Consider the following 236,308-nt stretch of genomic DNA (forward strand, 5'->3'; position numbering starts at 1 on the left):
TCCTTTTAAACACATGAGCGAGGAGGGTGGACAGCAGGAAAGGAAGGACATCTGTTGCCAAACGCCTGTCATTGTGACAGGTGGTATGCATGTGCAGAAGGACAGCTTGTCTAATGCAAGGACACCTAGCGGATGCCGCACATGCCATGGGCTTTGCATGTAGGGACAGAGTGCGCCCCCTGCTGGATCCTTGGTAGTGATGGCTGGGCTACCAAAATTCAGGTCTAGTTGGTGGGTTTTAAGCTACACCTCCCCCCCGCACGCTCCCCATCCCTGTGATTTTGTCCCCAAATGCAGTATTTGACAGCCATGCTGCAAGATGAGAAATTTATGTGCATCACTTCTGCACAAACTAATCTTGCCTCCTGTTTGTTTGTTGAAATATATAATTTATATTGTCAGATCACCTTGTCATGCAATAAAATGGCATCCCAACTGGTGGAGAATCAGTTTGGGGAGTTGGGTCAATTTCTGGCTCTGTGCAGTCATTCCCAATAAAGAGGGTCTCTGAGGTCCCTTGGATTCAACCGTGGGTGAAGGCTCCATGGCTCAGTGTCAGAAGCACCCAGCTCATCTCCAAGGAACGTTGGGATTTAGTAAGCTGCCTGATACCAGGTGATGCTATTTGCCCCAATGGGGAAACATTTTAGCTCAAGAGCCAAATGCTCTCAAGGGCAGGAGTGTGGAACCTGTAGTTCTCCAGATGTTGCTGAACTCCAGCTCCCATCTTCCCCAGCCAGCGTGGCCAACTACTAGGGCCAGGGATTGCCTGCACTGTACTCCAGCAACAGGTCCTCTGCCTCCCCTGTGTAGGGCAAACAGGCAAGATGTGGATGGGGAAACACATTTGAGTATTTCTGGGAACTAGTCTAGTGTGCAAATGCAACATTTGCAGCCATTCCTGTGCCTCCTTTTGCCTCTGGCTTAACATGCCGCTCACAGGTGACTCCCAGAAGGTTGCCCAGAAGGTAATGTGGCCCTTAGACTCAAAGCGGTTCCCTAACCCTGCAGTACAGCTTACTACGAGGTAGACTCTGCAGGGGTTGTAACAATGCAAAAAATATGGAAGAAGAATAACAGTGTGTTCTATTGCGGTTAATGGTTCTCTTTCTGTGTGGCCACAGAAGGATGATGCAAAATGGGTAAATTCCAAGGAGTGGAGTTACAAGCTCAGCACTGATAGTGCCAACATGTGAGGTTGCCAACTGACCAAGACAAAAAAGCGAGCTGGTTTGCTCCGCTGCCTTCACTGGAAGCTTGCTCTGCAGGTGATGCCTTCCATGATGTGGAGACAAGCATTATCAGCCATAGATGTCTGCAAATGAAGCTGGGGCAGATGAAATTGTTGCCAATTCCCCACTCCTCTCTTCTTGCACCGCTGCCCTTGGCCTTTGTGAAATTTGCCCTTTTCCTCTCTTCTGCCCCACCCTGTGAAATCAAGAGAGGAACTTTCAGGAAGGGGGCTTGAAATCTTTCTTGCCAATTAAGAGTTCCAAAGCAGTAGCCCTGTGCATTTTCACTAGCTTCTGAGTTCCCTTGGCTTGAGTCGGCACACATTCATCATGTTGATACTGGAGCACTTCTACCCACCTCCCATTCCAGGTGTTTTCGCTCTGCTGCTTGTGTTTTGCCAACGGAGGCACAGATGCTGCCACGGCCATGTTCCTGAGGGAGCCTGGTAGCATGAAAAGTGCCATTTGCATGTCAGAAAATCCCATCTGGCTCAGGACAATGCAGGAGCCCAACCTTCCAGCTGCTTACCAGCTGCTTCCAAGGCTGCTTTGTGTCTGATTAAGCTTCTGCATATTGGCACACAAATGCCAGGGTGTGTGATGGAACGAGCTCCATCCTCCAGCAGCCAACAATGCTCCAGATAATCCCTGTTTGTATAGGACTTAGAAAGAAGCAAAGAGCGAGGAATCAGTCATAGCACCTCTTCATCCCAGCATTTACAGGTGGCCTCAGAAATGGGCAGAGATAGCACCTTGGGGTGAAGCCATGAACTTTAGATGTAGGGTGTGTGGGTGTGACCATAACGGCACACAGTTGGACCCTATTTGCTTTTATACAGCAAACTTCACAATTGTAGCTGTAACCTCCTTGACGGGAGGTTAACCCTTCCTAGAGTAACTGCACCCATTCACATCCATCCCTTATTAACCGTGTTTCTCCCTCCTGTATCTCATCTCTATTTCGATGGAGGGCGGGGGCTTGTCTCCTGCTTATGCTCTTTGTGAAGTACAGGTTACCCCTGTACTTTATATCCCACTGTATCCTGTCTGCTTCACACCATGTGTTGTGTCTTCCTTTTTGTCTCCAGTGCCCTTGTCACTGAATATACACCTTTCCTTTTACCTGTCTATGTGCTGCTGTCAGCCATCATTGAGGAATCAGTTTCTTAAGCATGAGCTTTATCCACATGTGCAAAGGTTTTCTGTTTCCTATCGCAAGGAATTGAGAAGCTGCAACTCACCATTCCAGATTCTCAAAGCAACCACACCTGAGGTTTGACATGATCCATCCAAACTAAGAGCACCTTTTTTGTAATATCAGTGAGGGGTGGAATCTCTTATCTCTTCTGTTTGCCCTGATCCATGGCATGTTTACATGGAAGTAGGGTCCCTCTGCATTCAATGGGACTTATCCCAGGTAAATTCGGTGTGCAGAATCCCAGCCTTAATGGTTCTTCCACTAGGAAGCATTAAGATACATTGGATGGCACTGGAGGACACAGGGCATATCTAAGGGCTTGTCCACACTTACCTTTTCTTATGGCGCTGCCAGGGAAGGAATGTCCAGCAAGAGGAATTAACACTGTATTGTCAAAGGAGCACTTACAGGAAGTGTTAGGAAAAGACAAGTCTATCATTCCTATATCACTCAGCTACTCCTAGGTGCACACCTGATGAGGCAGTTGCCACAGCAGAGAGGGCCCACCCCCGAGCTCAGCTTATGTATCTCCTGCACCTGAGCTGCACCAAAGTAGGCAGAGGCTACACCTGCCCATTCAATCCTCTTCTGGTCCTGGGAGACGGTGGAGCAGGAGAGCCCTTGACTCTACACCAGCTTAACTGCTTTCTTCCAGGGCGGAAACTAGGCTTCATTTCACCCGGGCACACCCCAAAGTGCATTTGCGCACGCGTGCACACACACAACTCCAGAAACTACCTGTCTGCCAGTCACTGTAGACCCTACTTCGATAGATGGACCAAGAGGTCTGATTCAGCATAAGGCAGCTTCCTATGTTCCAATGTATACCTCTGCCTTTTGCATGGCTGGAGCGTAGCCTGTGGTATAAAGTCACACCTGCTGCCCCACCCACTTATGCCTCTGACCCCCTCCCCCTCCAGAAGTTGCCAAGGAGGACATGTGCAGAAAAACGTTCCCCACTCTTGACCAGGACACAAGGAGTGGACTGTTCTGGGGCAAATGGCACAGATGACAGCTGTTCTCCAGAGATGCATCTTTAGCAGCACTCCCTCACGAGAGGAGCTGGAGCACTGAAGCCACCTTGTCACGGCTCAGCTGACACATTATCCACAATGACTCATTCACTTTTCAAGGAGAGAAATAAGGTCACAGTCTCTGTGTTGCAACCTGTCTGTGGGGCTGTGATTTACAGGGTCCTTGGCCAGGAAACATTGGCACGTGTTTGGACGCTTGTGACAACAACACGCTGTTCCTTGCGAAGGCCAGGAATGCCCTGGAGAGCAGAATGGGGGCCATGGCAGTCAATAAAGCTGGCTTTTCTTGGTTGCCCTTCCTTTCCTTCCATCCATGGGTTGAAGTCAGTGGACAGCCTGGATTTTATCAGCCTCTTTGATGTGCCTTAAGCCAGAGTCCGGGGTGAGGGTGGGGCGCTAGCCAGTTTTGTTGTCCCGGGTGAAGCCTCCAGAGGGGCACCATTGAGGCTCCTGGCGTGTGTGTAGGCAAATGCACATGGGGTACCAAACAGGGTCTTTGACCCTGGTGAAAATGACTAGTTTTGCCCCTGCTTCAGCCCTTGTAAGGCAACATGGGCTCTCCTTTTGCAAACACTTGCTCAGTCTTCTTGTTGTCTTCGTCACAGCTAGGGAAAGGTGAGGCATTGTTCAAGGTCCTGTTGCTGGGGACACAGCTAAAGCCAGCCCTGCAGGACTGGGGAACATATTTCTTGGCAGGCATTTGGCAACTTTTCAAGGAGTGTCTATCCAGGAGGAGCCACACCTTTTGCTTACCAATGACTGCACTGTGTGTGCTGGGCAAACCCATGATGCTCTCTGCTTTGTGACAGAGCAAGGAACAAAGAAGGAGAGAGGCAATGCATTGGTTCAGAGCAGGGGTTAGGAACCTCAGGCCCAGAGGCTATATGTGGCCCTCCAAGTTTTTCAGAACCTTCCCCACACCACAGCCCCTCCTCAGCCCCATCCTCAGGCTGAACCCCTTGAGAGTTGGCCATTAGCAGGGACAGGGAAGCTGAGATGCAGGGCCAATTGTGGCCCTCCATACCGCTTTCTCTGGCCCTTGGAACCTTCCCAGATACACCTTCCTGGAGTGTTTCCGCCTGGCTGGACTGTGTCGGAAAATGCCTCTTGCTTGGCTGGATAAGGATGAGAAGTGAGTGCAGGATCTGGTCTACTGACTAAAGGTAAAAATTACATTCATTGCTGTGCTGACTTTTGCCTCGTAAAAACATCCCACTGAGTTCAATGGGACTTACTCCCAGGAACTCGGAGATAGGACTGTGGCTTACATATCATTGTTTTTGAATGTCAGAAATCATTGTGTGTCACAAAGCTTAGAAACTGCTTTTCAGTTATTAGCCTAGAGATGACGGTTGTCCTTGAGACTGAATTGTAAATGTCAGAATTTTCCAACAGTATCAGTGGCCTCCTAAAATGTTAAATATTATTGGTAAAAGTTAACATTCCCCAGATTTCTGACATTTACCGTAACAGGCAAAGATATTTCAATAGTGGCCACAGAGGGCTTTGTGGTCTCTGCCCGTTTTGAAAAAGTGTGTTTCTCACAAAGCACTTCTCTGGAAATCGGGATGCGAAAGACAGCCCTGATATTTATATGTGGATGTATACTAAGACAGAATGCAACCCCCTCTGAGCTCAGATGGTGGCTGATAAACAAACACACACAGTAATTAAAGCCATCAATCCTTCCTGGCATCGGTTGCCTGTGTCTGGATCACAGCGGTTTCCAGTCAGAGCATGACGGGCTGGGGGCTGTGGATCATCGTCAAGCCAAACACTCCGGTTTTGTAGGTGTCTCTTTTGAATATTTAATTTGGCACATGGCAAACGCATGGTTCTTTGGAAACTGGCTGAAACATCCCCAAAACTAAACAAGAACAGTCCTAAGCCACTCTCTGGCATAGAGTTCATCCACACCTACTTTGCCCTGCAGTTTTCACCCAGGAAAACCCGCTTTTCTGTGTTCAATCGGAAAAAATGGCAATTGGGTTTTCCTGGGGAAAGTGGTGGGGCAAGGGCAAAGCCATTCAGACCTGTGCCTGGAAAGCACAGGACAAGCGGAAAACTGCTCAGCCCCAGGCTTTCCAGGCCCAGGACAAGCAGAAGTGTGGACAAGCCCTCAGGAGTAGGGTTACACGGGTAGGGTGAGGATAGGTAGTGGATGACCCCCCTGGATCCCTCAATGCCAGACTCTTGAATGCCCATCCTTCATGCTTCTCCCGTGGGCCTTGTCCCTGCCCCAACGATCCCATCAAGTGTGCTCCTGCTCATGGCTTCAGTTGGGAAATCTCTCTTGTCTTATATATATGACAGGGAGAGTGATGTTTGTTGAAAGAGGATGGCTTCCGTTGCAACAGAAGAGACCATCAAGGCAGTAACAGAGCCAAGGAGACAGTAACTAGTTTTGATCTGTTTTTTTGACAAGAGGGTCGCCTTTGAGGAGAGGTACTGTGGGTGGTTGACCAGGCCTCATAAAGTGGACTGTCCATACTGTTGTCACAGCCGCCTCTCCATTCACACATCTCTCTTTCCTCCGGTTGGAAAACCTGTATTTGTACCTGTATTTGGCTCCAACAAAAAGCATTACAGAGTCAACAAAAGTCTGAGAACCCACCAAACATTTTCTCATCTGTCTTACAGAGTGGCTCTGTGCATGTGGAGAAGGCCTTTCCTGAGGCTACATACACAACACACATTTAAAGCACATACCTTCCAAAGAATCCTGGGAACTATAGTTCACCCACACAGAGCAGCAATTCTAAGCACTACGGTTCTTGGGATTTGGGGTGTAGGAGGGAAAATGTGTTTAAATGTATGGTATGCATGCTGCCTTGTCAACAAAGATCTGTATAGTTAAAGTTATGGTCTCCCCAGTAGTGATGTATGGAAGCGAGAGCTGGACCATAAAGAAGGCCGATCACCAAAGAACTGATGCTTTTGAATTATGTTTCCGGGAGAGACTCTTGAGAGTCCCATGGACTGCAAGAAGATCAAACCTATCCATTCTGAAGGAAATCAGCCCTGAGTGCTCACTGGAAGGACAGATCCTGAAGCTGAGGATCCAATACTTTGGCCACCTCATGAGAAGAGAAGACTCTCTGAAAAAACCTCTGATGTTGGGTAAGATTGAGGGCACAAGGAGAAGGGGACGACAGAGGACGAGATGGTTGGACAGTGTTACAGAAGCGACCAACATGAATTTGATGGAACTCCAGGAGGCCTGGCGTGCTCTGGTCCATGGGGTCACAAAGAGTCAGACACGACTAATCGACTAAACAACCTGCATGCTGCCTGAGTAATGCCTGTCCATATCCCTGCAATTGAGGAAAGAAAGCACTTAAGAGTTCAGAGGTCATGGTTCTCATGCAAGCTGAATCCAAAGCACCCAGTCTTTGAAAGAAACGACTCATTTGCACAGGCCCTGGGGTTGCCAGTTGCCATTTGCTTAATTTGTACCAGCCTAACCTAGTTTTTCAACACCTGAGGCAGCTGCCAGTTTAGTCCATTAAAAAGCCTGCCTTGTAAAATGATCTAGTCGCTCTGTCACATCCTAGCCTAACATGTACCAAGGCCGTGAGCCAATACAGACCACATTCACGCCCTGCATTCAAGGCACTTTAAACTTCCTCCAAAGAATCCTGGGAACTGTAGTTTGTTAACTTTCAGCACCCTCATCAGGTGACCCACCTGCCCAAGCTATGGTTCCCAACACCGTTAACAAACTATGGTTCTCAGGAAGCCTTAAGGGAAGCCATGGCAGTTAAAGTGACCCCAGAGTGCTTTACCCCTGCAGGGCGCTAGCAGGAGTGAATGCACCCCTGCCTAGAGGCTCATTGCCTGGATTCAGCCCCATTCCCAGAAAACCATCAGCACTCCCCTCTCGGCAAGCAGGTGCAATGTGCTATTCTCACTGTGTTCCATTCCTTTATTTTCTGGCCAGGGGGCAGGATTCTTAACAGAACCAGGCCGCATCGAAGCAAAGGGAAAAGCAACATGGAAGTCCAAGCGCAAGCAGAGACTTCACTGTCAATTTCCTTTCTAAAACATTTCTAATATAAAGGTATCTTGGTGTATCTGGCAGCCAGGAAGTGCCGCTTGCCATCTTTCAAAAGAATATAGGAAGCTCTGCTTGAGTGCCTGGAAATGAATACGTACAAGAAAAGGCGCTGTGTGTAATGTTCATCATCAGAGGCACTTTGCTTGCATCCGTCCCTTCCCCCACCCCTCGTCCTGCTACTGTAGCTCACAAATTGTGGCAGGTATATCATCTCATTAATTTGCTCCTAGGAGACGATGCTATTTATTGTGTTGCTGCAAACCTTATTGATGGGCAAGAAGTTTTGCCCCTGGGGAACTACCCTCTTTTTGAAGAGATTGTGGTACAATCCTGCATCTGCCTGCTCAAAGTGGAAGGTCTGGCCAAAGGGGCTAGAAAAGAGGGCAAAGGATTGCAGCCTTAAGCCCTTAGTTCTATGTAGTATGCATAGAGGAGCAGTCACCAGGCTGGACATGGATCCTGAGGCTGGTGCACTCCTGCGGACACACACCTCTACATCTGGTGATTCCTGATGATCCCCCCCTCCCCCCCGACTCCAGTCAACTCTACAGGAAGAAGGGTCTTGCTGACACTTTTGCGTGTGCCAGGTCCGTCTCTGCTTGGCTGCCTGCAGTTTCTCAGGAATGAGTCAGCTCTGGAATAGGCAGGTTTACAACTCACGTTTTACAGCTTGTCTGGCCCCCCTGGAGCACAACAATATGGTTGCTATGCCTGTGGAAGGAACTAATCTCCTCCTCAGCTACTTGGCATGAGGAGGAAGAGAAGCCACCCAGGGCAGATCTGGACTCCTTAAGATGGACCGAAAGAAGAGAGAAATGTCCTCTTTGCTTCTTCAGTCAAGGGCTCCTGCTCTAGTTCATACTTGCAGCAATATCATGCTCCAACTGCTCTTCTGGGGATTCAGGACTCAGAAGAAGCAGTCTGAACATAAGCACATCTGGAGTTGGACCAACAGTCTGTTTAAGCCTCCTCTTCCCCCAAAGGCCAGGCAGATGCTGGAGGAGGAAGGTTCACAAGAAAGACACAATGGTGATGTTCACACCTAACTCAGCATCTGGTCGTCAGACACATGTGACATTCAAACACTGAGGATGTAGAATCATAGAACTGTAGAGTTGGAAGGGACCACGAGGGTCATCTAGTCCAACCCCCTGCAATGCAGGAATCCTTTGCCAAACGTGGGGTTCAAACCCACAACTCTGAGAATAAGAGTCTCATTCTCTACCAACTGAGCTAACCCAGCCATTGTGTTCAGCTGCCAGTAAGTCATACATACTAAGTTTTAAAAATTATATGCTAGTAGTTGTTACAAATAGCTGGCAAAATAAGTTGCATAGTTCATCATGCATTCTGTAAAAAAGTACTTGTTTCTTTGTCTTTAAAAAGCTGTTAACAATAACAGCACCTGTGTGTTCTCAAGGTGAGAGTGAGTCCCATTGCACAAGCAAACCTCATTCTGTGCACACAAGCTCAGTCGAATCCCACCCTTCACTTCCCCCCTCTTTGTTAGCTTCCCCCTTTTTCTTGTTAAATGTGCAAACAAAACATTTAAAAGGGATTTGTCATAAACTGTTTACATGTAAAGCACAATGAAGCACTGAGAAAACAGAGCAAGTGAGATAAATTGGTTCCATTAAAAGTATTTATTATTTCTTAAAACCAAGTGACTTTAAATGCATTTTCGTATTTGAAAATGTCCAAAGCAAAAAATAAAGTCATATATGATAAAGGTATTTCAGAAAAAAAGATACAAAAGGGTTTAGACAAGGACCATTAGTTTATTGTTGCCCAAAAGAATCAGGCTGGACTTGATGAGCAAGGACCCTTCCGACTCAAAGGCTCGATGATTCTAAGTTGTACAACTCTCTCACACCGCTGCCACCTGGTCTGGCGATAAGGAGAGTGGAGCCACTTTTTGCCTCACTCTGCAGGGCTCAGCATGGCACCTGAGTAAGCCCTGCTACTCACAAAAATGCAGGCCTTACCTATCAGCCATATTTCCCCTGGTGGGGTTGCTTATTGGCGCCATCTCACCTCATTGCCATTGAATGGTCCCCATGAAAAGCAAGTGTGCAGCAGAAGAAGAGTGTTTTCCAGCTTTCACAAAGTTGCAATTCCCAGGATTTTTCATAAGGCAGGCATGACCGGAAAGCCAGCTTAAATTTCTGGCATGTGTATGTCTCAGACATTTTTGAGGAGTTGTTGTTGTTATTGTTTATTGACATAGAGCTACTGAAGTTTGTGACACTTTGCAGAATGTAAGCTTTAATTTATGTTTTAAAGTTGCTTTTCTGCTGCTAAGGAGCTTACAATCTAAATTTTGACCGGAGGAAGACAGAAGCAAGAGGAAGATAGGGAGAATGTGAGCAGATATCTTTACTTAGGCTTTGTTGCAGGGGCAACTACTAAGCCCAAAGTGATGGCATGGGCAGTCCTGGGTTAAATGGGATCTCAACACTGGCAAATGAAATGTGGCATATTTTTAATAAAACCATGAAAGCCGCAAAGGGCAGAGCCTGTGGCATCTCTGGCGCTAATAAGCAGCCTGACAGGGGCTGGCAACTGTCATGGAAGTGGCATACAAAATTAGCATGTTGCTGCCCACTGCTCAGCTTTGTGAACAAGCAATTATCTAAGCCAAAGCAAGCTCACCAGCAGCTCTGTTGCAGAAACATCTAGAAGTTCGACACTCTTGCCATTAGATCGTAACTTAAGGCATGTAAGAGAAGCACCAATTCTAACTATCCTCTGCTACCCTGCTTATCTTTTCTAAGGTAGTTCTGCATTTATGTGGTGGTGGGTAGCTGCGGCTTGTGACCTTCTGAGTTATGGGTGAAGGGAAAAGGTTGTCAATGTGTAGGAAGCCGGCTCAAGGCTGAGCTCCTGGAGATCTCTCGGTACGCATTGCGCAGCAGCACGTAAGGGAAGCAGGTCTCCAGCATATCAGTGGTCAAGAAGGACGACTCCTCCACAAGCTGAAAAAGAGGCAGGGAAAATGTGTATTATCTCGTACTGCCAGCTCGCTTAAGGGCCACAGCATGATGCATACTGGGTGCAGAAAATATCCAGATTCTGTACTCCCAAATATATTTTGGATGTTGCCTAATGACACCCATGATACCACCCCAGCCCACCCCAGAGAGCAGAAGGCAGTTTAAAGGAGGGCTTGTGATACGCACACTCTTCCCGTTTTCATGTCTGCTGAACAGGTTTTGGCAGTTTTTAAAAACATGGTATCAAAACCTGTTTCACCTCAGAGTTGACACAGCAGGGCAAAAAATGTAGCGAAAGGGAAATGAAACCTGTGTCAAACCACTTTCAACAGTCCTAAAAACTATGGTAAACCCTGCAGTCTTGCTGTGTTATGATATCTGTTTCTATGACAATTCCACAGGTCCAGTGGAAAAACCCCGGAGCCTTGGCTAGGGGCTGGCCGGCTGACATACTGCAGCTTGACACCAAGGAGGCAGGTTTCTGAGAGAGGCAAAGTGGGTGGGGAGAGACATCACGTCCCATGATGTGCACACACGTTTCTTCTGACGCACTTTCTTTTCTCCTTCTACAGATCACAATACTGGTGTATCAGAGGGAAAAGTGGTAAGAGTGTATATACACCACAAGCAGAAAGTCCTCTTTCAAACCTGCCTTCCACTCTGGAGAGAAGGGAAACCACCATAATATGATCTGCCTTTAGCCCACGATGTTCAGGTTCTGAATTCCAAATAAATAACACAATGTTTACATTCCCACCTCTCACTGATATTACAAAAAAGGTGCTCTTAGTTTGGACAGAATGTCAAACCTCAGGTCTGGCTGCTTTGAGAATCTGGAGTGGTAAGTTGCAACCTCTCAACTCCTTGTGATAGGTAGAGAACAGAAAATCAGGGCACGTAGAGAGCCCTTTGCATGTGGGAATAAAGCAATGAAGGTATCAGATAACTAGAAGTGCTCATGCAGGTCAGATCATCTAACTCCACACCTCAAGGCATCCTGATCCAGGCCTGTCTGGCCTTTTTGTGAAAAGCTCCAGGGAAAACAGATGCCAAAACCTTCCATGGCAGGCAGATACGTATTGCAATAGCTATCCGCCTGCCATGGGAGGTTTGGGGATCTGTTTTCCCTGGAGCTTTTCACAAAAAGGCCAAGCAGGTCTGTGCTCTGTGGAATCACTTCCCCCACTTTGAACAGGTCAGAAGCTGGGACACCACTGACCTGCATTTCCAACACATCCCAGCTGTCAGCCAAGAGCCACACCCCCCCCATCCTGCTAGCAAGCCAAAAGGCAGCAATGTTCTGCCTAAGCCAGTGTCAGAGGAGCAGCCATCCCAGCCCTCCAATTGGGACAGAGAGTGAACGCCATGCTGGCCAGCTCGTTCGCAAGCTCCAGATTGAAACATTTGCATTTAAATTGCTTTGCCGCAAAAGCAGTTCGCCTGGCGAATATCAATCCCTCCGGGGAATCCAGGCACTCCCTAGCTGAGACGTCTCCTACCATCAGCAGAAGAATCAATAACCATCTCCTGCTGCCACGGGAGCTCCTAATGGAGATGCATCACCTGCGCTGCTTCAGGTACCAAAGTGTGGCCTCTTGCTTCTACAGATTGGATCTCTTCACCTGGCCTGAAACCACTAGGCTCTCTCCTCACTGGAGGCTCCCCTTCAAAGGACTACATCTGTGCTGCCAGTTTGCAACAAAAAGCCAACACCACTGGCCTTCGCAAAATGAACGGGCCCACCTGTTCTCCACAAAATCTTGAGGGTCCTACATCTATCAGCCACTTTCAAAGCTGCACCCCACCCATGGCACATGGCTTGGCTCCCTTGCTTGAGCCATGGCAGTTGGCAAATTAGCAAGGCATATATTGAATCTGCTCCTTCACCTCCACCACGGTCCTCATCCAGCTGTAGCCTCAGCTTGCCCCTCCGCTTGGAGGAATCTGGCTTCCAGTGTCCAAGAGAGTATCACCAGGCATACATTGCCTCACCTACACCTGAGCACGCCAGATAGGTTACCTACAGCATAGTCCTTCTCCGCAGTCTCCGCTATATAACCAGGGCCTTCACCTTTCCATTGCCCCTTGTTTATCTATTTCTTAAAAATGTAGTTTGGAGCGTTGTGCAAAAGAGATGGAAATATAGAAGAAAAAGGAACAGAAAGTTTGCACCAAGGAGGCTATAATGTTCCAACTAGATGGTTATAAGAGGATGTGTCGGGAGCATTATGGAGGCAAGGCTGGCTCAGAAGACACTTTGCACTTAAGCAAGAGAGGTGGAAATCATGGGGCTCCATAATGAAAGAAAGAAGCATGTTTCAAACATTGAGGCTAAATCCAGAGTAGGTATCATGATTTCTGCTTGTGCGTCTTAAAATCTTGTGTGTGTCATCCTCCTCATTTATGTGTCATTTAAGACGTTTTAAAACCCTACTTATAACGGAGTTTAATTTTGTCCTTTTATCAAAACAGCTCTGTTCCTAGCCAGCCTTGGAAGAATGGCAAGCCCTGATCTGCTGCCTCTTTGCAAAGCAGTTCCTCCTCACAGGCTGGAGAAGGGAGCCTAGAGGACAGTCTGACTTTCCTGCTTCTGGGGCCCCATTTATGCATCCGGACGACTTCCTGCAGACTGATAAAATAAGCTTCAATCGAGAAAATACTTATCTTCCACCCCTCAAAGCAGCAAAGCACGTGATGACGGAGATGCAAGGTAAAAAGAGAGCTCAGCCTCGGCAGCCCTTGGCTGTCGCTTTGCTACCAAAGAGCCAGCCAGCCTGAGGGGGCAGAAAAAGCAGGGGAGGGAGCCAGGAGCAAGGGAGAGGTGGAGAAGCCGCTGTTTCTGCCAGGATATTATTATTTTATTTTAAAGCAGGGTGGCAGGGGAAAGGGGACACACAGACACACACCTCAGGGGAAAGCAGGAAAATATAGGGGACGGAAGGAGAGGGCAAGTGGGGGACGAGGGTGGGGGGTATGGACAGGAAACCCACCCAGAAGCGGATCCTGGAGCCTGAGCTGCAGCTACTGTAAAGCAAAGCCCTTCCAATATTGAAACATCAGTCCCACATTGGCCAACATCTTAAGACACAAGTGAGCAGCAGATCGGGGGGGGGGAGGGAGGGGGGAGGTGAGCAGCAAGATGGAAGGATGCGAGGGCAGGCAGCAAAGCTGGACAGGAGAGGCGGTGGCAGCTGAAGGCTCAATAGCCAACCTGACAGCTGGCAAAGAGACAAACACACACACACAAATATATATATATGGAGAGAGAGTTTCTTCCTAGAAAAAATGCGCTGGTACTATGTACTGTTGTGTACCACCAGAAAAAAAGCACAGCCACCAATGTCTATAAAGCATTTTTTACACATGAAGCGTTTAAAAATAAAGCTATTATTCTTTTTTACAACATTCAGTGATAATTAATCCCATTTTAAAGGTAGAGAAGGAGAGGACTGAGCAGTGGAGGTGTTGTCAGGGCAGGACTATGAAGCAGAATGAGCAAGAACACACACACACACACACACACACACACACAAACACACCAAAAAAGATTTGCATGTTGATTCCTATATGGAAAGATGCAAGGATTTGAAGCTGCTGCAGGTCCTTCAATCCAGGACCCAAGGATTGCCAGGTGGGCATTTGGGCGGTTTGCTCCTACCCACCTCCAGCCAAAGGAGGGAACTCTGGGGCCATTTCTAAAGAGCTTTAAGTGTTGTGCAGAAATTAAAAACCAAGGCTGTTAGTACCCATTGGCTCACAATGTAAGGGACACAATTCAGAAGGGAAAAGGAATGAGGGAGAGGGAAAATAGGACAGAGTGGGCTAGCTGATGCTCCCTGATCCTTATAATAAGTTTCTAGATCATCATCAGGCTTTGCTTGCTTGTCCAACAAGTCTGTGCTCTTTGAAGCTTCTGTTGCTGGACACACACCTGCCTTACTTTGAACTCTAAAGGAGCTGGAACTGAAAAATTATATATGAGTATTCTCATAGGAGGTCCTCTTTTTTCTCATATGAGTGCAATTCAGAGGCAGGGGCGGAGCGGTGTGGGAGCAGGGCTAGTCGCCCACGCGGTGAGCTTCCCTAGCCGCCTGCTGCCCACACGGGGAGGGGCGCCGCTAGCCACCCGCGGTTGCATCGTCCCTAGCGGCCTGCCACCTGCACAGCGAGTGGGGGGGTAATGCGGCAATGTCACCCACCCTCACGGCTGACACCCAGTGCGCACCGCACCCCCTGCACCTGCCTTCCTCCGCCAGTGTCCAGAGGAAGCCCCCCTCCTGTTCAAACTCATTCCCCTATAGGATACTGACCAAGTGCATGAGGAGTGAAATGGATTCCCTGTTCTTGGTTTTCAGCCGGTCAGCTTCTTGTCCCAGCTGTAAGAGGCTAACAGAGGCCAGCTAGGAAGACAGGAAAAAGACAATAAAAGCCAAGTCAAACCGCCTGTGGTCAACAGCAGCTAGAGATGGAAAACCTTTCTAGTTTGCATCTGCACTGGAATCACTTTAAAGTTTTTTTTTTACTGTTTTATCACTGATGGTTGCTGCCCTGGGCTCCTTTGGGAGGAAGAGTGGGATATAATACATAAAATAAATAACTAATACATAATAAATTTAACGGGTACAATTAATCAGAGTTTTATTGTAGGTTGAAGAAGCATACTGGTTAAATTGGGGAAGTCTATAGGCTTTGTGCCCTTCTAACAACCCAGCTTAAACAAAGGAATATAGGGTCCAAAGGAAGAAATGTTTGTGTTCTCTAACACAAGCCAGCACAGTTGCAGGCAACCACTTTTTAAAATTTTTATTTTAATGAAAAGCAGTGGGGGAGGCTGGTTTCAAAAAAGAGGAAGACCAAAGGTATTGAGATTAGATGCTTAACCCCTGGAGCCATTTTTTTCTGCTCAAAATTGCCTTCCTCAATCTGTTTTTCTCCCCACTAGGAAAAAAATTAATTCCACGTGTGGTAAAGCAACTTGGGAGAGAGCATGGGCACAGCCAGGATCTTTGTTAGGGTGGGAGCAGGACTTTTCGGGGGGGGGCAGAACCAATGTAACTGGTCAATTAGTTAAGTATTTCTATTGTTTTGCTTGATGGGGGGCAGCTGCTAGTAGCATGCTTAGCTTTGCAAAGGCCCCTCCTCTAAGGCCAGCATGAAAACACAGGCCGCTAGCCTTCTAAGCAAGTAAAAAGAGTGGGTGCTTACTTCTAGCCAAGTGGGTTGGTGGGTGAGGAATGGATCACTCCCTTCTGCCTCTGATAGCACATTGTGCTTTCCCTGCTTGTGGTGGTGGAAGAGACTTTTCTTCCTCCACAGCTAAGATGGAAACCAAACAGTCTGGCAGAGCTGAAATGGAGTGGACCTGTCTTCTGCCAGCCCTCCCTCTTGCCTGCATGCAATTCTGGGTCACCTATGACTACCAGATGAGTTGTTAAATGCAGGGCTGATTTAAAAAACAGATTTAAAACAAACAGCAGTCAAATGCAGCAACCAAAGAGGGTCAAGGTGCATATGCCTCCCCATCCCACCAGATGTGATTAAAATAATGAAAATGGCTTTTCTTTCTTTAAAACAAAGAACCCTTAAAAAAAACACCAGTGTATTACATGCCAAACAGAAACTGTCGTTTTTCTTCAGAATCTTCATAAAAGCACCTTTCTTTTGTGCAATATGTAAATTTAATCAGCTTAAGTTAAAAGCTAGGGTATCTTTAATTGGTTCACAATCTCAGCAGGAGCACATCTAATTCTATATGCCAGAGCTAGTTGCAAAAAGAACATATCTTCCAGGTATTTTTTGCCATTCCTGTTCTGATAGATCTCCTACACAACAGGCAGAAATTCAAACAGTGAAATGCTTCTCCATCTTTTCACCTCCAGGCCATGGGAAAAGCTATCCTTGTTGAATTTCTGCTTGCTGGGGGAGAGGGGAGGTGACATTATCCAGGTGCCAGTCCACTAACTTCCAATGCACCCGACTGCCTACTATGGGATCTCTGCTGAAATGAGCTGAAAGGAAACGTTTCACCTGGTGTGATGGTGCCGGAAACATGAACTGCCATTGCAGCTAATCAACAGATAAATCATACCAACTCCTACAGGCCAGAAATAAGAAAGTGATCATGCTTAGCAGTCCCTCTATCCATCACCCACAGCCAGCGGGATTGACTCTTCTCATACTGCCAGCCATGGGATAATACAGTTGCGTGATACACGAGCAGCCTTAAATGTTAGCAGGAAGAAAGCTATCTGTTGGCATCTGCAAGGCCTTGGGATCCATCCCCAATTGAGCACACAGGCAGTTAAAGTCCATGGAGGAGCCAGCAGTAAATTGCAATCATATTCAATCTGGCGTCTCAGTGCTCCTGGGAGCAATGTATGTGTTGTCTGCCAACTCTGGAAAAATCCTAAGTAGATAATTTGGTCACACCTGTGAATTCGCAGGCTGCTTTTTCCCTTTTTCCTTTTGCACCAAGTGGCAGCCCAGATTATGGGCATTCTCTGTCTCTGGCCAATAGGAGGCAAGAGGCTTGAGAAGGCAACAAGCTTTGTGTCTGGCTGTGGCAATGCCCAAGTGGGGTTTCCAGCAGGCCAAAGGGGAAGCGAAGAATGGTCTGTCAAGACCCCAGCAGATGTGACAGGTGAGTGGCAATGGATTTTCAGACACACACACCACAATCAGACCCATATGTAACATTTCCATGGTGACCACACTGGAAGAATACTGTATAATTAAAATCAACCAGGAGACTTCAGATCTGCCCACCATGTATAAGTCCACATAGTCTCAGTGTTTTTTCAGCAAATGAAAATGAAATTAAAAAGAAACTGCTTCTCAGTAATCAACAACTCCTCACTAGCAAGCAAAATTTCAATTTTCAGTAGGCTGAACAGCAAAAGCAAGGAAATATTTTTGTCTTATTATTAGGGCATTGAAAAAGACAGGTGGGGGGATCATCTAGTATACCACCTGTACCACAAATGCAGCATATTTAGCTGAATGGCACATTCCTGAGCATTTGTTCAGAACAGCAGAAGGCATCTGTTGCAAATGCTCTCCTTATCAGGACTCAAAAACCAGGCAAGCAACATTTTTATCATGCAGTCCCAGGGTGAGTGCTTTTCAAAGCCTGATAAAAAAGAGACAGATCTTACAGTATGAAACAAAATCCTTGCATCTGATTTTTAAGTTTAGTTCACATGACACAGAGCTCCAGCTTGCACAGGAGCATGCCACTGGAGAGGAAGACGGCAGCTTTTGTTAATAACAACAAACAGGCAATGATATAACACATTCAGATTTTCAGTGTTCAAAGCATTTCACCTGTATTACCATATTAATCCTTACAACAGCGCTGTGAGGTAGTCCACTATGAATAAAGGTAGAGGTAAAGGGACCCCTGACCATTAGGTCCAGTCGTGACCGACTCTGGGGTTGCGGCACTCATCTCGCTTTATTGGCCGAGGGAGCCGGCATCCAGCTTCCGGGTCATGGGGCCAGCATGACTAAGCCGCTTCTGTCGAACCAGAGCAGCGCACGGAAACGCCGTTTACCTTCCCGCCAGAGTGGTACCTATTTATCTACTTGCACTTTGACGTGCTTTCGAACTGCTAGGTTGGCAGGAGCAGGGACCAAGCAACTGGAGCTCACCCCGTCGCAGGGATTCGAACCGCTGACCTTCTGATCGGCAAGTCCTAGGCTCTGTGGTTTAACCCACAGCACCACCCGCGTGCCAGTATTGCCCCTTTAATACTGCAGATGAGAACGCTGAGGCTTGTTTAAGACTGCAATCTCATATCTACTTCCCTGGGAGTGTGTGCCATTGAGCACAATGGGCCTTACTTCTGTGTAGACATGTTATAGTATGGCAAAGGAGTCTGCAATTAAGCTGAGACTCAAATCAGAAGCTTCTAACATAGTCCATTCTTTTAACTGTTATGCTACACAAGCTTCTCTCTAGGCTTACTACTTTTGTCTTTGTTTATACAGCACGTCTCATAATTACAAGCAGTATTATACTGATCAAGGTTGAAGGGTTTGTCTGTGGATAGATAACCCCAGCTATGCTGGGCCCCCAAAGCTCTACATGGTGGTGTTCAATGCATGTTATCGCCCAGAGAAAATCAAGAGCTTCACTTACCATCAGGAATTCCTTGAGATGAGTCTCAATGTTCTTGTTGTAGATTGTAAAGAGGGCAGCCGATACTTGGATGATGGCTTTGGCTAGGCAGTGGATGTTGTTGATGAAGCCTATGCGCACACACGGGGAGGGGAGAAACTTACACCAATTCCAAACTTTTTGAGCAGCTAAATGGACCTGGAGACTGGCACTTGTCTATGGAGGTAAGTGCGAGCCTTGCCCCTCTCAGTTAAGCACTGCCTTGAAGGTGGACACACAACAGAATGGACTGATGCAAACCAGATCCCTTTTCTCCCTGTTACATTCAGGTCTCCACCTCCCCCACTTTCCTGTGTGGCTCCTATTAAATGTTCCTGGTACCTATGCTTTTGAAACATCAGTCTGGGCTGCTATAAACTGTAGTGTGTGGAGCTATCTTTAAGGATGGTCCAGAAACGTAAAGTGGTGCAAAATGCAGCCCTGCTGGCTGATTGGAGCTGTGGCCCAGAGCTGTCTGAAGTTCACTCGTGGGCTACCCCTGCATTAGGATGAGGGACACACCTACTTCCTGCCCTGCCCTTTTATCTTGCATAGCCTTATCCTGAGTGATGAAATGCCGGCCTCCATAGAGATACAGACAATGATAGCATTATATCGCAAATCATTAAGCAAAAGGAGGTGCTGAGCAGGAAGCTATCACCGCCTGCAGTCACTGTGACTAATACTTGGCAGGCATCTCTGCCTTGAAGATTTTCCATGAGTGAGTGGATCAATACAGGAGGTTTGGGGAGGGAGCTGTAAGCCTGCACCTTGCTTCTTACCGTCTATCTCGGTGGTGTAGACTGAAGAAGGGTCCGTGGCCAGCAGCGGCAGAGACACGGCTACAAAGACCAGCAGCAAGCAGGCAGCCTTGTAGTCCTCCTCTGTGGAAGAGCTGTCTATCAGGGAGGCAAAAGGAATGATGTATAGGAGGAGATTTCAGTAATAAGCTTGATTTACACTGTTGGTTCCTCTCTCCCCCCAGCTCGGCTTCTCAACAGACTTGACAAAAAAACAAAAAACCCTAGCAGAAAAAGGGTGGTGGTTTTTTAGAATTGTAGCAGCTGTGACAGGCCAATAAATTATCTGATGGATGGAGCTGGTGAGCTGAACAGAACTGACACGGCTTGGCTCCGCTTGAATCGACACGTGTGTGTCGGTGAGACATGGAAGAAGAAACTAAGAGAAAAAGTTCAGCACTGGCAGTGGTGTGTGGGTGTGGGTGTGTGCAGGGACTCTGGACTGCTGCATCTTAGACAGCCAGGTGCTCCCAGCAGCTTGGACCATTGAGCATCTGCATCTGACTTGCTTGGATTCAGAGCCTAAGAAACGCCAGGCCACCCCTCTTCCAGCCAGGGAGGATCAGGACAGCACTCCTCTTTGACAGCAGCCCTCTGACAGGGAGAGAAGCCTTGGACTGGCGGGGCAGGAGTGGCGGGGGCAGATATTGTACAACAACTGCCCTGGAAATGAAGCCAGTGACTAAGAAGTAGACTAGCTGCAGCCACAGAACTATGGCCTCCCAAGGCAGCAAGAAAAATAGTAAGCAAGATTTTTGAGAGGCTGGCCAGCCTTGTGAAAAACCTCTTTTACCAAGACAGGTTCTACAGAAGGGAGACTCAGGCCAAGGTTAGAAATGTGCCCCCTCCTGGCATCTCTATTCAGCCCTCCAGACTCTCCCCCAGGCCCCGCCCCTCCCACCAGTCCTCCTTGAGTACTTTTGCCTTCTTGGAATGGCTCCTTGAGCTGTGAAAATGCTTCTCACTTGCCTGGATGGAGAGATGTTCCTATTTGTGGACTCTGCTTTTTCCCTGGCTGCAAAAAGTTACAGGTCATATCCATTACTTTTGATTGTAGCCCCACTCATAGCATGCCTGCAGCTCTCAAAAGGATTTGGACAAGGATATGTGCCCCCCCCCAGCCTGGTCCTAGAGCATGTTAGGGAATAGCACAGGCTCAGTTTGAGGCCAGCACTGCAGGGAGGCAATTGCTTGGTTGGTTTTGCCCCAGCTAAAAACAAAACTCTGGAACAGACTCCCATGAGAGGTGGGAACTCTCTTTCCTTGAAGGTTTTTAAGCAGGGGTTGAATGGCCATCTGTCATGGATGATCTAGTTGAGATTCCTGCATCGCAGGGGGTTGAACTAGATGGTCTCAGGGTCCCTTCCAACTCTACAATTCTTTGATCCTTAGTGATTGTAGATGCAAAGCTGGGAAGAGAAGAGGAGTGAAAGCAGAAACTACAAGCAACCAAAGACTGGAGTTGAGAGTGAACTACAGAATGGAAGCCTCAAACCCCCATGATCTCAAGTCCCTGCGTCAGTTAAAACAGGGAGATTAAGCTACTGCTGTTCTTTGCTTTGCCCCCATGCTGGGAAGAAACACAGCTGCATTCTGATGCATGAAAAATGGCACTGATTTAGACAAGTTATGGGGCAGGGGCTGGAGAATTTTTTTAAGAGGCTCAGGTACCAACAAGAGTCTCAAAAGGGTAGAGAGGGAAGGGCCAGACTGGGGCACATGGGCCACTATTATTGCTGCTGTCAATATAACCCCAGCAAAGCTATGACTGGCTAGCTGTGCTCTAGTGCTCCTAGGGCTCTTGCAATCTGCACTGGTGAAGGTGGTGAGGTGGCAAGCTTGTTTGTTTATTCCTGCATTCATATTCCCACCTTTTCTCCAAGGAGCTCAAGGTGTCTTAGATGGCTCTCTCCCTCTCCATTCTATCCTCACAACAACCCGCTTACAAGCTGGGAACAGGTCCAAGGTTACCCAATGAGCTTCATGGCCAAGTGGGTATTTGAACACTGGTCTCCCAAGTCCTTGTCTGAGCTCCACTCTGGGTTTCTATGTCTCTTGTCCATGTTGTGGTGAAGAAAGAAGAGACGGTTGCCCTGAAGGCAATGGAGCACAGGCTATCTCATCAGAGAAGCTCAGGAAAGGGCCACACTTCACCTGCAGAAGGTCTTGAGTTCAATACCTGGCATCTCTAAGTAAGTCTGGCAAAGACTTTGGTCTGAAACCTGGAGGCCCCTGCACAATGACTGCAGACAGTACTGAGCTAGACAGGCTAATGGTCTGACTCAGTATAAGAAGGCTTCCTCTGATTCTGGTCTGCTATTTTAAGAGAAGGACAGACTTCTAGGTTCCAGAAGAGGAGCTTTAGCTACTACAGTCACTTGGGATTATTCAAGGCCTCAATGCCTTTAGGAGGACAATGTCACACACAGATACCATCTGCCAAAACCAGGGCTGAGACACTTATTTGGCCCAGTGGGCCAGATTCTCCTACCTTCACCTCATAGGCCAATTTTGATAGATGGGCAGGGCCACCCACCTGTCAATTACCCAATAGGCCAACCAGATTCCCCACCCCTGGGTTTTGGCAGGTTGTACCAGCGTGACGTTATCCTTGTGTAGGCCTTGAGTAATCCCAGGCACTAGGTCACTGGGGAGAGAGCGGCTAAGCAAGATTGAGCTTCCTGTGCATCAGCTGACACACAGTGAGTTCAATCCTGCTTTGCCCAACTGCATCTCTACCTGCTGCATACTAGACATCACATATGATATTAGGCGTTGGGCAGGTTGGCGTGGTTTGGGGGAAATGGCCTGGTAGGCCAAATGCGGAGGGCCACAGCCCACCCTAGGCCTAAACTATCTGGATTTCGGGTCCAATGTGAAGAAAATGAAGCAGCAGCACAGAGAAGCAAAGCTCTGGAGGAAGACAAATTGCATCAATTGTGTCTGTGGCCTGAAGCTATTAAATACATGAGTGTTTTCCAGGTAGGGGGATAGCATTCAGCCCACTGGTGAGATGCAGGTGTGCAAATGGCTGTGCGTGTACTGGAAGATCAAAAGCTTGCCACTGCCAACTGGGAAAGGCACAAAGCAAAATTCAAGAAAGCTGAGATTCTTGGCTGAAGCCTGGGAGTGGGCCTTTTAAAACACAAACAAACCCGTGACAGCATCCAAGCAGTGACAGCCTCCTAGAGACAGAGTTAAATATTTATCAGTGCTGAGATGATGTACCACCTGGCAAGATTCCCTGTGCAGCTCCTTTGAAAGCGGAGCTTTCCTGATACCAGGAATGCTTGCCTTCTGGGATCTCTTGCCTAGTAGATAAAGGGAAGACATTTCACAGCCCTACAGCTCAGTCTTATCGCAACAGTACATGGAAACATGGGCAAGCCTTGGCTCTTACCTTTCTTGAGGCTGGAAAGGGCGGATACTAAGGCTGGGTCAATGTCGCAAGGGACCCCTGCAGCTGTGGCTAGTTCAAAGATGCTCAAGGTCACCTAAAGAGAAGGGTGAAAGGGCAGAACCAGGTGTTAGTAATGCTGCTGCCGGGCCTTGGTCTCTTGGTCTCACTGCAACATATCAGACCTGGTTGGCACATGCACAAAAATAAGGTGGTAGGATTCTGGACTGTAAGACTGGAGGTGGGGAATATAATCTTTTACTGATCTCCATGTTTTATAAAACAAAACTGTACACTTAAAAAAAGGAGGCAGCACACATCATGGAGAAAGGGTAGTACAGTGGTACCTCGGGTTACAGACGCTTCAGGTTACAGACTCCGCTAACCCAGAAATAGTACCTCAGGTTAAGAGCTTTGCTTCAGGATGAGAACAGAAATCGGGCTCCGGCGGTGCAGCGGCAGCAGGAGGCCCCATTAGCTAAAGTGGTGCTTCAGGTTAAGAACAGTTTCAGGTTAAGAACGGACCTTCGGAACGAATTAAGTTCTAAACCCGAGGTACCACTGTACTTTGCTGCTATACTAGTTTACTAAGGAGAGCAAACAAAAAATCTTACAGGAGGACTCTCGCAAGAGACAAAGCTAGCTAAGACATGGCATTTCACCTAATTTCAAGCTGAAAAAACACTGCACTATTTAACAGAATTTCAGATATGGTAAATACATTACATAAGACATGAGAGGCCCATCAGCACATTTGCTCCATCCTGCTGCCTCAATGGCATATACAGACATGGAGACAAATCCTACTAAGCCCAGAAGTACCCAGCATAAACAACCAAATCAGGGCTTCTAGAATGGGAACACCAAGTAAACTGAGAAGAATCAAACGAACTGTGGAGCAAGGAAACACAAGTCCTGGTTTATTAATGGGGACGGGGGAGGGAAGCCTCTTAGGGACCCCCAGTTTTGAGCCTAGCTACTATGCTCCCTTTTATTTACCCATGTATTTATTTGATTTGGTCCTTCACAATGGTCAGCTGCTTTTCCAACCATAAAGCTGTTCAAGGCAGAACACAGATCCACAATAAAACAATAGTACAATATGAGCAAAACCATAAAGGATCATCTTAAGAAAAACCGTACCCAATATGAATAGCACTGGCAGCTGAAAAGCTGTCCCGAGAGTTCAAAATCTAAGTAAGTATCCATTCAAGGGCTGAGAAACTCCCCAGGATCAGGCACAGGCAAGCCTTCTTAGAGGACTCCTTACAAAGTTGGGGTGTCACCACTGAGAATGCTACACTCTGAGTCGCAGATAGCATAACCTCTTAAAGAGAAGAGACCTAGAGTGTCTGTATTATGGAGTGGTTCATAAAAGAGGAGATGCTCCTTGTGTTATTCTGGGCCTGGGCCATTTGGGACTTTTCTTTTGAAGTGTGCCTATGTATGCATATGCAATATTGCAAGGAAAAATGGCGTCTGGGATCCAGCAGTCACCGCAAGTACCAGGGACAAGAGTAGAAAGAATAAGTAGATGTAGAGGCCTCGAACAGTGGTCAGAGAAGGCTGCCAGGTGCGATCTTGTCCAGAAGGCACTTAATTTAGGGTCCTCCAATTCCTTGCACTAGGCAAATGTGCTGACATAAAAATCTAGCTGAGAAAAATGCTAGGGAAGCGGGCATGATGACACTCCCTTCCTCCCACACTAGGATCTTTTTGACAGCTCTTCACCCCTATCATGCTTCCCTGGATCTGAGCAGTCAGAGAAATCTCCCTCGTGTTCCCTCTCCCTGGCAGCAGCAGCAGCAATGAATACAATCAATATGAAAGCTGAGGAACTGACGCTCAAATCACAAGAGACACGAAACGAGACAACCGAAGGCTTAGGTCCTTGATTTCACTACAATCTCCGAATCCCCCTTTCAGGAATTTTAATTCACCTTCCCGAAATAACCTTTACTCCCCTTGCCACCATCACTCTCTCTAGCACATCTCTACTGTTCACTGAAAAACCCTGCTCTCTCTCCTTTCCTGTGAATCATTTTGTATAGCTTATAAGTCCTCTGGGCATGGAGGTGGATGCATCAACAACACCTACTGCACCACTGGCACGAAGGGAACTGCTAGACTGGTGTTTTTAGGCAAGTGTATCCTGCAATATGTTCTTCAAACAATAATAGTGCACCAGTGGTGGATTTGTTTTGCTTTATTAGCTGTTCTACGGTGCTTCCCCAATGCTACCACATCATGGCTGTCTTCAGCAGCTATAGCACACCAAGGGGGGGGGGAATGTTTGTGGTATGAAAAGTTACACAATTTCAGCAGGAAGTTGCAGGATATGCTCTAGTTAGAAATTAAGCAGTATGACGGCTCCAAAACTTTTGCAGATGTGAACAGTATTCTGCTGAATTATTTGGCTGGTGAGTCTCTGCATGTTTTATGACAGGCACACTGACATAATGCAACATGCAATGCAACGTGCTTCATGCAGAAGCCCTCAAGTGTGTAAACCCAAGTTGCATGACCTCCTTTCTATAAGGAGGAAGAACCATGTGAATTAGTCCTCCATGTGTATCGGTTGATGCATGGCAGGCACACTTCATGTGTGGAGACAGGGGAAGTGGGGCCCATGACTGCTCCTGTATCACATAAATTGGACCGCAGTACTAGCCCTGTAAACTTATGAAATGGAATTGCATTTCTAGCTGCTTCCAGAAGAGAGGGAGTTGTGGGGAAAGAGAGAAGAGAAATTAATTAAACGTGAAAGGCTTCTGCAGATTTCATGTAAGTTGGCACAGTAGGCAGTTGGGGGTTGGAAAAAGTTTTAAAACATTTATAGTTGTTAAAAGCAGAAGCGACCAGCTACAGCTGGCTCGAGCCCACTCTTGTGCGCTATCTGAAGCATCTCTGTGAAACACACTTCTCATCTTGATTCAAGAGGCTGTGAATGACAGAGCACCCACCCCCCTCCTTGGGCAGCCTGTGCCAATTAATCACCCTTGTGGTTAAACATTGCAACTTATTTCTAAATATTTTTCTAACTCTTAATTCCTGGCTGTTGCTTCACATTCTGTCTTCTCCAGCTAGTGAAAGATCAGAGAACTCTGCCGAGTGAAAAGGAAACTCACTGCTGAGGCTTGAAAACAAGTCTATCTGGGTGTCCCTCTATCTTCCTGGAAGACAAATTTCTGGGTAGCAAGGCTAGCCCTACACAGCAGGGTTACAAAATGTGCGACTGGCCAAGCCCTTCTAGCCACGTTTGGTTTTGGAATCAGTCAAACAAAATGGGGACTGAGAAAGGAGAGACACTGTGTCCCTCTTGCTGGGCAATGTAAACCAGACCTTTGCAAGCTCCAGTTCCATATAGATGCTCAGTGGCCGATTACCTGCATTGGCCCCAGGGTTCCAATCTCATGCATATGCAGCAGGCAACCCCATTCCCCAAAGCACATGCCGCATGGCTTGGCTGGAACTGTCACCTTTCACCTATGTGTGGCAGGAAATGTGTCCTGAGGGCATGGCAAATTAACAACAGCAACAACAACCTGCCTAGTGTCCGTGCCATTACCCTCCCTGCTGGTCCATCTCAATGCTATTTGTATACAAATAGCGCACACACACACACACACGCACACACGTAAGCAACCAGAAGGCATTACATGGGCATACCTCCCACTGATCATTCCCCAACCCCCAGCTCCTCCCACCAAAAAGTAGCTTGGGTTCCCCTCCCATTTGATCCATAGCCCATTTGAGGAACTTGCCTGTTCCTGCTTCTTCTTAAGGCCTGGCAAGGCAAAGGGGAGAGCGCCCATGTCTTTGCTCCCAAAGGCTTGTGTGGATGGTGATGAGGAATTAAGAGAGGTGTGTGAAACAGCACCACCTAGTGACACCAGGATAAGCCAGGAAATACTCCTTTAAGATGCATACGAACGGCTTTTTAAAAGCTCTGTGGGACATGGCCTTTTTCATTAGTGCAACAGTTGAGACTCTGCTGCCATTGCTTTTTCTTTATCAAAAAAGGTGGAGGAGGGAAGGAACATTAGAAAAAGCTTACTCTTCAAAGGGAAAGAGAAACCTACAGTGCCAGCTCTGCCCACCTCCCCTGGAGAAATGCTGCTTTGAAAGAAACCCAGAGAGGAGCTGATGTCTCTAAGCAGTTGAAAAGAGGACGGTGGCAGCAGAACTGCAGGGAAGCTAAGCAGGGCTACATGTAGCTATGCAACAAGGGCAGCAGTTCCTTTCAGCTGGATTCCTGCACTCAGCCTGCGAAGCCCTCCTTGGGGACACCTGAGGCTGCAACAGCAGCAAGGATACAGCCTCCCGGAAGCCTCAGATGATGCTGATGTGGCAACACCACTACGGAGCTGGTCCTTGTCAGTAACAGCAAAGCACACACACCTCTAAGTTAAAGCACCATAGCCGTTGCCAAGTAGTACATTCTAAATTTAGGCAGTTGCAGGCTGCCCAAAGTCAGCAGGTGTGCAGAACTGCAAGTTCCAAAAAAACCTCTTTCAATTCCAGCACAAACACAAAACATGCAATAGAAATCAGACACCCTCATGCATGTGGTGCTGTATTTGGGTAATGGAACTTTGTGCAGGCTCTTGTGAGAAGAATTTGTAAAGGAGGAAGGAGCTATGTACTGGACAAGTAGGAATAATGGAAGTTAAAAACTGGGCAGGGGGCGACAAAAGCAGGATACCCCAAAAGTCCCCTAGGCTAGATACAACACTGGGATGCCTAATCTCTGAGAAGGTAGCCCTCAAGGTCAAGCCCACCTGAAGTAACCCCCCTTTGGCATGGAAGCCCTTGCATGCATACATACGCGTGTGGCACATGTATGGTTCCTACAGGTCAGTTACTTAGGGGTAAGGAAAAAGATAATATCTTATTTAAAATTCCTTTGCACAGCCCCGGATTGAGTCCTGGCATTAGAAGCCATGTTTTTTAATCTAAACACAGCACACTGCAGATCTTGCAAAGAGAGAGAGCTCGCATCTGTAGATACATAATCGTGATGACCAAGCTGTGGCTTGTGCATGTGCAGGAGTGATTAAGAACCACAGAAAATTAATCACTTTGTGTTTGTCCTTTTCCTGGAGCTTTTCACATCACCAGTGGTTGAACTTGGGGTGTGTGCGTGTATTAATGAAGTCCCTTTGCCTCCCTCCCTCCCTCCAGTTTTAGCCAAATCATGCCCTCCCAAGGGGGGCTAAGACTCCATTGCCCCGCTCTCACAATTCAAGTACTGCACAGCAGCACACAGGTTCTCCACTTCCCCATTCTTTCCAGTCACTTGGCCATGTCCTTCTCACACTAGTCAGCTTGGAATCAGTGGAGGCTTCCAATCTAAGAGCTGCCGCCCCCCAGCTTCCCACCAAACCACCCCCCAGCCTGTAATACTTGGCCCTGGTCTTGCATAAAGGGCCTTCCTTGTCTGCTGGAACCAACTCCTAAGGAAACAACCTGGTCATGATTCTGGTTTCCCACAAGCCTGTGTCTCTCTTGTTCTGGATGGCTCCAGACAGAGACTGGTTGGTGCCCCCGCTGTCATTCTGCTCAGGAGAGATGTTCAGCATCTCTCTGATACAATCCAAAATACCATTTCCCCTGCAAGTGGCTGGGGATGCAAATCAGTCTTCTCTATTCATCCACAGGGCCTCACCACTAATAATAGTTGTAATTAACTTTCAGGCTGCATTGCAAGGGGGGGGGGAGTTGGGTAGGTAGAGAGCCCTAACCGCCCTGCCTAGGAACTCATCAGCCTCCGCATGGACATTCTCCACACACATCCTGGCCTCACTGTTGCTCTTGTTGAGGTAACATCATCATCATCATCATCATCATCATCATCATCATCATCATATTTTATTTATACCCCACCATTCCCGTTTCAGAAAGCCAGGCTCAGGGCAGCTAACAACAAATTTAAAAAACTTAATTGTGATACAACAAAAATCAGCATAAAATACAATATAAAAGCGTGAATAACAATAAATTCAAAATTCAAAAATCAATTTAGGGGAAAATCCATCCAATAAAAATCAGGTGATCACCAGGGCTAGCTGGCTAAATTAGTCCTATTTGGGCCAGCGAGGAAGCCAGGAGAGAATTAGCTGTGGGATTCCAGAGCAGGTAATCTTCATAAAAAGGGGAGGGGAGGGGAGGGAGGGGAATAAAAGAGCAGGCTAAATTCAAATTGAAAGCCAGGCGGAATAGCTGTCTTACAGGCCCTGTGGAAGGAGATTAAATCCTGCAGGGCCCGAGTCTCATGGGATAGAGCACTCCACCAGGTCGGAGCCATCACTGAGAAGGCCCTGGCCCTCGTGGAGGATAATCTGACTTCCGTAGGGCCCGAGACCTCTAAACTATGATTATTCATGGACCTTAGGGACAGGGATGGCACAGGAGCCAAATACTCTGGTGAACAGATGCCCCTAGTGGCAGGACCCAGAACAAACGTCATATTCAATGCAGGCAGGCTTGTTTGTGGAATTCATTAAGTTCAGCAATTCCACAGTAGGGGAATTCAAACTGCCAGAACTCCTGGCGTGGTCACCTGCACACCGAGACAAAGGCAGCAAGAGAAATCTGGGTAGAAAGTTCGTAAGCAAATGATTAAGAAGTAGTTTTCAACCATACCGTTGCTTTTCTGCATCCAGTACCTCCATAAAACATGAGCCTTTAGCAGGAGCAATGCAGGAGCATGCATGCTATAGTCCAAATCTCATCCTCCTGAGCCTACATGACCAACGGCCAGGGTTGATGGGAAATGCTGTCCAACAACATCTAGAGGAGCACAGGTGAGGCTCCCCACTCCAGCTTTAGTACATACTTCAATGCTCCTTGCGATTTCCAGAGGTTCCAATTACCTCTAGAATTTCATGAAGCAGCCCAGATAAAGCTACCCATGAAATTGTCACCCATGAAAGGAACTGCAGTTTTGCAACCTGGATTGCCCTAAACCTAGGCCTTTTACTCAGTCCTTGTTTTCCTGGAGCTGTATCCAACCAACTTATACTCTGAGTAGACTCACCTGTTAGTCATGCCCATTAATTTCAATTGGTTTACTCAAGCACAGTTTGCACTGAGCAAAGGAAATCCAACCTTGGTAAATGTTGTCTCCTTGACCTTCCCACCCCTTGGAGAAACAGGGCAAGCTCAACAATGAGAGCTGCAGTCCAAAGCATCCTGAAGGCACCCAGTTTGTGAAGGCTGCCTTACACAGCTCCTATTGTTGTAAACTGGCTCATAGACAACACCACTGTCATCAAATTATAGCAGGTATCAGGCAGAGAGAGACCTCTGCCTGTGGCCTTCAAGAGTCAGAGAAGACAATCCTGGACTAGGATTGACAAGCATTGGCATATGACACTCACCTATGTTCCTTTGTTCCACTTGCACCTTGCAACTGCTAGAAGCATAGTAACAGCAGAACCAGCCAGAAGGGAGGATACTGGCTATTCTTGCAGCCCCAACCCTGCAGCTGGGCTGCAAGCAGACCAATTTGCTCATCCGACACCCAAAGACCTCCACAAGTACCCCTGCTCTGCAGTGGGGTGGAGGGGTCTGCAACTGACGTATCACACACCAAGATGACACTCTCTGCGGGAGCCTCTCAAGGTTGCAACCTCAATGCCATGACGCAATCAACCATGAATGAGACGCTTAAGTCAGGACATGTCAAAGGATACTCCGCACCATGGGAGATCAGAGCTTCTAGGAGGGGAGGACAACCAATCCCCACAGTGGCATATAGATAAATGAAATGGAACAGAGATACACCCTTGCCTCAAATGGAGGCAGAGGAGGACTCAAACAGTTTGACTAATGCAGAGAGATGAGCTTATGTCCTCTGCTCCCCAACCCCTCCCTACTATTTGCAGCAATGGCTTTCAATGTAAACTGTTCAGCCATGCAGAGTATGTGGAACCGGAATGATGGCACAGCATGAATCCTAAACCTTGAGCCTTCAGAACTGGGCTGAAATTACCTAAGGCAATGGATCCACCGGACTCCTGTGCAGGGCCTCCAATGGAATCATATTAGGTCACCCAAGCTTAATTGGCAAGCTCCACACCATAGCGCTTCCCAGTGCCATTCACTTCATACCAACATTATTACATTTTGATTAAAACAAATTACAATTCACACTCTACCGCTTTTTATTGAGGAGGAGGAGGAGGGAAGTGTCACAGACCAAGGAAGAAAGTCTGGGGACTCAGCATAATTTAGGAACTTCCATCATTTTGTAACTAGAGCACATTTAAGTTTGTAAGGAAGGAGGGATGCAGCTGGAGAGCAGTCCAGCTGTACCTTAGTTGCGTGCTTTAGCACATGTGCCAGGCAGGAAAATAGAATGCTACATCTGTCTCTTTATCAAGTCTGTTTTGGCAGCAAGCAGCTTTTCCCATCGTACTCAGCAAGGACTTCACTTCATCTAGTCTTTCAATCCACACATTAATTTTCGCTGCCCCTTCTTAGATTGTGAAGGGGGAGCTTCAGACCCCAACTGTGGCTCCCAAAGCCTCTTTATTTGGCTCTCGGGACACTCCTGAGGCCACACCCCTTATCAGCCCTCTTCTGCATCTTCCTTGGGTGTTTATGCCTGGCTAGAATGTGTCCTCGAACTCTGATCATGCTTCTTGCTTGCCTGGGTGGAGGATAGAGAGGAATGGGCGAGGGTGCATAGACACAAGCCTCCCGAAAAGTGGTAAAAAAATACATTTATTGTTCCACTGCCATGTGGGCCCCCGAAGGCTCACCAAAATGGAATGCAGCCCAAGGGGTGATAATGGTTCCCTACCTCCACCCAAGATAATGCCACATGTGAACCCACCATCTGAACACCGTTTGGGGCCAGGTAGAGGCTGAAGAGAAACAGTTTAGACATGCTAAGCCCGGGAATGTGGGATTCAAAGAACCAAGGCTACTGTCACAGTAGCATTCGGGAAGCATGCAGGAGAACTGACTCACCTGGCAGAAGCTAAGTTATATAACAGACTCTTCCCAGGCATTTTTAATACCAAATAGAGTTAAATTCACCTTTATGTCCATGTCAGGATCGACAAATTCCTTCAGGCACTCGATGGGGCCCATCAGAAAAGGGCAGTGATTGGTGAACACCTGCCAAGAGTCAGAATGCAAGAAGTGATGCAACAGAGAAGTGCTGATTCTTCTTGCTTGCTATAATGCTGTATTGCCTGCCCTTCCCATAAGTCCTGCTGCATAAAACCATTATACTTTATTGTCAGCGCTGCCCGAGGTCCCAGCTCACACAAGACCAACGCTGCTTCGTTCTTTAGTATAAAAGTCTTTATTGAAGTTCAGTTTCACTTCCACACGCGCAGCGTGCAACGCTACGTCTTTAGCCTTAGACCGCCACAGCTCCATCTGAATCTCCTCCCCCCTGACACCAGTTTAAGATTCTAGCCTTGCTCCACCTCTTCCTCTGTTCCTTCCTTCTCTGGGTCCGCCTGCTGGTCGGGGTCTCACTCTTCCTAGACTCCTCTGACGCTGAGTCCCCTGACTCTTCCCCCTCCCTCCTTCGGGCTTTAGGACCTGGCTCCCAATCCGGGTTTTCTGCTGTCCCGCGCTCCTGCACATTTGAACTTGGCGCGCGCGCGCAACCTCCCACTTTCCTTCTGACCGTTACACTTGTGTCACTGCTCCCTCTTTCGGGGAGGCTAGCTGGACCTGACCTTCCCTCCGTTTCCCCACTTTCCGATGGGGGCGTGGTCATCCCTGACTCATCTTCTCTCCCCGCTGGAGGAGAGGTTGGTCCTGACTCATGTGACTCTTCCCCCCCACTGCGCTCTGGTGGGGGAGCTGGTCCTGATCCTCCGCTGCTCCCTTGGGAGTCCCCGCTGGCCCCTTGCTTCTGGTGCGTCCCCCCTGGGACCCCCCTTGTCCTTACCATAGGCGCCCCCTTCTGGGAATCTTCTGATTCGCTGGAGAAGCTCATGGAATCTCTCGGGTCACTGTCATATTCCCCTACGCTCCCCTCGGATTCCTCTCCTCCGCTCTCTATTTGCTCACTCCCCTGTGCTTCTGCTCCTGAGCCTCTGACATTTATCATCCAGCATGATCAAAAGGAAATCAAGGAGCAGGAATGAATGCTTTTGCTCTGGGTGTGGCTGGGAATACATACACAGATTTGCGATCACTCACCTCTTGAAGGCCCTCTTGCGCCAGGGACCTGAACCACAGAATCTCCCCAATTATGGTCATCCTCTTCAAAACATTTTCGGCGGCTGTGGAGAGCACATGGTTATTGGTCCCAATTTTCTAGCAGCCACATAATTCCTGGATGTGCATAACTTGCTTGGTTAATTCTATGGAAAACAGTACAGTCCAACCCACTTTAGGACAGAAACCCCAGTAGGGATGTGTAATCTGGTTTCATTATTTGGATCTTTGAGCAGGCATTCTTACAGCGCTACATCTTCTGGAGTGTTTTCTGAACTTTACTGAGTTATACAAACCTACATTCATGAGAATTCCTTTGCCTATTTGCAATGGCTTTTTAAAAATCGCTGCTCACAAGCAGCAAAGGACTATTTCAGCTGTTGCTTCACTCCAAATTTAGCCATTCAGGTGGCTGCCTGGTGGCTTCTGGAGCAGAGAACAGAAGAACTGAGGCCGTGCGTAACCTTTGCCTGTCACCTACCAGTTAGGCGGGGTAGCAGTGTGGCCATCTGCTCTGGCTGGTAGAAGTTAGATCGGATCTGAACCAGTACATCCATATTCTCTGTCACTAGTTTCTAAAAAGAAGAAAATAAAGTTCTATCACACAGACTTTGAAAACTGGCCATACAGATGATGTCCTGACAGGGCAGCTCAGCACCAACCATGGTCCTGATGTTGTGCCTGAGTTCAAGAAATACCCCACCACCCCACACTAAGGTGGTGGTGAGAGGTGGCAAGATGCTGAGAGAGGGTGGAAGGGGAAGGAGATAGGGGCTGAGTCCAAGGGGCCAACCATGAAGGAACAGCAGCCCAGTCAGAGAGGGGATGGACACCTGTGTCTTCCCTGGCTGTCAACCCAGAGGGAAGGAGCTTGATGCTGCCACCCTTGTGGCCCCAAACACTCCCCAGCCAAGAGACGGGACTATGGTCTGCTTGGCTGTAAAGGCCCACTCACAGGAAACAGGAAATGGGTGTGGCTATGCAAGAGAATGCCATGCTGAGGAAGAAGGATCTCCAGAGCTTGTTTCAGAGTCAGAAACTAGGATGAGAAGGGACATGGTTGATAGACAACTCTCTTTTCTTCCTTCTGAGGCCTTGAGCAATTGGTTGACAACAAAGGATAGCCTTGAGTGTTCAACTGAGTGGTGCCTGATGCACCACCCTGCACACCAGGATTGTACTCTCATCAGTGGGTGACCAACTCCCTCAATCCTGTGGATCAGTCGCACAGGAGAACCCAGCGGCAGCACAGCAAACAGCAAATCAGTTGGTTCCACTGATGCATGTGAATCAACAGAGGCACAGACATACGGAAGCTCCTTTTGAGAAAAGCAGTCCAGCTCCAACCTGCCCATTCCTTCCCACAAAACACAAGGACATTTATAACACTCAGATGCTCTGTTTTAATCAGTGCCCCTGAACCACTGTTCACACGATATGTCAGAGCTGAGTTGCAGGACAGCAAATTGCAGCAAGCTCCCTTCTCCTCCTGGCTTCCTACCTTCAGCTCCACCATTTGCGAGGTGATGTGCCACATGAGGTTATCACTTAGGAACTTCATTCCGTAGGGCCCAAGGAGTTCTGCCAGGGCTCGCATCTCTGCAGAGGGAGGAAAAGGTAACCGCATACTTTGCAGACCAGCAGCAGCCACAGTGTGGCCAATTCTTTATTGCTGTTCCCTGTGGATGTCTGCCAAGTGCTGGTTCCTCTCTTGATAATGCAGGCAGCAACAGAGGCCCACGCCAGCTAGACAAACTGAGAGGCCTTGCCCACCTTTCTCTGCATTGTGCAGGACATCTCAAGCTCTCATTGGCTCCTCTCAGGACAGGTCCTTTCCTCCTCTCCTTTCAGGACAGGTCAAATCGTAACCATGAATATTTTGGCAGCCAGATAAGGATTACTCTCTGCTTCCTCCAACTTCCTGAGCTCCAGCTTCTATCCTCCTTTACTTGCTTCTCCACACCTTACTATGGATTGCTTCTTCAATTTTAAACATCCACTATAATCCACTATAATCCTGTTTGCCCAAGATAAAAAAATGGGCTTGCTAATGGATTTTGTGACTTCTACTGAGTAGCAAAGTCACAGAACCATACAATTGGAGGGGCACTCATAGACAGTTCAGTCCAACCACTGTCACAATGCAGGAATGCACAATGCAAGAGCATCATAAACAGATGCCTGTCCAAAGGAGCAAGGGAGAGCCTATCACCAATGGTTCCACTGTCAAACAGCTCTTACCGTTAAGGTTTTTCCTAAAGTAACATTAGTCCTGATGGCTAGAGCGGGAAAGAACAAGTCTTTGCTATGTGACAGGCACTTGGGTATTTGAAGAGTGAGATCATGACCCCACCCCTCTCCATTCCTGGATGAATAACCACTCATCGTGGCATCACGGTGGTCAGTCTTGTTGCCAAATTCAGCTCAAGAACCACTACTGCAACTAAGCCTTGGGTGCTCCAGACTGGGAGTGTGAGCACCTACCTGAAACATCAGAAAACTCTTCAGCACTGAAGGTCTGTTCCCCTTCTTTGGGTATACTGACAAAGGTCTGCATTGATGGGGAAAGGACAATGGAGCCCATGCTGGCTTGGCGCAAGAGTGACTCCAGGTACCTGGGAGTGACAGCAAAGGAAACAAGATATAATTTAGCTCAACAAAATGCTGCTGGAGGAGTCAGCTGATTAGCAGGTGGGGGAGGGGAGCCATGTCTATGGGAAAACCTCCTTAAACGGGACTTTGGCCCAGAGTAACAACTACCTGACACCAACCTGCCTCTCTTACTACTGCTACTGACCTTTTTTCAAAGGAGAGAGACAGAGATGACAGAGTTGAGCCATATCTGCTGAGCCTTTGTTTCCATATGCATGAGTGAGGCTGCTCAGTGCTTAGGGAAAGCTCTCTGCATATACTTAGGAGAACTCTCTTCATTAATATCTGAAATATTGGCATTTAAAGCAAATTCAGGGGCTCATCCTGGGGGGTCTTGAAACAAATTATGTCCTGCCTACTATGACAGTAAAGGTAAAGGTAAAGGTACCCCTGCCTGTACGGGCCAGTCGTGACCGACTCTGGGGTTGCGCGCCCATCTCGCTTAAGAGGCCGGGGGCCAGCGCTGTCCGCAGACACTTCCGGGTCACGTGGCCAGCATGACAAAGCTGCTCTGGCAAGCCAGCACCAGCGCAGCACACGGAAACGCCGTTTACCTTCCCGCTATAAAGCGGTACCTATTTATCTACTTGCACTTCGGGGTGCTTTCAAACTGCTAGGTGGGCAGGAGCTGGGACTGAACGATGGGAGCTCACCCCGCTGCGGGGATTCGAACCGCCGACCATACGATTGGCAAGTCCTAGGTGCTGAGGTTTTACCCACAGCGCCATCCGCGTCCCTATGACAGCACAATGCCCCAACCAGCCCCTCCATTTCCCCAGCCACATACCAGTTGGTATAGAGTGTGGTGAGGGTCTGTTCCCCACTTGCATCCAGGGGCTGGGTCTGCTGCAGAAGGACGTTGCGGAGGAGGCGCCCAGTATCCAGACCTATGCGATGCATCAGTGAAACCAGGAAAGTGGTATAGGCCTGCACACCTGCCAACGCTTCTGAGGGACGTGCCAGTTCTGGGGAGCTTGGGTTTGGCTTTGCCAGCCGCACCAAAGACCTGGGGGTGGGGATGTGAATAGTTATTGGATGTACATTGGCCAAAAGAAAAAAGCACCCCAACACCACAGCCCCTACACAGTTGGGAGCTTGATGCCATCACTCTGCCTACCTCTCAAGCTAAAGTTTCCCAATATGTAGTGCTATGTTGAATAGCTTGTTTTCTTAATGAGCACTGAGGATCAGGTGATGTTCCAGGCAAGGAAGACAGGTCATATCTACTTGGATGTTTGGGACTGAAATCTGTGCTCTACTGGCAGCGGCGGGGGGGGGGGTGCGGTAGATGGCAGTACGAGAAAAACATAAATGTAGCCAGTGAAGGAGACACAAGCCTGAGTTTTCCAACTGGCTGCCAAGAAGCAGCCATGGGGAGAACTGCAAGGACTGAATGCTGTTGCTTTGGGGGAAATAGTGGTCCTTTGAAAATTAGCAAAGTTTGAGCATCTGTTCCCCGTTGCTCAACTAATTAGCCAGCACTGAGCCCAGCCCAGCTCCTGTCAGGGTGATGAGAATATCAAGTGCTTTGCTGTGATCCTGCCAGCTCTGTTCTGGGACTTTAATCTTCGCAGCAATCACTTGATTTGCTGACTTTCTCCATACAGTTAGTCATAAGCACTTTGCCACAAAGAATGATGAAACAAAAATTAAAATATGAAAACACCTACAATACATTGTTACCCATAATGCTTCCACAAAGACAAATCAAAACAGTTTCACAACAGATACATGCTTCTTTAAAAAAGCCCTCAGTATCAAAATAACTATGTTATTACTAAGGGGAAGAGAGCACCCTAGTAGGTGTTGGTAACTGAATGGGCATTTTAAAAGAGCAGAAGAACATCCCCAGACGAAACACCCTTTGGCTTAGATGGTAAATGGCAAAAATTCTCGCCTCTGGCATGGCAGTCAAAGCCTGCTGTCAGAACCTGCTGCAAAACCGAACCTCAACAGCTTTGCTGATTAAGTTTTGTTTGTTGTTTAGTCGTTTAGTCGTGTCCGACTCTTCGTGACCCCCTGGACCAGAGCACGCCAGGCACTTCTGTCTTCCACTGCCTCCCGCAGTTTGGGCAAACTCATGGTTGTAGCTTCGAGCACACTATCCAACCATCTGTCGTCCCCTTGAAATATGAAAGTCTGCCACTGGATGGTCATCTATTAAATGAATCCTTATATCTGTGCCTTCACACATATAAAATACATAATGTTCTATTAAAAAATAAATCAATACCAACTCTTTTTGCTAACATTGTTGGGTCTGTGGCCATCTCTATAACCATTACACTATCTGTATGCATGTATATTTAAGAATATGCATACATCCATATAGCCAATAATCAATACCACATGGATAAGCTGCTATTCATCATTAACCGTATTATTTGTTGTTGTTGTTGTTGTTGTTGTTGTTGTTTAGTCGTTTAGTCGTGTCCGACTCTTCGTGACCCCATGGACCAGAGAACGCCAGGCACCTCTGTCCTCCACTGCCTCCCGCAATTTGGTCAAACTCATGCTGGTAACCTCGAAAACACTATCCAACCATCTCGTCCTCTGTCGCCCCCTTCTCCTTGTGCCCTCCATCTTTCCCAACATCAGGGTCTTTTCCAGGGAGTCTTCTCTTCTCATGAGGTGGCCAAAGTATTGGAATCTCAGCTTCAGGATCTGTCCTTCCAGTGAGCACTCAGGGCTGATTTCCTTCAGAATGGATACGTTTGATCTTCTTGCAGTCCATGGGACTCTCAAGAGTCTCCTCCAGCACCATAATTCAAAAGCATCAATTCTTCGGCGATCAGCCTTCTTTATGGTCCAGCTCTCACTTCCATACATCACTACTGGGAAAACCATAGCTTTAACTATACGAACCTTTGCTGGCAAGGTGATGTCTCTACTTTTTAAGATGCTGTCTAGGTTTGTCATTGCTTTTCTACCAAGAAGCAGGCGTCTTTTAATTTCGTGGCTGCTGTCACCATCTGCAGTCATCATGGAGCCCAAGAAAGTAAAATCTCTCACTGCCTCCATTTCTTCCCCTTCTATTTGCCAGGAGGTGATGGGACCAGTGGCCATGATCTTCGTTTTTTTGATGTTGAGCTTCAGACCATATTTTGCGCTCTCCTCTTTCACCCTCAATAAAAGGTTCTTTAATTCCTCCTCACTTTCTGCCATCAAGGTTGTGTCATCTGCATATCTGAGGTTGTTGATATTTCTTCCGGCGATCTTAATTCCGGCTAGGGATTCATCCAGCCCAGCCTTTCGCATGATGAATTCTGCATATAAGTTAAATAAGCAGGGAGACAATATACAGCCTTGTCGTACTCCTTTCTCAATTTTACCCCTTCATGGATCACTGCCTTGCCGTGGCGAAGGGGCTTGAATAACTCAGAGAAGCTATGAACTATGTCGAGCAGGGCACCCAAGATGAACAGGTCATCGTGGAGAGTTTTGACCAAACGTGATCCACCTAGAGGAGGAACCGGCAAGCCACTCCAGTATCCCTGCTAAGAAAACTCCATGGAAGAGGCAGAGGAACCGATTAAGTTAAGTTTTGCTAAATACGAGGTCAGCTAGCTCAAATTGTGAAATCTTACCAGCACATGTTCAGGAGATGCGGTCACCAGGACTGAAGCACTAAGCCAACAGAAGCAAGTGAATGGGACAGAGGATAGCAGCAGCACTTTGGGGGCAGCCAACTTAATTACACATCAGTGTAATTACACTTCAGTGTAATTAAGCAAGACTCAGGTGTTCATATCTAACAAATCCACCCCACTGTCACCTTCCTGCCTATCCCACATAATCGGCACTACTGAGCAAAAGGTGTAGCACATGCACCATAGCTGTGTACTTCTATGGCTTCTCTCGAGAACAGACCCATAATGAATAGTGCCACATCACTTCCTGCTGCGCCCCTCACGTCCTGTACCTGCTAAGGCGTGTCTCCAGCTGGCTGCTGAGGTACTCTGCTGGAGTCACGGTGTGCTCAAAGACAGCAAAACTGGTCACGTTGTTCAGGCTCCAGCAGATCTCAGTCAGCGTCAGGTGCAGCTTGTCCAGACTGGAAGTGGGGGTGGGAGAAGAGGATAGTGGGTTAGAGCAATTGATACCGGCTGCCTGGTTTGCAGGAGGCAGAGAAGTACTGGCCAGGCGAGAACCTCATCAGTCCAACTCCAGAAGCACTTCGCAGGTCAGATGTAAGAGCCAAGGACAGAAGGAGGGGCAGTAGGATACGCTGTCTTCCCATCCCCTGCTCTTCTGATCATGTCTGTTTACACACACACAATATGTATATGAAAATGCAACCTATTATAACCAAAATGCTCTATCTCTGGTCAAACAGGCCCAATTATATTGAATATTCAACATGTAGCAAGTCATTTAAAGCATAAAATGCCATTAGTTTATCGATCACCCACTTTTATCGCCTTGCCGACGTGGGGATCCAGGGCGCAGTCCTTCAATGGCTGCGCTCGTTTCTCTCTGGTCGGGGACAGAGGGTGGCGCTTGGGGGGGAATTGTCATCGCGCCACTCCTTGGTGTGTGGAGTACCTCAGGGTGCGATACTCTCCCCAATGCTTTTCAACATCTTTATGCGCCCCCTCGCCCAGCTTGTCCGGAGTTTTGGGCTGGGTTGCCATCAGTATGCCGATGACACCCAACTCTATCTGTTGATGGATGGCCATCCTGACTCGGCCCCAGACACACTGACCAGATGTCTGGAAGCTGTGGCTGGATGGTTACGTGGGAGCCGGTTGAAGCTAAATCCTTCGAAGACAGAGGTCCTGTGGCTGGGACGGGGCGATATGGGATTGGGGGGGCAACTCCCATCTCTTGCGGGGGCGCAGTTAGTGCCAGCACCGTCCGTTAAGAGTTTGGGTGTAATCTTCGACACCTCCCTTTCCATGGAGGCGCAGATTGCAGCTATAACAAAGGCAGCATTTTTCCATCTCCGCCAAGCTAAGCAGTTGGCTCCTTACCTCTCTCGCCCTGACCTAGCCACTGTGATCCATGCGACGGTCACCTCCAGACTGGATTATTGTAACTCGCTCTACGTGGGGCTGCCCTTAAGACTGACCCAGAAACTCCAACGGGTGCAGAATGCTGCGGCGAGACTCCTTACGGGGTCTTCGCTGCGAGATCACATCCATCCGGTGCTATATCAACTGCACTGGCTCCCGGTGGAGTACAGGATCAGGTTTAAGGTGCTGGTTTTAACCTTTAAAGCCCTTTACGGCCTAGGACCCTCGTACCTACGGGACCGCCTCTCCTGGTATGCCCCACAGAGAAACTTACGGTCTTCAAATAAAAACATCTTGAAGGTCCCAGGCCACAGAGAAGTTAGGCTGGCCTCAACTAGAGCCAGGGCTTTTTCGACTGTGGCTCCGACCTGGTGGAACACTCTGTCACAAGAGACTAGGGCCCTGCGGGACTTGACATCTTTCCGCAGGGCCTGCAAGACAGAGCTGTTCCGCCAGGCCTTTGGCCAGGGCACAGCCTGACTCCCTCCCTCGGCAATCTTCGCGGAGCTCTGGCCCAATGGTGGCCAGTGGCTTGAATTTAATTAATTTTATAATGAATGATTTTAGAGTGTTGTTTGTGTTGTACTTTTGTATTGTTTTATTGTTGTTAGCCGCCCTGAGCCTGGCTTCGGCTGGGGAGGGCGGGATATAAATAAAATTTATTATTATTATTATTATTTCCCAAGCCTGCACTCCACCCCAAAAACACAGAGTGTAGCTGGTTTGGGTCCTCCCATTCATTCCGTCCTCTGGTTCCCTAAGGACACCAGAATCACATCTTGCTGCCGCCATTCTAGTTCTCCCTACAGGGAAGCACCCCACCCCACAAATACACATTAGGAACTATGGATGTTCCCAGTGTCAGACTTGCACCTCACTGCTGGGAAAATTGGAGCTCATTCATTCCACCTCTGACTGGCAAGTCTCTAGTTCGAGAGACCCCGCAATGGCACCACCGTGCAGTGTTTTGTGGGAGAATATTCCACATTTTGGGGGTGGGGGCAGGATAGCTATAGGCAAGCTTTCTGCCTTGTGCAGGGGAAACATTGTCCACCTCTGGCTGCTTTAGCCTTATTTACCACTACAACTAAAATAAGACGTGATTGATCTTCTGACTTTAAAACAAACTTCAAAAAGAAGCTGGGGTGGGGGCCAGGAATGCTCCAATTTTCATTGGAGCAGCAGTTTTGGAGGACCCTCCCACATGCCCTGCATAGGAAGGTGGACAGGAAGGAACTAGGGATGTCATCCTCTCACCCTGGGTGGAAACAGTAGCCTAATTTGCAGAGAACTGCAACAACCCATTTGAGGATCCCTCCTCCACTGCAGAAAAATAACCCTTCCCCCCTGTACTGTTTTCCTGACCAAGCTTCCCCTCTCCAAAGCTGCTATTAGCCCTGCTGGGCAGGAAATACATATACCATATTATGTCTGTCTTTTATTTCTGAAATTATGAATAGCTTCAGGTCAGCAAGCAATTTCAGCCAGGGAAAAATGGTGGGAAGTTTAAACATCCCCTCTCTTGCAGCCTTTGCTTCAATAAAAAAATGGAACTGCCATGACTGCTTTTTAAGTTAAAACTCCAGAACGTAAGGAGATGTGAGAGCATGCACACAACATTTGTTTTGACCCGCCCCCTAGTTGGAGCCATAGAAACACCTTGCAAAACACCTAGGATTAATGGCATTTTCCATGCTAACCACCAGACAGATCTTTGCATGCTTGACTGGTGGGGTGGTATCATTTTAAGTGCACCCTTGGTCCTGTTTTAACCGTATGGCAGTGTTTCTCAAACTTGGGTCTCTAGCTGTTGTTGCACTACAACTCCCATCATCCCTAGCTAGCAGGACCAGTGGTTGGGGTGATGGAAGTTGTAGTCCAACAACAGTTGGAGACCCAAGTTTAAGAAACACTGCCGTAAGGCTTCAATCGTGCTGGTATGAAGAAGTCTAAGCATTAACGTTGCCCATGACGTGCTGCATGGGTTCATTGTGGCCTTACTTGGTGACCAGGCTGCGGTCTTTCCGGTGGCTCTCTGCACCAGGCTTGTCCCTCTCTGGCTCTCCCTTCTTGGACGATGCTTTTTGGGTCCTCTTGTTCCGAGCCTTGCTGATGGTGGCAGCACAGTGCTTGGGTAAGAGCTGGGAGACATAAAAGAGGCGAGGGGGTTGTGGGTGGGTGGGTGTATTAAGAAAGGGTCTGCTGCAAATCACAAGGTGTGTTGAACCAAAGGTGAAATGTTCTGGAAGGCCTGCAAACACCATCTTGGTAGTCAAGATGACCCCCAAAATAATTGGTAGTTGTTGAAATAATGAGCTTGTCTATATTTACGTTTCCTTGCTTTGATATATGCTAATTGGCTTGCTTTGATGCTGTGCTTATCTTTGGCCTTGCTTGGGATGCTGGGCTCTAAGCCGAGAGAGGGGAGAAGCTTTGGATAGCTGTCATCTATGGCTTCACCAGCCAGGTGTGATGGGAGGTTCTGGGGAAACTGACATATGTTGCTTTGCGCATAAGGCCTGTTTGCTTGGGCGCAGACATGTCATGAGGACCTCTCACTGTTGTGGTGCCCCTCCCGTGACTGTAAAGCCAGTGAGGCCCTGCACGCTGTGTTATAAGTTTACATCTTTCCTTAATAAAATGCTAGAACTGGCTATTCTGGCATTCTAGGCATCCATTTTTGGTAACCCTGCACCAAATCACTTGCACAAGCCCTCCTTGGGGTCTGTGGTTCAGAATACAAGGGTAGCAGGGGTGAGGTGGGGGTGGAGAAAAATTATTCCCTGAGCAATCCTTGCTTCAACAGCCAGGCATGGTCCCTGGTCACCAGGAATCTGTACAAGGCAGTTATTCTGATAAATCCTTTGCGGACTCCTCACTCCGGCTGCCCCCTTTTTTGCATTGTGCCTACACTCACAGTGAACTCCTCTTGCATGTGGGAGTGTTCTCTCAGTGCCAGGGAAGTGTGCAGTTTTTGCTCCTTCCCAAACTATCCAAGACTTAACAGGAGCCACTGAGAACTGAGTGAACCTCTTTCATCATAGCTACACAGCTTCATTGGCATAACTTCACCCTGGGTTCCATTCCATTAAAAGTGTGGAGGATCTCATTGCCTGGGAGAGTGCTGCCTGCTGCACTGACAGAAGATGGAAGCACTTTCCCAGAGAGAAGATGTCATCTGTCATGGGGCTTGTGCTCAGCAGATATTTTGATTTACAGTGGTACCTCGGGTTACATATGTTTCAGGTTACATACGCTTCAGGTTACAGACTCCGCTAAACCAGAAATAGTACCTGGGGTTAAGAACTTTGTGGCGCGGCAGCAGCAGGAGGCCCCATTAGCTAAAGTGGTGCTTCAGGTTAAGAACAGTTTCAGGTTAAGAACGGACCTCTGGAACGAATTAAGTATGTAACCAGAGGTACCACTGTACCCTGACAGTATTGAATTGTATTAATTATTTTAATGAATTTGTTGCTGTTGTTGTTTGCTTCGTTCATATGCAACTGTGTTTGATAATACAGTGATTGCAATGTTATGATGATTATTGTGAGCCACTCTGAGCTCAACATTTGTTATTGGAAAAGTGGAATATCAAATCATATCATATCATTCCTTTGTCCTGCCCAAGAGACTGCAACCAGGATTGTAAGATTTTAACTCTGCTTTTGATGCTTATTTGAATGTGTTCTAGAAGAGATTGGATTATCACCCTGCTATGCCAGTAAGATCAATGCTCATTCTGCAGATCAGCCAAGAACAAGTACATAACATAGGCCTCATGCAGAGAGGAAGAACAAACCAGATTCATCAAGCCAACAATCCGTGCAGTTTTTTTGTTTTTATCTGCTCTCATATGATTTTTATACCATTTTATTGTAGTTTTGCCTCTTTATGAGACATTGGATTTTACTGTGAGCTGCATTGGGTGGGAAATAAATGTAACACAATAATAAAACAGGAGGATTCAAACTTGTCATTCAAAGTGCAAGATATCTTCAAGTTTCCAAATCAGATTTTATCTACCTGGGTTTCCCTCTTTCATTCCATTTTGGCCAACCATCTTTTCTGAGTTCAACATGCCCAGGAAATGTCTGGCAAGCTGAATTAGTCATACATTCTGCCCGATCTTCCCCTGTCCCCTGCCCCATAGTGATTGCGCTATCCTATGCTGCACAGAACTCCACTAGGATACTGCCACTTTCCCCACTCTCTTCATGCCAGTCCCAGATCTGCCTCCGATGCCCGTTGCCCAGCGTCCATAAAGGAGTTGGCTTCCTACCTGCTCACTCAGGTTGCGCTGTTCAGCAGAGGCATCCAGGATACAAGTGCAAGCCTGTTTAGCCATCTCTTCCAGGAAATTGTTGCACAGACCCAAGGCACAGCTCTGCAGATGAGGATACTGAACCAGGAAAAGAAAGAAGCGCCTGAGATCTACAAGGCAGCCTTAGGTGCCATGCTTGCTGCAAGTCTCTGCTGGCTGCCCCCTCAGAGGCTGTGAGTGGGCACTTTCCTTGTTCATTGTCACAAGACAGGGTTAAAAGAAGGGTGCTCCAAAGGCCTGCTGTCACGGTAGCCTCCAGTAGTGCAAAGCTCTCTGTCCACCGACAGTGGGATTTATTCTTGAGTAAAGTGAGCATAAATCTGCAGGGCTACCAGCTTAATCCTATGCGTTTCTTAATCCAAAGAAAGGTCTGCCGTGTTCAGTAAGGCTTACTTCCTAGAAAGTTGCAGCTTAAATTAAACAAAAGTAAGGGTAGAATTCAGCGCCACACTATTATGATCTTTCCGTCAGCAAAAGCATTTCTGCTTGCCAGATGGAACAATTTCCCCTCCCCTCCCCCTGCTATTTGGGGGTTCTCCTGACCCTCTGGAGGAAATGTGAGAGAGCAGGGAAAGTCCCACTGCTTTCATGGGAGTCCTTGTACTAGTACACCAGGTTACTTGAATCTGGCCCTCTATTTTCAAACCCACACAGAATAAATTATCCAAATAATAAGCTTCATTTACATAAATGAATACAGTGGACAAAGTTCTGTTTTTCTGGTTATCTTGGTGCAGGATTTGACATTTTTATCTCAAAGTAGACCCAGCTCTGACTACAAGGCATGAAAGCCGAACTCATATAAGCCCAGTAAGGGCACTCTCAATGATTTGACACTTGGCGTCTTTGCTCTTTCAGCTCCAGCTGCTTCTCCTTGCCCTCCCCATCCCACGAATACGCACCTCCTCAGGGCACAATGGGTGGGAGGCATGGCTGAAGTCAGCACACAGAAGCGGGAAAGCAATGGAATAGCGCAACATTGATGGCTCCTCCATGGTGGATGCAAAGAGTTTCTCCAAGAGGCGCACATAGAAACTGTTAAAGGAAATGAGAAGTCATGAACCAGGGCAAGTGGGAGCAATCAATGGCACACATCAAGTTGCCTTACGCAGAGTAAGACTGTAAGTCCATCGAGCGCAGCATTGCATATAAATATTTTGGGGTGGGGAAGGAGTGTTTCCAAAAATTATGTACAAAGTACCGGTAAGTACTGTAAATAATTAAAAGTCACAAAATTTCAATCCATCAGAAAACTCAAATAAAATAATTAAGGAAGCCAGGTTCAAAGTGTGTGTATGGAATGTCAAAGTTAGCTAAAAGGGGACATGGGTTTTTAAAAGTTGAGAAACCATGGTAGGGGGGTAGGAGAGCTGGAAAAAAATTTCATGTCTGATAACCAATGCACACCTTTGGTTTCAGATAGCACATGGATAGACAAGTGTAAAAAGCCCAAGACACAAATTTTCATAGCTCTCTAGCGGATACGTGGCTCATTTACCAGAGGTAAAGTATTTAACTCTGAAAGTGTATACACTGGTACGTCGGGTTGCATACGCTTCAGGTTACATACGCTTCAGGTTACAGACTCCGCTAACCCAGAAATAGTACCTCGGGTTAAGAACTTTGCTTCAGGATGAGAACAGAAATCATGCTCCGGTGGTGCGGCAGCAGCAGGAGGCCCCATTAGCTAAAGTGGTGCTTCAGGTTAAGAACAGTTTTAGGTTAAGAACGGACCTCCGGAACGAATTAAGTACTTAACCCAAGGTACCACTGTACTCAATTCTAACCAAACTAAGTCTTCTAGGAGGCTTTTCCCTAAACACATTACTTCTGGTAAATAAACTACCATAGTCGCTAGAGGGCTGTGAAAATTTGTGTCCTGGGCTTTTTAGACTCGTCTACCCAAGTACTATCTGAATCCAAAGGGGCACATTGGTTGCCAGATGTGAAACATCTTGGCATTCTTTTCAGCTCTCCTACTCCACGATGGTCTACACTGAGGGCTCCTTCACACTTCCACTTCTCCCATGCCTAGAAAGGAAGGGTCTGGGCAGTTTCTGCTCGACCCATGCTTAGGAAGTGGTCTGAGTGGTTTTCCCCAGGCCCTGCTCCTTTCCCAGGGAAAATCCGCCCTTTAAAGTTAATCCAGAGATCACTCAAATTGCCCTTTGCTCCAACTGAGTGCCATAGAGCGGGTTTTCCCACGGAAAAGCAGCAGGAGAAGAGGAAGTGTGGATAAGCCTTGATTAGAGCAGCTCAACAGAATTTCATAGGTCATTCCCAGCCATACCTGGAGATGCCAGAGACTGAACCGGAGACCTTCTACAAGCAAGGTGGATGGTCTACCACTGAGCTATGGTTGTTCCCCATAGAAGAATAGGTGCTTCTATGTGCCAATGGGCACCAATATGAATGTGTGAACTTCAAAGGAAGTTCTCTGGTTTGAGAGAAGTCTTGCTTCTCAGTGTACACATGTTTTCGTGTCCTAAGTTTTGAAACACTGCAACCTGTTTGCCAGACATGTAAGCAGTATACACATCACCGCTCTGCTCACCAAGCCCCCTGTGTAATCCCCTCATTAAGCCCTTCCCATGCCATGCAACTACTCAGCTGGCTTTTCACCTTCCCAAGCCTGTTTCTGAACCCACTCTTCTCTCGTATTCTGCAGCCCTGCTATGCACCACTTTTCACCTTCATCCCCATGTCCATGCCTCCTCCTCCTCCCACTCCTTTTGTGCAGCCTCTCTTTCACACACACCTACAACCTTTTGCTGCAAGTATGAAGCACCCTTTTCCCCTTCTGCCCAATGATGAAGCCACCATTCTCTCCAGTTCTGCAGACCCTTTCATATCCCTGCTTTCATCCCCAATACCACCCCCATGCCTCCTGCTCCCTCCTTTTTTGCAAACACCTTTGCACCACCATTTTCATCTTTATCTCCTCCTTTTTCTTAGTCCCTTCTCCTTATTTTTCTCAACTCTCCTCAACTCACACACCCATTTCACACACTTGCTCATCACCTCCTTAGCACAATCTGAGCTGGCAACAAACAGTACCACACTGCAGCCAGGATGGTTGTGTGAATTGGCACCCTCTTTTCTTCATTCTTTATACCCAGAGAACCTGCCTATGGTGGGGCCTTTATTTTCTAACCTTCCCTTCAAAAAAACTCCCAACATTTGCCATGTAAAACCAAACCAGACAACTATGCAAATTAAATGCATTGACTGAAATATTTTATGCCAGGATGCATGTGTTCTGGTAGCCAACATGCTCCACCCTGTGTGCCCCAAATCTGCTCTGCTGTCACTATTACCTTCCTCCATGCCATATACACACCAGAATATAGAGAGGTCCGATGTCTCGACCATCAAGTCCTCCACAGAGTCCAGCATCTTAGTGTGAAAGACGATGAGATTCATCACCTTGGCAATGTCATGATTCTCCCGCAGTTGCAAGGGAGCCTTACTAACGCTGGTGTATGCCTAGTGGAAGGGGAAAAAAGATATTCCTTGGGAGAAAGAACCCATGCTCTCTGACCCTTCACCCTAAACACTGAGAGTAGCACATTGCTGTTGTTGGCATCCCTCTGTCTCGAGACAATGGGGTGTTTTTCCAGGAGCGAAGTCAAACTGCTGGAGAATCACAGCACCTGCTGTGGCTGCAGAGACCAGCAACCTGTAATTGCTGCCTTCCACATTACTTTTGCTGTGTTAGCAACACTGAAGTGACCTTTCCAGGGTGCAAGCCTGGGCAGCGTGTGTAGAGGTCCTGCCCAGACAACAAGACCTCTTGGCCTCACTGATACAGTCCAAAGGAAAGCAGAGTAACACATTTGGTACCAGCTGGACTGTAGGAGTTGCTGGAAGGAGGCATACAAAAGGCCATCCAAACATCTTAGGGACTCAAGATTTGTGTAGTTTACTCCTTAGTGTTTGCTTCTCCCAAACATGTCCCACAAGGCAGTGGGTATGGATTTTTCCTTGGGGAATCTTCTTGCAGGATTTTTCCTTGGGGTTTACTCCCGAAGCCTTTCTCATGAATGAGGATAGCCGCTGGGCAGCAGAGGTTTAGGATCAGAGTTGTTCTTCTCCTGGATGGGCTACCTTCCCAGGTTGACAAGCCCCAACAGCAAGATTGCTCTAAATTACAGAGTGACAGGGCCAATTCACATACACATGTACATCATTTGATCACACACTTGACTCTTCTCAACTGAACATGTGACTGTCTCAAATGAGCAATATTACATTTTGAGCGTTAATCAAAAACAGTAAAATTGTACGTGCAGTAATTAATCTGTGGTGGCTCATTTACACACACACGCTAATGCTAGACTCAGTCATTATGGAATATGCAGGTTCAGACCTCAGGAATGTGGAATCTACTTTTGTTATTTACTAGAACCTTGAGATCCACCAACAAGAGGCAGGTCCAAAACAGCGACTTAGCCAGGCAAACACATGTTAAGTGTTAAAGAACAGGATGCCTCTGAGCCCATGCTCATCCCAGGAATCTGTGATCAGTTCCCCAACCAAGCTCACAAGTGCTATGCAGGGGACTCCCCACTTACATGGAGGCTTCTGCATACATAAGTGGAACCATGTGAAGTGAGGAGCACCCTCTACACATCCTCTCTGCCGCTCTTTCTCCAATACATACCAAAAATACTGCATCCCAAAATATCCACAACTAGAACTGAAGCTCTGGGGCCAGCAGGAGGCTGGTGGACATGCAGGAACGCGGTGGCGGCTGCGCTACCCTGCACATCAGTTGTCAGGCAGGGAGGCTGGGCAGCCTGAGCAAAGCCCTGCTGCGCCCCCAGTCTCTTCAGGGCTTCCTCCAGCCTCACTGACATCCTCTTTGGGCCTCGGGGTGGGTCTCCTCATAAGTTATGAGGACTCTCCAGCTTTCTCCCACCATTTTCGGTTTGAATTGAATTATTTATTTCCTGGTGCCGCACATTCCTTTGACTGCACGTAAGTTGAGGGGCACCTGAACTGTACTGTACCACTCCTTTGGATATCCCCCAAAGCATTTTTTTTTTGGCAACTGAATTTAGGAAAGACTGGAGGTTTTTTAATTGTTGCCACTGTTAAGACAATGGCAGAAGTCAGAAAGCCAATCCACTACCATAGATGTACCAGATAAATCAGAATACACAAACAGAGAGAGAAACAGACAGACAGAACTTTAGCTAAAGCATCAAGAAATGCTTCTTGATGACAGGAACAGCATTTGTCAATAGAAAGGCCACCTGAGGTCTTCAAACAAAGGCTGGGCAGCCTTGATGCACCGAACAGGGATGTATATTGAAGCTGGCAAAGGCTGAAGGGCCAACAACTTAGACTTTGCATGGTTACATGTCTTTAGCCCCAGGTGAAAGCCTTCCTCTTTACACAGGCCTTTGGTCATTAAATAATCTATGGCCTGTTAGATGGGGGGGCTGTTATTTGGATTGTTATTATTATGCTATCTATTATTATGCTCTGTATTACTTTTTTTAAAATGCTCTGTAAATTATGTTCTTAATGCTCTACACTGCCCTGGCTTCTTTAGATAAAGGGTGGTATATAAATCAATCAATCAATCAAATAAATTAAAAAAAATAAAATTATGTATTTCCAGGCTAGCAGCACAGGCAAAAGACTCTTTAGCCCCTACTTACTCAGTGTGCGAACTGCAACACAGGGTTTGTCATGTCAGAGTGATTCACAGTTATACCTCATTCAGAGCCCTCCCACATGAAAGCAGCCTGGCTCCCTGGGGCATCTGCACTCTCCCAGCACCAACAACAGATAAAGCAGGAAAAGGTTTAAATACATGGGGAAGGAGGAGACTTGGGCAGCTTGTTTTGTCTGTTGTTTACCTCTTCATACCTCTCTCCTTAAGCAGCTAATTTTCCCTGCTTCTCCTCCTCCCAACTTCTAGGAAAAAATAGATTTCAAGTGGGGATAACCAAGACCAGCCAGCACTCCCCTATGTGTTTGACTGTGATCCCCTCCAGATGCCCCAGTCCCTTGGCCAAGCAGGCAGCATGCAAAGTCCTAAGAGGCAGCAAGGTCTCCCACTGCACAGGACACACAGGTCTCCACCGGCATGTGGCTGGCGCAGAAGAGGAAGGGGAGCAAATCCTGGCAAAAGAATCTTACCTGCAGCCTGAACCAGTCCAGCCGCAGCCCAGAAAATTCAAATTTCTTCTTCTCCTCAACTGCAAAGAAGAAAAGTATTTAACAGAGGCAAAGCTGCTAGAAAGAGCCACAGGGGTCTCGCCCACCATTCAAAGGCCTTACAGATGAGAAAATTTAGGAAGAAATGCTGTGGGAAGACAGGCCTCCTCCTAGAAAAATGATTTGCCTTCTGACAGCCCTTTCTAGAGGAGTTTATAAGGAGTTTAAGTACTATCCCTTTGTTCCGGGATGCAGTGGTTTCCGTTTTTACTTGCACCTACTGTGATAGGAATTTTATGGTCTTAGATATATGGCAATGTTCATAACCACACGTACATAGAACAGCACAGGAAAGCCAACCTAGAACCATTTTGATTCCTAAACTGAGCAAATGTTTCTCTGCATGGTCAAAATGGAAAAGCCTCCCCATTGTCTCTTCCTTCACAAATCCTGTCTTAATCTGTGTTTGAATAAGGGTGTGAGCCTTATCATTACAAAAGACTGCCCAGGCTCCCCAAGAAATCCAATCAAGTAACCTGCCAGACAGGAAATAAACAAAGCGACAGGAGAAAACAACATGCAAATGTTCTGTTTTAGACCGCCTTATCTGAGGGGTGGTCTTAGGTTACACCCCTTCTGTGATGAATGCATAATGTTTCTGGGGGTGGTCTTGATCTAGAGGATGGGAATTTCAAAAGTCTTTATAAGCCCTTGCACAGCATTTTCGGGGGTCCTCCTTCTTTCCTGCGAGTGAGGGGAGCACCATGTTGCAACAGATCAATAAAGATCAAGCTTACTAGCTGCTTTGCTTCTCAATATTCTCTGGTTGGCCTCTGTTATTTTCTCCTACCAATAGGGAACCTATGTAAGGACTCTATATGGGCTCTTGGATACCCCATAAGGGAAAAGGGCATATTTTTATTTACAACACTACAACCTGTCCTTATGGGATGCAGGTGGTGCTGTGGTCTAAACCACAGAGCCTCTAAGGCTTGCTGATCGGAAGGTTGGTGGTTCGAATCCCCGCCACGGGGTGAGCTCCCGTTGCTCGGTCCCTGATCCTGCCAACCTAGCAGTTTGAAAGCATGTCAAAGTGCAAGTAGATAAATAGGTACCGCTCCGGTGGGAAGGTAAACGGCGTTTCCGTGCGCTGCTCTGGTTCGCCAGAAGCGGCTTAGTCATGCTGGCCACATGGCCCAGAAGCTGTCTGCAGACAAATGCCGGCTCCCCCAGCCAGAGCGAGATGAGCATGCAACCCCAGAGTCGTCCGTGACTAACGGTCAGGGGTCCCCTTTACCTTTTACAACTTGTCCTTACACCAAACGCCAACAGCTTTGCTCTAGGCATCAGGACCCTGTCAACTCCTCGTTAGTATAGTGGTAAGTATCCCCGCTTGTCACACGGGAGACCGGGGTTCAATCCCCAATGGGGAGACCATTGACCTTTATGACTCACCAGGACCCTGTCAAATCCACACATAGCCTTGAATGTGGGTCAGCCTCCAGGGTAAACTCTCAGAAGCCAAAACCACACAATTTATGCACAACTTGCCAAATATATTCCAATCACAAAGCCTAACCCTCCCTTGGCACTCAATTTGAGTTAGTCTTGTACAGGAAGGGTTAAAATGCCCACATCCATCCATAGCAACCTCCAGCTGACACAATAATTACCTTGCTTGATGGTTAGGGATGAGAGTGAGTTCACAAAGGATGACATAATCACAGACTCCTCTTCAGGGCACACAGTCAGGTCCTGCAAGAGGCAATAGGGCTCAGAGACGGGGCCAGTGCTTTATTTGCATTTATATACAGTAGCTTGTTTGCAATGGATTTCAGTGAATGTGATTATTTAATGAATTCATGTGCCAGATTTAAACCTGTACATCCCTTGAGTGTCTTTGGGCAGTGAGGCTACTAAACTCAAGAAATGATGGCCTCAGGACAAGGATATAGTCCCAGAGTGCCCCCTTTGTTCTCTTGTATAATTTCTGGCTTGTGAATTGTGGGGAGGCCTGGGATGTTTTGTCTCCGTAGGCAAAACGTGTTGCCCCCACCCCCAGCAGATCTGGCACCTCTCCCTGCACCACCGTTGTGTCCACACTGCCACCATGACACAATGGCAGGGGTGAGGGCGTGCTAGTGCTGAGGGCAAGGGCACTGTGGTGGCAGCAACAATGGCACAGGTGAACCTGTGGCGTGGCAAATTGCTTCACCCTACTTCATGTGAGCACCTGCCTTGTGAACAGGATTCTGCTCTACAGCATCACAGCAGACTGTGTCAGGCTGCTTTATACCATGCCAGCCTGATGCCCTCCAGAATAGATGTTCTTGGACTATTGCTGAAGGGAGCTGTAATTCAAAATATCTGTAGAGGACTGGGTTGAGGAAAGCTGCTGTTTTTGCATTGTGAAGGTTCGACTAGATGAGGCTTTTAGACCCTTCCAACTCTACAATTCTTAGATTTGTCGACTCTCACTAGCAGTCTGCTCTAGTACCTGCGATCTGGGAACCTGGAGATTGCCAGGGACTATTTGCATGCAAAGCATGCACCCCTAACACTGATATATGCCTGATTTGCAGCATTTTTATCATTCTCTGTCCATTCTCTCCTTTCTCACATCTGTTTGGTACCAAGGAATCTCACTGGAATTGGGAGCTCCTAGAGACTACCACACATAATCCCACCAACCACGTCTTCCTCCTTCCTTGCAGCTCCCATACCTGGATAATGTTGCTGAGCACCTGGGCATCGAAGTGCGACAAGTACTGTACATGGTAGCGCTGGAGGATATTTTGGTGCCGTCGGACGAGGCGACGGAGCTTTTCCATCAGAAACAGCAGCTCAGCCAGGTAGCTATTGGTGAGAGGCAGAACAGAACGTTTGTTGGCTTATTTAAAACATTTGGAACCCCACCTTTCCTTATAAAAAGGCAGCTGACGAATTTTTAAAAAATGAACACAAAAAAATAGTGGGGTGAGGAAGAAAACACAGTCCCACAGTGCACCTACAGAATCATTTCAGCAGATTAATAAACCAATACAATAAATAAAGCAGCTAACTACAACCCAAATGCCTTCTTAAAAAAGGAGATTAAGACTAACTTTCAGAATGCCATTGAAGGGGGGATAGATGAGACTTTGGATGAAATATAGGGAGAGGATAGCTCGGCTGGTTAAGAGTGTGGTGCTGGTAACGCCAGTGTTGCCGGTTTGATCTCCGTATGGGCAGCTGCAAATAATCCTGCATTGCAGGGGGTTAGACTCAATGATCCCCAGGGTCCCTTCCAACGCAACAATTTTGTGATTCTATGGACTAGGTGTCCTAGTATGCTGTATGTGTGAGGTTCCCTTGGCTGTTGACACCCACAAAGACACACCTCTGACCTGCCAGCCTGGATACAATACTCCCCAAGTTCATGCCAGACGAATTTTACCTAATTCCAACAAGCATTAGCTTCTTCCCTTCCCTCCATTCTCACATGGCACTGCCCCAAAATGTGAGACCAAGGAGAACGGTTGTAATCCCCCCTTCTAGCCAGCTCTTAGGGGTACAGAAGCTGAATCCTCCTTTTCATGGGTTCACTCTGCGCTACATGGTCAAGAACTGGAGGGGGGCAAGATCCATCTGGGCTCAACATGCTGGGATCCATCTCCTCCACCCCATCTTCAAGCCGCCGCCCCCCTTTCTTGGAACCCACCCGATCAATACATGTCATAAAAAGATTTGTGGGAAAGAAAAAACGTCACACAAAGAGACATTTCAGGGGCAGGAAAATTGGACTCTAATTCTAGAACAGATGCAGACATAGAACTTTTTAATATTGGAATGTAATTATGATTTGTGTATTGGTTTTGTGTTTCAGGGTGACGTGTACATATGATGATTATTCATAAATAGTTTAAGCAAAAAAACACCCAAATCAGTACCTGTCAGTGAATTCCTCTGGGTTCTTGCTCTTGCTAACATGTTCACTGTGTCGGCAAAGCCAGGTTACCTCATCACGGCAGAACGACAAGGCCATGAAGACATAAACAGCCTGTTGTGGGGGAAAGAGGGAGAAGGGACTTTATGAGAAAAATATTCCCTCCCTTCAAATCAGTAAGGCCTGCTCAAGAAAGGGACGTTCAATATGGCCCAACACTGCACATTAACTTTTTAAAAAGCTATTCTATTCTACTTAGCCAATGTCCTTGAATTGTGTATTGCATAATGAGAAGCCTAAAACAGGGCGGGGAGGGGATCCATCATGCAAATTAATGACATTTGTTGATTGCAGCTTGGTCTGGCTTATGTTTTTCTGTGCTTCAAATTTTCCTTTTGCTACTGTAGTGATGAAGGAGAAAGGGAACACGGAAGGGGAGAGACCTGAGAGGACCACCAATATGCAAAGATGAGAAAAGCAGAAGGGTAAAAACTGGAAACATAAATACTTATGCATGGAATAGATCTACATAGATCTATAAATTCATAAATGTTCCTATACAGGATTTCTTTCCTCACACACGCCACACACACCCCCTCCTGGAAACTCTCAGTGCCATTTTCCCTCAAGCTCTGCCTGACCAGAAGAAAACCTGCTGGAAGGAAGAGAAGCAGTGGGGAGGGGGGCTGCCTTTGCCATTTAAATCGCACTTTTCATTTTACTCATGACTGGAGCAGCTGGTGGTTAAAAGATGCAACCCGCTGCATATACCAGTAGTTTGGCTTGTAGTGACTGCTGCAGATGCCCCTGGGACTGCTCAGATACATTATAAAGATAAAGCAACCAGGAAAGCTAGAAATATGATGGTTTGTTTTTAGTAAAAGCTTTGATTCTCAAGAGGCAGAAACTACATGAATTTCAGGATAAAAACAGGCACTGCTTTTTGGACAACCCTTCCTGCCCTACCCCTTTCTACTGTGGTTTTGTATGATGTCAAAAAATAAGCCACTATAGGTAAGGACCACATTCGTATCAAGCCAGACTCGAATACAAGGTCAACACAGCATTTGGCAGCAACATGGGGTAAAGGGTCCTCAGTGCTGGTGCCCCAGCTTTGGGACAGTTTCCCTGCTATGACAGGGGTCAAGACTGATGAGTTGCCAGCGTCAGCTGAAGACTTGGCTGTTCACCCAGGCTTTGCTGGAGTTTAATGTCAGGTGCATGGTTGTGATTATTCAGATTGAAATTCACTTTCTTCTGGTTCTGCACTGTTTTTATGCTGTGGTTTTATGTCAACATTTCATTATTTTAATTTGAAAATCGATCTATAATTGCTTGTTTTCAATTAACAGGTAATAAATATGTATACACACCCTTACATCTGGCTTCCTCTTCCCAGGCACACTTACACAGGCAAATGCATAGAGGCACGCGCACACACACTTACACATGCGTGTTTGTCCAGTTGCCCAACTCAAACACATCATGCATGCAAGACTGTCTTCTCCCACGTTCCCAGCTCTTGTCTACTTGCCTTTGGCCCCAAAAGCCCTGGCTCGTTGGCTAGAATGGTCTCCATCTCCCGTACAGCATTCCTCAGGAAATGGCGCCGACCTCGATGCAGCTGCCCACTGTCAAGACACCGCTGGAAGGTTCACACATGAAGAGGACAGCTGCCCCATGCCCCATCTGACACACCACAAGCAGCAGCAAATGACAATGCCCAGCTACTCAGTCAAGGTACATAGTACCCAAAGCTGGTCAAGTTATTTTGGAACTAGAGGCAGAAAATTAAAATAAAAGCACCATCATCTATTAAATGCCCTTGCATGATGCCTAGAATTGTCCACCAAATGCTCAGGCTGGGCAGACTCCTAGATGTGCTGTGCAATAGATGAGGGAGCAGGTGGATGGCAGGACCTCAGAGGGAACATGCAGGATGAGCTGCAGAAAAGTGGGGCTACCTTTCCCCCTTCTCCAAAGGAGATTTATGGTGCAATCCTTTACACGTCTATTCAGGAATTAGTCCTACTAACTTCAGTGGGGCTTCAAAGTGGGAGCAAGTGCATACGACAGTGGTGGCTAACCCCTGTTTTGGAAGTCTGATCCAGTCCTCCAAGCAGATTTTACAAGCCCTCCAAGAACCGATTGATTTTGGTAGTGGTGGCAGAAACATATATAACAAAGCAGACACAGCTAGAGGGTGGGCAGAGTTCAGTTTTTCCAATGGGGAGTCAAACTGTCCCCTTCCTGGCCACTAGATCCATCACTGGATGAGGTGAGCAGAGAGGGAGTTTGTGTCTTGACAACTTCTTTGCACAGATAGCTAATGAGGGCAAGTGTCTGTGTGTGCCTGAGCGTGTGGGATGGATACACCAAGTTTTAGCCACCTCTGCCCCTGGCCTGCTCCCCCACCCAGAAGGTTGGCCATGGCAATTGAAAGCAGCAAAATGCCAAAAAAGGTTAGTCACCCCTGATGTGCAGGACCACAGTCTTAATGGAGGACATCTAGTTTATAAGGCAAAAGGTGGCAACTTCAGTAACAAAGGGCAGCTGGTGGAATACAATGAAGAAATGGGGATGATGGGGACATGGGTCAAATGGGGCTGGGAAGCAAATTTCAGACATGAGGGGAAAGGTAAAGCTAGTGAGGCAAAGTATTAAGCAGAAGAGACCTGGTTATCTACTAGGAAAACCCTGGAGCAGACAAAGTGCAGACTTAGGCAGTAACACGGCAGACAAAGCAATGAGCAAGAAAGCAAAGGGTCGTTCCTACCTGTTTGCTACAGCGTGCTCTTTGCATTCTTTGATATCAGCTATGCGTTTTCCATAACTGTGCAGAGAGAGAGAGACACTGAGATCACAGCCAAACCCCTCCAAAACATTATGTTGTGTTCTGTCGCTTCGTCCATCCAAGCAAAGCCAACTTTGTGCAAGGACAAGTTTTCTTAAAAATTGGATGATTTTTAAAATCCAGTGGCACACTGGCAAACCCTTCACTTTAAAATGGCTACACCAAAGCTTTCTTCTCTCTTGTGATGTTTTCCAGGACAAGCTACAGCTCAGGAGCAGAGAACATACTGTACATGCAGAAGGTCAATCGAGGGCATTTGCAGATAAAGATGTCAGGAAGAAAGTATGGGAAAGGCCTGCATCTGACTCTCTGGACAGCAACTGCCAGTCACAATCAGCAGTGCTGGCCGTGAAGGAGAGAAGGTGCGACTCAATGGATGGCAACTTCATGCATACAGAGGGTGAACAAATACAAAACAGGAGGACGCTCCCACTCATAAGCACATTTATAACTTGCCTTTCCTCCAAGGAGCTCAAGGTGGTATGCACAGCCCTTCATCAACCCTCACCCCCATTTTATCCTCACAACAACCCTGTCAGGTAGGTTAGTCTAAGAGTTGGCAATTTACCCAAGCCTCACCCAAGTGAGCTTCATAGTCAAGTGGGAATTTGGATCCAGGACTTCCCAGTCATGGTCTTCACAACTGTACCACTCATGTGCTTCTAACATTAGTGTAAAAGAGGGGATACAAACCTGCCAAAATGTGCCTGTGGGTCTATCTCACCTCTACAGGTCTCTTACCCTTTGATGCTGCTGAAGGCCTCCTCCGCCACTTTGTGAATAGAAAGCACTTCATCCCGTACTAGAGCAATGTAGAGAGAGCCACGGAGAGCTGCCCGCCACAGATCCAGACAGCTTTGGGTAGAGCCCAGGCAGCTGTGACACAGCAAGAACCCAACTGCAGGGGTAGAAGATGGTCAAAGGCAAGTATAAGGAAGCAATGGACACCGACCCTCCCTGCTCCATACAGCAGCCCCTCCCTGCCACCCACTTCCAGGAGCAAAATGAATTGTGCAAATCAAGCAAATGCATTACAAACCATAGCATTTCTTGCCCTAGAATTTACCTGGGTGCTAAGTTTGTGAGGCAGGGGGTGGGGAACCCAGAGCGCAAGCATATGTCTGCCTATGCCCACCTCGGTCAATGAAGATGATCTTGGACAATTTCTGCACCTTTTGGCTATGATTACCCAGCTCTGGATAAGATTTCTTGCTATACTGAGTCAAGCAGGTTGACCATCCAGCCTGGATCCTCCCCAGCCTACCAGATCAGCAAAGAACAACGTGGCGACTTACTCACAATCCATCGCTCAAGAACCTCCAGAGAAAGGTATTCACAGGCCATCTGGGAACAGGAAAGAAATATGAGTTTTCTGCCTACAGAAATCTGGTATCATCATCTTCCTTCCTAAATACTCAGTGCCTCTACTAAGGTTTTTTAACGTGTGCAGCATAATTTTCTACGAGGTCTGGAGTAGCAAGGCCTCACTGGGTGCACATGGGAACCATTTGGTAGAACAGCCAGCATGACAGTCTGCTGCAGCAGTTCACTCTCTTGCTTAGCGGTGGGGGGAACTCAGGCCTGCAGCGCTCCAGACTCCCTTTTTGCAGCCTCTGGGACTCTCCCCAAGCCATATCTCTTCCCAAGGCCAAACCCCTTCTCTCTAGGTCACCCCCTTCACTGGCCCTGCTTCGGGCCTTTTTCAAGTGCCCGGAACCATGGTAATACTTCTTGCTTGCCCACATAGAACCTTAACTTGTCTATAGGTGGAAAGTAGCCCACTGTACAAACTGAAGATTCACATCCATTACCCTGCTCTCTTTTCTGTCTCTGTGGCCTCACCCTCTGGGGGCATCATGATTGAGGGGGCTGGGGCCGTGATTGAGAGGGCCAGGGCCATGCAACATCAGCGCACCCTACAACATGCACACATGACGCCAGTGCCCTCCTGCAGCCTGCACAAGTGATGATGTGTCGTGGGGACACCCCGTGGCTTACTCCTGTGACATGAGCACACCCCACAGTTGTGTGCACGGCTGCTGCAGAACTTTGAGGGGCCCAGCCCCTTCATTGAAAATCACTTGGTGCGCCTGGGTGGCATGTGCTCACCCCCACCCTGCAGGCTGCCCACAAAGCACTGCCATCAAACTGGTTCCGCATCCCTGCTCTAGCTCAACTGCCAATAGTAACAGAACTTGTCAGCATTATAGCCTCGATGACATCACAATCAGCTTGCACTGCATGCTGGGAAACAGTGACTTATCTCACTGAAGTCCGTTGAACCTCAAGAAACATCTACAAGAGGGCAGAGCCTGCATATATGAGCGCTGTAAAAGGCAGCACTGCTGATCCAAAATGCAGGCCTCTGATTTTAAGATGCTCCAGAAAACCTGAGTTTGGGCTGTGCTGGAGAGGTAGCAAAAGTGTCACTGTCTCTATACACGGACATGCTCACCGTGTCTGAACTGGCAGGAGCTAGCATGTTCGCGGGGTTGCTGATCAGACTGAAGAGTTGGTCACTTCGCCACTGATCAGCTGAGTGGTTTCTACGGGCGAAGAGGAAGTGCAGCGAAAGAAGTGCATTGCTCACAGCCTGGAAAGAGAACTCTGTTAGCAGCAGGAAATGACAAAACGCAGAGAGAGAGAGAGAGAGAGAGAGAGGAAAGCAGAACTACATGTTACCCTTGGCACACATGACATGAAGAAGCATCAAGCAGGTGGGAGGAGCACTTAAATCTTCCCATACTTGCTTTTTCTCTCTTGCAAATGCTCCCCTGGAGGAATTTCCCCCACAGCTCAGCTTCAGCCAGATTTACAGGTATTTACAAGGGAAAGTTAAGTATCCACTGGTCACCCACTACTTCTCCCCTACAAGTGCCCCACACTTATGTGTTTTCCTCAACTTGTACTCTACCCACAGATGGCAAACTATCATCCAAATATTAACCGAAATTTTTAACTGGATTGACCAATTCTGCAACACAGACACATTCACCTAACTCCTGCTTGATTTGGGATCATCCAGTGTTTGCTCAAAAGCTGAATAAATTTGTCCTCCTTCCTCCCCTATCCCTTCTCTACCCCGCCCCGCCCCCCTCCAGCATGTGGATGACTTAATTATTAGCTTTTCTGGTTTTGCAGTTTACCTACTTCCCTCTTTTTTACTTCCTGTTCCAGTCACGGCTGGCACCAAAACTCCCCACACATTTCTCAAAATGTTATTTGTATACACTTGTGAAGCAGCAAAAGAAAAGAGAAGAAGCTCACAATAAGAACTGTAATTGGGCTACCTTCAGCCAACACCATGAGAAATTGGAGCAAAGAATGTTCATTCTCTCCAACCAACTACAGAACCACATTCTCCTCCATGGAAGCACAATTCAGAGGTACACCACATGCTTTGCACACATCAGTTCCCAGGTTCTGAGGCGGTGGGCTCTCCTTCCTTGGGGATTTTTAAGCAGAGGTTGGATGGCCATTTGTCTTGGGTGCTTTAGTTAAGATCCTGCATTGCAGGGGTTTGGAATAGATCCCTTCCAACTCTACCATTCTATGATTCTACAAGGTGTGACCGGAAAGTTTGGTGAATGGTCACAGAAATCGGACCGCGAGAAATATTTGAACATACATACGTTACAGGCCTTCAAAGTAGGCCCCTTCTGATACAATCCACCATTGACAACGTTCGTAGAACTGTTAGAAACTTCTGGAAAAGTCCTCTTTTCGTACTGCTTTCAGTTCCCTGGTCACAGCAGCTTGGACATGTGAAATGTTGGAAAATCTGTGCCCTTTCATAGCAGATTTCATTTTTGGAAAAAGAAAGAAATCTGATAGGGCCAGATGGGGAGAATATGGAGGGTGGGACAACTCAGTAACCATTTCACACGGAATATGCAATTCTTCCATCATCATTCGGATGGACAAATGCTGATCCCACTTCAATAACTCATGAACTCTGTCGACATTTGCCATCGTTCTGCTCATCAACCATCTGCCAGACCAAGGGTCATCTTCAATGGTTGCCTCCCTTCATGGAAACGCTTAAACCACTCATACACTGGCTTTTGAGTTACAGCTTCATCTCCGTACACAATTGTGAGCATTTCGTGGGTTTCTGATGCCGACTGTATGTTCGAATATTTCTTGCTGTCCAATTTCTGTGACCACTCACCGAACTTTCCAGTCATACCTTGTATGTTCAATTCCTCACATCTCTAACAAAAGGGATCTCACAGGACCAAGCACTGGGAAAGATGTTGGAGAGCCACTGCCAGTCAGACTCTACAATTTGACAAGACTAGATGAGCCACTGGTCTGATTCAGGACAAAGCAGCTTAATGATACTGCATAAAAACCAACACTCTCATTCTTGAGAACACAGCAACACACGCAGGAAGAATGCATGTTACAAAATCATAATGTGAATCTAGATGTGCTAAGAAGTTAATGGAGATAGAGTCTAATGCTGAGACCCCAACGCCAGGCCTGTGGGCATTACACTGTCCTCATACACTTTCCTTTGGTGCCTCCCAAGCCTCCCACTTCATTCTTTATTTTAATCTCACCTTGGTATGGGGCCCAAACTCTTCCATCAGCTTGCGCAAGGGATTCTCATACTCCAGTATCATCTGACCCAACCGAGGGAAACTGGCATCACTATAGCCAGATAAGGAATGAGTCAGAGGTGTTTGCCAGCAACAGAAGCCCTCCTCCATCACTGACAGTGCCCACCCATTTCACTGCAGAAGCCCTGGGCTCCAGAGAACCTTATTGGGACAATCCAGGCAACAACACAAAACACAGGAGAATGCAACACCTGGTCTCCAAAAGTGTGGGAGGGTGGCCTTGCAGGAGAAGGGATTCTCATGCTGTGGTGATGACAGGATTATGGGGTGGGGTTGGCCTATTTCACTGCTTTTTTCTTTCTTTCCTTCTTGAAGAAGATGTGTGCTCCCATACTGGTGGTGGGGTGAGGGGAATAAAGAAAAGCAAGGGGATTGCTGTGGAGGAGGTGGAAGCCTGGCTGGTGTTTCTCCTCCAGGATAAGAGACGACTTGAGTGCTGCTGGTGGAAAGGGGCATCATGGAGTGCCCTGTTTCTAGAAAATTTGCAGAAACAAATCAAAAGCATTGTTTTGTAAATTTCTCAAAAGGGTGAAGGCATGGCAGAATGAAATGTGTGGGTCACCACCACCAACGGTGTCACAGGTATCTGTGACATTTGCACAAGGACATTCCACGCAGTCCTCTTGCTAAGGAGGAAAGCAGAGGGAGGAACTGTGTTTTCCATATCAAAATACTAGTGTTTAATGCAATTGCCTTTCAATAGATGGGCTAGCTTGGGGGGCATAGGAGTGGGGGGGGAGTAATTTGTTTATTTACATTCCTTATTAGCGGCTCTTCAACCAAAGCTCCCATAACACTTTACAAAGCAAAAACAACACTAATACAGAATAAAAGAAATAATTTGCATTTGAATCTCCCACAAAAGCCAAACAACAACAGAACATCTGGAAAGGCCCATATCTTTGAGAAAATGGTAGGTTTCAGCTACAGATGGCATATTTAGGTTAAAAGTTAGGAATGGTCTTTTAACTATAATAGCATACAATAGCAAAATAGCTGTTGGGGTGGGGGAAGTGTTACCTCCTCCTCAATACTTGTCAAGAGAAGGCCAGACATCCACCTGTTAGGGATTGCTATAGGCATTAGGAATGCACTATTGGGCCAAGGGAGTGGAATATATGGACACTGACCCTGATCCATGGATCATCTCATGGGTACACTGGTACAGGCCAATCAGGGCTTTGCGGTCATCAATACGAGAAAGGAGTAAGATGGCAGATGCGTAGGTGACAATCAAGTCAAGGTAATTCTTGGTGAAGTCATAGTTTAGATGCTGCAGAAGGAAAGAAAGTTTTATTTATCTGATAAAAAGGGAAATGTATTGACATCTTCATCAACTCTGGGCAGATTCTGACTCCTGGCAGCAGCACTTTTCTTAGAATCTCAGCACAATCTGCTCAGATAAGGAATGGTGGACCTGTGGCTCTCAAGATGTTATTGGGACTATAATTCCCATCATTCCCAGCTACTGGCAATATGGAGTTATAGTCTCAACAACACCTGGAAGTTCACAGGCTCCACATCCCTTATCTAAGCAGATTGTGATGGGATTGTAAGGCATTCCTCATTCCCTGTCTTAGACAATGGCTCACTTTGTGTGAGTCTCCAAGCCATGTTGGAGGATTGTGAATGAGCCTAAAGGCTGCATGAACCCTTCTCCGCTCTGACACACAGCTTCTCTCTTACTTTCCTGTTTTAGCAGTAGCCATAGTTTGCCACAATGTACCAAGTGTCAACCACAATTAGTATTTGCCTTCCACTGCCAGAATAAAAAATGCATTTAAATTCTAGTTTCCAATTCTTTCCGGAGGAAAAACACTAAGCCATAATTTGCCAGTTCAGACATTGGGGCAATATGGTTAGCACTAAACAGGCACTAGGTGGAGTCTTGCTTCCAGCTGATGAATTAAGTGCTGCTTTGAGGGCTACAAAAGTTAGTTAGTTGTGAAGAACAGGCACTTCAAAATTCAAAATACTTTTCTTTTAATGGCAGAAGGAAGAGGAGATCAATCCCTCCCAATGAGTGCAAGACTAGCTGAAAGCGGAAGGTGGAGCTCTGCTAAGTCTAACTTCTATGCTGCAAGATCAGTTCAGCAACAGACTTGAGAGGTAACGAAATGAAAATCTCCTTACTTGGACATTTTAAAAAAATGTACTAGAGAACATTTATTCATCTCCTTGCCCAGCCCTTCCAAACCTATGATTCATGGGAAAAAGACACATTCATGTGTTGGATGAATCATACTGACAGTTCAGTTAGCAAACTATCAATAGCCAAAAAGTTTGAATTGTGGTCCATTTGCACCTATAACAGCTTCCCTATGAAGTCCAACAGCATCTTTCAGGAAGTGGGGTTTTCATCAGGAAAAGGAATGGGAAGAAAGGTTCCATTTTCCTCTCCACATACTGAGGACATTCACTTCCTGTCCAGAGCTAGAGCTGGGAATTTAAGGATCCATGCTTGGCTGCCCCTTGTGGTAAGTCACTCAGGAAAAGGGCTCTAACTTCCTTCTAGGCTCTGGTAAGACTTTGCCCAGCCAGGCAGCCCACTGATTTATCCTCACCTGATAGGGATCTATCAAAGCTTTCAGGTCAGGCTTGAGTTTTGCTTGGGTAGCAGGAGCAGTGACGATTTCTGCTATAGCTGGTTCCTATCTGCTCAACTCCTTACTGCCTTGCTGCCTCCTTATTCCCACCCAACTGACTGACTTTTTCTTTTTTTAAATAATTTTTATTAATTTTGAATTACAAAAATCCAATATAAGCTTTATAATATCAATACCAAAATACAATTACAATTCAAATACAAATCAATCACATGGCCAATTATAAAATTTAGGTGGCTCCCCGCATGCTGGACTTCAAGGTCTACTAGTTCCCTTTAATTCTGCTTACACACTATTGCTCAATCCAATTACAATCCAGTCCTGATAAAATCCCTTATACCACAGCTACAATGTTTTAACTTCAATTCATATTAACACATTTAGTAATTTATAAGTTCGCTAGTCAAGTTCTCTTTTCTTCTTCCTGTGTGAGGTATTAATCTTAATCCATTGTTCCTTTACGTCTTTGTCAAATATTATGTCCATCTTGGTTATTCCCGATCTCTGTTGCGCCTTGTGGCGCTGCTGACTTGGTGTCACGCTAGATAGATCTCTCCTCTTTTGTTCTCCAGCCCCTCTGATTGCAGCTGCAAAATTCCATTGCCATTACTTCCAGTCCCAGGAGGGGAGTCGCCTGGCACCCTGCCAAATCCCTGGCAAGTCCTCAAAGTCCAATCCGTCCTCCCCTCAGACGGGGGGGGGGGGAATTAACTTCATAGAGATTCCAAGTCTTTTAAAAATTATTCCATACTATTATGGAATAGTTCAGTTTGTTATTGTAATCCATATCTATACTCCCATCTCCCTTCATCTTCACCTGCTATATGAATTTATTTATTTATTGCATTCTCAGGGGGTTTGCCAAGTCATTTTTGTAACAAAGGATTTATAATGAAGCCGTTGGCTCCCCCCCCCCCACTCCACATACTGTTTTTTAGATTGAATGAAGTCTTCTTTCCGATTCATATCTTTACAACCTTGTAGCTGTTTCAATTCAGCAGTTTTTGATCTTGTCCCATCATTTCCAGCACGCGTCTGTACATTAATCCCAAATAATCTTTAATGAACAGAAGAACCTCTGCTCTTAATGGCGTCATTGGAGGGTTACTAAGAGGCAAAGTGCTTTTGCACTCAGTGCCTCCCTGCCTCCCGCATTCTATGCCAGAGCAGGAGCCAGGCACCGAGATGATCTGCGAGTGTAGCCCATTCCCACCATCCCTGGGGGGAATTTCCAGGGATAATTATCCTCAATCATCCTTGCCAACGACCTTTGCCAACGATCTCCGGTTGTCGTGGGAGGTAACTCCATTAAGGCAGACAGGAACCGGAAGCCCCAACTGACTTTCTAAGCTGCCAATGGCCCAGCATCAAGATAAAAATATAAGGCATAATGTCCACAGTTGCATACCCTCTCTGCATTAAACTAAAAGTAATGCCCATCTGCCTTTAATTCTCAGAAGCCAACACATCCATACTTTATTCAAAAGATACTCACAATGTCAAAGTGGCACAGGCTGGCGTCCATAGTGTTCAGCAGCTCATAGACATGGTCCTAAAGAAGAAATATTAGCATTAATGAAGCTATTGGGGTAGAGAACTGGACTCCACACACTCCATTGCTGCATATCATTCATTTTTATTATTGCATTTATAGCCCACCTTTCCTGCAATGGCCTGTACTTGGTTCTTCCCCTCCCCACATTAATACAGAAACTCAGTGAGGTGAATTAAACTCAGAGAGAGAGAGGGAGAGACTGACTGGCCCAAGGTCGCCATTATAAAATTTTAGGGGACACACACATAGCAGACACACACTTCACATAAAGCCAATCTTTAGCCTTCAAAATGTAGGAAATATTCCCTGAGAAAAGTACACATTCTTTTAGCACACAGAACAATCAAAAAGGCCATCTTGGTTCTCCTAATGACTATAAATAATTTCCTCTACAGAAGGAAATAACTTGGTGACACCTTTCCCAGTAGTTCTTTCACTTACAAATCCTGTCTTAAGGGCATATTTGATGTATGGATAGGGTGGGCTTATGACCAGAATTCGAGAACTAAGGTAAAAAGGCCAGACTGCCCAGGTAATACAATCAGTAAAACATGATCAGGTATCTTGGCAGACAGGAGAACCCATACTCTCAAATTTCTGTGATGTATGTATGGTGCTTTTAGGGTCTTCTTTGGCTAAGGGGTTGGGAAAAGTCTGAAGTCTTTAAAGGTTCCTGCACACTTTGTTCTTGGAAGGAGGGGGGTGGGACTCTGTTGCAACAGAAAAATAAAGATCTGCCTTGCTTTCACTGGATCCTGTTTCCATCCATTCTTCTCCAACTGATATAGGGGACTCAGAGTCCTTTGGGGAGCTGGGCAGCAAAAGCCAACCTCCAATTTTATACAACGGTCACCCACACCAATTTAAAACAGTCTGGTTGCAAAGATCAACCCAGCATGAAACCATTTACCTTTCCCCACTCCATGCCCCCGCAAAGCTGTATGAATCATCTCAGACTTTGCTCAAGACTGCTGCTGATGACACTGACAGATGTTTGTGTTTCTGTCCTTGGACATTAAAGAGCTACCTGATTATGAATTCAACTGTAAACTCTGTGTAGCATTAAAAGAGACATGAACACTTCATCTTTCTTTTTTTAAAAATTGTTGCTTCCATTCTTGAGAGGCTGGCTTTCTTATTAAGCACAGATGTGTCAGGATTATTTATTTGGCTGCTAGCTTTGCTTATTTAGCAAATGTCCTCTGTCCACAGATGTGACTGCTTTTTCATTTTAATTCTATTTTTGTACAGTAGAATCTGTTTTCTGGTTTTATTCTGAACAGGTTTTACATTGCCACGGGGTGTTACTGTACCCCCACCCGACCCTCCCCTTGACGGGTCTAACTGGGTAGTCATGCCTAGCCGACATTCCAGTGTTATTGTGAGGAAGGACTGGGGAATAAAATGTATTTGGAAGGAGAACTGGATAAAATACTGTATCTACTATAGATTTTGAAAAGTTGTTCGTTCACCATACATTTAAGTTATCATAACAAAATTTTGCATGATGGTTCTTGGGATCAAGGAACAGATTTTCATTTATGTTTGGAGGCAACAGGATGCCCTTTCAAATCAAGATGGCAACTGAACCTTTCAAAACTGCACTGATTTTAGCCACTGATTTAAAATCTGCATGGTTTTTTGGTTTCTTACAATTCCCAAGCAATAGCAAGTATGAGACTGCTAATATAAAAATAAATAAAGTGTCCAAGTTAAAATCCACCTAGAGATAGTGTGGCATAGCAGTTAGAGGGCTGGGCTGAGACATGAGACCAGGATGCAGTTGTGAAGCTCACTGGATAACCTTCGCCAGCCACTGTCTCTCAGCCTAACCTACCCCACAGGGTAGGTTGCAAGGATAAAATGGGGAGGAGGAGAACAAGGTAACCCACCTTGATCTCCTTGGAGGAAAGGTGAAATATAAATGTAGTAAGATATAAATGTGATAATGATAATAATTAATAATAATAATGTAATAATGCAGAAACCACTCGCTCTGACAACAGCCATGTCCCAAATTCTGCAATGCCAAAGTGGGAAATGCTCTGATGACCTTTTGGGCATTATGACTATTATTTCACTTTATTATAACTTACCCATCAGCTGAAATGACCACTTTTGCACAGCTATTAAAGGTGGAGGAGTCTGGCCTTCTTTTTCATCTGGTCAGCCAAGTTATTATATGCAAGGAGAAGACTTCTGGCCTAGTAAAGACTCCACAAAGGCTTAGCACTCAACAGTTGCAGTCATCCCTGTCATTCACACAAAGAGGTCAAGAAAAACTACTGCTCTCCTCTTTCAAAAAGGTAGAAGGCTTTTCGAGTCAGACCAGGGCAAGCCAATAGCAGCCTCTAAAGCAACATCTCAAATCCCTACTAACACTCACCCGGAATTCCATTACATCCACAAAGGTTTGATAATAGGAAGTGAGTACCCGGAAAATATCTGCTTTCTCCTTGTATACTGGTCCCAAATGTTGCTGTAAAGAAAAGCAAACAAAACATGGACAAGTATGACTGATCACCAGCAACCTCATTCCTCTGGGAAACAGAGCAGAGCTTTTTCAGTAGTGGCTCCCTTGCTAAGGAATGGACTCCCTAAAGCTATCGATCTGGCCCCTGATTTTGGTGTTTTTCCCCCCTACCATCATTTTAAATAAATTAGCTTGTATTTCTTTTAATTTCAGCAGGATTTTTGCAAAAACAAATTATATTTATTGAGTTTTATTAAGGCTCCATGTCCAGATATACAGGTAACTCAAGTGACAAAAGCAATTGACCACAAAACAAAAATGAAACAGGTAAAATACTTGATCTGAAAACTATTGGATTCATTTTAGTCACACTCTGGCTACATTTAGGCTTACTCCTTCTGTTCATTTTTTTAGTGTCACGTGACAGCTAATTATTATCTTTTGTATGTTTGACACCACAATCCTGAACACAATTACTAGGCAATAAGCTCCAATGAACACAGGAAGAATGAATTCAGAACAAGCTTGCATGGTTTTAGGCCTAACCTCACAACTTGCTTCCAGGCCACAGGGCAACAGCGCCAAGTCTTTCCAGACTGGAACAAATACACAACGGCTACCTGGCATCTCCACATCACTGGGAGGAGCGGCCCAAGTCCTTCCCTGCTTGACACTTACCATTTATCTATTTTTTTAAAGAGACTGATGAACTCATCCAGCTTTGCAAACGCTTTGTTCCTGAAGAGCAATTAATATCATCTAGGCCTTCCCCAATATATACAGGGAGATATAGTGATAGCACAGATGTTTACAAGGAAAAAGTCCTATGTTCAGCCCTTGCCAGCTCCAGCTGAAAGGACCTCAGGAGGTATCAGGGCTAGAAAAGGAAAGGTCTCCTTGGAGAGCAATTGGAAAACAGCCCTTGACTAGATTCATACGTTCATGTGGATTATGAAGGGCTGGAGCTCCATGGTCAAACACACACTTTGTATGCAGAAGGTCCCAGTTTCAATTCTCTGCATTTCAAGATAGGGTTGTAAAAAGCCACTACCTGAAATCCTGCACAGCTGCTGCCAGTCGCATGGACAATACTAGGCTAAATAAATGGGTTGGTGGTGTGGCTCAGTAAAAGTCAGCTTCCTACTACTCAGAGATAGAAAATATTTCTACTTATGCTCTGTCCTAGTTAATATAATGTAATTGGAATTTGGGGCCATCAATAAAATGCCTCCTGACTCAACCCCTAGAATACACCCAGGATGGCAGCAGTTCTTCTCATGCAAGAGTTCCTCTTGTTTAAGCCAGGAGAATAGCAATGGCCACTTTCTGTTCCCAGAGAGTACAATCCCTCCAACTCCCCACTCCAGCTCTGACATGGGGTCTCACCGTGCCGCTCCGTGTGTCCAAGTTGGGAAACTTCTTGTTGATGTATTTGATAGAGGATTCCATGGTCTTCTCGGTGAAGAAGCTTGGCTTGGTCCGGGAATCCATACATGTCTGCAAAAGTCAACAAAGCTGCACTCAGAACTGAGCAATGTGCAATGCCAATTGTGCTGCTCTATTTAATTTCTAGGGGAAGCGGGTAGCACTGTTCATCAGGAACACAGCATCCAGGGAGAAGAAAGTTTAACCCTTTAAACAGAGGAGGGCAACCAAAATGGTCAAAGGCCTGGAAATGATGCCTTATGAGGAACGGCTAAGGGAGCTGGGCATGTTTAGCCTGGAGAAGAGGAGGTTAAGGGGTGATATGATAGCCATGTTCAAATATATAAAAGGATGTCACATAGAGGAGGGAGAAAGGTTGTTTTCTGCTGCTCCAGAGAAGCGGACACGGAGCAATGGATCCAAACTGCAGGAAAGAAGATTCCACCTAAACATTAGGAAGAACTTGCTGACAGTAAGAGCTGTTTGACAGTGGAATTTGCTGCCAAGGAGTGTGGTGGAGTCTCCTTCTTTGGAGGTCTTTAAGCAGAGGCTTGACAACCATATGTCAGGAGTGCTCTGATGGTGTTTCCTGCTTGGCATGGGGTTGGACTCGATGGCCCTTGTGGTCTCTTCCAACTCTATGATTCTATGATTCTATGATTCTACCCTACTGCAGTTGCAACACACACACAGAGTGCCTTTTAGTGCCAATAGGACCTGCCTATAAGAATAACAGCAGAGCAAGGGAGATGTTACAAAAGTTGGATGCCACCTGTGAACACTGCAGTCTTCCAGAATATCTAATTTCTGACTTCACTAAACTTAAGCAAGGCCCCATCTGCACAGCACAGTTAAAGCAGCATCATGGCACTTGAAGCAGTCATGACTTCCTGCAAAGAACCCTGGAAAGCAGTTTGTTAAGAAGCTTAGAGTGTTGGGAGACCCCTGTTCTCCCTACATAGCTATAATCCCCTGTGTTCCCTGGGAAGAGATTGTTAAACCACTTTAGGAAACATAGTTGTAGGAAGAGAATTCAATTTGATTCAATCTGACTGGTTGATCATTGTTTTCATGATGTTGGTTTGGGATTCCTAGCTCTTTACATGTAAGAAGGCTCGGCATTCATGTCCAATCCTCCAGTTGACACATTTTTTCCAATTACGGATTACCGTATTTTTTTGCCGTATAGAACGCACTTTTTTCCCTCCAAAAATGAAGGGGAAATGTGTGTGCGTCCTATGGTGCGAATGCAGGCTTTCGCTGAAGCCTGGAGAGCAAGAGGGGTCGGTGCGCACCCACCCCTCTTGCTCTCCAGGCTTCAGGAAGCTATCCGCAAGCCGTGGGAGAGCTGCGCGACTTCGCACAGCCCTCCCACGGCTTACGGAGAGCTGCCTGCACCCAGAAGCCTGGGGCGCGCTGAGCTCAGCATGCCCCAGGCTTCAGGCTTCGGGCTTCGCGCAGCTCTCCCACGGCTTACGGAGAGCTGCCTGTTCTGGGGGCTGGGGTCGGGGGAAGCTTGGGCTGCCCCCGCCACAGCCCCACGCCTGGGGGGGGGAATAATTTTTTTTCTTTATTCCCCCCCCAAAAAAAAATAGGTGCACCCTATGGGCCGGTGCGCCCTATGGGCCGAAAAATACAGTATTATCCTATGAGCAGCTGCATTAAAAGCTGTACCCATTTCCCTTTCCTCTAATAAGACCAGATATTTAATATGGCAAGATCATAACCAATAGCAACAGTCACTTTATTAATAAGTGGAGGTAAACAACAGGCACTCCTACAAATCAGCAGATCCATAACCAGACATCAGATCCCCACAGAGACTCCAAATACAAACCATACAGAGCATACAGCCATACAGTCAACTCTCAACTTTCTCTGTAGTAGTAATAGTAATAGCAGCTTAGCTAGTCACTGTCATACTGAATCTGCCAAGGTCAAGCATTCACCTCTCAGATCGTACCATCCCAGCCTTGTCAGTGAACTACCCATTCAAAGGACCATTCACAGCCATTTAAGAAAATAACATTGTTTTGTCAAATCCAAGATTCTAATTCAAGAGGCACTTTAAAGAAAAAAACACAGGCCCATCCATCCACAGTAATCAGATAGCAAGCTCAAATCACTCCCTAAGGTAAAATGTAAGTGATGTACATGTGGTGGAACCTGCGACAGTTTGCAGTAGAGATCATGATCAAAACCGGAAAGGGAAAGGAGGTGCCGCCAACAAGACAATTCTGTTGTAAGCTGTGATCGGATCTGCTGTTGCCCCTACAGAAAGAGGAAGCTTCAGAAAGTTCTCAGCCAACACTCACATGCAACAGGAAGAGGAACAACGTGCGTGTGGTATCTCCTTGTCTGCTAAAATGCTTAGAATAGCTCCAAGGTTTCAGCTAGTGGAAGATCTATTTACGTCTTTTCAGGTCTTCTACTGAGACAAGATAAAGAGGAGCCAAACAAATGGCTCAGTTCAAAAAGTTAGATTAGCACACCTGGGTTCAAAGCCCCATGAAGATCACTGCATGACTTTGGCCAGTTTCTCACACACCCAGGTCTAACATACCTCTGGTTGTGATGATAAAATGTAAGCTTCCCTGAGCTCCCCAGAAGGGAGGAGGGCAGGCATATGCAATTTATATCCGCTACCACATCTTCCTCTGCCTGCTGAACCTTTCTACAGCATTCATGCAACAGTGATCAAGATCACAGATACGGAGCAGTTGCCACTCCAACCACTGGTGATATGTATTCGATGGACAAGACTAAGATGGGCAGACAGGAGATGGACAAAGGGGGATAGTCAGGAGCACCCAAGGTTGCAGTAGATATGTGAACACTAAGGTGGCTCAGGAAAGGTTTGTGCTGGTCAAAAATGAGTCTTGAAGAGAGGAAGGAATTGGCTGGACAAATAAAGAAAACTCTTTCTGCTGGGAGTTGAAGAAACGGCTTGGGACTGGGAGCTAGAGAAAATTGGCATCGATTGCAGATCCAGAAAAGAAGTATTTTCTTTCAGAGCAGCAGTATGCAAGAACCCCATTTCCTCCATTAACCCACTAGATCCACTGCCAGCCGCTTCTAAGAAGGCATCAGCAGTTGACTGAAGAGCCATGAACTCTTCCTTGGACCTTTCCCAGTTCATATTCGTTGGGGGGTGAGCATCATGCTTTCACAACTGGGATCAAAATAGGAGCTGTGTCTACTAGTCAAGGAAGCCTAGGACTTCCTCAACCCAATAAAAGTAACTAGAAGCCCTGATCTCTAGCTACCTGCACCTGTGGCTGTAAGAGCCAATCTCTCCTCTTGCACCAAGCCAAGAGCAGAGCATGGCAGAGGACCTCACCACCCCTTTTCCAAACCACTAGACCCTATGACATCCTTCTCAAAGTTGGGCACAGATCTGTTTCCCTGCAGAGAACACGAAGACCTGCCACAGGTCACATCAGCTCCTACCTTCTTGATGTTGTACATGCGAACAAGGACCCCCTTGCCCCTCTCATTGAGGATGGTCAGCTTCTCCGCAAACTTGTGCTGATACACGGAGGGCAGAGACATCTCCCTGTTGAATTCTCAGTGCCCTCTCAGTCTTCACTTGAAGCAAGACCTCAAAACCAGAGGCGCAATAGAGTGCCGTGATCTCTTCAAGGGGAAAATTTAAAAGGGGGGCAAGAGGTCTGGGTGCCATGCAGTGGCCACACCCAGCAACACAAGCTGCAGAGGGCCTGCGTTGCTGCTTTTGCACTGGGGCCGGCAGCTGCACACAAGCTTGTCTCCTGACACTTCCCCCTTGAGAAGCGATGAACGCTGCTTCCCTTTGGGGGCTGAGACTTCCTGTGGCTGGAGCGCTTAAGAAGCACAGCAGCTCTGTTGCAAAGCAGATCTGCAGATCATGCTAGTTTTGTTCTGTGGAAGCAAACCTCTTCCTGCTAGACAGTTAACTCTGCTGCTTCTGCCAAACCACACCTATTGTAAAATTAGAACTACCCTATTTTCTCCTGGTGCCTTTTTCAAGCTGGACAGTGGATAGAAATTATGGAGGTGAAGCTTGTTAACGGAGAAATCTGAGGGCTCCCTTGGACAAAAAACAAGGACACCAGCCAGGAAGACCAGAGCAAAACAGCAGCCAGTAGGCTTGGTCTTGATTGAAGACTGTTGCGACTGGACTCCCACCTGCCACCAGGTGAAACAAGATGGAAGTCCAGAACAAAAGAAGACCCCAACTTTTATTAGTTGCTAACCCCCCAAAATACACCCCTAAAACTACACAACTACATCACTGATCCATCACAAAAAGGAGGGGTTGCGGGAGGAGTTTGTGGAGGTAACATGAGTATCTACTGTCCTTTGTTCCAGTCGAGTTGAATCCACTCCCATATGTAAGTTCTTTGTGTCCTTGATGGTCTTCTGTCTAGGACCATCAAGGTTGGCATGCCAACCGGGCAGGGCTCCTGCGTACATGTTGGTACGCTCAAGGGCTCAAGGGATTATGGCCGTCCTGGATCAAACCATCCCCTTTTGATAGTCCTTCCTACATAGAGCAAAATAAAAATGGAACAGTGCAGATCCGATGTATGGTTGATTTTCTATGAATTTATAACAGAAACATTGCGTATGTCATGTGTGAGTGTGTGTGTGTGTGTGTGTCAAGTTTGTACAAACTAAATGATTGGGGGTGGGTTCCTGCAACAAGCTGCTGAACTTCTGTCCATTGAGTAGCTGTTAAATACCACCAGACAAAAAAAACAGAACAGCAATGACTGATTTAATTATCCTGCTCTTGTGCGCGCTCTCTCTCTCTCTCTCTCTCTCTCTCACACACACACACACACACATTTTTGGGAAGCAGTTAAGGGCACTCACTATGAGAGTTACACCATTTTACGTTTAGATTTGTATTCCACCTTTCCTCCAAGGCACTCAAGGGTGGGCAGTTGTTGCTATTATTTACCGTATTGGCCCGAATATAAGCCACACCCAAATATAAGCCACAGCTTTAAAATTCGAGGGGGGGGGGAGAAAAAAAAATACAATACCCGAATATAAGCTGCTGTCTTAAAATTCTGCAGGCACTCACACCCGTTCCATTTTACCGTATGTCTGGTTCAGCAGCGGTATCGTAAAAGCCCATTTTTGTATGGTCGCGAATTTAAGCCATGCTTTAACTTTTCACGGTCAGAATTTGAGGGGGGGAGTGAGGCTTAAAAATAAAATAATTATTTAAAATAATTAAAAAATAAAATAATTATTTAAAAATAATTTTAAAAAATAGATTTTTTATATTTAAATCAGATTTTTTTAAAAAAATAAAATAAAATGCTTTTGGAGGAAAAATCTTTCTAAAGATAGTTTTCTATTTAAGTTACCAGTAAGTGTGAAGCAGTAAAAATGAAAGTGCAAACCTTGTGAGCAGAATACTCCACAAGTCTTGGGATCTTTGTGAAAGGATTGTGCAAGTCAGTTGCATGTCTGTGCAACTCGGACTTGAGGCAAGTGCTGAAGGCACTTCAGGGCTGGCAACCTCTTCCCAATCCCACCGGGTCCCAACAACTGCACTGACACTTAACTCTGCAGAATAGGCACCTGAATGTAGAAGCAAATTCAAAGGGTGGTGGAGGAGGAGGAATTAGTAACAGGGATCTGTAAGACCTTGGCGAGACCTTGAAGTGCTTGCCAGTCAACTAATAAGAGTTCACTGGTTCCAGGCCCTTCTTCCCAGAGCTCGCCTGACATTGTCCAAACGATAAAGTCTCTACCTGGAACTTCAGTCCTGACGTTCTCCGCTCAAGTCCTTGTTTCCCCTTTTCCAGCTTTCCACCAGCCTGTTTCTCCTCAGCCTGCTCTTACTGCAAGCCTCTCCCAGCCCAGGCCTACCAACTGTATCTCCCCCCCCCCCCCGCCCCTCTAGAAAAAGTACAGCAAAAAAGCTGTCCAAATATACAGTAATACCTCTGCAAACGTCCGCCTTGTCTAGCGTCCATTCCAGCAAATGTGCACAGCAAACCCGGAAGTACCGGGTTACTTCCGGGTTTGCAGCTCACACATGCACAAACACGCTAAATTGTGCTTTGCGCATGTGCAGATGCACAAGCCACTCCATGCACGTGCGCAGACACAGAACTTTGCCCTGCGTCCTTTTTGGCTAGCGGCCGGGGCTCCAAAACAGATCCCGGCTGCAAAACAAGGTACGACTGCAAACAGTTAAACTTATTAAGCCTTGCAATAATGTATTTCTAATGATAAAACCAAATCAGTAATTTTTGATATAACTGTAAAAACTACTCTGAAAATTTATTATTCCAAAAATGAAACCTTATACCAGCAAGAATGAGTCTTTCTGTTAAAAACAACAACTTCAGATCGTATAAATCTTTCGCCTTTTAAAAAGAAAAAAAATTACACCAAATCTTACTGACTAGTGATTTAAATAATTTTATTTAAATCAAATCCACTGTTTCAAACGGCAAATAACATGGTAACTGTTGGGGAAGGAGGAAAGAACTCATATTTCTGCTATCAAGCATGGTTGTTTATTTTCTGAGGAAATATATTTTTCAGTGTATAATACGCCCCCATGTGACTTTGCGGGACTCAAATTTAAGAAAAGAGGGGTGGTCCTCCAAAGTTGTTGAGCTTTTTTGGGGGGGGAAATGCCAAAAATAGCTCCCACGACAGACCAACAATGCCACTCACACACATCGACAAAGCGAACTATCCTCTGTTCCCTCCCTGACAAAAGCAGCAAATCGCTGCAAGGACAGCAAATCAATACCAGCCCTTGCCACAGCTACCAATAACAATCTCTGACTCACAGCAGCAACCAATCCCACGTTCCCACAATGCACTACACATGTATGGTGACCCCAAATTTTGAACATGATTTTTGAATTAAAAGAATAGTCTTACACATGGAAAAGTGCAGAAGTCTTCTATCTGACTAATGTGCCAGTTCCCACCAACTGGCAAGGCACAGCTGCCCAAGGTTGTAGCTTGGAATGGCAAGTATGCAGATCCATGTGCACAAACTATTGCTCTCTCTTAATGAGAGGAGAGGCCCAAGGCCATGCGAATTCCCTTCCACGCTGACAAGACTTGCCTTTAGAGAGAGAGTGAAATCTATCAGGTATCTATGGCTTTAATAGGTGCCTTAGTTACAATGATGTCACAAAGTTCTTCAGAAAGCCACCATCCCATTGGCTGGATTTACAGTTAAACAGCAGGGTAAGTTGAAAGCTGAGTCACTTTGGATTCAGCAGCTGTTGACGCCAGGCTCTTTGATTTGGTCAGCCCCTTATCTCAAAGCCAGCCAGCTGCAGACAAGGCAAGTGCTTCCATGTATTATCAGATAATGGGGTTGGGGTGTAGAAAAGGCTATCAACGAATCTGAGTCGAAAGTAAGGTGCTCTTAAGTTGTGTGTGTGGAGGTAAGCTGAAAGACTTGGTATTATTGTTGTCTTCCCTTTGTCTATCTTCTATCCTGGAACCCATGTGGTTCCTATGGTGTACCCTCTCTTACCTAGGAAATGACTTGAGGCAGCCCTGCTTAGCTTTAGCAAGGAGTTGCTTTCAAACTGCACCTTGGGACACTGTATGTGGCAAGGCTTTCTGGTTGTGTTTAATTTCGTATAATTTTAATTGTGGGAGATTATCCTGGGACTGTGAGGGGACCTGATGGGGTGAATCAAGGGTTAATTCCAGCCTGAGGAAATGCACTGAGATTCAAGGACATGGTTAACATGGGCCTTCAGTGGGTCTAACCTTAATTTGGAGACAACCCCATGAGTTTAAAATCTTCATATAGAGAAGAAAAGTAATTCATTACTGTGGTTAGTGTTTAACCAGAGATGATGGCAGGATGTTTGATAGTGCGGAGAGGATTGCTAGCATTATTATTTCAGCTGTTGAGTTGGGGGATTCCAATGCTGAAGGAGCCAGGCAAGTTTCTAGGTGAGTTAAGGGGCCCAAAGTACAATTTTGAAGCTGGTTAAAGGTAAAGGTAAAGGTACCCCTGCCCGTACGGGCCAGTCTTGACAGACTCTGGGGTTGTGCGCCCATCTCACTTAAGAGGCCAGGGGCCAGCGCTGTCCGGAGACACTTCCGGGTCACGTGGCCAGCGTGACAAAGCTGCATCTGGCGAGCCAGCGCAGCACACGGAAACGCCGTTTACCTTCCCGCCAGTAAGCGGTCCCTATTTATCTACTTGCACCTGGGGGTGCTTTCGAACTGCTAGGTTGGCAGGCGCTGGGACCGAGCAACAGGAGCGCACCCCGCCGCGGGGATTCGAACCGCCGACCTTTCGATCGGCAAGCCCTAGGCGCTGAGGCTTTTACCCACAGCGCCACTGGTTAGTAGCTTCTTATTTGTACAAGTTCAAAATGAAGCACAATCAGAAAACTTAACAAGGAACCAAGAGTTTATAAGCCTCTAATCTGAAAAACAGAAGTTAATCCTACCCCCTGGGAGTGAGAACTTTTTTTAGCCCCCAGGCCAGATTCCCTTGGGCTGCATTCCAGGGGTGGATGGCCAAAGGCAAAAGCAGGTAGAGCGTTAAAGGTTACTTTTCTCTCTGTTTAGTAAACTAGTTTATTCACACCTCTCTCTACCCTCCATCCAGCAAGCAAGAAGCATTATCAGAGTTCCAATGGCACATTCCAGCCAGGAGCAAGCACTAAAGGAGGCCACAAGCAGGGCTGGTTAGGGCTGTGGCCCGGTGGGTGGGTGTCACACACATCTGTCAACATTTTACAAAAGAAAAAAGAGCATTGTTAATCTTGAAGTGATCAATCTGCCAAAGATATAATATGTGGTAGGTCAAAGCTGGGATTCAGGAGCACACAACTACCACTCATAAAAATCTGAACTAGTCTGTAAAATCTTCAGTTTGTGGTTAAACCATGGGGCCAGTGTGTTTTAGCTGCTTGGTTGAACAAATAAAAAAGCTGAATAATTAATGTGACTATTGCACAGGAACATTACAATTAATGTGTGTTTACTCAGAAATCACATTGCATTCAGCAGACTGTACTCCCAGGTTAAGTGTCAATAGGATTGCAGTTTGCAGAACCCTGAAATATTTTGTAGCATTTATTAAGCCACTTTGGGGCACTAGTGCTGGAAAGCTAGGATTAATATTTACTGAAGAAACCCCACAAAAGTCATTGGGGTATGGGCTCTGAATATCTGATGTGGTTCTTGCCTTGATGCATCTGAGGAAGTAGGCTGTGGTCCTTGGAAGTTACGCCGTAATAAATTTGTTAGTCTTTAAGGTGCCACAGAACTCCTTATTTTGTTTTGTTGTGTTTTGCTGTAAGAGACGAAGGGTACTCCTGGCAGTCCTTGCCTCAGTGACTTCAAAAGATCTTGGCTGCCTTCTAAAGTAGGCTTTCTAGTAGTCTGGGAGGGGAATTCTAATCAGGATTTCTCTGCTACTATTGCTTGAGAATGTTTCCTGCTGAGCAGAATTGTCCTGCCCAGTGGGATGCCCAGACTGTGTTTTCAGAGTAACTTATAAATCCTCCTTGTCCAAGGACAAGTAATTAGCAAATGCTTTGTTATCTGGAGATTGCTGCCCTAACTGTGTGATCTCTACACACAGCAACGATAGCTGACTTTTGCTACTGAAAGTAATGCTGGGTCCTCCTGTCACATTAGTATAGCTCCAACAGGCCTGATATAGTCATTCTCATTCTCTCTCTCTCTCTCTCTCTCTCTCTCTCTCTCTCTCTCTCTCACACACACACACACACACACACACACACACACACACACTTTATTTTTATCTACTTCATTGCAGTCCTGACATCCCTCCATAGACAGTGAGGCAGCACACATTCTTTTCCTCCACAACCCCCTGCAGCAATCCTGTGAGAGTAGGTACGGCTGAGTGTGTTGGTGCCAGGTTTGGGGGGGGGGCTCTTCGGTACAACTCCCTCCCATAGCCTGTCTACCTCCTTGCTGAAAAGCATAAAGAGGAAGCCCATATCACCAGGATGGTGAAAGCCAAAGCAGACTGTGAGCAGCTCCAAAGTAATTTCTTCCAGCTAGGGAAATAAAATGGCAGAGGAGGATGTTGCATGTCACTTACCACGATGTCACTTTACTCTTTAAAAGGCAACCCCAAATTTCCTTGTAACAGCAATGACACGGACCTTAGAACAAGGGGTCATCATTGAGCTATCAACAGCGTGTACTGCAATGGCAAAAGCAAAATCCATGCTTTGTAAGGGGGAGTATTGGGAAAAGTATTGAAAATAAATCTGACAGGACTGTAATGCCTACTATGCTAAAGTATGATAATTATTATTGTATTGCTCTGTACTGTGAGGTTGGTGCATTCCCAAAAGGGCACAATACAGCTGGAAAAAATGCAAGAAAGGGGCCAATCAAAATGATAGTGCAGATGCTTATGGGGGAAAGCTATATTGTTTGAAGATACTTTCTTTAGAAAATAGGACATATAATGGAGGCTTGAGTTATGAATGGTAGCAGAATGGTTGGCAAACATATTCCCTTGCATAATACTAAAAGTTGCCCAATTAAACTGGCATAAATATAGGAGTGACAAAGGTATTTTTCACAACACATAATGAACAGGGATATCATTGCCAAATGTGGTGATGTGATGGTTTTATAAATGGGACAAGACAAACAGAAGTGTACCTAGGGTCCCTTGTGCCCTTGGTAAAGAGCTGTATCAATACCCCCCCCCAAAAAAACTTTACTGTATGCCTTTGTGCTGTGGTGCAAGGATGGGAAGCTGCTTCTGCATTTGATCTCCCCATGATAGCAGTGGCATGTTGCCATATATGTCATACACTCCATAGTGATAGATGAATTTTGTGGTGCCCCCCCAGCCTGTGCCCCCAGCAGAAGCCAGTTTATCCACCCACTAGGTACACCTCTGTACACTCTTACAGAGGACTAGTGGGTCAACAGCACTGGCATCAATATAAATGTAATCTCCAAATCTTTTAAACAAGGATTCCTCCAAAAACTTTGAGGGGAAGGGGCAGCTAACAAGGGAGGGCTGTTTGCCTTCATATCCTGGTGGTTGATTTTGAATCTGGCTATCAATTGCTAGAAATGGGATGCTAATAATAATAATAATAATAAATTTATTTATACCCCATCCATCTGGTATAAATGGGCTAGACCAGGTTGACATGTGGTTTGATAACCAGGGCTCTTGTGCTCTAAACTAATGTCTGAAATAAGTTCAGAAGCAGCACTTCTGAGCAAATAAGCTATCTCAGCAGAGGGTCAGATTCTTAGGCTTCAGACCATGTGTGTCTCTTGTATGGTTTTGCCCTGATGCTTTGTAACATCTCATTCTTAAACACTGCTAGGAGCACAGTACGCAGCCAGTCCTATATTAATTCCATGGATCCTGAACGGCTTGTCCAATGCCCTTATGATAAGAACCACCAGATCAGAGCCTGCAGGTTACCTTACCACTTGGTGAAATGCAGAAAGGTAAGAGGAGGGGGGAAAGAAGGGCATTGGTAGGGTACCACAAATAACTTCTCTTCTTAAAATGGTCTTGCCCATCTTGGATTTGTAGGAAATGGTTGAAGTGTGTTAATTCACCACAGAAGAATGAGCTACCCTGGCTCCTATGGGTGAAAGCAAGCAGAAATCTAATTACCACTTTGTGCATTGGCTCCCTTTTCAAAAGCAGGGTAGGTTAGCTCTGATCTGAGGTTATGTGACATGTTGAACATCCAAACAGATGTAAACAAGTTCAAACAAAATTGCACAATGACGCCATTTGAGCAAGTCTAGAGTCTCCTGTTTGGTACACATGTTCTTCTATTGGAAGGACTCTTAATTTTAACAATTTTGTTTTTGTGACCTTGCAGTGAGATACTGTGTGGTTTTTAATTCTGATAACATGCCCCGTGATAGCTTCTTGGTATCACACCTATATCAGTGTGACCACCAGAGTTGCACAGCACCAGCAGAGTAGTCTAGCAAAGCTTCAGAGTCTTCTCTTCCTTTTCGAGCTGTCAGCCTTTCCAGAGTCAACAGTGAAGGAAACTCCTTGACCACAACACAGTTCAGTGTAAAGTGTTTTATTGCTTCAAGACACAAGACGATTCAAACACACTATATACATAAAGTTAAGAGATGCTCGTGCATCATAAACTATGCTATAGTAAGCTGGTCTTAGAAATTAAACTGAAGAGATTCAAATATACAAAGAGGTCCACATTTGAGGAGAGATGCACCACTGCCTTTTGCTGCTGAATGCAGCCTTGGCTTTATAGCTGGCAATGCACAGACACACATTATTTGGAGAAAGGGAGATGGAGGAGTCCTGCCAAAGGCCTGTGGCCTTGAACTGTTTCCAGAGGCCCACCACAGCTGGCATCCTAACTCTGAACAGAAATCAGACATGGGGGAAGACTCAAACCAAGCAGTTAGTGCAATTCTGCACATATTTGCAAATTACACCAGCATTAATCCTCTCCTAAGTAAAGTCAATACAGATTTAGATATTCTAGAGCACGGGTGTCAAACACAAGGCCCGCGGGCCGAATCCGGCCCGCCAGACCTCGTCATGTGGCCCGTGTAGCCGCCGCCGGCCGCCAGCCTTCACCTTTTATTCTCACTTTTTTTTTTGACACAAGAAAGCCGCCTCTTCAGCGCATGCGCGGCAGCCTACAAGCCAGAGAACATCTGCCCTCTAGCGGCGCCGGCCGTTCTACACAGGAAACCTCCACTTTACATGCATTCAGGAAACCTCCACTTGTTTTTATATTGAGCGCATGCCATCCTGTGATGTGACAGATCCAACGGCTGCCTGAACAACCGGCCCTTTGAGGGTGACCAAACTGCTGATGCGGCCCCCCGATGAATTTGAGTTTGACACCCCTGCTCTAGAGAAAAGCAGTCCTAAAAATAAAAAAGGAACTCTTCTTCACAAAGTCCACAATGGTTTTTCTGGGGTGGGGGCTTACTAACTGGCACATCTGTTCATAGTGAAAGGACTTGTCCAAGTGGGATGTGGAGTAAAGAATCATTAACTTAACTGTTGTTTTTTTCAAATATACACCCTTTGTTTAATCCAGGAGTGGGGAACCTGTGACCCTCTAGATGTTGCTGGACTCCAACTCCCACCATTCCTGCGCATTGACCAGTGGCTGGGGCTGATGGGAGTTGAAGTCCTGCCACATCTGGACAGCCACAGGTTCTTCACCCCTCTCTCCTCTCTGTGAATAGGACTGACCAGGTAGCAAGGTCTTCTAGGAAAGCCATGGTGGATCCAGTGAAGAATGCTGGGTTCAATTATTCTTCTACTCTTCACTAGAGAGGAATAGAATCTATAATCATCCCATATGAAGCCAACATGGATTAAGTGGGCATGTTATCATAGTAGAGAACATCCCCTTTCATTCTTGAGTGCTGGGTGGGTTTGATGGAGGACTAGCTCTGCACTGTTAACGTCTTTTTCCCAGAACAACCAGAAGATCGCCAGAGAGCTCGCAACATGCCCCTACAACGCCCGTCACAGAGTTCCAAAGCAGGAGTTAAAATTGCACATTGCAACTTGTGAGAACAAAGTTTCTCCAGAGGTCTTGGAGGGTAAGAGAATTGCTCCTGTCTGCTCTAAAACCCAGTAGAGCATGCTGTGTATACAATATTGATGCTGCTGGTGTAAGAAAACTTAATAACTTGCTGTCTGTAGCAAAGCTCTGGGCACTCTAGGCTGGAGATACATGCTCTGATTGCACTGCATACTGAGCATTCAACTGGTTGTAAAAGCTGGGGTGAAAGAAGTAATGAATGAATTATACTGAGCAGGGTGGGTGTAATAAGCAGTATTCAGGTGGGGGGAGTGACTTGGCTGAGTGCCAGTCCATTTTCCTGAAGTGTGTGATGTAATGGAAGATGGGATTAAAATTCAAAACTAACTTGATTGAAGTACTTACTGGTCAAACAAGTGAAGGGAGAAGTGCTGTAAGGTAAGGATCTAGGCATTATGTCACAAACTATAAAACAGGAGGCTGCAATCTATAATACATGAAGTAAAGGCAGGCCTGTAGAACTACATTACAAAATTGAAAAAGAATGAATATTGAAGGATGTCTGTGTTTCAGTTCATGTAGCATTTTTGAAAGTGCAAATTGGGTAGATTTGCCTTGAAATTCAAACTGAATTGAATTTATCACCGTTCCCTAGCCGGAAGGAGCAGCCTTTATGAATGTGGGGAACAGGTATTTTCCAGCTTAAAACTCTAGTATACAATGTATACCTTCCACTAAAAATGGTTGGTTATATTTGATAGCCTAAAATAAAACTTCATATATGAAAACTGGGATATTTTGGTGGTGATAGCTATACACACAAACCACTGGTATAGCCATAACTCGCTGTAGCCCTGTTCATGGATTCAAAAGAGCCGGTGAGGGTTTAACTTGGGGAGGGGCACCAGGCATCTTTACCCCAGGCTTGGGCCCTCGGTTTTGGGTGCCCAGTGTGCATGACGTCATGACATCACGTGCAGCGTGATGTCATGACGTTACATGCGCACACCCCGGCCTGGGAACCTGACTTCCAGTGCCACTGGAAGTCAGGATACGAAGCCTCTGAGATGCTGTTTGAGGCCTTGCGTGACTTCGCAAGTTGCGTCAGGGGCCCTGAAGTATGGGTGCTAAGCACCCACAACATTTTGTGGGTGCTCAGGCACCCAGAGCCCCCTATAGTTGGCAACCCTGACCCCAGGTATGCTCATTCCACCCCTGGCCTCCCCATGTTTAAGCAGGAAAGTCTGAAAAGATGCACCTGATGTGAACACACAAACACAATATCAAAGCATGGAGCAGCCATCTCTAAAACTAGAACTAACTTCCAAAACCAAGATGCCTTAACTTTTTTCTTTTCTTAATACTTTGACAGTTACTTCAAGCAGAGGTGATCCAAAGAACAGAATCAAAGAGGTGACAGCCTGGCAGTGCCCCCCTCCAGAAGAAGACTGGGAGGCTGGTGAGTTGTTGTTGTTGTTTTTCTTCCACTTGTGCAAAAACACACTTTCCGGGTTGCACCACACCCTGGCTGAATTTGAGTGTGCTTGGCTTACTAAAAGAAAGCTGCATTTAGAATATTCCCCTCCCCCCCAACCTTCTAGCATGCTTAACCTGGAGGCACCAGCTTGGCACTTTGGTAAGGAACTGGGCCTCTGGCATGAAGAAGCCCTGCTGAATCGGACAAAGTGTCTAGCATCCTATTTCAAACAGTGGCCTGCTAGATGCTGCCGGAAATGATGACAATGGCACCTCATCCAGTGTCTGTCGCATGTTCTGCCTCAGAACATGAAAGTTTACCAGAGGAAGAAATTGAAAAGTTCATTGTCCTGGTCAGATTGTTCCAAATTATTCTAGTGACCTGCTGCTGAGGAGGCAGAATGCATAGCTTCTTGTAACTTTTATTAAAGCATTGGAGCAGTTTATTACATAAGGGCAATACTATAACAAGACGGCCCCTGGTCCATGGGCTTGCAATCAAAATGACACAAGTTATAAGGAAATACATGTGGACTCCAGAGGAAAACAAATAATATAATCTCAGGCTTAAATTTTTACCATAAACCACATATGTTTTTACCATAACAGGGGTAAAGGGACCCCTGACCGTTAGGTCCAGTCACGGATGACTCTGGGGTTGCGGCGCTCATCTCGCTTTACTGGCCGAGGGAGCCGGCGTACAGCTTCCGGGTCATGTGGCGAGCAGGACTAAGCCACTTCTGGTGAACTAGTGCAGCGCACGGAAACACATCATAATTATTAAATGACCAGCTGGAATCAAAATGGTTATTGGAAAGAGGGTCTCAACAGGGCTGGTCTCCCCAAAGAGCTTAATAGGAGTAGCCCTGTTTTCAATGTCTGCTCTGGTACAGCCTAAACTGAAGTCTAATTTTGTTTTCTTCTGTCCTCCCCATTACCTTGTTAATCGCAGTATAGTACCTGCAAAAATGTAGCTGATTTATAAATAGAATAATGCTGAAGTAAGGACAAATGAGGGTGTTACAACCATTTGCAGTCCCAGAGCAAATCTGTAACTTTTCTTCAAGGAAACAATTCATACAGGTATTCCAAAGAACATCAGGAAAACCCCACTGCTCTGAAGTGTCACTTGATCCAATTTAGACTCTCCTGAAAGCCCATCCAATCTGGAGTCTGAGTACTCCTGTAATATGCGAGTGACTATGGCAAGGGGGATGAAGTGCCCCGTTATGAGAACTCTGCCTAATGATTTTGTTACTCTCTCCTAAGATGCTGCTGAATATCCTGCTCCTCCTTTTGTTTTTGGCACCAGGTAAGACTACACAGGTTCCTTTGTAGCCTCATGAAAATCTAATTGTATTCAGAGCCTGGCTAGCAAACACCATGGATACAAATGCCAATGGAGCAAAAATGCCAACAAAGAGGATATCCCCCTCTAACCTCTGGAGGCACTTCTTAAGACGCATTCACTTCCAAGAGTAAATAATCACCACTCACTTTTGCTATTAATAAAATAGGAATCTACTCAACTTTGCTGTTGTGCCTATTTCCCACTTGGCAGCATTGGGAAAGTCAGTGTAATAGCCATCGTATGTTCTTAGACAGGCTTCCTCATCCTCAGCCTTCCAGATGTTTTGAGACTACAATTCCCATCATCCCTGACCACTGGTCCTGCTAGCTAGGGATCATGGGAGTTGTAGGCCAAAAACATCTGGAGGGCTGAGGTTGAGGAAGCCTGTTAGACTTCAACTCCTGTTGGTCCCAGCCAACATAACCAAAGGTCATCACCCAAAGGGGTAGTGTGAGTTCTAGTACTACAACAATTTGGAGGACACCACATTGGCTACATCTGCTTTAACACATAGGTGGGCTGATGTTACTTTTTACACACTGTCAGGCTGTAGTACAAACCTAAAAGACATTTATTACTGGAAATTTATCAGTTCAGCTCTCAAATATATTTCGTCAGTGGCTTTGCTCTCTGACAGAACTGGCTTTTGTGACTATATTTAACACTTATCTTGCCTCTCCATACACTGAAGAGGACTTGTTATTTTAAGATGAAGAAGACTTGTTCTTTTAAAATAAATGACTAAGGACACTATACACATAAGCCATGGAAAGGTTTAAATGGTTAGCTGGGGAACTTTGACAGCGTTAGTTACTGAACACAGACTCGTAAACAGATGTGCAACTTAAGACACATAAACACAGAATTTCACCTACAGAGAACAGCAGCAATCAGTATGTTTTTACCCCTTTCCAGCTCCGCAACTAGAGGTGCTTCCATAGTAATCCCTGTCTATGGAACTGCTGCCTTTTGTTTACTTTTTTGAACAGAGGATCCACTTCACCAATTGTACAGTGGTACATCTAGATGCAAACGGGATCTGTTCCAGAGCCCCGTTCGCATCTAGAAGCAAACTTAACCCGTGTACGCGCGTTTGTGCGTGCCACGTTTCGGCGCTTCTGCACATGCACGTGACATCATTTTGAGCGTCTGCACATGCGCAAGCGGCGAAACCCGGAAGTAACGCGCTCTGTTACTTCTGGGTTGCCACGGAGCGCAACTCAAACGCGCTCATCCCGAAGCACATTCAACCCGAGGTATGACTGTAGTTGCATTCCAGTGTTCTTTTGTTGTCCCCTGCATGGTTCCTCCATCTCTCAAACCTGCTTTGTGGTCACTTTTTATGGTAGTTGGATTAGCTAGTGTTGCAATGTGGACGGGTAAAGTTCTATTAAGGCTTTCCCAGTCCACAGTGTCTTTATTTGAAAGCTGCTGCTTTGTAAGTTCTGGCCATTTCACTGCTTCCTCCTCCCACAGCCTGGAGGATTACAGGTAGAATGCTTCTCAGTACCCCAAATGTCAATTCCTGTTTATGCAGGAGGAGTGTAAGACTTTTTTATGCAAGGGAAATAAATAATGCCCCAACTCTTATCCTGCTCACCCCAAATTCTAAACCCCTGCTTGCAGGAGGTGTCAGAATCTAGGAATTGCGTGCCACTAACCCTGGGGGTGATTGCAGAAATAGAACTTTGGATCTATTTTGAGAGACTTGGATTTATGAGAATGCTGAGACTCCTAACCTCTCCCCCTCCCAATGAGCTGGCAAATTTACAGCACCTGCTTATCTAGTTCACACCATTGTCCAAGGCCAGTCTAAAACTCCAGCAGTTAAAGTAACATTGTTCAGCTGTGCCTTCATAAGACTCTCCACTGGGGCTGGGCGATATCTGGTTTTCAACATCACAATATATCACCAGCTAAATATCCCGATATCTCACAATATATATTTGCGGCGACAGAGGGCCTTGCTGTGCCTCCCCGCGGTGGCAGAGGGTCCTGCCGTACCTCCTCACAAAGGCCAAGGGCCTTGCCGAGGCTCCCTGCAGTGGTGGAGGGCCTTAAAATGGAAGGAAGTCGTAGATTTAATAAAAATATTAAATAAACTTCCATATAATAAATTCAATATTTTCAACTAATCTAAAAGCCCCACTGAGTTCAACTAAACTTACTGTATTTTTCGCCCTATAGGACGCACTTTTTTATGGGGCGAAAAATACGGTACTTCTACTTTCCTGGGAGCAAGCCTCATTGAATTCAGTAGGGCTTGCTTGTGAGTAGAAACACATTTGCTTGCACTGCTTACTGAAAAACACCCTCTCTCATCATCTCACATAGCACTCAACCTCCCATTTCAGCATAAAGCAGCCTGCTAAATCTTCTCCCCCCGCCCAGAAGGGGCCTATCCCACCAATCTCTCCCTTTTTATCAAAGGGAGGGAGGGCAAGCAAGCAGGCAAAAGGACAGTTTCCTTTAAATAATAAAAAAGCCTTCCCTTTTAATATGGAGGAAAGCTATTTAAGGGGAACCAACAACATAAACAGCACCAGAAAACTCTTCCCCCTCTTTTTTTCACTGGTGGGGGTGAGTGTGAGGAAAGAAAGAAGTGCTTTCCTTTTCTTTGTTTAGTTCTGTGGGAGGTCCCTCCTGGATTGTCAGCAGGCTCTGCATAATTAGCTGAGCTCTAAATGGAAAGATACCCTGAAAACGAAAGCGTTCACTGCTTTGTGTGAGGGTTTATCCTCAAACAGAACTTTTGTTCCCTGCATATTGCCTTGTTGAAACACTTATCACAATGTTATTTCAATGCCAGTATAGCGATTTATCACACAGCCCTACTCTCCACCCCCTCTTACCATCACCCAACCAGAACTTTTTTTCTGGGGGGACGCAGGGGGACGCATACCCCTAAACATTTTAATAATCTTTGTACTTTTGTTCATTTACTGTATTTATTTTCCCCGATTTGAACTTTAAAATGGTGATTTTCTTGAGTCAAAATGAGAGTACCCTTAAACATCTTTTTTTAGAAGAAGAAAAAAGCACTGGTTACAGCTAAGGAGTGGCTGGCCTGAGACAACGGTGCTGCCAGGCCCCAGAAGGATAACAAACCTATTTGCCTCAATCCATCAAGCCCCCTTGCTAACTCCCACCTGGCTTCCTGCTTTCGTTTGCTTGTCTGATATTTGGAGTTGGACTCCTTAGCTGTTTCTTGGGGGGGGGGATGGTGGTAAAGTATTAAGATTAGGTAAGGCAGATTTACTCTTTTATGATGCCTGCATTATGGGGTGGGGATTTGGGGGATTTGCCTTGATTTGAATGTAGTGCCTGAGACACTTGGAATACCATGTCATATGGGGATTAACAGAGGATCCTGGGGGTGAAGAATGAATTCTTGGCTTCAACCCCGGAATCTCCTGATAATTGGGGTATATTGATTGGTCTTCCCCCTGGGTGGTCATGGCAGCTATGGGGGGGGGGAAGGAAGTGGTGGTGGAAGAGAACTGATCTGGGAAATCAGGGGGGAGGGCAGCTTGCTGCAGCAGGAGGTGGAGACACCCTGGCTTCTTCACCAGCCTGACTTACCTCTGCCTCTTGGCCTCGCTCCTCTCCTGCTTCTGGACTTCTCTCTGCCACAGACTCTCCCTGCTCACTAGAGCCTGTTACCTCTTCAGCTTCTGACACCACCACCTCCCAGTCTTCTTCACCTGGCCACTCATTGTCCCACCACCAAAACCCTGGGCTCTGAGCCTTCCTCCCTTAGGGGGTTCCCCAGCTGGTGCCTCACACCATTCCTCTGAGTCCAACCAGTCCATGACAGATCAGGATGGAGTTTACTGTCCCTCCATGACCATCAAATAGGAAAATCTGATTACCAGGGAGGAAACAATTAGCATTCCCAACAGAGCTGTGTCAACCTTTTTTCTTGCTGCCACTGCAGAAATATTTACAGGGGCAGCGGCTGATCTGGTATCCAGACCAAGTGTTAGCCACCCTTGCCTTGAGCTAAGTACACCTGTTTGGTCAGCTAAATAAAGAAAAGTCCTCTTTGAAAGCTGCAGGATTTGTTTATAATGGGTATGTCCTTTCATTTTCTTTTTCTTTAATATAGCTACTCTGGTGAGAGGAGCTAGAAATTTACATCTTCCTTTTTCCTTTTTTGAACGGTAAGTATTTTTTTAAGTACAGTAGAAAACAAGTAAAACTTTGAGGAACTCATCTTTTGGAGTGTTAAACCTGTTCAATTTGGCGAGTGAGAACAGTTGATTAGCCCTTGCTGTGCCCGGATGAGAAATCCTTGTATTAATATCTTGCTCTTATGGGACCCTTCTCCCTTCCAACTTCATCAAACTTGGCACAACTGATGCTACATGGATTCGAGAATGTATTTGGGTACTTGTGAGATCGTCTTATCCCATATGTGCCTAATCAACTGCTTTGATCTGCAGTTTTTTGTTTAGATAAGCCTACCCAGCTAGGTGGAATGTTTGCAAGGTACTTTGATCTGTTTTTAGCTTATCACTGATTTTAATTATTATTTGAATGTTTTAAATAGCTGTTAACTGCTTTTAATGATGTGACTTTATTCTTGTTGTGAACCATTTTGAGGTGCTTACAATTACATTTTATGAAATAATTTTTTTTGTCCTTCTCTCCAGAGGCTCTCCTATATTTTATCAGCTCTGGAAATCTACTGCAAAGGTTTGGGGACCATCCTAATCTACTCTGTCAGGCTACCAATGGCAAAAAAATACTCAAAATGTTACTGCAAGATCACCACAGGGATTCTCCAGAAGGAGCAGCAGAATACATACTTTTTTAAAACGCAGCTTCCTAAGAAATGCTTTTAAAAATACTTTTCCAATAAAATTTCTATAAATCTAGTTGCCTGCAATTTCCCCCTTATTCTCTTCCTCCAAGTGGCTAAGCATGCAAGCATGGTCCTTTTATCCTCACAATGGCTCCATGATATTTGGAGTGACTGGCCCAAGGCCATCTAGTGAGCTTCATATATGCATGAGATTTGAACTTTTCTCACTCGTCCTAAGTTCAACACTCTAACCCAGGGGTCAGCAAACTCTTTCAGCAGGGGGCCAGTCCACTGTCCCTCAGACCATGTGGGGGGCCGGAATAAATGGGGGGGGGATGAATGAATTCCTATGCCCCACAAATAACCCAGAGATGCATTTTAAATAAAAGCACACATTCTACTCATGTAAAAACACCAGGCAGGCCCCACAAACAACCCAGATGCATTTTAAACAAAAGGACACCTTCTATTTATGTAAAAACACGCTGATTCCCAGACCGTCTGCGGGCCGAATTTACAAGGCGATTGGGCTGGATCTGGGCCCCAGGCCTTATTAGTTTGCCTACCCATGCTCTAACCAATATACATTATTCTGGCACTCCCTCACTTAGGTAAAGATAAAGGGACCCCTGACCATTAGGTCCAGTCGTGACCGACTCTGGGGTTGCCGCGCTCATCTCGCTTTACTGGCCGAGGGAGCCGGCGTACAGCTTCTGGGTCATGTGGCCAGCATGACTAAGCCGCTTCTGGCGAACCAGAGCAGCGCACGGAAATGCTGGTTACCTTCCCGCTGGAGCAGTACCTATTTATCTACCTGCACTTTGATGTGCTTTCGAACTGCTAGGTTGGCAGGAGCAGGGACCGAGCAAAGGGAGCTCACCCTGTCGTGGGGATTCGAACCGCCGACCTTCTGATCAGCAAGTCCTAGGCTCTGTTGTTTAACCCAGAGCGCCACCCGTGTCCCTTACTTACTAGGAAGGTATTTCATAACTGGCAGAACAAACTGGCTGTTCAGCAACACAAGGCAGTAAAGGGTTTGCTGTTTTATGCAACCACTCACTTTCTAATAGAGGTCTATGTATTTCACAAAGTGGAATGAATTCTCGAAGTGGTAATCCCCAACAGCAGGAAGCAGTATGAGAATGACCTAAAACAGGCATGTCCAACAAGTAGGGTGTGATCTACGATCCAATATAAAAACTGGCAGTGATCTATCACCCAGGGATGGGTGTAGGGTGGGCGGGAGCACGCCACCAGCTGCTCCCAATGGGTGCAGAGATGGGTACAGGGTGGGCAGGTGGGCGCTGGCTGCTTCCCCCGAAGGGGCAGGGATGGGTGCAGGGTGGGCAGGCGATGCCGATCCTGCCTCACTCCTCAAACCAGCTGGGCTGCAGAGCTCTTTTCGTGCTTGGGAGCTGCTGTCTTTCTGCTTATTGAGAAGTGTGCTGTGCTGGGGGTGCCTTGGGCCCGCCATCAACCAAGATCAACCCCCTGATCAACTGATCAATCAGGATCGACGGGTTGGACATATCTTACCTAAAAGATTTGCAAGAATTGCTTGAGGCAGGCTAGAGAACTCCTGCCTCTTTCATTAAGTGCAATCAAGAGTAAGCCAAGACACATTTTAGAGATCTGTGATAGTTTGCAGTGACCTAGTACCTTTAAATACTTGGTATCTAGAAAGAGTCAGACTGTCATGACAAGCTGGGTATGGACCACAGGAAAGACATACATGGGGCAAGCAGCCCTGGAATATACAATGGATCGGATTCAGCTAAGTAGTTGCACTAGCAGGAACCAGCACTGAACCTGCTAGCTTAATGAGACTTGCTTTCCAAATCACTTCTGGGGGTGCGGATAAGGGGGAAAGGGGGATCATTTTGTCAGGCAAGCAAAAATGCTTGTGCTAATGGAAAATTTGTGTTAGTGCAACACTGAATTCCTCCCAATATGTTTCTGTTAATCTAATCCAGCCATGATGGGTGATTGCAGAGGAAAAGCTTGGGTCTGTATAACTAACCTTTTTCATAACACAGAAACACTGAGGTGCTAACCACAAGAGGATAAGGAAGACATTTGTCCAGATAATTTAGCTGATGATGAAGCTGTAATGAAGTTGGGAGGTGGTATCTGATTGAGACAAGTGGAACTTGTAAGGGCACCAATTTGTGCTGTCCCTTAGAAAAACAGAGGGAACAAGTGTATGAAATTTCTTCACCCTGAAAACTTGAATAGCACACACAATGCTCATCCCCAATCTCCATCCCAAGATAATGTAAGAGAAAGGACCACTGGATCCTGGTAGTGATGAAGTGCTTTGCAACTGAAGCTGTGTCCACACTGAGACATTAACGTGTGCATGGGTCATTGTTTCAGTGTGCATGCTTGTGCACCTTCACACACGAGTGCCTTCAACTGTGCGCCACCAAAATATGTTTCCCATTCTCCCACCGCAGTGCATTATGGGATGCATTTGTTCTTCATCCCTCAATGAATGGTGTTATAGAAATAGGGGGGGGATCTACCTAAATACTAGGATTTTGATTGAATGTGATATGGATTAAAGTACAAAACTGTGTCAAGAAAGGGAATTCAGGATATTCCTGGGCTGCTGTATGCAAACCAGCCTGGCTGGTTAGGGGAAGAGCAGACCTGTTAGCATTACAAAAAGGTGTTGATGGGCCATAGAAGGATTCTTTGGCCTGGGGAGTCAGATGTCACAAAGGTTGCTGGGGTAACTGTGTGTTTGAGGGTCAGGAAAAGGGAGATTTGAAACAAGGGTTTCTGGACAGAAGAAGGAGGAAGTAAGGGGGAGATCCATTTTGGAGGAAAGTTCCTTGCACTTCTGTGAGCCATGCTGTAAGATCTGGACTCCATCCGTGCAGACTGTAAATAGGTGACTAAACTCTATTTCTTAAAGCACGCCAGTCTCAGACATGTCTTCTATTCTCCAAAGGACACAAACTCTGTGTGTGCACCTGTGGCCTCATGAAATCTGGCCACTGCTTGGGGGAGAAAGGGGCAGGCTTTTGTAAGAGTACTTTCCTGCTCAACATACATTCCAGAAACCCAAAGTCCATTGTGTGCATAGGCATTTGTTTACCTGTTCATATACCAGATTTGCACAAAAGAACAGTAAAAAACCTTTAAAAGCTATGTATACCTCCAAACCAGGAAACCTGAGGTCCATTGTGGGCATGTATTTGGGCCTTAAGGCAGTCAAAAACCTGCTGCTTCCTTTCCTGCCTGCTGCACTTGCAAGGACAAATTTTAATTTTCAATACAACTGTTTTGTGAAAAAGAAGTTTTGCACAAAACAGCTGCTTTACGAATAAAAATAGTAAGAATGTACCTTCAGCAACAGCAGGTGAGAAAAGGGCAGGCTGCATCCTTTCTTTTGGGCTGATGGAAACAAAATAGAAGTAGGGGGATATGACACTCAGAAGGCACCCAGAAAAATGTCACCACATGGGGGCGGGGAGTCACCCACACAATTTGCTTCAGTGCATCCACAGTCATGCAACATGCAATTTTATATTGGATTTTCTTCCCTTACATGATTATTTGTGGATCAGAAAAACCTGAATTTAATGAGGAGGTAAGTGCAGACTGTCAATCGGATGAGGGTGTCATATGTGTGCTGCAAAAAGACTAGCAGCTTCAAATCCACATTAAACTGCAGTGAGGAGAGGATGAGTGCTTAGAATTATTTAGCTTTTAATTCATTCGAAGCATTCGTGTTGAAATGAAGATGTTTAGGAGAGATTGTATGTACTGTATTCAGTAGGACTTCAGACTTCAGATATGTTCACATTACCACCTACTCTGCGCCCAGTGCTAGTTTTGGAAGCTGCATCCACACAACTTTAGCCGTTATCCATATTGATCCTATAGTTTGACCAATACTGCCATTTCTCAAACCAGCCTCAATTTAACATTAAACTGCATTCACTTCACAAATGTTTGAGACAGCTGCAGCACATGCCCAGGTGAACACACATGAGCAGGTAACAATAGAAGTTGGGGTGGTTGCAGGGGGAAGGATCACAAAGGTCATTTATGTTAGATGAAGACATTCCCCACCATGCAAAGACAGCATGAAATGCACTGTGGGAGTGTGTGACTTTGATGCATCTAAGCCACTAACATGAACATACTTTTAATTAAGATTTAATTAAGTCTAAATTCACCCATTCAATCTTGAGAACAGAAGACTTTCACCAGAGCCACCAAATTCTTCCCTGTCACACCCCCATTGCACCTACGGTCCCAATTCTGCTGCTGTTGCTGCTTCCATTTATCACATAAAAACTACCTTCTAACATCACGCTTTTGTCTTTGAACCAGTCACTTTTTTAGACTCAAAAGCACAACAAAAACCCCAGCAGCTTGTTCCAAGTTGCCTTTTTAGCTGCAAGTCCCAACTACTTCCCATCCAAAATTGTGTTAGGTCTTGCATCCAGTTCTTGGCTATCTGAGAATTTAGAAACTGGGTGAGAATCTGCCAAACCTCTAGACAACACTCCCACCATGTGGCCAGAGGAAACTTTGTCATTGATTAATCAAATGTGAGTGGTCAATCTAATTCAACAACTCTCTAAAGTAAAAGACTTTTGTTTAAATGTAATTCTTCTTACAAAGTCCTCCTGTCTATGAGGCATTTGCATTTTTAAATTGCACCACCAGCAGGCTCTCTGCAAGAGAGAGTGAGCATTCTTAAAACCAGTGAAGTGGAAAAGAGGAAAATTACTGAATGCAGACAGCAACCCCCCTGTAATTTTACTTTGACATACGCCTGTCAAGATTCTTTCCCCGTGTTTCAGATTTTATTGAATTGCAACACAAGCCTGAGAGAAAGTGCACCACAGCAAGAGAGCAATTCACTCTCCACGGCCGATCTTTTCATTTGCTCAGGGGATTTATCTGTAACCTTGAGAAGGTCAAAACCAATAGCTCAAGAACAGCAAAAGCATTTTCACTTTTTGTAGGGCTGCTGAACTATCTCATTTTCTTACCTATCCTCCTTTGCCCAATGACCAAATCTCATGGCTGTACTTCTGCTCAGATTAAACATCTCTCACATGCTCCTTCATTGGTAACAGCACCTTAAGAAATCTGAAATATAGAAAGGAACTCAACACCACCCTAAGGCAATTTCTCTCTCCGGACAAGCATTTCAGCTTACCAGATGGAAACATCCTTCCCCTGCCTGCTGTTCTGGGGACTCTCCTGACCTGGACCATAAAGAAGGCTGATCGCCGAAGAATCGATGCTTTTGAATTATGGTGCTAGAGGAGACTCGTGAGAGTCTCATGGACTGCAAGAAGATCAAACCTATCCATTCTTAAGGAAATCACTGGAAGGACAGATCCTGAAGCTGAGGCTCCAATACTTTGGCCACCTCATGAGAAGAGAAGACTCCCTGGAAAAGACCCTGATGTTGGGAAAGATGGAGGGCACAAAGAGAAGGGGACGACAGAGGACGAGATGGTGGGACAGTGTTCTCGAAGCTACCAGCATGAGTTTGACCAAACTGCGGGAGGCAGTGGAAGACAGGAGTGCCTGGCGTGCTCTGGTCCATGGGGTCACGAAGAGTCGGACACGACTAAACGACTAAACAACAAATTGTACCGCTTGTGTGGTTGTAAACAACCAGCAAGGTAGCCAGATGCAAGAGAGGAGGCTCTTAAATCTTTGGTATAGTTGTGTCAAAGGGGATTTCAGCAGGTGCTACTTCTGTCATACAAATTATAAAAGGTGTAAGAGTCTTCCTCTTTTGCAGCTGGGTAGTCTATTGCCTTTTCAGCAAAATTATTTTCCCAATCATTTTTGCCTAAAGAAGGCAAGCTTCAACTTCCAGCAAAGCCATGAATTCATTAAGTAGCCTTTAGTAGCCACCATTTTGCATCCTTGCTATCAGATGTGAGCACTGGATATAACAGCAGTTTCTCATATAATTAAGAGTTTTTATCCAGGTATCTGCGCTGTGCATTTAAGTTTTTTTGTGCAGCAGGGCACAAGGAATTTCACCACTTGTGCAGCATAAACTGGAGACTTCCTAGCCAGGGAAGCCAGCATTTTTGGACCCGTGAGCATTTGCAAACTGAAGAAACTGGCATGGACATCACACACACAATTACACATTGAAACCCCAATTTTATTGGCTAAAATGATACTTTCAAGCTTGATTTTAGGAGACCCTGTGGGTGCAAGGAAAGGCCTCTGTATGCCCCCAGACACCATGTTGGCAGCCCTTGTTTTACCCAGAACAGATGGTTGTCTTGTCTCCTTAGTCCCTACCATCACATAATTTAAAGGCATAAAATCTATCTCCGGACACAGGCTAGAAACCTGACATAGGGTTGCTGTGGGGACAACATGGATCTTTAACACATTAAATACTATTTCAGCTCAAAATAAATAGAAAACCCTCCATGGTCTTTACAATAGACATTAGTCAGTAACATTCAGCCTTAACCTAATCCCTATTTTACATACAGTGAAACTTGGCCAGGGCCAATGCTCTTTTCCTTAGGAAACCCAGGACTAAATGTTTTCACCTAGTTTTGTTTTTCACATTCTTTAGACTTTGCTATATCTATTATTTAAGGAGATGGTGACAAATCCCAAGGTGAGAAAACATGGATATAATTAGGCAAGCATGATCCAGGCTTCAATTATTAGGCATATCTCCTCATGACCTGTTTCTTTTGTGAAGACTCAGGGCCAGAAGGCACATCCTACAGCCTACAGCCTAGGCTCCTCTCCAGGACCGTTAGAGCACAGAGCACTTGAAAGCCCAGAACCACAAAAGCAGAGGTTTTCCCAAAGGGCAGCCATCTTACTCTCTTGCAGCAAAAGCCATTAAATGAGGATTGTGGCACCTTGAAAGACTTGGAAGTGTATTATGGCCTAATTAGCAAGCCTGGCCTAATGTACAGACATTATCAAGTGATAAGGCTGATTTCAGTAAATAAAGCAGAGCAAGCCATCAGTTTCATTCCTGCCTCCTCTGGTCAGTTAGCATACTTAACAGATGAGATGTTCCACAGCACAGGTGTTACCACAAAAAAGAGATTGCTTCTTGTCCTTATGTAAGGTACAAAGTTCTCAGTGCAAAGTGCAAAGGCAGGCCAAGGAATGATGCATGACATTTTGTTTGGTGTTTTCCAAACTAGGGGCTGCCACCCCTGCTCCCTCAGCTTGCCTACTTGGCAACCACTTTGCCAACCCCTGCTTATTTACATCTCACTTAAAGTTGCCATACATCCAGATTTTCCCGGATATATCCGGAATACCACAGTTGGCAGCAGTGTCTGGGTGGAAATCAGGAAAATGTCCGGGAAAATCCAAATGTATGGCAGTCCATGTAGGTAGTGCTGCTTATGCCATTTCCCCATAAAAATAGCTCAAAAACCGTATTTTTAAAAAGCAATTTTGCCCAAAAACAGTGTGATGCAGCAGCAAAAAAACTAATGCTATTCTAGGCTGCATCAACAGAAGTATAGTGTCCAGATCAAGGGAAGTCATAGTACCACTCTAGTCTGCCTTCGTCAGACCACACTTGGAATACTATGTCCAATTCTGGGCACCACAATTTATGATGAATGTTGACAAGCTGGAAGATGTGCGGAGGAGGGCAAACAAAATTATCAAGGGTCTGGAAACTAATCCTTATGAGGAACGGTTGAAGGAGCTGGGTATGTTTAGCCTGGGGAAAAAGAGACTGAGAGGAGATATGACAGCCATCTTCAAACATCTTAAGGGCTGTCACATGGAGGAGGGAGCATGCTTGTTTTCTCCTGCTCTTGAGGGCAGGATCCAAACCCATGGATTCAAGTTACAGGAAAGGAGATTCTGACTAAATATCACGAAGAACTTTGCGATGGCGAGAGCTGTGAAATGACAGTAAAACAGACTCCCTCGGAAGCTGGTGGACTCTCCTTCCTTGGGGGTTTTCAATCAGAGTTGGATGGCCATCTGTCACAGAGATTCCTGCATTGTAGGGGGTTGGACTAGATCCCTTTCCAACTCTCAGATTCTGTTATTCGAACTGTTTGAAGCTTGGCAACCCTATCTCACTCAATCACTCGCCTATGCCTTCACTGCTCACCCAAACCTGCCCCCCCCCAGCTGTGTAAAGTCCGCCAAAAATGAGTATTTTACCAAGTCATCTAATGTTGGCACTATGGTTACTACTCTTTCCTCTAGAAAGGTTGTTCAACAGCAGCAAAGCAGGCAAAAATTCAAGAGCAGCTGTTTTGCCAATACTGAGATGAAGGGACCTGTAAAACATTCACCCATTGAATGTCTTTTGTGCAATGAAGCTGTCAAACGCACAATACTCCACTACAATAATAATAATCGTGGGACCTGACAGCTAGAATTCTGAATAGAACGTATGGTTACATCATTGTAGCTAGTTTCTACTGATGGAGACTAGCCTAAAAAGGAGCAGGAAATAAGCCACTTATTTTAATGGAGGCAAAGACTTGTGAACTGTGTCTGAGCTAGTTTCACCTTCAACTGACAGGTTTTCAAAGGACCAAACAGAACAGTTTACACACCAACAGTCCCTCCTCACAATAAATGAAAGTAATGAATGAAGGCTGAGTTAGAGCTGTTCTCTTGAAAAGCTCTATCGAGTCTTTGATTGAAAATTCTATCTATTTGAGATGTGAGTTAATGATATTTACGGGCCATTGAGTAACAGTGCAAGCAATTTTACTGTGATTATTACAGCTTTAAAATGGATCGGGCATTTTGACGTGTCTGAAACAAATGGGAGGCAAGGATACTCTTATACAAAGCAATCAGAGAATGGGCATGCAGTAAACTAAAAAGACAGCTTCACACACACAGAGGTTTAAAGAAAAAAAAGGTGCAGGTGAGAAGACAGATGCAGCTGTTCCAAGAAGAGTACTGTACAAAAGAACTCTTCTATAAATGTGTGGCTGTCTTACATTTTACTTATGGCCAAGGCTTTTCTCCACTTACAGAACAATTCTATGTCCGTTTCCTCAGAATTCTAAGTCTTCAATGCAATTTATTCCTGATAAACATGTGTAAGGCTGTTCCAACAAACCCTTGACACCCTTGTCCATATCCTCAGAAAAATGTCTTTATCCCTCACATGACACATTCAGATCACCCCACTTGGACTCCTAGGAGTGACCTTACCTCCTTTTCAGTCTCCATTATGCTCCATTTTTTAAACCTTTTGCCTGTATTCCCAGACTGACCCAACTTACTGCATTACTTCTGTTTTCTGGATCCCTTGACCATGTTCCTAAAATGCTCCTCTTCACCCACACCCTTGGCCATACCCCTGCTATGCAGTCTCGAGTGCAAATGAAGGCCAGCCAGGCACATTTTGCACCCAAGGCTGGTCAAGTTATACCCGAGACAAATCTTAGGTTGCCTCCCTAACCAAAATATTAGAAAAATGCTAATCTGGTGGTCTCCTTTCCTTCCCCACCCCTGGGCTAACTTTGTATCATTTAAGTATTTTAAATTTGTAAAATTGCCTCAGCAGAAAGGATTTAAGCCCAACAGCTAACTGAACAACTAGCCCTGCTGTCCTTTCACGGTGCCCAAAATGACACACAGCCCCAGGGCCGGATTTATGTATAGGCTAAGTAGGCTGAAGCCTAGGGCCTCTAGATCAAGAGGGCCTTGCCAGCCTGCCCGCTCCCCAGCACCGCAGACAGTCTTCCCTCTCCCAAAATTGTAAACCAAAGACTTCATGCGAGGGCAAGGGAACTCGGGCCTCTGAATCTAGGGGGCTTCGCCAGCCTGCCCGCTCCCCAGCACTGCAGTATCCCCTCTCCCAAAATTGCAAACCCAAGATTTCATGCGAGGGCATTTCTCCCCCATTTCAATGACATTTTGCTTCAAAAGGAAAGGCGGACTTGGACATTGTCTTCCTCCATAATCCTGTAAGGGAGAGGTCACGTACTCAACTTGGATACCACCCTCCCCCATGATCCTTGGGATATACAGTCAAGTACACAGCACCCCTCCCTTGAGGGAAACAATGAACATCCATTGATGGCAGGTACTTAGAATCATAGAATCATAGAATCAAAGAGTTGGAAGAGACCACAAGGGCCATCGAGTCCAACCCCCTGCCAAGCAGGAAACACCATCAGAGCACTCCTGACATATGGTTGTCAAGCCTCTGCTTAAAGACCTCCAAAAAAGGAGACTCCACCACACTCCTTGGCAGCAAATTCCACTGTCGAACAGCTCTTACTGTCAGGAAGGTCTTCCTAATGTTTAGGTGGAATCTTCTTTCTTGTAGTTTGGATCCATTGCTCCGTGTCCGCTTCTCTGGAGCAGCAGAAAACAACCTTTCTCCCTCCTCTATATGACATCCTTTTATATATTTGAACATGGCTATCATATCACCCCATAACCTCCTCTTCTCCAGGCTAAACATGCCCAGCTCCCTTAGCCGTTCCTCATAAGGCATCGTTTCCAGGCCTTTGACCATTTTGGTTGCCCTCCTCTGGACACGTTCCAGTTTCTCAGTGTCCTTCTTGAACTGTGGCGCCCAGAACTGGACACAGTACTCCAGGTGAGGTCTGACCAGAGCAGAATACAGTGGTACTATTACTTCCCTTGATCTAGATGCTATACTCCTATTGATGCAGCCCAGAATTGCATTGGCTTTTTTAGCTGCCGCGTCACACTGTTGGCTCATGTCAAGTTTGTGGTCAACCAAGACTCCTAGATCCTTTTCACATGTAGTGCTCTCAAGCCAGGTGTCACCCATCTTGTATTTGTGCCTCTCATTTTTTTTGCCCAAGTGCAATACTTTACATTTCTCCCTGTTAAAATTCATCTTGTTTGTTTTGGCCCAGTTCTCTAATCTGTCAAGGTTGTTTTGAAGTGTGATCCTGTCCTCTGGGGTGTTAGCCACCCCTCCCAGTTTGGTGTCATCTGCAAATTTGATCAGGATGCCCCTGAGTCCATCATCCAAGTCGTTGATAAAGATGTTGAATAAGACCGGGCCCAAGACAGAACCCTGTGGCACCCCACTAGTCACTCTTCTCCAGGATGAAGAGGAACCATTGATGAGCACCCTTTGGGTTCGGTCAGTCAGCCAGTTACAAATCCACTGAGTGGTAGCATAGTCAAGACCGCATTTTACCAGCTTCTTTACAAGAATATCATGGGGCACCTTGTCAAATGCCTTGCTGAAATCAAGGTAGGCTACATCCACTGTGTTCCCTTCATCTACCAGGCTTGTAATTCTTTTTTTTTTAATATTTTTTATTAAGGATTTTCTTGTTTTACAGAAGTGTAGTGCCTCGTATTTTTTTTTCTTCTTCCATGTAACATTTTTACAAATCCGTTTCATTTGTTGAGGCATTAGGGGGAGAAGAAAAAAGAAAGAAAAAGAAAGGGGGGTGGAGAGAGGGAAGATGGATGGGGGGTCGGGTGGCGGTGTTTCTATTATGTTTAATGTATGTAGAGTTTGGTGTCAGCGTTGCTTGTGTTGTTCACTTGTGTTCCTTTGGTGGTGAGAGAGGTTGGGGTTGGACTAGGGTGTGATTGTTTGCTTGTGATTGGCTGTGGTGATCTTTGTTTTTGTGTGTGAGTGAGGTGAGTGTGTGTTTTGGATCAGGTTAGCCATATTGATTTGTATGCTGTTGGTGGATTATTGTCATTGTCCTGTTGGGCTGTGTATGGGATAAAGGGGAGCCATACCGGGGTGAAGGCGTCTTCTTCTGTTTGTCCCCAAGTCAGTTTCAGTTTATTAGTTCCAGGCTTGTAATTCTGTCAAAAAATGAGATCAGCTTAGTCTGACATGACTTATTTTTCAGAAATCCATGCTGACTATTGGTAATCACAGCATTCCTTTCTAGGTGCTCACAGACTGTTTGCTTAATGATCTGCTCCAGAATCTTCCCTGGTATTGATGTCAGACTGACTGGGCGGTAATTATTTGGGTCCTCTCTTTTCCCCTTTTTGAAAATAGGGACAACATTTGCCCTCCTCCAGTCTGCCGGGACTTCGCCTGTTCTCCAGGAATTCTCAAAGATGACTGCCAGTGGTTCTGAGATCACATCTGCCAGTTCTTTTAATACTCTTGGATGCAGTTCATCTGGCCCTGGAGACTTGAATACATCTAGACTAGCCAAGTATTCTTGTACTATCTCCTTAGTTATTCTGGGCTGTGTTTCCTCTGCTGAATCATTTGCTCCAAATTCTTCAGGTCGGGCATTGTTTTCTTTATCGGAGAAGACTGAGGCAAAGAAGGCATTGAGGAGTTCAGCCCTTTCTGTGTCCCCTGTTTGCATTTCACCATCTTCTCCTCTGAGTGACCCCACTGTTTCTTTGTTCTTCCTTTTGCTACGAACATACCCATAAAAGCCTTTTTTGTTGCTTTTAACCTGCCTAGCAAGCCTGAGTTCATTCTGTGCTTTAGCTTTTCTGACTTTGTGTCTACACGTGCTGGCTATTTGTTTGAATTCCTCTTTGGTAGTTTCCCCCCTTTTCCATTTTTTGTACACATCCTTTTTTAATCTTAATTCAGTTAAAAGTTCTTTAGATAGCCACCCTGGCTTCTTTAGGCACCTTCCATGTTTCCGTCTCATTGGTATTGCCTGAAGTTGTGCTTTTACTATCTCCCTCTTAACAAACTCCCAGCCATCATGAACTCCCTTTCCTTTTAGAAATAGAAATAGAAATAGAAATATCTTTATTGTCATTGCCCCCTCTCAGGGACAACGAAATTACTTGACTGCTCCATAAAAACACTAATTAAAACAATACAGTATAATACAGCAAGGAAGATTAGATGACTTTCAAAGTCCAGGCTTCCCATTCAGGGCTGAGATTGCTCTGGAGAAGAAGCTGTTCTTAAGACGGCTCGTTCTTGTCTTCATCGTCCTGTATCTCCGTCCCGACGGCAGGAGCTCGAAGAGACAGTGACCAGGATGCGATGGATCTTTTACTATGTCCAGTGCCTTCCTACGGCACCTTGTGGCATAAATCTGCTCTAAGGTGGAGAGTGGGCAGCCAACAATGCTCTCTGCTGCCTTAACAACTCTGCACAACCCCATCCTGTCCTGGGTAGTACAGCTTCCGTACCACACACATAAGCCATAAGTGAGCACGCTCTCAATGGCACAGTGATAGAAGGCAAGCAGCAGTTTCTGCGGAAGATGGTTTTTCCTTAGAATTCTCAAAAAGTACAGTCTCTGCTGCGCCTTCTTCACAAGCCCCCTTGTGTTGACACTCCAGGACAGATCCTCTTGTAATTCAATGCCCAAAAATCTGAACGTTGTTACCCTCTCCACACAGACCCCATCAATCAAAAGTGGCTGGATATTTTAGTATTACTGTCCATGGGATCTCACCCAGCACTTCCCTAAGTTTTATGAAGTCGGCTTTCTTAAAGTCAAGAAATTGAGTCCTAGTATGCTTGGCTGCTCCTTTCCGCTGTATAATAAACTTCAGAAGAGCATGATCACTCGCGCCTAATGATCCTTCCACTTCTACCCCACTAACCAGGTCATCAACATTGGTTAGGACCTGATCTAAAATGGCTGTTCCTCTTGTTGCTTCTCCCACTTTCTGGACAATGAAGTTGTCTGCAAGGCCAGTGAGGAATCTGTTTGACCTTATGCTCTTGGCTGAGTTTGACATCCAACAAATATCCGGGTAATTGAAGTCCCCCATTACTACTATCTCCCTTCCTTTTGCATGCTTGGTCATCTGTTCCAGGAAGGCATCATCTATGTCCTCCGTTTGGCTTGGGGATCTATAGTAAACTCCCACAATGAGGTCCCTGTTATTCTTCTCTCCCTTAATTTTGACCCAAATGCTCTCACTTTGGCTTTGAGGTTCTAAATCTTGGATCTCTTCACAGGTATACACATCCCTGACATATAATGCCACTCCTCCTCCTTTCTTGTCTGGTCTGTTTCTCTGAAATAGATTGTATCCCTCCATTATTACATTCCAATCGTGGGACTTATCCCACCAGGTTTTAGTGATGCCTATTATGTCATATTTAGTTTGCTGTACCAAGAGCTCAAGCTCATCTTGTTTATTTCCCATGCTTTGCGCATTAGTGTACAGACATTGAAGTCCATTAATCATTCCCCCGTGTCTCTTATTTAAGGATTTTTTCCTCCCACCACTAGGTCTGCGTGCTGTTTGCTCCATTTGGTCTATGACATTTGGATGACCATCTTCATCAATTGATAGACTCCTACCTTCAGGAGCATTGTCTCCCTCCCCCACATTAGTCAGTTTAAAGCCCTCCTGATGAGGTTTCTGAGATTTTTTGCAAAAACATTCCTCCCAACCGTTGTGAGGTGCAGCCCATCGCTTGCCAGAAGTCCATCTTCAAGAAACTGCATTCTGTGATCTAAGAATCCAAACCGTTCCTGTTTACACCATTTGCGAAGCCAGTTGTTCACTTCCACTATTTTTCCCTCTCTCCCTGGGCCACGTCGTTCAACTGGAAGGACAGATGAGATGACAATTTGTGCATTTAATTGCTTCAATTTCCTGCCCAGAGCCTCATAATCTCTTTTGATCTTCTGGAGGCTATTGCTTGCAGTGTCATTGGTTCCCACATGAACCAAGAGGAAGGGGTATTTGTCAGTGGGTTTTATGATTCCTTGCAGTCGTTCAGTTACATCTTGGATCTTAGCCCCGGGGAGACAGCACACTTCCCGAGACATCTTGTCAGGCCCACAGATCACTGCTTCTGTTCCCCTCAGTAGGGAATCCCCCATCACCACTACACGCCTCCTCTTAGGTCTGGTTCTTCCGTGAGCTGTCCGTTCCAAGGTCGCCTGCACATTCCCTGAGGGCTGACTTTGCTGCTCGTCTTCATATACCTGATCGACTGTAATGAGGGAGAGATCCTCAAATGGAGTCTGCTCTTCGTCTTCCATGCTAGGGGAGAGGACCTCAAAGCAATTGTGTATTTCTAAACAATCAGAGCGAACCCTGGGCCTCTTACTTCTTTGAGTCACGTTTCTCCATATATCTGGCTCCTGTGTTGGTGAACTAGCCTCCTTCTCAGGGGAGTCCCCTATCTCCTCCTTGGTGTTGGGAACTTGATCTGATACCCAGGGCAAGTTGATAAACTTGGGTAACCTCACAACTCCTCTCCCTCCTTGTGACATAATGATGATGTATCAATGATGGTTCCGCATATGTTCTTACTCTGTGTGGAGACCTGTTTTGCAACAATAAAGACTGTGGTCTACTGACCACTCTTTTGCTCCTGTATTTGGTTGGAACTTCCTTCTTCTGTTAACCACAGAAATCTGCGGGGACTTTCGCCCTGACGAGTATCCTCACACCCCAGAATTTTCCATCTCAGAATCCAGAACCAGCAGGCCCAGAGAGTCAACAACCAGCTGTACAGCCTTCCTCAGCTCAAGGGTCAGGTCAGTAGTGGTACATGCTACACTTTAATCAGCGGGAGCGTGTGAGTGGAAGGCCGCATGGAGCAGATAAGACTACGCAAGCAAGCTCTCCCAAGTCTCTTCCATTCCTTCCCTCCTTCTTGGCTTGAACAGAGCAAGGCAAGCACACATGACTGGCACTGGCCTCACCCCTTCCAGGCAGAGAAGTCTATCTTTCACACTTCACAGAGCCCTGTTGGTGCCTGCAGCATGCACTGCAGATTGCCCACAGGCAGAGAGTGGCCTTGGGGACCAGGGAAGGCAGCAGTGGGAAGGGATCCTTGGAGGGATCCAGAACTACCTGTAGAAGGCAGGAGGCCAGGCTGCAGGTTGGTAACTGGACCTCATCCTGAGGGCGGACAGAAGTATAGGGATCAGTTCAGAGTCAGAGGAACTGCGTTTTGTCTTATTTTATTTGTGCCCGGTGGTGTTTTCCTTTTCTGTGTTTAATTTAAAGTGCCTTTTGTGTTTAAAATCCTGTTACTTGTAGACAGTTAAGAAAATATTTGTTCTTTGTTTAAAAGCCCAGTATAGTGCTGTGCCTACAGTCTCATCCGCTCTGCCCTCTACCAGTGCCTTAAGAAGGGTTCTGGGAGGGGCAAAGCCCAAAAATGTGCAAGTGCCAAGCCTCTAGGAGAAACACAAAGTTAGGGGTTCTCCTCTCCAAACCCCAGGAGTCAGCCAGAGGGGTCTCACTGCCCCTCAAGAAAGGCATAGGGAAGTCAGTGAGTGGTGGCAGCTACTGAAGAGTGACAGAAGCCCGAGTTTACCCAGTTGAAGATTAATTTTTATTCTTATTTTTAGATTCTAATCTAAGCATGAGTTAAAGATTTAAAAGTGGCGCTAGCAAGCGCAAGAGACAGAGACTCAGAAATACAATGATAATGAAGTTAAGACCAATCACTGCTTTTGTGCATCAACCACTCATTGAAGCAACAAGAGTGAGCAGTGAAGCTATTCAGTCTGAACCAGCTACAGGCATTCAACTAGACAAAAACCTCCCTGAAAGAGAAAAGTGAAGCAGGATGTGGAACAGCAAGCTCATGGGTAGGCAAACTAAGGCCCAGGGGCCACATCCAGCCCAATCGCCTTCTAAATCCAGCCCGCAGACAGTCCTGGAATCAGCGTGTTTTTACATGAGTAGAATGTGCCCTTTTATTTAAAATGCATCTCTGGGTTATTTGTGGGGCATAGAAATTTGTTCATTTCCCCCCCCCAAAAAATATAGTCTGGCCCACCACATGGTCTGAGGGATGGTGGACCGGCCCACAGCTGGAAAAGTTTGCTGACCCCTGAGCAAGCTAATTATGAGGAAGCACCGATACTAGCTCAAACTGAAAAAATAGAACTAATTCAAGAGTCACTTACTGGGCAGGGAGAGGCTAAAGAGCCACAAGAAAAGAATGTGAATAGTCAGATTTTGCAGTTCACACCTGATATGATAGCAGGCCAAGTCCAAGGTGTTCCGGATGCAGATAAAGATGATGCCAAACATATATCTACTGTACCAGATGTTGGTTTGTGGTCAGAATTATCACATGAGGAAGTATCCTACTGGGTAGAGAGGGGTTCCTCTCAAGTTCTGCATCTTTGTGGACCATTTTTAAATTCCAAACGAGTGTACAAAAAGTAGTCCAGGTTTTGCACAAAAGCTCTTTTTTATTCAACAAAAGCAAATGGGGAAACATATAGCTGAGAGTGGCTTGCATATTCTCCCTCAAAAGGGCATATTTTTTTGCTTTGTTTGTAAACACTTTCCAGACCTTGCATCTTCTTCCACAGCTTTAGCTAACAAAGGGTTTGATGACTGGCACAACTGCCATCTTATCCAAAGTCATGAAAACTCAGAGAAGCATAGGAATGCCATGTTGGCCTACCTGACAAGGAAGGCAAATGTTTACTTCCAAGCTAGAGGAACAAATAAAAGCAGAACAGCAGTACCGGCGGCATGTCATGGAGAGAATTTTTACTGTAATATGCACTCTTGTAGAACGAGGCTTACCATTCAGGGGAGATGATGAACACTTTGGATCGCCAAAGAATGGCAATTATCTTGGTCTTTTAGAACTAGTGGCAAAATTTGATCCATTTTTACATGCTCATATCAATTGGTATGGACATTCTGGATCAGGCATTCCCTCTTATTTGTCAAAAACTGTATGTGAGGAAATTGTTCAGCTCATGGCAAAAAAAGTTAAGGTTGCAATTCTGGCTGATGTGAGAAAGGCTGGATATTTCAGCTTTTCAGTAGATTCCACTCCTGACATTTCACATACTGATCAGCTGACTTTAATTATCAGATATGTATCACCTGAAGAAGGTTTGCCAACTGAGAGATTTTTAACTTTCCTTGAGCTAAAAGACCACTCAGGAGAAAGCATGGCTGATTTAGTATTCAACTATTTTACTACTGAGCTTGAAATTGACTTTAGAAAATGCCATGGGCAGTCTTATGACAATACTGCCAACATGGCTGGCAAGTACAATGGTATGCAGCCAAAAATCATTAAAAAAAAACAATTTGCAAAATTTATTCCATGCGCAGGTCACTCTTTAAATCTGGTGGGCCGTTCAGCTGTGGATTGCTGCCTTGATGCAGTGAACTGTTTTGGCATGATCAATGAAATTTATACCTTCTTTTCATCCTCCACAAAGAGATGGGCAGTTCTAAAATCATTTTTGCCACCTAAGTTTAAAGTGCGTAAATATTTGTCAGACACTAGGTGGGACGCACACGCAAAAGCCACAGAAGCTGTTTTGGAAAGTTACAGTGCTATCACCAATGCCCTCAGTCATTTGTACTCTGATGTTAAGGGTAAGGGGGAGACCAGGTTCCAAGCTAACAATCTTTTGCAGAAAATGAAAGAACCGGAATTTGTGTTTATGCTGCATTTTTGGACCCGTGTGCTAGGTCATTTTCACAAGGTCAGCAAAGCCCTTCAGAAATCAGACCTGTTACTGAGTTCTTGTGCAAGTTTGTACAGTTCACTCCTGGATTTTTTAAGGAAAATTAGAGATGATTTTGATGAGCTTGAGAAACAAGCAAAAGCCACCTTGCCAAATGTCAACTACAAAACAAAGAGACAAAGAGTGAGGGAAAGGCAAAGAAATGACAGAAGTGCACCTGATGCCTTAGATGCACTATCTTCCAAGAGATACGGTAGGTTTAGAATAAAATCCTTTATTCCTATATTAGATGCACTTGAAGCCAATTTAAAAAGTACTGCGTACAGTGATATTGCACAATTGTTTGCCATTCTTGCTAATTTGAAGCATCTAAGCAAGGTGTTGAACTGTTGATGGAAGCATACCCAGAAGATATTGACCTGAAACTTATTGATGAACTTTTGGACTTTCACCTCTACGTGACATAAAGCCATAGGCTTACAGCAGAGCACTCTCTGTCTCATTCAGACCTTTACCAAATTATACACAAGGAAAAAATTCAGATGGCCTTTCCTAATGTGGAAGCAATCTTGCGGCTATTTCTTAGCCTTATGGTCACTAACTGCTCAGGAGAGAGGAGTTTTTCAAGACTCAAAAGAATTAAAAATTAATTAAGGGCCACAATGTCTCAAGAGAGGTTGTCCGCACTGAGCATTCTGTACACTGAAAGTGACAAACTTAGACAAACAAATTTTAATGAAGTTTTGGATGATTTTGCTATGTGAGGAAGGCTAGGAAAAAAACATTTTAGCCTTACTGTATTTGATGGTTGTAGTTTACTTCCATTTTAAAACTGACTTTTTAATGACAGCATAAAGTAGATTCTAAAAGTGCCACACTATCAGGTAATCATGATCATATTATTTACACTTCCCAGGCAATATAATTTGTAAACTCAAGGTGTTTTTTTAAGGATAACATTACAACTTCGTTTTCCTAAAAATGTATGCTTATTCCACAACAGGTTTACAAAGTTCAGTAATTGCAAAAGTTTTTCAGTGTTAATTCTATGCATTCTTAAAAATCACCATGGTATTTAAGTTAAGAATAACATATTATGTCCTTTGGAGGAGAAATTGAGAATTTCAGAATTTTAAATACCCATCATCATCCTTCTCTTCACTCAATTTTGTTTATAACACTTCCACGTTCTTCTAGTCGTGAGGGTGGGGGTGGGGGGAGGGCCGCTCTTCATCTAAATCCGGCCCTGCACAGCCCCCCCCCCGCCCAGGGCTGCCCTCAGGCGATGGTGGGATCCGCACAAACAGCAGATCCCGAGGGAGATTTGTATCCCCCCCCCCCGCTGGGCGCTTCCCTCAGGCGCCGGCTTTGCTCTGCCTACGGGACCCCCCCCCCCCGCTTCACGCCCCCTCAGAGCATCCACGCCTTTGACGTCCCTCCAGCGAGTTAGGCAAGGAAGACCCCCCACGAGGGGGCGCCACTTGGATGGCCCACGAAGGGCCGCTTCTCACCTAACATCCCTTCTGGGCATCAGCGGGAGCCGCCTGCTCAAAGCCTCCCTTCGCCTCCGGCGCCCCCTCCCGCCGGGGCTGCGCGCGAGCCGGGGGGGCGGGGCCCAACTGGCGCCGCGAGGCGCGCCTTCGAAAGCGGCGGCAGAGGGCAGAGAAGCGAGTGCGCACGCGCGGTGGGGGCGGGAGAGGAGCGGGAGAGGAGGCGCGCGCCTTGGGCGGAGAGCGCCATTTCCCTGGCGAGGCCGGCGGGTAAGGCGCCTCTTCCAAGGCCTGCGGGCCGGGGGGGGGCCTTGGGAGGGAGACCCTGTAAAGAGGTGCAAGGGCGCTAAAAGGGCCGGGTAGAATTTCTGTACAGTGGTACCTCAGGTTACAGACGCTTCAGGTTACAGACTCAGAAATATTACCTCAGGGTAAGAACTTTGCCTCAGGATGAGAACAGAAATCGGGCTCCGGCGGCGGGAGGCCCCATTAGCTAAAGTGGTACCTCAGGTTAAGAAGTGTTTCAGGTTAAGAACGGACCTCCGGAACGAATTAAGTACTTAACCTGAGGTACCACTGTAGTTGCTAACTCTAGAATAAGCTATGGTGATACATCAAACGTTTCAAAAGAAATCGAAGTGAACTGCTGTCCTGTAATGTGCAAGCCTTTTCCAGGCAGGGGCGAATCCAGCAAGTATCTTATGTTTTAAGTTGCTGCCCCCCTGCTATATAGATCACACAGGATTCTTGTCAGGACATGATAAAGTAAAAAAAAAAAAAAAGACTGCGTAACATTGGGTCCTCCAGACTGGGATGAATAAAATATTGGGACTCTTCATAAACAATCACATGACATGGCGCATGTGCACCCCCCCCCCATTTGAATAGGAATTTTCTTGAACTTAGTGGGTCCCAGCCCCCTCAAATATTTTATTGGTACAAAGGGATCTCAGCCCCTACCCTAGGAATGGGCTCTTAGGCCTTCCTATTACCCTGGCCATTGCCCATACTTGATCAGGCTGTTAGGAGTTGTAGTTCAGCAACACACCTGTAATAATTAGTCTTGAATAGAAAAAGAAATTGTGTGCCTCAAACTGGGTTCTCCCTCTGTTCATTGTCAGTTTTTAAAAAGTTAATAGATGAACATACATGTTTGGTTTTTTTGTCTGTTCTTGCTGTTCCTGATCGTCCCAGCTGTGCTAGGAATAGAATAATACTCCGAATTCAGACTGAGAAGAAAACTGAGACCAACAATGAGTCACAAGGTATATTTTAAACAGTTTTAAAGAATATTGGTGATTATTCTGCCAGGGCAGAGCAGGACTTTGGCAGCTTTGATCAAATTTTCCAGCTTTCTCTAAGGTGTATGTTGAGTTTACATAACTGAGGTAACTTAAAAATCTTTGGTACTAGCATCTTGGTTTTGATGATCATTAAAAATGTGCACATTCCAATGCCACTTACATTTAGATGTCCAGACTTTCCACAGTGCTAGTGGTATTGGGCTTAATGAGTTGAGGAACTGGAGCACAATGTGTGACGACTCACACATTCTCCAGTAGGATGTTACCGTAGATTCCCGCATATTAGACGACTTTTGAACCCCGGAAAATCTTCTCCAAAGTCAGGGGTCGTCTTATATGCTGGGTATGGTTGTGGCAGGTGGTGGCGGCGGCTGGCTTGGAACAGCGACGAGCAGAAGGATGGTAAGAGCCACCTCCCGAAGCAGCAGCAACGGCGGCAGCCTCCCCTTCCCGCGGTGAGGTGGTGCGCGGCTTCAGCCAGGGCTCGCCCGCCCTGCCACCATGGGGACCACCGGATTCCCGGGGGGAGGGAGGGACTTCCACGCACCAAACACCTCGCCTCGGGTGCTGCTGCTGCTGCGATGGCAGAGGCAGCGGAGGGGTGCACGCTCTCCCCCTGGCAGTGCTTGGCACCCTTGCACACTGGGGACAGGAAACAGCTGTGCAAGGAGGCCATCTCAATATGGGATAGATCCTGGGGGTGGGAATAGGTCTGCCTGCCTTTCTTTCCACACCAATTTATGGAATCCTGATTTTGTGTATGTGTCCATCTGCCTGCGGAAACAAAATGCAACGGTGCTGAACCCCCGCAGCCTAAAGGCAGGAGTTGTTTGTTGCCCATTCCTGGGAATTCCCTAACTTTGTGCCTTCTCTCTTCTCTCCCCCATGCTGGCATGATCATGGCTGCCAGCTCCTGGCCCCTGCGCTGTGCCCACAGTCTTCCTCTTCCATCTCTGCCCGCCTCCCACTCGTCCTTACCCCTCGCTCGCCTCCAGGGTGGCGGGGGACGCAGAGAGCTCTGCCGCCCCCTCCTCCCCGCCCTGGGCAGCACCAGCCCAGCCCTGTTGTTCTGTCACTGGGCGCTTAGCGGGCGGCCAAACTCTATAACAGCAAAAGTTGGGGGGTCGTCTTATACGCCCAGTCGCCTAATTCGCCGGCATCTACGGTACCTTCTTTGCTGAGGCCTAAGATTTACCTTTAAGGTTGCTAGAAAACCTATACTTTTCATAAGCATCCCACTTGCTGTCTCCACCCCGAAAAATTGCAGAACACAGAAGAGTTGCACTTTTCTGTACTCCTTGTTCATATGGCTTAATTGTTAAACCATGTGGGTGAGAAGTGTCTGTTCATGAAAGTGGTATGAAAGTGAGGTTTTCCGCACTGACTGAATTTGCAACCCAGTCTTGGTAAGTGTACTGCAGACATTGGCTGTGCATTCAGTGTAAACACCCAACCCATTTAAGCTGTCTTTTGTAATAGTTGATCATATTATTGCATGACAAGTAAGACTTGCTACCAGGCAGGGAAGCTTTACAAAAGCTGCAGTTTAGGGGTTTTTTTGTTTTTGTTTCAAACACCTTTAGCTCCTAGGAAGTGGGTCTTCTGTGTCTTCCATTGCTACAGCCCTACACCGTCATGTCCCCATTGCAAACCCCACTGAATTGAAAAACAGATGGTGGTGTGATGGGGAGAAACAAGGTGAAATCTGGTGTGTACACAAGCCCTCATATACACAAATAAACACAGCCTTCCCAGTAGTTGCACCTGCCCTGTGCAATGCCCTCCCATCAGATGTTAAGGAAATAAACAACTATCTGACTGTTAGAAGACATCTGAAGGCAGCCCTGAATAGGGAAATTTTTAAACGTTTTCATTAGTTTTTAATATCTGACTGTGTTGTAATTCTTTGGAAGCTGCTCAGAGTGCCTGGAGTAGCCCAGCCAGGTGGGCAGCATTTAAATTATTATTAGACAGGAAATTGAAAAATCCCGTTATTTTAGGGAAGACTGGTGGCCTGTAATGCCAGCTTTGGCAAAAGTATAAAACTGTTTAAAATAATTGCCTCAAAAATAGCGGCTTTTGTGCAAAGTGAAGAAAAACAAGTAAGCCCATTAGGAAGGAAATACTAATTATTTTTGTTATTTGTAGGGAAGACGGGGTTCATTATTGGGTTTCTGTATTACCCATTATGAAAACTCAATAAAGCAATAAGGTGTATGTATTTTTTTTAAAGTTTCCCCTGTTTTTTCGTAGCATTAGCCAGGTGCTTTTGTGTCTCTGATGGGAATGTGCTATAAAAGTGTGTATGCAGGTAGGAGATTATACGTTTGCTTTTTGGTACAGTCATTCATGAGCTTTTAGAATCAAGAGGGGAAATTGAGGGGGAATAACTGCTCCATACATATGAGACTAGTTTATGTACATCTAATCTCTGTATGACTGAGTTCGCTTTTAACCGAATTGGTTTTTGTTACCTTCTGGTTTCTGGTCTTTAGGGCAGATATTATATCACAGAGACTCAGCAGCATAGTTACCATAGCTTCTCTAATCTGGAGATGGAAGACAACTATGGCAAGTACCAATTTTTTTTCTTTCTTATTTTTGTGCTGATAACCATTCCACAGTTTTGACTCTATGTGGGAGACTGTTTCAAATATTCAGCTGTGAAGCTCACTAGAGGAGAAAATGAGGCAATAAAACATTGTGATCCATACAAAACTCTGTCGTTGGATAAATGATTTATACTTAAGCACAGCATACATTTACTTAGCAATATACAATATGTTATGAGCGTGTTTTATTACTAGATTTGGTAGTTTGTTATTTCTCAGTGCAGCTGGGGAGATTCAGCACTGGGTGCCACGGGGGCTGGAGGGGAGCACTTCAGCCACCGGTGAGATTTAGTTCATAGAGCATATTGCTGGTAATAATGATATAGAAGGAAAGGAAAGGAAAGCAGTTTACACCTGATGACTAACAGACCAACTCCAGACCTACTAAGAGGCTTCTCCACCCCTTCTGGTTTTGACAAATGTAAGACTATTGCCAAACTCCATGTGTGTTTCTTTCATAACTGTGAAGACCAGAAATAGGATTTTCATGTTTTCTGAAGTAAAAGCACAGAGGAACCTGCAAAATCTGTAATATGATGCTCTGTAGCAAAGTCTTAATACAAAGGCACTCAAACCAAGACCCACTTGTCTTATGAGACCATTGGGGAAAATGTAGCCATACCTCTTCAATTTCCTTGAAGAATTCTTTTAATTGGACTGCCTAATTGAGTAGCTTCAGGGATTCAGTTCCTTGGAACTTGCGCTTTATTTCATAAATGTGCTCATTAACGTCTGCAGCAGTCTTGCACCACTGACTACATTTTCTTTGTTTAGTACCCTAATCACCTAAATCTTACAAGTGGGTGTATTTAGCCACTAAACCTGAAGTAATTCTGCGGTTATGGAATACTGAGAACCAATAGCTTTTCTTAGTTATCTGATTAATTTCAATATATTAGTGTGTTCCCACTTTTTAACTGTGATACATCTTTTAGACCACAAAGCATGCTTCCATCTTTGTTTTTTTCTAGTTGATCCTTCAGATCCTGATAAACTAATGCAGTGTCCATATGACAAGAATCATAAAATCAGGGCATGTAGGTTCCCCTACCACCTTGTCAAGTGTCGTAAGGTAGGAAATGTAGATTCTATTATTGACTGTGTGGAGCCTGTATCTTGTGGCTTTATAGTTGACTTAAGAACATAAGAGCTTGCTGAATCAGGCCAATAGCCAATCTAGCTGGAGGGTGTCCGGGAGGGACACAGCTGCTCCGGCAGCAAACCCCACACTGCTTTATCAGGCAGTACTGGGCCTGCGCATGCCAGCCGCGTTCCTCTCAGATGCCCTCAGGACACAGTTGCTCCGGTGTGCACCCCGCCCCACAGTGTGCCCCGCACCCTAGCCCACACACGCACACACACCCCAGGTGCCAGCAGGGATTGCTACACCCCTGGAAAGAGGCAGCCGACCCCACTTGCTCAGATGAAGGCAGACGTGCAGGCAAGCAGAAGACAGAGCACTTTCTCAGGCTCCCTCGGCCAGGGCTGGGCTGTGGAGGGAGTGGGCAGGAGCTCCTTCGCCCAAGCAAGTGGGCAGCCACCGTCCCTTCTTCCTGGTCCCTCCCTCCCTCCACAGCTCAGCCACTTTTTCAACTTTTTTCAGGGTTATTTCAGACATCATGATACATCACTGTACAGTGGTACAGTGTACAGTGTACTTAATTCGTTCCGGAGGTCCGTACTTAACCTGAAGCACCACTTTAGCTAATGGGGCCTCCCGCTGCTGACGTGCCGCCGGAGCACGATTTCTGTTCTCATCCTGAAGCATAGTTCTTAACCCGAGGTAATATTTCTGGGTTAGTGGCATCTGTAACCTGAAGTGTATGTAACCTGAAGTGTATGTAACCTGAGGTACCACTGTATTTCAGTGGTTAGCTGGTGATACACCATATTTACTCAAATCTATTTCTCACTTTTTTGGCCAAATTACATTGCAAAAATTAAGGTGTGCATTAGATTCAATGGCACATGAGTAAATATGGTTTTACAACATTGGAAAACCAGATATCATCCAGCCCTACTTGGGGCACTTCTACTTTCCACATTCCTCTTGGAAGAAATGTCCATTTATTCCTCCTCTCTGCTTCCTGTTATCTAACCAGTTTCTGATTGAGCTAAGCGGACTCATGAGTCTTTGAAAGCTTTGTTGAAAAGCTTTTTGGAAGTCCAAGTATACTGTGTCAGCTGGATCACCTCTGTCTATATGCTTGTTGACGCTTGGGACGTGTCAGTGCTGTTACTCTTTGCAGTTTGTGTGAGATGAATTTTATCAACTAAAGGACATTTAAAAAAAGACAGCGTGGAGATAAACTGAAACCTCCCTCCAATTAAGTGCACACCAGCCATCTGACCTGATGCTCATTTTTTCAATTTATCTCCAGTACTACATAATGGGTAGAGAAATGTTAGCCCTACAATACTTGGTACTAGGATATATAAACCTTCCAATTGCAAGGTGGGCTCTCCATCCTTGGAGGATTTTGAGCAGAGATTGTATGGCCAACTGTCATAAATGCTTTAATCAAGATTCCTGCATTGCAGGGGTTTTGGACTAGATGATCTTCAGGGTCTGTTCCAACTATACAGTTCTGTGATTCTGTGAAGGACATTTTGGTCAGGCCCAGTGGAAAGGTAGATATTTCTCAGCCATAAAGGCCTGGTTTGTGCATAATGCAAAGCAGTGTTTTCTTTGAATGTCCAAACCCAGCCCAGCAGACTAACTATGAGGGTGCTTGCATGTCTAAGCAACTCTTCCTGACTCTTTTTCTGAAAAGGCCCTTGTTTCTAACTTTGCCTCAAAGCAGGCTCTTCTCCCACCCCATTCCTCCAGGGGAAGCCCTTGCTTACAAGCTAGACAAAGCCACCTGCTTTGTGAAGAGAAAAACTGCAATGGACCATGCTGCTGTCTTTAAGTAACATATACAGTGGTACCTCGTGTTACATATGCTTCGGGTTACATACGCTTCAGGTTACAGACTCCACTAACCCAGAAATAGTGCTTCAAGTTAAGAACTTCGCTTCAGGATAAGAACAGAAATCGGGCTCTGGCGGCGCGGTGGCAGCAGGAGGCCCCATTAGCTAAAGTGGTGCTTCAGGTTAAGAACAGTTTCAGGTTAGAGACAGGAGGCAAAGGCGGGGTTGTCGGGCTGGCGTCCTGGTAAGATTACAGAGGAGTCCATCTAAACCACCACTCCCCAGCATATTTCTTGCCAATGTGAGATCTCTTGCCAACAAGATGGATGAATTGAGGTTGCAGGCAGCAAAGAACAGCCTTGTAAAAGATTGCTGCGTTTTATTTGTCATTGAGACATGGCTTCAACCGTCCATACCAGACACAGCTATTCAGTTGGAAGGCTGGGTGGTACATCGTCATGACCGAGGCATGGACTTCGGAAAAACCAGAGGAGGGGGGCTGTGCGTATATGTGAACAAATGCTGGTCCAATAATTCTAAGACTGTGGGCAGTCACTGTTCACCGGATTTGGAATATGTGGCTGTTAAATGTAGACCAGCCTATCTCCCTAGGGAGTTTACAGCTGTTATGTTAACTGGTGTGTACGTGCCACCAGATGCCAATGCCAACTTGGCTTTGGGATGCCTGCAGAGCCTTATCAGCAGCCAGCAAGACAAGTATCCTGAAGCTGTGCACATCATTGCGGGAGACTTCAACCATGTAGAACTTAAAACAGTGCTCCCAACGCTCTATCAGCATGTGAAATGTCCCACAAGAGGGGACAAGACACTAGATAAAGTTTATTCGAATGTAAATCACGGCTATAGGGCTTTACAGCTGCCACACTTGGGCCAGTCCGACCATATGTCTTTGTTCCTGGTACCAGCATATATCCCACTCAGGAAACGGGCTCCCACAATATTAAAATCTGTTAAAATCTGGCCTGAAGGTGCTATTCACCAGCTGCAGGACTGTTTTGAGAGAACTAATTGGGATATTTTCGATCGTTCAGACCTGGAGGAGCACACGGCGGCAGTTCTGTGCTATATCAATCACTGCACAGACACTGTCACAGTAAACAAATCCATCCGGTTTTATCCCAATCAGAAACCCTGGATGAATAGAGAGGTCCAGGGCCTGTTGCGGGAAAGGAACAGGGCTTTCAGGTCAGGCGAGGTGCAGCTTTACAGTGTGGCAAGAGCAAACTTGAAGAGGGGTATTCGACAGGCAAAACGGGATTATAGGCTGAGGATTGAGGACAATTTAAGGAGCAACAACACAAGACAGATGTGGCAGGGGATTCAGCACATTACCAACTACAAACCTAACCTTGGTGCTGTCGACGGTGACCCTTTGCTGGCGGAGGAGCTTAACCTCTTCTTTGCTCGCTTCGAGAAGGAGCCACCTGAGACGCCGGTATTACAGCCACCAGCCCATAGGGGCCCCTCATTCACGGTAGAGGAGCATGAGGTGAGAAAGGTATTGAGGATGGTGAATCCGAGGAAGGCGGCTGGACCTGATGGCATCACTGGAAAGGTGTTGAAGGGCTGTGCGGATCAGCTGGCGAGGGTCTTTACTAAGATCTTCAACAAGTCCTTACACCAGTCTATTGTCCCACCCTGCCTGAAGTCGTCAACTATTGTCCCTCTGCCTAAAAAATCCACAATCAGTAGTTTGAACGACTACAGACCAGTTGCACTGACTCCAATCATCATGAAGTGTTTTGAGAAACTGATGCGCCGTCATATTATTTCCTGTCTTCCATCAACTTTTGACAACTACCAGTTTGCATACAGGGCAAATAGATCCACAGAGGACGCTATCACCACCACTCTCCATGCTGCTCTGTCCCATCTGGAGCAGCCGGGGAGTTATGTGAGGCTGCTGTTTGTGGACTTTAGCTCAGCTTTTAACACTATCCTCCCCCATAGACTGGTGTCCAAGCTAGAGGCGATTGGACTCTCCAACTCCACCTGTCTCTGGGTTTTGGATTTTTTGTCAGAACGTTCTCAGAGGGTTAGAGTAGGGTCACATATGTCCACAGCCCTTAGCCTTAACACCGGCTCACCACAGGGTTGTGTGTTGAGTCCCCTGCTCTATGCTCTCTATACGTATGACTGTACAGCCACCTATTCCAGCAACAAAATCATCAAGTTTGCTGATGACACTACGGTGGTAGGGCTCATTTCAGGAGGGGATGAGTCCGCCTATCGGGACGAGGTGGAGCGGCTCTGTGTTTGGTGTGGAGAGAACAATCTGGCTCTTAATACGGCTAAGACCAAGGAATTAGTGGTGGATTACAGGAAAAAAAAGGCGGACATTCAGCCCTTGCATATCAATGGGGAACGGGTGGAGAGGGTGGCGGAATTCAGGTTTTTGGGAGTAACTATCGATCAGGGCATGACTTGGAGCGCAAATACCACTGCTCTGGTGAAGAAGGCCCAGCAGAGAATTTATTTCCTCAGACTTTTAAAGAAGAACAATCTGAGTGAGAGACTGCTGGTGTCCTTCTACCGAGGCTCCATAGAGAGCATTCTTACATACTGTATTTGTGCTTGGTTCTCCAGTTGTACAGCTAGGGAGAGGAAGGTGCTCCAGAAGGTCATAACCACAGCACAAAGGATTATTGGTCAACCTCTCCCATCTTTGGAAGAATTGTACGGTTCCCGTTGTCTTAGGAAAGCAAACAACATCCTGCAGGATTCATCTCACCCGGGATACAGTCTGTTTGCACTACTGCCTTCTGGCAGGAGATATAGAAACATCAAGTCAAGGACAAATAGACTGAAAAACAGTTTTTACCCGAGAGCTGTGGCCCTTTTGAATGCTGTAACTCGATAGTGTGACCTGGGAGATTGATGGGTGTGGGTGTGGCTGGAATGTGGTTTGTTGGTTGTTGTTGTTGTTTTGCTTTTGTTGTTTTTAAGGGATGGCATCCAATTTCGTTGCACTTGTGCAATGTTGCACGTGTGTAATGACAATAAAGAATCTATCTAAAGAATCTATCTTAAGTACAGACCTCCAGAACCAATTAAGTACTTAACCTGAGGTACCACTGTATGCTGTTAGTTAAGGCATTGGTGAACTGATACCCAGCTAGCCTGATTGTTTAATCTGTTTACAATAAAATAATTAACACTTCATGGAAAGAAAAACACCACTGAGATTTCACAGCATGCATACACAAATCAAGAATTCAAGGTGCTAGGACAGAACTCCTGATTTCCTAGTTGATTTGCATGTTTGTGAGCCTGTTGGTGTGTTGTGTACTTGTTCTACAGCTAATAACTTTTGCCATGCACATAATCAGGGTTGTCTGAAATATACGTACTGTATATAGTTTGATAGTTCTGTATTCCATAGCTTTAAAATAAGATAGCCATGTCTTTGTTTTCTAGAACCATCCTGACAAAGTGCAGCAACTGGTCACATGCCCATTTAATGCCCGTCATCAGGTGCCCAGAGAAGAGATCAGTCAACACATATCAAGCTGTGATGACAAAAGGTGCATTGAGCAAGACATTGGTAAGAATTTTTTCAGTATAAATTAATGGCTGGCAGCTGCCTCTTACCTTGACTTTTAACATTTCAAAGGGATTACTCTCAGTCTTCTATAATTCCTTTTTGAATCTATAACACATGTTTGTGGTGCCTGTTTGATTGTGATTTGAAGTAGTATGGGTAGAATAATATTTTTTTTTCTTGCTGTGCATGCAAGTTTTTCCAGCACCTGGCTTCATCAGGCTAGTGACTTTTATTGTTGAATATTGTATCAAAAATTACTCACATTAAGATGAAACATACTTGGCATTTGAGTTAATACAAGACAAGAAGGGCCAGGGTCATAAAAATTATGGGTAACTCACGCCTCCTGTTCACTAGATGTTTGAGGTCTCTTCTCCAGCAGGTAAGTTTGGCTATGCCAAGATGGACAAGATATAAAATAACCAATACAGCTTGGACAGCTTTGAACACAAAGATGGGTTCAAACCCCTAATCACAGCCATGAAGAAAACTTGTCCTTACAGGGCCAGCACAGGCATAATTCTGGCCGACCTCTTGTTAGACTCCTGCCGCCCACCACAGCTTTGCTGCTCAGTTTACAAAAATGTTACCTGTGCTTGGTCATTAAAGAATTGGGCAGATTAAGATGAGGGCGTTAGGAAATTAGGTCCATTTTTCTGTCACACCCATAGCCAAGGAAGGGCTGTGCTGTTCTAGAAAAGGCAGGCTTGGTGCCCAGTACTGCGTTAGGCACTTCATACAATGCTTTTTCTCACAAATAAACTTCTTTCATTTAGCAATCCATGGGGATAGCCGCAGAAGAGAGGTTAGTGTGGTAAGCTCCTGGCAATCTCCTCCATGCGAAGAAGACTGGGACAGAGGTGAGACTCTGTGTTTCTGATGCTTCCGATACTTTGCTAGAACATCTGCAAGACCAAGGATCTGTCCCCTCCTGAAACTGTAATGATCTTAGTAAGAAGGAATGCTTTTTTCAAACACCTGTTCTGCCTGAGCCATTATTTTCCATCACCTGTCCTGGGAAGAAAATGATATGTTGTACAACTTGAGGTAAATTACTTTATTAAATGGCTGTGTTTGCTCAGGCAGAACTGCATCAGTTGTATTCTCGTTAGTAAAGTCTGGTGTTTATTCCATTCTTCTCATATGTGGCTTCAGTAATATTTTTGTTTTACTTGACAGACGTAGCAGGCCAATCGAACTCTGTCTTCATTTGGGGCACAAGCCACCATGGTGAGGCAAGCAGGTAAAGTTGGGTTATCCGGCACTGCGAAGATGAAGGTCATCTTCATCTTTTCTTTCCTTTGCTCTTGTTTGTTGTGGACAGAGAAGTAATTCTTTTTTAAAAAATTATTTGGGGAGTTATCATGAACAATGTAAGCTTTTGCTTACACTTGTGGGGGATATGCCTCCTTCAGATCTTTGCATAGGTCTAACACATGAGGGAGAGTTTTGATGAGTGTTGTGTCTCTTTTTCTATATTGAGAATGGCAGTGTGCAGTACAGCCTAACAGTAAGCTGCACCCCTCTTGCTCTGTGCAGGATGGCTTCTCTCCTTTTTTGGAGGCACAAATGATTTCTTTCACTACTCAGGAAGGACAAGCTTATCTTTCCTCCATTGTGTGGGTTGGCAGGATGACAGCTCTCATGATACTGAGGCTTGTTTCATGTAAGCCTTTCTTGCTGTCTGCCCCTGCCCCCCAAACACACACACACAGTTCAACCTTCCCCAACCTGGGTCAGATGGGAGTTGTAGTCCAAAGTTTCTGGGGGGTGCCAGGAATACTGGATTGGGGAATGCTGGATTACAGTGGTACCTCTGGTTACGTACTTAATTCGTTCCAGAGGTCCGTTCTTAACCTGAAACTGTTCTTAACCTGAAGCACCACTTTAGCTAATGGGGCTTCGCGTTCTGAAGCAAAGTTCTTAACCCGAGGTACTATTTCTGGGTTAGTGGAGTCTGTAACCTGAAGCATTTGTAACCCGAAGTACCACTCTGTAGCAAACTGGATTACTGTGGAAGCTTCTGGACGTCCTGCACACTCACAAGCAGCACAATTGCATAGCAGGAACCAAATCCAACTAGGAACTTGCAGTGAGCCATGACTTAGCCTCAAGGTTCTTCCCAGTGGGTGAGTTATAAACTCCTAGGAATCCTTACCCTCCAATCCAGTTATGTTACAATAGCTGCCCTCTGAGCACCAACTGTCCAAGTGGGAGGGCATTGGAACATGGACTGCTGAGGCCATGCTATATTGACCCAGGAACAGCCACAGCTAGTGAACTAATCTAAGCTTGGACATAAGCACTCCTAGCCAAAGTAGCTACTTGAGACAGATTGGAATCCAGGGTGGGATTCAGCTAACAAGCCCCACTAGGGATGATCTGCCCCCCTCTACAGCTTTGAGCTGGGGACTGGTCCTTGTTTTTGGTGCTCTCACCACAGAAGCACAGCACAATTGCTGGAACAACACCCCTAATTTGAACCTGTGGGAGTATAGTCTCTGAGACAAGACACTGCACCTTTTGAGAGAGCAGTCCTAACAACAACCAGAAGTCTTGGTTGATAACCACTGTCAGACAATTTTTCGAACCCTGGGAAAACTTTCTACTGTTTCCTAGCAATGAGCCTTGGGGGATGCTCCTCCTTGGCATGAGAACTGCATTATGTTGTAGATCCAGTACCTTATAGTGGCATTACTCTCCATCTTCTGAGTCTGACAGTCCGTAGTCATAATGGACTGTGGTAGGTAGGCGGTTCCATGCATCTCCTTCTCCCTAGCATTGTTTCATTTGCAGTGCTAAAAAACCTACTGCCAGGCAGCTGTGTAAAAAAAACTCCTGGCAACATGTTTAGTTTGTCATGACCCATCACAAATAATCCTTTTAGCAACTGGGAATCTGTAGACTATTAGTGCTCAGAGTTGGAAATAATATTGTCACCTGCAAAGTATAATCACAATTTAAAGGTGGAAAACCAGGAGTAATGTCTGGTCTGTCTCAGCCTTATAAATTGGCTGCTTCCATTGTATTAACTGGGGATAAGCAACAAGTGGTTTTTATCTTTGTCCCTTTTAAGCGCATAACAAACACTCAGCATGAATGTGTTTCAAGACTAATTAACAAGTTGCTTTTCACTGTTTTAAACCTTATTATTTCAGTGACCAGAGCTTTTACTTTGTTTACTGCACTTTATCTTAGCCTGAAGAGTGAAAAGAGCATTTATAATCTGCCCTTCACCACCCAAAGGCCCCAGGGCAAAAAATGCATACACTTTAAATTAACATGAAGCTAAAACAAAATGCAGCAACAATATAATTAACACAAAAAATCACAGAACAATAAAACTACAAAGTAGCAGTTAAATCAAAGCACTCTCAGCGCACCTCCTCCCTGTCTAGAAGGCTGTCCAAAGTGATCTGTGCTTCTGCACCTGACTGTAAAATGTGTTGAGGTGAGATGGACCTCAGAGGGGAGGTCATTCCAGAGAAGTGGAGCTGCCACAGAGAAAGCTCTCCCATGGGCCCCCACACCACGAACCTCATTGGGCATGGAGACACCAAAAATGCCCCCCCAAAAAACTCGTAAAGCACAGGCAGGTCGATGTGAAAGGAGGCATTCTTTCAGATGTCCGGAATTACCATATTTTTTGCTCTATAAGACTCACTTTTTCCCTCCCAAAAAGTAAGGGGAAATGTGTGTGCGTCTTATGGAGCGAATGCAGGCTGCGCAGCTATCCCAGAAGCCAGAACAGCAAGAGGGATCGCTGCTTTCACTGCGCAGCGATCCCTCTTGCTGTTCTGGCTTCTGAGATTCAGAATATTTTTTTTCTTGTTTTCCTCCTCCAAAAACTAGGCGCGTCTTGTAGCCTGGTGCGTCTTATAGAGCGAAAAATACGGTAAATCTTTCAGAGCCTTCATTATCATCATAGGCACCTTAAATCAGGCCCAGAGGACAGTTGGCACCCAAAGAAGTTGCTTCAAATAGGTATCGTATGCAGCCCATCAGCCACACCCATAAACACCCTGTCTGCTGCATTTTGCACCACTTGCAACCTCAAGACTGTTTTCAAGGCAAGTGCCATGTAGAGTGAATTGTGGTAGTCCAGCCTAGAATTTCTCAGGGCATGGATAACTAGCTGAGCTATAGCTGTTCAAGGAAGGCCTTAGCTGGCAAACCAACCAAAGCTCAAGCCGCCTAAGCTTCCAGTGACATAGGTGGCTTCAGGACAAGTCCCAAGCTACAAATCTATTGTTTCAAGGGACGTGCAAGGCTGTCTAGAGCAGGACATCTCTCCAAATCATGGACCAAGGAACTCCCCGTCCACAGTGCCTTCCATTTTTTAGTCTGAGTTTCTTAGCCTGTACCCAGCCCATCATATTTATCATAATTATTTTTTACTTCTTCCTTTCCCTTCACCAGGACGGCTTAAATGAATAAAAAAATAAAAAGTTAAAAAACAGATTACAAGTATATATTTCAGGTGTCAAAGACCAGGGTTTTATTTACAGGTAGGTAGCCGTGTTGGTCTGCCATAGTTGAAACAAAATAAAAAAAATTCCTTCCAGTAGCACCTTAGAGACCAACTAAGTTTGTTATTGGTATGAGCTGTGCATGCACATGAAAGCTCATACCAATAACAAACTTAGTTCTCCAAGGTGCTACTGGAAGTAATTTTTTTTTTACAGGGTTTTATTTGTTACCCTTCTGTTTAACACTATTGAGATATCGGAGAGCTATTGCAGTGAAATTACTAGGTGTGATCTATTATCTGGAAGCTCCCAATGGACTTCTCTGCTATGTATTTATTGAGTGACCTTCAACAAGCCACTCTCTCAGCCTTAATTCTCCATCTCTAATATGGGAATGATACTGCCCAAAGGATTACTGTATGTGTGTAGTAGATGTCACTGGCAAATCTGTTTTTTCAAATACATATTTTAGAGCAGGTGCTGCAGGAGTGGCCTGTATGCTAGAATTCATGATGGTGCTTGTGGTTTGGTTTGCTTCTTAATGGATTATATGTGTGAAATAAAAAGGAACACATTAACTTTTCATTCCTTCCCCTCCCCTGCCCCACAGTTCTGGATCAAGCCCAGCCGTGGGACTTAAGAACCAGCTAGCTTCAGGACTACGAGCTCCAAGGTCCCTGCCACATGTACTACCATGGAAGAACAGTAAGTGATGCTGGAACTGTATCCATAGTCTACATTGGACCATGAGGTCCCCTGCCACTTTAGTGGCCCCTTGACTCTTGCTAGGTGGGTGGAGCCAGAGCAATAGATGTAAATTTGACCATAGTACAGTAAGCTACTTTCTATACCCCCTTGCATACCCCTCTCTGTCTTCCATGCAGACAACCAAGAGGCATCATCACAGCTCAGTATCACATTCCAGCCTGGCAAAATCACTCCAGGTGCAAAGCAGGGTCAATGAAGGGAAGAATTCTGAGGGCCAGAGTGGTCTGGAGGGGTACATTTTAGTCTGAGGTTTCCCACCCTGGCTTAGTGTTAAATGTAAAATCAGGCTTATCTCCCCCAGTCAAGCAGCAAGTGATAAGTCATAGAAGAAACAGAACACAAGCTTGTGAGTTTTGGGTAAGACAAACCATGAGGCCAGGTTCACACATAGCTAAGACAGCACCATGGCTTGGCCCCTGTTAGTTCAGCTGCATTTTGCCCATTGATTGTATATATGAATGGGAATGTTGAATGAAGAGTTTTAGTTTTGCTAGTCTAACTGGACGAGAGAGGGCACTGTTTGCCTCTGCCTCCTGACAAGCAGCTGCCTTGAAATACAAGTTTAGGAGTGCTTTGGAAGAAGCCGGTCTGGGAGCATAAATAGTATCTGGTATTTAAGTGAGCCCAAAACAGTTGTGGGGGTTTTCAGTATCCCCTCCTGCTAAATTCAGTGGCAGCTTTGTGGTGAACAGCTGCATTAGGTTTACAAAGTCTCCTCCTCTTCAGATCTCATGTGCAGTAACAACCAGGAATGTGTTTGCATGGAATTATTTTTGTCCCCTTCCCGGGTGAAGTGGCTGAGCAGCTCAGCATTCCTCTCCCCCACCCCTTGTCCTATCCCTGTGGTGACAAAATTGTGGATAAAAGGAGAAGTGTGAAGGTCTTTCCATTCTTCTGTTTCCAGACTTCAGCTTCTTCCCATGGAATACTGTATTTTTCACTCTATAAGACCCACCAGACCATAAGACGCACCTAGTTTTTGGAGGAGGAAAACAAGAAAAAAAATATTCTGAATCCCAGAAGCCAGAACAGCAAGAGGGATCTGGCTTCTGGGATAGCCTCTCGCTGTTCTGGCTTCTGGGATAGCCACGCAGCCCGCATTCGCTCCATAAGACCCATTTTGACCCATTCCCTGGCCCCATTTTGCCAGGTGTTGGCAGCTCCCCTGGTGCTAATTACCATTAGGGTCCAGAGTGTTGAACTACCCAAGAGAATCTGAAGTACTGCACTTGAAACTCAGTCTTGCTAATGTCAAAAGCTATTGGCCCTAAGAAGTTTTACTTTCCTGCTGTTTGCTCATGGGAGGCTGATAGAGGATGGACAGAGCACTCCCATCTATCCAGCTTACATAAGTAATAAAACAGGCTGGCGAAAATAAACAAATTGCAGGCTGGAAATGCTGCCAGCTGGCAAATATGAATAGGCCACTACTTTTTAAGTTGCTCAGCAACATTCATGTTAAAAATACCTCTGGGGGTACATTCACTTTTTATAATAAAAAATGTGGGAGTTAAGTACTCCTGCTCTATTTAATCTAAGCTTTTCCTTAAGGCTAAGGGGATAGGAAGGATCTGCAGCTGCCCAAAGGTTTTAATTTGAAATTTAGGGGTGTGCCCTCTCTAAATTTGCCACTCTAGGTTATTGAGAGATGGAACTCCATGTTGCAGCTTCTGCAATGCTGCCCTGCCTTTTCCCTTCTACTCTGTTGGAGCAGCTAACATCAATGGAGCCTGGAAATATTTTTTATTTGCCCCAGGCCAGTGACTAATTCTGAACACGCTTCATTCAAGGGACACATTCCTTTCCTTGTCCACCTGGAGGGGATTATGGCAATGAAGAGGTGGAAGAACATAAGTTCTGCTTTCTAATATGAAATTATCCCATCTTTCTTGACAATAGCTTTATAGGAAGAACTGGGAAATGCTATGAGCAAATATTTGAGGTATATGCAGACGTGGCCAAAGAAAGGAGCAGGAATGTGGAATAAATAGGAAACAGTTTTCCTTGGACCACCTTCCTGAGGGTGAGAAGTGGCTTTTAAAACATACAGAAAGACTAGAGGGAGACACCTCTGATTTGAAGCTGGGTAAAGGTGAAATCAGAGCAGGCCTGACCTACTTGTTGGTTCATAAGACCTCTTAAAACCTCTCCACATTTGTATAACTAGTTTCAAATTCTTCAAAGTGACCTTTAGCTTGTCTTGTGGTGTGTGCACACAAATCACCTTCTGCTCTGGTTGTGTGGAGCCAAGTTAAGTGGAAGGAAGTGAGAGGCATTAATGTAGTCTTAAGTTAATCAAGGAGATAACATAAGCAGCTGGGTTGAGTCATGGTGCAGTTGAAAGTACCGTAGAGTAGTTCTGCATTTTAAAATGCCCCATTAGGCACACTGTTTTTAGAACAGTAATTCAAACATCCCTTCTTTTTCTCCTTTTTCCCTTTTTCAATTCATAAAATTTAATCATCTAGAAAAGAATTGTCTAGCAGGACTCGTGTTTGTAACACATTTTGTCCACATTCTTTAGGAAAGCAAAACTCAGTACTGTAGAGTATAGTATATAAAATTTTAAACCTCTAAGCTATTGTCAACTTTTGGCTGTCACTAATTCTGCATTTTCTTGAAGGATGGAAATAATAAAGATTTCCATGTGTTCAGAGGATTGTCAACTTGGTCCCAGATTCAGAGGATGGAAAATATCAATAACCTCTACTCTGCACTGATAAATCCCATTGGCCTGCTGATAATCTAAGCTTGTTGAGTGATTGGCAGAGTTAAATCTCTGCCAATAGATGGCCTTGAAAGGAAGATACCTCAAACACAGTGGAAAATTCAGTAATCCAATATCAAACTTTCAGAATCCCAACTTTGTAAATATGGTCATTTAGGTAGTCTGAATACCTTGTTCAGGATAAATCATTGGTGCTCAGAGATAAGCAGTTAAATATATTGTGATGTGCTTGTTTTTGACCCAAGAAGATGAATTTGCCTCTGGATTTCACTCCTCACATGTTGTTTAGTACCTGTCTCAGTTTGATAGCCTTGCTACCATCATATGGCTCTTTTCTTGAATTACTCCAGAACTGCTACTGCAATTTCAGTTTAGCAAGAACTCAGAGAATGCATTCTTTGCCTGAAGTTAAATACAGGAATAGTGTGACAGAGCTCATTTTGTTCAAGTAAACAGCAAAACCCTTCCCCAGCTCCTCATATGGCTGTAAGAAGGTATAAACTCTGTTTTCTTGTAATGCATATCAACAAAGAGTGCTACAGATTCTGTTTGCTTGCAATTTGAGTGTTTAACCTATTGTGATATTTTTGCCCTCCCTTCATATCTCTGTGAGCAAGTAAACTATGAGAAGGATTGGGGGTGCTGTTATGAGATAATGGCCTTTATGTTAGTGGGATCACAAAGCCATTTTGCCTGACACATTGTGCGTGGATTATCATGGCTTCTATTTTAGGGCCTAAAATTGCTTGCTTTTTATTTAATTGCAGATGCTGCAAATTGAGGACTGTGGCAGAAGCTGTCCCTTCCAATGACTTCTCAAGAATTTTGGCAAATACACAATTTGGCCGCTGATAGTTCCTACAGTCAGGGTTACTTCAATAGAAGGGGCGTGTTTAGTTGCTGAATAAAAATTAGAGGTTTATTTGGAGAATTTAAGCGTTCACCCCAAACAGTTGCGTTGTCAAGTTTAAGCCCCAAAATACTTCCCAGATACCTTTGTAGATTTTTTTATGTTGGCGTGGTAATTCTAGATCCTGAGGAAATGGTTACTTTGATTTCTGTTGAATAGTTAAATTTATCCCTTTTTTCTGACTGCGTTTCTGCAAAAAGAAATTGGCTGTAAATAATTTAAAAGCAGCAATTATTAAAAGAATTCTAGTTAATAATATGTTGTTGCCTCATTGATCTCTAATTCAAGAAAGACCGCTTACTCTGAAAACTGGTAAAGGCTAGTGGGATCAGTGTTGCTATTAGGACATTTTAGAGTTTGGACTGCCCCCACTTTTATTTTAAAGTGTTAATATGTATTGCTTCGATTAAATTCAAAATGTGGCAAGCAGGCCCTGCTGCATTGGGAAGACCCTCTTGTTCATTCTTCTGAGTTGGGCCCTGGACAGACCTTTGCCCCAAAGTCCTGCTCTGACTGCCCCGCAGGGTGGTATCCTATAGCCCTCTTTCAAATGTTTCCAGGACTGGCACTTTGGGGAATGGGTGTTGTGGAGCCTTAGCAGAGAGAGGAGGGCTGCCAACCCAGGGTGCCTCCTGACCCTCATGTTCTTCCTTGTTGTAAGTGCTTCTTCCCTCCCCTGAGTGAGCAGGCAGGGAGTCACAGAAGCAAGCAGCACTAACGGACAGAGAAAATGGGCCAACCAGCGAGCAACAGAGGTGGGAAGGTGGGAAGCCCACCTCTTGCCCAGGCACCCTCTGTTTGCTTGGTACCTAAATGGGTCGTCATTCAAGCTTCCAGCCCATTGTATCTTGACAGCCTGTAGTAGGTTTAGCTGTTTGTTTGGGAAAGGGAAATTGTGAGGTGGGAGAGGGACAAAAATAGCAGCATGTGCCTCTGTACAGGGACAGTTCAGCAGCCCCCAATTATTGTTCAGCTACAAGTCAGACATAGAATGGCAACTCGGCTCCCAGACCTCTTAACACTGTCGCTGTTGGGGAATGCTAAAAGTGAGAGGAGAGACAAACCATAGAGAAGGAAGCTAGAGCAATCAATTCCAAGCAGGGTATTGTATCCCCTGCATCTGGGAAATTGCACAGCTATTCCAAGTTGTTGTCTTTAATTGATTTTATCAGCTTGGGGGGGGGGGGTCCAAAGATGAACATGAAAAAAATGAGAGGTGTTTTCCTGTTGTTCCACGACTTTATAAATTACTTGGATGAAGGAGTTGAGATGCTCTTACTAGGTCCAAATCAGGAAAATTAACTACAAACCCCCAAATTTGGGATCCTTTCCAAACTGGTGCCAAAGCTTGGCAGATTTTTTGCCGCAAAAAAGTTTGACACAGGTTTGGCAGTGTTATAAGAATTTAAGGTCTCATATAAATTAAATGTTCATAAATTTACAAGGCAAACACATAGGTAAGTATATAAACCACATGTCTGAAATAGTGCAGGAGAGCAATCCTGAAACCATTTTGACTCTCCCAAATGTTTCTCTGCAAGGAGGAAGGAAATGGGAAAGCCTCTCCATTGTCTTGTGCTTACCTGTCTTTAGGGCATCTTTGTGTATGAATAGGGTGAGCCTGTGACCTGGATTCAGGAACTAAGCATTTAGCATCTCAAAAGGAATGGCTGCCCAGGTAAAGCAATCAAGTGACCATTATCAGTATCCTGCCAGACAGGATTTCTGTTGTAGACCACCCCTTGTGATGTATTTCTGCTGTAGCCCGCCTCCTCCTGCGATGTATGTATGATGTTTTGGGGGGTGGGCAATTTCAAAAGTCTATATAAGGGCTTGCATACCGTTGTTCTGGGTTCCTCTTCCTTCCTGCATGTGGTGAGTGGGGACCCTGTTGCCAGGGGTGGAGGAAGGGTCTGCCCTGGGTGTCATCACTGAGGGGGGTGACATTCACCGCGCCACCTGCCTGCGACTCCCAATCCTACCCCGAGCTGTCGGGGGAAGGGGCGGAGCTGCACCACCTTGCCGGTGGCCTTCCCCCTTTCTTTTGACAGCTCAGGGGAGGCTTGGGAGTGCACCATTGCCCCCCCACTCACGGGCTGCTTTGGGGGGGGGGAGCCTCCCCGAGCTGTCAAAAGGAAGAGGGAAGGGAGGAAGGCTGCTGGCAAAGCAGCACAGCTCCCTCCCCCCACCCTCCCAGGAAGCCGCCCGCCGTGGGCGGCTTCTCAATATTCTGTGGTTGGCCTCTGTTATTTTCTCCTTCTGATAGGGAACCCACTTAAGGACTCTGTACGGGCTCTTGGATACCCCATAAAGAGCCGGTTTTTTCTACATCAGAGGGGACCCCATATTTTGGGGTTCAGAGTTAATGTTAAGTACGGACCCCGTGTTTGATGTATCAGTTGCTCACTTTGTTGGGTGCTGCAAAACGTGGGGGGGTCTCACTGCAAAATGTTACAAAACAACTGCAATAGTTTGGCACAGGTTTGGAGAGGATCCCAGATGTTGGGGTTTGTAGTTAATGGGCCCATCCGAATCTGTTGGTGTGTTAAATAGTTGCAAGGTTTTGATCTAGTGCAGGGCTGCTCATCCAGCTGATGAAGAGCATGGTCTTTTTAAGTTGAATCTGTGGCTTTTCTTAGATAGACGTTGACCCGATCAAAGATAGGTCAGCAATAGCTGTCTGTATTCACTTGGAATTCCTTTAGTGCTACCAGAGCAGCTATGTGGAGCACTCCAAAGTAATTAACACCCAAGTCCATGAACATGTCACACAGGGAGAGGCTTAGATGTCTGGAAAGACCACAGGGACGTCCAGATACATTCTTTGTTTTGTCTTTAAGGCAGGTGTGTACTTTGGCACCTTTATACACAGTCAGATATCACCAAATATCCTTGGTGGTTAGAATGTCCCCTGAAATCTTAACCTGCAAAGCAACCCTCCTTTGCTTGCTTAGTGCATTCAGGCCACATCTAGACCATACATTTAAAGTGTATGGCTTCCCCTAAGGAACCTTGGAATGCTGTCTGGGAATGGAAAGTCCCTGTGAGGGATAGACTACACTTTCCAGGATTATCGGGAGGCGGGGGGTGACTGTTAAAGCGGTAGAGCCAGTTAGTATTCATTGATGGTATTAATGCAGCTTTTATGAATTCTTGGTTGATCTTATCCTTGCATGTTGTACTCTGGTATATTTTTATGAAAGTGTGGCTTATAGATTCATAAATAAATACTGTGCTTTAAATGCATGGCGTAGATGTGACCTCAGTTTACCACACTGCTCTTTGCCACAGTTTTGTAACTGCCAGTCCGGAGTTTGGTTGTGATTTCTGAGCTGTGAGACAAATCAGATTGCAAGAGCCTCCTTCAAAGCCTCTCTAAGAAATTGCACTTAGAAATGCTTGTAATTTGCCAGGCAGCATTCAAGAGGAATGTTGTGACAATTTCTGAGGGAGTTGGCCTGCTTTTTCAATGCAAAACCCTCTCCTGTTTGCATAAAGTAGGATGTGCTAATCTTTTTGTTATCTTTAGCTCCCCTTTCTTGACCCCTACAATGTGATTGACTTTCTGTTGTGTTTACCTTGTACTAGATAAAAGTCACTTCAGGCAGCAGAAGTGGTTGGTTAGTTAGTTAAGGAGTTCATTGGGAAAGAAAGAAAAAACGTGTAAGTCTGGCTGCTTTTGTTCAAAGTATTATAGATTCTGACCATGCATGATTTCAGACAGAGAAAGATAAGCCCCCCAGATACAATGTTGCTGGTGATTATTTTTGAACATAGAGTCACTTACAGTCCACATGTTTTGGTTGCCATTTCCCCCAACATTCCTCAGATGAAAATGTCTCACTCCCCCCCCACTGACCCTCCTTGATCCCCCCACATTTTTTTGCCATCCCCCTGCAGAGCATTTCCTACCCCTTGCCTGCTCTCCAGCAGCTGCTGGAAGTTGCCCAAGGGAGGAGGGCGGCGGTGGCAGCCACGGAGAGACCAGGGAGAGGCAGCGGGGTGCTCCCTCACAGCCGCCAGCCGTTGCTCAGGACAATCCCTGGCTCAGGTTCCTCCCTGAGCTCGGCTGCACTGGGGGGGGGGGGGATCCAGGATCAAATCAGAAGCCGGGATGTCTTCCGTAATTCTGGGTCTGTCCCTGGAAAATTGGGACACTTGGTGGGTATGTGGTACTGGAACATGTTATTCTGGTTTAACTAAAAGTTTATTGCACTTAATGAGGCTTCCATATTTGTATATTGCATACAGGATGTTTGATTAACATAACGTGCTCCAAAACTCATTGACGGCTTCCAGAAATGAGCAGCCCATAAAAGGAGGTCATGTTTAACATTTGCTCTCAGCGTGGCCAGTCAGCTGCCTGTGGGAAGGCCAAAAGGGGGATCTGAGCCCAGCAGCACTCTGACAGCGGAGGCAGAACACAAGCATTGTGGCTCATAGCTAGCGATGGCCTTATCTCCCATGAATTGGTCCCACTCTCTTTTGGAGCCATCCTCAGTTGGGCTGTTAGGCTGCTGAACGGAAAATAATATAGTGCAACTGACTTTCAGGGTTGGTGTGTTGTGCAACAAGCACACAGAGTGCAATGGGGGTGGGGAGGCTCGGTTAAATTCATTGTACACAGGTTGTACATTGACAATAAAGGCATTATTATTATAATGATAGCCATCACCACTTCTTGGGTTAGTAGCCACCATAGCTCAACCACATGCTGCATGAAAAAGGGCCTCTGTCTGCCCTGAACCTTCCCACGTTCACCTTTGTTGGATGTCCTTGAGTTATGAGACAGGGAGAAAAAGTTCCTGTCCATTTTCTCCACATTTTGCATAGTTTTATACACCTAAATCAGGGGTCTGCAACCTTTAAGACAAAAAGAGCCACTTGGACCCATTTCCGAAGGAAAAAAAACTGGGAGCCGCAAAACCATTGCGACATTTAAAGGATGCGCGCCGCTGCCCTCCGATCTGACAGCAGGCGGGAAGGTGACGTCGGGACGTTGCGTGACTAACGCACGCACCGGCCCCATGCAACGTCACAGCCACTACAGCGCCCGCCACAGTGGGGAGTGTCGGGGCGCACAATGTGCCTCCTCCCCTCGCTAGTATCCGCCCCGGAGCCGCGACAAAGGTGTAAAAGAGCCACATGCGGCTCCGGAGCCGCGGGTTGCAGACCCCTGACCTAAATCATGTCATCCTCTCATCACCTTTTCTCTAGATTTAAGCCCCCAAATGTTGTAGCCTTTCCTCCAAGGGGAGTTGAGTATAAAAAGCATTAATCAGACTGTAGCCAGGCCTTGACTACTGGCAGTTTCTGGAACATCACGGCCTCCTATTTGCAGTACCCCCCCCCGGCCCGTGAATCCCCAGGCACAGATGCTTTGGCCATGACTTCACCAGATGACGCTGCTTTAATACTGGTGGTTCTGCATGTTTACAGGTCTCACCTGTGGGATGTGATTGACAGTTTCTTACACTCTCTCGCACACCTTGCCATGCCAAACAGCATGAGGTAATTGCATGGGAGGAATTCACACTTCTTCCCAAGCACCTGGTGGGATCGGGTGTAAGTTTTTGGATGTTTAGTTTGTATGATACAATGAAGGCCATTCTGCTGGAAGTGGAGCAGCGCCAAGAGAGCAGCCACAGCCAACCCATGGTGTGTGGGGGGGGCGAGAATTACCCTTTGAAATATTTTGCCCCTTTTCCAATTTTCCATTATTTTATTTTTTTAGAAAGCCTGCTTATTGGCAGTGAAGGATAATGGTGCAAAACGTACTCTGTTTCTGAGCAATGAGGTAAACTTGCTCTTATTTTCCACTTGTTATAAGAATTCTAAGGTCCCAAATATAAAATAAATGTTCATAAATGTACAAGGCCAATGCATACATAAGTATATAAACCATGTGTTTGAAATAGTACAAGAGAGCAATCCTGAAGCCATTTTGACTCTCCCAGTGACCTCAGATATTCCTCTGCAGTGAGGAAGGAAATGGGAAAGCCTATTGTCTCTTTGCTCAAATCCTATTTTCAGGGCGTATTTGTGTATGAATAGAGTGAGCCTGTGACCTGGATTCAGGAACTAAGCATTTAGCATCTCAGAAGGAATGGCCAGGCAACCCAGGTGGAGCAGTCAGTGACCATTGTCAGGTATCCTGACAAAACAGGATTTCTGTTGTAGACCCCCCCCCTTTGATGTATTTCTGCTGTAGCCCGCCTCCTTCTGTGATGTATGTATGATGTTTTGGGGGGGGGTCTTGAGCTACAGGGTGGGCAGTTTCAAAAGTCTATATAAAGGCTTGTGCACTGTTGTTCGGGGTTCCCCTCCTCCCTCCCTGTGTGGGGTAAGCAGGGAACCCTGTTGCAACAGTTTAATAATGATCAGGCTTATTAGCTGTTTTGCTTCTCAATATTCTCTGGTGGGCCTCTGTTATTTTCTCCTACCGATAGGAAAACTACATACGGGCTCCTGGATATCCCATAAGGGAAAAGGAGCTGTTTTTTCTTGCCAATGAGTGAAAGACACTATGACAGACTCAGAACTGTGGAATTGGAAGGGACCCCAAGGATCATCTAGTCCAACCCCTTGGGATGCAGGAATCTCAGGTGGCCATCCAGGCTCTCCAAGGAAGGAGAGTCCACCACCTCCCGACAGAGAGTGTTCCACTGTCAAACAGCTCATACTGTCAGAAAGTTCTTCCTGATGTTTAGGCAGAATCTCCTTTCTTGTAACTGAAATCCATTGGTTCCTAGCCATCCGAGCAGCAGAAAACAAGCTTGCTTCCCACCCCCATGTGGCAGCCCTTTGAAGATGGCTCTCCTGTCTCCTCTCAGTCGCCTCTTATCCAGGCTACCCAGCTCTCTCACCCATTCCTCATAAGACTTGGTTTCCAGAATTATTATAATCCATTCTAATCGACATTGAAGGTCATTTGACTGAAAGGTGGGGTATAAATCCTCTAGATAAATAATGAGAGCCCAGCCCAGTGTACAGTTAAATGAAGAAAAGTTCAGCAACAACACAAAGGAAGAACCATCCCCTCCTTTCTTGAAATGTCTGTCCTTGTCGCCTGGCAGACTTCCAGACTCCATCTCAAGTCTGCAGAGTTACTGGCCTCGTGTGTGGTCCTGCGCATATAGCTATGACTTCACCTCAATTTCTCCCAGTTTATAAAATAACCATCAATAATAGTGGTTGCCTGTCAAGGTGAGAACCATGATCACACAGAAACAGGGCTGATAATTGTCTTACATATTGTAGGCACATCCCACAATGAACAAATATTGGGGAAAAGTTCAACTTCCATTTGAACTCCCAATAGTTGTGTTGAGTTTTTCTGGAAACAAAGTTTAGAACTGGATTAATAGCCAGAAGGGAGGCTCTTCTAGATGGAGAAAGAAGGGACTGTATTTTTGGACAGCTGGCTGAGAAGGTTATGGAATATTGGCTTGCAGACTTCAGTGACATTTTTAGTCTGGCGCATAAGGAGAAATAAAAGCAAATGTTGGATGAATTACGTTAACTATCAGAATCCCTCTTACAACTAATGTCCAATCAGATATTCTGGAAATGTTAAATCCAGTGGGAAATAGTGGTGATGATAATAAATTGTTTGATTGCCTCCTTTAGCAAGATTTTCTTTCCCATTTTTACAATCTCATGGATCAGTGTTACTGAAAAAATACTAAAACAAATTAACATCCCCCCAAAAACATTAATGCATCACGACTGCAGTCCTATGCATTGCTTAAAGGTAAAGGTACCTGTGGTAGGAATTTTGATGTCTTAGATATATGTTAAATGTTCATAAGTGTACCAACCAAGCACGTACATAGATCAGCACAGGAAGACCGACCTGGAACCATTTTTTATTCCCAAACTGTACCAAACTGACCAAATGTTTTCTCTGCAAGGTCAAAGGAAAATGGAAAAGCCTCCCCATTGTCTTTTCCTTCACAAATCCGTTCTTAAGGGTATGCCTGTGATTGAATAGGGTGATCCTGTGACATGGCCCAGGAACTAAGTATTTATCATTACTAAGTATTTATCATTACTAAAGACTGGCCAGGCTCCCCAGGGTATCCAATCAAGTAAGCAGGCAATCCAATCAAGTGACCATTAAACAGGTAACCTGTCAGAAGAGATAAACAAGTCACTCAGATTTCTGTTTTAGACCGGCTTTTCTGTGATGTAGGCATGATGTATCTGGGGGGTGGTCTTAGGTTACACCTCTTCTGTGATGTAGGTACGATGTATGGAGGGGTGGTCTTGAGCTCCAGGGCAGGGAATTTCAAAAGTCTAAATAAGGCCCTGAGCGCCATTGTTCTGGGTTCCTCCTCCCTCCTGTGTTGTGGTGAGTGAGGACCCTGTTGCAAAAGATCAATAAAGATCAGGCTTACTAGCTGCTTTGCTTCTCCATATTCTCTGGTTGGCCTATGTTATTTTCTCCTACCAATAGGGAACCTATGTAAGGACTCTAAATGGGCTCTTGGATACCCCGTAAGGGAAAAGGGCAATTTTGTTTACAACATACCCCTGACCATTAGGTCCAGTCGCGGACAACTCGGGGGTTGCGCGCTCATCTCGCTCTATAGGCTGAGAAAGCCGGCATTTGTCCACAGACAGCTTCTGGGTCATGTGGCCAGCATGACTAAACCGCTTCTGGTGAACCAGAGCAGTGCACGGAAATGCCGTTTACCTTCCTACCGGACTGGTACCTATTTATCTACTTGCACTTTGATGTGTTTTCGAACTGCTAGGTTGGCAGGAGCAGGGACCAAGCAACAGGAGCTCACCCCGTTGCGGGGATCCGAACAGCAGGCCTTCTGATGGGCAAGCCCTAGGCTCTGTGGTTTAGACCACAGTGCCACCCTTGTCCCCCTATCAGTAAATTGCATTGAACTTCCTGGAACTAACTTCTGCTTTTGAGTGTACATAAATAGGATTTCATAGCAAATCATGCTGGCAGCCATTTCTGACTTTTAGGGATATACCTGAATGATATGCTTGTTTCTGAAACAGCTGTTTGTCACAATCTCACTTTGAAGTCTTCAGAAATGTAGCACATGGAGAGAGGTTGGAACTTGTAGCTTTCTGAGCTGGTATATCCAACTGCTAACATTCTGCAACAGACCTGAGGCACAGCAGCTGCACTGGGCGCTTCTCTTTCTCTCAGTTGGTGCAGGGAGGTGTGATGAAAGATGAGATGGGAACAGCCACAGAGTCCTAAGTGGGGTTGTCATGGGTCTTCTTTTCCCAGGACACATTCTCTTTTTCAGGGGTAAAATCTCTGTCTGCTTGGATTATTTAAATTTACCTAAATGTCTTTGACTATACTTTCTGGATGAGACATAGCCATGACAGGTGCTGAAGACTTGCTTTCCTCTTCTCTTCTCCTGCCCCCCTCAGTAATATATCACAGCTTCTATAGCCTACGTAAAGTAGGGGAATAATAATAATAATAATAATATTTATACCCCACCCGTCTGGCTGGGATTCAGCAGCCACTCTGGGCAGCTCCCAACAGAATATTAAAAACACAATAAAACATCAAACATTCAAAACTTCCCTAAACAGGGCTGCCTTCAGATGTCTTCTAAAAGTCAGATTGTTGTTCATTTCCTTGACATCTGATGCCATTCTGAGGCCATTCCACAGGGAGAGCACCATTACCAAGAAGGCTCTCTGCCTGGTTCCCTGTAACTTCCCTTCTCACAGTGAGGGAAACAGCAGAAGACCCTCGGATGAAGACCTGAGTGTCCAGGTTGAATGATGGTGGTGGAGACGCTCCTTCAGGTCTGCTGGGCCGAGGCCATTTAGGGCTTTAAAGGTCAGCACCAACACTTTGAATTGCGCTATGAGAGTCATCATAGCATCCTCTTTTTTGCTCTTCAAAATATGGCAACCCTACCTTTCTGGGTCTGTTTATAGCCCCTGGTCTTTGATTCCCTTTCCTGCTTCCCTGTTTCCTTCACCCAGGCATCTAAGGAAGACTGGCTGGGGTGGGTGAGCAGGGCTTCAGCAGCAGAATAATTCCACCCTGTTTTTGCAAAGAGCCTTTTCCTTGGTAGTGGCACTGCCCTCCTCCTCCAAAGTATTTAAGAATTGTGCTTTGATTTCAACAAAGAATAATCAGTTGGCATGGGGGGGTGTCTCTGCTCTGCTGATGCTACTCTTCTATCACTGGGTGCTGGGAGCTGCATCTGGAGTGCCCTTGAACAATTGGTGCTATTGCAAGGAGCATTTTCAAGTGTTGCTGCCTTTGGCAGACGGATACATCTTGTGTTTGGCCGTGAAATTGAGCTGACCTTCTGGGAGCATTTCTGCTGCTCCTGCCATCAGTGAGTCAGAGAGGTCAGTTGGCATTAGGGAGCCACGGTGGGATAAACGTTTCCCCAGCCACCTCCACTCCGTTTTCCCTTAAGAGCTGCACTATCCATACATAATATTAAATACATTGTACGAAAGGGAAAAGGAGCTGGGAGGAAGGCATGTTTGCAGATCCGCACCGTGATCAGCTCCCACCTAGAAACCTATGTCCCCATTGTAGAAGGACATGTGGATATTCATGGAAGACAGTCTTAACTCAGCTATGGGTGATCAACAAAGAAGAAGGAGCAAGATTGCTATATCTAATATAGAGGTCATTTGAGGCCAGCCAGGCCCTTCCAAGGATATTCCATTCCATTTTCTGTCTACCTCCTCAGTCAGTTGGCATTCAGTGACCACTGAACATACTCATTCCTCACTGGACTGTTATGGTGGGGATCCTTCCCTCGGTAGGGTTCTCTCCCCCCCCCCGGTGTTTTTTAACCACAATCTGCAAACCTGGGGGTTCCTCTAAGCCTAGTGGTCCCTTTCTTTTGTGCATGGATGTTGCTGTTTTGGCTACATACAGAGATCCACACTTAGGGGCTGATTTCACTATTAGTACATGGGAATGGGGTGGGTATTTATATTTTTGGAGCTAACATTTCCACATGCTTTATTCATTATGTGCTTCTCCCACGTTTCCTCCGTAAGGCTCAAGGCAGCCTGTGTGGTCCCTTCCCATTTTCTTCCCAAAACAATCCAGCGCAGCAGTTTAGGATGGAAAAGAATGGCAGGCACAAGGTCTGTGCATTTTGTTGCTGGGAGGGGATTTGATCCTGGATCGCTTGGATCACACTCTAACCACTGCACCACACTGGCTCTTCCAGAGTTTGGGATGCATTATGCCAGCCATTGGTTCCCCATGAAGGAGATTTGTATAAAAACCTGCACACATACGGGGTCTGTGCCACTGCATCCACAATGATGTCTGGCTACTGCTTTTCTAGTGCCTGTTTTGGCTGCATTCGTTTACCCGATGCTCAACTGCTCTCTGTGAATATTCCTAGAACGTTTCTTATTTAAATGGCCATTGCTGCCTCTGGCTTGTAGCAAATAGCTACCGTAACAGCAGCCGACTTGCATCTAGCAACTCCCTTTCAACTGTGGGGCAAGGGCATTCCTTTCAGCCCTCTCCTTCCCCTCCAGGTACATGCATAATCTTATTTGTATGCCACCTTTCCATAGTTAAAACCGTGCTTAAGGGGGCTTGCAACATGAAAAAGACTTAATTTCAACATAACGAAAGTACTTGTAAAAAAACCCATTAACAAGTACACAACCAAACTGAGTAATTTCCGCATAAATCATAATAAGATCTAAAAGATACAAAAAAATTATGGTGCCCACGCCAACAACGCCCCCCCCCCCAGCAATCCCCCAGCCCAAGAGTGTGTTCAGCAGCCTCAGCCTCAGTTGGGGCCTGGCTCTCCCAGGCCAGGTGGGGAAAAGCCTGCAAGGCAGGGAGGAGGTCTTCCAAGACTCAGCCAAGATGCTTTCTGTGCTGCTACATGGAAGCTTTGTTGGGGAGGAGGGACAAAGTGTTCCAGGCTGCAGCAGGCTGTGCCTAAGCTAAAAGTCCGATACTCAAGGTTCAAGTACCCAAGGCTGCCCAGAGGTGGCAGTGTAACCCTGTGTGCTGGACTCTTGAGCAGCCAGAGCGCTCTTGTTGGAAGGCTGTGCAGGCCTGCATAGGAGAAAGAGTTTATGGGGAGTGCCTGCCTAGAGCTGGCCTATCCATTGCAGCAGGCCAGGGTCTTTGAAGCTTTCTCACAGGGTCCTTCCCCAAGTCTCCAAGCCAATCCAAGTTAAATAAGGCCAGTGCATAATAGCTCAAGGGAGAGCCGCCACAGCACAAGGGCAGCTTTTAAAAGAAAACCCTCTTTGTTGAGGGGGTGGGAGGGACGGGCTCCTATATGTCAGGGAGAGGTGGGTGGGCTATGGTTGCTGGGTAACTGGCTCTTTGTGCATGCTCAGAGGTACTCTTATTACTGTACAAATTTGAAAGCAGCATCCTGCCAGTGGAAAGGTACGTTTTGGAGATGAATGGCTGTGGCCATGGCCGGCTCTAGCATTAGGCAGAGTGAGGCAATGCTGCTTGGCAGCAGATGCTGGAAGGCAGCAGTGGTAGCCCGCCCCCCCCCCCCCGGGGCATATTCTTGAGCCTGCTGATCCCCACTGCTACAGATCAGAGCTGTGAGAGCTGCAAACCCGCAGGAGCAGTAGGGGATCCCATCACACTGCTAGGGAGGGTTGAAGTAGAGTTGCTTTCCTGAGCAAATCAGTGTATTTTAAAATGTTCAGCCTGCCATATTGATTCAAAATGGCATTCAATTGTAACTGAATAAAGACCAAACCTGCTCCTGGATCTTGGGAAGCATTGTGCAAAATTTGGCTGCGATATCTTAAGTTGTATCAAAAGCATAGAGAACAGACAGACATAGAACTTTCAAAATAAACAGTAGATTTATTATTAATAATTATTAAATTTATATGCCACCTTCATCCAAGGATCTCAGAGCAGTTTACAACATCCTGACTTGTTTGCAAGGAGATGGGCACCCAACACCATCTGTTTAAGGCATTCTGATACCACTTGAACAGTCATGGCTCCCCCCAAAGAATCCTGTGAACTGTAGTTAGTGAAGGGTGCTGAGAACTACATTTCCCAGCAACCTGAACAAAACTGAGGTTCCTGGTTGGCAGGGGGAGCCTTGACTGTTAAAGTGGTGTAGGAGTGCTTTAGTCACATGGTGTGGATGTGACCAGTGTTTGCTCTTTATTGAGCATGCATTCTGCTTTATTTGTAGGTTGGTTAGACAGTCATGCAACTGTTATCTCTCACTTGCCAATGCATTTCCCCATCAATTTGCTTTGTGGGATTGTTAACGAGGAGCACCATATGCATGTCAATTATGCCACTTGAATTTTCTGAAACATGACTGAATGGCACCCGAGAAGTCTAAGTGTCTCTGGAAGCATCCTAAGAATCAGCTGCCAGCAGTGTCTGCTTCTGCCCATGGGGTGGGGGTGGGCGGGCGCTGCATTGCCCTTCATCTCTGGAAGCCAAATGTCTTGGGCTGGCCCTGGCTGTGCCACCAGAGGTGGTTCCATGGCAGCACTTGCCCCGGGGATAGGCATATGGCTGGCTGGGCGGGAAGAGGGAGAAGAGGCTCCTTGGCCATGCCAGGACTATTCAAAAAGTGGGTGAGGAACTTGTGGCCTTTTGGATGCTATAGGACTCCAACTTCCCCCATCTCTGTCTGGGCTCGGGATGATGGGAGTTGGAGTCCCAAAAGGCCCCAGGTTCCCCACTCATACTACAGCGAATGCAAGGTGAAAGGAGTGGGATGGTAGTGGTGGAGGTCTGAGCAGCCTGGTTGTTAAGGGTCCCATGCCAAAGGATGCAAAGACTGGCGATGTCTGGAGGGAAAAGAGAGAAGGAAAGTGTGCACAAACTTTGCCTCTTAGCATCGGCAGGAGGTTTGCTCCCCTCCCCTCCCCATCCTTAGCCCCACCACTGCCTTTAATCTAGCTGCCTATTACAGCTCTGATGACTTCAGGCCAGGATTGTGGCTCCATGCAAAGGGCAAGAATGTTTGCCTTCTGAATCAGGGATACAAACTTTGCCAGCGCATATATTTGGAGAGGGGGGGATGGTGTCACGCAGCCAGTGGGAGATCTATGACACAGCATTTTTCTGCATGTCCACAGAGAATTCCCACAGTGACCTCACTAACTGGACAGCTCAGTGTGTAGGTGGTTCTAGCTACCCACAGAAAAGCGTCTGGCTTGGACCTGTGGGAAGATCCCAAGCTCTTCCTTTTCAGGCAAGCAGCTCATCGGCTGGGGAATTGACTAACTCCAAGACCGTGGACTGCGGCTGCTTCTTTGCCCTCTGCTTAAGAAGGTATCTATGATTTCAAAACACCCTGGCTGTTCAGAATGAAATGGGTTTCATTGCGCTGCTTCTGCTCTGCCTGAGCTGAGAGAACAATCCAAAATCAGGACAGGAACCCTGAACAGGGGCTGGGGGAATCGTGTATACAAATAGCAAACTCGTTTTTTGAATGTGGATTCTTAATACGTAGCAAAAACAGCACTGTCCATGAACAGGGAGAGGTCAGGCTCAGGAAAAACCCAGCTTTGGCCCCAGTTCTGTGCCCAGGCTGTCTCACTTGGCTGGGGGTGTGAAATATGTAATTATGTTGGGGTCCAGAAAGCACAGAACAAGGGTTGGCATGAAACGTAACTTTAAATACCCAGAGATAGTCCACAGTTTGCACAGGTGTCCCAGGCCTGACTCTGCTCCAGCAGCTTCCTCATGACCTTATCTGCAAGTTACCATCCTAGCAATTATGTGATATCAGGTGCTACCAGAAAGTGCAGGCATTTCCACTAATTCACATCAAGTCCCTGAGGACGCATTGGCAAGATTGCGTTATATAATTGGGCAACCTGTGAACTGCTTGGTGTTGGCTCTCAGATCCCAGAATGTGTCCTCTGGTGTGCAGTGACCCACATGCATCGCATTTCCGTGTCCAGACCATCATAGGCCTCTGTCCTCAACCCTGACCCTCTTCAACATTTATCTCAATGACTTACATGGGTAGAGAGATTCCTTACAAATGAGTGAAGGATAACTCAGAAGACAAAACTAACATGATGCTGAAAGTTGGCAAAATGAAATGTGACAGGAAACAAAAGCAACTTTACACATTTTGGAGCAGGGTGGAAAATTCAATATTAGTCGTATAACAGGGATGCGGGTGGCACTGTTGTCTAAACCACTGAGCCTTGGGCTTGCCAATTGGAAGGTCGGTGGTTCGAATCCCTGCGATGGGGTGAGCTCCCATTGCTCGGTCCCTGATCCTGCCAACCTAGCAGTTCGAAAGCACGTCAAAGTGCAAGTAGATCAATAGGAACTGCTCCGGCGGGAAGGTAAACTGAGTTTCCATGCGCTGCTCTGGTTTGCCAGAAGCGGCTTAGTCATGCTGGCCACATGACTGTCTGCAGACAAACGCCGGCTCTCTCGGCCTACAGAGCGAGATGAGCACCGCAACCCCAGAGTCATCCGCGACCTTTACCTTTAGTATAACATTGAAGCAATATATGTGAATATGATATTGGGATTGTTGATCCACAAGCTGAACATGAGTCAGCAGTGTGAAGAGGCAACAGAAAAGGTTAATGCAAATTTTAGGATGAATTGATAGAATTTTGTTTCCAAGTCACTGCTCCTGTTGGGACTTCACTATACAATTAAACCACTTTAAATAGCCATGGCTTCTCCCAAAGAATCCTGGGAAGTGTAGTTTGTTAAGGGTGCTGAGGGTTGATTGGAGCCCCATTCCCCTCACAGAGCTACAACTGCCAAAATCCCCCTCCCCAGGAACTCAGAGAATTGTAGCTGTGTGAGGGGAATAGGGGTCTCCTTAACAAAGTAGTGTCCAGGATTTGGGCGGGGGGGGGGGGACATGACTGTTTCAATTGGTGTGAGTAACAGGAAGGGAGATTTTCGCTGAATTACTCGACAGTAAGAACAGATCAGCAATGCAGCCAATTAACAGGGAGGAGGCAGCAGAGGGAAGTGGACCCAGGAGCTTTTGGAAGTGGCTGAGACAGGGCAATGTGGGCCAAGGTAGCATCTCTGCAGGGAGATTGCGGCCACTGTGGTTTGTTCAAACCAGAGTCAAGCAGTGACTAACCACTTCCAGCCCCAAACCTGATTTGCTGAGGGAGGAAATACTGATGTGTTTAGGTGGGAATGTCTGACTAGGACTGAGTGGTCATGAAGTGAGCAGGACTGGGTTTTTTGTTTTCACTAGAGTGGAATAGTTGGGAGATTTTTGCAGTCGGCCATAAGCAGGGGCTGCATAAAGATGAATTTAGTTGACATTTTATATCCTAGTTTAATTTTAAAAGTGAAAGGTGCCTTATTTTTCTTAAACAACAACACAACATTAACCTGGGTCTCACAGGTTTAGCATTATGTGTGACCTCAGCAGCTTAACTAAGCTTTATTTACTGCCATCAAATTATCACCGTTGTTTGCTTACGAAACTTGGTTTGTTTTACCTATGGTTTCCCATGGTGGGTGGACCCAGCACTTTCCCTTAACCATGGTTTGTTTGGCCACCCCAGATTCTCACCTAAAACTACAGGGTGGCCCAAAAGTAGGTGCACTGCTTTAGAATCCACTGTCTTTGTTCTTGACTCAAGTTCGCTATCATCATTCACAACATCAGTAAAGAAAAATAATCCTTTCATCTGACTTTGCTATTCTTTCCAACTGCCACTTTGTTGTGCACCTATATAATCTGTCGTGATGAATATCATTGATTCAACTGTGTACCTACTTCTGTATATCTATTTTTGGGCCACGCTGTATGAAGCACAGGGCAAGAGCAGCTGGAAAAGAAACCAACCTCCGGAGAAGCAAGCCACGGTTTGTCTGATTGCCTTTGGTACAGTTTGTGGCTGTTTGTTAAACAAGCCATGACACAGAGCAGGTGGGGGGGGGGAACCTTGGCCCTCCAACTGTTGCTGAACTACAACTCCCAACAGCCCCAGCAAGCATGGGCAATGGCCAGGGAAGGTGGGAGTTGTAGTCTGCAACATCTGGAGGGCTGCAGGTTCTGCACACCAGACTTACAGAGTTATTTGTGAACCAGGAAAAAGTCTGTTGAAGCCAGAGAGCATGGCAGGCATGTCTCAGGGTGGAGTTCCAAGGCAGCTACAGAGGATGATGCCCCCCCCTCTCTCTCTCTGGTGCCAAGCCAAAATACTGCAGGGCCTGATGGGATATGCAAGAGTACCTCTGCTTATTTCTTTGGAGAGAAGGAAGCACACCATTCCAAATACCGTGGCTCCCATTTTTATGTGCCCCACCCCCCGTTAATGCTTGCAGGTCCCATGATTGCGGGATCCTGAACTTCATCCTCTAATGCTTTCCTACCAGTCAAAACTTTGGGTGCTACTGTGTTCATTTCTGTCACCCATTCAAAATGTTAACTAGTTATGCTGCCTGCTCCATGTTGTGCATGCACAAGCCAGAGAAAAATGTGCAAAGGGAAGCGGGGGAGGGGGAGCAGGAGAGAGAGAAAGAGAGGCTAAAGCAGGGGTCCTCAAATTTTTTAAACGGGGGCCAGTTCATTGTCCCTCAAACATGGTCGGGGGCCGGACTATAGTTTTTTTAAAAATATGTATTTACGTGGAAGTCGCACCCCTATTTTTTACTCAAGAGTAGATCCGTTGACATGCGTGGCCATGCGTAACCCAGGTCCATTCATTCCAGTGAGCCTGCCCTCTGCGTAAAAGTTAAGTTGACATCACATCTGACCAGAGCACAACAACTCCTGGGTAAGTGCGCACCATGCAACGGTCACAACAATATTGTGGCAAGGTCTCTGTGTGCGTGCGTAATTGCCGGCTCCACACAAATCTTCTTGAAATGTTCATCCCTGCCACTTTGCACGCTCCGCTTTGCCACAGAGAGACGGAGAGCAGCCCCCCGCCTGAGGCCCAAGCAATGGCGGCGGCACCTCTTTCTTCCTCATATCCCACCCACCCAGAAAGGGGGCACAGCGGCATCAGTGAGGAGGAGAAGCGGCAGCAGGAGAAGCAGCAATGGCAGAGAAGGAGGCGGAGGCGTCGGAGGAGGAGGTGGAGGCCCAGGGGAAGCCAGGGGCCCCTGCCAAGCACGCACCATCATCATGGGGAAAACCCAGCTCAGGTGCTGGGGGTGGCAGCGCCACCTCTGCTCTGATCCACGCCGTCACTGTGCGCAAACGTCGCAGCTTCGGATTGGCTGCAGGAGCTTTCTGAAGCCATGCCAGCTTTGCCGCCCACCCAGAAACCATTCCAGCCTCGCAGAAGTCGGTCCCCATGCAGCAAAGCGTCCGCAGCGCACGGGACTGACCAAGTGGGAGGCAGGGTCTGCGGGCTGGATTTACGAGTCGGGGGCTGCATTTGCCCCCCGGGCCGTAGTTTGCCGATCCCTGGGCTAAAGGAACTGCATGTTTGGAGTGGGTGGAATACATAGGCATCATTCTCCCCCTCCGCTCCCCTTGGGCCTATGCCAAATTATCCCTGTGTACCAGAAGGAATAAAAATCCTCCTTACAGTCTCCTGGCTGCAGATGGGGAAACTGTGATCCTCCAGATGTTGGACTACAACTCCCGTCAGTTCCAGCCAGTGACAGGTGGTCAGGGATGATGGGAGCTGTAGTCCAGTAACATCTGAGGACTTGACAGGAGCCCCACCACTGCTATAGTCTCTGTTTCTGGCTCCTCAAATTGCCCTCCTCCATAACATGGAACTGCAGTGGACCATGAGTTCAGGACCCAGCCCACTCCTGCAGCATTTCTAGAAAGAGTCCCAGGGCATTTGCCTGTATGGAAGAAGCAGTCTGATTTGGGCAGTTTCCCCTCCACTCCCTAATACGCAGTTGCTTCCTGAAGTGAAAGAGATGCACTCTGCTTCAAAGACTGACTGGGTCAGTTAAGATAAAATATAAAGGATTAAAAGAAGATTAAAAGAAATCCGAAGAGCACCGGTAAGCGCGTCTTACCTCGGCGCCATGTTGAAAAAAGCCCCTCCATGTGCTCAGAGGTCCTTTCCTCTATTCTTGCATGCAATATTATTCTGAGATTTCGAACCCTGGCAGTGAAGTCAAAGACTGAGCCCCAGAATGCTCAAGCCCCCCAATAAATGCTCCTGATTATTAACATTGAAGACTGGTCCATTAAGGCAAATTTGAAGTTACCCATACTTACTGAGCATAACATCATAGCAGGCCTGCCAGATCAGGCCAGTGGCCCACCTGGTCCTGCATCCTGTTCTCCAAGTGGGAAGCCTGCAAGCAGGACCTGAGTGCAGCAGCATTCTGGGACTCAGAGGCACATTGCCTCCAACATGGGTAGAGCACAGCCTTCCTGAATTGGTCCAGTCCTCTTTTAAAGCCATCCAAGTGGGTGGCCCTCACTGCCACGTGGGGTAGCGAGTTCCATAGATTAATTATGTGATCTGTGAAGAAGTACTTTATGTTATCTATTCTGAATCTTCCAGCATTTAGCTTCATTGGGATGTCCACAAGAAACACATTTCTCCGTCTGCTTTCTCCTTGCCATGCAAAATTTTATAAACTTCTGTACGGTCACCTCTTCATTGCCTTTTCTCGGAACTGAAAAATCCTAAATGCTGCAACTTTTCCTCGTAAGAGAATTGTTCCATCCCTTTGATCCTTTTGCTTGCCCTGTTCCGAACTTTTCCAGCTCTGCAATATTCTTTTATATATATATATAAATAATTTTTATTAATTTTCCAACATACATTTATAATATCCAATCTGAATTTATCACATATTTTCTCTTTTGAACTTCCTTCAGCCCCTCTAACAATCATCCATTATTCAATTTTTCAGTTACACATTTCCTAATTTTTATATTGCAATTTACATACCTTCACCCTCTTATTTTTCTTCAACACAATATTCCTCAATCATTCACAGAGCTTCTTGAAATCCCACTAGCATTGTTTGCTCATCACATATACATTTCAAATAATCTGAAAATTTTTCCCAATCTTCGATGAACTTTTGGTCTCGTAGATATCTGATCTTCCCCGTTAGTTTATCTAGTTCTGCATAGTCCATCAGTTTCATTCTCCATTCTTCTAACGTCAGTAGTTGTTCCTGTTTCCATTTTTGGGCCAGTAATATTCTCGCTGCAGTTACTGCGTATTGGAAAAGTTTACAGTCCTTTCTATTTATCTCATTTCCTACTATTCCTAAAAGAAAAGCCTCTGGTTTCTTAACAAATGTATATTTCAACATCTTTTTCAATTCGTTATATATCAATTCCCAGAAACCCTTCACCTTCTTGCAATCCCACCACATATGGTAAAATGTTCCCTCTTTTTCTTTACATTTCCAACACTTATTACATGTTTTATACATTTTTGCCAATTTTACGGGTGTAATATACCATCTATAAACCATTTTTATAACATTTTCCTTTAACGCAGTGCATGCCGTAAATTTTATATTTTCATTCCATAATTTTATCCAATCATTGAACTGTATATTATGACCCAAATCTCTGGCCCAGTGTATCATAACCTATTTAACTTCCTCGTCTTTTCCAGCAACATTTTATACATTTTAGATAAAATGTTGTACTCATTATTTATTATTTCCATTTGAAATTTTGATTCTTTTTCATCAAAACCTCTCTCTTTAAAATCCTTTTTAAACATTTCATTAACCTGATAATAATGCAACCAATCATATACATGCTCCTTCACTTCTTCATAAGGTTTCATTTTCCATTTTCCTCCTTCTTTTACTAACAATTCTTTATATGTAATCCAGTTCCCCCTCATATTGACTTTCTTAAGACTCATAACTTCTAACGGAGATAGCTAGTGGGGAGTTCTAGGTTCTAATAAACTTTTATACCTCTCCCATATTTCTATGAGAGATCTTCTAAAGATGTGGTTTTCGAAACCTTTGTGGATTTTTTTCTTCTCACACCATAAATATGCGTGCCAGCCAAATCTGTTATCAAAACCTTCTAAATCTAACAAATCAGTATTTTTTAACTTTATCCATTCCTTCAACCAACAGAGACATGAAGCTTCATAATATAATTTCAAGTCTGGCAGGGCGAAGCCTCCTCTTTCTTTCGCATCCGTTAATAACTTAAACTGAATTCTTGGCTTCTTACCCTGCCAGATATATCTTGAAATTGCTCTTTGCCATTCTTTAAAGATCACTGTCCCCTTGATTATTGGAATTGTCTCAAACAAAAACAACATCTTTGGCAGCACGCTCATCTTAATCGTTGAAATTCTCCCCCACAAAGATAACTCCATTCGTCCCCACACCTCTAGATCTTTCTGTATTCCCTTCCACACTGGCTCATAGTTATTCTGAAACAAATCAATATTATTGAGTGTTAACCAGATTCCCAAATATTTAACTTTTTTCACCACTTCTATCCCTATTTGTTGTTGCATTGTTTCTATCATACCTTGTTCCATACCTTGTTGTTCCATTGTTTCTATCATACCTTGTTGCTCCGCAATATTCTTTTTGTGGTGAGTATTCCACATGCCTGCCTGCCTTCCTACGTACAGCCATTCCAGCGAGTGGCACCTGCTGCCAGTTTCCTCCTCCGTGGTCTCTGTGCTGCCCCCCTAGAACTGAGCAGGGAAGAAGATGGGGACAAAACAGGCTTCCGTTCCCTCTGTTTGTCATAGGCTCTACCTCTGCCTGTCCTTGGCTCTGGCTCCACCCAGCCGGGGCCTCCCATCTTCCTGCCCTAAAGGCACCAGCCAGCATGACTTATTAAGCAAGAGAAAGGAGACGAACACCCCCCACTCCCCATACTACTTGCTTCCCTTACCACTTCCTGCACATTCCTATGTGGTGTTGCAGAGCACTCAGCACCTCTTTTTAAAATGGGAACATTGTCTGAAGAGATGTTTTCTAGTCCGCTGGGTGGGCACCCGCTTGCTACATCTGCTGGCTCTTTACGAGGCCAAGGAAAGCCACTGTTTCCAGCCAGGGGCATGACAGGCTGGATTTATGCTCCTTGTTGTGCCTGGGAAGTGCAAACCAGATGATGAGCTGGCAGCCTGTTTGCCTTTTGCTGCATCCAGTTCTCTGTGCCCCTTTAGCAGAAGGCTGTCCTTCCTGGGTGTTTTTGCAGAAATGGCTGTGAGGGGATGGAGAAGCAGGAACCTCAGACACCACACACAGAGGGGGGGGTTCTTTATTAACACAAAAAATCTCAGGAACCAGGAGGGTGGAAGAATGCATCTCTTTGGAACACATCTTCACCACCTCCCGCTGAACAGCCATAGCAAATCCAGGTGCTGGAGGAAGCAGCTTGGGCCAATAGGGAAGCAGCAAATAAATCTTCTCCTCTGGGGGATGGAAAATTGCACTCTCTTTTCCAAAAAATGCAGTCCTCCCTCTCACACACAAACTGCTCTTTCCTGACTCCACTTCCATAGCTGCCAATTCTACTCATGGGTTGGCAGGCCATTAACAGTGATGAGACACTGAATGCAGGACTTGCACAGCATGGATGCTGTGTGCCACCAAACCAAAGACAACAACAATCCAGAGTCTTGTTCCTCCTAAGCAAAACTCTCCCCTCGAGTCTTACATTGGACTAAACTGTGTATTTTGCTGGCTTCTATGAAGCCGGAGGACAAGAGAAATCCTTCCATGTGTTAGGCGGAGCCCCAATCTGGAGCGTCACTGGAGCAACAGGAAGATGGCTGTGGCAGACATCTGGATGCAGTGCCTATGGCAAAAACTTGGTAAACAAATGTTCTTGGGAAATACATGGAGTAATGTAGACTGGAAAATCTGGAATCACCTGGATTCAAAATCTGGAACCACCTGGATTCTGGAGATGGATTCTTAAACAGAGGACCAGATGTATTTATCAGAACTCCTGGAGGAAGGAAAAATCCAGAATGTGTTTGGAAAGACGATAAGCCTCCCACCATTGTCCTCTCTAGGGACTCCTCCAGATGACCTGCTTATTGCACATTCATCCTGTTTTGCTTGCACAAAGCTTACACGGAGGTGAGATTATATCTGGTCTTTATGGAGCATCTATCCTGATTTGCTTGTGGGATGTTTATATTCACACTTTGCAAGCCACAGAACACCTGGGTTTTTAAAAAGTGGATTTGTTGCACTAGGATGAATGTGCTTTAATCCACTTTAATTGAGGAAACCTACATTTCCCAGTATGTGCTTGAATCTCCTGCAAAATACTGGCAGTCGGGTGGTGCCCTTTGATTGGACTGAGGGCAGCCTGTATTCAACAGGTAGACCTGGCTCCAGGTTTCGCAGGTCTCAGACAAGAAGCTATGCATTGCCCTCCTAGTTGCATTGCAGCCCATGGCAAGTGAAAATCATGCCCTTGCCAATGTACAATTGCCAGCGCATAATTGCAGCCAGCCTCAAAACAGTAGCAGCAGGAGTGTTGGATTAGCTCTGCCCTGGCACAAACAACATGCTGAGCTCCCACGCCTTGCCTCTCCCCCTACTGGCAAGCAGAAGCTACCCTTGGCATTGGGAAGCCAGGATTGCAACACTGCCCTGCCTATGCCACTCTGCCAACCTGCAGATAGCACATCTGTAGTTAGGCTAGCCTTCATCCAGCAGGTGCCTTCCAGAAGTTTTGGCTACAACTCCCATAAGCCATGACTGATAGGATTTGTAGCCCAAAACATCTGGAAGGCACCAAGGTGAGTGGCAGCTGGGTTAGCCCATCAGCCTTCTGAAATGCCAAGGTCTTTAGGTGGCATCAAGACACCTATGGCATCCAGAGTAGGAATGAAGGGACTTCCGGTCAGCGCCAGCGACGAATGGCGGATTCCCTCTGAGCTCCGGAGGGAATCGGCTCCACGGGACAGGGTCTTGCCGCTCCGGCGAAGCGGGGACCCGAAGAAATCACAGGCAGTGAAGCCTGGGAACTTGGAGGCTCGGCGGGCTCCCACTGCGAAGGAGCCTTTTTAAAGGCTGCGGAGCGGAACGGGGGTGAGCAGCGCGGAGCTGAGAGCCGTCTACCGCTTCCGTGGAGTGAAGCCGCATGGCCATCGTCGGAGAGCGCTGATTTCTTCCTGGCGATTGGACTCTAAAGCAACTACTCGTGAGTAGGCTTAAGTCAATTAATTCGAGGAAAAACTTTTTTTAAAAAATTCGGCACCGAAACAGGAAAGGTAAAAACAGGAAGTCTACCTTTCCGGCTTGTAAGCAGATCAAAGCAAAGAGACTCTAAAGCTGTAACTTTGAAAGACGTCTTTTTAAAGGTCTAAAATCCAGCACCAAAAAAGCGATCCCCCCCCCCGCCTGCAGGAGCAGAGGGGAGAAATTTGAGAGGTATTTACCTGCAAGGAAGGAGGGAAGTAAAGTTACATCTGCTGCCTCTGAAATCTGGGAACGAACTGCCTATGATAGGGAAAGCCTAATTGGGAAGAATTGCCAGCACGTTAAAGGTAAAGATTTTTGATACAACTCTGTGAAAGATACAGTGTTTCTGGAACTGCTTTTGACTAAAAAGTAACTTTTAAGGACACTGAATTTGTGGCGTTTAAGGGTACTGGGGACCTATAAGGACCATATTTGTTTTAAAAGTTGCAAAGTGAAGTTGGAAGTATGTCCCCCTAGAGGAGACTATGTTGTAACAACAACTAAGCCACTAAGTAACCAAGCTTGGAAAATTCCTCTTCAAAACAAATCTACCAGGCGTGAGACTGACCTTGGGTTTTGCATGAGGTCAAATTTGAAGCTTTCCTTGTTGGGTCGAATTGCAGCTATAAAGATGAATGTATTGCCTAGAAAGTTGTTTTTGTTTCAAACATTGCAAATTGTGGACAAGATGGACTGTTTCAAGAAGTGGCAGAAAGACATTTCTAAATTTGTCTGGCAGGGCAAGAAGCCCGGAATAAAATTTAAGATATTAACTGATGCAAAGGAAAGGGGTGGATTTGCCCTGCCAGACTTTAAACTTTACTATGAATCAGCAGCGTTCTGCTGGTTGAAAGACTGGCTGCTTCTTGAGAACACAGACATTTTGGATTTAGAAGGTTTCAACAATGTTTTTGGGTGGCATGCATATTTGTGGTATGACAAGGTTAAAGCACATAAAGCATTTAAAAACCATATTGTTAGGAAAGCATTGTTTAATGTTTGGATTAGATATAAAGATTTATTGGAAAATAAAACCCCAAGGTGGTTGTCACCAATGGAAGCGAAAGCTCAGAAAAAGCTCAATATGGAGGCCAGATGGCCCAAGTATTGGGAAATTTTGGAACAAGAAGGAGATAGACTGAAACTGCAGAGTTTTGAGAAACTAAAAAACAAAGTGCAAGACTGGCTTCATTATTATCAGATAATGGAGGCTTACAATTTGGATAAGAAAGTTGGCTTCCAGGTGGAAAAATCTAAATTGGAAACAGAACTGTTAGAACCCAAAACTAAGACTTTGTCAAAAATGTATAACTTGCTGCTGAAATGGAACACTCAGGATGAGACTGTCAAATCAGCTATGATTAAATGGGCACAAGATGTTGGACATAACATTATGTTTGCTGGCTGGGAACAGTTGTGGACCACTGGGATGAAATTTACAGCATGTAATGCCTTAAGAGAAAATATTATGAAAATGATATACAGGTGGTACATGACCCCAGTCAAGCTTGCAAAAATTTACCATTTGCCCGATAATAAGTGTTGGAAATGTAAAGAAAATGAAGGTACATTTTTTCACCTTTGGTGGACGTGCCCTAAGATTAAGGCTTTCTGGGAAATGATCTATAATGAATTGGAAAAGGTATTTAAATATACCTTCTTGAAGAAACCAGAGGCCTTTCTCTTGGGTATGGTCGGCCAGTTGGTGTCAAAAAAGGATAGAACTTTCTTTATGTATGCTACAACAGCAGCAAGAATACTTATTGCAAAGTACTGGAAGATGCAAGATTTACCCACTCTGGAAGAATGGCAGATGAAGATGATTGACTGCATGGGATTGGCAGAAATGACTGGCAGAATCCGTGACCAGGGAGAAGAGTCGGCGGAAGAAGATTGGAAGAAATTCAAGGACTATTTACAGAAATATTGTAAAATTAATGAATGTTGAATGATGTCGGATAGAAATTAAGGGTTTTTTTTAGCTGTAATGCTTTGAGATAAGGATTTGCTGAATAAATAATTTGAATTGGACTACAAGAAGGGGAGGTATGAGGAGGTCAGGGAAATATGTCATTGAAAACTAAGTATTGTGGACTGTATGTGTTTTTAAACTTTTTTGCTTTTTGTTTGTATAAAAATTGGAAATTTTAATAAATATATTTTTTTAAAAAAGAGTAGGAATGAAGTTTGTTGCTAGACTAACAAACTTATCTGAGCTCTTTGGTAGTAAGGTGGGATAAACATGCTAAATAATTTTCATTTTGGGTTTGCAAAATGCCTCGGTAAGGATCAAAGGAGAAGAAAACAAGATCAGCCACGCTGCCATCTTCAGATTCCCCACCACTGCAAGTTGAAGGATGAGCGACATCAAAGCTCCTGCAGCCAAACTGAGCAGTTAAAACCAATTAAATAGTTCTGTATTTACTTAACGCCAAATATAGAAGATTTATATGCAAACAATTACCTTATAAACAGGATATCTTTAGACTTAAAAAAAAACAAAACCATCTGAGTTTATAAATATATCTTGGAGCAGAATGATTGCAGCACTAAAAATGTTCTCCCAAGATCACTGATTGTGTTTGAAGAACAGCCCCACTGGCAACTTTAAAACACGGCAAAAGCTGTTAGTGAACTTTGGCTGGGAAAGGAAATGTGCAAAGGTCCCACTCCCAATACTGCAGAGAACATACAAAAGGGACCCTTAACTCTTCATCCCAATATTATGTTATATTATTGTGCCTCCTGCCTGCAAGTTGTTTTCCCAAATGGTGCAGTATAAGTATGAACCAACCTTTGTCAACCTGGCACTTTTCTTGAATTTAATCTTTTGGCTACACATTGTGGCAGTGTTTCTTTTATATTTCTTTTATATTTTATATTTGTTAACATACTAATTTGCATACTAATTTTTAAAAGTTTGAAATAATAATAATTTTTTATTTATACCCCGCCCATCTGGCTGGGTTTCCCCAGCCACTCTTGGCATTGGGAAGCAAAATTCAAACCCAAATGGGGCTAATGGGCTGAAGTCGTGCAGATTTTAAATCAAAAGGCCAAAGTCTTTGATTTTAATCTGGCTTTCTGGTTGTTTTTCAAAGAGATGTTATCCTGCACCACTGCTCATTTTCATTGGCTGAAATGACCATGCCAGCATGTTGACTTGATTATTTGCAAATATCCTTAGTATATATATATATATATTTGTGTGTGTGTGTGTGTGTGTGTGTGTGTGTTCTGCATGTTATGCTAACTATGGGCATATGCAAAAATCACACTCAGCTTATCCTGGAACATGATACAATGTGGATGACACGTATTATCATCATCATCTCTTTTGTCACACTAGCTTCTGTTGCAGAGAAAGTGTGCAAGAACGGTAGCCCTGCAGATGTTGTTGGACTCCATGTCCCTTCCCACCCCAGCTAGCATGACCAATGGTAAGGGATGATGGGAATTCCTGGATTCATCCTGGATTCAGCCTGCCATCATCAGGCAGAATGGGGCTGAAGAGGAGGGTTTGAGGAGCTAGGCATGGAGGTTTCTTTTTTATTCTGCCTGATGAAAAGTCTTGTGTAACATAAAAAATTAGATGCTCCTTCCCCAGCGCAAGCTGGCCTGATAACACGATTGCACATTCTTTAATCTACAGTACAAGTCTGCAATGCAATTTAAGAGGAGCCAGAAGATGATTAAGAGCAGGAAACCACAATCTCCATGGATGACTTGTCACAGTAGTTGTTCCGGGGACATTTGCTCCTGAAATTTTAGGCAAAGCTGATAAATTCTTCATACTTTCTCATTCCCACCCGTAATATCCTCTGTCCTGACAGTAACTTTTTAAAAAACATTTTGTTGTGAACTGCTTTGAGAGATGCCTGTATTAGAAAAGCAATGTATAAATGTTTGTTTGGAAATGTCTGTTTGCTGCACATCTTTACTCAAAAAAGGGCCAGGGCCAGGGGAATGTTCAAGTTTAAAGCATGCCATACCACATGACACACACAGCTGCATGCAACACACACCCAAGGACTCCAAGTCCCAGCCCAAAATGTCAGAGCACATGCGGGAAAAGTTAGCCTTGCCTGGAGATGCAATAGACACCAGATTCTGCTGGCAAGGCTGCAGAGGATTTAAGCCAAGTAAACAGAAACAAAGCCAAGCAGTCAAGGATTGGGGTGGGGGTAGGGAGAGAATCTGGCCAGGACCTTCCCAAGATTTGCACAAACGAATCCAACCCGGAAATCTTACACAAGAACAAAACAACATCATTAGGAAAGTAACTACTCCTGATAAAATGTCATTAGAAAACAACAGCTTAAGCCGCCCCTGGGCATCTCAAGACAATGGAGGTCCCAGAGGTGGAGCCTATTTTGAAAGGCAAAACCAGGAAGCTTGATGGGTTCCAAATATTTTGGTCAGCTAGGAAGGTGAAAGGCTACCCTGTGGATGCTCTCAAGATGTCCTTGGCAAAACTATTTAATCCAATGCTACTTGCAAACAGTTCCTTCTCCTGGGATAGCAGTCGGAAGTGGCCCGGTTTGGAGGCATCGATCTGGAATGCCTAAAATTAAATCCTAGCTAATCCGTTTATCATGGTTTTCCTGGGTTGCCTTGGAGAAGTCACTCATTTTCCATTCACTAGTTTATAAATTGGTAATAACATTGTTAACGGAAAAATCCGAGGGCTCCCTTGGACAAAAAGTAAAGACACCAACCAGAGTAAATTGAAGCAAATCAGCAGCCTGTAGGCTTGGTCTTTATTGAAGAAAGACTGTCGCGACAGGGTGCTCCCCTCACTTGCAGGTGAGAGGAAAGACACAGAAAAATGGTGTGCCAGGTCTTATAAAAACTTTTGAAATTCCCATCCCCTAGGTCAAGCCCACCCCCAGAAACATCATGCATACATTACAGAAAGGAGGGGTTGAGGGAGGAGTTGTGGTGGTAACCTGAGTGTCCTGTCACCTGGCTGGTTCCCCCTTTCCCCCTCCCCAGGAATTATTCTCTGAAGACAAAAGGTAGTCGCAGTTTCCTGCCCCCCCCCCCGAGGGAAAATCTGATCATTGTCCTTTGTTCCAGTCCAAGCTGAATCCATTCCCATATGGAAGTTCTTTGTGATCTTGATTGTCTTCTGTCTAGGACCATCAGGGTTGGCATAGCAACTGGGCAGGGCTCCTGTGGATGTGCTGGTATGCTCAAGGGATTATGGCTGCCCTGTATCAAACCTTCCCCATTTTGTAGTCTTTCCTTCATGGAGTAAAATAAAAGTGGAACAGTGCAAATCCGATGTATGGTTGGTTTTTCTATGAATTTATCACAGAAGCGTGGCGTATGTAGTGTGTGAGTGTGTGTGAAGTTTGTACAAACTGAATGATTGGGGTGGGGGGGTTCCTGCTACAACATGCAGAGCAAAGGTTTGCATGTTTCCTTGCAAGTAAGCACTACTGTTCTCAATGGGGCTTCCTAGTATGTGTCTTCTTATCATCTTCATCATTGCATGTGTAGGGCGATTTTTATGGGCAAGCCTGAATTATTTCTTTTATTTAAAGTACTGTTATCACGCTCTTCCTCCAAGGAGTTCAGGGCTGTATGCTTAGTTTCTCCCTCCTAAGTTTATCCTCACAGCAATCCTGTAAGGTAGGGCTGGGCTGCTCAAGGTCAGATTTGAGCCCAGATGTATATTCTGAACAAGGGGCAAGGACCCTTTACCAGCCTGAGGACCGCATTCCTTGCAGCCATCTGTGGCTCCATTTGCATAACAAAGACTATCACAGAGATATCAAAAATTTCAAAAGTAGGACACCCATGGCTTGGCTTTTGAAAAGCCGTGGGTCTGCAGTACTTAGCTAATTGAGAATCACTGCTGTAAGCGATCCCTTGCACTTAGTATTGTTTGATCCCTGGTATCTCCAGGTAGGCCTAAGAGGAGAGACTTATCCTCAGTGGAGCATCAATGTATTGCGGTCAGGAAAGGGCTTGTTTGGTTCTTTCCTTGAAGAGCTCTGGTGATGCTCAAAGTTCCACAGCTGCAGCTTTGATGGGGAGAGGGGGACCCCTGCTTGCCCACTGCTGTCCCGCCCCTGGGAGTGGGACTGGCAATAGGGGGTTGGAGGACTATGACAATGAATTCAAAGACGGCCGACCACTAGGGACAACATTGTTCCAAGGGGCAAAGTTCACCCCAGAAGCAACATTCCTTACGGATGCTAAAACTTCTCCTGACACAACCTTATGTAAAGACATGGATCCATCCCCAAAGTGAAAATATGTCCCCTGCAACCTTAAAACTCAAAACTGCAGGTCTGATATTGAGGATGAAATCTTGGGTTATGCCAAAAACGAGTAAGAAACTGAGCTGAGTCAGATGGAGCAAAAATTCCCTCTCCCTTAAGAATTGCTCTGTACAGTACTGAGAAAGTATGAGCACAGGCAAGTGTAGGCATTGGGGAAGGGCCATGGCTCAGTCGCAGTGCACTTGCCTGGCATGCAGAAGGTTCATCTCCAGGTAGGGCTGGGAGAGGCTCCCTGTCTGAAACCCTGGAGAGCCACTGCCAGCCAGTGGAGGCAGTATTGAACTAGATGGTCCTCACTCTGTATAAGGCAGTTTCCCGTGATCCTCTGCATCCTTAAGAAGAGAAAAGCCCTGCTGGATCAGATCAAATACCTATAGAATCTAGCTTCCCACAGTGGCCAGCCCATGGGAAGTCCACAACCGGGACATGAGTGCCACACTCCCCTAGAGACTCTCTAGCTGCAGAGGCATGCTTCCTCTGAGATTGGAGGCGACACAGCCATCCATCATGACTAGCAACCATTGATAGCCTTAGTCTCCAGAAAATAGCCAAATCTCCTATCAGAGTTGGCCAAGCTGGTAGCCAGCACCAAATCTTGTGACAGCAAATACCATAGTTTTAATTGCACTGAGCAAAAGAACTGCTTCCCTTCGTCTGCCCCAAATCTCCCACCATTCAGTTTCACTGGATGACCCCTCGTATTATGGGATAGGAAGAAAACCTTCTCTCTATCCACTTCCTGCACAGTGTGCATCATTTTATTGTGTGAATGTCGGCAATAGCAACACCATCACCCGAAGAAACTCCACCCACCCTCTTGTACACACACAAATGCAGCAAACCACACGCAGCTCCAGACCAATTCCTGGAGACGGAATGTCGTGCCCTTGACGGAATCACAGGAAACACCTTGTCCCTGGAAAGCCATGGCAGCGTGCCTGGCGCAGGGGCCTCTTCCTTCTCCTGCATTGTTTACAACACACCAAGCTGGATTTTCTTTTCTGCCTTGTGGTTGTGACCTGCGTGATGCAAGCAGAGGGGGAAGAGCCTCATCAGTGGAGCAGCTTCCAAGAAACCTATGCCTGGGAGCAGGCCCCATTGAATGTGGTGGGGCTTAGGATTGAGCTTCGGGTCCCACTGCAAGCAATGGGTCTGGTCTCATTCATTTCAGAAGGACTTGGAACAGAATCCTACTCACGGTTACTGAGCCAAGTCCCACTGTGTTCAGTGGAGCATAGAGTGGAGTGCACCCTAAACATACAATTTGATCTCAGTCAGACTTATTTCTAAGAAAATGTGCATAGGGTTGTTCTGAAAGTATGGTTCAGTGCAATTCAGTTGGCCCGAGAATTTGATCTTGGTAAATCTTTATTCTACCAAGTCTAACAAAGTTGTTGCCATCTAGCCAATGTCTCCAGCAATGGAATAAGGCATTTGCAACCAGTCAGGGATCCTAGTGGTTGTATACAGTGCTCACTCGACTTCCTGCTGTTCCTGTGGCACCCTAGAATCACATGGTCTCTTACTGCCTCTGTTTGCCACTTATAGAGAATAATAATTTGTAAACTGGGAATGGCTGAACTTTCACATTTGTCCTCTGGACCTAACACAATGTGTTTTTTTGTTTTTAAAGCACTTTGTAGTTGAAAGGGTGCACTATCCTCTCAGGGGGAAAGCACCGTTTAAATCCCATTGGTTTCAATGGGAGAGATTTAAGCACATTAATCATTCTACCATTGAAAGCAATGAGATTGAACACTAGCTGGGTTGTGGGCTCTTAAAATGCAAATGATTCCCGGAAGTGCTAAAGGAATAATCAATTAACCAGTTAATCAATTAACCAAGGCAAATTATGATAATCAAACTGTAAAGCAACCAGATGGATAACCAATGGCAAAATATGTGTATAAGCTAACTTTTCAAACATTTCCCCGACTCAGGATCAAGGGTGGAAGGGAGAATCACACACACACTTTGAGCACCAAATGTTAAGTATGAATCTTCCCTTATGAAGTTGCAGAGGCAATAAGCTTCCCTTTGAACAGTTTGTCCACACAAATGCCAAAGGAAGCTAGCTAAGCTGTGAGGTCTTCATCACCACCTTACTAACTCTGCCAACTGGACCTCCATTGTATGGTTGGGACTTTGAAATGCTAATAAATTTGCCTCACAATATCATCACCAGCCGGTTTTCCTTCCTTGCTTTTATCATCCTGTTGTTGTCTGGAAAAGCCTGTGTTTTTAGAAGCTCTCCTCTACATCTTTTTTTCAACAAACAACTTGTTCTTTTAAAAAATAAATAAAGTTCATCACATTTTTTTATTTTAAGAACCCACCTCGGTTTACCAGCAGGGATTCATTTCTGCAATAACAAGTGCTAGACCTCAAATTTGCCTGCAGGGAAATACCGACCCTCTGTGTATTTATTCACGCCTCAGTTTTCCTCCAGGGAGCTGGAGGAATTCTCTCCCTCATTTTATCCTCACAACAACCCTGTGATGTAGGTTAGGTGGAGAGTGACTGGCTCAAGGTCACCCAGTGAGCTACAGGGCAGGGCAGGGATTCGAACCTTGGTCTCTCAGGTCCCAGTGCAGCACTCTAACCACTTGCTTTTGCAGCTTTTGCTGGAACAGACTAACACAGCTCCCCTTCTGGAGATTGTCACTAAGGTTCCTCGTTGTTCAGAAAAAGGTATTCTCAATATGCTCAGAGGCATTCTCATTTCTTCACATTTTCCTAATTCAAACCCAAGTTCTGATGGAGACAAAAGCTCTGTTGGATCTGCCAACAAAGGCTGAAACTTTTCTCGGGGTTAGCAAAAGCCAGTGGTTCTTTCAGTGAAACTATGCTTAGGGTTTTGCCATTGACTGAGGATTAAATCAGAAAGAATCACAAGAAAAAAGAAAGAAAATGATATTAACTCTGCCAGTCCAGAACACGTTTTCTCAGAGGGAAACCCCAGTGAGATCAGTGCCACTTACTTTCAAATAAACTTAGGGAAGCAATGTTATTCTGTGTCCCATGCGCCACAGTGTTAGACAGCTGTGAAAAGGCAAATTCAAAGCTACAGATCATTAGGAAAGGAAATTTAAAAATTAGAATTGCAAATGTCATAATGCTGTTCTGGTGTGGCTGCATTTGGAATGCCAGACCTATGCGTAAGAAAGAATCAAAACGGAGGATTCTCAGAAGAGCTGAGGGAAGTCCAAAAGAATGTATCTGTGAAAAAAATGTGTTATGTTTTTTATAATTTTGTTTTTTTTAAAAAAATAATATTTATTCAAAATTTCATGAATACATAAACACAAAAAAAGAAACAAGAAAAACAGAAAAATACAGCAAAAAGTAAAACAAAAAGAAAAAACCAAAAAAGGAAGAAAAATACAAATCTCAAATTACAACTTTTCATTTGCTTATTTCTTGAACCTCCTCGCACCTCCCTTTTTGTATTCTGATTTAATTCGTTATTCCAGCAAATTCTTCCCATATTTCTCAATTTTAATTTAAATAATTAATCTTAACCATCTATCTTATTTATTAATTCAACATATCCTTTCCATCTTTTAATATAATCTGTTATTCAATTAATCATTTCTGCTAAAGCCACTTTAGTTCCTTTCCAGCATATTCCCTAATATTTCATTAATGTTGCACTAATTCCAAAATTCAAAAGAAATTTTCCTTGATATTTCTAATTTTTATCCAACGGCCCTTCTTCCTGGTTTCGGGTTATGTCAGTCCTTTCTGTCCATTACATCCAGTCCATCAATCTGGTGTTCTTATGTCCGAGGCCCTTAAGTCTCTTCTAGGCCCCTTCTGCAGATTTTCTTGTTCTTGTTTGTGCTTACGCACGTCTTTGTCTATTGTTGGTTTCTTGGGGAGTGGGTCTCCGGAGGGTTCCATCCGATAATAGTTTCCATTTTCCTTTGTCAGACTGACCCATTCCCCCCAGTCCCACTCCCCGTCGTCATCTTTGTAATCCAAAAAATGTTTATCCAAAAGATAGTTGTCCTCCTGTTTCATGGTCCCACTAGAGTTAAGAGCTTCCTTGACTTCAAACACTTCCAAACACTCTCCAAGTTCAATCTTCCAACGCAGTGGCTTTTGTTCCTGCAGGACTTTGGATCTCTCCATTTGTGTTGTTTGAGGAGTAATCACAGCCTCTTCCTTCCTCATCTGCCCTTGGACTTGCCTTGTCAAACCAGATTCCTGAATTGGTCGCTGTATAGCTTCTTTATCCTTATTTCCTGTTAAGTCAAGTTCACTGGCTACAGCATTCATCAAGTCCAACTTTTCATGCATCAAGTTCATTTTCTCATGCAGCTGCTCCAGCAAAGTATTTGACATGCCGAGGGCAGACACCAAACCTTCCTTCCAACACATTTCTGTTCAAGGTCAAACGGCTGGTCCCACGATCCCAATCTCGCAGCTGTAGAGTCTCCAAGTAAGCTGCAACAACAAACTGACAGGCTCCCTCTAGGGGACACAATTTCTATTTGTATCCATTTTTAAAAAGTATCCAACAAAGGAGATTACTTTCGATTTCAAATACTTTCGATTTTCAGATACTTTGTTTCTTTAAAATGCAGAAATGCAGAAAGTAGCGTTGAAGTTAATTTGTTTCTCTTTTCTTGACTATCTGTCAAAATGCTCCACTTTCAATCAATGGATGTCTCAAACAATTTCTGTCCTGACACCCCGTCCCCAGGTTTGGGACGATGGAAACTTAAATTCCTTTACTCTCCTCCTGCAGGGTTACACAGTCAAGTCCCCCCCCCCCTTTTCTCCTGCTTCCAAGGGGGTTTTATTGGTTGTGGATGCAGGAAATTTCCAACTTTAAAACAGTTTTCCAGGCTATTAGGTTGCAAGGTCTTTGCTTCAGTCTATATACAAAAAGCGGAAGGCGGACTTCCTGTTTAAACCTTCCCGCTTCGTGCCTAATTCCCAAATTTTGCAGATTTCTTGATCCAATTCTCCGTTTTTACTCACGGGTACTTGATTTAGAGTCCAAATGTCATCAGGAAAAAGTCAGCGCTCTCCGGCGATGGCTGTGCGGCTTCCCTCCATGGAAATAGCGATCGGTTCGTAGCACCGCACTGCTCACCCCACTTCACTCCGGAGCCCCGGAAAGGGGTTTCCTCGTGAGTAGGGGAGGCGCTTTTGGTGCTCTGCCAAACCCCACGTTCCCAGGCTTCTCCGCCTGGGATTTCTAGCGGGTCCCCGCCTTCGCCGCGGCGGGAAGACCCAATTTCCACAGAGCCCGTTCCTCCAGTCGGAGGAACTCCGCCATTCGTCGTTGGCGCTAACCCGGAAGTATGTTTTTTATAATTTTGTATTGTAAAATGAATAAAAATATTTATTAAAAAAAAATTAAAATGGAATGCCAGACCTACAAATCTACACATTTTGCCTTAGTAGCGACTTGGAAACCAATATGCCTGTGTGTTTGGCTTCCCCGCTCGCTAAAATGTCTGATTGACCTTCATGTTTATAGATAAATTATTTTTTACAAAGGCACTGCATGCCTTTGGTGCTTTCTTGTAGAAAGGAGCTGGAGCTTCTAAATATGGGCACAGAAGAAAGCAGACAGGCAGAAAGTGCTAGCTCCAAAACAGCACATCGATTTTTTAAAAACCCGCTTCTCCCTAAAAACCTCTTAGCAATTCTGCCAAATCTGGCAGATAGGAATCCAGTCTCCACTCTGACAGGCAACTGACGCATTCCAGATCCTTGGAACAAAGCCAGTCAGTTGCCCACGAGAGCCCATTGTGTCTCCATCAACTACCATGCCTAGATAAAGGTAGAGGGACCCCTGACCATTAGGTCCAGTCGCGGACGACTCTGGGGTTGCAGCACTCATCTCGCTTTATTGGCCGAGCATGACTTAGCCACTTCTGGCAAACCAGAGCAGCGCATGGAAACGCCGTTTACCTAGTGCACTACTAAAGTTCCCATCAGACCTGGCATAGCTCAGCAATGTGGTGCCTCTTCTGGAAGGAAGGAAGGACACTGTGTCCCCAAGCATCACTTAGGAGAGTCCTCTTTCCTGCCTCTGCTCCTCTCAGCGATCCCTCCTCTGATCTTGATGCCCAGATCCAGCTTCCAGGTCCAGCTCTCCCATTCCTCCCCAGTCTGCAACACACATCAAAGAAAGGCCAATGGAAAGGATCAGTGTGTCTCTTCTCACAGCGCCTCTGGTTTCCAGGGCGGAAGGGATGTTGATTTAGCAGCAGCAGTTTGGGGGCAAAAGCCAAGGGGACAGCCTGGGTTTGGCTGCTCTGCAAGGAGATGGTGGACGGCTGCCCAGCAGCGGATGCTGCCAGAGTGCTGAAAGAGCCAGGGTGATGGCAGAAAGGGCCAGCTGGTTTATCTAATGCCAACTTTCCTGCAGGAGCAGACACATGACAGCTGAGTCTCCCCCATCCACCCACAGATCCTTGTCCTCTCCCCTCCTGTTCCTTGGCAATTTGCTTAGCCTTTTCTGGAGAGACCACACGGAGCCAAAAATCTGGATATGAACCCTGCACAACATTCATAGGATCTGCCAACATGCAAGGCTCGCTTTGCAGGCCGTTTCACACACACATTGTGCAGGATTGTGGTGTGTGACACCCAACAAGACATGCCTGCACCAAATTGCCTTGCACACAGGAATGAGGTGTTCGAAGCAACACCTGTCCAGACAACCAGTTTAACATTTGGTAAAACTATTCATGGATCGTACTACTTCAGACTGCAAGCAGGGGGTGGGGTTACAGAACTCCCAATTATAAAACTGTTGACTGGCATCTGTCCATCTTGGGAGACCATGGAAGAGGGAGCCTTGGGAGTGAAGACAAATAGTTGCAGCACTTACTGTAACTGCTGCCTCCCATGTTGCTTTTGCTGTGTTAGCAGCCCTGAAGTGACCTCCCTGGGGCGCAAGCCTGGGCAGTGTGTATGGAGGTCCTGGGCTGCCCAGATTACAAGACCCTCCTCTCAGCCTTGCTGATGTGGTCCGAAGGAAAGCAGAGCAAGATGTTTGGCACCAGCTTTGTTGCAGGAGTTGCCAGAAGGAGGTGTACAAGTTGCCATCCCACCATCTTAGGGACTTCAGATTTTTGTAGGGTCTATTCCTTAGCCTTTCTTCTCCTGAAGATGCCCTGCAGGCCAGCAAGTATGGATTTTTCCTCAGCGTTTACTCCTGAAGCCTTTCTCACAAATGAGTATGGCTACAAGGCTCAGAGTTTTTCTTCTTCTATAGAACTATGAAGTGTAGGGGGTACAGAAGTGTGTGCACTGGCCTTTCCCCACTCCAAACACGCTCAGAAGCCAAATGGCAACTGGGAAGCCTGCTCAGACCAGGGCTTATGATGTGCAGGGAGGTTTCTAAGCGGAACAACTTACTGGCCAAGCATGTTCACAATCCCTCTTCACACCTTCACACTACTAAGAGGAGCCTGCTGGGTCAGGCCTATGCCCCTTCTAGCCCAGCGACCTCTTCTCACAGTGGCCCACCAGATGCCTATTATAGGAAGCCCACCAGCACAGGCATAGGCAAACTCAGCCCTCCAGATGTTTTGGGACTACAATTCCCATCATCCCTGACCCCTGGTCCTGTTAGCTAGGGATGATGGGAGTGGTAGTCCCAAAACGTCGGGAGGGCTGAGTTTGCCTGTGCCTGCACCATCAGGATCTGAGCACCAGAGCCCTCTCCCCTGCTGTGGTTTCCAGCAACCAGAATTCAGAAGCATTTCTGCCTCCAGCTACGGAGGTGGAGCAGAACCACCCTGGCTAGGAGCCAAGGATAGCCATCTCCTCCATGAATGGTTCTTTTACAGTCATTCAAGTTGGTAGCCATCATCACAGCCTCCTGAGGGAGGGAGTTCCACAGTTTAACTATGTGCTTTATTTTATCTCACCTGACACTCCATTGGATGCCCACAAGTGTGATGAAGGGGGGGGGGACTTTATCCACTTTCTCCATACAGTGCATAATTTCATCAACTTCTATCACGTCGACTCTTACTCATCTTTCCTTTAAACTAAAGATTTCCAGACCCTGCGTTCTTTCTTCCCAGGGGAGTTGCTCCACCCCCTTGGTCATCTTGGTTGCCCTGAGCAATGGTCTCCTGTCAGGGCTTGGGTGTGCCGCCCTGCCGCCCTTGTCATGTCTTCACAGTGAACACCTAAAGAGGCTTGAGATGTCGGGGGAAGAATTCAAGCCCAGCTTTCCCCTAACATGCTAATTTTCCAATTTTAGATAGTTGGGCAGGTGGCAGCCTGAAACGGCACAGTTCCAGAATTTTTCATTTTATTTAAACCACTTTTATCCCTGTATTCAGCCAAAAAGGGGTCCCAGAGCAGCTTGTAACTGTCAGCCGTAGGACATAAGGACAAGACACAAAAGGAAAAGGGGTTTGGAGGTGGGGTGGGGGGTGGAAAGCAAATTACCAGCTGGTGATGAGTAGCTGGAACAGAAAGGTTTCAATGCGAGAAGAAGCCAAAAGCTGCTAGTTTTCAGCAGAGCGGATGGAGAGTCCATGCAGCTCTCCTCTGTCTGCTGGAATGCCTGTTGCTGACAGGTGAGGGTGGAGGTGGTCTCCCAGCAGAGCAGACCCAGAGGCCTGTAGGAAGGTGATGTCTCTGCTTTTGAAGATGCTGTCTAGGTTTGTCATTGCTTTTCTGCCAAGAAGCAGGCATATTTTAATTTCGTGCCTGCTGTCACCATCTGCAGTCATCATGGAGCCCAAGAAAGTAAAATCTCTTACTGCCTCCATTTCTTCCCCTTCTATTTGCTAGGATGTGATGGGACCAGTGGCCATGATCTTTGTTTTTTTGATGTTGAGCTTCAGACCATATTTTGCGCTCTCCTCTTTCACCCTCATTAAAAGGTTCTTTAATTCCTCCTCACTTTCTGCCATCAAGGTTGTGTCATCTGCATATCTGAGGTTGTTGATATTTCTTCCGGCAATTTTAATTCCAGTTTGGGATTCATCCAGCCCAGCCTTTCGCATGATGTATTCTGCGTATAAATTAAATAAGCAGGGAGACAAAATACAGCCTTGTCGTACGCCTTTCCCAATTTTGAACCAATCAGTTGTTCCATATCCAGTTCTAACTGTAGCTTCTTGTCCCACATAGAGATTTCTCAGGAGACAGATGAGGTGATCAGGCACTCCCATTTCTTTAAGAACTTGCCATAGTTTGCTGTGGTCGACACAGTCAAAGGCTTTTGCATAGTCAATGAAGGAGAAGTAGATGTCTTTCTGGAACTCTCTAGCTTTCTCCATAATCCAGCGCATGTTTGCAATTTGGTCTCTGGTTCCTCTGCCCCTTCGAAATCCCACTTGCACTTCTGGGAGTTCTCGGTCCACATACTTCTTAAGCCTGCCTTGTAGAATTTGTAAAAATTTACCCAGGTTCATGGTTCTTACATTCGAGGTTCCTATGCAATATTTTTCTTTACAGCATTGGACTTTCCTTTCACTTCCAGGCATATCAGCTCAATCTACTTGTACTTGTCCTCCACTCTTCCTCAGTAGCATGTTGGACGCCTTCTGACCTGAGGGGCTCATCTTCCAGCATCATAACTTTTATATGCCTTTTGTCTTTGTCCATGGAGTTTTCTTGGCAGGGATACTGGAGTGGCTTGCCGGTTCCTCCTCTAGGTGGATCACGTTTGGTCAAAACTCTCCACTATGACCTGTCCATCTTGGGTGGCCCTGCACGGCATAGCTCATAGCTTCTCTGGGTTATTCAAGCCCCGTCGCCACGGCAAGGCAGTGATCCGTGAAGGGGCTAACATTGTGTACTCCATGCTAAACTGAATGTGGCTGAGCCAGTGGCCCTCCAGATATTGTGGGTAAAAACAGAATTGAAAGCAGGATTGCGTCTAATCTCCCCAATGCCATCATGTGCCCAAATCATCATAAATGCCCAATAAAAAGGACATCTGGAGGGGCCTTTAGATGACCTCTGAATACCAGCCACTGGGGAACAACAGTGGGAGAAGGCTGTTGCCCTAACTTGTTTAATCAGTTAAAATGTTCTGCTTTGGGGCTTTCCAAGAGCACCTGGTTGGCCACTGTGGAAAACACAGACTGTCTTTGCTGGACTGAAGGCTGAATGCAAGATTATGCTTCCTATGTACTTATGCCAGTTAGTTAGTTAGTTAGTTAGTTAGTTAGTTAGTTAGTTAGTTTATAAATATATGTAATAAACAGATCCCAGTTCCACATACCTTTTACCCTGAGGAGAAGAAAGCAATTTAGATCAGTCTTAGGAGCTGGGCAATTTAGAGGACAAATGGCCTGCAAAGGAGATTCAGCATCCCCGCTCCTCTCTTCTGCCACGGCTCCATTTCCATTTGAGGCATCTAAGCAGCAAGGCTACTTGGCTGATTATCAGTCACCCAAGGAAACTGCAATGAACAGACTGACAACCTCCCAGGTGAATCCATCTTCAGTTTTCAAGTCCTGGGAAAGGATTGAAAGCCCCCACCATGAGAGTCCTGAGCTTAGCATTATTGGTGCATGGGTGGTTAACCTGTGGCCAGCCAGATGTTGTTGAACTACAACTCCCATCAGCCCCATCCGTTGTAGCCAATGGTCAGGGAGGATGACAGCTATCATTCAGGAACATCTGGAGGGCCACAGGTTTCCCACCCACCTGGTGTAGACACCGGACAACAAATCACTAGGCTGAAGACAAGAAATGTGCCCCTCTAGTCTGCAGAAAGCATTATCTGCTGGAAGTGCATTCCAGACAGTGATGATTCAATACTCCAAATAATGGTGAAGCTGAACCCTAGATGTAAAAGGTCTTGCCTCCAGACCATATATTGGTACTTGCATGATACATCAGCTGCTTCTGTCTCCCCTTCTCCAGATGTCAGCAGTTGCTCCCTTAGCATTCAGACTTCCTGGAAGCAAAAATGTTTCTTGTGATGCTGCTGCTATTGATGGACTCTTAACTCCCATTGAAGCAAGTGAACCAAGCTGGAACCTTCAGGGAAGGAGGCAAGGAAAACAAAAGCATCACCTTCTCCTCCACAAATCTGCATATCGCTTAAGATCTTCATCAGAGGTCCTTCTATACTCAGGGCTCCCACATACTGAGGTCAGGCTATCAGAGAGAGGGCCTTCTCAGTGTGGGCACCCAAATTGTACAACTACTTCCCTAGACAACTATCTTTTAACTGTCAGGCAAAGATGTCCTGTCCCCCCCCCGACTTTTGATGACATTTTATTCTGTGAACTGCCCTGAAATCTTTTAATGAAGAGTGGTATGTTGTTGTTGTTGTTGTTGTTGTTGTTGTTGTTGTTGTTGTTGTTATATTACCTTGTATGACAATAGCTCAGTTGTGGAGCTTGGCATACAAAAGGTCCCAATTTCAATCCCTGGAATCTCCAGTTTAAAAGGAGCAGAGGGAAAGAAATGGAGCAGCTGGCAGCTCCTCCTGCTCCTACCACTGGCGGGAGGCTGCTTCAGCCTTTCTTCCCTTGGAATGGAGGAAGATTAGCAGAAGGAGCCGGCCACTGGAGCCACACTGGTCTCCATGCTTCGCCTCCTCACTTATGGGACTTGGAGGGGGCACAGCCCCTACACCCCAAATATTGAGGGGGCCAAAAGGGGCTCTGCCCCCTAGAGCTGGCACCCCTGCCCATAACTCTTCGCAAGCCTGACTCATCTCTGCCTCTCTAGCCTCTGCTTCTGCCTCTGATTCTGGACTTCGCTCTGCCACAGACTCTCCCTGCTCACTAAGCCCTGTTACCTCCTCAGCTTCCAACACGACCTTTTCTCCCTCTTCTCCCTCTTCTCCCTCTTCATTGTTGTCCCACCATCACTCCCCAGGCTCTGAGACTTCTTCCCTTGGTGGTGATTCCCCAGGGGATTCCTCCTATTGTCCAGCCAGTTTGTGGCAATTTGATACTAATGGAGTTCCCCCTGCCACAAATAAAATAGTTACAAATTTTCCTTTGTATGTGTGTCCAGCTCTGCTGTGATGCCAAGCAGACTCCATGATCCTACAGCTATTTTGTGCCCATTGACTCTATCTGGGCACTGTTTCCAAGTGAGGTATGTTGGAAGGTGCACCATGGCTACACGGCCTGCTCTTCTGACTCAGCAGCTGAGATGTGATTAACATTCATTCAGTCTTTCCAGGAGACTTGGAAAATCTGACTCTGGTTTCCTGTGTAACACTCCTGGACCGGCAAGAAGAACAGGACTTTCTTTCTTTCTTTCTTTCTTTCTTTCTTTCTTTCTTTCTTTCTTTCTTTCTCTCTCTCTCTCACTCTCTCTCTCACTCTCTCTCTCTCTCTCTCTCACTCTCTCTCTCTCTCTCTCTCTCTCTCTCTCTCTCTCTCTCACACACACACACACACACACACACACACACACACACACAGCTATATAGTTCAGAGTTTTGTATAGTTGGAACACAAAAAGTTGGAATTCCACCCTGGGAGAACCAAATCCTGCCATTAGATGAATAACAAGTGAAATATAAAATAAAACATTGCAGTGCAGATGCTCCTGTTCAGAGGTACTGTACATACATACATACATGCATCCCTTCTCCCAGGATACTCCCCCCCCCCCCTGTTTTCTTCACTCACCCCCAAACAGCATCCCTGGCCACTGAGCAAACTCTGGTCACAGTTTAAGCACTCTTACAGCACTTTACCACTCATGCAGTTTCTTAAGGGTGCTGGAAGTTGTAGGTTGGTGAGATCAACAGTCGTAGCAAACTACAGTTCCTAGAATTCACCGGGGTAAGGCATGACAGTTATAGTGGTATCAGAGTGCTTTAAATGCATAATGTGGCTGTGACTGTGGTTGTTTGGAGAGGGGCTTCCCCCATGGGTTTTCTTTCTTTGCACTTCTGCACACTTTGGGGTCCCCCCCCCAAACCTGCTCACGCTTGCCTCTTGAGTGTGTGGAGGGGGCCGTTTTGATGACATAAAAATCTACACTCATGTAGTAAGTGATGTTTCGAATATACTTAGGTGTTTCCTAATCTGCATGATTTATTCTGCCTTTGAGATTTGTTTGGAATAATGGCAGGAGGAGGGAAGGGGGAAAGTATCTAGAAAACGGGGCCAGCAGGAACTGGGAGCAATGAGGGTGGGGACGGCTAAAGTTTGCATGACAGGAGGACAAAAAGCAGTGCACAGAACGGGCACTTTCACCCCTTGAGAAAGGGAAGCCCTTGCCCCCTCTCCAGCTGCCTCCACCTGCCCCCTCTGCACCCCTGGGACTGGGCTGCTGCTTGCTGGGTCCTGCAAAGACTGGGAGAGTGGCCGTGACACAAATGTGCATAACATGTTATCTGCTAATTTATATGTGTATACATTTAAGCCAGCTTCCAGAGGGAAAACTGCCGTGTAAGCAAAACCTTTTTTTAAAAAAGTTTTTAAAATGGAAGGAAGCAGCAGGAGATCTGGGCCCCAGTGCAAAAGACCCTAACAATGACCTTGCCATAGTGGATGTCTCTGGCGTTTATTTTTTAGATTAATAATTAATAATTTAAAAGGGCAATCATCGCACTAGGTCCCTGAATGAAAATATTCCAATTTGCTGCTTTGCAGAAGGTTCTGGAGTACATTTGCTGTATCCATGTTCCACCCTACCTCAGGCAGCAAACATCATGCCATTGGCTCCAGCGGTGCCCATAGCCATAGGGGCTGGCAGGACAGAAGGCAGGGAGGCAAACCGCAGGTGGAGCCAGAGCCAATGATAGGCAGAGCCAAATCATCCTCCTCCCTGCTAATGTCTGCAAGGGCATTTAGTTCAGATGCCTGTATCTCGGGGTGGACTAGATGACCCACAGGGTCCCTCCCAATTCTACAATTCTATGATCCTATGAATGCAGAGACTGAAGAGGAAACCAAGGGGCCAGTTGTCAGAAAGAAAGAAGTTGAGGGATGGCTGAGGCTGAGCTGGTGGGGCAGTGTCTCATTCCACCTAATGGTTGGAGCAGCCTCTACTGTTTGGTCTTTCTTAGAGACTCCTGGTGCCCCAGACTCACAAACCAACCGGTCAATGCAGTGCTGTTGATAGTCCTGCTTGTGGCTTCCACCCCTGCCTTCCCACTTCTGGCTTTAGGAAGTCAGATTGCTCTCTTTGAACTGGGTCCCCCAAACCTTGGACATCTCATGCAATTGTCACCCACATAACCCTGAGCACACCCTTCCACAGGCTCTGAGGACGTTATCATGCTGCTTGCCATATATAGTTGCACTCAGCTTCTCCTGGCCAGGGATTGCGAGTTCTGGCTTAAAGCCCAACCTCAGGGTTGCAATCCTAATTTGGGCATCCCCAAGCACCATTCCCTGCCTCCGGGACCGTTTCCTCACAAAGCAGAGCCTGTTCAGAGATTACAATATTCCACCAGGTGGGCCATCCACATCAATCTCGGCTCCCACTGGCAAACTTCTTGCAAGAGGGGCCCACCCAAGGAATGTTGCTACCTGAGGCAAAAGACAAGATGGTGACCACCTCCTCCACATTGCCTGTGTGAGTGTCTAGAGGCGGTTGGAGGATGCATGGCAGATAACAGATTGAAGCTGAATCCCGACAAGACAGAAGTATTATTTCTGGGGGATAGAGGGGGGCAGGTGTGGGGGTACTCCCTGGTCCCGAATGGGGTAACTGTGCCCCTGAAGGACCAGGTGTGTAACCTGGGAGTCATTTTGTACTCACAGCTGTCCATGGAGATGCAGGTTAATTCTGTGTCCAGGGCAGCTCTCTACTAGCTCCATCTGGGACGCAGGCTGAGACCCCACCTGCCAGAGTGGTCCATGCTCTGGTTATCTCCCACTTTGACTACTGCAACACGCTCTATGTGGGGCTACCTTTGAAGGTGACCTTGAAACTGCAACTCATGCATCTCCTTGGAGGGCAGCAAGCAGGGAGGGATGCACAAGCTCTGGATCTGGGAATCCAACAAGGGATGGAGGAGTCCCTGCTTTGAATGTGACACAAAACACAGACATAGAAAGTCTGAGTTCACTCATATTTCCTGTCTCCCCACCAAAGACCCTCACTGTTAAAGATCCCATGTAGGTGAGTGGGGAGCAATGTGTGTCTGTGCACAGAACATATTGTGCTTGCATATACACACAGCCTTGTAGACCAAGAATAGGGAACTTGTAACCCTCCAGTTGCTGCTGGACTCCATCATGCCTGACTATTGACCAAGCTGGCTGGGGCTGCTGGGAGTCTGGAGGGCCACAGGTTTCACATTGTTTCTCAAACCTGAGCCCCCAAGTGTTGTTGGACAACAGCTCCCACAATCCCTGACGACAGGTCCTCCTAGCTAGGGATGTTGGGAGTTGTAGTCCAACAATAGCTGGGGCTCAGGTTTGAGGAACATTACGGTAGATACTAGCCCCCCCCCCGCCACCGCCCTTAAATGGGCATCTTCCCCCTAGCTAATTGTAAAAGGCAGCAGGTCTGTGCCTCCCTTCTGCCTCACTCTCATACTCAATGGCTTCCAGCCACAGCTTGGACAGTTTGAGATAACCCATGGAGCCAAAACAGCTCAAGCTGCTCAGTTTCCTTCCTTGGCCAAGCAGATACTGCAGTTTCTTAAGCTTACTCCATCCATCTCTTTGTCAGCTACTGCTGGGCCTGACTTATAGGCCGTTTCTCCTCCACTTCCTATGTTCACAGAAACCTGGGCAGAGTGAGAAATAAAACCCTGGAGTTTTGCAAACTTTGGACCCTCCATTTTCTCTCACCCAATTTCCTGCACATTTCTGCGGACAGCACCCTAAAGCAAGGCTGTGTTGTAAAGCACAAAAGAGCAGCAGCAGCAGCAAATTCTGTAAACAGGAAGCTGATGGCCAGGAAACCAAAGTGCTGTGACCAGGGGAAAAGATGGAAAAACTTAGAAACATTTTGTCTAATTCAGTATGCTAGTGTGATTCAGGTTTTCAAAGAACTGAAACTTTGGAGCAAGGAATGTGGTGAATGAAGATGGGGAGGGGAAATGGAGGTCCCCCCCTCCAATATTTTTACCATAACTATGAGGGCTAGCAACTTGATTTATAAAGGAGGAACAATTTTAATTCCCAGAAAACCAAAACCCACACAGTATTTCTCGATTCTGCCATTTTGGCATGACAGGCAGGTACCGGAAACCACTACTAATGGTGCAGATTGATGCCTAACACCACCATCCTGCCGGCTAGTCTGCAACCCTAACAATTGCCTCACTCATTATTATGATTCCCATTGACTAAGCTGCAGCCTTCAATTCCAAGGACCCAAGCTGCTTCTTTCTTTTTTTAAAAATGATATTTATTAAAATTTTCCACCGTAATACAATAACAAAACCAAAAAAAGACAGAAAAAAGAAGGCGAAGACAAGAACAACAAGAAAAAAAAATTAAAAACACATACGGTTCACAATCCTTATTTTCTATAACATATTTCCCTGACTTCCCCACACCTCTCCCTCTTGTATTCCAGGTCCAATTGTTGGTTCAACAAGCTCTTATCCCTATTTTTAAACCTTTTTATATTTAGTTCCTTTTTCTAAAAAACCAATTTTACCTTATAGACTTCATATTTATGCATCATTGCTTATTCTTTAAACCTTTTTCTAAAGTCGGCCTAAATTCCCTTCCACGATTTCCCCAATTTTCATATAGATATCCAAACAAAATAAAAACAGAACAAGTTAGATTATACACCCTTTGGATTCCCAAACTCCACCCCCCCTTTCCCGGTTTCAATCCCCTTGAAACGTCCATCAGTCCATCTACTATCAGCCTGGAGACCTCACGTCCGAGGCTCTTAATTCTCTCTCCATTCCTCTCTGCTGGTTTTTTTGATAGTCCTTGGTATTAAACACCAAATCTCGGAGGGGCTCTAGTCCATTATGGTCCTTGTTTCTTTCAGCCAGACCTCCATACTTAAAAATGGAGCCTGAATCTTGTTTCTTGACCAAGCTGCTTCTTGATTACTGTCATCTTACAACACCCTTCAGAACATGCTGTATTAGTCCCAAGAGGTCCGTTCTGGCCCTTGAGGACTGAAGGGCTGCAGCTTGGCTGCTTCTCTCCATCTCCGCTCCCATGCTGACACCAGGAGGACTTGGCCAGGCTCTCCCTTGGCTCCCGCTCACAGGACGATTTATGCCTCTGCTAAGTTCTGACATGTAGCTCAGGCGCCTTCATTTTGTCATGGGCCCAGAGTTCAGCCAGCATGTCTAAGGAGATGAATAGGGGCTAAAGGAGGTTTGGCCGGCGCCTGCCCTCAAGCCCTTTCCCTGGTGATTTATGCCTTTGCAGTCAGGCTTCAGCCTAGGGCAATAGGAAACGCCTTGGCTCCAAGCAATCCCACACAATATGTGCCTAGGAATGTTATTACACTGTGTCCCACTGTGCCCCCTTCCCCATAATTAAGAATGGATGTCCTCAAGAGGTGTTCACCTTAACTATAAAAGCCCTTACATCCAGGCTAGTTGAATAAGCTGTCTCCAAAATAGGGAAACAAAAACAAACCCAGCCATCTGAAACAGAGATGCTTGTTCAGCAGGCAAAGGGAACCTGTGGCCCTCCAGATGTTGTTGGGCTCCCATCTCCATCCACCCCAGCCAGCATGTCCAATGGTCAAGGATGATGGCAGATGTAGTTCAACAATATATGGAAAGCCACAGGTTCGCCGTCCCTGTTTTAGAGGTTCAGCCAACATGGTAAGTGAAATTGGTGTCCACCAGGAAACAATCCTCTTCTTTAAAGGTCACTTATTTATAGAATTTCCTCCTAAGAGAAGCCCATTGGGCATTGGCCCTTTTTGGATAAATCTCACCTGCTCTCATAGTGATGTCATCTCATAAAAGAGATATAAACTACCATTCTCTGTGCAAAGGTGCTAAAATATGAAGTACACACTCCTAGGTGTGTTTAGACAGATATAGGTCCCACTGTGTTCAGTGGGACTGACTCCCCAGGTAAGGTGCCTAGGAGTGCAACCTAAGGCACAGCCTAGGAAACAGAAGCTGACCAGGGAGGCCTGGCCCAGCCCAACAGGTATTTTTGCTGCCTCCTGAGGTGAGGTGAAGTGCAAGATGGTGCTCCTCCCCATTCCATTTACAAAGTGGACCAGTCTGGCAATTGAATCTTACTTCAGACCTGCTGATGGGGCAATGTCCTTCTTTCTGCCTGAGGGTAGCAGGCCAACAGGTGCAGTTCAGGTCCCTGCTACTCAGCAGCTGCCACCCAAGACAGCCCCCTCCCTCTGCCTAACGGCAGGGCTGGCCCTGAGGCCAATCAAGGAGAGCCTGGCAGGTGTGCTTTTGTGCTGGCTATACTTGGCCCTGTCTCAGGCTGGTCAACAAGTGTGTCAGGCCAGGGAGGTGGTAGGATGGACTATAGCACTTCAGTGCAGGATTACCAAATAGGCAGAATAGGCACCAGCCTGGGGGCCCCACGCCTTTTAGGGGCCCCACAGCAATGGATCAAAATAATATTGATTTGATCTTGAAAGAAAATTACAGTCAAGCTTTCTTGGTTCAATGCTATCCCACTAGATTGGGGGGGGGGCAAGATTTCGACTGCCTAGGGGCCTCCACAGTTTAATCTGGCACTGTGCAAAGACTGCAGGCAAAGTGGTGCAGGAGACCCAGAAAGAAACCTTAAGCATGCACATGGCTCCCATTTTATGGGCATTTGCTGCTAGATTAAAGAACACGCAGTGGGATGTCAGGCCAGCTTGTGCTGGTGAAGGAGCATGTAATGCTTTAAATTACACAAGACCCTACTCTCTTAGTTGCTCCCCACTCTTTCCCCAGTTCCAGTCTACCTGATGAAGACGGGTTTAAGACAGGGATGGGGAACCTGCTGAATTACATCTTGGCCATGCTAGATGAGCTACACCAACTGCACCTGGAAGGCCACAGTTTCCCCATTCTTCCCCTACAGCATCACATAAACCACCTGCCTCTTCCCTCCTTGACCTTTGTTTTCTTGAATCTAGGAGGCTCAAGGTGCCAGTTATTTATGAAATGCCCGTCAGGTATGACCCCTTATTTTGACCAGGAGAGGGAGGAAGGGAGGGAGGGAGGGAGGGTAGATTCCTCTTCAGCCCCCACCCCAGGTGCTGAATTTCATATTTCCATTGTTTGTTTGTTTGTTTGTTCGTTCGTTCATTCAGTCTGTCTCCTTGGCATAAGGTCACCAGCCGAGCAAAGGAATCTCACTGTGATGTTCTAGCAAAGGGGAAACTTGTTAATCAGTCCCCTGCTGTGAAACATTTGGCCCTAGTTTCTGGTGTGAATATGTGACATTTGTAATGGGCAGGGCTTCGATGTTGAGCAGATGTAAAGAGCAGAGAAAGGAAGAGCTGGTCCTTGCCAAGCAGGCACCATTCCCTAGTCTGAAACTTCCATCAGCGCACGTATGGGCAGAGGGCAGCTGGAGCTGCTGTCCCATCTTGTACTTCTCTGGCTGGAGGCAGGAGGCCAGAGCTTTACAAGCAAGCAGGCCTGCTTATCTTCTGTAATTTTGCAAAGTTACTTGCTTTGGAATTAGGATTCCTGGATCCACCTTCCTAGATGGAAAAAATAGTGATGTCTAAAGTTGAATTGGATAACTGGACAGAGCTGCCAACACAGACAACCACAAACAGACATCGTGGCCAACATTAGAGCTGATACCCAGGTTGCTTTTTTGTTAGCTTCACACTTCATACAACTACCAGACTTTTAGAAGACATCTGAAGGCAGCCCTGTTTAAGGAAGCTTTTAATATTTGAAGGACTATTGTATTTTAATATTTTGTTGGAAGCCATCCAAAGTGGCTGGGGAAACCCAGCCAGATAGGCAGGGTAGAAATAAATTATTATTATTATTATTATTATTATTATTATTATTATTAAAATGCTAAGAGTGGAGTCTTGTGCCTCTTTACTTGGAAGCAACTCCCAGCACATTCCATGGGGCTTACTCCCAGCTAAGCATGCATAGGAGACTGCAGCCTTGGGTGCAATCCGGTACTTGAAGTACATTGACTGAGGAGCTATAGGATATAACAGAAGACCAGTGATACGGGTGGAGCATCCAATAGGACACCATAAAAGGGACGTTGCTGTAGTAGAAAGGCTAAAAATGAGTCAGAATCGTGGATGGGAAGGGGGCAAACCAGGAGATGAGCACACATATGCCATATCATACTGCAGGAGAGGACAGACTTCAGACTTGTGGGACTTACCCCAAGAACCACCAACTAGAACAACATACAAAACTGATAAACGTTGAATTAAAGGGCAAGGCAACCCGTTCCTGGTTGCCCCAGACTTTAGCGAACTTTAAATGTGTGGTGTCTACGCAGTCTCAGAGAAGAAAGTGCCATTCAGCTGAGTGGGGCTTAAGTTACTCCCAGTTAACATAGCTTGTACTTTGGCCCTGATACAACCAAACTCAAACCTACCAACAGATCCTGTCTGCCAGTCCTCTTAGGGATCTGTGCCCTGGTCTCTCAGTGGCAGAATATCCGCCCCCCCCCCCTTCCCAAAGGTGGGCGGGTGCCACCCACCTGCTTGAGCTGGCCTTTGACCCTTCCTCGGATGGCCAGGGGTGGGCCTAAGGCCAAAGAAAAGAGGTTGACTCCTTGGCTCAAGCCTCTTTTGCTGTTCTTCCTTCCAGGATCACCCACGCACCCTCCCTCAAATTAATAATTTCTTGCCTCCATAATTTCATCCTAGGTCTGCGATCTTCAATTTAATGATTCTTTCCTTACAGGCTAATATTTTGCATTCCAGGTCAGCAGGCGCTGCTGCAGTCGTAAAATAGTTGCTGTATTCAGAACCGGGAAGGAATTTTCCCTGCGTTGGTAGGTTGCGCCTTCCCCGTAGCATTTTCGTCACAACTTTGGCAGTTTTTAGGCCTTGGCAAGGTACCCTTTAGTTTAATATCAAGTCGGGGGTGCATTCATGCTCCCTCCCCATGCGGCGCCGCTTGCAGGGCCCGTTAAAGGGCAAAAACCGGGAGTCCCTGGCCCTAGAGCGGCGGCATGTGGGTCAAACTCCCCAGACGAGGTCAGTGGAAGGGCATGCTGTGTAAGTTTGTGCTTTGCAGTCCCCTCTCACTGGACCTCATCTGCCTGCGTATCCTCAGCCAGGCGGGCTGAGAGGGTTACCTGCCAAGGCCTGTGCCAAGTTTCCCACTTCTGAAGCTCAATAAAGTTGTGGCCAATTTGAACCCATACTCTGGTCTCTTGTCTCATCATTTGGGGTAAAGGGCTAGGCACCACAGACAGGGTTTAGCGCATGTGTCCGCAAATGGGAAGACTCATCAATCAATCCCTAGGGTCCCCTTAACTGGCTTATGTTAATCAGCAGGTTCCACCCACGGCACTTCAGGGGTATAATAATAATAATTATTTTTATTATTTATTTATTTATTTATTTATTTATTTATTTATTTTTATTATTATTACTATTCCTCCCACGCTGCATATATAGTTTGGCCATTGTGATAACGGTTCCTCAAGGAGCCTTCCCGTCTTTAAACCCAGAGAGAAACATTGTAACTTCATAGACATTTGGGTATGGAGACCCCATCCTGTCTTCTTCAGCCCAGATGTAAAAAACATCTGCAGCAGGGAAATACAACCGCGTTTTGTCATGGGGTATTTTTGGGGGGTGGGGGAAGAAATGAGTGTTTTCTGCTGAAGCTGTAAGAAAAGAATGAAATCTTGACTTTGTCATGTGGAGCCAGTGCCTCATCCAGATGTGTGGGAGGGAAGGAGCACATGCTCAGTACAGAGGGCAGCCCAGCTCCTCTGCTCAACAGGCAAGATTCTTGCCCTTGTGCTGCTTGACTCCCTGGAGTCTTCTATACCGCATAGCCAGAGACAAAGGGAGAGGGCCAACACAAAGCTTGGAAGCAGCAGCAGCAGCAAGTGAGGGGCTCCAGCAAGCAGCACGTGGCACACTTCCGTCAGCTAGGTCAGGCAGGACATCCTGGGAGAGAGCACAGTTCCGGTACCCCAGCTTCCGTTCCCATAAGGTCCCATGGGGACAAGGGATTTATGGCTCCCAGCTGGGGAGCATGTGCTGACTTGCCTGATTGCTCACACATTTCTTGCTTCCTTTTGAGGGATACAATCAATTAACTCTTTGTTATTTCCTTGCTTTGGGGAAGGGGCTGCCTCAGGGAGAGCTTATGCACAAACAGGTGCAGAGCAGCCTTTTGATGGCTGGTTTGGGGTTTAACAGGAGGCAAGGCTGAGCGCTGGAACCTGCTTCCCGTGACAGGACTGAAGCGGCCCCGGGGCATATGCCTCCAGCTAGGCTTGAGGAATCCTCCTTCAGCAAACAGTGAATGATGGGCGATGGACTGAACCAGGATAGAAAAGTGGAACTGTGGGGTGTATGGGATGTTAGGAGAGGGATAGCACCTCTGGTGGGGGACACATCATGCTCCTTCTGAGTTAGTTTGCCCACTTTTGGTCCCCACCCTGCACTCAGCTCTCGCCTGTGGCTCCTAGAAGCTGTCAGCATGTGACAGCAGCCACACCCAGGGAACGGCTTCGACTGGCCAGCTAAACCAGGTGAGGGGAGCCGATGGGTCTCAGACCCTTGGCAATTTAGGGACTTCCCCTGCATGGGAAAACGGGCTCTGGTGGATTGAATGGACAAGACCGATAGTGGGTCCAGTGGTCAAGAAGGCAGTTTCTGCAAGTGCTGCAGAGGGAAGTGAGGGGCAGGTGGGGTTTGTCAAACCTGGAAGGGAGCCCATCTAGGAGAAGGAAACTCTGATCCTAAACCTCTGCTGCCTTGTGGGATATCTTCAGGAGAAGAAGAGGCTATGGAGTAAACCCTACACAGATCGGGAGGGGTGTCCTTAAGGCGGTTGGATGGCCTTTTTTATGCCTCCTTCCAGGTGACTTGCTCTGCTTTCCTTTGGACCACATCTGTGAGACTGAGCAGCCCAGGACCTCCACACACGCTGCCCAGGCTTGTGCCCCAGGGAGATCACTTCAGGGCTGCTAACACGGCAGTTAGACTTTGCCCCCGGAGGCACACTCCCTTGTCTCTTGAGACAGATGGATGCCAACAGACAACAGCTTGGAACTGTTTGCTGCCTCTTGGCAAGAATCACGTAAGACCTTGGCATCTTGGGGTGATAAGAATCTGATGATAAGGTTAAAGAAACATCATGGGTAATAAGATGCTTAAGAATGTAGAATCACATTCATGACATTATTGGAAATGCTGGATTACAGAAATGCCAAAATGTCTCTAAGCGACCAAGATCTTAATAAACAAATGCTGGAAAAGTAGAATTCCCAAGTTACAATTCCATCATTAGATTATAGACACCCATAAGGATAGGAAAATTTTGTTTCAGCCCCTGATAAAATAGGGGTGGTGAACTTCAAGCTTGAGGGCTGAATGTGGCCCTCCAGTCTTTTCTATCAGGCCCTTAGGACTCTCCCCAGGCCCAGCAGCAGAGCATATGCCTGTGCTGCCCAGGGTGGGCACGTTCCCGAGGGGGGCGGGGCGCAGAGTGTGCCCTCCCATGTGCCACAGTTCAGCATAGGAGAGAGGCGGGGAAACTGCTGCTCACTCTGCTCCTGCTCTCCACAACGGAGCTGCTACAGCCGGGTGCACCTTGCCACGGCTGAGGAGGGCTACTGCCGCTGGGCGTGAGGTGTGCCGCTCACTTGCCTGCCATTTTGTCACCCCCCGCAGTCATGACACCCAGGGTGGGTTGCACCCACCGCACCCCCCTTCCTACGCCTCTGCCCAGGCCACACACCTCACTCTCTCCTCAAGTGCATTTGGCTGGAATGTGCTCCTGAAGTCTGACAATGCCTCTTGCTTGTCCTTATGGAGGACTAAGGTGTGCATAGACATCACTGACTTGTCTATGTCTGGAAGGTAATAAGAGTCATATACAGTGGTACCTCAGTTTTCGAACATCTCCGTTTTCGAACAGTTCGGTTTTCGAACGTCGTAAACCCGGAAGTAAATGCTTCGGTTTTCGATCAAGTTGAAGATGCCACGTGGCTTCTGTATTGAGTTTTCCGGATTGAGGCTTCCATATTGAGTTTTCAGTTATCAAATGTTTCAGAACATGAATGGTCTTTCAGAATGGATTATGTTTGAAAATGGAGGTACCACTGTAGTTGCCTGACTGGTTTTTTGCCTCTAGCCCAGGGGTCAGCAAGGTTTATCTTGCCTGGGCCAGATCGGTCCCACAGGGATCCCTCTGTGGGCCGGATCATGTGCACATGTGCGCACCTGCAATTTTTGGTGTCTACATGTGCACAGATGTGATTTCCAGCACTGTGGAAGCAAGTCCCCGTGCCGCACTGCACCAGTTTAGCACAGCGTGTGAGCGGGGTGGCTCAGGGGCCGGTCAAACGACCTCCGCGGGCCACTTCTGGCTTATGGGCCTTAGGTTGCTGACTCCTGCTCTAGCCCAGTCTACCCTGGCATGTGATTCCCATAAGGCTGCCTATGAGGGAATTTGTCTCTCAAGCAAAAAAAAAAAAAAAGCTATAAAAGCTATTAAAGTTGTACAGACAATGTTTTCTTTTATTATTATTTATTTCTTCTTTTCTTGCTGCTGGCTCTCCAACTCTTCCTCACATGCTCCCTCCCAGTTCTGGCTGGATAACCCATGAACTTTATTCAAAAATGCAAGGTATTCAAGGAAACAGAAATCAGGATAATGGAACTTCTCTTTGGTAGCCAGGTGGACTGGAGGAAACAGGCTGAGATAAGTGCCTCTCATGGGCTGTTGCCAACTCTCCATCGTAAGCTGCTCATTTTAACATTTTAACATGTTGGCAAGAGGCAACACCAACCCCAGTGGCCAGCATTGTGTTAATGGCTGTATTTGTTTTTGTGATCCTTCACATCAATGCATTGCCCAGTCAACAAATGGTGTGATTCTGATAGCATCCGCGTCTGCAGATTTATATGACTGGGATAATTATGGATGCAACCGTGCACCAGAAACAGGTTGCAAGTGCAATAAAAGACAAGGTGTTGGAATGCTGAACAAATTGGCTACACAGGATACCCCTTACCATTACCACCACGGCAGCAACCAACAGGATATGAAATTCAGGAGTATTTGCAAATCTGAGCTGAAAATTCAATTAAAAATATTAAAATTGATTTCAATTTTGAAGGGTGCTTTTGACAGGTATCAATCAATCAATCAATCAATCACTTTCCTTTATTTGACCGATAGTCAGAAATAAAACATTACACAATAATTATAAACTATAACATCATAGGGGTACATAAATAAGGTAGGGCCACAGTACTAGACCTCTCACAGATAACCCACATCAAAGCATTCAGTTATACGTTTCCGACACTTGAGTGCCAGGAAAAGGAATTTAGCCACTGACAAAGTTGTTTTCCCAGAAGACTTATTTAGCAGATATGCTGTCTGCTTTCCTCTTTGTCGGGAACTGAGCTGGGGTAAGTGTGGAGTTATAAGGTACTGTCTTAAATCGTTGTAAATGGGACAGCTCAGTAAAATGTGCTCTGTGGATTCTACCTCACCCAATGCACAGTGGCATAATCTCTGGTCATATGGGACTCCTCCATATCTTCCCTTCAGAACCGCCGAGTCAAGAACATTCAGCCTAGCCGCAGTAAATAGTCTGCGGTATTCCACGTAGTGGATATCCGCCAGGTAGCGAGCTGGAGCAGCCCGATACAACTGCCCCCCCAGAAACAACCCAGGTTTCACACGGGCTATGTCCTCCTGCCTGGCAATATCACTTAATCTTTGAGCGATCACCGCCTTTGCGTGGCTATACGTCATGGACTCTATATAAAGGGAGGACAACCCACACTTCTGCACTTCCTCCACTATCTCCCCTTCCCATCTTTTGACAGGTAGGTTTTGAGTCTGCTGGTGACAATATTACCCCTTTATACATTTTTATACTGTTTTTTAAATTGGCTTTACTTTTGTTTTAAAGGATATTGTTTTTATATTGTACATAGTGTGCACCACTTAGATATTTGTGAAATATTAAGCAGCTTAGCTATGCTTTTAAATAAATTGCAGTAACTTGCCCAAATGGTCATTTTTATACCACCCACAAATTAGGTGATGTTGTGGAGGTAAAAGGGAGAAGAGCCACCGTCTTGTCCCGCTGGTCCAGTTCTGGACTAGGCAATGCTCTTTCTCCCCAGGAATGGAAAGAAGAGGCAATGGTAGGGAGGGTGGTGGAGCAGGAATACCCCAGCCCCCAAAATAACAACACCTGATAGCACCGTGCCATTAGTACTACCAAATGTTAACCCTCTGCTTTGATCTAGGAACAGAGCTCTTGTAAAAGGGCAGCATACCTTGGTCTCCCCTGTGAGGCAGGCTGGGCTGAGGTGCAAGGCCACCCTTAGCTTCATGGCCAATTTAGGGCTTAGAATCCTGGTCTGCCTGAACCTAATGCAGCCCTCTAACCACTGGCTAGAAAGCAACAGTGAAAGTTCCCAAATGGGAAAAAAAATATTCTTTTACTGATGAATTCCCGGTGTCGCATGGGGGGTGGGGTGGTTGGGCAGGGAAAGCGGATAATCTGGAAGCTCTCACTGAGCCAAGAGATGTGTAATGACATCCTCCGGCCTTGGGAAGCAAAGTAATTGCTGGCCAGAGTTGGACAGACACCTGGAACATGTCAGTGTCCTGCTTCCCAGACCATCCTGAGCTCTGACCCAGAGAGAGGTCCTTTCAAAGCTTGCCAGCGAAGGCCTTTTAACTCTCCTTACCATCCTGCATGATGGTCCCTCAATGGTTCTGCACAGGATGAGCTGCAGCCAAAGCAGGCTCTGCTGGGAGGCTTCCAGTGGTGGAAACTACAGGGAATAATCTCTTTCTTCCTTTCAGAAATAAGAAGGTGTTGCATATCAGGTGAAGCCCAACAGCCACATATGTCATCTTCTTTGCTCTATTTGCTTCTCCCATCTGTAGCTCACCTTTTCTCCAAGGAACTAAAGATACCATACCTGGTTCTCTCCCCTCCCCCCATTTTATCCTCACAACAACCCAAGTGAGTTTCATGGCAAGAATGGGAATCTGAATCCTGGTCTCCCAAATCCTACTCCAGCACTAACCATTAAACCATACTGCCTCTAAAGCTCCTGAGCAGGCCTACGTTATTTGTGACCCTCCAACCAATAATCAGATCACTGGCCACTGGCCTACCAGAGGTATGATTGCCATACCCACCCTGTTTTTGTGATCCTGGGCAGAGCACACCAGCCTTGTAAATACACCATCAAAAGTTATAAGCTTTCTTTTATTTTCCCTAATCTGCTGGGGGCTGGAAAGTGAGGGGCAGAAGGCTGCATTTCTCTGCTGGGTGCAGAGAAGGGGGCTTCCCTCTTGGTTTCTACGGTCAGCGCAGGGTGGAACAAAGTGTTCTGTGCCTCCTCCACCAGCAATCTTGCTTGTCTGTATTTCAGGATAGCTCTTAAATACAAGGTTGCCATATACAGGATGGTCCACATCAGCAGAGCCAAGAGTGGGGGGTTCTTGTCATCTGGACAGCTCAGGACCTCCAGACACACTGCCCAGGCTTGCGCCCCAGAGAGGTCACCTTGGTGCTGCTAACGCAGTGAAAACAATGCAGGCAGGAGACAGCAGGTGCTGGTCCCCCCGGTCATTGTGAGTGCTGTGATTCTCCAGAGACACACTCCTTTGCCTCCCAAGACAGACGGATGCCAACACCATGCATGGCTTGGAGGACTGCAGTTGGCTTAGCAGGCCTGTGTTTTGCAGACCTGCTCCAGGATCACCACAACAGAACATAGGGCAATGTCAAGCAGCTCGGTCAGTAGTTACCTGGGACTTCCTTTCCCCCCCCCCCTTTTGAAGATGGGGACACCATTTGCCCGTCTTCAGTCTGCAGGGACCCCACCTGTTTTCCAAGAGTTCTCAAAGATCATAGACAAAGGCTGTGAGATGACACCCGCAAGCTCCTTTAGTATCCTTGGATGCAGCTCATCAGGCCCTGGAGATTTGAATTCCTTTGAAGTAGTTCCTTTGAAGTGTTCCCTTACTACCTCCCTATTGGTGAGGACCAGGTCCAAGTCATGAGTTTATAGTGGGCTTGCAGTCCAGCATGCCTGCATTGTGCCCTGCCGGGTGTGCAACAGTCATCACCCTGTTTTGCTATCCCAGGCAGGCAGGAGAAAACAGGAACATTACCAAACCCTAAAAACAGGCTGCAGGGACAGCATGTAGGGATAGCGCTGTGTGAGCATCTGGTTGGTGAGAACAGGATACTGGTCTAGATCCCTTACCTTTACTGGTCTAGAAGGGTCTTTTGTCCCGATCCAGCAGTGCTCTGCTTATGTGGGGAAAACCCCTTGTGGTTTACACTTTCTATGTCCCTCTCTTAGGCTTGCATTACAATGTGAATACATGACTTTGCAGGCTGACAGATGCTCAGCTGCTTCACATCGGACAGAGTTCGGCTCTCCATTTGCCGCAGTTGCCTAGCCTCCCTCTCTCTCAGTCCTGCTTTTTCCCAAGCCTCAGTCGCCAGGTCCCCACCCAGACTGAGTCAACAGCATGTGTTTGAAATGTCACATGGAAACCGCGTCTGCCTCCCAAGTCCAGGAGGGCTGTTGCCGTGGATTTTGTCCTTTTCTCTTTCTCTCTTTCTCTCTGTGTTACTGTGTGCTGCTATGGCATGTGATGTGCTAGGAATGTTATAAAAGATGACGCTGGGTCTCTGTGAGGCTGTCACTTGAGGGGAGACCCTGCTTTGTGTCTCCCCAAGGGTCCATCCAGATGGCTTTAATTTCAGTGATCCAGGGAATGATGTTTTATGGCATGACACTGTTTTATGTTATGTCATAAAAACAGGAATTGAACAGCTGTTTTTGAAATTCTTCGTGAGATGATGGAATGCATATGATTCAGTGCTGGACCTGATAGTTCTTTGACTGAGATATCTGAAAAGCTCCTTGTGGATGTTAAGATAGGTGTGTTTTTTAAAACAAACCTCTAAAGGATATATACATTACAAGCAAGTTTAAAAGGCATTTCCTGTCCCCAGAAAACCCTGGGAACTATAGTCCGGAAGTTGAGTGGTAGTGGTTAGTGGTCCCCAACACAGCCAGTTTTAAAAATGACAACTTTATTTTTCAGTTTCATTTAAAAAAAATATAACAAACAATCCTGCTATACCCCTATCCCACAAGAAACATTCCCTGCATATGCAATGTAACTTATACAACCAAAAATTAAGCAGATTTGTATAATAGTTTAAAGTAGAATGCACCAGTTAAGTGTTTTCTAGTCTCCATTTTAACATACTGTCTGAGAGTGAGCCATGAGTTGGTGGTGATGAGACAGCATTGTCCTTTCCTGTGTATTAAATAGAAAAATGTACTTTACCATTTCAAAATCAGATTTGGTCTTTGTGTTTCTTAGTGCTCCAAGATGCTTTGTTGGTTTCTCCACAAGAGCTCTATTCCATAGAACTTCTGGAGCATCTGCTTTCCAATATTGTGTTAATCAGTGTCTAGCTGTACATGTAGAAAAGATTAGTTCTTATGGCCATCTAACAACAGAGTTAGTAAAGCGAGGCACTGATTGTATCATCTGTTCCGTAATAGACGAAACGTCTTCAGATACCATTTCCCAAAATAACTGTACTCTACATGAGCATCATCAATACAAATGGAAGCTGTGTGCAGGAGAACTTCCAGGTGCAGGGCTTGCATCAGCACCCAGCATCCTTGGGCAGCTGCCAAGGCTTCAGGATGTTGGCGCTTTGCCCAGGCCTCACTTTATTTACTGCACTCTGAATGATGCCAGGCCAATGAAGCTACCCACCCTATTAATTATCCACAATGCACTTGACCTGGCATTATTCTGCGGCATTGTAGTAAATAAAAGGAGAGTGTTGCCACCACAGCCAGAAAAGCCCTGCAAGGCCCACTAGTAGAGGGGCCCACCAGAGGACGCATTGTCTTGGGCCCCCTCAAGCCTGAAGCTGGCCGTGGGTGACCCACAAGACACAAGTATTGCAAGGAGTTCTGTGTGTCTGGCCTTGAAGCTCTAGCAGGTGCAAAATGGTGTGGCTGGAGGGTTGATGCGGACAGACTACCACCAGTACATAAAAGCTGGCACTGACTGCCCATGTGTTACCAGTTCTTCTATTAATTTGCAATGCTCTCAAAGACTTAGGTCCAGGACATCATAAGGACCACCTGGCTCCTTATATCCCACCCCAGTCACTGAGATATTTGGGGGGGACTCTCTTGGTGGTACCCTGAGGCCCAGGTTCATGATTTATAACTACCAGAAGCCATGCATGTAGTGGGCCCCAGCCTGTGGATCTGCCTCCCTGCTGAGATTAGACAGGCCCCCTCCTTGCTGAACTTCAGACACCTGACAGAGACTTTCTTGTTCAGCTTGCATTTCAAGGCATAGTTTGGTTTTATGGCATAGTTTTCAAGGCATAGTTTTTTTATTATTTTGTTGTTTCATTTGTACTATCATTTGTTTTTAAGTACACCACTTAGAAAAGCCAATGATAAAGTGTTATACTGTACTAAACAAATAAATTTGGTCTTAAATGAATAAATTAACCATGTATGACACCTTTTAAATGCATTGCTCCTAGACTTGAGTACTGTACTGGGCAAATGAGCCATTCAAGTTCAAATCAACCAGGAAACAAACAGAACAGCCCTTTTATCAGGAGTGTAATGATGACTCCATCATTCAGAGCTGCTGTCCTCAGGACATCAAAATTTAAGGAAGCCCCTGCAAGGAAATTTAAGGAAGCCTCCGGACACTGGCCAGACAAAGAATGGAAGCAGGAATACACATTTGCCAAGTATTGTCAAATGTACATGTACTAGAAATAATGGTTTCAGCTGCAAAGAAGCAACAGGAGCTTCAGGGAATGGATATCAGCCCGGGAAGATTTGAAGTGAGCTGGGAATGAAGGACACCAGGGTGTTAATAGTTGCAGTCCTGGCCACTTTGTTTGACTTGCTTTTGTTCCACCTCCATAAACTTCCCTGTGCGCTGCCAGCTGGATGCCACATGCCTTGCCTGCCTTGCCAAGCCTTGCTGTATAAAATTGCTGCCTGTGCAGGCCTCCCCACAGGCCCTTTGTCAAGGACTGGTCGCATTTTGCACAGGGTGGAATGCAGTTCTTGCATTTGTAGATGAGAAATGAGGATCATGCACAATTTCAGGGATTAATCACTTAATTATCTGAGTTGAAAGGTGTTGCTGATTAGTGGGCCTGCACCTGAAAAAAAATATTTTCAATATAAGCCGTTGCAAAAATTATAGGTGGCAGGCACCATTCCTTCTCCTCGGAGGCTAGTGGAGAAATACCTCTTCTATGATAGGACCTGGGACTCAGCTAGTTTGGTAAAGAAAAAGTGTTTTATATGTGTTTTATATTAAAGATTCTGAGTGGGGCATAAGTTCCATTGGGCCCAGTGGGACTTCTTAGTAATTGTTTGTGACAATTTTTCCATGTTCAGAGGACAGCTAATTTCTGCTTCATAGAAATCAGGCTCAGATTTGTCTGAACAGAGAAACATTGTCACATGTTCCTTGGGTCTTATTGGGTAGGGGTGGAGAACTTGTGGTGCTCCTGGTGTTGTTGGCATTGCAGAGGGTTGGCCTAGATGAACCTTTGGGTCCCTTCCAACTCTACGATTGTATGCTTCTATAACTCCCACCAGCCCCCATCCAGCCAGGCCAATAGGCAGGAAGCTCTGGAGGGCACCAGGTGCAGGAAGGATGGGGATGCAGAAGGAACAACTGCAGGAGATTAGGAAGGGATAAAGGGACTCTCTTCACAATGGCCTTTTAACTTCCCCTGGGCATAAAGGTCTGGTCCTATATGGGCTGTGGCTGATCTTGTGAGCATCAAGTGTTGACCTAGGTGTTTTTGAGAAGCAGCCCTTCCACAAAGCTACACCACAAAGAGGTTTCTTATCACTTCTGATAAAACAGTTTTCCATGGAAGCAGGTTTTTGGTCCCAATGAGAGTAATCAATAGATGTGAATCAGCCCTTCAGGGTTGCCATATTTCAAAAAGCAAAAACCAGGAAACCCTGAAGTTCTTGAGCTTCATTTTTGAAATTCCCCCCAGACGTCAATTCTGCCTTTGAAATCACAGTAATGTATGGGAAAATCTGGATGTATGGCAGCCCTATTCAGTATGCATATTAAAGTCCAATAGAGAAGGTGTGGCTAAAAGAGCATGTTCCATAGGCAAGGGCACGGGGGAACGGCTACGATATTGTGTTCGCAATTTGTGGATGTGGCTAGGAATCAGTGTTCCAGCGGGGAACAGTTCAGGGCTGAGGAAGGCACTGAGAGATTCAGTGGCAGGGGAGCAACTAAAAGTTAAACTATGTTCAACAAAACTGCATGTCCTTCTTGGATTCTACCAAATGTAAGGGGAAGTTGCATTCTTCAGTGACCCCCATAAAAGAAAGATAACTCCTAACATGTATAAAATTAGCACACCAAAAAGGTCCAAACCTAGTCCTCTTCCTGGTATGCTATATGCAGCAAGGATTAAAAATGTGGCCCCCTCCCTTGCAAAATGGAGTGGTACAATCAAAGAAGGACCTATCATTAGATTTATGGAACATACGTCAGCCTCTCAAAATTGTCTTTTAATAAGGTAGGTGGAGCTAAATTGCAGGTATATGGTTAGAACACAATATTGAAATGGCACTGGCAAGATTCTGTCTGTTGCCACATGCAAGAAAAGGCACTGTTATGCTTGAGACTGAAAAAGGGTTCCCCACTCTGGCAACAGAAACTTATTTTTCTGTCAAAATAAATTAAGAAATTGTCCAGTAGCACCTTAGAGACCAACTAAGTTTGTTATTGGTATGAGCTTTTGTGTGCATGCACACTTCTTCAGATACACTGAAACAGAAGTTACCAGACCCTTATATATAGTGGGAGGGTAGGGAAGGGTTTTTATTTTTCTGTGTTGTTCCCATAAGCCCAACCGAAGAAACTAAGAACACTTTGCCTTCCTTGTAAGAAAAGAAAGAAAGACGTGTGCTCACCTTTCATAGGAACTTAAAAGCTGCCTTATGCAGAGTTTGCCTACTTCAATACTGCCTACACTGACTGGCAGCAGCTCTCCAGGGTTTCAGGCAGAGAACACTCCCCGCCTGCCTGGGGGAGCCAGGGATTGCACGTGGGACCTTCTGCATGCAAACCAGATGCTCTTTCCCTGAGCGACGGCTGAATGGGAAGGAAGCGGGTGGTCGGGGGCAGCCGGGGTATCCTCCTGTCACCCCGTTTTAGGATCCTGCTTTAAATGGCTATAAAAGCATCGCGGCTCATTTGTATCTGTGAAAGGAAGGGGCGTGCTTTCAAGCTCCCCCCTCCTTCTGATTCCCAGAGGGTGGGGTGGGGTGGGGGGTGCAGATGCTCTGGTGGTCAGAGAGGTCTGGGAAAGATGCCCGGTGACACGTGCAGCGCATTAGCTCTGGCAAAGGCAGCAGCTGCAGAGGACGACCCCCCCCCCGGTCGCCTTAGGGGTGGAAATGGCGCTTGGCCATCTGATTGGAAGAAGCGCCTGTTCTCCCTCCCTCCTCCCTCCGAGGTGACTCATCACGGAATCCCATCCTCAGCTCCTGTGCAGGATCCAGGAGAGGCCCTTCGTGGGGAAGAGAGAGCGAAAGGCGGGGGGGGGGTCCTAGGAGTTGATGATGAGGGGAAGTGTAAACAAACACACCAGTAACCATGATGACTTCAGGCTGGGAGAGTGGGAATTGAGAAGGGGTCGACACCAGGGCGGGTGCTTCTCTCCGCTCTGTCTTTTGGAAAACAGGAGCAGCAACAGCAGTAACGGTGATCGCTGGGCAGGGAATAGAAAATGGCATGGTGGCGCCAAGGCAGATCTGGTCACCTGGCAGGAGAACTGGGCCAAGCTCCAGGTTAGGGACCCACAAAGCACCAAGCAGCCTAGGAGACACATAGGCCCAGGCTTGGGCAGAAGGCAGGTAGGAATCTCCTGGTAGGATACGCAAAGGAGGGGCCATAGCTCAGTGGGAGCGCATCAGCTTTTGTTAAATTTTCCAATGAAATCCCATCTGGGCAGTGCATCAAAGCAAACGATCCGGGGCTGGCACTGCTGAGATGCATGGAACAAGAGAGAGTGTTTTTGAGCATGCATAAAGTGCCATTTGGTCTGCACTGAGCTACTGTTATATTACTTTTGAAAACAACAATACAAAACGTATAATTGACATGTTTTTAAGACTGGGCTCTGGTGTTTCCCATCATGTCCAGAGAAGAGTTGAGCCTGCATCTCTATTCTTAGAATGTAATGATTCCTAGCAGCAGCAGCAGCAGCATCGCTTCATGTCTGCAATTTTGCCAGGTCTCGTAGAAGGGGACCCTGTCCTCTTGGGGCCCAAACAACATGCTTTTCTCATGAAGAAAGCAAAACTAAAATGGGTGATGGGGACAGAGGTGGGCAATGCAAGTGGAGACTTCAGAACTTCAGATTTTTTTGTTTCCAGGATGGCACTTGCTGTAACAAAGTTCATCTGAAAGCCGTATTAGAGCCAACCGCACTGTTACGAAATAGTGTGCAAGCTTTCAAGCTCTTCAGAACTCTTATTCAGGGTTGTTGGTAAGCAGAGCAATAGGTCGACAGGAGAGAGAGGGAGGGAAAATGTTGGCTGATGGTAATCATCTGGAATTTTTAAAAACACACAAGTTAACCTGGAGTTATAACAGCATCCATGGCATGGGGGATCAAACCACAGAAACTAGTCTGATTGAGGGCCAGCCCTACCATTATGTAGGGAAGTAAGATAATTTCCTCAGGCGGCAGGTGGTTTGGGGCAGAGAGCAGCAGCCATGTGTTAGAAGACGGAACTGTGCCTGCCACACAGCCTGCCCTGCTCCTCCAGACTAGCCTGTTGTCCTCAGCTGTGGAGGAGGAGCCTGATCCAGGGTCAGTGTTGAAAAGGCATTCAACTGCACTCCAAGGGGCTTCCTTGTGGCTGCCTCCGGACCCTCTGTGCTTTGTGGGAGGGATTCAGAGCATACTGGGAAATGTAGGTTTGTGCAATGGAAATGGATTAAAGCACTCTGCCACCTTTGAGCAGCAAATCCACTTAAAACAACAACAGGCTTTTGTGGCCAGGAAAGTAACCAGGGTGGGAAATGCATTAAAAAGTGTGGAGTGAATGAACGTTTGGTGTGTTTAGCGTGTAGACGTGTTAGCACCCCACAAACAAACCAGGATGAATGCAGGAGGGATGTTCACTGTCAAATATTATCTCTGCAAATGAATCAGAAAGAATGCTGAATAAAGACCAGATATAATCTAACCTCCGCATAAACTCTGTGTAAGCAAATGAGGATGAATGCATTTGGTTCTCATCTGGAGGAGAGCCAGATATGGAATGGTAAGGGGGGCAGAATCTTGTCTGACCCTGCTTTCACTTTACCTTGAACCAGAATAGCACTGTCTCATTACCTCTGAGAAGTTTATTTTCCTCCTCTTTATTTATAATGTAAAGTAAAGACACATGTAAAATAAATGATATATAAAATTATGCAGATACTATAAATTAAGGCACATGGGCATACTTTTGGGGTGGGGAAGGAACTGCAAGCATGACATAGATTATAATTTTAGGACTGGGAACCGGGGATAAATTTGCTGTCATCCAGGGTCACCTGCTGCCACCCCCTTCCCTTTATTTCAGCTATGGCGGAGGATTAAACTGGGTTTGGTGGGTGGCTCATCAGAGGGAGCCATCGGCCTCTGTGGCAGAGTCTAATTACAGGGCACACATCATCAAGGGGCCTGTTCCTGCTGTGTGATCTGCTCAGGGGAGGATCCAGAAAATCATCCAGATGGATATTCAGACAGCTGGCTCAAGAGCTAAGGCAACAGCCCACAATCAACTAGCAGGAGGAGAAAAAGCTGAGCAGCAAGTTGTGAGCATTACAGATCTCTGCATAGAAAAGAATGTGATAGCAGCCTACAAGGTTAAGAGTAAAATGTGGAACAATATAATTTTGCCTGCATCACACAAATACTAGGGATGAGCAGGAAGGAAGAGGCAGGCATGTCTCTGAGCAGCAGCTGCTAGGATTTGCCAGAGGACCAGAGTACTGCTCTTTGTGTGTCCCGCCTTTGGGCTTCCCCTGGGCATCTGGCTGGTCACTGTGAGAACACGATGCTGGATAGATGGAGCTTTGCTCCCGTCCAGCAAGTCTCTTCTTAGTTCTTTTGAGTCTTATCTCTCAGACTGCAGGCTGCTTCTAAAAGCTGCTGCCCAGGATTGCTGGGTTGCTTGGGTGGTCAAGCTGATCCTGGCCAGACTTTCTCATGCATCCAGTGACAAGTTGCAGAGAGAAGAAAATGGTTTCTTCAAGCCTGCAAATGACAGAAAGAGGCACAGTTAAAACTATTACATGGCATTTTCTGCCACTTTCTGTATTAAAATGGAGGATCAGACACATTAGTTTGAAACTCCCAACAGCACAGAATCATTTGTCCAGGCTCAGACTACAGAGAGATAAGCAAACAGAAGATTCAAACATGGAAATTGAATGGCAGCATGAGAGTGAACTCCCCTCAGCTTAATTCAGAATGGAGTCAGTATTTCAAAAAAGATTTTGGAAAAAGCTCACTGGTTCTCCAAGACTTCTGTCCTGATTTGTCATATTGGCCCATGTGTACTGACCATGTCATTTGCAAGCACTTGCCGGCCCTGCCATGAGGGGCAAAGTGACTCTTCAGGCAGCAGATTGGTGGGGGCAGCAGCTCCCATTCTCCTTTGTTGCCGCAAAGCCTATCCTGTCCCCCCCTAAAGTGGTCTGCTGAGCTCAAGTGTGGTAGAGGACGTGATCCCATCACCACTGCTGAAAGAAGATTCAACTGTTACTCCAGTCAGCTTCTGAACATGGAATGGGGAGGTGCAATGGGCAGTTTGAATTCTGACCCAGCTGAATCTTCAGCCCTTTTACAAAAGATTGTTGCATGCAGGGGTGCCAGCCTGAATGAAATATCATGGGGGCCTAGGTAAACCCCGCATAATTGATCAGGCAACATGGTGCACACAAACCATTTGAATGTCAATGCCCATCAACTGAGGGGCAGGCCCCCTCAATTATTTTATTGTGGGGGCCAAAGCCCCCATGGCCCCTAGGAGTTGGCTCCTATGGTTGCACACCACCCCTGTCTCTGAGCAGTGCAAGATTTCAGGGGTTCCAGGCACTTACCTACGGTCTGTTTCCTTCTGGAAAGGAGGCCCAGTGGAGACGGTGCTGTCTTTGTGATATATAGTTTTATACACATATATACAAGCTGAGCCTTCGATGGAGGGGTTCATAGCATAGTCACCCCAAGAAGGTCTTATTGCTCCCATAGCCGCAGCCTTGCATTCAAACAGAAATCAACCATCATACTCTGAGCCCTGCTCCAGCCTGTCACCAGGCCGCACCCCAGCCCCACAAAACTCTTGTTTAAAACTCTGGCTTTGTCTTCTAATGGACTCAGAGCTGAGAGAGGTGCCCCTCCCACTTGCCTCTGGCAGAGAGCCTCCTCTCCCGGGCTTTCCAAGGGCTCATCACCTTCCTTTTGTTCTCCATCATCCCATGCAATTTCCTCATCTGGAAACTGGCCTGGCTTATCTTTTAACATTTGCTGAGTCCCAGGGTTCATTGTCTGGCACCCAGAAACTCATACCACAGGGGAGTCTGAAATTCACAACAGGGGAGTGTGAATTCCCACTCCTAAGAAAACCTTCCCTTGAAGGGCTTGTATACATCTCCCCGATCCTGACCATGGAATAATGGCATGTTTCTGTCTATAGCTCTATTTCTACTTATAGCTATACCCCTGCAGCGCAGTTATTTAACCGCTAGATGTCCCTGTACATTGTGATGTACTGTACTTGGAAAGGAGCAATGCATGGGAAAGAGCAGAAATTTATAGCTGAGGTGCTTAATCACATGTTCTTATAGATAATAGAATTGTAGAACTGTAGGGTGGGAAGGGACCCTGAGGATCATCTAGTCCAACCCCCTGCAGTGCAGGAATATGCAGTCCCATATGGGGATCGAGCCTGCAACCTTGGTGGTTTCAGCACCACACTCTCATCTCCAGCACATCCCATCCCCTCGTCCCAAATTAATTCATCACCAGTGGTGCTTTCTCAATATGTCCTAAAACTACCTGCAGAATCTCTTAGGGACAGCACAGAGAGTTAAGGCCACATAAAGTCACAACAGCAACAACTATAGGTTGTAACCAGTGCTTTTTTTCTTAAAAAATGTTTAGGGGTACTCTCATTTTGACTCAAGAAAACCACCATTTTATAGTTCAAATCGGGGAAAATACAGTAAATGGACAAAATTACAAAGATTCACAAAATGTTTAGGGGTTTGCGTACCCGTGTTCCCCCCCCCCAGAAAAAAACACTGGTTGTAGCCAATGTGAGTCCTACTTAGAGCAGACCCAACAAAGGTAATGAGTATCTCAGGTTCATTGATTTTGATAGGCTTACTATGAGTAGAATGTAGTTCACTACCCTCCGAGCTGGCTAAGATCGCCCAGAAAATTCAAGGCTTGGGTGAGATTTGGACTTCCCAGCACACAGCTTGTTTTCTTAACCACTACCTTATTGTCAGGTGCAAGTCAGCAAGAAACTACACAGAGTAAGTGAAGTTAGTGGTGTAAAGTAGGTGACTGGTGAGTGGGGAGAGTGTATGCGCGCCAGTTTTTTGGGAGGTGTCAGCCCAGCCCTCACCACCCGCCCTGCCTGAGTGATGGCACCCCCACTGGAGCAAAGAGGGGCTACACAGAGCCGCCTGCCCATTGGCGCAGGGGGGAGCCCGGCTGGCTGACAAAGCCCTTAGCCGGTGGAGTGGCTGGGCCACGCTGGGGGTGCCTGGTTTACACCTCCTCAAAAATGGTGTGTCTGGGACCACAGCCCCCCCCCCCGGGAACCCACCACACTATGCCCCTGAGTGACATTAATAGAAGAAACAGGATCTGCTCAGGAGTGCCAGGCTGGATGAGCACAGCATCTCCTCTTGGGTAGGTCTTGCTCCTATGAGGCAGTGGTGGAGACTGAAAGTCCCTGCCTTCCCTCAGCTGCCTAAGTCTCCCCAAACCATCTGAGACTATGCTGACATGCCTGTCTTTGCTCCTCCCTCTTCATACTTCTGGTCCTGGGAGAGCAGTGGGGAAGGGAGCTCATCGCGGCAGAAGGGGAAGACCCCCTGGCCACGAGTGCACGGATGGGGAAGTGTGGCCCTCCAAGTGGGGCTGGACTCCAACTCCCATCATCCCATTGGCCGTGCTGGCTGGGCCTGATGGAGTCCAACTATGTCTGAATGGCCACAAGTTTGCCCCCACTTCTCCACTAGCACTGTGCCATCTTGAAAGAGCCCAAGGAGTCTCCCCAAATTCACACTCTCCTCCTTGTCCTGTAACCGCTGTTATTATTCAATGGCGCCAGCTCCATCCCCCATCAATACATTTTTTGGCAAAGGCACAGGGATAATTTTTGTGTATTTCCCCATATTGAAAAACTCAGAACAATGTACAGAGGAAATGAGAGAGGGAGGCCCTGCCCAGCTGAAGCAGCACGAACCAGGCAAACAAATGGCAGGGTGGGGGAGCAGGGTGTTATGTGCCCTCAGCACCCTGGCCTTGGCTGGTCGTGTGGGGTCAAGGAAGGGGGGTGTCTCATTAGGGCAGATCTACAGGCGCTCAGCCCTTCTTCCTCCTAAGGGTCATGTCAGATGTTTGCTGCTCAAAGGTAAATATTACATGGGTGTGGTTTCATTCTCATTTCCCTACCTGCCCATGATGCAAATAGAAAAATTGCTGATTGGGGACAAAGACAGGGGGAAGCCCCATTGTGCAAGACTTTGGTCTGGACCTAACAGAGCTCTACTTAGGTTCTGCAGCTCAGGCTCTACAGAGTTAGGGTTGGCGACTTTTCAAATGGGTGCCATTCTTTTATCTTTAACAGCAACCTTTCGTGGGACAATTAATCAGGAAAAGCATTCTCCATATTTGCTTCCTTGCTTGCTAGGAAAAGGGTCCCAAACATCTGCAGTTCAGGCTGCTGTTAAGGACACAGGAGCACGGCAAGCAGCTTTAAAAAAGGGAGGGGGAGTGGTAACCCTTTTAATGTGCATTCATGCCAGAGTTGTCAGCCAAGCAGGGGGAAATGCTGTCTGGCCAACTTATTGACCTTTGGACCAGCTGTCAGAATGCACTGAGCAGAGTAGAAATCAGCAGCAACCTTTTCATGTGTTCATCCTTAAAAGCCAGTGTGGTGCAGCGGTTAGAGTGCTGGACTTAGGGGACTTCCGGGTTAGCGCCATCGGCGAATGGCGGAGTTCCTCCGATCGGGGGGAACGGGCTCTGTGGAAATTGGGTCTGCCCACCGCGGCGAAGGTGGGGACCCGCTAGAAATCCCAGGCGGAGGGAGCCTGGGAACGTGGGGTTCGGCAGAGCACCAGGAGCGCTTCCCCTACTCGCGGGGAACCCCAATTTGGGGCTCCGGAGCGAAGTGGGGTGAGCAGCGCGGTGCTGCGAACTGATTGCTATTTTCACGGAGGGAAGCCGCACAGCCATCGCCGGAGAGCGCTGACTTTTTCCTGTTGACAATTGGACTCTAAACAAGTACCCGTGAGTAAAAACGGAAAATTGGATCAAGAAATACTTGAATTAGGCTCCGAAGCGGGAAGGTTCAAAACAGGAAGTCCGCCTCCCGCTTTTTGTAAATAGACTGAAGCAAAAACCTTACAATCTAATAGCCTGGAAAGTTGTCTTAAAGGTTGGAATTTCCTGCATTTACAACTAATAAAACCCCCTTGGAAGCAGGTGAAAAGGGGGGGGGGGAATCTGACTGTTTAAGCTTGCAGGAGAGGGAGTAAAGGAAAATAAGGTTTCCATCGTCTCAAACCTGGGAACGGGGTGTCAGGACAGAAATTGCTGGAGACGTCCATTGATTGTACGTGGAGCATTTTGACAGATAGTTAAAAAAGAGAACCAAACTGACTTCAATGCTGCCTTCTGCATTTTAAAGAAACAAAGTATTTGAAAATTGAAAATTGAAAGTAACTTTCTTTTGTTGGACATGTTTCAAAAAGATGGATACAAATAGAAATTGTGTCCCCTAGAGGGAGCTTGTCAATTTGTTGCTGCAGTTTACTTGGAGACCTCACAGCTGCGAGATTGGGATCGTGGGACCAGCCGTTTGACCTTGAATAGAAATGTACGGGGAGGAAGTTTTGGTGTCTGCTTTTTGCAAGACAAATGCTTTGCTGGAGCAGTTGCATGAGAAGACGGGTTTGATGAAGGAGAAGTTGGACTTGATGACTGCTGTAGCCAGTGAATATGGATTAACAGGAAACATAGAAATTATGCAGCGACCAACTCAGGAAATTGGTTTGACTGGGCAAGTGCAAGGGCAGATGAAGATGGAGGAGGCTGCGATCGCACCCCAAGCAACACAAATGGAGAGATCCGAAGCCCTGCAGGAGCATAAGCCGCTGTTTTGGAAGATTGAATTTGGAGTGGGCCTGGGAGAGCCTGGAGTTAAGGAGGCTCTTAACTTTGGGGGGACTTGGAAATATGCTGACAACTATTTTTTGGATAGTTACTTTTTGGATTACAATGATGATGGTGGGGAGTGGGACTGTGGGGAATGGGCTAGTCTGATGAAGGAAGATGGATATAACTATCGGTTGGAATCCCCCAGAGACCTACTCCTCAAGGAGAAAGGGAAGAAATTAAGAAAGAAACCAACAAAAGATAAGGAAAAGTGTAAGCATAAACAAGAAGAAGAAAATCTGCAGAAGAGGCATAGAAGAGACTTAAGGGCCTCGGACATAAGATCACCAGGTTGATGGACTGGATGGAATGGACAGTAAGGACTGACATAACCCGAGACCAGGAAGAAGGGACGTTGGATAAATTTTTTTTTAAAAAGCCTATAAAAGGAAAATTTTCTTTTTATTTTTGGAATTAGTGTAAAACTAATGAAATATTAGGGGAAATGTTGGAATGGAAATATCTGGCTTTAGTAGAAAGGATATAAGGAGTTATGTATAAATATGTTTTAAATTTTGAACATTAAGGTTTTCTTTTTATGGTAAGACAAGGTTAAATAAATCAAGGTAAATTGAATAACAGAATAAGTCAAAAGATGGAAAGGATTTGTTGAGTTAACTAATAGGTTAGACTATCTAAATAAGAATTGAGAAAGACGGAAAGAATTTGCTGAAACAACGAATTAAATTAGAATACAAAAAGGGAGGTGTGAGGAGGTCAAAGAAATAAGCAAATGAAAAGATGTAATATGGGATTTGTCCTTTTTTCTTTTTTTCTTTTTATTTATTTTTTGTGTGTGATGTATTTGCTCCTTTTTTCTTATTTTTTGTCCTTTTTCTTGTACTTTTGAAACTCTGAATAAATATCATTTTAAAAAAAATAGAGTGCTGGACTTAGGACCTCGAAGACCAGCGTTCAAATCTCCACTCGAGCCATGAAGCTCACTGGGTGACTTTGGGCCTGTCACTGTCTCTCAGCCTAACCTACTTCGCAGGGTTGTTGTGAGGGTAAGTGTGTGCACCAGCTTAAGCTCCTTGGAGATAAAGGTGGGATATGAATGTAATATTAGCTGTGATAGCTCAGTTGGTAGAGCACGAGACCCTTAATCTCAGGGTTGTGGGTTCCAGCCCCATGTTGGGCAAAAGTTCCTGCATTGCAGGGAGTTAAGACTAGGTGACCCTCGTGGTCCCTTCCTACTCTGTAAGCCATGTGTGTGCACTAAGCAGCCAGGTTGCTAAGTTCATCTCCAACTAAAATGTGCATGAAGCCGGTGCAGCCTTCACCCACAGGTTCCATCATCATCCTGTATCCCAGTAGCGATCTCAGTTCTCCAAGTGCCAGTCGCACCCATGCACCACAATGGAGTATCAGTCAAGGACAAAAGATCATGGGCCAGGGAGGCAGAACAACCCCTAAACAGCCTGATAACTGAGCCTGCTCTGTGGTCACAGGAAGCTGACAGACTGTTGGGGTGTGTAGAAGGAAAAGCAGGAAGAGGCAAAAGGGAATGGAATGGATTATCCTGAATGTGGGGAGTCCACACAGCAACATTTCGTTGCAGGACCCACTTGTGCCTTCCATCGGTTTGTATCTATCAGGGACAACCTCTGTTTCCTGGTATCTGTCATTGGTAAATCAGTATCCCTATCTTTCTTTTGGGAGACCCAATAGATAGTATTTATATGTATTATGTGTGCACACAGTTATGTCAGCTTTTTACTCGCCCCTTCCATCCCAAATAGTTGTCAATCCCTTCTTTCTCTGAACATTTGGATTAAAAGCAACAACCCATGAGTAATTATGGAAATTGGACTTAAAAGGGAAATTTTCTTTGGGAATTAGGCACGACCGGGTAAGGTGTAAAGAGGAAATCCGCCTACCCGCCTTGTAAACATCGTAAAGCAAGGATTTTACAACTAAGGTTGTGAGAATACCTTTCTTCTTTGTGGATAAAAGCAATTAACTCCACGTTTTGGCAATTTAAGTGATTGTGCTGGAGGATAAGAGCTAACATTGAGAACGGAATTCACCCCTCCCCCAAGACCCGGGAGCGATCGGTGAGAGAGCCTGCGGAAGAGATATAAAGACTTTGACAGCTGTCAAACTAGCTGTCAAAGTTGGGGAAAAAGGAGAACTTTGTTTCTGCTGTCTTTGCTGGTTATATTCGTTACAATTTGGTAACAAATTGTTAAAAATAAAGAAGAAAAGGCTAACTTGACTTTTGGGTTGGAACTGGAAGATACTAAGAAACTAGAATCCCTCTAGAGGGGGTTTAGGACATTACAAAAATGGCTGTAAGTGGAAAAACACTGGCTGAACTGGAGAGGACTTTTTTTCTCTTGGGAAAGTTGCAGGAACAGAGTGATGTTTTGGCTACAAATGTTACAATACTGAATGGAACAGTAAACAAAGTTGCTGAGCCTGGGAGGGACTTGACTCAAGTTTTTGCAGCTGAACAGGAAAGTTTTGCAGTTGACTTAAATTTTTTTGCAGCTGAACAAGAAAATAAATTTGAGAAATCTGAGAATGTGATGAAAGAGGAACATGATGATTTGAAGGAAAAAGAAGGAGGAGCTATAATGCCACAGATGATTGAGGAGAGCCAGAGGCCGGTTAAGATGGATATAAAGGAAAATAAGATCAGGATGGTGGAAATTTGGTTTGAATTGAAGAAGGGAGAATGGAGAGATCTCTCTATGTGGAGATCTGAAGACCTATGGAATACAAACCTGGCTAAAGTGGAAACTGGAGCTTTTGGGACATTTGGATTTAAGAGAAGTAAGAAACAAGATTTTGGCTCCATTTTTAAATATGGAGGCCTGGCTGGAAGAAACATGGACCTTACTGGGACAGACCTCCTTCGAGATTTGGAGTTTAATATAAAGGACTATCAAAAAAACCGGCAAAGAGGAATTGAGAGAGAATTGAGAGCCTCGGACGTGAGGTCGCCAGGCTGACTACAGATGGACTGATGGACTTTTGTTGGGGTTCGAAACCGGGAAAGGGGGTGGTGGGGCTTTGGGAATCCAAAGGGTGTATAACTATATTCTGTTTCATTTAATTTGGTTTTGCCACTAACATAAAAATGGGGATTTTGGGGAAGGGAATTGGGGCCGACCTTAGAAAAAGATCTTTAAGAATAAGTATTGACGTATAAAGATTGAGGTTTATAAGTTAAAATTGGTTAACTAAAATGATGGGGTTGACCTTAGAAAAAGATTTTTAAGAATAAGTATTGATGTATAAAGATTGAGATTTATAAGTTAAAATTGGTTAACTAAAATGAATTAGAGAAAATAAGGTAAAGTTTGGGGATAAGAACTTGCTGAGCTAAAAATTGGAACTGGATTACAAGAAGGGGAGGTGTGGGGAAGTCAAGGAAATTGGTTATTGACAGTAAGAAATGTAAATTTTATGTGTTTTTAATTGTATTTTTTATGTTTTTTCTTTATTTTTTGAAAATTCCAATAAATATCTTTAAAAAAAAACAAAAACAAATAGTTGTCAATCCACTGAGCAAATGTTGCTGAATGTGGTCAAGCAGCAGCTATTCTAGATTAAGTACAACCAGATCTGTTGTCAGATTAAACACCCTTTTAAACATTTTAATGTTTTAAAGAAGGAAATGGTTGTGGTCCGTTTACTCACACATCCTGTTTTAAAAGCCAGAGCTTGAGAGGCTATTGCACATTATAGCAGATGGCAAGAAGTGACCTCCTGAACGTAATAATAAGACATTAAATTATAGAATAAAATAGATACATTAGAAAATGTGTGAATGGTACTCAACCTTGGTAAGAGGATAGGGATGTAATATTATCTCTTGGCAGCATTTATCTCCTGCCCTTTAGCCAAAAGGGTTCTCAAGACTGCCTTACAAAAATCAGCACTAAGGCAGTTCCTGCCCTCAGGCTCACAATTTAGACATGACATAACAGGAAGGAGGGGAAAACAAATTCAAGCACATTCGTAAAGTTACATTTCTTAATGGGCTTTGGGAAGGAGGCGCAAGGCTCCGGCAGGGTCCTCTTCTCAGATGCACGCCCAGTGCGACCACACTGCTCATGCGGCCCTAAATCCAAACAAAAAAGCAGCCATTTCCTTGTAGGGCCCCCCAGCCGGTTTAGCCCTCCAGGGCCCAGGGCAAGTGTACCTAGCTGCCCCCCCCCTGCATGGAACTGCACCTCAGTGTTACCCCCGATTGCTCTACTCCAACCTCTGCCATTGTTTAAATTTTTACCTCTCAGTATTACTCCATCCCTGGTTTACTCACACCTCTACACTTGCTTGAAACTGCCATTTCCCTCTCAATTTCTTCCATCTTTGTTTAGTAAACTTCTGTCATTGTTTTAAACCACCACTTCCCCCTCTCAGTATCTTTCTTAATGGATCACTGGAATGTGTTGTATGTAGGGCTGCTCTGAAAATTGTTCTGAAACTTTTTTTTTTTTAACAGCAAGAACCTTTATTGAACTACATCACTGGGAAACAGGGGCAAAGCAACTGCTTTTATACATTCCTGAAAGCCCGGGCCACTCCCACTCCCAACGTGATTGGCTGTCTAAACTTCCAAGCTGCGAATCACGACTCAGAGTCCAAGGGCCAATGGCAGAGGCCCAAATCCTGAAATGTTCTGTGATTGGACACATCATGTATCGAATCAGAACACAGGAGCTCAGAATACTTACCGCAGACTCAAGCTCAGGCAAACACAGTCCACTGAATACATAACAGTGTGCAACTGCTAAGCTTGCTTTTCACCCTGTCTTTTTTTAAATAATAATTATATTTTATTGATTTTCCATCAAAAAAAGAGAAAAATACATTCATACCACATTACAACTTCTATTAAATTTTCCATTTTTTTACTTCCTTCGGCCTCTCTGCCAATCATCCGAATTATAACTTCTTTAATTACACATTTCCAAATTTTGCTATTGCCTTTATGCCTACCCCCCACTTCTATTTTGCCTTTTACAATATTTCTTGTGTTATTACAGAGCTTCTTTAAATGCCACTAGCGTTATTCCATTATCACTTATACATTCCCAGTACTCAACTAACTTTCCCCAGTCCTCGATGAACTTTTGATCTCGTAGATATCTGATCTTCCCAGTCAGTTTATCAAGTTCTGCATAGTCCATCAGCTTCATTCTCCACTATTGTTCTGAAACTTTCAGCTGGTTCACAACCCAGCAGCTGCTAGGCGGTTAACTGAGATCCGTTGATCATAATGTAGCTTGCCAGTATTAAAATATCTGTCTAACAATAGACCCATTCGAATTTCCAGGCACAATTCAAAGTGCTGGCCTTGACCTTTCAAATCCTCAACAGCCTGAGACCTACCAAGAATACCTAAAAGATAACATTTCCCCACATCAGCTTGCCCAATCTGTCAGATCAACCTCAACAGCAATTCTTCTCTAGGCACTCACACCATCAGAGATCTGGTAGCAAAGGTCCCGGAAGAAGGTCTTTGCCATGGTCTTTTGTTGTCATTTAGCCTTGTGCCAGGTAAAGTCCTTTTTATGGACTATAGGTTTCATCAGAATTATTCTCCGGCTGTTAGTTAGAGATCTTGTGTTCATGGGAACACAAGACATATACTGATATCAATCAGCCAAAGGCCTGGCTGAAGAGGAACTTTGTTGCCTGGCACCTAAAGGTGTATAATGAATGTGCCAGGCAAGCCTTCTTGAAGAGAGCATCCCACAGGTGGGAACCCACCACAGAAAAGGCCCATCCTCATGTTGCCACCCTCTGGACCCCCTGTGGAGGAGGCACATGAAGAAGGCCTCAGAGGATCATCTCAGGGTCTGGGTCCTTGAGGTATTTCTGCCCTAAGGTGGCCCGCTGCACTCAAGTGCGCAGGAGGGTGCTTTTCTATTTCCAGTGCTGACATTCTAGTCAACTGCCAGTTCAGTTAGTCTCTGCATGTGAAATTGGGGGGGGGGGTCATCTTGTCCTTTGCTTCAGGCAGCAATAAGTCTTTGGCTGTCCATGCCAAAAGGAGCATTGCAGGATGCACCCAATAACACCCATAGTTCAATGGTAGAACATATGCTTGACCAGCAGAAGGTCCCAGGTTCAATCTCTGGCATCCCCAGGTAGGGCTGGGGGAGACTCCCTGTCTGAAACCCTGGAGATATACTGCCAGTCCATGTAGACAGTATTGAACTAGGTGGACCAATGGTCTGACTCCCTGTAAGGCAGCTTCCTATGTTCCTAATTCTCTGGAATGACAATAAATCCACTAGGAAATGCACAATGGGGTCTGCTCCAGACAAATCCAAGAGAAAAGTGTTCTATATACAGTATATGAGGGGGGAAATGTAAGAAAACCACTAGTGAATCCCTGTCAGGGAAAAAGGCAGGATACAAATAAATATAATTGTAATCATAGCACGGATAACAACAACTATGGCTGAAACCGAGGCACGAGCCAAATTGCAGTGTTTTAACAAGACACTGAAATGCCCAGGAACCAAATCAGATCCACACTCCTTGTTCCTATAACAAAAATGCTCGATTAATATGGATGCTGCTGCCATGGAAGCCTGTAAGCTGCTCTTCTGGGACCACATCAGGCCCTCGATTCACGTCAACTTCTTCAATTGTTTACACATTTATGGGGTGAATCAGAGTCTGGGCTTGAGAGAAAAACTGGCAAGATAGGGGAGCTCTCTCTTGACTCACGTCTCTTTCATCCTCGGATAAATGGTCATGTAAACAAAGGCAGGGTTGTTATCTCTAGCCTGCAGTGGTGTGAGCAGAGTTCAGAGCTCCATAAAGACCAGCAGCATCCTGTGAAATGAAGCACAGAATCTTGGAATTCCTTCACCGGGAGACAGTAGATGTCTCAGGGGGCAACAATCCCTAGAACAACATGCCTTGGACTCTAGAACAAGTAAAGGTGTCCTCTTAATGTCCGCCAGAAAGGAGTGATATATCTCAGCACAGACAGCAGGGGAGTTGTGGGAGGGGGCCTGGTCATACACCCCATCTCTGAATGACCTGAGTTAAGGGCCTGACAAATCTGTGAAGCTGTTTCCAGGGCCAGCCTTAGCATTAGCCAGAGCCGGCCCTACCATTAGATGCTAAGGGGCCGAGAGTGGCATCAGGTGTGAGAGGACAGAACTATGTGTGCCACATAGCCTGCCCTGTTCCCACTAAGCTAGCCTCTTGCCCTCAGTGGTGGTGGTGGTGGTTGCTGCCCCATTGCAAGTCTTGAATTAGCATTCAGCTGCTCTCTGCTTGCCTTCTGTATGTGGAATGGGAGGCCTGGGGGACTCCCTTTCTTCCTTTGCCTTGTTGTACTTAGCAGAGTGTCTTGGACCAACCCTGGCAGTGCCAATGAGCACTTGTGCTAGAAATCCAAAATCTGGATGTGGCTTCAGAGCTTGAGGCTCAGAGGGCCTCAGTGGCGCAGAGTACCTTCCATCAGTTTTGGGTAGTGGCCCAGCTGCACCCCTGTCTGGACAGGGACTGCCTAACTACTGTTGTCTATGCTCTGGTAACCTCTAGGGCAAGACAGATTGAGCATATTGCACTGATCCTGGCCCAACTTCACTGGCTGCCAATTAGTTTCTGGGTCCCAATAAAAGTGCTGGTTTTGACCTACAAAGCTTTAAACGTCTCAGGACAACAATATTTCAAGGATTGCCTCTCCTCATATGATCTGACCTGGACCCTGAGATTTATCTTCTGAGGTCCTTCTTCGTGTGCCTCCTCCTTGAGAAGTCCAGAGGGTGGCAACACAAGAACGGGCCTTTTCTGCAGTGACCATTTGTGGAATGCTTTCTCCAGGGAGGTTCAGATGGCAACTTCATTATATATCTTTAGACGCCAGGCAAAAATGTTCCTCTTCAACCAGGCCTTTGACTGATTGACATCTGGTGGTCTTTTAGATTTGTTGAAATGTGGCAACCCTAGATGATTGGCTTGTTTCTGCTCATATTTTTATTATGTATTTTGTGTTTTTACATTGTATTTTTATGTTGTGAATCACCCTGAGATCTATGGATGAAGAGTGGTATACAAATTTAAGGAAGCAGCAGCAGCAGAAGAAGAAGCTTGCTGCAGCAAGGTCAAAATACGCAGCTACAGCCACATGGGGAGCTACTTCATGCCAATATCTTGCCTCACAGAGCCTTCAATGTGTGTTTCCATCTCTCAACACGGAAGGGCCACAGTTCAGTGGTAGACCATCTGCCTTGTATGCAGAAAACCCCAGGTTTAATCCTGGGCATCTCCAGGTAGGGAATGCCACCTGCCTCAAGATCCTGGAGAGCTGAGGCCAGTCAGTGTAGGCAGTTTTCTATGTTCTTAATATGTGAATGTGTGACATGTAAGGTTGGCTCATGTGTATGACCCTTATGTGGATGTTGGTGCCATCCAGCACTGACCTGCATATGTGGATGACTTTGGATCTGGGCTTGAACAACCCTTCAAGTAGAGGACTGCAAAGCAGAACTCATGGGCACCCTAAGATGATATCACCTAACAGCCGCATCACAATAGAGCCACTTCCCACATCTGCTACAAGTGATGAGAAAAGGAGAGGTGCAGCTGCGAGTGACACGCAGCCCTGAAGTGATTTGGCCAGGCTGCTGTGCGGAGTCAGTGGCAGATGGACAAGAAGGGCCTCTGCACACGACCGGCTTACTGTGCATTCATCCTGGAATTTAGACTGCATCTGGTCTTTACTGAGTGTTCATTCTGATGTGTTTGCGGGTTGGTTAGATGACAATGAGCATTCATCCTGATTTGTTTGCAGGGTGTCTACACATCTTCCTGTTAGTTAGTCATTCGTTCATCCCAAACTTTCCAAGCCATTTCACCATCACTTTCCAAACTGCGAAAAGTCTGATTCTTGTTTAAAGAGGATTTGTTGTGCTAGGAGACGAAACCCTTTAATCCACTTCAACTGCGCAAACTGAAAGTTCCAGTATATGCTTGAAACCTCCCTGCAAAATAGCAACAGTCTGGCAGTATCCCGAAGCCTGCTCTATGGGCTGCATACGCACCATGCACTTAAAGCACATGACTGCCCCCAAAATTCCTGGGAACTGTGGTCCACCCCTCACAGTGCTACAACTCCCAGCACCATTAACAAATGACAGTTACCAGGATTCTTTGCAGGGGATGTGCTTTAAATACAGTATATGGTATGTGTTGTTTGTTAGAGTCACAGGGTGTTATGGCACCTTGAGGGGTGCTTTCCCAGTATCAGGAACGACACTTGCATTCCTTGACTCAGTGCAGGCTGTGGCGGGTTTCCTTACTTCACCGCCGTCCCCGTTGTCCCTTGGACCCCAGCCCAGTCTAACGGAAACGGGATTCTAAACATAAGACAAGATCCATTGTTTGCTTTTGTGGCTGATGCTTTCCTTTGAAGTCTCTGAAAGTTAAACACAGGCAGGCAGGCAATTCAGTTTTACAGGCATCCCAGCCGCTCTTCCTGATAAGGAAATATCAGGAGTAGAGATGGGGGTTGGTGGATAATCAAGAGGACTAAGGCAGACAGTGAAAGGTTCTGGGCAGGCAGTTAGCATGCCAGTGTCGTCATCTGTGGAGGAAAGTTGTCTAGGCATGGATTATTTCTTTAAACTACAAGGAGGGAGTGGTTTCTTATTCTTTTGTAATGCTTTTCCTGCCTACTGTATCTCTGTCTTGGTTCAGAGCAGTTCAGCCAGTGGCCAGAAACATGTACAATTGAACTCATTAATGGTTCCTCATCATCCTGGAAAAAAGTGATAAGTGGGGTGCTGGGCCTGTTGTTGTTCAACATCTTAATAAAGGACTTGGATGAAGGAATTGAGGGGGTGCTCATCAAATTTTCAGATGACATTAAACTGGGACGGGTAGCTAATGCCACAGAATGCAGAATCAGAATTCAAAATTATCTTGGTGCAAGCTAACAAAATGAATTTCAATAGGGACAAATGTCAGGTTCTGCACTTAGGCAAGAAGAACCAGATTCACAAAAATAAGATGGGGGACACCTGGCTTACTAACAGTACATGTGAAAAGGATCTAGGGGTCTTGGTGGACCACAAGCTTCACATGACTCAACAGTGTGAAGCAGCAGCAAAAAAGCCAATGCTGTTCTAGGCTGCATCAGCAGAAGTCTAGTGTCCAGATCAAGGGAAGTCATAGAACTGCTCTCTTCTGCCTTGGTCAGACCACACCTGGAGTCCTGTGTCCAGTTCTGGGCACCATAATTTAAGTAGGATGTTGACAAGCTGGAAGGTGTGCAGAGGAGGGCAACAAAGATGATCAGGTTTCTAGAAGCCAAGCCTTATGAGGAACATTTGAAGGTGCTGGATATGTTTGACTGGAAAGGTGCCCCAGCAACTCTGGACAGCTTCCAACACTTATAAAAACATAATAAAACTTCATACATTTAGAAGTTCCTTATACTGTACATGGCTGCCTTCAGATGTCTTCTAAAAGTCGTGTAGTTCTTTATCTCCTTGACAACTTATAAGAGGGTGTTCCACAGGGAGGGCACCACTACTGAGAGGGCCCTCTGCCTGGTTGCCTGTAACCTCACTTCTCACAGTGAGGGAACTGCCAGAAGGCCCTCAGAGGTGGACCTCAGTTTCTGGGCTGAATGATGGGGGTGGAGGCGCTCCTTCAAGTAACAGGGCTGGGGCTAGTTAGTGTTATTTGTGCAGCACTTTTAACGCTAATCACAGTTTATCATGCATAGAAGAGGGTATACTAACCAGTCTACCTGTGCTTAGCATTAGGATGGTGGGAGATTGAATGCCCATGTGAGAGAGAACCAGGTGCAACGAAGTTAACAAGTTCATGGGACATGCCATATCACTTGACCATGGTTGGGTGAGGGAGCAGCATTACATAGAGTCATAGGGGCCAACAAGAAAACTGGAACTGTAGCGCATAAAGAGGTACCAGTTGGACAGCATCATAGTAACACAGGAAGCTGCCCTGTCCTGAGTTAGACCACTGGTTCACATAGCATAATAGTATCTATACTGACTGGCAGGGGACATGCCCAGCTCTGCAGAGCTACTCTTCTTCCCAAACCAGTGGAAATGCAGCACAGCTTTGAACTGCTCTGTGGAATTCAAATGCTTGTACGCTTTGTGTATATGTGTGATGGGTATGCATGCTAAGGTGTCCCCTCGCCTTTGAATCTTCTACCAACCATGGTAGCCACTGTCTTCTCAGCTTCCTAAGGGAAGCCCACTTTGGCTTTACAAACAAAGGCCACTCTCCTCCCACCCCCACTTCCACTACAGCCACGTCCTCACTCCCCTGCGCAGGGAGGAAAAGCGCCTTGTGGGAAATCCAAGAGTCTGCGAGGAAACAGGCATTGTAAGGAGGAAATGACACACAGGAACTCTCTGTCTGCATTGTAGCACCTTCCAAAAGTCAATGGATTATTAGACTGGCCACCTGGCTAGGGAATTTGTTATTGCTGCTGCTGCCTTCAGAAGGTGCTGTAAGTATTCATTGTGCACAGTATTTACTGGGACTAGATGTGGAGGCATGGACTGAGGAAGCTGCTTTTCAGGTCAGACCATTGGTCCATCTTGCCCAGGATTGTCTACACTCATGGGCAGAAGCTCTTGCCCAACCCTACCTGAAGGTGCAGGAGAATGAAACTGGGACCTTCTTCATGCCAAGCAGATGACGTACCTCTGAGCTATGAACGCTCCTTTTGTTCTGAAGCTATAGACTGGAGACAAGCAATAGGTGTCTGTCTGGAGGCATTTTGAAAGACAGAGCGGTTTATGCTATCTATTTTATTTAGCTGTATTGATTTATTTCAGCATTTATATACACACAATTAAGCCTATCCCCTGGACAGCTCACCAAGTGAAAACAATAAAATACAAATACGATCAATTAACAGCGAAAACAATCAAAGCAAAAGCAGCACCAGCACAAAATTAGCACAACGCCAATATAAAAACAATATTAAGCAGTAGAACACCAATAAAAATAACACCAATCCAAAAAGGGAGAAACCAAAACAAATATAAGAAGGTGGAGGTTATACACATTTTAAAATTAAAAACACAAAATTTCAGAAGCCTAGAATGTCTTCCCCCTGGCACCGAAAAACTCCCAATCTGAGTGCCAGTTGGGCCTGTCTGGTGAGAGAATACCAGAGCTGGGTGCCACTACCAAAACGGCTCTGTCCATAGTGACAAAATTTGGGGCAGGTTCAACTTACTCCAACTCGGCATCATTCTTGGGAGCTGTTGGGGTCTGGCACCTGGAGACAATGCATTCCCCTCCCCAACACACATACTATACCCCCCCCCAATCAGCCTAAATCCATCCCCCAGAGGGTGGCAAATTGGGAGAGGGCATTTCTGCTCAGCTCTAAATTGGCTACATGAGATGACATGGAGGGTCCAGGGTTTAAAGCTGGCACTCTTCTGCATGCCAGGTCTCCCACCAATCTCCCACCCTTCTAGTGCTGCGCATTGTACAGGAACAGGATAACTGATTGTGGTGTGTATATTCATCCCACAATTGCCTCTGGATCGTAAACAGGTTCTGCAGGTTTCTGTGTTGCTTCAAAAAAACTTATCAATCCTGCTAATCCAGAGGCAACAAGGGGGCAAAAGAGTAATAATTGCTGGTTCTTGCACAAAGCAGCAACTCTGCTTTAATTCTGTTTTCTAGAATGGATGCCAACCCTACCTGTTGAACAAAGCAGTAAATGGGAAGAGCCGGCAAGTGTGGAGCAAGAAGGCTCTTACCTTGAACTAATTCCCAGGAAAATGATTCCACTTACCCTTGCTATGTCATCATGCCCTAAATATAGGGCAGTCAGCACAAGCATGGGGCACTCCATATATGGCAGTTAACTACTAACCCATTTTAGTGTGTGTGTGTGTGTGCACATGCATATAACAATTTAATTCAAGATTCCTAACCTTCAGAAACAGGCATCATAAAATCCTATTTTTAAAAGTGTACATATCACACCATTCTGTCTACTGGGGGTGCTTGAGATAGCCCAGAACAGCAATAAAAATCATAAATAAAATCAAGTCAAGAACTGGCACACTAAAAGCCTAATAAAAATGGAGTAGATGCTGATGGACTCCAGCCCCCATCAGCCCCATGGCTAGGAATTTTAAGAGGTGAAGTGCAACAACGTTGGCCATCCCTGCATTAGGTGGTAATGCTCATCGCTATGTTGCTGCAACAACTTCACCCATTGATTCTAGTTTCTTTTCTTTTAAAAAATTTTTTTTATTAATTTTCCAATATTCACCCAATATTACCACAGTTTTGCCAGTTATACAGACTCCAATTAATATCAAAATAATTCCAATTAATTCCAAATTCGTACAATTTAATCAAAGTGGTTTCCCACACTCCTTGATCAATGTTTTTTGTCCAGTTCTTATATTGCTGTGGTTTATTAACATCTAATTACATTTCAGTTGGTATTTTAATCATTAAGATAATAGCCGCATTTTTAGCAATTACTATTTGTATCTTATCTAACTCTCCATAGGATTTCAAATGAGGTGCTCTAATTATTTTCCTTTTCTCTGCGTGTGCCAGTCTGAATATGTCCAGATATAAAGTCCTTGGCCTTTGTCTGCTGTCCAGTTCTTGAAATTCCTTCAATTGCTGTTGTCTCTTAGTGCAACTGGGGTGGGGCTATAATCCTGGAGAATTCTCAAAATATCTCATCAGCTCCCTCCCATCGTGCTCTCATCTTGCTCGGTGTTTCCAGACAACATCATACTCCAACATCCCACTCTTTCTCACTACTCAGTCAACACCTAGAAATTTCCACAGCCCAAGAAAGTGGGATCCAGCTTCTGCCACAGGAGATCTTGCAGTATTTCATTTTCATTAATCAGCATCGAAGTCTCCATGCCTCCCTGGTCCTTGGCTCCAAATTCCTTTCATCTTTACAACTGCATTTTGGCCAAAGTCCACTTAATTTGTATCTCTTCTCTGTTGTTTTTAAGGGGGGTAGAGATGGTACCTGCTCTAATTTTCCAAGATAATCCATTCCAGCATTAAGGCTCTCTCCCCATCTCTTTAAACCACACGCAGCTAACTGTTCTTTTATTCTCAAGTTATATTCCATACTGCAAGCCAACCTCATATCTTTGAAATTTTGCATCTGGAGAGGGTTGCCAAATCATTAATAAAGAAGCTCAAAGTAACAGGAAACCGGAGGCTCCCCTCTCTGCCATCCACAGCCCACACCGAATAAAATCTTTTCTCAGTTCCAAACCTCAGATCAATGCAGCTGGGCAATTCCACAGTTCTGATCACAACATCTTCTCTCAGAGCATGCCTGACTTTAAAGCCAATTAAAAATCCAATTAACAGGAGAACCTCTGCTTCTTAATAGTGGCGTAGGAGGGTTTTTGCTAGGCAAAGTGCTTTTACACTCAGCACCTCCCTGCCCCCCACATTCCATGCTGAAGTGACAGCCAGGTACCGAGATGGACTGCGTGTGAAGCCAGTTTAGCCCTTCTGTGGTAGGAATTTCCAAGAATGATTTACCCTCTATTATTCTTGTATTTCTTTGCCTTTGATCCCTGTGGTGTCGTGGGGGCTGCCTCCATTAAGGCAGATAGGAACCGGAAACCCCATTGATTCTAGTTTCTGCAGACCAGGTTGATATTAATGGAAGAGGAGCAAACTCCCCAGCCCTACAGTAAGCCAAATGCTTGTTCAGTCATACCGCTTCTCTCAGACTTCAGGTGGGCTGCCAACCTCCCTTTGGCACTTGAGAGATTTGGGTGGGAGATGTCAGCCAGATGCCATCACATTCAAAAAGGTTCCCTCCCACCTCCCTGTAACTTGTGCTTTTTGGAAAGCAGACTCTATAAATACAACACCTGAAATCAATCAATCAGTTCCTTTATTTCTGCCATTCAGGGAGTACTACTGCTTTGGTAAAAAACAAAAAGAAACAAACAGGATCATAGATGTGCAGGAGGGAGGGAGCAGCTGTCTTGGGGAACCCTGAGGTTTGCAGAAGCACAAAACGTCACTAGAAAGGAAAGCCTGCGCCTGACCAAAGCCTCACGGAGAGCATGCGGAGACAGTCAACCTGGAAGCAAAATACAGTACCTCTTTCTTCAGGAAACAGCTACACATGATGATTCCCCACCCCCAAAAATCAACATATGTAGGCTCAACTCAGGAGCAGCTGAACCCAAGTAAAGACAACTTGTACACAAGTAGAAGCAAATGTGTGAGCACCTCTTAAAAAAAAAAAAACCTCTGAAGGGGGAAACCTCCACAGCTGCCCAGTGAGGAGAATGCTCAGATGACAAGGGATGCTGACTGACTGGGGAAGAAGACTGGAAAGTTCACACTGCAACATTTTGTTGCAGGTTCCATTTGGATTCAGTAAATTGGTGCACAACTAGCTTTTCCATATTAAAAATTAAACACTTTTAAAAGCTGCCGAATGTTCTCCTTCTCCCACCCCACCCCATTCAGAGCTCAACCCAGATTTTTTTTGGGGGGGGGTTACCATTAGCAGTGAGGTTGCTACCAAACTGATCCCCCCCCAAATGGTACATCTGTCTTCACCCTAACAGACAAAGCACTTACTCTTTCATTGTGTGTACAGTTTGTACCTAATACTGGGGTTTACTTGGCAAACTGAGCTTACTTTGGCAGGCAAGTGCTCTTTGACTGGAAGGAGCAGGGCGGGGGTTTGTACAATCTGGCTAAAGCTGAAATTTGGAAGTGTTTAATATTTTGGGATGGAGATGTGTCATGTGACTGTAAAAACTTACAAATTGATTATATTGAAATGCAGGATGGTGCATTTAGAGTTGCAGGAGCATGTGCATTTCAAAGTTACTATTTCATCAGAAAAGAAAAACCAGCCCACAAAGCCTTTGGCAGGACAGACTGCGAGACTCCGCAGAAGTCTAGGTTCACTCATTTGGCTCTCTCACCGTCACACTGTGAATCGCTTGTTCGCTTAATGCAAAACAAGTGTTATTTTCCACTATAAAATATCGACGGAGGAATAGTGGCTCAGGGTAGCAGGGAGAGTGTAGAGGGCAGCTGGACTGTGAACTCGAAAGTCAAAACTCATTCGGCTGAGAAGCCTTTCAGTGACCTGAGGCAAGACACTTTCTCTGGTCCTCAGTCTCCTTTCCTCCGCCTAAAGCAGGGGTGGGAAACCTGTGACTCTTCAGATGTTGCTGGACTCCAGCATAATGTTTTATATTACAAATGTTTGGGTTAACTCATGATCCATTTTTCTTCCACTACAGCCCCCTCCAGACAGCAATAATGTGGTAGCAGTGGGGCAGCATCACAGAACAAATGAAAGCAGAATCAGTCCACCCCAAAAGCACTTTTATTGCATCAAGAACACGTTGCAGAATACACCCTTCAGTTATTATTTGCATTTCTTTTCAGTGCTTGGAAAGGGCCACATCAATAAAGGGAGCAGGCTGTGTGTGTATGAGGGGTGGGGTGGGGGTGGGGTGGAGCTTTCAGGGCAGAGGCAGAAGAAGAGAGGAAGCAGGCAAGCTGGTTCACTGAGGCAAACTGGCCATTGCCCTGCCATCCTCCTCTGCCCTCTGCCAGCCCCCACCTCTGCCTGCCTTCTTGCTTATAACCAAACTGGGGCGGCTTTGCCAGTCATTTGCTCGGGCTCCACCTACTGTTGGCTTTCCTGCCTCTTGCCCTGCCAGTCCCAATGCTGAGCATCTTGGGATGAAGCACATCTCACTGAGAATCTGATGTGAAGGTGCAGATCTGCTGCCCGGCAGGAATGCACATGCTGCTTATCTCCACGGATACTCCGCTTGCATATTTGTAAATGAACCCCAACTTACACAAACTCTGCACGTCTCAAAAGAAGCCAAACCCTTGCAGCACTGCCCCTCAAAGCTCTCCGGAAAAAGTGGAGATCTTGTAGCAGTGTTCTCAGTCCATCATTAGATGCCGTGAGATGAGAACTTTGCCCTTTCCTTACTCTAACTCCAAATGTGTGGGACTAGTTCTGAATGGCATTCCGTATGTTTTCAAAGGGGCATTATTATTATTATTATTATTATTATTATTATTATTATTATTATTATTTCTGCATATTTTGTAAAACTGAAAGAAGTTCCTGGGACTTCCAGAAGGAGCTTGATTTCAAGGCCTGGTGAGCCCTTCCTGCTCTGGGCATTTTATGCACATTCAGAGCACATTTAAAGCATGTGGCTTCCTGCAAAGAACCCTGGGAGCCATAATTTGTTAAGGAAGCTGGAAACTGCTACTCTGTCAGGGGGAACTACAATTCCCAGTCTTCTTTGGGGAAGCTGTGCGCTTTAATGTACCTTGAATGTACGATGTAGATCTTTCCACTAGAAAAAAGTCTGATCTGAAGGCATAGTCCTCAAAAGTGCGAAAGGATAATTCTAAGGAGTTCTACTGAGCATATGCCGAGTATTTTCCCTCTCATAGTCACAACAAACTTCCACATACTTCTTGGGATCTGGGGGAAACTCTTTCCATACCAGGTTTGATTTCCAGGCAGGCTTGAGCCCAGGGCCTTGTAAAGAAGTTACAAATTGCAATAAAGCCTAAGGTTTGTTTTCACAAGTGATGCTTAAATCAGTGTTCCACAGTCCTTGCATCTGTAATTCAAACATTAAGCTTAAATTGGCTAGAGTGTACATCCAGTTTAAACATGGCCCTCTTCCAGTGTCTATAATTCATTACCAACAATTCCCCGAGTAGATTCTTGATGAGGCCTTTGTGCTTGTTCCAGGGCAATGCTAACTGTGTGCCGGTGATGGTTAAACACACCAGCCCTGATCTCTGCAAAGCCTTGGCAATCCTTACACACAGCATAGTGCCCAGGAGTTTCCACCCACCAATATCCTCCTTCTTGCTCATTCCTGAGGATCTGTGCTGATGATGCTAGCAGGAAGCTCATATCTGGTCCTGCTTTCAGTACTGTTTGTGCGTACAGAAGTTTTGGGGTGGTGACACTGTTTCCTTTCCAGCCGGTGCAAATTCCACATCTTTCCAACAAGAAAGAAAAGTGGGAGGCATCTAAGGAAACCGGTGTGGCAGCATAAGGACCTTACAGATGAACTGAGAGTTAAGAAGAACATGTATAAGAAATGGAAGAAAGGGGGAATCACAAAGGAGGAGCACACACGAATAGCTAACAGTTGCAGGGGGGGAGTCAGGCTGGCTAAAGCTCAGAATGAGCTCAGGCTTGCACAGGAGGTTAGAAATAATAAATGCTTCTTTGGCTATGTCTGAAGTAAGAAGAAGAACAAGCAAGTAGTAGGTCCTCTGTGTGGAGAAGATGGAGAAATGCTATTGGGTGACAGAGAAAAGGTGGAACTACTCAACAGTAGGTGGAGCCAAAGCCAATTACAAGTTCTCCTTTGGTCCTCTCCCTCTTCCTTGCTGAGTTCTGTAACAGCTAACTTGTGCAAGACCCAAAAATGGGACATTCTGGGATCCAATCAGAAGTTGGGGTGGCTTCTGTAATTCTTGGATGTCCCACTCAAATTGGGAGTGTTGCTGGCATGCCACCCCCTGGATTGGCTGTAAGCAAGAAGGGAGGTGGCTTGGCAGAATCAAGATTGTGGCGGGGGGGGCATGGCCCCCTTTCTCCTAATGGACCAGCCTCCACTGTAGAATGGCCACACCGAGGCCTCACGTAAGGGTGCTGGGTGGAGCCAGGAGTTTGCTATTGCTCATTCTGCCCTTTCAAGCCCAGTCAAGTTCTTGCACAGCTTCCTAAGCAGTGTGTCCTGCCTCTCAGGAAGTGTTCTTCAACCTTGAGCTCCCAGATGTTCTTGGACTACAACTCAGGGTTGCTGAGTATTGTAGTCCAACAACATCTGGGAACCCAAGGATGAAGTACACTGCTATAAGCCTTCCATGACAATCTTACCCCAATAACATATTAGTCCCCTCCTCCCGTGGATGAAGTGGAATAATCCTGTGACTTAATGCTGGGAAGTTGGGTGGTGGGGACCTAGTGCATTCCCAGGGGGCTTGTGATCTCCCACCTTTGTCTTAATTAGAGATGGGGCAACCCCCAAGGCTGACCTTCTCTTGACTTTATCTTCAGTTCCATAAATTTCCAGTTATCTTTTGTCCAAATGAAACCAAAACCAAGAACCCTCTCCTGGGAACTTCTCCTCTCTTGGGGATGTGGAAATCCCATAACAAAAAGTTTGAGCATGCTCAAAGAGTGGTCTCTGAATATTTGTCCTTCACTAGAACTTGAGTATTCTCTGAATAATTACCCTTCTCTGAATAATTACCCTTCACGGGAAGGAAATGGTTTGCAGGGTAAGGAATTGCATTTGCTAGTGTTGTGATGTGGCTAAACTCCATCTGCACATTTGAGCCCTTAGTACACCCATTTAAATAGCCATGGCTTCCCCCAAAGAATCCTGGGAAGCGTAGTTTTTTAAGGATACAGAGTTTTTAGGAGGTCCCTGTTCCCGACAGAGCTACAATTCCCAGAGTTCCCTGGGAAGAATGAATGACAGAGTTAAACCACTCTGTGAATTGCAGCTCTAGGAGGAAAATGTTGTTGTTTAGTCATGTCCGACTCTTTGTGACCCCATGGACCAGAGAACGCCAGGCACCTCTGTCCTCCACTGCCTCCCGCAGTTTGGGCAAACTCATGCTGGTAGCTTCGAGAACACTGTCCCACCATCTCGTCCTCTGTCGTCCCCTTCTCCTTGTGCCCTCCATCTTTCCCAACATCAGGGTCTTTTCCAGGGAGTCTTCTCTTCTCATGAGGTGGCCAAAGTCTTGGAGCCTCAGCTTCACAATCTGTCCTTCCAGTGAGCAGTGAGGAGGAAAATAGGGATCTCCTAACACCTCTCAGCACCCTTATCAAGCCACACTTCCCAGGATTCTTTGGAGTGACTGTTTACAGCGGCATGATGCTGTCTTCAGTGTATGGCATGGGTGGGTGTGACCACCCAAGTGTGCTCTGTGACTCATTGGGTGCCAGGATGGAGTGAAGATGACCTCACGCTAGGATCAGTCCCGAACTCTTTGCACAGTGATAAGGGGCCAGAACAACAAATCCCTCGTGAGAAATGCCAGCATCTGCACAGCCTTCCTCATCCTTGCCTTGTTTAGCAAGGGAAACCCTAGATCTCCCCTGCCTGAGCAAGAACAGCACAGGGAAATGGTATTTCCACACACACACACAATTTGCCCTTTCAGAGGAACAGGCAGCGTTGCAGCCACAAGACTTTGAGTAATAAATTCCCTTCTTGGAAACAGGGCCGTTGAAGGCTCCAGTTTTCTGTCTGTCTCTCTGACTAAGGAGCGATGGGGGAGCTTCACATTCCTTTACTTGTATGGTAAACGGCAGCCTGGATCCCCAGGGCTGGGAGGGCTGGGGGAGCCGCACCACCCACTCCTGGGATTCTGAACAACAAATGATGTGTCGTGCCAAAGGGCTCAGCAGGCCATGGGCCAACAGAAAAGCCCCAGGATGCGCCACAGAGGCTTGAGTGGCATACTGTGGAAAGTGTGTGCCGGGACTTGGGAGATGGGGGCAGGCACCTACATGTTCCCCAGACATGCGTTAGCCCGTGCTTCTCCCGCATGCCATGAGCACCCCAGTGATCAGAGCTGATTCTCACTTCTTCTTTTCTAAGCAGTGAGATGTGATGCTGCGTCACACAGCTCACAGAAACCCCAAGCAAGGCTGACTCAGGGAAATCAGTTGTGCTGCCCCCCACCAAAGCATCAGACACACTGACTCATATGACCTTGATTACCTACTGAACCTCAGTCTTTAAGCTATGCATCACCGGTGGCAGCTTGGGACAAGCTAGGATTCATCCTTCCACAGGAATAGACTTCCAGATTCACAGGTCAGCTGGGGGTGGTTCCATGGGGGGGGGTTTACTCCAGAACTGACAGCCTTTCTTTATGGGTCGCCTGGGTGACATGGTCATCATCTTGGTTTTTGCCATCATTTCCCCTCTGCCACTTCTTTTCCTTTAAGGAGCACACAAAACCCAACTTTTTAAAAGCACCCTTTCATTTGAAACAATTATTTTTACAGTAGGGGTGGGGATTCTCAAGCTAAGGTAGCGAATGTGGCCCTTTGGGCCTTTCCACCTGGCCCTTGGGACTCTCTCTAATCCATGCCCTCTTTGAGTGCCTTTGCCTGCCTGCCTTGCAAAGATGCCTCTTACTTGCCTGGAGGCGGGGGGGGGGGGCTCTGTAGAAATCTCTGTGTGGCTCAAGTTCTAGTCTAGTCTACCACAGTAGACTAGAAGGTAAGAGTCACACCTGTTGCTCTACTCATTTCCTCTGCTGCCCTTGCTCACCATTGGTGGCCATTCCCCAGGATGCCCACAAGGGAATGCAGGCCTTGGGCAGCAGGAAATGGTTCCCCATTCCTGATTTTCACAATTGAGCAATGAAAACAAAACAAAAAAAGGTTTAGTGCAAATGTTAAAACTGTTTTTTAATAAAATAAAATAAAAACCCAGTGCTAGAGTAGTGTGCTTTAAGCACATTGTTCCTCCCCTGCCCACATGGCTGGGTTACAGCCTCTAGTGCATGGGTAGGCAAACTAAGGCCCGGGGGCCGAATGCGGCCCAATCACCTTCTCAATCCAGCCCGCGGATGGTCTGGGAATCAGCATGTTTTTACATGAGTAGAATGTGTCCTTTGGTTTAAAATGCATCTCTGGGTTATTTGTGGGGCATAGGAATTCGTTCATCCCCCCCAAAAAAAATATAGTCCGGCCCCACAAAAGGACTGAGGGACAGTGGACCAGCCCCTTGCTGAAAAAGTTTGCTGACCCCTGCTTTAGTCTAGTGCAAGTGGAATATAGTGAGCTGTACTGGCACAAACACAGCACTTTACCTCTCTACCTGTGAAAATGTAGCTTCTATTTTACAGCACTAGTGCATGATTCTGCTTTTGTTTCTGCAGACACTTCCCCCTTGGTTATGGGAACCATAACCATCCGTGCAAGATATCTTTTTTGCTTTTAGGAGCCCCTAGTCTGGAAACACCCCAAGGCTGATCCCTCCCCAATCAAAGTATTTCTTTATTTCTCAGCACAGCAGTTATCTGGGAACTGTTTTACAGGTGGGATCAAAGTGATCTGGTTGGGAACTGGATGAAGCAGGACACTCACTAACAGAGCATGGAGGGCTTCTCTGCTTATTGTGCAGCAGCAAAGCCAGGCTTGCTATAAAATGTCTGCTTCCCAGGGAGTCATCTCTAATGCCAGTTTTCTGGAGACTGTCCCAAAATGATATTCCTGCTTCCAGACACCTGCTTGTTGCATTCACATGTAGATCAATAAAGTATATGAGATGTACACACACCCTCCCTAAATCAAGTCATGTCAGAAGCAGAGAGAATTGGGGTAAGGATAAGATTATGATGAAAGCAATGTGAAGCCCAGCAAGCCTGGTATCACCCCATGTAAACTGAGGATGCACCCTTGAATCTGGCATCCCAGAATCCTCTGCAACACACACAGATATTCCATGGCAGACAAGTGGAAAGAATTGTCTGAAGACTGGGATTTATTGACATGCCAGCGTATTCAGGTTGTTCAAGGAAGCCCCAACTTGAAAAGAATCTGCTTTCTGCACTAAGTAAAGTGATAGAGAAATGCCCTGGAAGGTGCGAGATAATACTTGCTTTTACACCAGATTGCCCACCCTCCCCACAAACAAATGAGAATCAACATCCTCTAATCACCCAGCAAACATACCAGGATAAAGGCTCAATTCACTGGCCATCTGGAAGCACCCCCAGTTCACCAGGTTAGCTTGGTGGAAGTGCAAACTAGATGTAACCCTACTGCGGGGCCAGAATTTAGGCACCGTAAAATTATATAGGACAGCTACATGAGAGCTGCTGTGATATAGCGCTTAGTGTTGGACAGCCCCCCCCCCCCGCCCCAGCCCCAGCCCCAGCCATAAAGCTCACTCAGTGGACTTGGGCCAGCTATTCTCTCTCTCTGCCCAGCCTACAGCACAGCCTCTCTGCCACCAGTAGGGATGCTGGTGGTGGCAGTAGCTGCTTGGGCAGGCGCACTGGCATACTCCTCATTGGCGGGGGACTGGACTTCCCCACCAATGGATCTCCCCCAGCAGAGCAGGATGACAGAGGCTACATTCTCACTACACATTTACAGCACTATGACCCCACTTTAAGCAGCTGTGGTTTCTCCCAAAGACTTCTGGGAGCTGTAGTTTGTTAAAGGTGCTGAGAGTTGTTAGGAGGCCCCCAGCCCCCCCATGGAGCTACAGTTCTCAGAGTGGCTCAGCAATCAACTCATCTTCACAGGGAATTCTGGGAACTGTAGTTCTGTGAGGGAAATAAGGATCCCCGGACAACTCTCAGTACCCTTAACAAACTGCAGCTCCCAGCATTCTTTGAGGGAAGGCACAGCTGCTTAAAGTGACATGGCGCTGCTTTAAATGATGGTGTGAACATGGCCAGAGCCAGACTGGGCTGGGCAGATGCTCCCTATCAACCAGTGCTAAACAGATTTCCTGTCTGGGACTTCCCTAGGGGCCCCAGGGTCAGCCCCTGTGAGACCAGGATGCTGGACTAGAGAAGGAAGTGACCATTCAGGTGAACCTGGCCTGTAGTTCAGTTTTAGGATTGCCCACTCCCTTCTTCCAGTGCAATCCTGTGCATGGATACCTGGAAGTAAGTTCCATTGCTTCCCAAGGGACTTATTCCCCGGCAACTGTGCACAGGATTGCGCACTCCTCCCTGGCAGTGCTGAGCAGGGAGCAGGCTTGGCTCCACTCTCTGCATCTGGCCAATATCAGAAATCAGCCGCCTGACCTAACCCCCCTGATCTCGCACATACAGGCACGCTATGGCTTCCACCCGGCTCAGGAGCGTCCTGCTGCCCAGGCACCGTGCGGCTGAGGGAGAGGGAGACCAGAGGACTCACATCCCACTTTGCGGGCAAGCCGGGCTCCGCTCTGCCTGCCATGGCTATATAGGGTCTGCACGTGGCGTGATCTGCTGCCTGGAGAAAGACTGCATGGGGCCTGGCTCCCTGCAGCTCAGAGCTACTGCTGACAAGTGACGACTCAAAGGAAACTCGCTGTAAACACAGGCCCCAGGATGAATATCACCATAATTAGCCAGGTGGTGGGAACAGTTTGACACACACACACACCCCCGCAAAAGCACACACACACCACAGAACGAGACCTTTTCAAGGGCTCCTTTCCTTGGCTTCATGCTTTATCACTCTCTGCACTTCCACTGCAGCCTCACGTCACTCACAGTCACAGCTCAGCCTTGCGCTCTCCATTAGATTATGGCTTATCTGAGTCGCGCTGTGCAGAGAGCTCCAAGCCTAATGATTAAGACGCTCCACCATTTTCACAAATGGAAAGTGGGGATACATTTGTGTACCTACGACCGCAATCCTGCAGGCACTTGATTTTGTTCTAAGCAAACACGCGCTGGATCAGAGGGCAAATGTCGGGTGTCTGGGTTTTTCTCTTTAACACTCTGGTCAGTTTTACTAGATCCACACCCTGCTTCTGAAGCCAGTGTGAAACCAGGGCTCCGGCTGAGTAAACTAACAGAGCTGGCGCAGTAATGCCTACAGCTGCACGCAAAGAAATTTGGAGAAGTTGCAGGAACTAGTACTCGGTGTGTTTAGGATTAGGGATGTTGCAAGAACACAGCCAGGTTGCTGGCTTTGCCTGTGAACTATTGGAAGGCCTGAATTTGTTCAGAATACATGGGAATGACACCCTTGACCTGTGCTGCAGCAGGGACTCCTCCGGACTGGGGTTTTCTTGCAGGTGTATTTGGCAGCATGTTCTTGTGTAATAAACAAAAATCTGCCCTTATTCCCTTATGGGGAACAAAAGAGCCCTTATAAAGTCCTTTGTAGGTTCTCCATCAGTCAGAGAAAATAACAGAGGCCAACCAGAGAATATTGAGAAGCAAAGCAGCTCGTAAGCCTGATCTTTATTGAACTGTAGCAACAGGGCGCTCCCCTCACACGCAGGAAAGGAGGAGGACCAAGGTGTGCCCACCCTTATATAGACATTTTAAATTGCCCGCCCTGGAGTCCAAGACCACCCCCCAGAAACATCATACATACATCACAGAAGGGGTGTAGCTCAATACCACTCCCAGATACATCATACCTACATCACAGAAAGAGCAGTCTACAACAGAAATCTGAATGTGTTGTTTATCTCCTGTCTGGCAGACCTGTTAATGGTTACTTGATTGGATACCCTGGGGAGCCTGGCCAGTCTTTTGTAATGATATACTTAGTTCCTGAGCCAGATCACAGGCTCACCCTATTCATACACAGACATACCCTTAAGACAGGATTTGTGAAGGAAAAGACAATGGGGAGGCTTTTCCATTTTCCTTTGGTCAGTTTGGGAGTCAAAATGGTTTCAGGGCTGCTTTCCTGTGCTGCTTCAGACATGTGGTTTATATATTTATGTACGTGTTTGCTTGGTACATTTATGAACATTTATTATATATATAAGACCTTAAATTTTTTATTTCACTTGACACAATATTAGCGCATCAGCAGGGGATTCATTTTGCGATGCTTCTCCAGTACTATTGCATCATATCTGTCCGGAGGGGCTATAGCACAACAGGAGCAGGACAAAAATAAAACAGAGCATTTGTAGTATACAAATCTATGGGACTTCAGCAGAAAGTTATGGGATATGCACTGATGGGAAATCAAGCAGTGTGGCTGCCCCAAAACACCTGCAGGCTCAAACAGCATTGAAAGCAGGTTGATGTGTGAGCTGGCATAGCAACTGGGCCTGAAGCCATTAAGCAATGGCAGTGAGGAAACTAGGGTGGATCCCAGGCTGGCCCAACCCCTCAACCCCAGAACACAACGTTTTGGGGCCTTCTCTTGGTGGGAATCCCATCAGAAGGTGGAACAGGGGGCCTAAGAAACCAGAGGCCTTTCTCTTGGGTATTGTCGGCCAAGGGGTGTTAAAGACGGATATAACTTTTTTTATGTATGCTACAACAGCAGCAAGAATACTCATTGCAAAGTATTGGAAGACGCAAGATCTACCCACTCTGGAAGAATGGCAGATGAAACTGATTGACTGTATGGGATTGGCAGAAATGACTAGCAGAATCCATGACCAGGGAGAAGAGTCGGCAGAAGAAGATTGGAAAAAATTTAAGGACTATTTAAAGAAATATTATAAAATTAATGAAAGTTAAAATAATGTTGGATTAGAAAATAAATGGTTACTATTGGTAATGGATAAGATAAGGAGAATAAGTAAGATCAAACTAAGTTAAAATAAGGGAAGATTTGCTGAATAAATGATTAGAAATTGGAATACAGAAAAGGGAGGCATGAGGAAGTCGGAGAAGTAAGGTACAAGAAAATAAGATCTGAAATTGTACTTGTTTTTCTGTTTGTTTGTTGTGTTTATTGTATTGTATTGTTTTGTTTTGTTTTTGTTGTTATAAAAAAAACCCTTTAATAAAAAATTAAATCCAAAAAAAAAGAAAAAAAGAAAAAAGAAAAAAAAGAAGGTGGAACAGGGAGCTCCATGCCAGAGAAGTGATACTGGTGTCACTCCATGAGCAAAGGACAGAAGAGCTGTTTGGCTGGACAGAGGGAGACCTCAATCCCATCCAGCCCCCAGCCCCTGCCCAGTGGGGTGGGTCTAGGATGGCAGCCTTCGTAATGTAGATGAATCTGCATGCATTTGCATAGGAAGTTGCTTTAGGCCAGGGCTGGCAATTTGCCTCTCTTACCTAGTATTGTCTGCCATAATTCTCCAGATCTCAGCCAGTGGTTTTTCACATCATCTTTCTTTTAATTAGAGATTGAATCTGGGATCTTCTACATCCAAAGGCATGTGTTCCCCCACATCTGAGTGCCTCCCTGTGTTGGAAGTGTCGGCTCTCACTGAAGGCTGATGTGCGCATGGGAAAGAGTAGACAAAGAGAGGAACCTCCAAGCTTCCTAGAGGGTCCTCCTGATTTAACCTGTGCTGACCTTCACTCAGATGTTAGACTGATAGGGTTGCTGACCTCATTTCCTACTTCCTTCTTCAGCCTGACCTTGTGAGAGGAGACTCTCCTGCTGAGATGCAAGAGCAGGTATTTCCTGTTATAACCAGGGCTGTTTTCCGGCGGGGGGGGGAGGACACACAATGAATTTCAATTTTTGTAGGGGTGCAGCTTGATGCTCAAGAGGAAACAGGTGCAGCTCCAATATTGAGGGGGTCCTCCCTCCCCCAAGTGGCAGCACCAGGTGGCTGCCTCTCTGGTCACTGTTAGGATGCTGCCATTCTAAGTTTCCCACAATGCCTTGGAGCACATGAGAATGCACTGCTGAGATTGCACTGAGGAATTGTGGGAGATTCAAATGGGGGCTGCCATTTTATGCCCACGAATGATACCTATGACAGGCATTCCAGAACCTTGTGACGATGTTTTAGGGGTGGCTCATAGGCGATGGGCCCTCCTAGGGCAGGAGAACCCAGCAGCTGCCCATGGATCCTGGATGCTGACCTCAGCTTTGCACAGGACCAGCACTCTCCAAGGCTGGCAGTGTGTTGGGTTGCCTAAACTGTGCTGTAAAGAAATAATTCTCTTTTTCATCCTCAGGAGAAGCAGATCAGCTCCTTCTAACTCTCCCTAATTCTTCCAATTTTGATCTGGCAACCTCAGCCACAGAGGATCAAACATGCTTATTGGATCAGGCCTTAAATTGAGAGCATGTGTTCATAAACAGCTTGGACTTGGGAAGGGAGGAGGAGGGGTTTGGGGTGGGTGGGAAGGTGATTGGCAGCAGTTCCTGAGCTGTGTGGCCACATGCCATGCCCAGAGGGCTGCACTCCACACGTTAGGGTGGCCAGATCCTGGGAAGGAGCCAGAAGGAGAAAGAAGAGGGCTTTGCGGGAAGAGACTGGGGTCGGTGGAAGTCTTCAGAAGACCTGGGAGGAGCTGTGGGTTGGGATGAAGGGAGCGGAGGGTTGTGTGGGCAATAGATAGAAAAGGGCCTCTGCAGAGCTGAGTGAGTTGCAAGGGAAGCGCCGTCTCCAGAGGTTTCTTCAAGCAAACATGTCTTCTCATCTGGTTCCACGATTCATAACCACATGCAAAGGCTGTAAGCTGTTGGCATTGGCAACCTTATGATGTGTCCCCATCCTACCCTTTTATTATCTTCCCCCCAAAATGTCCTCCACCCCTCTCCATCCCCCCATGGTCATTGAGAGCAAACTACAAGTCCTAGCTGCTGCCTGCTTAACAGAATTAAGCATTAGGTGGAGCAAGATGACTACTGTGCTGATTTTGCAGGGAATGTCTGAATCCAATGGGAGAATGAGAACAGAACCTCTTTCTCAGTGATGGACTGACCACAGAAAACCAAAAGCTCAAGCAATTGTCTCCCATTATCCTCTTCCCCATGCAATTGCTTTTCTCTAACACATTAGTGAGCACCAGCAAAACTGACATTCTTTGAAATGTATTTGTATCACTTGTTGCCAACTGATTATTATTTACGTTTTTTTAAAAAAAAGTCACACCTGTTATGCACTTCAGTTCACTTTAACACTCATACACTTCAATCATTCAGTGGTGTTTGGCTAATGTTCATGGCTCTTCAAAAGACAGGCAAGATCACAGAAGCATAGAGTTGCAAAGGGCCTTATAAGCCATCTAGTCCTAGCCTTTGCTCAGGGCAGGGAATCCTAGAGCCAGCACGCCTTCAGCAGACAGTCCCCAGCCTCTGCCTGAAGACGCCCCTGATGAAAATCAAGAGGGCAGACTGATGAGATAAGTGGGAGATGGGTAGATGCAGACAGACAGGGAAGCATGTTGTCATTTTGCCTTTTCTGTATGTATAGTTTCAAAAGGAAGAAGGGGGAATAAGATCAGATGTTTAAACATTTCCTCCCCATAGTTTCAACTGCCATCAGTGGGAGAAAGTCACTGCAGCTGGAAGCATGGGTCACACAAATGTGAAGCCTGGCAACATTTCAGAATTCAAATTCGCAATGTCAAAATGTTTTGAGACGCTTTTAAAAACTAAGCAAAACGCGTAAATGTTGTTTATTCATCCGAGGCAATACTGCTAAGCACCACCTGCCAAATTCAGTAGTGCAATTCCATTTTCCCAGTGTGTCTTTGCAAAAGCACAATAGGCTGCAAACCCATGAACAGGGTTGCCAGCTGACCAGAACAAAACGAAACCAGGCCTGATCTTGTGCCTTTAACAGATGGCATAGAAGGGTTATCATCTGCTAATGTCTGCTGTTTAAAGTGCAAGAACATGGATTGATTAAAAAAAACCCAATGGCAAACCAGGATTCACTGAGGACAACAGACAACTGAGAGTATCCAGGGAAGGTTCTAGGCGTGGTCCCCCCTCAGCAGCTGAGTGAGCCATCCACACAAACACACCGCTCACTTTCACATCCCCTTTTTCATGGTGGTTGGTTGGTTGCTGGGGAATTTGTTTGCAAACAGATGTCTGCCTGCTGTTTCCTGCCAGGCCCAAGATTTGCCATGGCTGCCACCACCACAAATAGTCCCAACACTTTTGCTCATAGGAGATGCTCACCATGCTGGTGGCAATGAGGGTGTGGCAGGGTAGCTCAGAGATGGACTGACGGAATCCTGACAATAGCAAAGAACCAGACACACCGAGAACACTGGAGTAGAAACATAGGTGAGGATGACCACCAGCCTAGGCCATTTTAAGCAGGGTGGCCAGACGCAAAAGGCAAGAGGGCTCCTGGAATGGCAGCTTCCACCTGCTGAAAGTCTCTTCTATGCAACGATTGCAGGTGCAGGAGCCCCCTGCCCTCTTGTGCATTGAGCTACCTCAGCTTTCAAAGGGGGACTAGGCAGTGATTTAAAGCAAGGGCAGGGAACCTTTTTAGGTCAAGGGCCAGAAACGCATTGTCTGGGGGCCACATGCTGGCAGAGGAAAAAGTGGACAGAGCACCAAATGTGGATTTTACCTTCTGTTTCTTCACACTCACCCCACTGCCCCCCCCCCCGGCTAAGACCATGCCCCCTGATGTTGATGGAGGACAGTTTGCACAATGGCGGAGCATATGCTACCTTTGTGGGGGGGGTTGCGCAGGGGGCAGGGAGTGGAAGGAGCCCGCTGCAGCTGCACCAGCCCAGCCCTCACCGCTGCTTCAAGGGCACCCGGACACCTCGCTGGCAGCCCTGTGTGGCTGAGGTTGGAGTGTCCAATCCACTGACCACTGTGGTCCATGCATTGGTCATATTGAGGCTGGATTACTGCAGTGTTGTCCATGTGGGGCTGCCCTTGGACCTGGTTCAGAAGCTCCAACTGGTACTGGCCTGTTGATGGATGCATCTGGATGAGAACATGGGACGCCATTGTTAAAACAACTGTACTGGAAGCTCCAACTACTACAGAGTCAGGTTCAATGTCCTTGTATTAATTTACAAAGCCCTGATCTGCCCTGTGAACTTCGGGTGAAGGGTCATATGGTCTTTCTTCTATTGTTTTATGCAGTGCCTTCTAAAAAAACTGTTTAGGGGTATTCTCATTTTGACTCAAGAAAATCACCATTTTATAGTTCAAATCGGGAAAATAAATACAGTAAATGGACAAAAGTACAAAGATTCACAAAATGTTTAGGGGTTGAGCCCCAACCCCAGAGTGGTCCGCGACTGGACCTAATGGTCAGGGATGCCTTTACCTTTACCTTTTATGTGTCCCCCCAGAAAAAAGCACTGGTTTTATGAATGGTTGTTTTAAATCGCTATGATATTTGTTATGAAAAGAGGAATATAAATGTTTTCATAAATGAATAAGTCAGGATCCATGGGCTGGAAATGATGTTCTCTGCCTCATTTCCCCCTCTGGGTGCTGGCCTGTACCCAGCCATCAACACCTCCACAGAGCCCTAATTATATATTTTTGTGAGCTTAATTGTGAGCACTTTCAGTAGCCAATCTTGACAGAAGAGTGGTGTACGAATAAAATAAAGACGCTCCCTCCCTCCACAAGAGAATGCTCCTCGTGGTCTTTCATCTTTAAAGAACAGCCAGCCTCTGCCCTATCAATACTTCTATGGGAGACTCTCTGCAAACACCTATAAGACCCTAAAATGAGCCCTGCCAGGTCAGGCCAATGCCCATCCAGCCCGGCATCCTGTCCTCCCAGTGGCCAAGCAGGAGAGGCAAACCTGGAGCGTGTCTGGCCACAAGGGCCACGTGAGCTAAGGGTTTGTAGCAGGAAGGTCAGTGGGCCAGCTGCTCTGACAAGAGGGGGGGACCATCGGCTCCCCAAATGCTGCGGAAGTATGACTCCCGCCATCCCAAGCCATTTGCCATCCTTGCTAGGACTGAAGGGAGTTATACAATTATTGATATGGCTTCAGCTACACAAATAAATAACAACAGCAACAACGATGGGAGTTGTAGTACAGCAACACCTGAAGGACATCTCCTTCTCCCGGGCTGTGGCATCAAAATCAGGGCTCCAATCTTGCTCCCTCTCCCTCTCAGCTGCCCAGAGATAACATTGCAAACGGCACCCTGCAGACGTTTTGTGCCCTGAAGTTACATTATCTCATACTTTGGACTTGGCTGGGGGTTCCCTTGCCAAAAAAGCTGGCCATTTATTGCCATATAAGCTGCTGTGAACTTCCTGAAGGAAGAGGCGATATATGTGTGATAAATAAATAAGTCATAACTTCCTGGCAGGCTCCAGGCCTGGCTTGTCTTTTGTATTCTGTAAACTTTGGAGCCTGCATCTGTCTCGTACAGAAGCCTCATCCCAAGAGCACTGAAGCTCTTTGAAGCAACCATGGTGGGCATCCCACTGCAGAGGTGTGAGAAATGGCCACTGTATGTGAGACAAGAGGTGAAGTATATTTGAGAGGGGCTATGTTTGGCCTTGTTCCAGAATGGAGAAGTTGTGGCCCTCCAGATATGGTTGGACTGCAACTCCCATCACTCCCTGACCATTGGCCATGTTCACTGGGGCTGATGGGAGTTGGAGTCCTTCAACATCTGGAAGGCCACAGATTCCCATTGCAGGCCTACTTCTTTCCGAGTTGGTAAAAATGTTTTCTTGGGGGGCGTGTACCACTTCTGACTACCAGTGAGGGCTCACATGCTTGATACTCCTTGCAAAAAAACCTTCCTGTTGACCATGGTCACATCCACACTATCCATTTAAAGCACATTTAACTTCAGCAGTCACGGCTTCCCGTAAAGCAGATGTGGGGAATCTATGGCCCTCCAGATGTTGCTGGACTACCACTCCCATGAGCCTCAGCAAGTATAGATAGTGGTCAGGGATGACAGGAGTTATAGTTCAGTTGCATCTGGAGAGCCAAGGCACCTGCCCTAAAGAATCCTGGGGACTGTAGTTTACCCCTCACAGAGATACAATTCCCAGTACCCTTAGCAAACTGCAGTTCCCGGGATTCTTTAGGAGAAGCCATGGGCTTAAATTGGGCAGTGGCAATGTGATCCTGGAATAAACAGAAATTCAGCAGCAGAGGGGGTGGCACTTGTAAAGTCTGGCAACTGGGGAGTGGCGTCTAACACCTTTGCTGCTCCCTCTCTCCACTTTCCACAGAGCCAGAAGTTGTGAGGCAGTAGCTATGGCCCTCCAGGGACTTACTTCTTCAGCAGCAGGCCAGGAAACTCAGCTGCAGAGGGACTGGCAAATGCATCTGAACTCAGAGCATTGGGAAACTGCATCAGTCGTGGCATGTCAAACGGCTCACTGCTCCTGCGCCACCTCCTGCCTGGGGTGGCATTGACACGCACTAGGTCTGGAATGGGGCAGGATGGGGCGGTGGTGTTATACAAAAATTGGGGGTTGGCTTTTACAGCCCAGCTCCCCCAAGGGACACATTATCCCCTAAGTCCATTATTGGTAAGAGAAGAATGGGTGGAGGCAGGAATCAGTAGAAGAAAAGCAAAGAAGATCCTTATTTCCCATTGCAACAGAGTTCCCACCCCCAGTAGTGGTGAGGGCATGTGAGCATCAGATCCACAGCAGTGGATGCAGGTACACACACTGCAGTATCTGCCCCCCCCCCACTGCTGGGAAGGGCTGTGGCTCAGTGGCAGAACATCATCTTTCATGCAGAAAGTCGCAGGTTCAATCCCTGGCATCTCCAGGCTGTTCTTAACCTGAAGCACCACTTTAGCTAATGGGGCCTCCCGCTGCCACCGCGCCGCTGGAACACAATTTCTGTTCTCATCCTGAAGCAAAGTTCTTAACCCGAGGTACTATTTCTGGGTTAGCGGAGTCTGTAACCTGAAGCGTATGTAACCCAAGGTACTACTGTACTTAGCCAGATGGACCAATGGTCTGACTCAAGCTGTGTCTGCATGGCATTTTGTTCTAGAATCAATGGGGACTGAA

General features: G+C 46.1%; 3 protein-coding genes and 1 long non-coding RNA gene across 18 annotated transcripts; 2 read left to right on the forward strand and 2 right to left on the reverse strand.

The window, feature by feature from the left end:
* Window positions 1–9,149: 9,149 nt before the first annotated feature.
* NCKAP1L (NCK associated protein 1 like) lies at window positions 9,150–111,728 on the reverse strand. 8 transcript variants are annotated; one of them, XM_053370001.1, is made up of 31 exons: window positions 111,695–111,728; window positions 70,644–70,754; window positions 69,171–69,263; window positions 66,725–66,781; window positions 63,754–63,896; window positions 62,564–62,654; window positions 60,454–60,591; window positions 59,294–59,342; window positions 58,740–58,896; window positions 57,921–57,977; window positions 56,679–56,775; window positions 55,149–55,258; window positions 53,943–54,075; window positions 52,893–52,974; window positions 51,202–51,260; window positions 48,389–48,534; window positions 45,951–46,083; window positions 45,007–45,126; window positions 42,729–42,868; window positions 39,635–39,766; window positions 36,500–36,718; window positions 35,545–35,675; window positions 34,562–34,659; window positions 33,542–33,635; window positions 33,043–33,125; window positions 31,918–31,998; window positions 22,873–22,966; window positions 19,455–19,571; window positions 18,655–18,764; window positions 14,825–14,914; window positions 9,150–10,496 (listed from the first exon to the last, which is right to left on the reverse strand). In XM_053370001.1, exons 2-31 carry the CDS (start codon window positions 70,746–70,748, stop codon window positions 10,371–10,373), a joined length of 3,285 nt encoding a protein of 1,094 aa, XP_053225976.1. In that variant the 5' UTR covers window positions 70,749–70,754; window positions 111,695–111,728; the 3' UTR covers window positions 9,150–10,370. The 8 variants fall into 8 exon arrangements, 7 of the variants coding, with proteins under 7 accessions (XP_053225976.1, XP_053225958.1, XP_053225967.1 ...); XM_053369983.1 differs by lacking the exon at window positions 111,695–111,728 and adding an exon at window positions 76,433–76,541; XM_053369992.1 differs by lacking the exon at window positions 111,695–111,728 and adding an exon at window positions 76,079–76,192.
* LOC128404428 (gametocyte-specific factor 1-like) lies at window positions 60,587–209,096 on the forward strand. Of its 7 annotated transcripts, XM_053370073.1 has the most exons (7): window positions 60,587–60,816; window positions 64,617–64,732; window positions 82,022–82,148; window positions 84,134–84,260; window positions 85,575–85,661; window positions 86,948–86,990; window positions 91,685–91,878. In XM_053370073.1, the coding sequence occupies exons 2-7, from the start codon at window positions 64,698–64,700 to the stop codon at window positions 91,743–91,745; spliced, it is 480 nt and encodes a 159-aa protein (XP_053226048.1). In that variant the 5' UTR covers window positions 60,587–60,816; window positions 64,617–64,697; the 3' UTR covers window positions 91,746–91,878. The 7 variants fall into 7 exon arrangements, with proteins under 7 accessions (XP_053226048.1, XP_053226077.1, XP_053226067.1 ...); XM_053370102.1 differs by lacking the exons at window positions 60,587–60,816; window positions 64,617–64,732 and adding an exon at window positions 77,587–77,674; XM_053370092.1 differs by lacking the exons at window positions 60,587–60,816; window positions 64,617–64,732 and adding an exon at window positions 77,791–77,997.
* LOC128404427 (gametocyte-specific factor 1-like) lies at window positions 111,839–131,200 on the forward strand. Its single transcript, XM_053370039.1, has 9 exons — window positions 111,839–111,943; window positions 112,868–112,938; window positions 115,473–115,548; window positions 116,561–116,661; window positions 121,941–122,067; window positions 122,844–122,927; window positions 123,247–123,310; window positions 127,147–127,241; window positions 130,800–131,200. The coding sequence occupies exons 2-9, from the start codon at window positions 112,927–112,929 to the stop codon at window positions 130,811–130,813; spliced, it is 573 nt and encodes a 190-aa protein (XP_053226014.1). The 5' UTR covers window positions 111,839–111,943; window positions 112,868–112,926; the 3' UTR covers window positions 130,814–131,200.
* Window positions 162,066–169,897, reverse strand: LOC128404453 (uncharacterized). Of its 2 annotated transcripts, none has more exons than XR_008328105.1 (2): window positions 169,757–169,897; window positions 162,066–162,342 (listed from the first exon to the last, which is right to left on the reverse strand). It is a non-coding gene; the product is annotated as an uncharacterized LOC128404453 (long non-coding RNA). The 2 variants fall into 2 exon arrangements; XR_008328109.1 differs by lacking the exon at window positions 169,757–169,897 and adding an exon at window positions 169,225–169,436.
* Window positions 209,097–236,308: the final 27,212 nt, after the last annotated feature.

Source organism: Podarcis raffonei, chromosome 2 (assembly GCF_027172205.1).
Source record: "Podarcis raffonei isolate rPodRaf1 chromosome 2, rPodRaf1.pri, whole genome shotgun sequence".
Lineage (NCBI taxonomy): Eukaryota > Metazoa > Chordata > Lepidosauria > Squamata > Lacertidae > Podarcis > Podarcis raffonei.

Bases quoted from the DNA above. Each gene is read 5' to 3' on its own strand.
- LOC128404428 (XM_053370073.1), top strand. From the start codon at position 64,698: ATGCTGCAAGATCAGTTCAGCAACAGACTTGAGAG. The intron at 82,149-84,133 runs GTAAGAGGAGGG...TCTTTTTCCCAG, and splicing joins ACTTGGTGAAATGCAGAAAG to AACAACCAGAAGATCGCCAG. The intron at 86,991-91,684 runs GTAAGACTACAC...CCTTCTCTCCAG, and splicing joins CCTTTTGTTTTTGGCACCAG to AGGCTCTCCTATATTTTATC.
- NCKAP1L (XM_053369962.1), bottom strand. From the start codon at position 74,234: ATGTCTCTGCCCTCCGTGTATCAGCACAAGTTTGCGGAGAAGCTGACC. The intron at 63,897-66,724 runs GTGAGTATCTTT...TTCCTTCTGCAG, and splicing joins GCCTGTGCCACTTTGACATT to CATCTAAACTATGACTTCAC. The intron at 18,765-19,454 runs GTAAGAAGCAAG...GTGTGCGCATAG, and splicing joins CTACACCACCGAGATAGACG to GCTTCATCAACAACATCCAC.
- LOC128404427 (XM_053370039.1), top strand. The intron at 115,549-116,560 runs GCAAGTACCAAT...GTTTTTTTCTAG, and splicing joins GGAGATGGAAGACAACTATG to TTGATCCTTCAGATCCTGAT. The intron at 123,311-127,146 runs GTAAAGTTGGGT...CCTGCCCCACAG, and splicing joins CACCATGGTGAGGCAAGCAG to TTCTGGATCAAGCCCAGCCG.